General features: G+C 33.5%; 2 protein-coding genes and 1 pseudogene across 4 annotated transcripts; 1 reads left to right on the top strand and 2 right to left on the bottom strand.

Moving 5' to 3' along the window:
• Positions 1 to 991: 991 nt before the first annotated feature.
• Positions 992 to 76,703, top strand: LOC143257786 (anoctamin-2-like; annotated as a pseudogene). The gene is made up of 23 exons (XR_013031997.1): positions 992 to 1,069; positions 1,870 to 1,961; positions 3,083 to 3,238; positions 6,176 to 6,271; positions 13,837 to 13,985; positions 15,171 to 15,289; positions 18,735 to 18,790; positions 19,073 to 19,176; positions 20,372 to 20,409; positions 20,892 to 21,024; positions 23,693 to 23,789; positions 24,805 to 24,882; positions 28,379 to 28,549; positions 29,858 to 29,894; positions 31,931 to 32,030; positions 33,781 to 33,835; positions 38,405 to 38,497; positions 38,661 to 38,668; positions 38,776 to 38,921; positions 39,899 to 40,051; positions 41,482 to 41,534; positions 42,541 to 42,719; positions 76,577 to 76,703. The product of XR_013031997.1 is annotated as an anoctamin-2-like (transcript).
• Positions 76,704 to 95,752: 19,049 nt separating this feature from the next.
• On the bottom strand, positions 95,753 to 111,743 carry LOC143256457 (monoglyceride lipase-like). Of its 2 annotated transcripts, XM_076513715.1 has the most exons (7): positions 111,452 to 111,743; positions 110,251 to 110,357; positions 109,258 to 109,394; positions 106,761 to 106,871; positions 98,430 to 98,609; positions 96,223 to 96,354; positions 95,753 to 96,007 (listed from the first exon to the last, which is right to left on the bottom strand). In XM_076513715.1, the coding sequence occupies exons 1-7, from the start codon at positions 111,553 to 111,555 to the stop codon at positions 95,909 to 95,911; spliced, it is 870 nt and encodes a 289-aa protein (XP_076369830.1). In that variant the 5' UTR covers positions 111,556 to 111,743; the 3' UTR covers positions 95,753 to 95,908. The 2 variants fall into 2 exon arrangements, with proteins under 2 accessions (XP_076369830.1, XP_076369831.1); XM_076513716.1 differs by lacking the exon at positions 98,430 to 98,609.
• A 7,072-nt stretch (positions 111,744 to 118,815) lies between these two features.
• Positions 118,816 to 230,809, bottom strand: LOC143256459 (glutamate receptor-interacting protein 1-like). Its single transcript, XM_076513723.1, is given in 20 exon segments — positions 118,816 to 119,103; positions 119,106 to 119,205; positions 120,040 to 120,719; positions 121,505 to 121,661; positions 122,576 to 122,607; positions 124,019 to 124,164; positions 125,758 to 125,902; positions 127,051 to 127,266; positions 129,208 to 129,425; positions 131,125 to 131,293; positions 132,218 to 132,418; positions 132,659 to 132,840; positions 137,225 to 137,369; positions 138,677 to 138,822; positions 140,274 to 140,433; positions 142,058 to 142,203; positions 143,093 to 143,156; positions 148,624 to 148,695; positions 149,328 to 149,408; positions 230,677 to 230,809. Coding segments are annotated over 20 exon segments (3,246 nt in total). The 5' UTR covers positions 230,723 to 230,809; the 3' UTR covers positions 118,816 to 118,963.
• Positions 230,810 to 231,464: the final 655 nt, after the last annotated feature.

The following is a 231,464-nucleotide window of genomic DNA, read 5'->3' on the forward strand; positions in this document are numbered from 1 at the left end:
ATATTAAAAAGCATTGTGATAATTTGACCCTGCAAAAAAACTAGTTTCAGAATAAATAGCCATCCATGGTTAGTTGTCTGTTCCTGCTATTCATTAATTGTGATGCTAAAATCAAAGAATGTGAAGGACAAAGGTAAATCCTGTAAGGCATAATTTTTAATAAAATATCTTTCCAAATTGAAAAATGTCAGTAGAAATATATTACAATGTCATCTGTCTGGTTGGAAAGATATTTGTAGTTTTTGACAAAAACATGCATGAGTTTATTGAAGTCTTTGGTAATTTTTACTTTGCATTTGTATATAACTCAAAATCAAATAAGTTATAAATACTTTTATAATTAGCTTTCCAGTCTGTGTACTAACACCACCAAAAATCAGGTTTTGATACCAGTGTTGGGCAGACCAGAGATAGTCTGATCTGTAAGCTTCTTCATGTCCTTTGGAAAAAGAATAACTGTGGTGTATGGCTTTCTTTGGAATTAACTTGGGGTTAAAATAAAGTATATTTACATAAACCTTAGTTACAAAAGAACAGTGAATCAGTTTTAGTTTGTTTTTAAATAGCACAACTTTTGCACACAAAAAAGTTTTAATCTCTGAAATTATAATAATTTGTACAAATATGATGTTAAATTTACCCAACCTTTTTTAACAGAATAAATCAAAAACATTTTTTAAAAATATTCCTATATGAAACCTCTTAACACAAGTGTCATTAATGTATGTGATGTCTCTTATCAAAGTGCTTTTTTATGTAAAGATAGTTGACATGGTTTTATCAAGTTAAATGCAAATCATTGTTGCAGTCTGTTATCATACATGTTGATATTGATTCAATATCTGGTTAATATTTGTCTTCTACAATGCTAGATTTGTGTTTTAAAACATCTAATAATTCTCAAATAACTGTGTAATTTGGTTGAATAATATATGGTTACATTTAGCAAGTGTAGTGTGTCTTAAAGTTTCTGTAAATGTCACATTTGGTTATCCAGATTAGCTGTTCAACATTAAGAAAATGAGTGGAGAAGGGCCTGATGTTGAAACAGGCCAAAGAAGTTTAGCAGGTAAGTACAGAATAAGAATATTAAATATTTCAAGACAAATATTGAAAAAGAAACATGTTTTCCATGTTGTAATGGTACAAGTTTTTCTTGTCATTTTATATATGTGTTTAATAATTTTGATTTAATATCATCATTTCAACTGTTAGTTTCTAAAGAAAAATGTGCTTTTGTCTGTTCTACAAAATGTTTTATATGTACATAAAATGTGCTTAATTTATTCTTGTGAATTACTTACCAGAGGGATTTAAAATAATAAATATGAAGTAAGATCTTTCATTTCATTCACCACTTGTTGAAACATTATACCAGTTTTAGGGAATTTAACCCCTCAATTTGCGCTTGTCGAGGCTAAATCATTAGTGGTGAAATTCTCTGAAACTGGTATAACTCACGTGACGAACGGCAAATCAAATATTTGTAGAGACACTGTAGTTAAATGACATTTATAATTGTTTTGAGTCTGATTTTTTTTTAAATATCTAAAAAACGATTTACAGCTAACAGGAGATTATATTCAACAAACAGTTAATTTAGAGCCATTTTTATGATTGATTGGTCACTAACTACAGTTTGTCATTATCTCATTGAAAACGTAACCTGGCAGATATAAAAGACTGGTTAGTGTAGGTAGTGTTTGTTTGTTCATTTTGAAGGTTAATATTTGAAAAGTAAAAAACATTTGGACATAAGAAAACCAGATTTTCCTTACAATTTACTTTTAATTTCAACAGTGAACAACATTAAAAAATTACCATTTTTGTGTATTCTTTAATGGTTTTTATTATTATTATTTCTGTTAGATTCAGAGTCTGAGTCGAGCACTTATGAAAGTGCTAAAGATATGACATCAATATCAAGTGAAATTGATATTCAGATTGAGGAATCCACAGAGGTATTATTACATTGTTCAATAGTTAAAAAGAGTTTATGATTCTGTTTATTATTTATTACATGATGCATGTTTATTAGCACTTCTCCTGTTTTGTCATTACAAAATAGTTACGTTGCTAACTTTTTTTACTTAAAAACATCAACAAATATTCAAATTTCTTGTATTTTAAAGTTCTAATGGTGTATGTAAAAAAATCAAATCTTATAAACAGTTTTTAATGTACAACTGTCATGTGAATTAAGTAGTTCAATAATTGAGGTATTGAATGGTGGAATAAATGTGTCTTATATACACCTTAAGTTGGCTTGATTCTTTCCAGCATTTTATATATATATATAGAACACTAGTGTAATTTTGATATGATTATATTTTGTATATTTATTCATGATATAAATATTTACTGTGCCCTTTTTGTGTATATAACATGTCTTGTTTTTTATCAAGGGAATTAATATGACAGGTTTGATGTACATGATGTAATTTTTTTGCATCAATTACTGAAATTAAATGCTTTTTTTCTTCAAAATCATAAACTATTCTGCAACATTTAAAGATTTTCTTTCAAAATTTTTTTCTCGAGGGGAAGAATTGTATTTGGTGAATTCTGTGGTGCAAAAGATTCCTGTGCTAAAGACACACTATGTCTATAAACATTGTCTGGTTTTATATTCAAAGATCTTTTTTTAGAAGTATGTTTAAAATGGTCCTGTTTTAAGGGCCCCTTATTTATTATTACAAAAGTTATCATTTAGAAATAAAACCCTTAAATTTTGAACAAAGTTTTTTGGGTGGGAGTAAGTTTAGGGGAGGTTTCCCCATGTTCTGTGGTAAGAAAACTTATTCATTTATGCAGCTCGTGAGCTTTACATGTACAGAAATTACAAACTGTCACTAGGATATTTCAGTAAATGTGCTTATATACCCTTTAGAAGCCTATTAATAATTTTTTATAAATACAGATTCACTTTTGATAGATGAGAAAAGATCAAGTGTATATGTATATATTAAATTATTTTCATTATGAACAAGAAACAAAACATTCAGACAAACCAATAATGATTTTGTTTAGATGAAATAAAAACCTAATTAGAGTTATAAAATTTTGGAATTGTATTAACTAGGAACCTTCTCTGTTTGATGATGAACACCATCAAACTGACTTTGTGTTGGTTTACAAGCCATCTTCAGAGAAGGACAGTGGTCCTCACAGAAATATTAGACAAATTTTTGAAGCCAATTTGGAGGACGAAGGGCTTGAACTGGAACATGTTCATCAAGTAAATGTTGTTTTTTCATTACATATTTGTTATTTCATGATGAATTGTTAACAGATGGTTCAGGTGTTTGTTTTACATAAGAAAATAAAGTACGAAACATAATATTTATGATAATATAAAATGTAATTAAAGTAACATTGTGTGTTTGGTTACAAGATTTATTTTCATATCATGTAGTTAAAGTAATAAATGCAAGTCTTCAGAGTTTTTGCTTATTTGCAAAGCTATTATTTTGCTGTATCTTTCATTGTTGTGTTTTTAATGTGTCTTTTTTCAGACTTGTTTTATATTTATATTACAAAAATATTCCTTTTCTTTAGTTGTTAACTTTAAATAGTTCATCATATATTTAACAAACTACCAGTACTTAGAAAAAAAAGTATTCATTTCAAGAGTTTATTCATATGAAATATTTAAAGCTAGTGCTATAATTATTAGTGTAACATTTGTTTTTAGTAATTTCTTAAGATAAAAGATAGCTTTGTGCATAGATCAACAAATTATGTAACAAGCTTGATACACTGGTCTGTCTAATGGTATACTGTATCACAAAAATATTTACAATGGTTACGTGAAGAGTTGGGTAACCTGTTTTTATTAATAATTTTACTTATAATCCTAGTAATATTTTATAAGGTTTATTAGGCTAAGGAGATTTAGGTTAAGCTTAAATTAATATATTAAGTTGTATATACTCTGTTTGCTGTGGAAATGAATTTTTACCCAAAAACGGTTTTTAACTTAATAATATTTGACAAAAGTACGTTAAAGAAATCACATATTGCTCATTCTTGCTTTTGTTCCCCTGGTGGGATAGTGATAAGTTTAGTGATAACACTAAAATCCAGGGTTGTATTCCCTATGGTGGACACAGCAGATAGCTCAATGTGGCTTTGCTCTAAAACAAACAAACATTGTACTCATAACAAAAATATGATGTAGAAACCACACTAGAAACATCTTTTACTGTGTGAACCATGATATTCATATGTTATTTAATCAATTCTTTAATGTATTAAAATATAGAACCAGAGCTGACTTTAAATAATAAAGTAATAACATGATGTGATTAGTGCATTTAAGTTTTCTCCTTTTGAGACCTTTTATGGGCTGTTATAAAAGAATTAAAAATAAATGAAATATAGCATGTGGTAAATTGGTTACTCCTCATCCTGAGGATAGGTCTTAGGGCTTATGTCACATTTTCACAGTTATATTTAAAGTGTAACTATCTCACTTTAATATCATTGTATATGAATAAACATGAAATCAAAAGATGTTTAATAATTAAAATATTAATATTACATAAATTTTAAATTCTTAATTTTATAAGTAAATACTTTTAAAAAAATCCTCAAACTCCCATAGTATGAAAATTGTGTAATTTACCGTCTAGTTTTTGTCTCCTCTCTTATTTATTTTCTTCTCCTAAAAGTAGATGTAGAAATTATTTGTTGTAACATAGTTATTGCTCAAGCAAAGCATATTTTAAAGCCTTCAATATAATTAATTTACAGAGCCATAAATAAGAAAATCAGATCCACTTACCACACCTGCCTCTCACATTCTTTCTTTCACAAATTACCAGTAGTTCTTTCTGATGTCATAAACTATATTTATTTATATGCAATAAAAAGTCAAAGATTTAATCTAACAAATTATATATTATATTACTTCATTTTTTTTCTTCAGAGAATTGTTTATTTTCCCTCCAGTTCAAATGTTATTTCCATGTGAAACATTTTGATGAGCTTACCTGAAATTTTATCTCATAGGTGGAAAGCCAGAGAAATTGTGATAGTTGTAGGAGATTGTTTGTTTTCCATGTTTTATTATTTTGTGTATGTAAGTGCATTAATTAAACAAATCAAAAATTTTTAGCCTGTTTATACTACTAATACAAAACACTAGGCTTAAATTTTGTCAAAAACAAAAAATTTGAAGATCCAGTGAAGTACTGTAATTTTTTGTTTTTCACATCTATTTTTTATTCATTATAATGAAAGTAAATAAAATGTAAAAAAAGTAGATAGTTGTTAAATTGAAGAAGGTTTAATTTGGTAAGGTAGAGAAAAATAACAATGGTACTACAAATGCTTCACAAGGTATGCTTGTGAGTAGTTCATGAGTTACATTATTTGATCATGTAATATATGATACACTTTGTCATGGGATTTTCAACTTTTGTGGTGGAATTATTAGTTAGACACAGTTCAAAGAGCAATAAAACAAAAATATTTCAGTAGAAATTATATTATCACAATATTTAAGCTACTTTTGATAAAATCATAGTTTCCTGTTACAATTTGCAGTCATTATGGAAAGAACATAATGATAATTTTGATTTGTTTCCTTTTTTTTTATCATGGTGTTTATGAGGAGTGTCAAACTGAAAAAAATGCATGGAGAATTAGGATAGAGAAAATAGAAGATAGAATATGAAGTTTTATTGAGAAAAACTTTTGATATTTATTCAAGAAGTTTTGGAGATTACACAAATGAAATTTGATAATTTTCAGATGAAGGAAATTATTTTTTATCTTTTGTAATAACCACTTGGAGCAGTCAATACTTTGATTTATTTCTGGTGTTTGTATTCAAAAATCTGGTAATGTTCACTGAAAGCTTGTGAAATTTCAAAGTTACATAAAAACATTGAGTCACAATATGAAAACTAAAGGTCAGTTTGGGGCCACAAACCAAGTTGATTGTACTGAGCTCGTGGTAAGAGTGTTAAAATATGAAAAAAAGTTATTTATATTACTGAAAAACATATTTTTGGACTATTATCTTAAAATTTTCAAACTTTTTGAATTGTGTGAAATATGTTTTAAATCATATATTTATTTATATTTTTACTCACAATACCATTTGAATTGAAAATAGATAATAAGAAAACCTCTGTAAGGTTACATCTTATTTTTTATCTTTCAATAGTGCTCTGTTGGTGTAAACTTTGTCAAAATTCATGCCCCATGGGAAGTTTTAACTCGATATGCTGAAATATTAAAGATGAAAATGCCGATTAAGGAGGTAAGATGATTTAATGATAGCTTGTTATACAGTTTACAATGAGTATTTGCTCATTGATTTGTAAAGATATGCAAGCTTTTTATGAGACTGACGAAAATGTGATGGAAGTTTTACCAGTGTTTAGAATTATGTTGAAAACTTGTACTGTATTAATTATAACCAAATATTTATGTAATTATTCTTTTTCAACTTTGTATATTCTACTTCAAATTGTCTTCAACTATATGCAAGTTTGAACTAAAAAATATTAAATAAATTAATTAATTTACACAAGTTAAGTATATTTATGATGTGAATAAAAAGTATCTTCAAACAAAACACTGTATCACTGATATTAATCAGAGCTGAAGTTATTGTACTATTACTGTATTTAGTTGTTATACAATTATTTCTTTGTAAATTCATGGATTTCCCTTTTTGTCTGGTGGAATGTGTTAAGTAAGTTTGTTTCCTTTGCATGACCATAAAACTCTGTGATGTTCCTTCCTAAATGATGTTCAACAGCTGTGTGACACTACATGTTGTTAATCCACCACTGGAAGTAGTTCTTTAATTTGATTTTGTGATTACACTGAAATGGTGTTTAGAAGAGAACAGCTTTTGATTTTCTCATTTTTGGATTAAGTAAAGTAAAATGCAAATAAATTCTTAGCATTTACAGACATTTGTGAAGAGATAATTTTAAAGCAACATATCAAGGGAGTTGAAACCAGTTATGTCTTAAATGTTGCATTTTGTAGAAAAGAAATATTACATATTTGGATAGGGTATTTTTGTCTACCATCACATCCATCCTGGTTGATAAATCCTTGTGTTGAAAAAATGTTTGTGTTGGCACAGAAATGTTACATACAAAAGATGGATTTAAAATCCTGTTTTTACATACTCTTAATTTGGAATCTATAATCAACTAATTAAGAACAATTTACAGTTTAATGTGACATGAAAAATTTCTTCATGAAATTCCACATAGTGGTTATATTCCCAGTCTTTGCTGCTTCTGAGATATCTTAATGTTAAATGTATGTGTAATGAAGAGGTCAATGGAACAGTACTAACTTATGAATTGTAAAAGATATATCACAGCTTTTATAGTTTGCTAATTTTTTTTTCATATACATTACAGGATCAATTACTTTTATGAAATATTAATGAGTTTTATTTGTTCCACAATTTTTTTGCACACAGTTGTCAGCTATAAAACTTAACTACTGATTGTATAACAACTATAGCAGTGACAGTTTGAAATAATTTTCAAAATGTTTGGCAAAATTTGTGCATTTTTGTTTGGATTAAAATGATTATTATAACATTCTTGTATTATTTTAAAAATGATAGTGTTGTTATACTATTCCTTTGATATTTTCTATACATCAATCCTGAAATATTACACGTCAGATAGAGCATAAAATACTGATATACGTGAATTCTGATGAATCATAAGTTAGAAAAAGTGTTCTTTCTTGCTGTCCTTTCATTTTAGAGATTAATGTAAATTTTGGAAGCAAAATTTAAAGATCAGTGCCTATAAATGTCTTCCTTAGAACAAGAATGTATAAAAATAAATATAATTATATTAATATCTTTGAGAAGTGTTTCAAATAATTGAAATGTTGTCAGTTTTTTCTTTAGTGTTATTGCAACACTTAATACAATCTTTATAATGTTGAATCAACAACTACTGGCCACCTAAGTTATGTGAAACAATATAAAGCCGTGATTTAAGATATGGATAGATTTGAGATAAAAACTCTTAATGTAGCATCTATGTTAAGTTTGTTTGTATATGATTTATTTTTTAAGTAGAAAGATTTTATTAATAACAGATGAAGGTGTGGACATTGGCTTTCAAAAAACTTAGTTTATGATGATTATTGGTTCTGAATTAAAGGACATAATGGGTATGTTATTGAATGGAAAATTGCTTTAATTCCAGCATTACTGCATCTTTTGCATGTAATTAGACATTGATTTTGTGGTATGGCTGAATACTTTTAAACTTTCATGAACTTCATATCATTGTTTATTATCTTTAGAGTAGAAGGGTACATTTTCCTAAGCCAAATTTTTAAGTTTGCTCTGTACTTGTTTGGGATGTGGTTTTGAAGCTTGTTACTGTTTTTGAATGTATTGTTGCAAATTCTTTCATGGATTTTAAAAGGTTTTAAATTGTTTTGCTTCTCTAAATATTCTGTATAAACATCTTTCCTCACAGAGGACTGTGATGTATTTCTCGAGTGTATTTAGTAAATCCTTTCATGGCTGTGTTGCACTGTCAAATTATTTGAACTGTGTTTCGTTAAAAGCATTCCGTATCAATATTCTTCTTCATAAAGGGCTTTGACAAACATTCTTGAGTCTGTTCTGTAAGTATACTCATGACATTTAATATTGTCAAAGGACCATTGATTTGCCATAAACCAAATGTGTAAAAGTTAATCATTTTAGGTACAGTGCTGTAATTCAAATCTGTCTCATCATACTAGAGCGTTAACATGCAGATCTTTCTCTTAAAGTGTGATTAAGGAGATAACTCGTTATATTTGCACTTAAGCATTTTTTTTTTTACTGTAATGACTTTCATTCATTCTGAAGCAACTAGTGCTAAATACCACTTATATTCTTTAAATATGTTTACAAATGTAGGTGTATTGTGGTGAATAAAGGAAAATTCAGTCATATAAATTACAGTCCCCTACTGCAAGGAGTTTAGTTTACTTTTCTGGGGTTACTGATGAGGGGAGCTGATTTCGAATAAACTGCTCTAATTTGGTGAAAAGTAATGTTTCAAATGATAAGCTTGACTTCATGTTTTTTTCTTGCTGAAACATATGGTATATATATATGATAATGAGAAAAAGAGTCAACATTATTCTAAAGACCACTGTCACTCCTTGTACCATCCCTAATTGCTATGTAGCATAATACATTCAACTGGTGGGAACTTATTCAGTGTTACATCATCACTGTTTACAAGGAAGGGATGATAGGAGGATGTCAACAGTATAATGTGGAGTTGGTGTGATAAAAACTATTGTTGTGATACAATATTTTAACAGAAGGCTACAACAAAGTCAAGACCATTATGTAATTAATTTGAATATCTGATACAGGGCAGCTGTCCACATAAAACCGATGAAAATCAACTCAGTAATAGATATTACTAATTAAATATACGGTTTTACATTTTTGCTTGTAATCTCTTTGTTGTTGTCAGTTGAGTATTGTTGTTTGTTAGTGATATTCTTGGCTGTAATTCCAGTAATAACTCATGATAATAATTAGCTTAGGTGATTTAGGATAGGCTTAATTCCGTATAATAAGCTAGCAATATAAATTAATTTTTATGATTAAAATGTCATGACAAAACTAGTGCTAATAAAAATAGATTTATAAAACAAACTAACTTGTATTGGTACCACAAAAATCCATAAAACAATTCTCCACTTTGTGCTGCATTCAAGATTCAATAAATTAGAAAAAAGTTTATGCAAGAGCTATTTCTTTATTGCAGAACATAGTTTCAAATAAAAATACTCTGATAACAAGAACATTACTTCACTGTGGCTGCACATGTGTGTTTCATTATATCTTTACTGATGTAATGTGTAAGTACAGGAAGTAATGAATAAAGTGAAACTATAAGAAGTAGCTGGAAAGCTAACATCATTATTATTATTATGACTAAGGACAAGATGTAGTACTAATGGTAAATACATTTACTACAACAAAATTACTGTTAGTACTGTAATAATACACCATGTAAAGAACATGCTTTAATTATATATAGTAAGATATTAAAGAGAAGTAAAGCTAATCGTGGCTGCAATATAACAGTGATTCATTATTACCTTAAAATTAATTTTAGAGAAATTATATTGTTGATTGTTATGTATTGTAATTTATCTCAGATCAGTCTCCAATTTATCATGTTATGTACATAATGTATTACAATTTCAAACAGCTGGAAATTTTAATTTAAATGTTAATTAAGTGTTGATATGTATTAAATTTGTCATTTGTCAACAAGATTGATACACACAAAAGATATTTAATGTCCTTGTAAATATACTAATGCCATAACTCAATTCACTGAAGTTAAACAGGTTGTGATGTTCAGTATCTATAAACATTCCTGATCAAATTCTATAGTTTTCTGATTAATAAGTATTAATCACAATTATAGCTTCTGTGGCTTGCAGTGCACTGATTGTAGTGATAAAAAAAATTGTTCTGCCTTTTGGTGCATCGATTTATATGGTTTAAGGAGATATTCTTGAATGTTAAACCATTTTTAAATATGTGTAAGCATTTTTGTAAAACAAATATTGTTGATTCTTACTCTCAAGAATCTTCTACAAAGTTAGAAAACAGCTGGGGCTTGCATAATACACATCCAACAATATACACTACAACCATCAAATTGAAAGAAATGTAGGCATCAGAACAAATGCATAACAGTGAATCTGTTGCATGATGTGTGAAAGATTTGAAAAAAGTTTTATTATTTTGTAAAACTGTTACTCGTGTTATTGGTGGCAAAAAAGGTTATTGGATTTCTAACAATGTTGAAAAAATATGGTGTTTGCCTTGTGATAGGGGAAACATCATTTGTGAAACATTAGAGTGAGCATATGAGCTCTGTCTGTGAAATCTTGTAATGTTGTTTAACCAAACTGTTATTTGTTAATATAGAATAATATGCTTTGATTTTTTTTTTTTTTTCCCAAAGTAAATTCTGGCAGATATGTTTTATAGTGTTTAGAACTCTGATCATGACTTTCACAAACACAACTAATATGCAAAGATTTATTGTGTAAAATATTGAAGTTGGAAGAAATATAAATCTGAAACTTGTGAAATTAATTCCTTTAGTTATTTCCTGTATTTGTTGAGTAAAAATACATAGCTTGTAAGAATTTGCGTGTTTAAAAACCGTGATAACTTTGATGGAAAATATTATCATAGAAACATCTAACATTGAGTATTAATTCCTGTAGTTTGCAAAATATATTGAAATTATTTATGAATGATATTTTTTAAATTTTAATTAAAAGAAAATGGTGTAATTATTACTATAATCAAATGTTTTTAATTTTATTTGTTTTTTTTATTTTAAACAAAGCTGCATGAGGGCTATCTGTGCTAGCTGTCCCAAGTTTAGTAGTGTAAGACAAGAGGAAAGGCAGCTAGTTATCATCACCCACTGCCAACTCTTGGGCTACTCTTTTATGAACAGATAATGGGATTGGCTGTCACATTATAATGCCCCCACCACTGAAGTAGTGAGCATGTTTGGTATGATGGGGATTTGAACTCGCGACCCTCGGATTACGATTACGAGTGGAGTGCCTTAACAACCTGGCCATGCTGGACCTAGTGGGAGTGTCAACATCATCGTGGCTAGGAAGCAGTGGTGTAGACTGATTGAAGAATGCTGCCAATGCTGTTTGTCTAGCATGCTCACTTTTTATCTCTGTAAAGTTCTTTATACAAGATTAGGGCATTTTAAACATTGTGTTCAATTATTAAGGGTTCAATCACAATTTTGGTCTGGATTTTGACAGTTTGATAAAATAGTAAAAATCAATTTGGCAGCTTTTTCTGTTTTAAAAACAATTGTTATTCTGGTTCTTAGTCATCTTTCTATTCATAAGCAGCTAATTTTGGTCAGTGTTTTATCAGTTCTTCATTGGAAATTTGTTTATAGTATGATTTCAGTAAGTCATTGATGAGTTGCTCTTCAATTCCACTAAAATCCAAACTGATGTGATTTTTGTTTAACAAGAGGTTGAAAATTGTGCACACGTTTTAGCCAGTTTTTTTTTTTTTTTTTTTTTCCAAACTGCATTCATATTGGAGGTTGTAACCTCTTCACGTTCTTGATGTTCAATGGTTTCCAGAAACTTCTGATTTAGGTGTTTCTGTTGCTATCCACTGCCCCTGATCATTTATCTGAAGATTTGTCACAAGTAATATGTTTTAAAAGAAGCTATGATGTATTGATTTATAGGTTGGATCAATGAAGTGGTGTTTGGAGGAAGAAACTCCACAGAAATGTTTGTTGATATGTAAATTAGGTTGTTAGGGTGATTTTGTGATTTGTCATCAACCACTAGTGATTTATGGGCAGCATTTTCCATAGAGAAACATCTCTCTACTGCAGGGCAGAAAAGTTGTAAACAAATCCTCAAAATTTGTTTTTGTTGTTTAAACCTGTTCTGTCTGGCATCTTCTTCCAATATAGATCAGTCTTTCAAATGTTGAAAACCTGATGGGTCATATGTCCTCTTTGTTCAATAATATCTTTTAAAACTGGTTGGCATATTGATGTTGCTTCCTTGTCAGCACTTACCACCTGTAGGCTGTGTAAATTATGCTCTTTTTTTTTAATCTGTCAAGTCAGCATTTGCTATCCATTATCTTCAGGCAATACTGATTTAGTAACTTAACAGATGCACGTATGGAAGACTCAGCATTTTGGATAATTTTCTCTTTCTTGATAGTTGCTGTAGTTGATGGTGAGAACTTAAATGCTTTGGAGTTTTTAGTAAGTCTTTGGCTTTCATCAAACTTCTTGATGGTTTCCAGTTTTGTTGTAACTGAGAAGGCTTTTCTCGCAGTTTTTTGGCTTACCGCTGGCACTGGAATCACTTGCAGTACACTTGCTAATCATTTTGTATTTAAGGACAGAGTATAGTCCAAATAAAACTATAAGTACATTGGTTGATGCCTTTCATGATCCAAACAAGACACTTGGGATGTATGAACTTTTAGCACACAGACTGGTTAAACTAACGTGTCATGACTTTTTTTAATTTAGATTCAAAATATAATTAAACCACTTAACTACCATGATGTACGAACAAACTTGACAACAAACCATAGATGATAATGCAGCTTTTAATATATAAATATTTTTTAGTTCTTAATAATATAAGAAAATATTTAAAAACAATTTTAAATTACCCTAGTGTGAGAATTTGAATATTTGTTCTTTAGTTATGACCTCTTTTGAACTTCCCCCTTAAACTATGAAATGTTATGTAAAATGTCATTAATCTTCTAAATCTTTATCTTATATCCTTCAATCATATGGAACTACAGAGCAACCAATGAAGATGGAAGAACTTCTTGCCACACCTGCCCTTCAACTTGCTCAAATTTACAAATTGCTGATACATTTTTCTGAGGCTAAGTCCTATTAAATTTATAACCAATAGAAAGTCTAGAATACAAATAATTGATTAAAGTATGATTCATCCCATATGATCTTACAGATAATTGATAAATTTAGCTAATTAGAGAGCCAGAGACAGTGAGATATTTTCTCAATGACACACTGAGTATATCCTGCTTCAAACATAAATTATTGTGATATTATATTTTCCTTCCTTTCTCTCTCTCTCTTTTGAAGAATAGTATCAGTTTTTTTAACAGATTTTCTACTGGTTATAAATTATGTTGTGATAAATTTGTTATACATTTCACATGTATTTTTGAGGAGTTCAGCATTTTTAAAATCATACACCAGTTTAAAAATGTTATTTTTGTATTTCTTTTAGGTACCAGAGTTTCAGCTTTCAAGGGGTAATGAAAAAAAATTAAAAGGAGGTATAAGTGGTGTTTGTCATTCAATTTCACACCTCTTTGCCTCCAAAACATCAAAGAGGCAACAGTTTACAACTGAATATAGAAGAGCTAGGGAATACTTGTAAGTACACATGTTTGGGCTTTCTGGATTTTATTTGCTACAAATCTTTGTTAATTTTAGTCAGGTGATATTCTGTACATTGAGTGTTTTAATATTTTTTAATGTTTGGTTAGTTTTGTATTTTGGCCAAAGCAACTTAAGGGCTAACTGTGTTAGTCATCCCTAATTTAGCAGTGACATACCAAAGAGAAGACAGCTACTTAGAACCACCTACTACCCACTCTTGAACTACTTTTTTTATTAACAAAGAGTGAAATGGATTTTAATGTTACAACATCCCAATAGGTAAAAGTATGAACATGTTTTGGGATAACAGGGATTTGAACCCATAAACAACAGATAGTGAGTCAAATCATTACCATCATTTCTTTTCACTGTGGGCTTGGTTGAATCTGCCAAGTTTGTGACTCCAAATTTATCTTTATAGTTTCACCACAATAATTTCTAATACGTTTTGTGTATCTTCATAAAAATTTCATCAACTGTGAATGATCATTAAATCATTTGTTGAGAAAAACATAATTTATAATGAAGTCTCTTTCACTGCAAGAGTCTGTGAATATGTGGAATCAGAAAATTGACTACTGTGGGTGTAAAGTGATTATCATGTAGATTAAAAACGTAAATCATCTGAAATTTAAATTTAAACATCGTAAATAAACTTAAAACATTTTAGTCAGTAAAACTAGACTGTATTTTGTATTATTCTACCCAAACTCTGTATGAGGTTTGTCAGTATGACCAATCTTGTAACCATTAAAATAAATCAAAATTATCCTTTTTTTATTTGTAAAGTTGGTTAGAAAGTATTTTAGATTTAACAAAAGATTTGTCTTTATTATTAAGCCTGTATGGTTCATCAGCTTCTATATTAAACATTTTAGATTGGCAAGTAAGATCTATATAATAGTGCATGTAATGTCACATCAGAATAAGATAAATAACATAAATCATAGCATCCTTTACTGGCCCAGTAAAGGTTTCCAGTAAGAAAAGAGTATTGTCATGTCACTACATCTGTATTATTATTTATTGTGTTATACATCTTAAGGAACTCTAATAGTTAATTACTTTTTAAATGTGACTTGTTGCTCTGACAGATGAAAGAGGTTTGTAATTTTAAAAATATTTTGTTCATGTGTGTTCACATTTGTGTAAAAGTTATTTTTACTGGTCTTGTTAAAGATTTGATGTTCCAGAGAAAAAAGAAGATTTTTTCAATCCAGCCCAACGTGCTCAAATTGTGGACTTCATTTTGAAGAGAAAAAGATTCAGTAACAACACAAACGAATCTTATGCATTTGGCAAGTGAAAAAAAAACACACTATATTTTAACATAATATGTATTTAGTTTCCTTTCTGTATAATTTACTGTGCATTAGAATTACTGAAAAAAATTCTTAAGCTAAATTTATACTTTTTGAAAATATATTTCTTCATTATGAACTGAGTCATTAGATTATCTGGGAGAGAAAACTGATTTTTTTCTATTACTTTTATAAAATATGAAATTCTTTTATGTATCATACTTATACCTTGTATTTCAAAATGATAACATTTAGTGATGAGTTTATAATAATTAATATGCATGTAGGTAGCTTTTTCTGAGAGGTGCTAAAAGTATAAAAAAAAGTTTCCAAACAAAGCAAACTTTTTAAATTGACTTTGTAATAATTTCTGTAAATCTTCCAACTATTCTGAAAGGTAGTTCATCATGTTTACTTGTAAAAAAGTTTTACACAAAGTACCATCATATACAAGTGGTGATACAAATTTCAGTTTTGAGTACAAATTAGCTTTCATAAATTGTTTTCTCTTTTGCTGCAACCTCTTCTGTGAGTGATTCAAAGTGCTTGTTCCACAACTGCCTCCCGTGTTGTACACAAAAATGAATCACACACTTTTATGGAAAGTCTATGTTAATAAATATTGTGTTTCGTTCACTTTTATTTTTTGGCCAATCAGTTTTAACTTCTAAATTTTGAAAAGTAACATAACAAACGTTTTAAGATGTAACTTTTCCATATCATGTTAGGATTTACTAACAGGAACAGCAAGCAAGTAAAATTTACAGTAAGATGGAAACATGAGCTAAACATAATTACAAATAAGAATCTGAAATTTGCATAGCTTACCTTTTTGATTTACTGATATATCCTTAAATTATTTAGTCCAGCATGGTCAGATGGACAGGGCACTTGCAACACAGTCTGAGGGTTGCAGATTTAAATTCCTGTCACACCAAACATGCTTGCGTTTCAACTGTGGGGGCATGATAGTGTAACAGTCAATCCCACTATTCATCGGTAAAAGAGTAGCTCAAGAGTTAATGGTGGGCAGTGATGATTAGCTGCCTTCCCTCTAGTCTAAATTTGGGACATCTAGCACAGATAGTCCTCAAATATTTCGTAGAAATCATGTTAAGAAATCTGTTAATTAAAAGTTACAGTGTGTATTTTTAGGGCTAACACTTAAATATCTGTGTCTTAAAATACCCTTTGGGTTATAATGATTTGTACTTGTCATCATTATATTTTGTTTTGACCTTGTACTGACCAGCTGCTGATTTATTTTCTCATGTATATATAAAATCCCAAGATGGAATGTCCACCTGAACTTTTCTGTCATATTAAACTTTACAATTTAAATTCAGAGACTTGTATTTTTTAATGTAGTTTGACATAAGACTATTAGTGTGTACTAGAAGTTTTGTTATTTATCACATGATGTGAACAGTTAATGAATCTAATTTTATATAGCAAACTGACAAGAAGTGTTTAATATTCATAAGTTAATACACAGAAAACAAGAAGCTATAATTATTAGAATGTACTGATTGATTGGTTGGCTACCTTTGCTTATTAACACTTGATTATATCTCATAAGTTTCAACTAGATTAAGTTTTAGTCCTAAAATTAATTGTGCTGAATAATATTCATAAATATAAAAATTAATAGCTATAACTGTATTGTACACAAGTAATCAATATTTCTCATAAAGATCTGTCTGTGAATTTCTAAAGCCTAAAATGAATCAGTCTGAGTGAAAGTTTCCATTTGAAAAAGTAAAAAAAATACTTCTTTTCAAAAATATTTTTCTGGCAAAACTTTACATATCATCTACTATTTTTCAACCGTAATACTAATAGAAATGAAATTACCAATGTGCAGTGAAATGAGAAACTGAAAAATATGAAATATAATGAACAAACATGTTTTTCCTCTCTGAATGCTAGGCTTTCTATTTTCTTCAAAGTTTCAACTTAGCATCTCCCTATACTCTTCTTTTAATTTTATGGTTTTACTGCCTGTACATAGAACAAATGTCTCCTGTCTAAAGCTTAGGAAGTTGTAATATTGACAGATTAACTGATGAATAAAGAAATAGCAGAACATAGGTGAAAAACTAAAGATGTTATGAGAACAGTATAATTATGATGTGAGAAAAATGTGAGTTCAAGAAGTCTTAATAGAAACAAATAAAATCTTTGTAACCCTGGGTATTCCTGATACAATCACACAGAAGTGGAAACCAATGCACAGTTAATTTAAATAACTTCAGCTGTGGTCCACTCTGTATTTTATGTACAAAGTAAGCAACTTTTCCTAATGTTTAAGTCAGTCCTATATTGTTAGCATTGTAACAGGTAAAAACAAGTTGTTTTGTGTTGTGATATAATATACATAGTCGTTTGATAATAAACAGTTTGGAAAGAAGTCAGTTAATTCTGCTCTTAGACTGTAACCCACTATAAGTATTGGAGGTGTGTGTTTTTTTTTTATTTGGACAATATATTGTACAGGTCATTCAAGATGTTGTAAAAACATGTTGGTTCAAGATGTCTTGATAGAAATGAATAAAAAACCCATAATTTGAGCACTTTTGAAAAGTGGATCTTTCTTCAGTTACAAATTAGAAATGGTGGTGTAATCAAATGAGTGATATACAAATAAAGGTAGTTTAGTGACATCAGGAACATCATGTGGTTTTCCAAGAAATGTCTATTTCTCTATGTTCTTGTGTAAACGTCTCATTTCCAGTATAATATAGCCAATGGTGATAATATATGCGAAAAGGTGCAAGGAATATTTTACTTTAGAAATGGCTGAATATGTGTGTATTTAAAACTGCACTTATAAGTAAAGTAAAGGTGACACCTGGAGACAGGTTGAAAAAGATATACTAATTAGTTTATAAAAATTATATGAAAAATTATCTTAAACAAATAGTATGTGTCAGTAAATTCAGCTTTCACAATATGAGAATAAATAAGCAAAGAATAAAAATAATTTTTTTGACAAAGATGAAACCAGTGAACGAAGATCAACGATTCCAGGTTCTAGATTAAGTCCAAAAGGTTGATCAGTATTTAGATTAGCAATCCAATAAGTTTCTTTTTTATTTCTCTGTAAGCTTTAATTTTGAATCCTGTTTTCAATGGTTCAGCAGAACAGTATAATGAAACCTTATTTCATCTGAATAAGAAAGTGAAAATTTGGTAAATAATAATATGGTTATAGGCTTCTTAAACTACTAAAAAAGACTTAGTCACTGGCAACCCTGTAGTACTTGACATGTGTGCTTGGGTTTGTTACGTATGATATGTGTGTTTCAATATATATGATATGATATATAGTGATGAATAAAAGTCATTGCAATCACTGTTAACATTGTTTTATTAAATATTTTTATATTTAAATATTTCATGCCTTATGTATTTATACTGTGTTTTTCTCCTATTTTTTCAGGAATAACAAAGCTTATCAAAGATCGTGTCTACGAAGCTGCCTTTCCTTTACATGAGGTCAGTTAACTTATTGGATTCTTCTTTCCAAGTGTGCTTGATGTTGATAAAGTACAATTTTTCATATGTGAAAAGTATTGTTCACAGTTATTTCTACAGCCAGTGTGTATTATATCAGGTTTATGACCTGATGAATTTGTGTGATAGGGTTGCTCCTGTAGTTTGTTATTAATATTATTTTCCAGCAAAGTACACTTTAACATATTTTTATTAGTTGATATTTCACTTCCTGTATCAGTAAAATAATGGTTATGTTGATAATTTATTTTGACGTATTATTAGGGGGAATGTCATTCTTCAGATGACAAAGCTCCCAGGAAATGGTTATTGAACAACTGGGCTTCGTTTTCAACAATATTTAAAAAGCAACCCCTTGATGACATCAAGTGAGTGTTAATAATTTCCTGGACAGAATTTATTTATTTAATATAAAAAATCACTTGGTAAAAGTTTTGAGTTTTACCTAAAGATTGAAATTACCAAAAAAACATCTTATATTTGTATGCCATGTTTAGAGTCTCAGTTGGAGTTTTATTCTTACAAGTTGTGTTTTGAAAGAGATCATTCTAAATACAATAATTATATATAAGGAGAGTCAGTCATGATAGGAGGGAGAGAATTCTCTTTTGTTGCTATTGTATTATATTTATTGAGCTACAAAATTCAATAAAGATGTGGTAATAACCAAAAGAGATGTAGATCTAATAGTATTAGCATGTAGTTAATCAGATGTTTCTGTTATATAATAGTTTTAATTTCTGAATTTCAAAAGTAAAATATTTTAATTTGTAACGTCTTAGTGTTTACATTTCTGTATCACGTGATGGCACTTGTTTGTTTAAAATTGCTAAACTTAGACATCTTTTCACTTGTGTTTGGTTCACTGAAATTGAATACAGCTTTCAGACTTGCAGATTTTCCTCGTACATAACATAAAGTTATAGTTACCAAGCCATCCCATAAAGCTCTGTTTCTTACATACAGTCTTTCAAAAATGTAAATAATTCTCTCTCTTTCTGTCTTTGACATTTGCTATTACATTATTGATAACCATTAGAAAATAAATATTTAATATTCTGTTTTATGTATAATGTCATCTCGTTCACAGGATGGCTTTTAAGTTTTTCGGAACATAGATTCAAATCTGCTATTACTATGTTTAGTTTAACCAGCCAAGGAAAGTGTTTTGATGCACAATGTTTAGTTAGAAAACCAGTTAAATTGTAATAATTATAAGACATTGAATGCTTTGTGTTTATTATTGTTTGTGCTCTAAATTGTGTGTTTGAAATTAATAAATAATTGGGAAAAAATGAAAAACAGCCCCATGGAAAATTTGGGTTAGCATCTATCAATACTTTAAGTCTTTGACAACAAAAGAAATTACAGCATTCACAATAAAGTACTAGATTTTGTTATTTTTTTATGCACATATTTTGTTTGTTATTATACTAAAAAAAATACTTGTTAGGTAACATTAGAATATATGAATGAAGAAATAGATTAATTTATTTGCAATATATGTATATACTTTTGAAGATTGTGTGTATGACATAACTTTATGCTGTAATTTGAACTTAGTTTATACAAGGTGATTCCTGGGTTGTTACATAGGCTTAGTATGTAGGAAGTTGTCATATTTAACTGATACAAGCCTGAAGATAGTCAGGATAAATAATGATAAGCTTTTATTGTGCTCTGCAGGGATTTTAGAAAGGAAAAATATTATTTCATTTTTTTTTTGGTGTGGTTACAAGGTTAAACAAATGGCCTGAGCTCATGTAATGTAAAGGTAGAGACACTAATGCATGACATATAAATATTTTCCAAAAATAACTTGATATTCAATTAGAAGATTCTAGAAGCTATGCAAATGAAATTTGGAAACTGTAATATTAAAGATATAAACATTTTATTAATTTTAGCATGAAAATCACTTTGCTCTCATACTAATCAGAGTTTAAAATTGAGACAAATCTTTATAAAAAAAAAAAAGGTTCTTATGGATGGATTCTTTGGAGTTCCTCATTAGTTATTGTATCCACTATATTTTGTTTGATAAGAATCACTTCATTGTTTGTTCCTTTCAATTTTTTTGGAGAATATTTTGGAGTGAAGATAGGCCTCTACTTTGCTTGGCTGGGATTTTATACCTGCATGCTGATCCCAGCTTCAGCAGTAGGAGTGCTGTGTTTCCTCTATGGGTTCTTCACCTTGGTGGGTGATGCTCACAGGTATGAATTAGGGGAGAAAAAAGTTAAAAGAGTTATCAAACAGTTTATTATTTTTATAACTCATGTTTGATCATTTTCTAAATTATACCTCAGATAAATCAGTTACTTAGAGATATGTAATTGATGGAATGTGGAAAGTGATTAATCACTGGACTAATTAATCAGTGTTTAACTAATTAATTATTTTCACACAAGACATTTGTAGCTAGAATAATTGCAAAGAATAACAATTGGAACCATTAATTTTTATTGGTTGACATGTTTGGAACCATTAATGTACCTTAAAATATTTTTAATAATTTTTGTGACAAATTGATTCAAACATAATTTCAGTTCATCAGTTATTTTATGTGACATTATCATTGAAATTGATAGTTGTATGTTATGATTGATTTAAATGTTCAGCTGTACTGTGTTTATTCTATAAACTTAAAACAAAACTGCATTTTTTTTTACAGTGAGGACGTTTGTGAGTACTACAAAGACACAATTTTATGTACTCGGTGTGACATAAAAGGATGTAAATATGGACAACTAGGACAGACATGCACTTTTGTCAGAATAACGCATCTTTATGACAATGGTGCTGCTGTATTTGTTGCTGTTTTTATGTCACTCTGGGGTAAGTATTATATAGATTTACATGTTAAAGTTGTATAAATAATATTCTCTTCTTCAGACTTTGTTAGAGCTTTCACACAAAATATCAAATTTTTTGTTATTTAGTTTTAATACATTTTAAGTAATGCTTTCCTTGTGCCTATTTTCTTTTAGCATGTTGACTATCCAACATGCATAGTAATTTTGATTTTAAGATTAAAAATACTTATATGCATCAGAAAATGTTCAAATTTCACATAATTATCAGACATGTTTGTACAAAAAAAAACTTAATGTTTTGTCTGTTATTTTTACTAATGAAATCTGTATGGGCTTGACAGATTTGACCACTATAAACAATTAGGAAATTAATGTAAATAATGCCTTTTTTCATTCTAGAATAACTACAAACTATGACTCATATAAAATAGCTTAAATTTGATAACATTATACATTTATATACAAGGGGAGGAAAAAAAAAGTGCCTCTCCCTTGAAAATTTTAATTTATTTGATATCATATTGGAACAGATCTTGTGAAGTGCATTTTACACATTTTTCTGTTATCTAATAAAATATATAACAAATTATCAGCATTTTCAAGGGGGCCACGTTTCTTGTCCAGACCATGTATATATATAAATTTATTATTTTTATTATATTGATCTTTCAATTGTGCCTGGATAACAATGTAGAAGTTACAATGACAGGGTGCATGTATGCTCATGCTACCATATCCAGTAACATAAAACTGACCTTACAAAGGACCTGAATTTTGGGAAAGTAACTCACTAAGAAAATCCTCATGATATGTGTGGTAATAGATGCCCATAGCAAAAGGGTTACTTCAACATAAAAACGTCCAACATTGTATACCTGCAATACTTGAAATGACCTTAATTTCAAACCAACATAAAGCACATCAAATTTGCTACACATTCAAGACTTTAAACTTCTATAACTGAAATCTCAGATCAAACACTTCAAATTAATTCCAAAAGCATGTTATTACTTTGAGATATATTTGTCTGTAATTTGGGACTTTTCAAGGGAAAAAGAAAACACTTTACAAAGTTTGTTATTACTAACACTTTGGCCTACAAAAATAGTTGAATTAATTATCATAAGCCATATCAGTTTAAAGAATAATTTGTATTCTGTTGCAATATCTGTCTTAGTGATGATAAACTTTATCACTTTGTTTTTATTTACTTTCAGCTGTAATATTTCTTGAATTGTGGAAAAGGTATTCAGAAAAAATTACCCACCACTGGGATATGACTAGTTTTGACACTTTAGAGGTAATGTGTACTTTTACCTTAGTAATTAATTTTATCACAATGGACTTGTGTATTTGACGTGAACTTTTAACCATGGCAGTATACCTATTGTGATTCTGAAGGTACTAGTTGTGTCATGACAAATTTGACAGTAATCATAAAAATGCTTTAATTATATGTTGTCAGTGTTGACTGTTATGATTGCAAAGTGATTTTTCATGTTAAGATTAAAAATACTTCATTTGAAAATTTTCAAATTTCTCTTATGCAGTTCTTTAAACCTCCTTTGCCTTGCCTGAGAAATAACTACTTTGTAATAAGTAATTTACATGAAATTATTCAATTCTTGGAGAGGTGATATGTAAATTATAGAAAAAGGAAGAATCTGAGAACTTAAATACTATTAAAATTTGATTCAGTAATTGCATTGTGATACAAAGTTTACTTGTATACATCGATAATAAACTAGTTTAATGAAATTTTGAATTTAACTCTGTAAAAGGTTGTGACATATGCAGTTTGACCTTCTTGATGTGAAAGGGTTAATGACCTTGTTTCCCTGCCTTGAGTGGGTGCTCAGGACTTTCAAGTTTGTTTGTTTCCAGTATGATATTTACAGCTACTCTGTAATATTTCCTTTTGAACATCTTTTCAAACTTTGTCTTATAAAAATAATGTTTGAATGTTTCCTAAAGGTATTCTTTTGAGAAAGTTTCTCAAAAATACATGTTTAAAAATGTAAATTTCTTTACACATAGATATGATGTTTCACCTGAACTCTTGATCATAATGTGGTTTGTTTTTATATCACCAGGAACATCCAAGGCCAGAATATTTAGCTAAGTTATCAACAGTAAAGAAAAGGAAAGTAAACTTTATTACAGGGGTAAGAACAGCACTATTATCAATTTATAATAAACATCAAAACAAAATCTGACTTTTTGTCCAGTTGTTCCCTCCATTTGTCTTGTTTTCATGCAAGTCTAGATCTATCTGTTGATGATGATTTTACAGTGTTGTAGTTGATTATCAGATTATAAGTTTTATGATGACAGTAAAAGTGTTTGGTATTGGTTTTACAACAAAACTGTAACTAAATATACTCTATCAAACAAAATTAACAAGCTATGTATCTTTTGTATGAATTCTTTCTTAAAATTATTATACTTTAAAAAATGTCTTATGCTTGAAAAATACAGTTATTTTGAGTAAATGGTCTTCAAAGGTACAATTTTAAAAGGGTGATAAACACTTTTTTAAAAATAATTCAGTATAAATGCATTACATGTAGTTTAAAAGATAGAGTATAAAAAATAGATGTGAATAATAAGAGTTTAAAAGATCTTGATAAAACATTGTTTGAAATTGAAAGTTTAAAATGTCAACTTTTATGCTTGTTTCAAATATTTTCATTTAAAGTTTCTGGATTGGCTGCCAGGTGGTTAAGGCACTTGACTCGGAATTATAATGTGATGGTTGATCCCATTATTTGTTCGTAACAGAGTAGCCCAAGAGTTTGCAGTGGGTGGTGATGACTAGCTGCCTTCCCTCTAGTTTTATACTGCTAAATTAGGGATGACTAGTGCAGATAGCCCTCATGTAGCTTTGTGTGAAATTCAAAACAAAGCAAATCATTTAAAGCTCATAACATTTTATCCCTTTTTTTAAGAAACAAACAAACAAGTTACATGTTCCAATATCTAAGTTGTGGTTTTATTATCCCCTTCAAAAATAATGTAAATTGAACTTCAGAAGGAATATTACAGCAGTTTTTTATCAGTTCTGGTTCTTTTTCTAAGGGCACGTGTTTGAACTTTATTTCTTACAAGTTATGAAAATTTATTACTTAGTTTTTTACTGATGTGTTTTTCTAAATGCTTCTGTGATGTACACTGTAACAGGTAAATGAACCATGTGTTTCCTTTTGGAAGAGACGAGTACCGTGCACCATATTTTCCTGGACTATGGTGTTACTACTTGTGAGTATTTATTTATGAATTAATTTGAAGTATACAGGTGTGTACACTAAAGTTATGTGAACATTTAAGATTTCAGATTTAAAGAAGAACTAATTTTGAGAACAATGATGTTTAGAAACAGGTTCAATAGGTAATGAAGACTTCATTTAACACAGCAACAGTGTTTGGTATTCAGTGGGAATGAGAAATTTATCTATATACAGGAATATGTGTGTATGTGTGCATTATTATTAAAAATTATTAATTTAGGAAGGGGTGTAGGGATCATCAGAAAAGTTGAATCAAAATATAAAAATTATATTTTCAAGCTGACAACTCGGGACTCTTAAAAAGTAAACAAACTATTTTGTCCCAACTAAAATTGATAAGTACTGTAGGCATGGAGTTAAAAGAGGGATTTATAGCTTCAGAAAATAATACAGACATAACTTGCAGCTGTATTTATTTACTGTGTTAGAGTCTTTAGCTGTAGGATTGACAATACAGTCTCTGCATTTTGATTCATGTTGTTTTTTTATTTTTCTGACAGTCTAGAATGAGTTTTAATTATATTGTTACTTAAGATGTTTTTTTTTATATTCATTTGCAGAGAATACATTCTAAACTTCTCAAGTGCATGTGAATTCAGTTGAATGTTACATATTTTTTAACAGTTTACTGTTGCTTCTGCTTTATGTTCCACTGATCCACCACATATTAAAAATAAATTACAAATGTTCAAGAGAAAATAAACATATTTACTGGTATACACCTGTAACATACAAACTGTAAAATTGTTCTCAAAGGACCATTGTGAAGGCAAAGATTGTATGATCACAAATTTAATGACTAGCTTCCATCAGCTTGTACTATTATGTAACAAAAGATGAACAGCAACAAAGGAATCTCATCAGAATGGAATAATGTTTCTTTTAATATAATACAACAAAGGTTAGTGCAACATAAACATACACAGTCACATGCTTACTTTGATAGGTTTACATAACAAATATGTTTGTTCTCCAACAGCCTGCTGTGTACAAGTGTTTGTTAGAATAAAGCAACACAAATAATTCATTCAGTGGCACACATTGCTAAATTGCAAATTACCAATAACATTTACCACCACTACCTATTTAAAATTTCAATAGCTATATGAAAGAGTAATATATGCAGTGGTAATAAATACTGAATATGTATTTGTGACTTCTGCTAAGTACAAAAGACAGTAGAAAGAATTACCAATGTGATATTAAATAGTGACATCTGTTATGGTAATCATCCAGTGTCAAACACCTGTTGAAATATTGCCAGGGAAATAAATTTGAGTAATGATGAACAACAGTGGCTTGAATAACAATATCCATCATCAGAATCCCCTAATTTTGTTGTGTCTGTTTCCAATAAAAACACTAGAAAATGCACATGCTGGTAAAACACTGGATTTTTTGATGGCTAAAAATGAAGGACTTAGAAAATTTCACAGCATGACATAATTAAGGATGGGGAAGTAAGTTTAAAAGTACTGTCAGTTTCTTGCAGAAATCTTAGTGGAGTCCTGTAACACAAGAAATATCATTTGAAATAATTTTATAGTGGAATCAAAATGGTAATTTGTTGCTTGAGTAAGCTGTCAGCAATAGATCTACAGTTTGTTTGCTTACATTTTTTGTGGATTTTAAATACCTAGTTTTTAATTATCTGCTATATTGACTTTTTTAATGCACAACAATGAGAAAATATGTGTTTAGAGTGAGGCACGTATAAAATTATTCCAGTAGAAAAACAGTTCTTTCAAATAAAACAAGTGTGTTTAAAACATCTCTTTAAATAAAGATTTGTGTCTTTTGAAGTAATTATTTATCAAGGTTTTGTGACTTGTTTAACGTGAGTCCAATATGAAAGCAGTCACTCGGAACAACGTTGCATCTGTTATGTACTTATAACCACATGAAGCATCTTTCACTGAAAATTAACTAATTTTTAAGTAAGTCAACGACATTCATAGCATTTCATATAGCATATCTGTCTATTTTGTGGTTGAAAATGCTCAGTTGATTTTGCTGTAGTTTTGTGTAACAATAACATGAATAAAAATAATACGATTAAGTAAAAAAATTTTAATTTTGTCTCAACAATCATGAAATCATGTATTTTGCTTATTATCAAACTTTTGGTGGTCCAATCTATTTACAAGAAAGGTTTTCAGTGGCGTTTCAAGAATGAGTGTACTTTTAAATGTTTTTTCCCAAATGATTAAAGATCACTCAAAGGCTTAATAGAGATATCCTAGTACCACAGGTGGTACTGTTTTAGAGTAAGGCTGCATTCTTAAATTAAGGTGACTTTTATAACTTCATGGTCATTGATTTTTGGTTTTATGTTCAAAGAAAAATTGTTTTTAAAAGATGCACTTTGAAAACTTGGGAGGATTTTTTATTATTTTCAGTGGATCCAGTTTCCAATTTTTTGCATTATAGTATTTGAGATAGTTATTTCTCATAATTATGTCTCCACAGAGAGGTGTACTGTATTTCAAGATGGCTGGTATGGGTATTAAACCTTTTATTAAAATAAATTATAGAACAATGTTTCAACCTTCTTAGGTCTCTCAGGCCTTCAGGTTAAGGAAAACAGTTTTAATACCCATACTAGCCATCTTGAGATACATTTTTACTTCACGTGGGTTCCTCCTTATCATGAGAGAGAGAGATAGTTTTTCTGTTGCTTCATCTTCTTCCAAACCCTTTTCAGTCGATTGTTATACCTACATATCTTGGCAGATTACCTTGAAAATTGGTAGGGTCATACTTTGATCCAGTATCTCCAGTTAGTATTTTCATTTTTTTATTTAGGCTTTTTTAAGAGGTCAGATGTCAAACAACCCAAAAATATATATTTTGGGCTCTTGTGTGGTTATATTTTCAACAGTCTAGAAGACAACTGGCACAAATGTAAATATTCATGAGCTCAATACAATGACAAACAAAAATAGCTAGATTTGCCCAATTTGATTTTTTTTTTTACTGAAAAAAGCATAATTTAGAGGTATTTGTTGATCATTTACTCAGCCATATTTCGACCAGTTTGCATGGTATCTGGTAGAAAGATATTCTTGTACAGGTTCCAAACATTGACAAACAAAAAATTGTGAAATTGCCCATTTTTAATAATTATAAAATAGGTTAAGATGCCACAAAAAAGCATAACTTTAGAGTTATTTGATCAGTTGCAGATTTCATGGTTTTTGTTTTATCATATCCCACAAAACAATTTGCTGCCTAGAAAATCTAGGTAAAGACTTAGTGAACCACTCCGTAAAAGGACACACAACCTCCAACTGTATGAAGAAATCTGGACTTTAACTGCCAGACTCCAGTTTTTGTTTGCTACAGCAAAGTGTGTTTTTTTTTAACTTCCCTAAAACTATTTTAAATTTACATATATGTTCTGTGTTACAGTAGGTCTTGATGCAGTGATTCTTTATAGACTTACCAAATTATGTTTTGCTCTTTAGGTAACGGTAGCTACTGCTGCTGTGGTTGGTGTGATGTTTTACAGAATATCCATTCAAACTGTTCTGTACTTCACATTGAGTGACAATCAGACACTTACCAGCATGGTATCTCTCACTACCTCCGTGACAGCTGCACTGTTGAACCTTGTATGCATCATGACCTTTAACCTGGTAGGTCACTTAAATAAGAAAAGTTCGGGATATGAAATTCACCTATTTCTAGTTGTGTAAAATGTACTTTTTATGGCTTTATTCAAGATGATATGGATCAACTACCTGCTTATAGTGGTATGTGTATATGAGTGTATGTGCATGTGTATGTCTATATCAAATACCTGTTTATAGTGTATATAAGTGTATGTGTGTGTGTATGTATCAAGTACCTGTTTATAGTGGCACGTGTGTGTACATATATATATTTATAGTGGTATGTAAGTATATTAGTTTTGTTGTTTATTTATTTTTTACTTTGATTTCTTATTGACTAAAAGGAAATGTTACATGTAATTACTTGTAATTTTTTAAGGTTGTTTCTTGTTTTCTGTTGAGCTGTAAATAATGTAATGTTTTTTTCATGTTTGTGTTTTCAAGAATGAAATTAATATAGCTTGGAATATTTTCATGAATGCACCAAAATAATCATAAGAAAATCTTTATACTTTGCATGCCAGAGACATTATTAAAATAAGTTCAGATGCAAGTAACACTACTATATATTTGTTTTGTAAGATCTTCAGTAGTACTTTTCAGTTTTGGCCATTTCAGCCATGGGGGCATTATAATATGACAGTCAATCCCCACTATTCATTGGTAAAAGAGTAGCCTCAGGTGTGGCTGTGAATGGTGATGACTAACTGCCTTCCCTCAAGTCTTATGCTGCTAAATTAAGGACTTCTAGTGCAGATAGCCTTTGTGTAACTTTGTGCAAACTTGAAAACAAACCAAACCAAATAACTTTTCAATTCTCTTATAAACACACCCATCATCTTTGAATGGTCAAATACTAGGCACAGGAATTAGTGTATGTCAATTATGTATTTGTTCTTTTACCTTTGGGCTGGGCATATATGTACATTTGGATTAGAAAAACTTGATTTAAACACCAAAAATTACAAGCCAGAGTAAAAAAAAAATCAAAAGAGAAGAACACTGAACCAGGGATAAAATTGCCATGTTCATATCACACTAATATCTGAAACATTTTGGTATTGTTTCATTATTTGTATGCTAGGCCTTGTGGTCAGTGTGCTGAACTCTGAACCTGGGGGTTTATGGTTCTAATCCTGTTGCAGCAAAAATGCCCTTCAACCTTGGGATTATGGGAATGTTGTAAAAGTGATTGTCAAATCCTGTTATTTGATTAGAGTAACCAAAGAATTGGCAATAGGTGCCATTTCATAGTCTTATCAGTTTAAAGTTAGGGATGGCTAGTGTAGATGTTCTTTCTGAAACAACTGACTAACTATTAACCTTTTCTAGATTTATAGAAGAATAGCCACCTTCCTCACTGAATTGGGTAAGTTTTACTTGTTCCTAATTATGGCAGTTACAAATGAGCGTAGGTTATTTTGTATGTTTTGTTCATCATTTTGAATAACAAAATTTAACCAGAATCTGACTGCAAAAGTTCTTATCCATATTTATTTTAGTGCCAGATAAATACTGTTACAGTCATACAAAGTTTATCAGAATAATTTATACATCTTGAAAAAACATATACATTTTATTGGTGATTAAATCCAAATTATGCACACTTTTCAAAACAAAACTTATTTCTTTAAAAAATTAATTTATGCCACATCATGCATGTTATCTAAATTGTTAAATAACTTTTCTGTTTGTACAGAATGTAATAAAATAACATTAGAAAGTAATTATGTATAAGTATATTGAACATCACTAACAGCACACTTTATCACTTTACCAGTCTTAGTTTTATTATTGATCAAGTCTGAGTGTTTTGTTAAATAAACTAGTGGATCAGTGTGAAACACAGTAAAGTATATTTAGTTGTAATACCATATAGTCTTGTGATCAAAGTAGTGAAAACTGTTCACATTGCTAACATATATATGCAGAAATACATGAAACATTGTATAGTATTTATATAAATATACTTATGATAGTTAGATGATTATTTGTAACTTTTAATTTGGTATTATGTATTTGATTTAATGACAGTTCATGGTGAAGAACAGTAAATATCATGTACAGTGTACAGGGATACTGAAAAGGAAAACTTGTAAATATACATTTTAGAGGTTCTAAAGGCAATGCAAGCACAATATGCAAACAATGCCATGGATATAGTATTTTTAGTCTTTACATAAACATTAACATGTTAATATGTAACTCAGATTGTCATCCTTTCTTGATTAGAAATACTTTTCCAGTGTGTTTTATATTTAGCATACAACAGACCTGTACATTCTACTAACAACTTGCAACATCTTGTGTAGATATCCGTAATAAATTTAGAAATATAGTGAACATTCCATCTGTAATATGGCATTCATCCAATAAACTGACCCCATGCAGTTTATGTTAAGAATATATGTGTGTTTTAACATAATTTTTTATAACTTCAAGACTTGTGTATGAAGGCTACTAATAAAATAAATCTTAAAATATGGAATTCCATTTTGAAATAAAAATATGAGATAAAATCATGTTACAATTAATAATAAAACATCTCTTGTTAATGCAGCCAATTTTTGTAGAGATATTACCTAAATTGGCTTCAGTACTGCATGTTATATATTTTAAAATTGTCAAAGATTACTAAAAATGTGTATAAACACTACCATAAAAAGATATTTCCACTGCAAAACTAGAATGTAACTTCAATATGGAATGAAGTTAATCGTTTTGATTTAAAGATTAACTTGTGTTTCCAAATGATTTGGCTTGAGAAGTAGTTAGTGTTTGCTACTTTCATGGAAATTAGTGTATCTAGACCACAAGTGTCTTAATCAACAGTCATTGGTATCCTACTTCTGACAACAACAACAAAAAAATGGTGGATGCTAAGATAAGGCTTAACATTTATTTAGATCATGGACAAATTAAGAAGAATATGTAAAATTCGTCTTCAATTCCTATGATTTGTATTTTATTATGACTTTCTCACCCTCACAATAAAAATATTTGACCATAGTATTTCTAATTGTGCAAAACTACATTGCAGAAATATCTTCGCTTCGTGTGACAGCAGCAGAGTAGCCTAAAAGCTGGACCTGAACCAGACGTAGAATGATATTTATAACTATGGAAAATAATGAATTTTGTAAATAAGAAATAATTCACTTTCAGACAGAAAGATATTTATACTCTAAAGATTTGATTTGAAGAATAGAACTTAATGTTTCACCTAAGAGCTCTAAAAACCTCTGACATGATGGGTGTTAAATGACAAGTTTAATAGTATTATCAATTGGTTGTCATTAGTGTTAAGGTAGTTTATCAAACATTTTTTATTTATGTCAACCTTTTTCTGTATGTTAATATTCTTTTTGTAAAATAGTTAATACTGTTCTGAAATATTGTATATAGAAATACATCGCACTCAAAGTGATTATGAAAATAGTTTGACTTTGAAGATGTACATGTTGAAGTTTGTCATCAGTTTTTTACATTTTTTAAAGGAAGGTGAGTAATTTGTGTTAAAATATGAAATGAAGTTGTTTAAAAAAAAGAAACAGTGAACTCAAAAACTAATCTTTCAAGTTGTTTTGTAGACTAACTAATAAATGGTACTAAAAGACAGCTGATAATACATAGTTATAAAAACTAATCTTTCAAGTTGTTTTGTAGACTAACTAATAAATGGTACTAAAAGACAGCTGATAATACATAGTTATAAAAACTAATCTTTCAAGTTGTTTTGTAGACTAACTAATAAATGGTACTAAAAGACAGCTGATAATACATAGTTATAAAACTAATCTTTCAAGTTGTTATAAAAAACTAATCTTTCAAGTTGTTTTGTAGACTAACTAATAAATGGTAGACAGCTGATAATACATAGTTATAAAAACTAATCTTTCAAGTTGTTTTGTAGACTAACTAATAAATGGTACTAAAAGACAGCTGATAATACATAGTTATAAAAACTAATCTTTCAAGTTGTTTTGTAGACTAACTAATAAATGGTACTAAAAGACAGCTGATAATACATAGTTATAAAAACTAATCTTTCAAGTTGTTTTGTAGACTAACTAATAAATGGTACTAAAAGACAGCTGATAATACATAGTTATAAAAACTAATCTTTCAAGTTGTTTTGTAGACTAACTAATAAATGGTACTAAAAGACAGAGTTATAAAACTAATCTTTCAAGTTGTTTTGTAGAGCTGATAATACATAGTTATAAAACTAATCTTTCAAGTTGTTTTGTAGACTAACTAAAAATAAATGTAGACTAACTAATAAATGGTAAAAGACAGCTGATAATACATAGTTATAAAACTAATCTTTCAAGTTGTTTTGTAGACTAACTAAAGACAGCTGATAATACATAGTTATAAAAACTAATCTTTCAAGTTGTTTTGTAGACTAACTTATTACTGTTCATAGAAGTGTTTAAAAATCACATGTAACATGATTTTTGAAACATTTTAATATCTGCATGTGTAGGTTGAAGTAGATTGATTTATTGAAGCAATGTGCTAAACTGTTGTATTTACCTTTATGTGTTCATTTTTTTCTACTTTTGTTGGTTTTTAGTTTTTAATACAAAGATATTATTACAATTCATATGTAAGAAAAATGTATTAAGCAATAAAAAAAACTTGTAACACCATAATAAAGGGTATTCCCTTTCAAATTCAGCTTCTAGGTAACTAATCAAATATTGAAGCACATTATTTTTTGTTCATTTATAAATAAACTTAGCATTATGAGGGCTCTTTATTTATAAATATTGCAGATAAAATTAATGTTTTAGCTGAATAATATAATTTATTGATGTACAAGTCTAAATATAACAAGCTAAAATGTTTTTTCCATTGATTGTGTTTACAGTGAATTAAATGGTCATAGAAATTTTAATAATAACTTATTGTAATGGCATAGAATTCTTTATTTTTTAAAATGTCCTAAACTTGTACTTCTTTCCCCAATGACACAGCAGTATGTCTGCAAACTTACATTGGTAGAAACTAGGTTTTGATACTGGTGGTGGGCAGAGTACAGATAACCCATTGTGTAACTTTGTGCTTAATTACCCACAAACTTGTGGTTTTACCTTTGAGATTTTAGAAGACTTAAAATTGAAAAAGGTCAATCGAGAAAGTGTCAATAGTTCATCAATACAGAATTGACTTTTTTAGATTTTATTTTTATCTTCATATTACATGTGAAGAAAGTTGTTTATGTTAAAATTTATCTTTTGATGCAACAGGTTTGTTGGGTATCCAGGACATTACAATTCATTGCTTGGATATCGACAAGAGGAAGTATGTATAACATTGTCAGTTTTTTTGTTAGATAAAAGTTCAGCTGTTAAACTGTTATTTAAATTTTTTTTGTACACAGTTTATTCATAGTACTGTATAATAATTCCAAAACATACTTAACATCTGTTGACACTGCAGCTGTTTCTCAATATCCAGTGTCATTAGCTGCTCGGTTCAGTGGTTCTTTGACGACATTGTGTCAGCTGGTATGACTATTACTCTCCTATCTTGTTGTTTACATGATCTGGCCGATTCCTCTTCTGATGGTTTTCCACTACTTGCTGTATATTTTTTTACCACATCTGCTAGGCTTTTACCAGAAATGAGTATTTTCCTCAGTTATACACTCTTTTTATTTTCAGGGTCCCTTTATTTTTCATGGTGTCTCATTCTGGGGTGAGTGCTTCTGAGGCAGGTATGCTTTCTCTTTTCGACTTCATACTAGCAACTACTTTTGCTTAATTACTACCACCAGTATGCAACAGGTACTGTCAAAATGAGGTGCCCTGTAAGATCATTTAGGCACCTACCAGATGATATTATCTTATTATGGATTGCCACTCATGGACATTCATGAATACAGCTAAAAAGGATCTTGCTAATCTTCATGTTGAATAAATTGTGATTGGTTTGCTTTGAAAAAATGTAGGGAACTTGATTCACCTATTGCACAGTTTCCAGAGCTCTGTTTTTCAGGACTCCCCAGTGCATTTTAGCACACCAGGCTGTATTAGTGGAGCTTGAGAATCTGTGGCAGACAAGAGGCTTTTCCACCAAAGTTTTTGAGTGTGTTAAACCACTCTTGGAGAAGAGGGCAAAGTCAGGGGTCCTCCTTCTAGGGTTTCTAGATGGCTTTTTTTCATATTTCAGAAAGAGTGGCTTCAACCTTCCTGGGAACCTACTCATAAATTTGGTTCATGTTTTGCATACAGTTATCTAGTTGGGGAGTGTAAAACCCTTCTCTTTGATTAGTGCCAGTTTTGGTTATCATTCATGGAAGTTGGTTCACTATATCATAATTCTGAAACCAAAGCAATTCCATCGTAAGTCCTTGGTTGAGTGCAGGTTCCACATAATTCCAGGGTTAAGTAGAATACACCTCACCCACTTGGTTAGGGACTGAGAACAAATGTTCATAATTCCATACCAGATGAGTTCTGTTCCTTTTTTGAGTATGACATATGGGATCCCATTATTTCTAGCCTCGGGTGTTACCTCTTGGACTCGTTAAGTGTTGCTTACTTTCTTGTCGTTATTCTGATGGTGCCAAATGCAACATTCTCTGGTTACAGGTTGGTATCTAAAGTATATATATACATATAACATTGTGGTCTGATACCCATTGCCAGCAACATGGGATATAGGTACTACAACCCCTTAATTTCAACCCTGAGTCATAGAATCTTGGCTGTCTGGTCAGGTGTGGCCTACCTGATGATTACTCATATTCTCCAAGTAAAGAGCATATCTGTTATAGAGGAAGGGTGTAATTTCCACACTCTTGTACCATTTTTTCTCTTGGTACATTCCTGTTCTATACAAATGCTTTGTGTGTGGATCATGCCTGCACTGCCCCCTATACATTTATCAATGTGAGATTCTAGCTATAGTGTTGGTGGATGGTAAGTATTATTGGAAACAATTTTCAGTTTAAGAAAAATGTTAACTTTTATTTTTAGATAACTTTAGAAAATAAGCTTCTAGAGGCCTTTAATTTGCCAGTAATCTTGTAATTTTTAAGAAACTAAATCTGGAATGTAATTGCCACTTTTCTGTTCTTTAAGTCATAATAAATAACATGACGTTGTTGTCTTTGTTTGCAGTTTATTATTTATAAAATCCTACTCTTTTATTTACTTTTGCACTACCAAAATAATTAAGACAACTTGTCATTTTCAGACTTTCATTTATATCTCCTGGTAATATCAAAACATGAATGTTGTAAAGTGTCTTTAAAGTTGATATAGTCATGTGAAGATTGTATGCAAAAATGGTGTCAGTTGGCCAAAATGGCCATTAACTTAATTAACTTCTAAATACGTAAGGATATTATGATTTAAGAATTTAAATAATAAGTTAAAAAGTAACTGAAACATTGAAGGGAATATTTTACTCATAATTGTGTTGTTTGTTCTTAGTTTAAGTTGAAATTTGCAAATAGGATTTGATTTTATACTGTATCTATAAAACTAAATATGTTCTATAATTAAGGACTTTTGTGATTTTCTTTTCCAATGCTCTTTTTTTTAAGTTGTCTCTTAGACATATTCATAAGAATTTTGTTTTTAAAATTTTATCCCAAGAAATTATCAGTATCCAGCATTGTCACTATGTTGTAGAAATGACACAAAACATAAAGCATTGTAAAACTATCTCCAATTTGCACATCTCATTCATTCAGTGTTGCTAAGACCTGTGTTTAGGCCTGAGTATCATTAGGACACCTGCATTGTTTTACTGCTACTAACAGTAGTATAGATCTAGGCTTAGATAAGATCCAAGGTCAGTAATTATTTATTTATACACAGACAAATGCAATTTAGATTAGAAAGTAACATACCTAAATTACTTCTTACTTGTTCTAACAAACTACATTTGAATATCATTTTAATATATGTACATAAACTCCCACATTACCTTACTAAGCAGCACTGTTTGAGGTAATCTACTTAATGCAGACAACATTGATCTATAACCTACTTTATCAATCTGTATATGCTCAATCTGAAACCTGGTTAGACAATATTTTGCTCAATAACATAATGGGAATCAACCAAATAACTATAAGAAGTCCTGTATTTGCACTGGTATTTGGGACCTGAAGTCATAAATTCATGGTAAAAAAACATGAAATCTTGATTTTCATTCAAAGTACACTTCCTGTTGGCTGGGAAAAAATAGCATTATTAACCCTTTCTCCGTAGACATCTTTTTCTGTGCATGCCTCAAGGTTTTAGCGAGTTACATTCAAAAGTTGATAAAACTATTTTCTTTTTATGATATACTAATAAATAAACCCTGAAAACATAGCTCATAATCCATATTTTAATAGTATACAAGTTTAAAGATTTTACTTTCAGAAGGCAATATTTAAAATAGAAAAACTAGAATTTTCTAGTGTAAGAATTGTAACATTTTCTCTCTAGGCCTTTTCTTCTCTAATTTATTTACCACCCCTCCAAGAAGTATAAAATGAAATTTAATGCAAATCACCTATTATTATATAATTTTGCTTAGGCATACTATAATTTTCATAGTCTTTGATATTACTTGGTTCCAGAGACATGAAATCAAATCCATCTTGCCACACCCACCTGTGATGTCCTCTTTATTAGAAATTACCAATAAGTGTTTGAGCCACTCAGTACAGTGTTACTTAAAACCAATAGAAAGCCATGGTTTTCATCTGTCAAGTGATTTATCATATTGCAATGTTTCCTGTAAATATAATTCCATATTTTGCTTTCAATTTAACCTTGATTGCCATATGGGAAATGCATTGTTTAAAAATAGGAATCTCTAATGTGGTGTTGTTATAATTGTACAATCAATCCCACTATTTGTTGGTGAAAGAGTAGCCCAAGAATTGGCAGTGGATGGTGATGACTAGCTGCCTTCCCCCTAGTCTTGCACTGCTAAATTAGGGACAGCTAGTGCAGATAGCCCTTGTGTAGCTTTGCACAAAATTAAAAAAAACACCAAAACACACAAACAAACAAAAAACTACTACTAATAATAATATTTTAAAAAATGTTCATGAGTAGCTCGTGCATAATGGAATTCAAAAGCATAACAAGAGCTGCATATTTGTCACATGATTTACAACTTTTTAAGGCATGAATAGTAATTAGTCAGGGGTTATAAAGGCAATAAAACAATAAAATTTAACAATGTATATACATACACACACTATTATGAGCATAAAACTATTTAGTATAAACATAATTAGTTTAATATCACAATTTGAAGTCATTCCAGACAGTCATTCATTACTGCTTCAGGGGTTACACCAGTAACAAGGCTTTAGGTTTAGATATTACACAAAAAAGTTTGAAATTTTTGAGACGAATAAAAGTATTTTTGATCTAAACATGGAAATCAACATTCAGACTAGTGTACAGAAATTCTCTATTTTTTTTATCTATACATATGTAAGTATTCACAGATACATTTATAGTAAAAATACTCCATAAAAAATATAATCTTCGGTGTTCAAAAACTTTTTATGTTTACTTAAAGCCTGCCAAACGATGTGAATACATTGTAATACTATAACAAGCATAGAATAATTGTTAGGTCAGTTCCTGGGATTGAGCCTATCGTGAGAAACTTAAACTATGAAGAATCAATCTCTGCAAAGTTTTTCATGTTAGTCACACACACATTCTTTAAATTTTGAGGTTTGAAACATTATTTTTTTGGACCATTTGATCCTGGACAAGTTATTAGTGCTCTCACTCACTAACTTGTATCTTATTGTACTTTTCAGTCTTGTGTCCTTTCTGAGATATTTTTTAAAGTGGTATTGCCACAGTAATTTTGAAACTGTTTTTCTACATTTCTTTCTAGTGTGGAACAGGAGGGTGTTTGTTTGAACTCTCTTTGCAGTTAGCTATAATTGTGGCAGGGAAGCAGTTCATTAACGCCGTGATGGAAATGGGTGTTCCATAAGTTTTTTAGTTAAAATAGACATTTATTGTAATAATTTCATGTAAGAACATTTTCTATGACAGTTGGCTCATTTTGAAACATAAGAACTGTGTTGTACTTTTTTGTCAAAAAGTGATTTTGATATGTTAAAGATTCATAGTTTATTAATGTTCAGTCAAACATGTAGTAAGTCATATTGTATGTAAAATTGATCTATTTATACATTCATGTCAACAACAAAAACTGTTTTTATTTCAAACCTAGGTAAAAATATTTTTGTATTTATCTAGATGGCTGTTACGGGCTTACAAGAAGTGGTCAGTGCATAAAAAAGGTGAGTGTGTTCATGAAAACCATGCACCCACTCAGTGGGAGAGTGACTACAACTTGATAAACCAAGAAGAATTGGGTCTTTTTAGTGAATATCTTGAAATGGGTAAGGCTTAAGTTTAAAATAATGATGTGAAAATAATTACATTAACAGATACATATGTTCTACATAAAAAACTTGAACAGGTTAAAATGGAACTTTTTCCATGTCTGTGAAAAATGTTAAATCTTTGACAATGACCTTGTAGTTTGTACATCATTCAAGAGCCTTAAGATCAAGTTATTCTAATTTAAGTTAACTGAGTAACTGACTACTATGGAAATGAATGATATATTATTTTAAGTTCCTCCAACGTAGTTTAAAATACTTTTAGATATTTAATGTATAATTAACAGTAAAGATTAAATGTGTGATATGATGATAATATATGTAAAAAAAGTAGTTGGAGCAGCATTAAGAATGTTTTTAATGATGTAGAAATAGATATGAATTGTGTTTATTGCTAAGCCTGAAGGGTTATAATGCTAAGATTAAACATTTGATTCCTGCTGTGGTTATGGGTCAAATTCCACATTGTACAACTTTGCATTTAACAACAAACAAAGAAATTTTTTTTTAGTTTTATGGGTTTCAGCTTGTTTTTCAGAACAGTTTAATGTATAGAGGAAACATTTATTAAATACCTGTAAAACAGCTACACCACCTCAATGATTAGTATTTTTTGGAACAGCAATTTTAAAGGTCCTTGTCTGTGTTTTAGTTTGTTTGTTTTTTAAATGAAACATTATTAATATGCTACTTGATTTTGATGTTAATGTTTCTGTCTTGACTTTTATGTCAAACTAGAAATTAAATCTCTTATTCAACCACCTCTAGACCTGAATCAACACCATAAGGTTAGATTTTCTCTGTAATAAAGTTTGATACTTCCAAGGAGTCACCACATGTGTTATAGGTATTGTAGTCCATTAATTACAGTAACTTTACACTATATTTTACTGTCTAAATCATAAAAACTTCCTCAAACATTAAATGTACAGTTTAGTTAATAAACGTTTCTGTAATTTGTTCTCCTTCTTCAGTGTTGCAGTTTGGATTTGTCACAATTTTTGTGGTTGCATTTCCTCTGGCACCATTATTTGCTTTACTGAACAACATCACAGAAATCAGGCTCGACGCTATGAAGTTTATCACTTTCTTATGACGACCTGTTGCAGAAAGAGTTAAGAACATTGGTGAGTGCACAGTGTGGTGAATACAGCAAGCTGTTTAGTTTTAGTCTGTTAAGAAGAAAGTAAATTGACAATGCTACATATTTTTTATTTCAGACAAGTCTCTGATTTATTATGTTACATACATTATGTATTATTGCTCTAAATAATCAGTAATTTGAATTTAGTTGTTATTTAAATGTTAGTATGTATTAAAATATGATATTTGCCAACAAGATTGACATGTACTATTCTCTATTATGACACAAATATATTAAAATATACAAAAAAGAAAAAGGGCACAAATTATAATTACAGTTATTACAAATTAGGGTTTAGGTACAAGAGTTTTAGAAACAATACTGAGTTTTATATATGGTCTAGAACTCGATATTTTATCGACAGTCCAGGCCCATGACAAGCAAATTCAATCCAAGTTGAGACTGTCACACATCACTTAAGCTGGCTATCTTGGATGGCTTTGTACTGATTACAAGCTGAATTTTTCCAGGAATGCTATTTAATGTCCTTGTAGAAAAAATAATATCCCAAATTAATGTGCTGAAATTGAATGGTTTGTAATGTTCAAAATCTACTGCACACCTGGTCTCCAATTTTGTTGTTTTATGATTAATTGGTGTTAATCACAATTATAGCTTCTGAGGCCTATATCACACTGACTTTAACTGACTAATAATATTCTTCCTGCTCTTGGCATGTTGGTTTATATAATTTATTGTGAGTTTCTAGAATATTTACCAAAGTTGGAAGATGCTAGTGTTTTCGTAAAATAAATAAATATTAAATCTTACTCTTGAGAATCTTCTACAAATTTCAAGAACAGATGGGACTTGTGCAATACATGGCCAACAATATACATCACATGCAAAAAAGAAAACTATATTGAAACAAGTGTAGGTACTGAAACAAATGTATAATGGTAAATCTGTTAGAAATCACAGTCTGAAGCTCTTAAAATGTAGACAATAATGTTGTGATACACAACTTCTTTGTGACGTACAAACACTCTTCCATTAACTGAGTGAGGACTGATATTAGTAAATAATAACAATCATTTGACAGTCATGTGTGAACCAATCAGTTGTAAGAAATATTTGGATTTTAGCCTTTTAGGTATTTTCATTATGACATTTCTAGTTACCCAGATAGTGAAGTAATGTAATATTCATACTTTGAAGTTTGTTTTATTTCAAACCTTGATTTTTTTACACTAAATATACAGAGAAACGTTATTAGAGCTAATTAATAACTTCTGATTAGTCTTAATTTATAACTTATTCATGAGATATATTTATATATAATCCATTTTATACATGAATGTAATGTTAATGAAAGAGAATTGTTTTGTGAGCAAAAAATAATAAAAAATATTAGACAGTAAAGTTATTGAAATATATTCCAGTTATCCTAATAGGTTGATTCTATTTTGATAGGAATATGGTACAGAATTCTTAATTCTGTTGGAAAGATTTCTGTCATCACAAATGTAAGTACAGAGAATTATGAGCAATGTTTGTACTTGTTCTTTACCTAACTGTTAGTAATATCACATACATTGATTACAGTGATAAAGGAATGCTTCATACACATGTATGATATTAGAGTGAGACACCTTAAGAATCATTAGAAGTGAAATAAACTCTTTGTATTTCCTTTCAAATTTTATCTAAATCATAAAATTATTTTGAGAAACGTTTGATGTTTAAGGTGATTATTAAATTAATGTAATTAATGTTATAAGTATAGGTCAGTTCCAAAACTGTTACTTAATATGATTTCTTTTAGAATTTCTGTGTACTTGTGTTTTTTCTGCAATGATTTTCTGAAGCACCTTTAGTGGGTTTATAAAATACATTGATGTGATTTCTTTTTGTGAGTCAGTTTACAGGTTTACACCTACTGACCATCGGTTGTTATTAATTAAAGACCAAATTTTGTACATTAAAGAATTGTCATGGTGTTGATCCATCACAATTTTGATGTAATATAAAGACTTAATTGTTACTATCATGAAGAGACAGAAGTTTATAATGTATTACAGATTGATGTCAATAGAAACAATAAATCGTTTTTAACCTTTCTGATCACTTGAAGTACAGTGTCACCATGTTATTACTTTATTTTGGAATTATATAGTATAATAATTCTATATAGTAAATTGATGTTCATTTAATATAAAAGTAATGATGTCATAAGAAATTTAATATGAAAATGCTATTATTTTCTGTTCTATCAAGCATGGTTAGTGATGCAATAGACATTTAACACAGTGAATTTTATTATAATCCACAATGTCAAACCTAGTTAACTGTGTACTATGACGTTTACATATGTGAATATTTTTTTTTACATTGTCAAATATACTTAATGGTGTGAAACTTAATAAGGTTTGCTCTTACACAATCAAACTAAATAATATTACAGTATATTATTTAAGGTGAAAGAAAGTATGTTATTTTCTGAACTGTTAATTCTATATTCTTACTTTTCAGGCACTAATTATTGCCTTTACATCAAGTTTTATAGATGAGACATTTTATAAAGTTTTCATTTCACCAGATGGGTCACTGAATGGATTTCTGAACTTTACTCTATCAGATTTCAATATCAGTGACTTTCCTGGTGATTTGAATATTCTTTCTGAACCTGACACCAGTATGGAATACTGCAAGTAAGTGTTAATTTTGTTTTATTGTGTTAATGTAACAGAGCATAGAAAACAATGCATGTGTGATTAAGAACCAGTGTGGTATCTCTTTAACCCTACTGGCATGGGATACCAGTGTGGTGTCTCTTTAACCCTACTGATGTGAGACATCAAAGTGAACAAGTTACAACCGTTTTATGAGATTCAAACTTTAACCCTACTGACATCGGACATGAAAGTGCACGAGTTACTACCATTTTACATAGATTCAAACTTTAACCCTATTGACATGGGATATCAAATTGTGCAAGGTACAACCATTTTATTGAGCTAGTTTCAAAGTTACCATCCAGGAAAGTATTTTCAATCACTGCAACAACAATTTTACCACAATGAACCAGATGCAAGGCAATTGAATGCAACATGATACATTTGGCATGTATAAGTTGGTGGAAATGATGCCTAGCATGCACGGATAGATGGGTACAGATGATGTCTATCATGTTAAATGTATGGGTGGAAATGATGTCTAGCATGGTCGGAGGTATTGGAAAAGATGATATCTGGTATAATGTAGATATTTTGATGAAGGTTATGTCTCGTATGCATAGACGTATGGGTTGAAATGATGTTTGGCATGTGCAAATATAATGCTGTAGATGATATCTAGCATGTGTAGATATATGGGTGGAGACAATAAAGGGTTAATTAAACTACTTAAAATAATACATATTATTAAACTTGGTACAAAAAAGATACTTTATAACTTAAATATTAGTATTACATAAGATTTAATTCTTAAGTTAAAAAAATGAATATACTTCTCTACACAATCTGGTGATGTTCTGACTTTTCATTTACAAGTTGTTTTTTTCTCTCCTCTTGTGAGGGTTTCAGATTGTTCAACCAATCAGAAACATATATGTAGCAGATACTAACAACTCAGAATATAAAATTTCAACCCAAATGACAAACCCTTCTATTATCTTCTGTTTTTCAAGAAATTTGTGTAACTTTCATTTATATTGCTGTTAGACAATTGGTTGTATTTATATAACTAATAAAAAGAGTGTATTCTATGCATAAATCAGGCAAGTTTCTTTTTGTTTTGGCAGTCAAAGCCAATACTTCACGAAGCTAGTCTGATGGGTTTAGACAAAAAGTGTTGCTTTAAGTAGTAATGAATTTGTTTTTTGTTTTTTTATGAACCTAATTGTAGGTTAGTTAGAAATAACAGTTGTTTTACAATTCTATTCAAGTGCATTATGCAATATTTTTTAATGTAACATAATTATTCATAGTACTAAACAGAAATTTCATTATCCTTCTATAAACATAAAAAATAATCACAAGAGATTTCATAACATTCATCATCAGTTTTATTTTTTATTCTAAAAGAAGTAACATTTGTACAAAACTTTAATACATTTTTCTCTAAGGAAGATGAAAGGATTGTTTCTAGATTCTGTTTTATGTGCAGTAAAAAAGTTATACATCTTCAAGAGAGAGAACTTTACTGACTTCATCTTCAGCAACATTTGAAACAACTACATTAACTCTTTTAATGACTGTATTTCAGGATTGATACACAAATATTGTTTAAATAAAACACAAATAGAACTTGAAGAGTAAACGCTTCGATGATGTTATTACTTTTCTGCTGGTACAAATCTATTAATATTTCCCAGACATCAGAGCCACAAAATTCCAACAAAATCTCCTCACTCAATAGGATTTCAAAGGAACTTTTTTGGAAGAAAACTATAGAATTAATTTCTAACAATTAGATATTGCTAACAAACTTGCATATTGCTGTTCATATAAGAGCACAAAATGTACTTAGTTGTTTAAGTTAGAAAGTTAACTTTATTTTAAAAAACTTGACTGAGTACAGATAACAATTTTAAGGTAAAGTTGAAATTTTATAAAATGCAAAACATCCTCTATAAAATAATTAGTTTAAAATGCTGGCTTCTATTTTAAGGTCATTTTATTTCATGATTTCTTCATTCAGGTACCAAGACTATAGAGAGTCCCCAAGAGCAAGCAACAAATATGAATATAAGACGTTATATTGGCAGCTGGCAACAACTTGCTTGGTTTTAGTTTTAATTTTGTGGTTGGAAACAATTTTTCAAATTATAGATCTTATTTTTGACTAAACTTAATTACATTTGCAGTTCATTTTAGTTTATATTAAAATATATCAATATACAGTAGCTTTCACTTTAGGACATAAAATACAACGTTCTTTCTTCAAAAGATAGAATATTTTTAAATGCTAATTGTAGAACTAACCTGAGACTTTATTTAACCAAAGTTTTCAAAACAAATATAAAGTGTGAATAGCTTTTATTAAATCACCTTTTATTTGTAATTTAAATTTTTTGAGGAAGCTAAACATATGTTTCATTGTACATAAACCCACAGAACCAGTTGAGAAATGCTGTATTAAATTAACTTCAAGGGAGTTGAAAACTTTTTAACATTTACTGAGACTGAAAATGTATAAACATTATAACTATGTTCAGTTGTTTTTAATGAAGCAACATGAATAGAGTATAATAGGTAATACATTTTAATACAGCCAGGACAATCCCAGAATGTTTTTAAAAGCTTCAGTAACATTTACTAAGTTATCCTTCACAAAATGGATGGATTAATCATTTTTGTTATAAAACTATCTTTTTTTATTACCCAATTCTAAAAGTGTTAGATTTTTTTTGTGGCTTCTGTTCATCCAGTATAATGTTTTTCTAATTGTGTAGCACTGATACTGTTCTGAATGACTGTACATGCTCATTAGTAATTTAAGAAAAATTCATGATTTAATCATTGTTCATAAAGTTTTATAATCTGTATTGGTTAAACAGTGTTATGTAAAAGGATTATGTTTTAAAACTGCTCCAGTGAAACTTATCATGTTTTACTTTTTTTTAGTGTCTTGTATTCATCATGACATCTCTAATTTGTTGGTTAATACCAGACATTCCAAAGTCTGTGAAACTACAGATTAGACATGAAAATCACATCGTCAATGATGTGATTATTGAACAAGAACTAAGAAAAGCAAAATATCTTGCTTTGAAAAAAAAAAAAAAAAGGAGCCAGGTTGGAAGATACAAGTAAGTAGACCAAAGGTAAGTTTGTGAATATTCTGTTTGTCACTTAGTATATATTTTTATTTGTGTGTGAATAAGTAAGAGAGTATAGTTAGAGGTTATGCTTGTGTAAGTGTGCATACTGCATGTTAGCAGGTTCTTCAACTGATCAAAACTTGGTAAAACAAGATTCTAAACTTCAGTAAGGCAATAAGGTTGGTGGGTCATTCTAAAAAATAAAATAGCCAGGTAGGAAGATACAAGTATACCAGTGGTAAGTTTGTGAATATGCTGGTTTTGTGTGTGTGTGTGTGTGTGTGTGTGTGTTGTTGTTTTTATCAGTGTTCAGTATACGTTGGTTATCAGTTGTTTTTTTTAAGTATTCTGTCAGATTATCAACAGATTAAATTTCTTTATATAATTGTAATGAAGAGAAACTAAAGTTATTTGATTAACTCCAAACATTAATATTTACTCGAAGGAAAATTATTTGAACTTAGTGAAAACTTCAGTTTATGAATTGGTACTTACTATTATAAATGTGTGCATTATTAAAAATATTGAACATTTATCTAGATGTATTGGATACAACTTCAGTTTTTGAACAGATTTGTGTTAAATTATGTACTTGTTTACATCCTTTAATAATAATTTGAATCACTCATGAGGGTGAATGAAAATTATAAAGTACAAAACTCATTTTTAAAGTAATGGATCTTTAGTTTTGTTACTTCTCTTTAAGATGGGCTGATTTTTTTAAAAGCATTTTGACATAAGTGTTTCTTTAAACATACATTTCATGTGAAAAATTTCGTGGTTATTTCAATCATCAGTAATTTTATATTATATAGATGTTTACACACATTGTCTCTTGTCATGTAAAATTAAAACATTTTATTATGCCAGTTGTAACTGTTACAAAATATTTCTTTATGTGAATTTTAAACCAGTTATTTTAATTATTACAACTTTTACTTGTGTATATATTTTATTGTTTAAAATTTATGAGCATTTCTGAAAAAATATTTGTTGATGTGTGTGTGTGTGTAATTATGAAGTATTTTTTCATTTGTAATAAATGAAATTAAACCTTATTTACTAAAGTATTTAGTATTATTACCTGATGTAACATGTTCTAGAGCAGAACTTATAAGTGTCGTAGGTTTGTTTCACATATTTCATTTACAAAATTACTAACTAACATCTCGCATTTAAACATATTTTTTTTAGTTTGAATAAGAAGTTCCCATTTCGTGTAACAAAGATAAAATGAAAATTTTGAATATATTATTATTAAAGACTTTTGCCTTTTTTTAAATTCATGTTTTAATCTTCAGAAGTATTTCATCTGTTATGTTTCTTTAAATGTCCAAACTATGTCCCAGCAATGGAACGATATCAAATTAATTCATTTCTTTATTAAGTGAAAACTGTCGTTACAGGCTACATTTAATTTCAGGCTCAACTTCATGTACACTGGCACAAATAACACATCTCGAAAACTATTGCACAATCGACATCACACATATATATAAACCTTACTTATTGGATTGTCATCATAGACTCATGTTAACTCTTAGTTTATATTCGGTCAATGTTGATAAAAGAATATTTCCAGAGTTGAGGGTGAGGACGTTGTTAAGTCACCCTCCCTCTGGTATGGCCAGGAGGTTCAGGTGATCGACTTGCAATCTGAAGGTCGCCGTTCAATCCCTATCACACCAAACATGCTCGCCCTTTCAGCCATAGGGACGTTATAAAGTTACGATCAATCCCATTATTAGTTGTTAAAAGAGTAGCCCAACATTTTATGGTGGATGGTGATGACTAGCTGTCTCTCTTGTCTTACACTGCTGAAATAGGGATGGTTAGCTAGATAGTCCTCTGTAGCTTTTGCCAAATTCAAAAAAAGCAAACCTTCTGGTCTATCGAGCTAGTTTAATAAAAGATATAACAGTAACGGAAATACTAACAGCTATCAAAGACACAAAAAACAAATCTCCTGGAGAAGATGGTATACAAGCTGTTCTAAAACATGGTACTCAGAAATTATATGAACACCTAACAGCCTTATTCAATTTATCATTATTAGCTGGATATATCTCTGTTTCTTGGAAGGAAGCAGTAATATTAATGTTCCAGAAAGAAGCAAAGAAACCAAATAATTACCGCCCAATAATCCTAACCAGTTGCATCGGCAAAATTTTAGAAAGAATAATTAGTAACTGACTATCTATCTACTTAGAAGTAAGTTCAAAATTACCGAAATTCAAAACGGATTTAGAAAATAAGACAAACTACAGACCACCTGATCAGATTAACAGAACCAATTACAGACAGTTTTAACAAAAACGAATGTACTGTAGCTTGCTTTCTTGACATTGAGAAAGCATTTGACACGGTCTGGCATAACGGATTATGCCAGCAGCTAACGAAAATGGATTTACTCTAGGGAATTAATTATTCGCTGGCTATCTACTTTACATGGAAGTTTGTGTAAAATTACAGGTGGGCCTCATTCACGGCCGTTTTCATTTGAGGCAGGAGTCCCACAGGGAAAGGTAGTTAGCCCTATATTATTTATCATGTATGTGAATAATATGCCTATATTGGACCTAAATTTATGTTTTGCATCACAATTTGCTGACGATGTGTAGTGGTATGGAAAAGTGCCCCCACTTCTTCAATAGCAGCAACAAACCTCCAACCAGTCCTGAATAATTTTGAATAATTCTGCCACACATATGGAATAAAATAAATATTCCAACAACCCAAGTAATATTATTCAGCAGATTAAATAAACTGAAAAAAGAATTAAAAGATCAACCAAAGTTATACATGAATGGATCACTTACAGACTGCTACTTCTGCTAAATTTTTAGGATTAACTTATGATACCAAATTAACGTGGATACAGCACTGGAAAAGAGCAAATTATGGAAGTCTTTCAGGTAAAAATAAAGGTACATTACCTGATAATATAATAAACATTTACAAAACATACATTAGACCTATAATAGAATACACATCTCCTGCCTGATAATCATAACAAAAAACAATTACAGAAAGTACAGAAAATACAAAAATTCAATCTCAAGTTCAGCCTATAAAGTACCACGCACAAGTACTTCATGCACAAGTATGCAAACGTTGAGCCAATATGTGAAAGACTTGCATCATGCACTAAACTATTTTAATAAAAATTGGCATAAAATGTTTTAATGTGTGATCTCGACAGATACTACGTATTATGATGAACATAGTCCTAAGTACCTCTTTCCTATAAAATATATATTTAAGAAATATAAACCGTTGGCTTCCATACACTAGACGCTTAAAACTAGTTTTATTTTTTGCCTTTGATTTATTATTTTTTCTCACTTTTCCTTTCTTCTTTCTTTATTACTTTAATTTTTTCCTTTAAATATATATGAAAAAAGGAAATATATATATAATGAAAAAACGAGTAGAAATATAAATAAAAAAAATGGAATAGAAGTAAAAAAAGTGGATAAAGGGGAAGAAAAAAGGGCAACACAAGACATGGACATTGCCCTGAAAAAAAGGTTGGAGTATTGTGGAATACTCTGGCCAAAAAATCTACAACAAATTCCTACAAGTAGCCGACATGAAAACTAGGGAATGGAGGAAGAGGTCCTGCACCTGACCGTCCTGGGTATTTAAAATTAAACATGTTCCAAATACCCACAAAGAAGAAGGAAGCGAGTAAGTTCTGCGAGAAATTAAATATTTTGTTATTAATAAATATCTTGTTTTCTTATTTCTCATACTATTTATGAAATATTATTAATCTTTATATAATTTGATTTTGTTTGGCATAATTACAAATAATTTGTGCAACATAAGGGTTGTTTTTTTAAAAGAATTCCTTATTATCGGATACGCTGAGTAAAATTATTATTGTCACAACATCTTTATAAGTTAACTTGGTGAAACATTACGTGATATTATGTCTGTTTGTTTTGGAATTTCGCACAAAGCTACTCGAGGGCTATCTGCGTTAGCTGTCTCTAATTTAGCAGTGTAAGACTAGAGGGAAGGCAGCTAGTCATCACCACCCACCGCCAACTCTTGGGCATACTCTTTACCAACGAATAGTGGGATTGATATTACTTTTATAACGCCCCACGGCTGGGAGGGGAGCATGTTTGGCGCGACTCGGGCGCGAGATATTATGTCAGTTTGACGTTTTGTATAACGGAGTGTTAAGATTTTGTATTACTTTTAAATCCGACTCTTATTTCAAATAATTTTAGTAAATAATTTCGATTTGATTCACACGAGTGAAGAACACTGAGGAAACCGCTACACATTTTTTAATCGCTGACGAATGTTGAAAAAATATCCTGAAACCCAGAGTTCTTCATACATTGAGAGGATCACGTCCGTGAAAGAAGTGTAATAATTTCAAGAATACCACGTAGAAAAATTCAACTTGTTCTGGATTCATGTTTACTCACGTCCAGTACGTGTAAAACAGTGACAAAAAAAGTCATCAAACCACTTGAGAGACAGCTTTCACCTGCCCCACCGTTCACCAGGAATTGCTCTTCTCCTTGATACCCTTTTGAACGTCATCATATCGCGCTTTCTTTGTATCACAAAAAAATCAGCACCAAGCTACAGCAAAGTATATATTTTCTTTAGATTCTATTGTCATATACTGGACATTAGGTGTCTTTTAGTTATTTTTGAACTGACAGTTTGGTACATCTTGAATTTGACAACATTCTAGAACACTCAAGGTTTTGTAGGGAAACTAAAACCGAAACTGTGGTTAGAATTCGTGAGTTGATCACCTCCTGTGAAAGAAAAAATAGATCCATTTATTATAACTACTGGAGACAATCTGAACTATGATGCAATCATCTTTCTCATCATGTTTGCTAGCTATCAGTAAAGGTAAAATACGATGTAAGTATAAAAAAACAGTGAGTTTAGTCTTCGGTTATACAACCAGCAGAAATAGTTATATGCATAAGAATTACACGTTATGTGGTTAAGAAAAAAAACAACAAAAAAACTGTGGTTTTAGAGTTCCGGCAACACGAAATTCTGTGGGCGGAGTGATTCACGCTATTCAAACAAGGTTTTTATTTAGCTTCAATCAGAATCTATGCATCAGCAACAGAATACAGTGATGGAAACCCTAAGATTTGTGCGTTACCTGTTGTGTCTTCTCTTATCGCAAGCTGCAGCTAACACCTAGGCACGAGGCTGACTATCTGGTTATGTTCCAGAAACCTATCGATAACTTTTATATTATGGCAAGTAGTCTTCCTTCATGTTTGTTACTATGGTCATTAGAGCTACTTATGTTTTGTTTGTTTGTTTTGAATTTCGCGCAATGTCCCACGAGGACTATTTGTGCTAGCTGTTCTTAATTTAACAGTGTACTACCAGTCATCTGCACTCACCGCCAACTTTTGACTACTCTTTCACCAATGGCCGTCACGTTGTGATAAATCCAATGCTGAAAAGGCGAGCATGTTTGGTGCTATGGGGATTCAAACCCACGATCCTCAGATTGCGAGTCGAGGGCCCTAATCACCTAAGTTCGATTAGTATTAGTCGCGAAGCTACACAATGGGCTTTGTGTGCTTTACAGGTATCAAGATTCAATTGTTAAAGTAGTAAGTCTAGAGGTCTACCGATGAGGTACTTGGAAGATGGATGAGTATATATTAGGTACTTGAAACCACTTAACCGTCAAGACTCATAATGACATTGTATAATATTATCTATTAGGTACTTCTAACCACTTAACCGCCATAACAACATTGTATAATTTGTTTTTATTTTGTTGCGTCTATATTGAATACCTGCCATATGGAATATTTTAACTTTGTAAATAGATTCCACTTACTATATTAAGCCTTGAACTACAGATACATTATCCTTATTAAATTATAATGTGGATTCCATTTAAATAATATTTTATGTCGTTAAAACTTAACTATTTAAGCAGTAGTCTCAATGCACAACATGATTTCAAATTTACTCGTAAGCCAGAAATTAACACTGTTTCCTAATGTGTTTAGAAGGACTTCCTGACTTGGGTGTCATGTGCCAGTCCAGTAATCAGTGTAAGAGCAACTGTTGTCTCATGGACCATCGAACCAACAGACGAACTTGTCAAATGAGAGCATTGAAAGGTGAACGGTACCCAACAGCCAGGTCAAATTCGATTGCTATGCGGATTTCTGCCCTGTGAAAGTGAGATGGTAATTTTGTGATTATATACATATCTCTTTATGTCTGTATGTTTATTTGTTACCACATGTAAACTTTATCCACTATAATGGAGACATAATTATCCCCCCCTTTAACGTATAATAAAGTGCTTAGTTCTTACGCAAGTAACAGACAGACAAACCAGTAAATGTGACTTAATTATTAACTATCCCTCACCGCATAATATTATAGAAACTTCCGGTATTTTATAGTCACGAATAACATCATATCGAAAATAGACCCTGAAGTAAAATTTTAACCAACAAATCATACTTTACTATTTTGTACAGATAAATGTTTTTGAGGGCCCATTTCAATTATTATATTTTTTAAATTGTTTTTTTTAGAGTTTTGCACGTATCCGGATTACCAATGTAAACGATGAAATTGAAGACATTTTGAGAAACGACGGATAAAACGAACTTGGAAGAAATAATGTAGTTATGCTTACGACAAAAACCAAGTTTGTATATATGCCACTTTTCCATTTTTAAATCTAGAATCATTGTCCTATTTTATATTATCACTTGTAAGTGTTCCCTTTTTTAATCTAAAGATATTTATCTTGTGTTATTTCAATACCTGTAAGTGTTCCCTTGTTTAACCTAGAGATTGTTCTGTCTTGTATCAACACTTATCATTGTTCACTTGTTTAACTTAAAGAATGTTGTCCTGTGTTATATCAACACTTGTCAGTGTTCCCTTGTTTAACCTAAAGATTGTCGTCCTATGTTATACTAACACAATGTTATGTAAACTTCATGGCTACGTTTTTTTTTCATGTAATTACATTTATTGTCAGTAATAAGAAGTAACAATAAAATATTTTACCTTGCTTAACGTAGCTTTCTGGTTTCGTTTGTTTTGAATTTCGCACAAAGCTACTCTAGAGCTATCTGCGCTAGCTATATCTAATTTAGCAGTGTAAGACTAGAGGGAAGGCAGCTAGTCATCACCACCCACCGCCTACTCTTGAGCTATTCTTTTACCAACGAATGGTGGGATTGACCGTCACAATATAGCGCTCCCCACAGTTGCAAGGGCGAGCATGTTTGATGTGACGGAGATTCAGACCAGCGACCCTCAGATTACGAATTAAGTGCCTTAACCACCTGGTTAATAATTACACTTCGATTTCCATGAAATGAATCTGTAATTGTCCATACGAAACTGTTTCATTTTCAAAACTTTTAAATGCTCACATCAACGGTGTTTTACAACAATAATCGCATTTTATTAATGAATTTTCTACAAGTAAAAAAACAAAATAACAACACTAAATCGCTGGTGTGTTTCGTTTAATTATAATATTTGAACTACCAGGGTGTACTTCCAGTCTACGTTCACACTCATATAAAATAAAAGTAGAAACAAAGCCACAGTATAGCAGAGTATAATAGAATAGCATTATAGATTTTTTATAGGATTGGTTGTTTGTTTTTTTGAATTTCGAGCAAAGCCAGACGATGGTTATCTGTGATAGCTGTCCCTAATTTAGCAGTGTAAGACTAGAGAGAAGGCAGCTAGTCATCACCACCCACCGCTTACTCTTGGGCTATTCTTTTACCAACGAATGGTGGGATTGACCGTCACATTATAACACACTCACGGCTGAAAGGGTGAACATGTTTGGTGCGACAGAGATTCAAACCCACGACTCTTGGACTACGAGTCGAACGCCTTAACCCACCTGGCCATGCCAGGTATTTTTATGTTTTTTTAGGAACTAGGCGAAAATCAGTTCTGTAGCAGGGATCAGGCTTGTGAGTGGTTAGACAGCTCGACTGGGAATTCATGTGTCAGTCTTTCGACAAATCCCTGGGAATATGGGTGAATTAAGATAAGAAACGATACTTTTGAAATGATTTCATTAGCTAGTCAGAGGGCGATTGTATGTGCCTGATAGAACTATTCGATTTAAAGGATTAAATTTATGTGTTTAATGGAAGATTATGTTGTACATTTTTAATAGAAATATCAACAAAACTAGAGATGATTTAGTTATTCATTTAATCAGGTTAAAACATTCCCTCCTTCCTCCATTTTATTACAATTCGTTTCAGTTATTTTCAAAATGAATTATTAAACAGACGTTTGTCCAATAAAGGGTTTGCTTCAGAATTTTGCTCAAAGCTACACAAAGATTATCCACGCAAAGGCATCATCGCTAATTTCGAATACATAAACTAGTATGAGAAAAGGCAACTAGTCAGCAGTACACCGCTAACTTTGGGCTACTCTTGTTTGATCAAGTCGTGGAATTTCACCTTCAGTCTTAAGGACATCCAAGGCCTCAAACTGCGGATTGTGTTTTTCGGCAACCACTCATGATCATTAATCTTACAAATCACAGTTAGAACATGCCACGTCCAGATTATGTCGAATGAAAACGATTTTACTAACCGTCAACATTTCTAAACTCAACGAGTCACACTTAAGTTATGGCTAAAATGTTTGAATATTTTGTTATAACTAAGATCATTATTATTAAGCTGGAATAGAAAGGTACTTAAAACTGTCAAAGAGAGAAATGTATGTTACGCTAAACATATATATATATATGTAATTTGTATAATGAGACAGGTTATATGAACGGATTACTACAGATTACTACAACAATTTTATGATGCACTTGTAAAAAATGTTTAAGTCAGCATTTCCCCGACCACAATGAAACATTTCCAAAACATATATAATGATAAAAATATAACATCAAATTATTATAAATAGCGTGTGTAACAATATATCAGTTCATATTAAACATTCAGCACTTTCTTGGTCGTTCTCGTACTATAATTACCCCCAAAAGACTACTTCTCATGTTGTCGACTATGTTATTGATGTAATACACCGACACTTCATCTCAATGTACTACAAAGCGCTACAATTTAACTATAATAGCTGTTTTAGGGTTGTTACTAACAATTTTGCCGGTTCATTTTGTACAACAGTTTTCAATTGGTTTACAACCTGGACACTTTGCTGGACATGGAAATCTTGTAACATCCTACAGGTCAAAATAATCTTGAACAATATGCTCACTGAGGGCAGTGATAGTGTCATCCTGAAAAAAAGAAGTTATATACAAACATAAACCTAGCATAATGCAATATATCGACTCTATGAGCAAGTGTCATTGACGTTTCTTTGGGAAATATGAAAAGAAGTTTACTACCATGATGAATAGCTGCCCAAACAGGTACTGCACAACCTTCTGAATGACAGTTTTCCCTCATTTATTATCCAAGCAAACGACGAACACGAATCCTGCTGTCAGTTTTAAGAAGCTAAAAGCAGGATTCATTAGAAAAGATGACATGCAGCCAGTGTTCTAACTAAAAGTTGACATACTGTCTTGCTCAAGAAACATAGTGACTCCAGCGAGTTTTGTTTCGGTTTTCAGATAGCCCTTCTTTCAAAATAACCTTGTTTAGTCAATCTCTTATTCACGGTTCTTCTTGATACCGATTAACGAATGTGTTCATGCCATTCCTGTCATAAGGTGTTGCAAGACTTCTTTCAACCTTGACCTCTTGACCTGATCCAAACAAGATCATTTCGAGCAGTAAGTTTTAGAAGTATACCAGCAGACTTTCCTGGAACATCGTTTCCCGTGGTCCGATGACGTTTTGGGATTCTGGGTACCGTACACGGGGGCTGTTCTGGCAATATTTGTTTGTTTCACATCATCCCTAGACAGTCGAACAAGTTGAGGACCATAACATCTAACACGTGACAAGGTATGGTTATACATCAAGAACGGAGAAGTTGGATGAACGAAACGTTAAGAAACCAAATAAACACAGCCACAAAACTATGCTCACCTGATAAAATTAATGATGAAATCAACAAAATAAAACAACACTTCATTAACATAAAATATTTCCTCCAAAAACCGTTAAAAAATTGTACACACACAAACCTAGACCAACAACACGGTCAACAACAAACAAATAACAAACTACAATACTTTAAACTTTAATAACTTAATCAACTTTAAAATATCCAACATTTGAAAAAAAAAACAACTTATAACAAAACACAACATTCCAGTAAACACCAAATTTATTCAAAAACCAGGTACAAAACTAAAGTCCATACTATGTAAAAAACTATACTGACAAACACAACACCAACACAATTTATAAAATACAATGTAACAACTGTCACTACTTCTGTATTGGAGAAACAAACAGAAAAATGGAAACTAGATTCAAATAACACACACAAAAACACCTTCACACGTTTTTGAACACTGCAAATCAAATAAACACAATATAGCCATAGAAATCTCCGAGATACTAAGGAGGGAAGCAAATATAAACAAATGCAAAATCAAAGAAGCCCTAATTATAAAACAAATCAAACCAAAATTAAACCAATATAAAGGAACAACTTTATACCTCTACTAATTAATAACCTCACATGCAACTGCAACACGTCCTACAGTCTCGTACCTGTTTATACTCTCGTCCCTAACACGTGCCCGGTAACGATCAGTTGCAAACTCTCTCTTTGTTAACTTGAAGATGACATAAGAAGGTCGAAATGTTGTTTTCTACTTTATTTTAATAAAAATTTTAATACCCATACCAGCCGTCCTGAGATGTAAAACGTTAATCTGTTCTGAAAACAAAATTGTACTAAAATCACACCCTTCATACAAAACAGGTGTGTATACGTGTTTTGATGAACAAATGCTCAAAACACCCTGCACAGATCAGAATAACAACTTGTGCATGTATGTCAGCTCATACGCTACCTTCAGTGTTAATGCTCGATTATTCACTTATTAACTACTACATGTATGAAGACAATAACATGAATGTAAAATAGTATGTAAACATCTTGACCAACACTGTATGAGATGCTGAATTTTTTTAATTAACCTACAAGATAAGTTTCCAGGTTATGATTATATAACGATTTCACATTATTAACGCAACTTAATTTGCATAAAATATGAAATGAAAATATCACACAATTTGTAAGAAATATATACTCCTTGAACCTACGTATTTTTAAAATCATGACTGTATATAACTTGTAATGGTTTTAGTGTATTTCCTCTTAAAAAATACATCAGTTTACACGACTATCAGGAGTGTCTAACACAAGTGAGATTTAAATGTGACTTTGCTCAGAAAGGGAAGACATTATCCACCACTATCTATACGTATCTATATAATATATTGTATCAATGTTTCGAAGCAAATATATGATTGACACGTAATAAATGTAAAATTAAAATTATTTTTTTTAATCTGGTCAGTGGTAAGTTTCCAACAGCTCTCATGTTCGTTTTATTAAACAATATATATTTCTATAGTGGACAGCCCAAACTGTTTCTTTTATTCAACAATACATATCACTTAAAGGTAACAAAGTATTTAAGTTTTGTATAAAGAATTTCAACTGTTTACTATATTTGTGTTAATTCATTGAAACTGTCTTTATTTTTCAGTGAGTAACTTTACAGCCTTGTTGTTTTAAAGTATGGCACATAGAGTACTCATGGGTCATTGTAATAAAATAACATCATCAGAAAGATATAAAAGAAAAAAGGAATTTAACCCTTTGAGCACTTTTGAAGTGTATTGAACAACTGCATATGTGAAATTTCCAAATTAAGAAAAGTAATACTTGAAATTGTTACCACAATTTTTACCGTAAATATTTCAGAATTGATGTTTTTCTGTTTTGTATGACTTAGTGTAATTTGTAAACAACTCTTAGACGTCTCACCTGATAATAATACTTTTAGTAATTTTAGTTTTTATTATGATATCTATGCTCATTCCAGATCAGTGTATAAGTGTATCTTGCAAGTACATTTAAATTCTTCTGACTGTTCTTATAGTAGTGAGAGATTCAGTTACATCAGCTGTTATATTCTTATCTCCACCTAAGCTACACTTCAGTAAATTATTAAAAGGATTAAATCTCAAATGCTGGGCTTGATCTAGTGATTAGCTTACCATACTATGACTCAGAGTCCATGGTTTGCATCAAACTGTGTAAAATCATTCTTTGTGCTTTGGAATTGTGTGTAAATTATAAAAGTAGCAACTCTGATCTTATTTTCTGAGCAGAATTACTTGAGACATAATGGTGATTTCTGTCAGTTAGTTGAATCTCCTTTAGTTAAGGGTATGCAGCTCTTTATGTATCTTTTCACAAACCACCTAATCAACTACTTAAAAAGCTGGCTGTATCAGTTTTGTTCTTAACTGTTTATTTTGGCTTATTCCTCATAAAGATGTTTATCACATAGGAGATGAATTCATGTTTCTTGACCCAACCAACAACTGTCCTCAATACTAATTCTCCTGACGTTGAGAGCTACCACTATTGTTATGCTAGTAGGATGAATTTCACTGAAGTGAATACTTCCATTACGTTGGTACGTTTTGTTTTTAAAGCATTCTATCTTATACTTTTTAAGTGAAACAAAGAAACAGTTTAAAAGCATCAGTTCTCTATATGTTGGTCTTGTCTTGCTGTTCACTGTTGATGAACCATAAACCTACTTTTTTATACTAATGATTGTACTACATTAAATAATTTATTTAATTAAATACTGTGCCCAAGAACACACAATAATGACTTGCAAAAAGCAAACAATGCCATATAACTATTGTTATTTGTCTGGCTTTCTAACTGTGCAGTAGAAGCCATTAAAAATTCATCTAAGCTCATTTGGGTGATTCTCATGAAAAGAAATTGAAACTGGTTGATGAAATAGACAATTCTCTGTTAAGAAAACAACATAATATAATATATCATTTAATAGATTAGAAGTTTGGTTTTTCTAGTGGTTATAGATAATATACAATGTCAAAGAAAACTTGGCTATTTATGAAAGAGAGGATGTTTATGGTTCTCTAAACAAATAAGATTGAAGGCTATAAAAATTTCTTTACTTCAGTAATATTTATTGTGTGAATTCCATATTTCGTGGTAAATAAATTAGAAAAGATACTGACAGAACAAATGTCATAATTTCTTACTTGTGGAGATTGAGGTTTGTTTTCAATATTTCCTTTTAAAATTAAAACTTGTATTAAAAGTTGCTTTATTAACTACATTTTTATACCAAGGTTATGGTAGTGGTTCATAACAGGAAATGCATACAACTCTAAAAAGTTAACATTTCTTATAACTGTTATCACATTTAACCCTTATGTACTGTACACACCTTTTTGGCACAAGCTGAATGTGTTACCAATGACTCTAAATTATGATTTGCCAGTTCTAAAAGCTAACTTGTATTGGACATCCAGTTCATGTGACATCGACATTCCTGTCTATATATTTCATTACAGTCTTTAAACATAACACTTTATTCTCCTATAGAAGAAGAGTGAACTATTCAAACGTTTTCAGTTTTGAGTATTATTTAAAAATCATTGTGTCTACCTTGTTTGTGAAGGACTGATATCCTTACATTTACTTGTTTTTTTTGTAGTTTTCTTTACTTGTTTTAATGTTAGTTTCGTTAGTTATTACCTTTAGTTGTACGACTTGTGTTTCTTAATTTGTAAATTCTTTCTTGGACTTGTACAAATCCATTAAAGTAGTTTTTTCCTTTTTATTTAAACTGAGAAACAACTGAATAAATATCTATAGGTATGATGTAAAAATGATTGAGATGCTGATACCGATTTCAAAAATGAAACACCAACAACTTGAACATTTTCAAATAGTTGTCTTTTCTTTATTTTGTTTTGTTCTCACAGAAAATAATTGTCAAGTATCTGAAAGTGCTCGAGCTTTGATTACTTTTTTTATAATCTATTGCATCTTTTTCGTGTGATCCTGTGTTGCTAACTCTCTTATCTGAAGGTACCAATATGTATACACAATATTATTATTTCTTTTAAAGTATCCTGTTCTTGATTCTTTAATGAAATATTTTTTTGTATTCAGTTACATTTATCTAAAGATATTCTACTATAATTTTTATAAAAATAATCACCTAAAAGTCTAGTCTTACAGTATAATATTGTACAGTTTATTTTGTTCTGAATTTAGTGTTTCTACTTTGAAATAAAGCAGAATTTGATATGTAGTGTAACTATGTTTATAAGGTAAGTACTGACTCCAACTTTGCCATTTTCTTTATCATAATTTTCTATGAATTTGATTTCTGTTTTCCTGTCGTTTTCAGAGTTAAATATTTAGCTATAAAAATACTAACACAAAAACCAATTTAAATACCATTTGAGTGACTGAAAAAAAATTAATATTGGATGTTACTCATTCTGTGACATACGTGTAATTATACAAATATTATTAGAGTACGTTCTAAAAAGAATATTTCAAAGGATTAATATATTTGGAATCAAAACTTGTGGAATAAAAACCTGTTTAAAAGTAGAGAATCTCCTAATAGAATTAATGTGATTAAAAGTTTAAGTTCTAATAGAATTGTACACCTCTGGTATTTTGTGTTTCACTTGACTGTTATCAGATAGTTATTGAATCAAGTTAGATGTGTAATCCAGCCACTCTCAGTGTTAAACGAGAACATATATAATAGATAGTAATATTTTAGATAAACTTTGATTATTTTTTCTAACTTACAATGCAACTAGCAGTTGATTCAACATATCAGGCTGTTGTATATGAAATGTCAGATTTTTTAAAGGAAAATGTGTAATAAGTACATCTTATTGTCTTATAAATTATTTAATCAAAATAAGCTCATTTAGATCCAATACACTTCTGTCAGTGAGTTGCAAGTTTATAAATGCCACATTTAAAGAGTTGGAAGCCTTTTGATACAGTGAAGTCTTCGAAGGTACTTTAATTGACGTTTTTAAGGAGTGAGGAACAAATTTTAACTTGTTATTTGATGGTTTTCAATCAGTCCCCAAGGTACCCATTTATTGAGCTTTTTCACCTTACCGGCCTGGCATGGCCTAGCGCGTTAAGGCGTGCGCTTCGTAATCTGAGGGTCGCGGGTTCGCGCCCGAGTCGCGCCAAATATGCTCGCCCTCCCAGCCGTGGGGGCGTTATAATGTTACAGTCAATCCCACTATTCGTTGGTAAAAGAGTAGCCCAAGAGTTGGCGGTGGGTGGTGATGACTAGCTGCCTTCCCTCTAGTCTTACACTGCTAAATTAGGGACGGCTAGCACAGATAGCCCTCGAGTAGCTTTGTGCGAATTTCCAAAAAACCAAACCAAACTTCACCTTACCAGCTGCTCTATGATGTCAGGAAACTTTAATAATGAATGTTACATTTGTCAGCAAGTTGTCTTACAGTTTGGTGAGTACCTGATTAAACTAAGGCCTCAAATTCGTCCTTCTTAATAGTTGTCTGAGGGTGGCCTAGAGGCTTATTTAAAACACTTGTCACACCAGAGTGAAATCTTCTAAACCAATGCTGTGCTGTCACCAAATGCATTAATGATATTACACACTGCTGTCTCTGTATTATAACCAAGCTTAAACTCACACAAGAAAATCACAAGGATACTAATTTTATCCATGGTGACAAAAATCAGTATAAATATGATTTAGTTTACAAACTAGAATAAAGTATGACAATGTTTGGAAGGAAATCTGTTGTTGGTTTCTGATCAGTTTTTAGCACTTGGTTTAGGTTACATATTTTACAGACTGTATCTGTCTGTACCTGACAATGTTTTTACAGATAAAACTGTTGTACTCGTGAAATAAAACATAAGTGAAATATACATTTGGCTTTCTTTTCCTACAATTATTTTTATCAACTGCTCACGTTCTTAAGAATTGATTTATACATACTAATTCAATGGTATGCACTAATAAATGTCAGTCAGCTATGAGATCACTGGCAACACAGCACATTATTATCTGTATGTTTGGTTCAGGGTGAATTTCTTACCAATTGACAGTGAAAAGCTGCCACATATAAGACTTGTTGCTGGAGGAGTATATAAGGTCTTTAGGAAGATAAGAATTCATACAGTGAACTTTCCAAATAATGTAGAGACAAAGCACATGACATTTGAAAGGCTTAAACCTTCAGTGATCTCCTTGGAAAAACTTATCAGCCTTTAAGACACCAACGTGTTCCAAAAAATGTAATTCACAGCAGTGTCTTCATACATTAAATGAAGGTGATTGCTACAAAAGAGAATAGAGAATGCTTTGACATACAGAAAAAGCTATCATGACACATGCATTTCCTAGTACTGTTGACAAAATAATAATTAAGGATTTGAGGCTCATGAAGGCTTAAAAGCTACAAGTTAACATGTTTCCAGTTATGCCTTGAAATTGGTGCTGTTTCTTCAAGAAAAATGGCCAAAGAAATTGAAATTGCAGTAATACTCTTCAACACATTCTTATTACATCCTAAGGTGCAACTCCAATAGACTTTTGGGCCTTTGTTCTGCCTAAATATGGTCTTGGTAGCCAAAATTCATATGCGATATTGGAAAATACATCAAGATATTTGGGCTGTGATTGACCCCACCATTTATTACAAAATCTTAACATGTTATGGAAATAGTGTTGAATAATAGAACATAATCACGGCACTCGTTGACCTTTTGAACACTGTTTTTAATAAAGTACAGTTAACCTAAACAGCATAAAAACTATTTTTAATTTTTATGAACTTCAGTTTCTTTCCGTATATTCTTTTGCATTCCACGTGGTTACATAAATGAGCTGTAACTTATTACAAATACATGTATAAAGAATTAATCTACTTACAAACTTAAGTCACAAAAGAATCTATATATGTACTTTGAATACCATTCCAGAAAGACTGTTTTCATAATTCCTTTTCTGACAGTTTTTGATACCAGTGAGAAAGTACCTTTATTTGAACTAAGTAAAGACAGACCACTCCACTGACCAACTTGAATATAAAGAAGCTGTAGGTAAGGAAGTTTTGAAATTTATATTTTAAAGTATACCAATTTGTTTTAAATTATTTATTGTGTTAAATACTAAATATTTTGCATGCATAAATGATTTAAGCTTTTATTAAAATTTTCTCTAGCTGCAGTTCATCTGTGAAAAAACAACTCTGCAGCAATGAGATGCAAACCATGGATCCTCAGATCCATTGTCTAACCTGCTAACCATTATTCTTTAGGCTAGACTAGACCTAGTGGTTATTATGCAAGATTGTGAAATTGAGAGTCCATGGTTTGCATTCCATTGTTGTAAAAAATAGTGCTGTGTGTTTTTGTCTGTGAGTGCATAGAACAGTGACAGCCAAATCCCACTATTCAAGAGTTGACAATGAATTCTGTTGATTACAGAAAATGTTTTCCTTGCTAATCTGTCAGTTTAAAAATTAGTGATGTATATCATATATAGCTTTGAATGAATATCCAAAATAAACTATTATTCTTTGAATTTGAACAGTTGTTCCCTTCCTTTACAGAGTTTAATATCATCTTTGTTTTGTGTATTTTATTAACTGAATACTTTTTACTTTTGGTGTTCCTCATGCAGCAATCTGAAAAAAAATAACAACAAAAAAACACTGTAATCTCCACTGACTGGTTTACTTTGTGATTTCCAAATACAAACTTACATACTCTTATCAATACTTATTCCACTTGTGTGAGTGTTTTTCGTATAACAAAGCCACAAAGGGCTATCTGCTCAGCCCACCGAGGGGAATCAAACCCCTGATTTTAGCGTTGTAAATCCGGAGACATACTGCTGTACTAGCGAGGGGCGCTTGTTTGTTTGTTATTTCTTTCTAGAGTTACCACACTTCACATAAATATTCCAAGTTTAATAGATATAACTTAATTTTATCAGCCATTCAAAATCAGTTACCACTGTTGTAACAATCACACAATCTGTTCAACAAACAAAACATTTTTAACAGTAAATGTTGATGCATTGAGTTTTATTGCCTATGTTAGAAATTACTTGATATATGTGTTTTACTGAACATATTTAGATTTACATGATAAAAATAATCCCTCAATTTATTCTTTCAGACCTGTCTGCTCTTGAGATATAGCTTTTCATATTTTTTTTTTCCCATATTTCCTTTCCACAATTGGAACTTTGTCTGTGTGGTTGTCTCATTTGTCAGCTTAATGAGGTGGCAGCGTATGAGCTTAGAATTAAGAACCTTTTTAAGGAATATAGCATCTGTAACTTTTTTAGGAAGTTTATCAAATTCTCATAATTCTATATTTGCACTCATAAATAATTACCACATATCATATGTCCTCAAATACATATAATATAATAAGTACTTAAAAGTTTCAGCTTCCTGGCCTTGCCTTCTCAGTAATACATATTTGTTTCTCATTGTCAGCCAAACATCGTCTTCTGTGTTAGAGTAATATAAAAAAATAAGTTTGAGGATTGGATCATTGCTAACTGTCAACAAACAATACAAACAAGTGTGTGTATCTATATATATAAATGTATATATACACTTAAGTAGTATATTTAATGTAAGCAAATTAAAGATCTGAACAGTTGTTTCACAGTATTTTTTTATAACTAAATACTAGTAACAGAAAAATTTAAATGTTCTAATACAATGATTATAATAATAATGACTTTAGAAAGATTTACATTTAATCACACAAGAATTAAAAACCTAGTAGCTGCATAAAAAAATGAAATTAACTATAAATAAGCATAGGAATAATTCTGTTTTGTGTTTGTTTGCCACACAGCTAACATGGACATAATAGAGTGTAACAGGTACCACATAAGTCTGGGAATAACTTGATGTGACAGGTTTAACACATCACATGTATCGCACTGAACTTTGGACATCACTTGTTGTTTGTACATATTTGTTTAAAATTAATTTGTTTTATTAAATAGCAAACACAAATTCAAAGGTAGAATATTAATACACAGTGTTCCATCTACAGATAACCTCTTCACACTTTCGCACGCAGTAAATAGTATTGATTGCACACTTTGTGAAGGAATATATGCTGATTTGAGTTTTCAGATACATTTTTACTTGTACGTAAAGGATCTTTTTTCATTAAATGTACAGCGTCTGTAGTTTACCTGTCAAATCATGAGTGAAACTAGTTTAACTGTATTCCTGTACAAATGCATGGTTACAGGGCAGTATGTTCTGTTGGGTGAATGAAAACTTTCCTCACTTATTTAAAATCAAATAACTTAAATCATTTTGGTGTCTCTTTAATGGTTAATAAATGTATTCTAATATTAAAAATAACTACTCTTAAAACTGCCAACTCTATTAAAATTCAAACCAACCTTTTATTTGACTAACCACATGTTAGGACAAGTGCTATGATATTAGTTTCTAACAGTTTGAAAATAATGTAGTTAAAGTGTTTGCTATACTACATTTAGTTGGGTTTAGTTTTGGGTTTTAGGTATTGTACAACCTAAAAAACAGGGAAGTACAAAAAAGTCATTGTAAAAACCTCATCCTAGTGGTTAATGTATATGGACTCTAACTTTAAAGATTCATAGTTTGTAACTAATTGTCACAAAAATACCCCTTACACTTTGTAGATGCATTATAAGAATGATGGTTAAAGTTCATTACTTGGTCAGATAAGAGAAACCCAAAAGTTGTCACTTCTTGTCTACCAGTTAACAATTAGGGATGGCTATCTGTACATAACCATTATGTAGCTTTGCACAACAGTTTAGGCTATTTCTAGTTAAATTTGAATTAAAACACAACCATTTATATTCTTTCTGTTTTGTTTGTTTGTTAATTTACAATTCTTTGTGTATGTTCCAATTTTATCCTTGTTTTTGTAAAAAATACTTTGATAAAATTACCGACTGGTTCTTCATACTTTGCTTCTTAAACAAATTATAAATTAAACAATTCATATTTAATAACAGCTAAACTATTTTTTAATATTATTTTATTTTAGTTAATATAAAGAATGTATTTGACACAACTGAATAAGAAATATTTCCATGGTATACTCTTTACAAACTAAACAAACACACCATAAAAAAAAAACTGTTTTACTATGATGATTTATAGGAACCAGGTATTATTTTATCAGGTCTTAAATCATTTCTGATCGTCCATGAACACTTTTGAATATAACATTATTGTTGATGGTTTGATTGATTTTATGATGACTTTCCTGCAACTTTGTTTCTGTTTTAAGGCACTAGTTTTTGGATTAATAGTTTTTGTATCACTGTGACTTTGATATACTGTCAGCAAAACGTTTTGAAGCAATATACGAGGTTTGTTAAAAAAATACGCGTCAAAAAACAAAATGTACTTTATTTAGAAGTTACAGGTCTGGGACCCCTTCAAAGTACTCTCCTCCCCAACGCACACACTTATCCCAACGATGTTTCCACTTGTTGAAACAGTCCTGGTATGCTTCTTTTGTAATGTCCTCCAGCTCCTTCGTCGTATTTGCCTTAATCTCGGGAATCGTCTCAAATCTTCTTCCTTTCAAGGGTCTTTTGAGCTTGGGGAACAAGAAAAAAATCGCAAGGAGCAAGGTTAGGTGAGTAGGGGGGGGGGAAGAACAGTGATCGAGTGTTTGGCCAACAACTCACGAGTTCTGAGGCACAAATTTTGCAGCAACGCGGTGCATCTTCAATTTTTCGGTCAACATCTCGTAACAAGATCCAACTGATATCCCACACTCTTCAGCAAGCTCCCTGACAGTCAGACGTCGATTTGCCCACACCAGGGTGTTGTTTTTGTCGACGTGTGGGTCGTCAGTTGACGTGGAAGGACGCTCATCATCTTCAATGGACTGTCGACCATCCTTAAAACGTTCATGCCACTTGAAACATGCCGTACGCTTCATAGCAACATCACCGTAAGCCGTGTTAAGCATAGCAAAAGTTTCAGTCGCAGATTTTCCAAGTTTAACACAAAATTTCACAGCAAGTCGTTGCTCCTTCAGGTCATTCATTCTGAAATCCGCCAAACGAAAAAAATCGCACTTCAGTTAAAACCGCGTAACTAATACACAAATGAAGATATCTGCAATCGGGAAATGGCGTCGTAATCAGCTGATCTGTGCGAACCTAGCGACACCAAGCGGATTCCCTTGGAACCAACTGGAGCCGCGCAATTCAAACAGCCCGCGTATTTTTTCAACAGCCCTCGTAGCTATCTCATTGTATTTAATGTCACACTGTTCTTGTGAATCTTACTTTTAACTTTTGTTTTTATTTATGTTTTATTTGTTTGTTTGGAATTTCGCACAAAGCTACTCGAGGGCTATCTGTGCTAGCCGTCCGTAATTTAGCAGTGTAAGACTAGAGGGAAGGCAGCTAGTCATCACCACCCACCGCCAACTCTTGGGCTACTTTTTTACCAACGAAAAGTGGGATTGACCGTCACATTATAACGCCCCCACGGCTGGGAGGGCGAGCATGTTTGGCGCGAACCCGCGACCCTCAGATTACGAAGCGCACGCCTTAACGTGCTAGGCCATGCCAGGCCCTTTTATTTATGTAGCTTATAAAGTTTTGGAACAGAAGACAATAGTTTATACAGTTCATAATGGATTCCAACTGATGTGATAACTTCAAAGTAGATTTTTGAAGAACAAGAACTTAGTTTTCACTAAATATTGAAACTTGAAGTATTCTGGATTTTAAATCATATTCTTTGGTTTTGGAATACAGTGTGTGCATGTGTTAGGTAACCTTGAAAAGCCATCATCATGTTTTTTTTATTGTTATTTGACTTACATAAGTAAAGTTGTATCTCTGGTGTTAGGTAACTACAACTTTTCTAAAGTAGTTATAATTTTTTTAAGTCAACCATTGTTAAGGTAATGTATGGTTCACTCTAATGTCTAACATCTAGACAATTTAAGATAACCTTCCAGTACATATTTAAATTTTTCTAAATACATGTAACTATAGTTTACATTTTTCACGTTTCTTGTATTTACTTCTTTGCCAACAGCCACAAATTGTTAAAAGTGTACGTCTGTATAGGTTTTAAAAAATGTATATGCATAAAATTTTAATAATTTGAAATAATGTTTTTGACTGATGAATGAAAAAGTGACAAAACTGTATAAAAGTTTGTAGTTGTGTCTGAGTTAGACTCAGTTTTATAATTGTGGGTTGATTCACATATAAAGTGTACATACTAGACACCTAATTCTTTTTGTTAAGCAAAGTTGTTGTGTAATTCAAAAGGAGCATACTAGATGTTCCTTGGATCTCAAAGTTATGTATTATTCATGATTGAATGTTGTGTCTGATCAGAAATCTGTAATTTTAATCATATTAATGTAAGTTGCAAGAAATTTTGTTTTCTAGTAACTATTTAAAGTCACAGTTGTACAATAAATAAAGTTGTCTTAATGAAATGCTTGTACCAAATTATCTTACCAATACCTTGTTCAGAAAGCTAAGTATTCTTCAAATTCCTTATTTAAATTAATACTTTTTGTGAATTATATAAGAACTTTTCAAGATTTTTTTGAAGTATTAGGTCTAACAACAAATACACCATTTTTTAGTGTTAATTAGCACATATTTTTATCATAAGCCATTTAACTGGGATGAAACCACTTATTCAAGTTTCATGTGTAGATGTCACAATAAAGTTGTGGAAGAATTGGATTTTTAATCTTTTGTGTTATGTATAAAACTTGCTACTGCTTTAGGAGCTTTCATTCAGTTGAAATCTTGCCTTTCTGTATTTTGTTACAATGATTTTGATCTGTTACATTGGCCCCAAGACTTAGCATCTCTTCTAAAATGTGAAAGTAACTCTAAGTTCATTTTGCATAGGTTTAATAAGTAATGAAAAATCAAATGTTTAAGATTTTTTTCAGAACTCTAAGCCTAAAGTTGGAAAAATAATTATAATTGATGAATAACTTAAAAATATATTTATATAAAAAGTAACTTTGTATTTCTGATTTGTGGTTAATATTTTATTGTGGATTACTCTTACTATTTTCTTGACATAATCTTTGTCAGAGACTGAACCTTGTTTATTATACTGAATGTTAAAGTAAATGACCAAACTTCTTAAAGACATGATTAAAAATTAGCTTGAAGTGTCTTATTGTCGAGATTTAGTAAAAAAAATTCTGGTGTAAGAGAACATTAACTTGTTAATGTTGTTTATTCAAATACTTGTAATGAAATCAAGTTATTCAAGTTACAATAATTCTGACAATATGTTTATTTTTAGAATATGTTTTTAACCATTAAAGTTGTCATCAGCAAATAATTTGAATTTTACATGCACTTTGATGTTTTGACTTTTAATGACTAATTTCACACTTATTGTTAACACTCCTATGAAAAGTGGGGCCTAATAGGCCCCAGAGCAACTTGAAAGGTTATTAATATTAGGCTAATAATTTTGTATTTAAATGAAATTGCCATTTAAATCCATTAATGAATGGATTAACGAGATTCCCACTGTCCCTATCTACTATCTAGCAAAACCACAGCCAGGGGAACGGGCTATCAGGACGAGAAACGTCTTTTTGTAGGAGTGTTAAAGATCTTCTTAGGTAACTTTCTTATTCCAAAAGTAAACAAAAATTGTGAAGAGAAATAAGAATTTAAGTGGTATTTACAGACCCTGGTGTTTGATATTTATAGTAGTTAATAAATTTGTGGCTGTGAAAAAAGTTTATTAAAAATAAATTTAGATATATTGGTAAATTGTAATTGTTCATGTATAACACATTCTTGTAGATTATATAGTAAAATTAAATATGTGTGATATTCTTCACCAAGTTTTGAATTTTGTTACTGATAATTCTTTTTAAGCATTAACATTCACTTCACACATCTTTATAAAGTCTTTCCTTAAGTGTTGTCAAAAGTTTTGGAAGAGTAGTTTATAGTAATTGTGAAAAATGTACATTTTATATCATGGTTGGTCTCTTTTAACTGAAGATTTAGTGCTATGCAACTTTAATACCAAAACACCACCAAAAGGCTTTGAAAACATTTCACTAAACACTGTTTCTTTTTGCTTTTCAACTGTATAAATTTTAGCATTCCTCTTAAGTTCCTATTATTTACAAGCCTAGAGATATTACTAACAGAAACTTGTGATGTTTATGTGTAGGTTGAAGGGTAAAACGTAGTCGTGTGTTAATGTGTAGCTTAATTGGGAAATGGAATTGTTGGAATATTTTTGACATAAATTCTGCATGTAACTTAGTACTAACTGTTACCAAAAGATACCTTTTGGAAGAAGACTGTTTTGTAGTACTTTGTGAACATTAACACTAAACTAATACTACTAACATTCATAATTATACTAAAATTAACAGATTTTGGATACTCAGATTAGTAAGTTATGACTCGCAAAGACGGCACCATTTTTAAAAAAATGTTTTGTCCCAAGGTTTATTCATAACGTTAGACAGTGTTATTGGTGATTGTGACACTGTCCACCCTGGAAATGTTTTTAGTTTTTTAAAGGCGATTAAACTTTTTAGTGCAATTTAAGTTTTTTTAATTTATACATTTTTAAATGTGATTCCCTTTTAAGAATCACAGTTCATCTAGCTTGGTTTGAAATTAGAAAATGGCCGTAACGTCAAATAACTGGAAACCAGGAAAGGAAAGGCCAACTTCAGATGACTGATGCTGCTATTTGAACTACCCATTTGTCATCCTAGTGAGTTATTAATAAAATTTTGCTACAACTCTTTTAAAACTTTCCTTTTTGAAAATGGCCATAACGTCAAACAACTCAGAACCAGGACTGGAAAGGCAAACTTCAGGTGACTGATGGTGGTTTTTGTACTTACCTGTTAATCTTTCTGGCGAGTTATGATACATACAATTATGCAACAGAAAGTTCTTTACAACTTGTATTACTGTGGTTTTCCCTTACTGCTGTAGATTAGATATAAATATTGATTTTATGTTATTTATCTTTTTTTACCTTAATTTACTTTTATGAATTTTACTAAATTTACTTTAATTTTAACTTTTTTTTCCTGGATGTTTGACGCAGATCGCCTGGCTGATTTGTGCCATAAAACACCAACCAACCATGAATTTAAAAGGAAAGATAAATATAATTCAAATGGTTAATGAATTTCTGAACAACCGACCTTTTATTATTTCAAAAAAAAGAAAACTATTACACTGTTTGTTTTTGGTATCACAAATGTTTAGACATTTATTATAGTGTATTTTGTGCTATCTTAGTATATTTACGTTACACAAAGTGTAATGCTGGGACATAAAAGTTTATGAAATTGTAGTAATTATTCTAAAAAAATTGCAAACTATGAAATGAGAATAAACTGAGAGAAATATAACATACAGTGGTCTGACTTGATGTATTTTACCTGATTGTTTTTCATAGTGATGCATGGATGTAGTGTTGTGTTAGACCACATTAACCTAGTTTTTAAATGTAGGCTCAAGAGTCATCTAATAATATGCAATATTTCATCATTAGGTGAGATAATTAATATTTTTGTTTTATACAGTATTTCCAAATAATGTAATAAAAGAAATTAGTATGTCCAAACTTCATGTGCTTTTTAATAAATGATAAAAGTTTTGTCTTGAGATGGTTGCACATTATTTAACATGTGGGTATATAACGTAGAAAGGATGAACTAGTATGTCTGTAAAATATACATGCCAATTTAGTAGTTTATCTACCAAAACTCTTTTTAACAGTGCTGTTTTCAAGAAGGGCTACAAACAACTTCATATAAATGTTTTTTTATTCTGCTCGATGTTTTAGCTACAGCCGTTTTTGATGGTCTTTAAGCGTCGCAGCTTATAAAACTGGTTTTAAATTATTTTAAATATAATTAATATAAGGCAAAATTCTTGTATAAAACAACTTTTTTTAAACCACCAGGTGTTTACAATAATTATTTTAAGAACTTTATATACTTTCTTCAGTCCAAACATATATTATAAAGAGAAATTCAAATACAGAATAATAAAATTTTAATAAATGAATATTAATTAATTATAGGAAATAAGGGTGTGCTTGATCCTCAAATTACTGACTTTTTCCATACTATTCAGTACTAATGACAGTTCACTTATTGCATCATGTGGCAATAATCTAATGGTTTTGCTTGTTATAATACTCACTGTACTGGCCCAAAGAGTTGGATAAAAGTCACTAATTTCATATATAAAGTATAAATTTTGGATTAATTGTAATGCTCACTGTATTACTGTTTTTGTGACTGGTGTGTTATCAGGGATACTGTAACTCACAGGATCTGAACACATCATCAGTTAGGGGTATAAATAATTCAGAAAAATACATTTAAAAATCTTTATTGGTAGGTCTGTGATTAAGTTAAATGTTGGGATGATTAAAAATCATTTGAGCAAGTGGCCAAACGTATATAAATTTACTGTTCCAAAAATGTGTCATAATGGAATATAGTTTCCCTATATACTTGTTTTGGGTTTTCTTTAGTTACAAAAATCACTATCTGATCCTAAGAAAAAAGCCTCAAATGGAAATTCAATAAAAATATTGGGAAAGAAGTGAATGTGCTTATTAAATCAACAAAAAATAATAATTTGGTTTCTATCGAAAAGGAGACAAAAATCTTGTGTGGCAGACTTAGCTACATATATAGTGATTTTATTAATGGTTTCCATTAAAAATTTCTTGCTACTTAATCCTAAATATAGAAATATTTATTAAGTATCAAAACCATTTGCCAAACATGCTTGCCCTTTCAGCCATGGGGGCATTATAATGTGATGGTCAATTCCACTGTTCATTGGTAAAAGAGAAGCCCAAGAGTTGGTGATGACTAGCTGCCTTTCCTCTAGTCTTACACTGCTAAATTAAGGATTGCTAGTGCAGATAGCCCTTCTGTAGCTTTGCACAAAATTCCAAAACAAACAAACAAAACAATAAAAGCATTTGCCCCTCCCATAAGCAGTTAAATTAAAATTAAGTCTTATAAATACTTCAAAATATCTAAACTTGTATCTAACTGAAAAATAAAATTCACTCTGTTCATTTCTAGTAGCTTATTTCATACTGTTATAGTTTTTACCTGTAATACATTACATTAGTGTTGAAAATTTGTAACTTTAGCATGATTTTGTAGTTACTGATGGTTGTTTTATTAAATAATCATAGTACAAGCAATAATGCTATTGTATAGAGTTGATGCTTACAAAACAGTGTTATTCCTGTTTATCTAAAATGATCATAACATAAAATTAGAATGTTTATTTATTATTCCATCACATTCATTTGTTGCTTGGTACAAGTTGTTTATATTCATCTGTCATATCTTCAAGTAAGAATATAGGAAAGTGTGAGTGAAATGTGTTCACATTATAACTTTTCCAACTGTACAGAAAGTTATTTAATTATCTTAGCAGATTGTATACTGTAAGAAATAGTCATTTTTTTAGTGTATTTTATTCCAAAATAAACACTTTATGTACTACTTTGCTTTACAAGTACAAGAAAAGTGTCATGTGCAAAATTTAGTTTACTACATACACTAATTATATATATAGGCTTATATAATAATAACTTAGAAGTCTAAATGCAGTTTTGTTTGTGTTATTACATAAAGAAACATTAACTAAACATTTTATGATGAATATTATATCTGTTATTTGTAATTAAATTCAGTGACTCATCCTTGATCCAGCCTCAACCAAAATTGTCTCATTTTGTTTGCTAGTTTTGATCAGATTTATCATGCCTTTTGAACAAACTGACATATTTAGGTTTTTGTTTATAACCCATCAATAGACATTCCCAGAAACCAATTAGCAACCCTCATAGAATTCACCACGATGAAGACAAACTTCATGTTCAACAACCACAACTATATACAAACAAATGGCCTAAGTATGGGCAACCCAGTATCACCAGTTCTAGCCAATATTTTTATGACACAAGTTGAAACACAAGCAATTAACACAGCATTACATCCACCACTATACTGGTACAGATATGTAGACGACATGATTGCGGGATTCAAATCTACAGAACACATACTTAATTTTTTCAATCACATTAACTCTATACATCCCAACATTAACTTCACATGTGAACAGGAAGAAAGCAATCAAATATCATTTCTTAACCTCAAAATTACAAGAACCGACACACAATTCAAAACAGAAATACACCGAAAAATCACCCTTACTGGACTATACATTCCTTGGGACTCAGCATATTAAACAAAACAAAAACTCAACACACTAAGAAACCAAATAAACACAGCCATAAAACTATGCTCACCAGATAAAATTAACGATGAATTAGATAAAATAAAACAATACTTCATCAACATCAATAAGTATCCTCCAAAAACTGCAAAAAACATTGTATGCACACACCTAGACAAAAAGCAAATTTTCTTTCCTGAAAATTGAAATCAGAGTACTATTTTTCTTCAATTCTCCATTAGTAAAATTCCAAACCTAATAGTACACTGGTCACTTGCACATAAATGCTCATCAAACACAACTCTTTCATTTCACATTGAATGTTAATGTTAAATAGTTTTTGTTCTTGTAGGTTTCATCACCAGTTGGTGTATAAAAGTATTTTGAACAATTTTCATCAAGAAATATATTATTTATCATTACTATAAAAAAAACTTTATATAGGTAAAAATGAATTTTTATTGATGACTACACCTTACAAAAAATATTTGAATGTCCAAACTGAAGGAAATGAAATCCAGTAATTGTGTATATTTTACTATTACAAGTAAAAGTTGGTTTGTAAATCGATGATATGATTATGATAATATACATTTGACTGCCCATGTAAAGAAAGGATCAGTAATAATAATAGTAAAAAGAAAAGAATCATGTTTACATATTCTTTTGCAGTTTTACATTTATTGGAGAGGCCATCTTTATTTGTAAACTTCATATGTAAAGAAAACTATGTGGTTATTTTTGTTCTTTTTTTGGTTCACCAATACTGAACAGAGTGAATCATAGATGGGTCTGTAAATTCTCTCTATTGGTAATAAGAATCCCAGGAAATCCACCTTCGCACTATTTACAATTTATACCTCATGAGATCCAGTTTAAAGTTCTCTTTCCTCAACTGAACTAGAAATTTCTTTAACCCTTCATAAAATTTATGAAATGTTTTACCATGTATGATTATGTCATCTAAGTAGATATATGTGGTATTTCGGGCCATATGACATACCATGTAAGTAACACTTCAGATGTTCTATAGTTGATAGTTTCTTTTATACAATTCACTTTAATTATTTAAGTACATTAGTTGATTCAGAGATACAGCAATTTAACTTACATCACAAAACTTCAGCATCTCAAACTTGGAAAAAAATCTGTTGAAAGAACCTTAAGCACTGGGACAGCCTCTACTTTAAGCCTAGAACTAATTTTTAGTTCCAAATATGAGTTTCTAAATGATACTTCTTCAGTATTTTTATGCATTTCCAAGTAGTATGCATAGCTACGCACATTGATACTTCATTGGTATAATTCTGCAACTTATCAAACTTTCCAAGAACAAAAATTCCTTGCTTACTGGTTTGTATCTTAATCTTGTACCACTAAAGGATTCTTTGTCAGTTTGTATAAGAAAAATAACTATTATATATCCCACTGAGAGTTTATTACAAGTTTCATTTATACACCAACAAAGAACAAGTCTATTATGCACACACAACTCTGTTACTAGCATTTTTCCAGAGTTTAAAATATGCACTTCCAATATTCATACATCTCAAAACAACAGTTTCTACTTCTATAAGATCTGTTTAAAATAATAACAGGTAGACAAATGATGATTTGTAAGAACAAACTAGAGTTTTATTGATGATGGAACATATTGCATGATTGAACAAAATATTGGTCTGTCTTGTTCAGAAGTAAAAGTTTTGTTGAAACATTTATTATCTCCCACCATCAATAAAACTTCCCTGTGCTTATAATTCATTGTGTTCTTATCAGTTGTTATATATGTTTCGTTTCTAAAGTATTTGTATAAAATGTTATTTGCCAAGTTGGAACATTATTGAATATTGCCTACCAGTGGCCATATCCTATTGAACTGTTTCTCTTAAAATCAATAATTACTGTTTTGCTTTTACAATTTTTCTTCTTCACCACTTTCAATTGACTATTGTTTTTCATTTAAAATTTCAAACAACTTTCCAACTAAAACTACAGAATTCATTTTTCTCTCATTTTATTTTATGGAATAAATGGACAGGAATGATAACAATAAAAAAAGGCAGTGTGAACCATATAACAAAGCAGGGAACAAACTGAACAAAGTATGAACATAAACCTGTACTGGAGTACAAGGGGAAAATGGAAGGTATGGAATTAGGAGAAAAGGTCAAACATCCTTCCTAGGTAGCCAATATCCAAGTATGGTAGACTTGATCCAGATAGAGGATAACATATGAGGAATGGTAAAGGATGTGGGGAACATTAATGATACAAGTATTGGAATAACAGCAACCACATGCTAGAAGGAGAAAGAAATAGATCTTAAGAACAAGACAGTACAAGGAACACATTACAATGAGTTCAAAGGGCTGGGCAGGGCATAAAACACAACATTCAGATCCAAATCTGTTGGACCAAAGGAATATGGTGAATGGAACAGATGAAAGAAATGAAAAAGGTGAGAAATATCTGGGGAAGAGTAAGCTTTCTGGAAATGAGAAACTGGAGGATGTTCAACAGAGCAGCCCTATAATGAGCAACAGTTAAAATAGACAAAATCTGATCAAACAACCAACTATAAAACTGTGATACGATGGTCAAAAGCCATAGTGAATATACCAAAGTCTGAAGTAAAACTATGCCTCTGATAAATTTATTTAATGGGAAGGCAAAGAAAGATGCCACATGAGGGGTGAGTTCCTGACCAAAGGTAAGGGTCTGGATGAAATTCATCCTATCAGGGTTAATAGAGAAACAATTAGGAAGAGTAAAATAGCAGGGGCTGTTGTTCCAGTAAGGTCCAGAGCAGAGGGAACCATTTCTGAGCCAGCCAATATGGAGGAACAGGTAGAACACAGCAGGGAGTAATCTGGATAAAGAAAATGACTCTGGAGGGGAGTCTGACTGGATGGAAGGCATACAAGACCCCTCCAATCTCAACTGAAAACATCCACCTCACCGAGGAGTGAGGAACTGAAGACTAAAGGGAAAGAAATCTGGCATTTCAGTGAATAGCAAATGCATATCTATGTGATGTTTTGAGCTGGAAACAAACCCTGATGATGAAGAGACCACTCCATAGGGAGAATCTGGTTGGGATAATATAAGTGACTGGCCATTAGATTCATAATTCCAGGGACATGATAAGCTAGAAATGTCATGTTGAGGTTGTTGGCCAAGTACAGGATATACAGAGTTTGAAAACATAAAAGCCTAGACTTTATTCTCTCTTCTTTGGTAATATGGCTGACAACAGTGAAATTATCAGAATGAACCACAACCACCCACCCCCACAGGAGGAGGAGAAAATGATAAAGATCCTGATGAACAGCCTAAAGTTCCAGGATGTTGATACAAAGAGTAGCCTCCTGAACTGACCAATGACTCCAAAATTGAAGAAAGCCCCCAATCTACCAAGGAAGCATCTGTGAACAGATGAGACTCAAAATGAGGTGGAGAAATGGGAATCTCCACAAATATAAAATCCCTTTTCAACCACCATGCAATGTTGGCCCTGATCCCAGGTGCAAGTAAAATGGCATGATCTAAGAGATTTAGGGAAAAGTTCCACTGGTCAAGGAGCATCCAATAAAGGGGATGCATATGCACCTGATATAAGAAATAGAAGAATGTAGGGCTTTAATGACTCCCCACTTCATATTATAGAGCCCACTTCGAAAAGGCTGGGCCTGACCAAGATGAGAATTGACGAGAACACCTACATGAGTTGTAAAGAACTTTTATATCTTCATGAAAAACCCACACAAGCACCATCTTGAAGAAGTAAGTGAAAGTGACTTGGCACAGAAAGAGGTGAGCAGCAGCCAGTTGTCCATGTAATGATGAGTCCAAAGACCCAGTGAGTGAAAACGACATGCAAAAGAGCATAATTCTTGTCAAAATACAAATGGAGCTTAAGAAAGATCAAAGGGCAGTGCCAAAACCTGGAAGACATAACCCTTGTGGCTAAACCAGAAAAAATATGGCATTGGGACAACTGAAATATGAATATTGACAGCTAAGAACTTGACCATCCACAATTTCAAGGATGAAACCCACTGAAATGAGAGGTGGAACTCCATGGTGAAGCAAAATGTCTCCAGAGAGGTATAGAGCCAAGACAGATCTATGATGGTTTTCCAATTTAAACATTTTTTTAGAGATAACAGATAAGAGTAAAATCCCAGTTGAGTGGGCACAACCCATTCAATAGCTACTTTGTGCAGGAGGTCTTGAACAGATTCAGCAAAATAACTAAATATGATACAATCACAAAGAGGAGGGAAAGAGATCTGGCAGGTGGACAGGAGGGAGAGTGGAACTGAACGTAGAAACATTCATGTAAATACCTGTAGAATCCAGAGCACTTTCATGATATATAGCCAAAAAGACACATGAATAAACATACTTACAGAAGGTACTCAATATTTACAAATAAACAGACAATAAACATTTTTTTGAATCTACAAAGTATTAAAGAAAAGAGTAAACCTTAAATATATGAAATTTGACCTAAAACATAAAAAAAACAACCAAAGTACAAAACCAGTAAAGGAATTGTAAAGATAAAAGATTATCTAATACAAAGGATGCAAAATCAAAGTTAATCCTGAAGGACACAAGAGTAAAAATCCATCAAGTTAACAACAATAATTTTAACTCAAATCTAATCACAAGTTAGATGTAACTGGTAGTAAAAAAGAAAGAAAATTAAAATAACATAAACAGTGAAAAGAAACAAAAAATAACACACCCACAAACTTAACTAAAAGTAAAATTGTCTATATAGTAATAATCATGCAAAACCAGTACATACACCAAACATTAATAAAAACAAAGGAATAATCAAACTCTAAATTCAAATGTAAACACAAATAACCTAGACAGTAAAAGAATTATAAAAATCTAACTTATCAAAAACTGACTCGGTGAGATATGAAAGACCTAAAATGCAAGTACAGAAATTAGGTCCATCCACAAAAGCAACCTAGTTTTGTACTTTAGTTGTTTTTTTATGTTTTTGGTCAAATTTCATAGATTTTAAGGTTTACTCTTTTTTTTTAATACTTTGTAGGTTCAAAAAAATGTTTATTGTCTGTTTATTTGTAAATATTGAGTACCCTCTCCAAGTATGTTTATTCATGTGTCTCTTTATAAATGGGTATACTTGTTAAGAGTAAGGAATGTACTGAGGAACTTACCACAGATATCCAAAGAAAAAAAAACAATACCTAACCTAGCATATCACAAGGAGGCATGGTACCAGGTTGATAGAACAAAAACTATAAATAGTTTGTTTACCTATGCATTAAATTTGATAGACTTTTAGTATTTTTCAAACAATAACAAGAAAAGAAGAGCCTTCTTCACGAAATATCATAGCATCAAAGGAAGAAATCAGTCGCCAAATGTATGAGAATAACTCACCATGAACTGAAGCTTGTGATTAACTAGCAGATATCACTGACCTTGAAATCCTGGAGCTTGTATTAAACCCACAGGAATTTCACCAACTGCTATGTTAATTCTCTCAACATTGACTCAGTCAATATGACTTAACATATGACTACTTTGTACTTATTTAAAAGTCTTTATAGATTTAATGCCTCTATTTTTCAAGATAATTTAACTTTATAAAATTTGGTAGACTTTTGGTAAATGTTGTAAGTCTTTTACACACAAACATTATATTTTAGTGAAGCATTTTCAATAAACTAAAACTTCCTAAATACATTTATAATGTTTTGTTTTCCAGTAAAACTATATATTTTATCTATTATTTTTCTACCCTATTTCAAAATGGTCTATTTTGAAAAAAAATCTAAATTACTTTTTAGAATTATTTCAAATTGTAACATGAAACTATACTCATAACAGTATACATCCATTTACAATTAAATTTTTATTTTCTCCCCCTTTTGACTACACTTTGAACTGTGTGTAACTACTATTCATGTTATTATAAGTTATATCACTTAATACACATGTAGCTCACATTATGCTATTGAATTACACTACCCATGAGCAAGGTGCTTGCATTCTTTCCTCATAAACTATTTTTATTATATTATCATTATTACTATTTATTTTACCTTATCTAACCTTACAAAATCCATATTTTTACATTTTAGTTACCTTTAGAGCATTAAATAAAGAATAAATATTAAACACAACAAATAAAGTACTTACCCAACTTCTTGGTGTTAAATGTTTGAGAACACTTAAGTTTATTTTTATAGTAATGATAGTAATGCACTAAACATTTTGTTAATAAAATAATATACCAAAAAACATAGACTAATAACATGCAAAAGGAAGACAAGTTTCACAAAAAGACTACAATTTTGGCTTTATAACTATGCAACAAGAGCTGTTACAAATTCATCTGTTGTGATTCTCATGTAAACCAAAGTTGTATTGTAAGTAACAATGAGGATTGTATATTAAAACATAACTTAATACAATACTTCACTGGATAGATCAAAACTTGATTTTCTATTGGTTACAGGTAACATAAAATGAAATGTAAAAGATAAATATTAACAAAAAGATGTGACATGTAGGTGTAGCAAAAGGGGTGTGATTTTCTGTGGCAACTCTGTAACCATACAAAATTGAAAATAAAAAATTATGGTTTCTCTGAGCAATCACGATTTTATAGTGAGTAACTTACTTTAATTTTGTACTTTTTGAATGGGTGATGGATAAAACAGATAAGAAAAGATGCCTAGAAAAAGTGTTACACTCAATGAAACTCAGAATGTTTTAAATATTACTTTGTAGTATTAAGACCTTAAAAACTTAAAATATTAAAATATGTATTATTAGTTAAAGCTTTACACTATGCTGATTTGTTTAAAGTAGACAAAAAAGTAGTTTAATAAATTTGACACGAAAACTTTGTGTCACGTACAGTAAAGGATACAAAAGGGTTAAATCTCAAATTCATATTAACAAGTTAGAAAAAGTGAAGTTTATCTGAAACAAACAACAGAAATGAAACACAAGAAGTTAAAAGTGATATAAATTTGTGATTAATCATGGTCCAAGTTTGTTACATGGAGAATAATTTAAAACACATATTTGTACAATACAATGACAACTGAGAAATTAAGCATGGTGCTAGTGTAGCAGAAGAAATTAGCAACACTAGTAATAAATGGAACAATATGATTGATGGAGGGTAGTCACATGATCAACACATGTTCTGAAATGGTGAGAAAATAAAGGAGAAGAAAAGACTGGTGCACTGATAGCAAACATTTTTATAGCAATGCTTAAAGGGCAAACCAGGACTGAGATAGCTTTGGGTGAGATGAAGTGATACTGTTTTGGAAAAAGACATCAGTGGAAAAAGATGTTGCAATGGTCTAGAGTAACTTGCCGCTACAACCTGAGTAGAATAAAAAAAAAATACTTTGACAACCACAGATATCCAAAGGTTGACTTTCAAATTACTGAAATACAAAGTTCATAACTTACCACACAGTAAATAAATATGTGTGAGGCTAGGACTTGAAATTAATGTTGATGAACAATATAATACATAAATCCAGGTTAACAAATATTTCAATAAATAAATGAATCAGGTGAAAAAACCAACAATATTTATTTATTAGATCACAAGATTACCAATCGTGTGATTGTAATTTTTATACTATTGTACAACATTAATGGTATCTGTACATTACCACCAGAGAAAATGATGCCACTTTCATAGTACATACATGTGTACTCCAAATAAACATGATCATTTAGAAGGTGAGCTAGCATTTTAATGTAACTAAAAAATTCACAGGTTAACTAAATGATGGAAAGAATAAGAAATGAATGCTAACAAAACCATAACCAAATATAAAAACATAATTTATTATCTCATAATGTGTGTGCTTATATTGCACCAATCATCTGTTGGTGTAGCCTCTTTCGTGTAACTTTATTATACAAATCACATGGTTTTAATTATGTCACGACAATGTAAAATTAAAAAAAACTTTTGACAAATTCACAAAGTCATCTTTTGGAACCACCAAATAACTTGTGGGTAGATGTTATAAAATTCATAATAATTTATTACATTTAGATTATGATTTTTTTTTCAGTGATGTCGAGAAAACCCACTTGTAGAGAAATATATATGCAAAAATGGCTCGTTTGGGTTGAGAAAATATTTTACATAGAAGAGCGAACAAAGTTTGTGAACCTGACGATGACCGAAGAAGGTCGAAACGTTGTTTGCTCTTCTATGTAAAATATTTTCTCAACCCAAACGAGCCGTTTTTGCATATATATGATTTTTTTTATAAATTCTCTCAATATGGGCTAGGCCAATACGACCAATCAAGTGACGTCTTTGTATTCATTCAAAGTATTTTTTTTATTTAATACTTCCAACTTTCAATACAGTGTGTATACCTTCACAACATTTGGTAGTCTTTCAGTTAATATTATATCTTTAACATATAAAAAATTATAGGTTGCTAAGTCCTTGAAAATTTTGCATGTCAAGTTTGTCAAACAAAATGTTTTTTTAGCTTTTATATGTGCAGTTGAATAACCAAAAATCACAAGTAACTACACTGATACCATGGAATTCTACTGTAATTTATGAAGCTCAGTAACTAGGATTTATTCAGGTTTTTAAAAATATGAAACTTTGAGCAGACCAAAGATACAATCTACCTCCTTGAAAACTTGGATCAGAAGAATGCAGTAGCTTTTTCAAAGATTAAAATGGCTGAGAAAACCACCCTGGGAATATTATAAGCTGCTGATTGGTTATTTACATGTTTATACCTTATTAAGTGTACATAAGGGACCATTCCAAAAAACTGGAAAGAGTTGAATGGTCCAATGTGATTGATTCAGTGAGTCATATCTCAGCAAAATAAAAAGATGTGAGATTTTATTTTATATTCTGCTTGTTAATATTAGTAATATGAGTTCCTAATTTTTATGAAAATATAGACTTAGTATTCTGACATCACAAACATCTAATTTTAAACAGTGCTGCATTCAACATATCATGTGACTCACTAAATTCTATATTTAAATGTTATTTGAATATTTACTTTTAAATTAAGAAATTAGCTCATATATAATATTAAAGTTTGAATTACAACTGACAATAATTCCAAATTATCACAGGCTATTTGTTTTTTCATTTACATATGAAAATTTACACATACACTTGTCAGTATAGTAACTACAATAGTCAAATGTCTGCAATGTATCAACTTGTTAATACAAAAACATTCCATATTAACTCAAGCCAGTGAAAACCTAAAGATGTACCTTTTTTCTCTACCAACTCAATACTTTTATCATTATCTTCAACTTCTCTAATCAAAACTAACCTCATGTTATGTCTTGTCTGATGGCAGTGAGAATCTCAGTCATGTGTTCCTTCCTCTTGATCTGAAGGTAGTAAATAATACAACAAATAAATACATAAAACATAGTGATATATCAGACTGCTGAGATTTAATTAAAATGTAAAATGTACTCATGATGACTCAATCTTACACTCAATTTAGTTATATTATCTATCCATGTTCATAGTGTCAAATCTTTAAGAAAACATTAAATTTTTGATACCAAGCAATATAGCCCCATTACTTTGTCTGATTACATGTATCTTGACTGTGTAAAAGGATCTGAGAATATTATCTGTAATAATTCATTTAAACTGAACTCAGCCAATACAAATTTAACAGGTGATTACACACTGTTCATTAACAAGTCCCGAAATTGTTTTATATGAACAGCTGTTTAATATACATAAAGTTTGTTCAACAATAACTGCTATTCCAGTTTGGTAACAGCTGTTTAATATGTGTAATTTTTGTTCAACAAGAACTGATGTTTAGGTTTTGTATTACCTGTTTAGTATGTCTCATATTTATTCAAAAGAACCAATACTTAACTTAGTAGGTTCTGTTTATCTTCTCAAGATTGTACAACATGAACAAATGGCAAAAACTGTTCAACACATTTATACAGTTTTCAATGTTATACAACTTTTAATCTTATATTCACCTGCAAACAGGATTAAACATGGTGTATTTTATATCAGATCCTGCTGAACAGTCTAACATGTTTCTGACTATTCAAAAGGAACTGATATAGAAATATGTTATGTTTAATCCTGTTTATGGATAGTTACAGTTCCTTAGCATGTCTCAAAATAGTTCAAGAGAAACTAACATAAAAATACTAAATTGTCAATAACAAATTGTTACACACACCATTATTTCTTTTACAATGACATACATAGACATACAACTCTCCTTTTATTAAACACAAAAGGTGTTTATGTTACTAGTAAACATTGTTAGCTACATAGTTTAAATGTTTATGTTTTTTGTCTAAAACAATCTGAACATTAACAAATGATGATTTTATGTTTACTAGTATAATATTTTTTCAATTATCTGATGTTCTGAACACAAGCTGAGACCTCTTCTTTCTATTTCATGATAAGATAAATATTTGTTTGAAGGTACTTTATTTTATTTGCAATGTATGTTTCTTTAAAGTGCTAATTAAAATGTCCCTTTACAATTGATAAAATAACTATTTTAGAGGACATTACATCATAGATTTCAAGAAACTTACCATTGGAAAACTTCCATATTGTTCATATAAAGTTATTACATGTGAAACACCAGAAGCATACATCAATACAACCGACCCTAATACACTTCATCTTACTCACCATCTCACTACAGTTCTAAGTATCCTTCTTCATCACATTGTTCTTACACTATTTCTTCAGCTTCTATTAAACCTTCTAGGGGATCTATATCAGGAGTGGGTTCATACCTTTCAAGTCATACAGGTAGCATCATATCTGCTCACACTACAGATGGAAACAAACAATTCAAAATTGTAACTTAAGTTCTATAAAATTTTCATTCTTGTTTGTAGTTTCATGGATAGAAAGCTTACAAAAACACAAGCACAAAATAAATATATAATATTTACTTTATTTAATAAGACCAAACTTTACTAATTTCTGATGAATATATGTTTTTCATATATGCTGTATACAAATTTAAGTATACTTCACAAGCTTATCTCAGACAAATAATTCCAACAACTGATCAACAGTGTTATCCTAAGTAGTGGAGAATATCACCTGGTTGTTACAGTTAATAGTCTGACTAAATTTTGATATACATTTTTGGTAATTCAGGTCATGTTTTATTGTTCTTTTTCTACAAGAAATACAAAGACAGTTATGTGAAGATACTGAATAACAATATTAACAGAAAATAACTTGTGTCTTTTACAACCAGCTGTTCTGCCAACTGATGTGTCATTATAACTATTAAATCCAACACACATGTTCTCTGACACCCTCATACCATTGGGTTACTAAACACTGAACCTACTGACCTATCTAATGTACAACAGTAATTTTATCATTATAACTATTAAATCCAACACACATGATCTCTGACACCCTCATATCATTGGGTTACTAAACACTGAACCTGCTGACCTATCTAATGTACAACAGTAATTTTATCATTATAACTATTAAATCCAACACACATGTTCTCTGACACCCTCATACCATTGGGTTACTAAACACTGAACCTGCTGACCTATCTAATGTACAACAGTAATTTTATCATTATAACTATTAAATCCAACACACATGTTCTCTGACACCCTCATACCATTGGGTTACTAAACACTGAACCTGCTGACCTATCTAATGTACAACAGTAATTTTTATCATTATAACTATTAAATCCAACACACATGTTCTCTGACACCCTCATACCATTGGGTTACTAAACACTGAACCTGCTGACCTATCTAATGTACAACAGTAATTTTATCATTATAACTATTAAATCAAACACACATGTTCTCTGACACCCTCATATCATTGAATTACTAAACACTGAACCTACTGACCTATCTAATGTACAACAGTAATTTTATCATTATAACTATTAAATCAAACACACATATTCTCTGACACCCTCATACCACTGGGTTACTAAACACTGAACCTGCTGACCTATCTAATGTACAACAGTAATTTTTATCATTATAACTATTAAATCCAACACACATGTTCTCTGACACCCTCATATCATTGAGTTACTAAACACTGAACCTACTGACCTATCTAATGTACAACAGTAATTTTTATCATTATAACTATTAAATCAAACACACATGTTCTCTGACACCCTCATACCATTGGGTTACTAAACACTGAACCTACTGACCTATCTAATGTACAACAGTAATTTTACAGTTTGTAATACATAATATGTAATTATTTATTGTTACTGTTATGTAAAATGGAACTGTAGATTGGTGAAAAGAATAAAAACTTTTATAAATGTTGACAACTACTAAAACACGTAGAAATATAGGAATAAATCATTAACACACTGATTTGATTTTATCTATGAATCAGGTAGTTAACGTGGTAACACACCATCTATTACATAATGAACATGGTGAAACAACTATTGATCTTTGTTCAAGAAAAGTTTGAGAAAATATACATGTAAACACGTTTTCTATCTGTTAAACGTGCTGATGTTTATTGACAAAAACAAGTTTGTTTTTTTCTTTTAAACTCCGTTTTTTAAAATTATAAATTACATCAATAAAGATACAATCAAATCTTCAGGTTTAGTTTTAGTGAAAGCTGGGTTCTTGTCACAAGAACAGAACTTAAAATTCTGCTCTATGATAAACAAAGGTTTGTTGTATGTATTGTAGTTATTTTGATAATTGTCTGAATTTTGGATACCAAAATGGGATTTTTTATAGGTTTTTGTTTAAAGTTAGAATAAACTGATGACAAAGAGCATCATAAAGTAATCTATATTGTCTCTTTAAACTTAAATTGATTACAAAGACCATTATAAGGTAATCTATATTGACTCTTTAAAGTTAGAACAAATTAATGACAAAGAGCGTCATAAAGACCATCTCTATTGTCTCTGAAGTTAAAACAAATCGTTGAGGGTTGTAATATCTCTGTTATCTCTAAATCATAATTGCAGTCAACGACACATCTTTTATCAGTAACCTTATGCTTCTAATCTTTACCTTGTTCCAAAGATTTGTTTGATAATACTGCTACCCTTACCCTAATTATTCTGTGGTGATAAGTGAACTTGGGCTAACTTGTATCAGTAAGTGGTTTTCGAACTACTGCACTACATGTGCACGAGTGTATTTTAAGTAACTATGATAGCTAGCACAACATTTAAGTGTTACGTAATGGTTATGTTGGCCATATACATTCAAATATTACGTAACGGTAATTCTGGTCATATAAATTATGTACTGTATTTGAAGTTTTTATGAACTGCACCTTCGTGGGGTTTAGGATTATATGAGGTTTTATTAATATACTTTAAACGTGTAGTAAACGTTTGGTGAAACGGAAAGCGCCTAGAGACAATAGCTAGTACGTTTCGTGTTCTGTAGATAACATACCCACTTTTGTCTGTACTGGTTGTCTTATTAATAATATTAGCTAATGTATCTAATTACTTTACTTTTTAAATATTTCTTTATTAGTAAAGTTTAGTTATAGATTTTGTTTTGCATAATCAACTTAATATATGTACGAGGTCTGTTAAAAAATACGCGGATTGACGTCATAAAACAAAATGTACTTTATTTAGAAGTTACAGGTCTGGGACCCTTTCAAAGTACTCTCCGCCCCAACGCACACACTTATCCCAACGGTGTTTCCACTTGTTGAAACAGTCCTGGTATGCTTCTTTTGTAATGTCCTCCAGCTCCTTCGTCGTATTTGCCTTAATCTCGGGAATCGTCTCAAATCTTCTTCCTTTCAAGGATCTTTTGAGATTGGGGAACAAGAAAAAATCGCAAGGAGCAAGGTCAGGTGAGTAGGGGGGGGGAAGAACAGTGATCGAGTGTTTGGCCAAAAACTCACGAGTTCTGAGGGCTGAATTTCACAGCAACGGGGTGCATCTTCAATTTTTCGGTCAAAATCTCGTAACAAGATCCAACTGATATCCCACACTCTTCAGCAAGCTCCCTGACAGTCAGACGTCGATTTGCCCGCACCAGGGTGTTGATTTTGTCGACGTGTGGGTCGTCAGTTGACGTGGAAGGACGCTCATCATCTTCAATGGACTGTCGACCATCCTTAAAACGTTCATGCCACTTGAAACATGCCGTACGCTTCATAGCAACATCACCGTAAGCCGTGTTAAGCATAGCAAAAGTTTCAGTAGCACATTTTCCAAGTTTAACACAAAATTTCACAGCAAGTCGTTGCTCCTTCAGGTCATTCATTCTGAAATCCGCCAAACGAAAAAATCGCACTTCACTTAAAACCGCGTAGCTAATACACAAATAAAGATATCTGCAATCGGAAAATGGTGTCGTAATCAGCTGATCTGTGCGAATCTAGCGACACCAAGCGGATTCCCCTGGAACTAACTGGAGCCGCGCAATTCAAACAGTCTGCGTATTCTTTGAACAGCCCTCGTATTTGGGACTAACCTAAATCTCCTAAGCTGGTCTAGCCTCGTGAGATGTTATTGGGCCGAAAATGATAATTTTATATAAAAAGAACGCTAGAAAAAGACATTTAATTATCTATGCTTATTGAAAGGTTTATTTGTTTTTTAGATTCACTCTAAATAGGTAGTTTGCTTTGATCTTAAGTTAGTATTAATGTAATATGTACAACAAAGTTATTGTATGTATCATTAATAACTGTTAGCTTGTGTGTACCCCTTGATGTACTTTTTAAAGTTAAATTTCACATTTATATATGCAAAAGCGGCTCGTTTGGGTTGAGAAAATATTTTACATAGAAGAGCGAACAACGTTTCGACCTTCTTCGGTCATCATCAGGTTCACAAAAAAAGAGGTAACTGACCGGAAGCTGACCATATGTTTGGAAGGGGTTGTGTAACTAAGTGTCGGAATGTAGAGGGCTGTGTTAGATGTTTGAATATATCTATTTATTTATTTTATTATATTAATATAGGTATAAAGGCGTTCCTTTATATTGGTTTATTTTAGGTTTAAGTTGTTATATAAGTAAGGCTTCTTTAATTTTGCGTTTGTTTATGTTTGTTTCTTTATTTAGTATTTGAGTGTTTTCTATGGTTATGTTTATTTGACTTGCTGTGTTCGAAAACGTGTGAAGGTGACTTTTTATGTTCTTTGAATCTGGTTTCCATTTTTCTACTTGTTTCTCCAATACAGAAGTCGTGGCAGTTATCACATTGTATTTTATAAATAATGTTGGTGTGGTGTTTGTCAGTGTAGTTTTTACATAGTATAGACCTCAGTTTTGTGCCTGGTTTTTGAATAAATTTGGTATTAACTGGAATGCCATATTTTGTTACTACTTTTTGCCAAATGTTGGTTATTTGTCTGTTGATGTTAACTAATCCCTTAAGTCTAGCCTATTTAAGTGGTTTAACTGCTCGCGTGTAAATTATACACAATGACTTTGTGTAATTTATAATAATTTAATCACTTACGTGTACCTTCCAAGTTGAAGATGTTTACCACTTATGATATTTGTGTGATAGGTGTAAGTAGTAATCTAAGAATATTTTGAACTTCTGTACAATTTAAAAGAAAATTGTTATTACCCACTGGTATTTAATATAAGGAATGAAAATAGAGTCATTAATTCGGCTATTATAATCTCAATAATTAATATTTTCACTTTTTGGGCGATTTTATCTGGATAAACACATTTATCTAAGCTTTAAAAGTATTATTTTAAAATACCTTAAGATACATAAAGAACAACACAATTCTGAAGGATGCGTTTTGATTTCCAATGTTTTACTAAAATTGTTTGGAATTTCGCACAAAGCTACTCGAGAGCTATCTGCGCTAGCCGTCCCTAATTTAGCAGTGTAAGACTAGAGGGAAGGCAGCTAGTCATCACCACCCACCGCCAACTCTTGGGCTACTCTTTTACCAACGAATAGTGGGATTGACCGTCACATTATAACGCCCCCACGGCTGGGAGGGCGAGCATGTTTAGCGCGACGCGGGCGTCGTAGTTTAGAATGCACTTGATTACTGATAAATTTAACGCTATCCTTTTGTTTCACTTTAAAACATCCTGTACTTATTAATCTGAGTTAGAAACATTGTTGAGTGAGGCCTGTTTTTCTACAAAAATAACGTTATTTAAACAAACCTGTTTCTTTTATAAACAATACAAAACATGGAAACGTGCCACCTTGTCGGGATCAATATAAAACAGTGCACTGAGTATTTGGTTTGTGAATTATTTTTTATATTCTTGACAAGCACGATAATGTTTTGTTTATAATAACAAGCCATGACTATAACATTCCATTCCAACCTGAGAATAAAATATTGTTTGCTCTCAATTGTTAAGTTGGTTAAGAATAACGATATGGATGTCAGATAGATATAAAATTATGAAGAATAGATATATGACGTTCAAATGGCAAGACGATGAAGAATATAGATCTGGGTGAGAAGTGGTCGGTAATACAATAAAGAATAGGGATTTGGGTGTCAAATAATTAGCAAGACGATAATGAATAGAAATATGGATGTCAAACAGTTAAAATAGAGTTGAAGAATAAAAGTATAGAATCCAGATAGTTATAAAAATATGAATAATAGATATATTAATTTGATAAAGCAAGACGAAGAACAATAGAGATGTGGGTGGGAAGTGGTGGGTAACACAACAAAGAATAAATATTTGGATGTTAAATACATAGAAGAACAAGAATAAATATTTGACTGTCAAATAGTTAGGAAGACAATGAAGAATAGAGATCTGCATATCAAATAGTTAGGAAGACAATGAAGAATAGAGATCTGCATATCAAATAGTTAGGAAGACAATGAAGAATAGAGATCTGCATATCAAATAGTTAGGAAGACAATGAAGAATAGAGATCTGCATATCAAATAGTTAGGAAGACAATGAAGAATAGAGATCTGCATATCAAATAGTAAGGAAGACAATGAAGAATAGAGATCTGCATATCAAATAGTTAGGAAGACAATGAAGAATAGAGATCTGCATATCAAATAGTTAGGAAGACAATGAAGAATAGAGATCTGCATATCAAATAGTAAGGAAGACAATGAAGAATAGAGATCTTCATATCAAATAGTTAGGAAGACAATGAAGAATAGAGATCTGGATATCAAATAGTAAGGAAGACAATGAAGAATAGAGATCTGCATATCAAATAGTAAGGAAGACAATGAAGAATAGAGATCTGCATATCAAATAGTTAGGAAGACAATGAAGAATAGAGATCTGCATATCAAATAGTAAGGAAGACAATGAAGAATAGAGATCTGCATATCAAATAGTTAGGAAGACAATGAAGAATAGAGATCTGCATATCAAATAGTTAGGAAGACAATGAAGAATAGAGATCTGCATATCAAATAGTAAGGAAGACAATGAAGAATAGAGATCTGCATATCAAATAGTTGGAAGACAATGAAGAATAGAGATCTGCATATCAAATAGTTAGGAAGACAATGAAGAATAGAGATCTGCATATCAAATAGTAAGGAAGACAATGAAGAATAGAGATCTGCATATCAAATAGTTAGGAAGACAATGAAGAATAGAGATCTGCATATCCAATAGTTAGGAAGACAATGAAGAATAGAGATCTGCATATCGAATAGTTAGGAAGACAATGAAGAATAGAGATCTGCATATCAAATAGTAAGGAAGACAATGAAGAATAGAGATCTTCATATCAAATAGTTAGGAAGACAATGAAGAATAGAGATCTGCATATCAAATAGTAAGGAAGACAATGAAGAATAGAGATCTGCATATCAAATAGTAAGGAAGACAATGAAGAATAGAGATCTGCATATCAAATAGTTAGGAAAACAATGAAGAATAGAGATCTGCATATCAAATAGTAAGGAAGACAATGAAGAATAGAGATCTGCATATCAAATAGTTAGGAAAACAATGAAGAATAGAGATCTGCATATCAAATAGTTAGGAAGACAATGAAGAATAGAGATCTGCATATCAAATAGTTAGGAAGACAATGAAGAATAGAGATCTGCATATCAAATAGTAAGGAAGACAATGAAGAATAGAGATCTGCATATCAAATAGTTAGGAAGACAATGAAGAATAGAGATCTGCATATCAAATAGTTAGGAATACAATGAAGAATAGAGATCTGCATATCAAATAGTAACGAAGACAATGAAGAATAGAGATCTGCATATCAAATAGTTAGGAAAACAATGAAGAATAGAGATCTGCATATCAAATAGTTAGGAAGACAATGAAGAATAGAGATCTGCATATCAAATAGTAAGGAAGACAATGAAGAATAGAGATCTGCATATCAAATAGTTAGGAAAACAATGAAGAATAGAGATCCGCATATCAAATAGTAAGGAAGACAATGAAGAATAGAGATCTGCATATCAAATAGTTAGGAAGACAATGAAGAATAGAGATCTGCATATCAAATAGTTAGGAAGACAATGAAGAATAGAGATCTGCATATCAAATAGTTAGGAAGACAATGAAGAATAGAGATCTGCATATCAAATAGTAAGGAAGACAATGAAGAATAGAGATCTGCATATCAAATAGTAAGGAAGACAATGAAGAATAGAGATCTGCATATCAAATAGTTAGGACAACAATGAAGAATAGAGATCTGCATATCAAATAGTAAGGAAGACAATGAAGAATAGAGATCTGCATATCAAATAGTAAGGAAGACAATAAAGAATAGAGATCTGCATATCAAATAGTAAGGAAGACAATGAAGAATAGAGATCTGCATATCAAATAGTTAGGAAAACAATGAAGAATAGATATCTGCATATCAAATAGTAAGGAAGACAATGAAGAATAGAGATCTGCATATCAAATAGTAAGGAAGACAATAAAGAATAGAGATCTGCATATCAAATAGTTAGGAAAACAATGAAGAATAGAGATCTGCATATCAAATAGTAAGGAAGACAATGAAGAATAGAGATCCGCATATCAAATAGTTAAAAAGATTAAGAAAACTATATGTATGAAGATTATAAAATTATGAAGATTTGTCAAGTTCAAATAGCAAGACGATCAATAATATAGATCTGGGTGACAAGTGGCGGGTAATATAATGAAGAATAGGGAAATGAATGGGAAGTGGTGGGTAATACAATGAAGAATAGAGATGTGGGTGGGAAGTGGTGGGTAATACAACGAAGAATAGAGATGTGGGTGGGAAGTGGTGGGTTATACAAGGAAGAATAGAGATGTGGGTGGGAAATGGTGGGTAATACAACGAAGAATAGAGATGTGGGTGAGAAGTGGTTGGCAATACAACAAAGAATAGAGATGTGGGTGGGAAGTGGTGGGTAATACAACGAAGAATAGAGATGTGGGTGGGAAGTGGTGGATAATACAACGAAAAATAGATATTTGGGTGTGAGATATACTGAATGTCAAGAATAGAGATTTGAGTGTCAGATAGTTATGAAGAGGATGTAAAATAGTGACCTGGATATTATGCTGTCTGTAAGATAATACAAAATGGAGATCTGAGGAATAAATGTTTAGAATAAAAAGTAGGAATAGAGATTACGATGTCAAATACATATCAAGACGATGAGGATTATAGATATGGTTGTGAAACAGTTAAAAGGTAGGTGAAAAGTAAATATCTGGATGTCAGGTTTTTAAACAACACACATTCCACTCTGGATATTCCAAACGGTTCGTTTTATTCAACAATACATTTTTCAACAGTGGATAGTCTTAACTGTTTGTTCTATTTAACAATACAAATACCTACATTGGATAGTTCAATTCGTCGATTTATTAAACAACACATTTCTACAGTGGATAGTCGAAACTATTCGTTTTATTCAACAATACCCATTTTAACAGTGGATAGTCCTAACTGTCCGTTTTATTCAACAATACTTATTTCCACAGTTTATACCAATTTGTTACTTTTATTCAACAATATAAGTTTCACTATGGATAGTTCAAAGTGCTAGTTTCATCCATCAATACAGATTTCTACAGTTGATAGTCTAAACTGTTGGTTTTAATCAACAATAGACATTTCTATTGTCGATAGTCTAAACTCTTCGTTTTCTTCAACAATACACATTTCTACAGTGTATAGTTTAAACTGTTCGATTTATTCAACAATAAACATTTCACTGTGGATAGTCGAAACTGTTCGTTTTATTGAAGAACACATTTCTACAGTGGATACTCCAAACCATTCGTTTTATTTAACAATACTCATTACTTCAGTTTATATTTCAATCTTGTAGTTTTATTGAAGAATATACGTTTCACTGTGGATAGTTCAAACTGTTAGTTTTATTCAACAATACACATTTCACTGTGGATAGTCCTAACTGTTCTTTTTATTCAACAATACTCATTTCTGCAGTTTATATTCCAATCTGTTACTTTTATTTAACAATATACATTCCACTCTGGATATTCCAAGCTATACGTTTCATTCAACAATACATATTTCTGTAGTGGATAGTCTAAACTGTTTGTTTTATTTAACAATACAAATTTTTACATTGGATAGTTCAACTCGTCGATTTATTAAATAACACACATTTTTACAGTGGATAGTCGAAACTATTCGATTTATTCAACGATACTCATTTCTACAGTTAACATTCCAATATGTTCGTTTTATTCAATAATATCCATTCCCCTGTGGATAGTCCAAAGAATTTGTTTTATTCAACAACACATTTTTACGGTGGATAGTTTAAACTGTTGGTTTTAATGAACACCACATATTTATGCAGTGGAGATACTTTAAACTGTTCGTTTTATTCAATAATACTCATTTCTTAAGTTTATATTCCAATCTGTTAATTTTATTTAAGAATATACGTTCCACTGTGGATAGTCTAAACTGTTCGTTTTATTCAACAATACACATTTTTACAGTGTATAGTTTAAACTGTTTGATTTATTAAACAATACACTATTCAACAATGGATAGTCAAACTGTTTGTTTTATTCAATATTACATATATCTACAGTGGATAGTTTAATCTATTCGATTTATTAAATAATACACATTTCTACAGTGGATAGTCTAAAACCTTCGTTTTATTTAACACCACATGTTTATACAGTGGAGAGTTTAAACTGTTCGTTTTATTCAACAATACACATTTCTACAGTGCATAGTATAAACTGTTGGTTTAATCAACAACACATATTTATACAGTCCATAGTTTAAACTGTTCGTTTTATTCAACAAGACACATTTCTACAGTGCATAGTATAAACTGTTGGTTTAATCAACAACACATATTTATACAGTCCATAGTTTAAACTGTTCGTTTTATTCAACAAGACACATTTCACGGGTGGATAGTACAAACTGTTTGTTTTATTCAACAATATTCATTTCCACAGTTTATGTTTCAATCTGTTCGTTTTATTCAACAATATACATTTCTACAGTGGATAGTCTAATCTGTTCGTTTTATTCAACAATACAAATTTCTACAGTGGATAGTCCAAACTGTTCGTTTTATTCAACAATACACATTTCTACAGTGGATAGCTTAAAATGTTCGATTTATTTAACAATACACATTTCTACAGTGGATAGTCTAAACTGTTTGTTTTATTCAACACTACATGTTTATACAATGAATAGTCTAATCTGTTCGTTTTATTTAATGATAAACATTTCTACAGTGGATAGTCCAAACTTTTATATCCTGTTTTTAATCCAGTTTCTTATTTCTTCCAGAACTTCGTGTGCAATATCTTCTGGCTCGAGGAAAAGACAATGATATGAGTCCGGATACACCTGAGGACACCAAATAAATAACAAAACATAAATATGTTAATTTTAGTTATAACTGAATAACTAAATAACTAATTTTTTTGTCTTCTAGAGGCTTCAGAATTTCAATGCTACATAATGTACCAACTTTTATAATATGTAGTACTTATCCATTTTTGTCTTCTGCTTTTGTAGTAGGCGTGCGACTCGTAATCTGAAATTCAAAAACAAAAACAAACCTTTAATCTCTTATCTTGAGACGTAGACGTTCTATACAACTGTCGTGCACATTGTACATCACATATCTTGTCCTGACCTCCATGAAGTATCAACAGAGGAATGTCAACGAATTGCAGTTGGTCGTTCAGATTCTAGATAGGAAAATAGAGAGTGATTATAAACAAGCTTAAATGTGAAACCGAAAGTTTTCTGAACTTATACTTAAAGCTGGATATTTGGTTGTTTATTGGCAAGAAATGTTATAAATATCAAACACTTTTATCTACAAAAGCACATGATCTATCAAAGTTACTTCTAACGTTATTTTACTCTTGATACCTCAACATTAACCATCGTTGGATCTAATATATTTAAACCAACCAATAATATCTAATATATTTAAACCAACCAATAATATATTAAACATACGTGTTCTATTTCCCCTTTTACACCAATCATCATGTTGTTAAACGTCCATTCGTCTTTCACACAGACCTATAAGACATCCACCTTATAAAGCCTAGTTTATTTTAACACCTACGAAAATGGTGGCTAATATTACTAACATGGGATTTTTTTTTTCATGGCAGCTGGAATATACTGTTAAGTATCCCATAACAATATTCCGCTGTTTTTTTATTGTGTGCATACAGTATGTGTATGTAAGTGTGCTTTCTTTTAGCAAAGTCACATTAGGCTATGTGCTGAGCCCACGGAGAGGAATCGAACCGCTGATTTTAGCGTTATAAATCCGAAGACTTACTTTCGGAGTAGGGGTAGTGTGTTAAGTGAAGATATGTACGACATTAATAGTTACAGGTATAACACCGGCCAAGGTTCTAGTTTTCTTTTATTCACAAATGCTGGTATATGAAGTGTTATAGGACTTTTATAAAAGTGATATACGTACGTTGATGTAGTGGGTTGTCAACGTAGTGCTATATTTAGTTTTCGTCAAATTACCAACCATTTAACATTCAGTGCAGTTTTATGAAAGAGACCGAAACCAACAAGGATTTCATTCGGTGAATAGTAGGCCTATATAAAGACATATACAAACGAAGAGTTGCATCCCTCTGGTGTACATTTAACATTTTAGATATTTTAACATCATGGAAATATGAGCTTAGATTTTTACAATTTCTGTGGTGAACAATATACATTATGTTAAAATATAATATTAAGTATTTGTTGCTTTTAATTAAGCACAAAGCTACACAATGGGCTATAAGTGCTTTGCCCATCGTGGGTATCGAACCGTGGTTTTTAGCGTTGTAAGGCCGCAGACATACCGCTGAGCCACTGGAAGGCGATATTAAGTAACATGTCTGTTCAACATAAAACAAATAATAAATATCGATGTAATACACACGGTGCACGTTAATAAATATCCATGTAATACACACGGTGCACGTTAATAAATATCGATGTAATACACACGGTGCACGTTAATAAATATCCATGTAATACACATGGTGCACGTTAATAAATATCTATGTTATACACACGGTCCACGTTTTAGGGAAGATATTTTAATTCTCTCTTTTCTGTGGTTTTTTTACTTTGTTTTATCTGAATGAAAGAAATTTCAAGTGTTTTTTTTTCTCTCAACACCAAATCCCTGTTTACGACCTTTATCATCAAACCATGTGAACAGTTTTCGCGAACGAAGATTTTACGTATCGAAAAGTTGTTTTGGTTTTTTGATATTCTTTTTTTTTTTTTAATTTCGCGCAAACCAACACAAGGATTATCTGCGCTATCCGTCCCTAATTTTGCAGTGTAAAACAAGAGAGAAGACAGCTAGTCATCACCAACCACTTCCAACTCTTGGGCTACTCTTTTACCAACGAATAGTGCGATTGACCGTCACATTATAACGCCCCCACGGCTGAAAGGGCAAGCATGTTTGGTGCGACACGGATTCGAACCGTCAGAGTACGAGTCGAACGCCTTTACCCACCTGCCCATGCCGAGCCTGTGAAAGGTTGTTAAATGATATTCAACTATAGCACACAACACTATAAGGAAAAGAGCTTTTAATATTTTCCACTGCAACATTAGACTTCGAAACTAAACCTCAATCTATTCCAGAGCATGAAGCATGAGCTATGGTTACTAAAGAGGATCTTCCGACCCAAATAGCCTCTGTTATGGAGGAGTAAATACTTCCTAGTACCGTTAACAAAATGAAATGAATGTAAGGCTGACATATTTATTTACTTACTGGTATAGTGTTCATCACAGTTCTTGCCCAGCCTGCTTTTATCCTAGTGCCTTTGAAAGTATGTGGATCTTTTAACAGTAATTCCTTAGACTCACTTGTCCGAACAGCTAAATCGAGGTCTATGATGGTGCTCACAGGGAAGTTGGGGACCAGCCAGCCAAACCATTTAGCCACAAAATGCTGTGATAACAAACATTTTGAAATTATCCACTGAATAGATTTCTATAAAGTACTTGAGATCTAACCTTCACCTTCACTGTTTGGTCTTAACATCATGTGGTATTTGTGACCATTAAAAATATTTAAACATTTTTAATTATTCACATCATTATTGAGGCCCGGCATGGCCAAGGGCGTAAGGCGTGCGACTCGTAATCCGAGGGTCGCGGTTTCGCGCCCTCGTCGCGCCAAACATGCTCGCCCTCCCAGCCGTGGGGGCGTTATAATGTGACGGTCAATCCCACTATTCGTTGGTAAAAGAGTAGCCCAAGAGTTGGCGGTGGGTGGTGATGACTAGCTGCCTTCCCTGTAGTCTTACACTGCTAAATTAGGGACGGCTAGCGCAGATAGCCCTCGAATAGCTTTGTGCGAAATTCAAAAACAAACAAAAATATCATTGTTAATGGAACTTCCAACACAGGCAACACGTTAAAGTGAATAAAAGGTTAAGTAAGAGTTAATTGACTGATTTAGTGTTTTATGGCACAAAGCAGCTAGGCTGTTTGCACCAAACGTCCGGTAAAAAGGTAAAAATAAATTAAATGTAGTAAGATACATAAAAGGAAATGAAGGTGAAACAAAACATCATTGAAAAACAGAAAAAGCATAAAACCAATGTTGACACCTAGTCTACAATGTTAAGAGAGAAAACAGAGTAAGAGAAGTTGTAAAGAACTTTCTCTAGCAAAATGGTAATGATCATAACCCGCCAGGAAGACTAACAGGTAAGTACAAATACCACAGTCTTTCCAGTCCTGGTTCCGGGTTATGTGTCATAACAGCCATTATCAAAAGGTAAAATAAGAAAAGTGTTAAAAGACATTTTGCAAAATCGTAATAAAAATTAGCCAAATGTCCTGTAAAAAAGTAAAAGTAAAGTAAATGTAGTAAAATTCGTAAAAGGAAACAAAGGTAAAAACAAAATAGCAATTAAAACATAAAATGATATGAAACCAATGTTGACATCCAGTCTACAAAGTTGTAAAGGACTTCCTGTAGCAGAATGGTAATGATCATAACCCACCAGGAAGACTAACAGGTAAGTACAAGAACCACCGTCAGTCACCTGAAGTTGGCCTGGTTCTGGGTTATGTGTCAGTATGGCCAGTACTAAAAGGTAAAGTAATAAAAGTGTTAAATGATATACAGCAAAATTGTAAAAACAACTCGCCAAGACGACTAACGGGTAGTTCAAACGGATAGTTCAAACAGCAGCGTTACTCACCTGAAGTTGGCCTTTCCAGTCCTGGTGTCGAGTTATTTAATGTTCTGGTCATTTTCCAATTTCAAATCGAACTAGAGAGATTGAGACTCTGAAAAGGGAACCACAAGTAAAAAGGTGTAATGAATAAATATCAAACAGTTAAATGAGATTAAAAAGATTAATGGCCATTAAAAAACTAAAAACTTTATCAAGGTGGACAGTGTCACCATCACCAATAAATAACACTGTCCAATGTTACAGATAAACCCTGGGACAGAACATGTTTAAAATATTGCCGTCGTTGAGAATTGTAACGATGGCAAGAAAGTAAAATGTGGCTTATGGTGATTTTAAGTGTTACACAAACTATACACTGGTGCATCAGTTCCAGATAAAAGAAAACGATGAGTTAAAAAACTGTGACCAATGTGTAGTCTAGTTAGAACAATTTCCTCCTTCCGAACCTTACGGAAGCAAGACGACCAAAGTTCAATATAAGGTTTTATTTGAAAAAGTTTGTTGTCACGTTGCTCACTCAAAGTGGACTGCCAGCCGGCACGGAACCGAGCCTTGAATACAGGACCATAGTCCATGTACGGAATAGGCACAGTGGTGATAGTGCCAGAGCAGGTAGATTTAGCTACCATGTCTGCAAGCTCGTTCCCGCGAATACCAACGTGGCCTGGTATCCAGAGAAACTGGATAGAAGTAAATGTCAATGATAAATGGGCCAGTCGGTTTTGAATATCAGCGAGAACAGGGTGTGAACTAACGTGAAGTGATTCCAAGGCCAGCAGAGAACTAAGGGAGTTAGTATAAATAGTGCAGTTGGAGAACTGCTCAGCTTCAATATGATCCATGGCAAGAAATATGGCGTACAGTTTAGCAGTGAACACAGAAGCTGCAGAAGGGATTCTGCGCGCAACCACCGAACCGCAACAAACTATGGCAGAGCCACAGAGTCACCTGAATTTGAAGTATCTGTATAAATTGGAATGGAATGATTGTTCTAAAGATGTTCAGTAAATAAAAGACGGTACTTCCAATCGGGAGTATCTGCCTTTTTTCAGATGACTTAGAGAAAGGTCACATTTGGGGGCTGTAATAAGCCATGGGGGATGGGCTGATCAATGGATTCTGCAATGTTTTCCAAGGACAGACCCAATTCATCCAATTGCGCCTGGATGCGAAGGCCAAAAGGAGCAATGGCAAATCGTCTGTTTTGACAAATAAGGCCCATTGAAGAAATAAAACACATTCACAAGTAGGATGCTTTGGTAAGGAACAAAGTTTCGAAGAATACAGTAAAGACACTTGCAAACGGCGAAGGTGCAGAGAAGGTTCATGAGATTCCACGTATAAGCTCTGAACTGGGAGAGGTGCAGAAAGCCCCAGTGAAGTCCTTGATGATGAACGGGGTCCAGCATCTTTAAGGCCGAGGGTCTGGCAGAGCCATAGACCATTGATCCATAGTCGAGTTTTGAACGAATAAGAGCACGATATATCTTTAACATAGAACATCGATCTGCTCCTCAACTGGCAATAGAGAGGACACGGAGATTGTTCAGTGCTCTTGTGCATTTGACCCGTAGCTGCTTTAAGTGTGGTATAAAGGTCAGCTTACGGTCAAAGATAAGCCCCAAGAACTTGGTCTCAGAGACCACTGGTAGCACAACTTCACCGATATGATGCTCAGAATCAGGATGGATACTCTGTTGGTGGCAAAAGTGCATGCAAACGGTTTTAGAGAGAGAAAAATTAAAGCCGTTCGCCGTAGTCCACTTCAGTACACGATTGAGGGCAGTTTGTAGTTGCCGCTCAATATATCTCATGTTCGACGACTGACACGAGATGTGAAAGTCGTCAACATAGAGCCCGTTTACAACAGTGAGAGTGAGTTGTTCAGTGATGGCATTTATCTTTATACTGAAAAGTGTGACACTCAAAACACAGCCCTGAGGGACCCTAAGTTCCTGTACAAAGGAACGGGAAAGTGTCGAACCCACACAAACTTGGAATCTCCTGTCCATTAAATTTTTTTTTTTAAATAAACATGGGTAAATGGCCACGTAACCCATATATGTGGAGGTCTCGCAAAATGCCATACCTCCATGTTGTGTCATAAGTCTTCTCAATGTCAAAGAATATTGATACAAGATGTTGGCGTTTGAGAAAGGCTTCTTTGATTAACGTTTCAAGTCGAATTAGGACTATTAGGTGGTCCGTGGTGGAATGCTGTCGTCGGAACCCACACTGAGGGGTCGAGAGGAGGTTGTTTGATTCGAGGAACCAAACAAGACGAGCATTAACCATCTTCTTTAAGGTCTTACAAAGACAGCTCGTCAAAGCAATTGGACTGTAGTGTAAAGGAATCTTGGGATCTTTCCCAGGCTTAGAGAAAGGTAAGATAATAGCCTGGCGCCAGGCATCAGGAAAAACATTCTCATGCCAGATCTGGTTAAAAAGAATTAGAAGAATATCAAGAGAAGCAGGAGAGAGATAACGCAGCATGTCATAGTGTACATCATCAGGTCCAACAGATGTACTGCCAGACCGATGAAGAGTCATTCTCAGTTCCACCAGTGTAAAGGGACAATTATAGTCAAAGATAAAGTTAATTAGAAAGGAAAGAAGTGAACGCTCTGCTCAAGTTTTGATGGCCAAGAAGGTGAAGGAACAAGCAGAAGTGCTAGATACCCGGTAAAAGCTTTCACCTAGAGTATCGGCGATGCTCCGGATATCAGCTACCTCTTGGCCATCAGAGAGTAAAATAGAGAGGGGGACAGATTTGTAGTGCCCACTGACCTTTCGAATCCTGTCCCATATGACCTTGGAACTGTTGGTAGAAGATATGCTAGTTGTGAACTTAATCCAAGATTCCTTCTGGCTTTGACGTCTTACCCACCTAGCATGTGCACGGGCCCATTGGAAAGCGATGCGGTTGGAAAGTGTGGGATATTTACGGAAAATATCCCAGGCCCGTTTTTGAGCCTTCCGTGCCAAGTGGCAAGCATGATTTCATCACGAATGAGGATATCGTGGAAAACGTGTCGAGGTTTTAGGAATACACTGTATAATACAGTCAGTTACCGCTGCCATACAGTCGTCTATTGATGGCTGATTCACGATGGCAGGATCAAGTTCTGTGAGAGAAGTGAAAGTGGACCAGTCTGCCTGATCCAGCTTCCACCGGGGCACGTGGGTAGGGTGGCATCGACCACGGCCAGTCTCTCTCAAAAGTATAGGAAAATAATTACTGCCTAGTGGATTATTGTCAACCCTCCATGAAAAATGGGAAAATAATGAAGGGGAGCAAACCGAGAGATCAATAGTGGTAAAGAACAGACTAGGTGCATGGAAATAAGTGGAAGAACCAGTATTGAAAAGAGAAAGATTGTAATCAGAGAACATACACTCTACAGAGCAACCCCTCTTATCAATATCAGCACTTCCCCAGATGGGATGATGTCCATTAAAGTCCTCCAGGATTAGAAAGGGACACAGCAACTGCTCAATGAGAGCATCAAGGTCTGATTGATCATATGTCTCTCCAGGGGACAGGTAGAGAGAACAAACAGTGATGGTATGACCCAAGGAAACACGGATGGCTACGGTCTCCAAGGATGTGTTGAGTGACAAAGACAGGGTGGGCACATGCTGATCAACCAATAGTGCCACCCATCCATGTACTCGTCCATCACACAGCCTGTCGTTTCTGTACAGAGAAAACTGCCGAATGGTGGCTGTATTAGAACATTTTAGAAATGTTTCTTGTAAGGAAAGACATACAGGATGGTAGGAAGCAATCAGTGTTTTGATATCATACAGATTAAAAGGTAAACCTCGACAGTTCCATTGTATCAAGGTGGCCAATTTTAACGACGGGTAGGCGAAGTGGCTGGAGAACTCTTCTGTTTACGACCATGTCTTTTTTCCTTACTGTCCTTATTCGGAGGAGGTCTATCGACCTCCATGGATCCTGCTCTGGGTCGATTGGGCAGGTCTTTGTTGTTGGAAGGGGATTCCAGTGACTGAGGACGCGAACTAATGATTGTTTTGCATCGTGGGGTTGAAGAAAAAGATGTATCAGAAGAAATGCCTGTATTTGAAACTGAAGGATGTAGATCTTGAGATTTGTTGGACTGTATGGGAGGAACAGAGATGGGTGTAGAAGTCGACTCATCAACCTTTTTAACCATGGAGGTCAAAAGGCTTTTCATTTGTTTTGAAAACGATTCTCTTGGAGGCACAGAGAGATCTGTCTGTGCTCCCACTGTAGTTGTGGAACGAAGTGCAGCAGCATATGTTCGAGATGAAGTGGCAGGCAGCAATTTCCGAGCCTCAGGATAACTAATGTTATGAGTCGTTTTGAAACGCTGCACTTCTTTTTTCTCCAACCATTTTGGGTAAGAACGAAAGTAGAAAGGGTGGGAACCATTGCAGTTGACACAATGTGGGTCTGTGTCACACTCATAGGCATCATGGTCCTTGCCCCCACAACGAGCACATGTCAGGGAACCACGACAGGACGTCTTTGAGTGGCCGAACCTCTGACATTGGAAACATAGAAGAGGGTTTGGAATGTATGGCCGTACCCTGCAAATTAGATAACCTGCCTTGATGGTGGCAGGTGCACGTGGTGATGTAAATGTCGAAACGAGGATATTTGTCGGCAGTGTAACTCCGTCTTTGCGAGTGGAGATGCGCCTCACTGCAGAAACTCCTTAAGTGGAGAGACCAGCGAGAATCTTTGACTCGGGGACGTTCTTCAAATCCCTTTCAACAATAACTCCTCGTGATGAATTCAAGGTAGCATGAGGGGTAACCTCAATAGGTATATCCCCAATTGCCTTTGAATTCAAGAGGAGTTCACTGTGTTGGGATGTGGATGTTTCAACCAATATGTCTCCAGATCGAAGCTTCTTTACTGACTTTGGAGGGCCAGCAAGTCCCTCTAGTCCCTTCTGAATAAAAAAGGGGGACATTTGCCCTAAAGGTTTTTCTGAAAGAGAGTGTAATATAAGAAAATGAGGTACGTGTGTTACAGATGTTGAAGATTGCTGCTCAGAGTCTTCAAGACGTGGTCGTTTACCTATTGACTGTTTTTTCACTATTTTATTTAAATTTTTTGTTGAAGGATCCATAGGAAAAAAGGGAAAATTTCGGTACCCACTGACCCCACCCACCATAAAGCCCTACGAAGGGACGCACTAAAATGTCATGCAAGGACATTGCAAGAACGCCAGGGTTTCGAGAGCATATACCCACACAACAGCATCAGACACAGTGTCCACAACACCCGTTGAGAACTTCCAACACTGGTACTTGGTTGACTCTAGCCCAAGTGGACCAGCCGATTGACCCAAGGGGGGCCACCCAAAGGCCGCCCGTCTACAGGAATTCAAGGCCAACGTGATGTGTTAGGGTTGGACCCCTCAACCACCAGGATCCTCTCATCCCCTTCACGGGTCGCCACGCACGGCAAACACGTGGGTGGATGTTTGGATCCCAGAGGAGGTAAACTGAAAGATAAGAACTTTCCCTGGGAGGTCCCCTCACCACGTACAGGAATCCACACCGAGGGGTTAAGTAAGAGACCTAAATAATCATCCCTAACCAGATGGTGAACTGTCAGCCAGTTGCACCCGCTGCCACGAGGAAGTTGTTTAATTCGTTGACTGTCAACTTATTACGCAACGCAGTTAAAAGTGTCAAACTCACTCCGTTGGACCCTTCATAACCTCAATGACTAGGCAAACTTGGCTTTATATGTATCAAAGCAAATCATGGATAAGAATATGGACTTCTTTACATGTATCAAAGCAAATCATGGATAAGAATATGGACTTCTTTACATGTATCAAAGCAAATCATGGATAGGAATATGGACTTCTTTACATGTATCAAAACAAATCATGGATAGGAATATGAACTTCTTTACATGTATCAAAACAAATCATGGATAGGAATATGAACTTCTTTACATGTATCAAAGCAAATCATGGATAAGAATATGGACTTCTTTACATGTATCAAAACAAATCATGGATAGGAATATGGACTTCTTTACATGTATCAAAGCAAATCATGGATAAGAATATGAACTTCTTTACATGTATCAAAGCAAATCATGGATAAGAATATGGACTTCTTTACATGTATCAAAACAAATCATGGATAAGAATATGGACTTCTTTACATGTATCAAAGCAAATCATGGATAGGAATATGGACTTCTTTACATGTATCAAAACAAATCATGGATAGGAATATGAACTTCTTTACATGTATCAAAGCAAATCATGGATAAGAATATGGACTTCTTTACATGTATCAAAACAAATCATGGATAAGAATATGGACTTCTTTATATTTAATATTACCATATCGCTGACTTACATCTCGCTGAGACAGGTGGTTAGTGATGACTAGCTGCCTTCCCTCTAGTCTTACACTGCTAAATTAGGGACGGCTAGCGCAGATAGCCCTCTCGTAGCTTTGAGCGAAATTAAAAAAAATTCTGCTTAATGAATTTCTAATTGTACGTTTTAAGCAACGTCATCTACATAACGTGTACTTTGATTACATGCAATGAAAGTTTTCACTAATCACAATCTTTTATTTGCCTCACAATGTTTTTCACAAAGCTACAAATTAGGTTATCTGCGCATAGTCTCTTTAATCTGGAGCTGACTAAACGCCTAACGCCAACCCTTGGGCTACTCTTATCTGAAGAACAGTTGGATTTTCCCGTCACTCCTATGTTTTATATAGGTGGAGAACATTTTTGTAGCAATATTCTCGAACCATGAATTATCGAATTTAATTTGAACACTCTAGCCACTTCTGGATTTGCTTACCGTATATGAACAATCGATACATGACATAATATCATGTTGTTTCATTACCTTAAATGGTGTGGCACCTTCAGGGTTCCAGGTGACACCTCCTGATACCACCACAACACCTTTTAGCTCACGTGGCTTCTTTAGCGACGCTAAAACCGATATAACTCCACCCTGTCCAAAAGAAACGATCCAAGTACGAAAAATTAGAAAGACAGAAGGAAAGGTGTAGTTGGTGCTCATATCTGGAGCAGTTTTAGTTCAATACACGTCTTACTAAATGTAACATTTCTACCATTAATGAGAACCTTACAATAGTGGGTTAAGTTGAGAATGGAAAACAGTTAGAAACTCCAGAGAACTTGTAGCTTCAAATCTTAACCCTTTGTTCAATCAACAGAATAAAATAAATATTGTATCAAGTTTAACAGCTTGTGTGATAAGATAATGAAACTCATGTTATAACAACCCTATGATCTGTGTGGCAAGGTAATAAAAGTCAAGTTCTATCAACCTTATGTTTTATGTGGTAAGGTAAAGTAATAAAAGTCATGCTCTATCAATCTTATGTTTTATGTGGTAAGGTAATAAAACTCATGTTCTATCAGCCTTATGTTCTGTGTGATAAGGTAGTAAAGCTAATGTTTTAACAACACTATATTCTATGTGTTAAGGTAATAACATTCATTTTCTATGAACCTTATGTTCTATATGGTAAGGTAGTAAATCTCATGCCCTAACAACACTATGTTCTGTGTGTTAAGGTTGTAAAACTTATGTTCTAACAACACTATGTTCCATGTGGTAAGGTGGTAAAGCTCATGTTCTAACAGTACTACGTTCTATGTGGAAAGGTAGTAAATCTCATGCCCTAACAACACTATGTTCTGTGTGTTAAGGTTGTAAAACTTATGTTCTAACAACACTATGTTCCATGTGGTAAGGTGGTAAAGCTCATGTTCTAACAGTACTACGTTCTATGTGGCAAGGTAGTAAATCTCATGTCCTAACAACACTATGTTCTGTGTGTTAAGGTGGTAAAGCTCATGTTCTAACAATACTACGTTCTATGTGTTAAGGTGGTAAAGCTCATGTTCTAACAATACTACGTTCTATGTGGTAAGGTAGTAAATCTCATGTTCTAACAACACTACGTTCTATGCGGTAAGGTAACAACACTCATTTTCCATGAACCTTATGCTCTATATGGTAAGGTAGTAAAGCTCCTGTTCCAACAACACTACGTTCTATGTGTTAAGGAAGTAAAGCTCATGTTCTAACAACACTATATTCTATGTGGTAAGGTAACAACACTCATTTTCCATGAACCTTATGCTCTATATGGTAAGGTAGTAAATATCATGTTCTAACAACACTACGTTCCATGTGGTAAGGTAGTAAAGCTCCTGTTCCAACAACACTACGTTCTATGTGTTAAGGTAGTAAAACCCATGTTCTAACAACACTACGTTCTATGTGGTAAGGTAGTAAAGCTCATGTTTTAACAACACTACGTTCTATGTGTAAAAGGTAGTAAAGCTCGTGTTTTAACAACACTACGTTCTATGTGATAAGGTAGTAAAGCTCCTGTTGTAACAACACTACGTTCTATGTGGTAAGATAGTAAAGCTCCTGTTCTAACAACACTACGTTCTATGTGGTAAGTTAGTAAAGCTCCTGTTCTAACAACACTACGTTCTATGTGGTAAGGTAGTAAAGCTCCTGTTCTAACAACACTACGTTCTTTGTGATAAGGTAGTAAAGCTCCTGTTGTAACAACACTACGTTGTATGTGGTAAGATAGTAAAGCTCCTGTTCTAACAACACTACGTTCTATGTGGTAAGTTAGTAAAGCTCCTGTTCTAACAACACTACGTTCTATGTGGTAAGGTAGTAAAGCTCCTGTTCTAACAACACTACGTTCTATGTGATAAGGTAGTAAAGCTCCTGTTGTAACAACACTACGTTCTATGTGGTAAGATAGTAAAGCTCCTGTTCTAACAACACTACGTTCTATGTGGTAAGTTAGTAAAGCTCCTGTTCTAACAACACTACGTTCTATGTGGTAAGGTAGTAAAGCTCCTGTTCTAACAACACTACGTTCTTTGTGATAAGGTAGTAAAGCTCCTGTTGTAACAACACTACGTTGTATGTGGTAAGATAGTAAAGCTCCTGTTCTAACAACACTACGTTCTATGTGGTAAGTTAGTAAAGCTCCTGTTCTAACAACACTACGTTCTATGTGGTAAGGTAGTAAAGCTCCTGTTCTAACAACACTACGTTCTATGTGGTAAGGTAGTAAAGCTCCTGTTCTAACAACACTATGTTTTATGTGATAAGGTAGTAAAGCTCCTGTTCTAACAACACTACGTTCTATGTGGTAAGGTAGTAAAGCTCCTGTTCTAACAACACTACGTTCTATGTGGTAAGGTAGTAAAGCTCCTGTTCTAACAACACTACGTTCTATGTGGCAAGGTAGTAAAGCTCCTGTTCTAACAATCTGCAATAAACTCTGCTCAACAGAAATAAAATAACCGATAGTGTGTAGCTGATTTTTTACCATTGAATGGCCGATGAGAAAAACTGGAAGTCCTGGATATTTGCCTTTCATCATGTCTATATGTTTAAAAATGTCGTTGACGCAATTGTCAAGACTGCCCACTAGCGTGCGTGGTCCTCCACTTCGTCCATGACCCACTAGAAAGAAAACAAACACAATAGTTTTTGTAGGACCAGTGCAAAAATGAATATTAAAGGGGTACAAAAATTTCACATAAGCTGAACCTTAATCACCATTCTGAAAAACAAAACTGAAACGAAAATATTCATTTATTTATAGTAGACACTTTGGCCACAGGATGTCACCAAAACCCCTTCTGTGAATTAAGCTTATTATTTTAACAAAATTAAAAATATATCAGTTAACGTTTACAATTGCAGTGCGTTATTAGTTTTTTGTTTTTTTTTTACAAATATCAATCTTAAGGATGCAGTGATAATATATACTCCATGACAAGAAAAGCGTTTCATTTCTTCAACTGTAAGCTTTAGAAGTAAAATTAGACAAATTACACACAATTAATGTTAAGCCTAGCTTAATGGAGAAATTAGGCCTCGAAAGAGATTCCGCTTGAAAATTTACAATACTTAACTAAAAGATTAATTGAATGAGCAGTCAACAACAAAATTAACTCAATCTTAATCAAGTGGAGTTTTTCTACTTTCAAATTATCTTCTAAATCTTTCAAGAAAATTTCAGGCGTTACAGCCAAGTTATTATCACGTAACATTAAAACTATTCCTTTAAAGTATAAACTGTACATTGAAATTAAACCTCTGTAACTCAAATGTAAGCTGGAAGTCATGCATGCAAAAAAATGGGCACAGCGCAGATAGTCTACAGTGTTGAAAAATGTTAAAACTACGATTAAACTGCACATTAAAATTAAAGGTAAGTTTCTGTGTTTTTGTATTTTAAATTATGTTTAACTTCTATGCATTTTGTATCAAAATAAAACCGAATTTATTTTCAAAGCAAATAAAATAAACTTACCGTGATCATGGCCGAATGTCAAAATTTCAGTCTTGACTAGAGCGTGGATTAAATCTTTGTACAAAGCACAGTGCTCACCAAATCCATGAGCAAAAAACGCTAAGGCCCTAAAATATTATGAGCGATACAATTGTTATATATTTTTTAAAAATATAGAATATGCAGTAATGGTAACAGTATAATCATTGTCCCATAGTAATATATTTAACTGAAATATTTGAGAAAGTAAATCTTTTAATTTTTCCAAAAGGAGGCCGAAGACTTCCTGGAATGCTCACATATCTTAAATATTCGTACCACCGTGCAGTAGTGTGTTGTCTGTCAGTCAGTCAATAGACGTTAAAATGACGTCACATAAAGGACGCCTAACACTGACGTAAGTGAAACGTGTGCATTCTATGAGTTACAAGAAAAATTATGCATTCTTTTCGCTACAACACAACATGACATGAACTTCAAAATCAAAGAAATAAAAATATTTGTTACTCTTAGTTGTTGTTTTATTTACTATTGAAAAAGAACATTTTCGGACACCGTTCGCGGTTACACCTAATATTAATTAGTAACAATTTCTTAAACTTCGATTTTTGTATTTCATTATCAGATCAGTTTGATGCAAAATTTTGTTTTTGAATTTCGCGCGAAGTTACACGAGGGCTAGCTGCTCTAGCCGTCCCTAATTTAGCAGTATAAGACTAGAGGGAAGGCAGTCAGTCATCACCACCTACCGCCAACTTTTGGGCTACTTTTACCAACGAATAGTGGGATTGACCGTAACATTATAACGCCTCCACGGGTGAAAGGGTGAGCATATTTGGTGTGACAGGGATTCGAACCAGCGACCCTCAGATAACGAATTGAGTACCTTAACCACCTGGACATGCCGCGCCTTGATGCAAAATAGCGTCAGTGTTTCAACGTTATGTAATTAATTATACAAACTATTAAAATCAATTACCTTGGGTGGCTTTTGTTTTCAGTCGTATTTGTTGTGAATCTATTAGCATGTGAAAGTAAAAATAAAGAAATCACATCTTCTCCAAATTGGTTTTAGTTTACAAAACACAACTTGCAAATTGTGACTAGCAAATTCCGCTTGTGTTTATCCTTACATAATTAAAGCTAGCACTATGCCATCTAGTATAGTAGATATTAGATTTTTTGGCGTTTTCTACGACAGAAAAAAACACATTTTTTTTACCTTGGTGTTCCCGGTGTCGCCCAGCACTTGCAAAACAGCCTGTGTCCTGTACAACTCTTGAGGTAATAATCTTTACATGAATATGGTGCATTTTCAGCCAGCATTACTAATGAAAGAGGAATAAAAAGACCATAAGACCATGTCAGTACGCACTTTTTTGTTGGAATTTGGCAGTTTTGAAGAAATGCGTCTTTATAATACTTCGAGAAAAAGCACCTATGTTATGTGAAAGTATCACAGCTATAAGGAACAAGATAAACCAGAACTTGCACACAAGTGCCCTATCATAGTTTCTGATATCAGGAACAATGTAACCTTAGGAGGTAGTGACATCTGTCAAAATTGCTGTATTCTAAAAGAAATAGCTATGTGAAAAGTAAAAAACAACAACAAAATATATTATTTTATTTTTAATAAATCATTGTATGATTATTAAACTGTCTTGAACATCTGTGGGTACATAACTAAACCATTTCAAAGGCGATCCGGATAAAATGTATATCATTATTAAAGCTTATACACCCTTGTGCAAATTAATTGAAACAAGACGGAAAATTACGATTTTTTTCGATTTTTTGCATTTTATTTCTGAGAATCCAAACATTACTCACAAATTAATACATGATATGATCGCCTTCTTTTTCAGAAGATTATTAATCCGCTTTGGCATCGAGTCCACCAGTTGACTACAATCTTTACTAATTTTTGGATCGCGGTACCACACCTCAATTATGGCCTCAATTAGCTTATCTTTCGTAGTACAGTCTTTTCCCCGAAGTCTTTATTTACAAAACGCCAAAAGATTTTCAATAGGATTTAAGTCCGGAGAGTTTCCAGGCCAGTCCAGCACCTTTATTCGCGTTGTAGTCATAAAATTCTTCACAAGTTTCGATGTGTGGCACGAGCCAGATCTTGCTGAAAAATGTCATATCCAACTGGAAATCTCTTTTTCAATTCTGGAACGACTCTTCTCTGCAAACCTTCGATGTACTGTGATCCTTGCATCATACTTTCTACGATATGTAAGCCTCCAACGCCATAGTAACTGAAAAAGCCCCAAAACATCTTCTTCAAGGGATGTTTTACGAACTGATTGATGTGAAATTCTCAAAGTTTCTCACCTGGAGATCTGCGAACATGTAGACTTCTTTGACCCTGTACGAAGAAATGAGTCTCGTCACTGAATAACATCTTCCTCCATTGTTCTTGCATCCAGTTCTTGTATTTCAGACCCCATTGATACCGTTTTTTCTTCATTGAGTTGGTAACAAGTTGTTTTTTGACTGGTCTCCTTGCCCTTCTAACGCAATTTCGAATAACGTAATATTCCTCAAAATTTCGTCATATATCCAAAAAATAGATCGACCGTACTGCTAATGACACAGCTAATGATGCCGTCTGTGTGAAAAAATGACTATTAAAGGAAATCAGCGGGTCCAGCGAGCCTACACCGGCCACCATGTTGAAAATATTGTAACATGATCATTTGTTTCAATTAATTTGCTTGTTTGTTTTGAATTTCGCGCAATGCTACTCGAGGACTATCTGCACTAGCCGTCCCTAATTTAGCAATGTAAGACTAGAGGGAAGGCAGTTAGTCATCATCACCCACTATCAACTCTTGGGCTACTCTTTTACCAGCGAATAGTGAGATTGACCGTCACATTATAACGCCCCCACGGCTGAAAGGGCAAGCATGTTTGGTGTGATGGTGATTCGAACCCGCAACCTTCGGATTATGAACCAAACGCCTTAACACGTTTGACCATGCTGGGCTCAATTAATTTGCACAAGGGTGTATGTGTTAATAGACTGTCTCTCGATACGCCCCAAAGCATCTTTTTGTCCAATATCTGTATCCAAGGTTTACAGTTCTCAATTTGGGTTTGCCAATACACTCGTAGACTCATAATTGAAATTAAATTACCTTAAAAATTTAAATAAACTATTTTTCCATAATTTACTGGATTCATTTTACTCAATTATAGTTTAAGGAAGAAGCAAAACAAATTAATTATCTTTGAAAGTAAGCACTTACTCAAACACAAATGATTGAACAAGGATACATGACAGATGTGGAACTGGGTAAATGGATAATAAAGATAAATGACAGATGTGGAACTGGGCAAATGGATAACAAGGATAAATTACAACTGTGGAACTGGGTAAATGGATAACAAGGATAAATGAGAGATGTAGAACTGGATAAATGGATATAAAGAATAAATGACAGATGTAGGACTGGGTAAATGGATAACAAGGATCAATAACAGTTGTTGAACTGGGTAAATGGATAACTGACAGCAGTATAGCTCATACCCATCACATTTGCTTTTTCACATATTTACAATCTTTACTTCTTGCCTTGAAACTAATACACTGAAATTTCGTACATTCTCAACCTTCCGTATTACTTTGTTGATGCAGTTTTCTAAATATTAGACATACGTATAAGGAACTAAGTTATTATTAATTCTGATGAAGTCGTAATGGCGAAACTTTGGCAGGTGTTTATACGTATATTTAAGCCTTTTTTGATAATGTTTTATTTTCACTTTATAATTAAACATATGTATCCAGCACGTTTTGTCGTCATTCTATTATAGTATTACAGTTTAAATTTCTTTTCCCTAAGCATGTGGTTGTATTGAAACTTCTAATTTAACAGCTAATGTTATTGTTCTGTGTGTAATATATTGTAAAGTAGTTTTGAGTATTAAACCTAATGATGGAATACGAAACAGCTCTTCAACGTGTGTAAGAAAAGATTTTTTTTAACTGACATATTTCTAATATTTTTATACATATTTACAACATCCTCGTAATTTATTACTTTCTTATTATTGTCAAATTTTGTTTGACCATTTTCGTTATTTGTTTCTTTTTCGTCTTCGTATTAAAATTGTATAATCATTGTTTTGGTTATTTCCTATACCAGTACACCAAGGAAACTTTAACAGTAAACAGATACCTTATGTGGTCTAGTTCAAGAAACTGACTGGAAAAGATATAAATAAATACATGAATCATGAAATGTAAGGTACCATTAGTCCCACAGTAGCATAACTGTAGTATTACCGGTAAGGTACCATTAGTCCCATAGTAACATAATTGTAGTATTACCAGTGAGGTACCATTAGTCCCATAGTAACAGAATTGTAGTATTACTGGTAAGGTACCATTAGTCCCACAATAACAGAATTGTAGTATTACCAGTAAGGTACCATTAGTCCTGTAGTAACAGAATTGTAGTATTACCGGTAAGGTACCATTGGTCCCACAGTAACAGAATTGTAGTATTACCGGTAAGGTACCATTAGTCCCACAGTAACAGAATTGTAGTATTACTGGTAAGGTACCATTAGTCCCACAATAACAGAATTGTAGTATTACCAGTAAGGTACCATTAGTCCCACAATAACAGAATTGTAGTATTACCGGTAAGGTACCATTAGTCCTGTAGTAACAGAATTGTAGTATTACCAGTAAGGTACCATTAGTCCCACAGTAACAGAATTGTGGTGTTACCGGTAAGGTACCATTGGTCCCATAGTAACAGAATTGTAGTATTACCGGTAAGGTACCATTAGTCCCACAGTAACAGAATTGTAGTATTACTGGTAAGGTACCATTAGTCCCATAGTAACAGAATTGTAGTATTACCGGTAAGGTACCATTACTCCCACAGTAACAGAATTGTAGTGTTACCGGTAAGGTACCATTGGCCCCATAGTAACAGAATTGTAGTATTACCGGTAAGGTACCATTAGTCCCACAGTAACAGAATTGTAGTATTACTGGTAAGGTACCATTAGTCCCATAGTAACAGAATTGTAGTATTACCGGTAAGGTACCATTACTCCCACAGTAACAGAATTGTAGTGTTACCGGTAAGGTACCATTAGTCCCATAGTAACAGAATTGTAGTATTACCAGTAAGGTACCATTAGTCCTGTGGTAACAGAATTGTAGTGTTACCGGTAAGGTACCATTAGTCCCATAGTAACAAAATTGTAGTATTATCAGTAAAGTACCATTAGTCCTGTGGTAACAGAATTGTAGTGTTACCGGCTGGCTGATTCGGTAAATTATTACACTTTACATGTTATGTTGAAAGTTACAGGTACTTCTGGCTATAGTGAGTGTGTAAAACTGTTTACTCAGCTTGCTTGTTTCTTTCTCCAGTACCCCTGGTGTTACTTATTTTATTATTAATTGTTCCCCAACTGTCTTTTCGTCATATTTATCTCAAAAGCTTCTGTTGGTATTTATAACACTTTGAAGGTACTGGTGCCAGAACAACATCAGTACTGTAGGTTTAATAAAGTCACGTGTGAAAGTCTTCTTTTGTTTTGTATTGAAAAAACACATATCTTGTATAAGAAAGCAAAATAATGTTTCACTTGTTCAGCCATGTTGTAAAGGTGAAATATAAGTTAACAAACCCGGTGAGGAGGTAATGAACAAACCAGTCAAACCTTCCGTCACGTACAGCCAATTCTTGACCGTTCACCTAGGATTCCTTTATTTGTGAGTGTAATAAAAAGTTTACAGTTAAAGAGACAGAAATACGGACCTTATTGATTGACCTATATTTTTAATCACACGAGCTTCTCAATAACAGAACAATTCTCAAGTAACAAATATGATTCGCAACTTCGAAACAAAAATTTAACAGGATCGTTTGGTAAGTTTGACCCTAAATAAATATAAAATAAATCACTTTTCGTTCGTAGCTACTTTTACATTTTACATTCCATAACTTTTAACCAATTTAATGAAGTAAAATAATTTCCGTGAGAATGTTTAATAATTGACGTCCTAACAATAAGAGGACGACACCGTATTGGATACCTGCACAAAGAAACAAGTTATATTCAAAGTTCCCCGCTGAATCAGCAATAAGTCTACGGATTTACAACGCTAAAATCAGGGGCTCGATTTCCCTCGGTGGACACAGCAGATAGCCCGATGTGGCTTTGCTGTAAGAAAAACACACAAAATATAGACAAAATAATAATAGACAGAGCACGATCCACTCAAACTATTTGTACCACCACTGTTACACTCACCTGGCTGTTTGTACCACTACTGTTACACTCACCTGGCTGTTTGTACTACTAATGTTATACTCACCTGGCTGTTTGTATTACAAACCGTTCTCTTTGAATATCTGTCGTGTTAATAATTTTCATACCAACTAGTATAAACTAATTCACAAATATTAAAACTTGCTGGAATAAACTGAAAATAGTAATATAAAAATAAAAATGAGGCAGCTTGTCAAAATCTTAGTATAACTTTATTGTTGCTACACGAGTCATTCTACTGTACAAAAACAAACACTACACAGTATTCTATATTTGTAAACAGTCATTTTCAAACGTGTAATAAAAAAGATAAAAAAATCATGGATTAAATATTTTGCAATAAATAATTAATATTCAAAACAAGAAAGTCAACCTTACCATCTAGTCAATCTATTCTACTATATCCATCCACGACTTTATTATTTGCAAAAAGAAAACTTAGATTAGATAGGAGAAGTTCACACAACATAAAAAACAAACTTTATCTCTTAGAAAATTATATATTTTTCGTGCTCGTTTATGATATGAATATTCATAATAATATATATATGTACATGTATGAAGCTACCATGGTCTTATCAGCCATTATTTTAAACCATAAAAGAATACTGATATAAGACGTGTATATTCTATATATCATAATAGATTTGTTTGACCGTAACAGTCACAAGGTTCTCTATGCAGGAATCTAACCTTGTATACTTTTAAACGTAAAATCTAACATATGGGATTCTGTTTAGTTTACATATTAAAACAAACACCAGTTGCTCAGTAGTATGTGTAATGGACATAATGTTAAAAGTCTGGTTTCGATACCCATGGTAAGCACATTACAGATAACACATTGTGTAGTTTCGTATTTCATACAAACAAACTAAAAGCTCTTGTCCATTAGTATAACTTAGAATAAGTAACAGATATAGGTAATTGTATTACCAAGTTAAGTACAACCAAAACAAGAAAATTATTACTACAGTGAAAACATATATGAATGAAAGTAACTGACTGTTACTTCAGTAGCATTATTTGCTATTTCAAACTTATAGTGTGTAAATAGTATTCAGGGTTTATTTCATCAATAAGTTTAAAGGATTTACCATGTCATGTGTTTCATCATGTGACCTTGTATCACATCTGAGTTTAGTTCATCTAAGTTTGAAGGATTTACCACATTACGTGTTTCATCATGTGACCTTGTATCACATCTGAGTTTAGTTAATCTAAGTTTGAAGGATTTACCACATTACATGTTTCATCATGTTACTTTGTTTCGCACTAAAGTTTAGTTCATCAATAAGTCCAAACGATTTACCACGTTTCGTGTTTCATCATGTGAAGTTATATCAAATCTGAGTTTAGTTCATCAATAAGTCCAAAGGATTTACCATGTCACATTTCATCCTGTGGCCTGGTATCACATTAGAGTTTAGTTCATTAATAAGTCCAAAGGAGGAACCGATAAGAAGTTAATTTTTTTAGACATAAAATATCTACTTACATGGGGTTTAGAATACTAAGGCTTAGAATGCGTTTATATTTGGGAAACAATCCTTCATTGCCCGATATATTTTTGATTGGTAAACTTAAGTATCTAAAATTAATAATCGCCCCCGCTAGTACAGCGGTATGTCTCCGGATTTACAACGCTAAAATCAGGCGTTCGATTCCCCTCGGTGGGCTCAGCAGATAGCCCGCTGTGGCTTTGCTATAAGAAAACACACACTCTAAAATTAATTAAGAATTTTTTACAAAACATACACATTATTATTTTTTGGAATATATTAAATTTTAGTAAGATATTATGAAACTAACACAGTCTCATAAACTAAATTTTTTAATGTCTTACTTAGTCGTTTTCAGGAGTGAAACACCAAATATATGAGTTTATGAGACTGTTTACTGTCTGACGGTTTTGTCTTTATACAGTCAATTTTAGAGTAAACGTTGTGTGTATTTTATTGTGTCCCATTAAACTTTGGTTTTTCTTTCGAACATATTTGCTCTTCAAACCTTAATTATTAATATAATTGTTCTAAACTACGAAAATGTTATAAACGAATTTATTTATGAGAAATGTGTCACTCACTCATGACTTCAGAAATGTCTAGCGTTAAATATAAAAAATGGAATGCTGACATTTGTGTCAGTTTCGTCGAAGTTAAAAGTTGTTATAACCATTTGCGTTTCGGAACACAGATTTGATGAATTAAAAATATAAGAACATATTTCAGATACACAAAAGAGTTATTTAGCAGATATCTAAAACCAAAATTATCACGGGAAAGTACTGAAAAAAATCTTTTCCACACTTCCTCTAAAATAATGCGTCACCTTAAGCCTAGTTTGCAACAACAAAAAACAACTCAGTTACAGTAAATGTTCTAAAATTATACACTTCTTCAACCATTCCCGTTCACGTTAACTAGAGAGTTTTGGTTAACATTTCACCACCGTCTGGTGGAAGCTGAGGAGATGAACAATTTTCTCTATCTTCTTCGTCCACCCAACCATGAAACGTGCTACCCCCTCCATTAGTACTGTCTGCTAGAGAAATTCGACTTTATACGCTGACCTGCTAACAACGAGTTCTATTCGGTCTCCAGCGGCTGCTATTAGCGGTACAGCCAGACAACAGTCAAAGTCCTGAGTCCTTGTGTTGTTTACCTAGAAAAAAGAAATGTTATGGTAGGAACTTTCCTAAAAACACACTAAAATTCTCTCTCTCTGGAAAATCTGATGTTATACTTAATAATGAACATGATTTTTTTTTAATCTATTTTTTTTTATTCTACAAGGTATGATGCGGGTTTAAGTTTCAGTTTTGGTTGCATGAAACAGATATAGTGCCTTCTTTAAGGGCCTGGCATGGCCTAGCGCGTAATCTGAAGGTTGCGGGTTCGCGCCCGAGTCGCGCCAAACATGCTCGCCCTCCCAGCCGTGGGGGCGTTATTATGTGACGGTCAATCCCACTATTCGTTGGTAAAAGAGTAGCCCAATAGTTGGCGGTGGGTGGTGATGACTAGCTGCCTTCCCTCTAGTCTTGCACTGCTAAATTAGGGACGGCTAGCACAGACAGCCCTCGAGTAGCTTTGTGCGAAATTCCAAACAAACAAACAAAAGCCCTCTTTTATTTATATTTTCAAATGGGAGTGCTCTGAAGTTGTTTTAGAGTTTATGATTTTTGTCAGTTTTTTTTTTTTTTCTGGTATACTGATGGACATTTGTTCTTCTAAATATTTATTTCTCGCTGTCATTTTTCTAAACTGAACTATCCAAGGAAATTATTATAAAAACTGGTTAAAAAATTGCCATCAGACAACGTACATTCGCTGTGGTGCGATGGTGAATGCACATTAAAGTTATTTGTTTTTATTTCTAGTACATACTCTGAAACTAAATTAAATTCTATTTAATTTACACAAATTCTGTAGATTAAAAAGACGGATTAGTTTTCCTGCAACATTTCTTTTATATTTAACTGAATGATGTAATACCAACCTGCAGTATTTTGTCCAAAGGCTTTAATATACCATTGACACTGGCAGGTCCTCCTGGACGTATCTTATTGATGTAGATCCCTCTTTCATAAAGTCCATCAGAAACACTAAACCCAAAATCTTCATAAACCTGATCTTTGAACAGTATTACTTTGTGGATTTCAAGTGGTCCAGAGGCAGTGGAAGAACTCTGACAAGAGCTTACAGCTTCATCTACACTCTGATGTACCTGTTCTCTGCCTCTTCTGGAGGTCACGTGTGGTAAGGTGCTGTACCTCTGCGATTCACTATCTGACTGTCCGGTCAGTTGCAAGCCTGGTTGACTAACAAGCTCACAGACTTGTTCCATGGATACAGCACGAGACACTGGACGAAACACACTTTCACAAGATGGCTGCAATTCACCGTGAAAGTGCAACAGCTGGGACTGTGAGTGGGCTAGATAACCTGGATCACTTCCCATAATGCTCTGACATCTTCCTTGGAATTCTGATTCTATGTCCTCCGAGTCTTCTGACCAGTCAGCTCCTTTCTCACCAGAATAGCAGCTACCACAACTTTGAAAACTATGATTACTATTGGTGTTCAGTTCCCAGTCTTCATCTTCCCATCGTCTTGATTGGAAATTGTTGTCAGTTCCACTGGGCTCAAAGTTCTGGTTAACTGATGACCCTGTGAGAACTGTAAAAAGGGATATTTCTGATAAAGATAAATAGGAACATCATAAAATTTACTATTCTTATCTCCCAACATGCATTCCTTTATTTCTATATTATACCTATATTCTTGGCATTGATTTTTTTGTTTGCTTTGTAGAGTAGTTTGAAATTCAAAAACTATTTATAGTATTGATTGAAGTTTAAGCTGTATTTCTGAATCTCTTCTAAAATGCATACAAGAATTCTCACATTTTACACACTTAACTGTATTTATATTTTACCTTTGAACTGTACAAACATCCTGAGATAGCGAATGAAACATAAGATATAAAAGGAAATTGAGTTACTAAAAATTTAAGAACATTCCAATACAGTTTGGTATAATTCTAAGGTTATAGAAATGTCTTTGATGGAAGAGAGTAAGTATCATAGATACAGGGTTTTAATTTTAACTGAAACGTTGCTGATATGGTAAAATAAAGCCATCACCTAGTACCATGTAACGTGGTATGCTGCTTACACCTGTACCAAGCCACATGGCACAATGTTCATATTTGCAGTATGTCACATAGTCCATTGTAAAGGCTTGAGGTGATGGGGAGCAAACCAGAATTCCCTTCCTGTTGTAGAACGCCCAAGGACATACATATTGCCAATTAATATGGTTTATGCAGGTCTACTTCATTGTATCTCAAACGTTAGAGCTTCTGGGGGTCTCTAGTGGCCTCCCAAATTCCCCTGCTTCATGGTGGCTGTAAGCCAAGCTTCACTTGATAACTTTACACAGCCCCTTCCCCTTGTTCATACCTGTACTATCAGATGTTTGGTTAACTTGTTTAGATCTTGCCCCTGTAATGGAAATCTCTAAGTCTGAACTGCCCCAGGATTCTACAGCACTGTCTACACTTGGAATGGTTTTCCTTACATTGTTCAAGTAGTCATCTCGGTCCTCAGTTTGCTGTGGCTTGAAAATAAAGTTAGTGAAAATATATTATTCACGAGACTTTTAATACAATAAAACTAAACCTTCTAACTATTAGTTGTTTATGTTTTATAAATTGTTATTACAGGATAAAAAATCAGAATGAATATAAATTTTAAGTTGGTATAAATAAAAAAAGCAACTTAAATCAAGGTTTGAGTTAATAAACACTGTAACACAAAGCCATGTCAAAATTAGGTAACAAGACCTATATCAGTTAATAAACACTGTAATATAAAGCCATGTCAGAATTAGGTAACAAGACCTATATCATTTAACTGGTTTCAGTAATGTAAGTTTGAGTGAATAAACACTGTAATACAAAGCCGTGTCAAAATTAGGTAACAAGACCTATATCATTTAACTGGTTTCAGTAATGTAACTTTGAGTTAATAAACACTGTAACACAAAGCCATGTCAAAATTAGGTAACAAGACCTATATCATTTAACTGGTTTCAGTAATGTAACTTTGAGTTAATAAACACTGTAACACAAAGCCATCAAAATTAGGTAACAAGACCTATATCATTTAACTGTTTCAGTAATGTAAGTTTGAGTTAATAAACACTGTAACACAAAGCCATGTCAAAATTAGGTAACAAGACCCATATCAGTTAATAAACACTGTAACACAAAGCCATGTCAAAATTAGGTAACAAGACCTATATCATTTAACTGGTTTCAGTAATGTAAGTTTGAGTTAATAAATACTGTAATACAAAGCCATGTCAAAATTAGGTAACAAGACCTATATCATTTAACTGGTTTCAGTAATGTAACTTTGAGTTAATAAACACTGTAACACAAAGCCATGTCAAAATTAGGTAACAAGACCTATATCATTTAACTGGTTTCAGTAATGTAAGTATATTGTTACACAAAGAGATTACTGTACCTCCTCTTTTCCGGTTTTTAATTCCTCGTTTCCTGCAAAGAGAGAAACAATATATACCACATGTGGAGCTTGATTTTGTGCAGGAAAATGAAAAACATAGTTAACAGTTTATGACAACTAAAACACCCTTAATACCATAAGGTATGTTAAAAGGACTTATTTATTTATTTATTTTGCATGCATAAATATGTTATTAACATAAAATCAATAAAAATGTGGTAAGTCGTTGTGGCACATTGGTGACAGTAAAATGGCCTCTTGGGGTGTAGGTTCACCTGTTCTGTTTTGTCTCAAATGTTCATTAAACTTACCATTATATTGTTAACATACAGCCACAATAGGTTCATTTGAAAAATACTCTGTATCATTTTTGACATGTTTTAAAAACACAATTATAATAAATCACTTTGGCAAAGATTTACGTTTCATTCAGTGTGACACCATATTTCCTTTGGTTATGTATCACATACATATATATTTGGGAGAAGACTGAACACAGATTTTGTAGACCTAAATCTGTGTTTGTTATTTGGTTTATAAGTTACTACTGTGCTGCACTACACCAGTGTGTTCATACATTACTTACCATGACAAACAGTAAACTGGTGTGAAACTCAGACACGTTCATGAAGTAGCCTGTTTTATCATTGTTAGAATCATGTCTTCCCTTTTTTAACTATGCAGTTCAACACTACAGACTTCCCTTTCTTTAAAATGCTAGAATGCAGTACCTTTCATGATTTTATAATTCAATAATAGGAAGATTTCGTTTGGGAAAGATTTTTAAATTAACTCTTACAAGAGAGATCAACTTTAGACTTCAACGGAACATCAAAATGACCAAACTCCAAATTTGTGACAAGAAATGGGTGAAGGATTTGAACCTATGTAGTCACATGCCATTGAAATGGCTGAGGCAAGGAGATTGGACATACAAACTGTTAGTATAAAGAGTGAATAACCTTTTGTATGTAACTTTATACAATATTACCTAACTTATTATATGTAAAAGAGATCATAACTCATTAACCTTGTCTTATTAAAATGTTCTTATTTGTTCAGTAAATTAATATACATAGGACTAAATGAAACACACAAGTCTGTAAACTTATTAAAGTTTCAAATTACAAGTACAAGATATATATTTAGGAATGAATTTCTGGTCAATTTTATACCACAACCTTGTATACCTCCTTGTTTTATAATGCTTCTTGGAAACGTAGCAGCACAGTAGGTATTGCAGAAATTATGTTATAATGCTATGTTATAATTTTGTATAAAATATTTTATGCCAACATATCTTAGAACCACACCTCAACACATCTGGTGTTACTGTATACTGGCATATATCACCTGAAATTCACTAATATAAACTTAAAAAATTATCCATACGATATATCAAAAGTATATCTATAAGTTAATTATTAAAGTAAATTAAGTTACGATTTTGGTCAGGAGTCTTGGATATCTTCAGAGTAACAATGTCTCCTGAGTTCTGCAGCATTAGTATAGCCTCACTCAAAGGTTTTCCCCTCAGACTTTGACCATTTATAGCGAGGAGTCGATCCCCCACATGGATAGCTCTTGTCCTATCGAAACATAGCAAATATTTTCAGACTGATGGACAACGAGTCATATTTCTTATTTTGAGAAACAAACGTTCTTTATAAGTATAAAATACTTACCAAATGATTCCTTCCAATAATCATAAGTATCTTACGATCTCTTCCAGTTAGGTTGATAAATGGATATCAAATACATCTTTTAACGTCCTAAAAAGGATGTCAGTTTTAAAGACATACATACAAGAATTAGAGAGACCTGAAAACCATTGTATTTAAAAGAGAAAAGCTACATACATTATATTAGTGCCAGATTAATAAATAATATAACACACACACACACACAAAGTAACCATCCTCTCTCAGGTAGTTAGCAAAATTGTCTATGAGTGAATAAGTATAGCTTCACAATTAGTATTTCCATCTTTCTTCACAAAAGACGTTTCTTTCATTTGTGTTTTCTCTTCATAATTATTCATCAATTTTCTGATCCCAGTTTCAAATTACTATCTTTAAACAGGCATATCAAAAAATGATATTTAAAATGGACTAACATATTATATACTTCATGCTGTTGCTGTTTATGTTTATATAACTTGGTATATTTCACACACCCGTACTATTTGTATATCTGTAATTCTATAATATTTATGGGTCTATGCATTTATATAGGGGTCCCTGTTCTATCTTAGGAGGGAGTTTTCATCTGATGAGCACTTATCTACCTACATAGTGTTTATAACTACAAGCATAAGAAGTTATTGTACTGTCATGGATTTCACAACAGGATGGGTCAACCCCCTTTCAGAATTACAGAGATCTATACTCCCAATGAACTTTCATAAGTTTGGAATTCCCCAGTTTAAGTTTATTTTGTTAGTCCAAGATAACAAACCAATATAAATATATCAGTAAAATTTGGTAGCTGAAAAAAGGAAGACTTGATTAGACGATACAAAGAAATTAAAGTAAAAAAAATAGGGCATGTAAGTTGGTTTTGATTAACTTCATTATAAACGTAAAAGTTTCCCTGAAAGCAAGCTTCCAGTCATCACTCTGAATAACTTCTACCCTCACCCCCCAACCTTCCAATCATCACCCAGAATAACTTCTACCCTCAACCCCAAGCTTCCAGTCATCACCCTGAGTAACTTCTGCCCTCACTGCCAAGCTTCCAGTCATCACCCAGAATAACTTCTACCCTCACCCCTAAGCTTCCAGCCATCATCCTGAATAACTTCTACCTTCACCCCCAAGCTTCCAGTCATCACCCAGAATAACTTCTACCCTCACCCCCAAGCTTCCAGTCATCACCCAGAATAACTTCTACCCTCAACCCCAAGCTTCCAGTCATCACCCTGAGTAACTTCTCCCCTCAACCCCTAACCTTCCAATCATCACCCAGAATAACTTCTGCCCTCACTGCCAAGCTTCCAATCATCACTCAGAATAACTTCTACCTTCACTCCTACCTGCACACAAACATTTTGCTTCTGGCAATTGCATATTTTCATAAAACCCTTTAAGATCATAGTTTTAAAACAAACTATACTCCAAGCTGAATAAGTTGTGCAAAAAGTCCTCACTACGGCTGCACAGTGCAGAGTTTCAAGAACTTACTTTTCTGCTAGTCCTCCTTCTGTTAGCCCTGAAATTACTATAGGGTTGAAAGGTTCTTCAACTCCAGATATGGTTATGCCAAGTGGTCCTCCATGACGCACTAACTCCACGGTATAAACAACAGCTCCTGAGACATCAGGTTCTTCTAACAAAACATACAGATGACTAGATAAAACAGGCCCAACTAATTTCTCAGGAAAGATGAAAGCACACTTTGCGCACAACACAAAAGTAACACACATGAGTACTAAGTGCTATTAAATAACTTGTTCTTAAAACAGACTTAATTAAGTGTACAAATATAAAAGTAAATTACAATATTTTACTCGTGTACTCAGTAATGTATAATTAGTTGAAATAGGTTTATAATTTGATATATGCTTGAATTACATGTTAGGTTTATACAACAGAAATAATACAAAACACTTGTTACAGGTCTCATAAAATCCAGTTAATTTCCTACTGATGTGCTATTGTTGTTTAGAAATTAAACATTAAACCCTTTACAAGTTTTTCTTTCCTTGCTATGATTGGGGTGCAGAAATATTTTCATATGTTGGTCATGTGTTTGGAAGCAAAGCCACGGATATTGAGAGAAATGATTAGTGAATCAAGAGAGGGTTTTGTATATAAATGCTAGTTAAAGTTCAGAGAAACTTGTAAGTATATTGTGTGTAACGTCTGTGTTGTTCCAATCTGGTCATGTATGTTACCACTTCAGCCTTGACACCTTGATAATTATCAACCTTGTCAGGTGTGTATAGTTAACACTTCAGCCTTGACACTTTGATAATTATTAACCTTTTGGTAGCTCATGTAAATGTTTTTGTTTTCATCAGTTATGACTATACTACTGCTATAACCTCTCGAACAACTGTAGCACTTGTAACTGTTTAAAATGTTTGATTAGTTAACAGCCCTGAATTATTCACCTTAGTGTATTTCTATAACGATACTCTGATCTGTTTATGTAATCAGAACAGCCCTGAATTATTCACCTCAGTGTATTTCTATAACGATACTCTGTTCTGTTTATGTAATCAGAACAGCCCTGAATTATTTACCTCAGTGTATTTCTATAACGATACTCTGATCTGTCTATGTAATCAGAACAGCCCTGAATTATTCACCTCAGTGTATTTCTATAACGATACTCTGTTCTGTTTATGTAATCAGAACAGCCCTGAATTGTTTACCTCAGTGTATTTCTATAACGATACTCTGATCTGTTTATAAAATCAGATGTGTACAAGAAGAAAGGTGGTCAAAAGTCTATTACTTTGCCAGTCTTACCAGAAAAGGTTTCGTCTTTACGTATTCTCAGTTTGACGATCTGGTCACAAACCTTGAGGATCTCATAAGCATCCTCCAGGGTGCAGTTGTCCATCCTCACCGAATCTATGGCCAGCAGTGTGTCTCCTGGCTGAAGAGTTCCTGTTCGATGGGCAACACTTCCTTTTTTAATGTCTGAGATGAGGAGTGGTTCACCTTGCTGACGATTCTTTGGAACTTGAGAATGAACCAGATTAAACACATCAGGAAGACATAACTAATAAAACAACGTTACTCCAGGGCTATTTTTGCTAGTCATACAGTTACGACAGAAAGTGTTCGTACCTCTGCATCCCGAAGTAGTTTTTTGCTCACAACTTAAAAAGTATCATAAGTAAGCTAATAGAAGTATGTTATATTATAAATATTATACTAACACACATCTACGTAAATTCTTATGTAAATGAAATGAGAAATAAACTGTTTATAAACAAATAAACAAAAATAGGAGGAGCAGAAAGTGTTCGTACATTTCAAAACGTGTGAAAAAAACTGATATTCCCGTAACAATTTTGTTTAGTTTGGCGAATAAACTACATTATACCATTCCAAAACTAGACACGGGGTTCATAATTATTGGAATTTAACCAGCAAAAAATGTACTTCCGGCAATTTAGCACCGTCTCCGTCATTATCTGCTTGGTCATCATGGCGAACAGGAAACAAATGTCTAGTGATTTAAAAAACCGAATTATTGTAAAATACAAGTCTTGTGTGTCTCTTTCCGGTATTGCTACACAACTTAATGTGCCGAAATATACTGTTCAAAGCATAATTGCCACGTTTAACCTTACAGGATCAACTGCTAACCTCCCTCGTTCCGGACGCCCCACCAAAATTCCAGAGAAAACCAAGAGGATGAACAGATTCAAAGATGGTGGTCAAGACAGCGACCGTCATGACATTACAAGTCAAATACCCCAACAACCAAGCCATGCCACGTTCGCTAATAAGAATTTAACTATTTTGTTAAAGGTAAGTATATAGTATTTCAAAACTTAAAAATTAGATTTCCTCAGTCTTATTTTATTAGATTCTTGTTAAAATATTTTATTTTAATATTATTTTCCCTTTGTTATCACTGAAAGCATTAATCTACAAACTGTTTTTCTTAATTTGTATGCAGAGGATAACTTGAAAGACAGGCAGTATTTCATTAAGGATTATGATAATATCTGAATACTTACTCGTTTCAAAACGTATAATAATAAATGGAAAATATAAAACTTAAGTTCTATAGATGGCGCTGTTAACGATTTCACAGATTCTTAGTTTTATCTTGAAACTCTTATCACTACAACGATTTCTGACGTAAGAACCAAGAAAACAATTAATTAATCGTGCTACAATAACATGATTTCATTTCACACAGATGCAGGCCCGGCATGGTCAGGTGGGTTAAGGCGTTCGACGCGTAATCCGAGGGTCGTGGGTTCGAATTACGGTCGCACCAAACATGCTCGCCCTTTCACCCGTGGGAGCGTTATCATGTTACGCTCAATCCCACTATTCGTTGATAAAAGAGTCGTCCAAGAGTTGGCGTTGGGTGGTGTTGACTAGCTGTCTTCCCTCTAGTCTTACACTGATAAATTAGGGACGGCTAGCGCAGATAACCCTTTGCGCGAAATTCAAAAACAAAAGCAAACAAAACTCACATCGATGCTTTTATAGAACTTCTCACACAAAGTATTGGCTCGGTATGGTCACGTGATTAGGGTTTTCGAGTCGTAATCTGAAGGGCGCGGGTTCGAATTCCCGTCACACCAAACACGCTCGCCCTTTCAGCCGTGGATGAGTTATATGTGAAAGTAAATCCCACTATTCGTTGATAAAAGAGTAGTTCAAGGGTTGGCGGTGGGTGGTGGTGACGAACTACCTTCCCTCTAGTCTTGCCCCCCAGTGGCTTAGCTGTATGTCTGCGAACTTACAACGCTAAAATCCGGGTTTCGATACCCGTGGTGGGCAGAGCGCAGATAGCCCATTGTGTGGCTTTGTGCTTAATTCAAAACAAAAACCCTCTAGTCTTACACTGCTAAATTAGGGACGGCTAGCGCAGATATTCCTGGTGTAGTTTTGCGCGTAATTCAAAACAAAAAAAAAGAAATTATTTTAACACACCTGCGATTGTTATACCCAATCCACCCTTCGATTTTGCTAATTTAACAGCAAATGTTCCACTACTTGGCACAACAGCTTCAGCCACATCAAACTGAATGTCAAGTGTTACCCTTGGGCGAGAACGATGGAGTAACTGTGTTACTTCCTTCACAGTTAACCCTTGAGTAGATTGGCCGTTTACTGCCACCACTCGGTCACCAACTTGAAGGATGCCGGTCCTGGAAAAACGAAGTGGCTTTCAGCACGTGAAACTATTTTTATTTGAACTCGTTCAAAAATCATTTACATTATCGTTACGTTAGAATATTTCACTGATATTTTGAAAGATTAAAACAAATGTTTACACATCGTTTTAAAACAGGAGCAAAAAGTTTGGAACTAGAGGGCACAAACATAGGTTTAGGGAAGATTGTCTTCAGCTTGGCCATTTTACCTTTCAAACAAGGTTGTTAACCTTCATACATTGTGAGACAGTAACAACAGAGTTGTTAACCTTCATACATTGTGAGACAGTAACAACAGAGTTGTTAACCTTCATACATTGCGAGACAGTAACAACAGAGTTGTTGGCCTTCATATGTTGTAAGACAGTAACAACAGAGTTGTTAACCTTCATACACTGTGAGACAGTAACAACAGAGTTGTTGGCCTTCATATGTTGTAAGACATTTATAACAGAGTTGTTGGCCTTCATGCATTGTGAGACAGTAACAACAGAGTTGTTGGCCTTCATGCATTGTGAGACAGTAACAACAGAGTTGTTAACCTTCATACATTGTGAGACAGTAACAACAGAGTTGTTAACCTTCATACATTGTGAGACAGTAACAACAGAGTTGTTAACCTTCATACATTGCGAGACAGTAACAACAGAGTTGTTGGCCTTCATACGTTGTAAGACAGTAACAACAGAGTTGTTGGCCTTCATATATTGTAAGACAGTAACAACAGAGTTGTTAACCTTCATACACTGTGAGACAGTAACAACAGAGTTGTTGGCCTTCATACATTGTGAGACAGTAACAACAGAGTTGTTAACCTTCATACATTGCGAGACATTTACAACAGAGTTGTTGGCCTTCATACATTGCGAGACAGTAACAACAGAGTTGTTGGCCTTCATACATTGTGAGACAGTACCAACAGAGTTGTTGGCCTTTATACATTGTGAGGCAGTAACAACAGAGTTGTTAACCTTCATACATTGTGAGACAGTAATAACAGAGTTGTTAACTTTCATACATTGTGAGACAGTAACAACAGAGTTGTTAACCTTCACACATTGCGAGACAGTAACAACAGAGTTGTTAACCTTCATACATTGTAAGAGTAAGTTTGAGTAAGTTAAAAAGAAAGAGTGATAGATGTATGAATGATGAGAGATGGCTTTAATTTTTAAATAATTTCAGTTTTGCTTAGAGGATGGGACAGTCCAGATTTAGAAAAAGGTCCCTTGTTATCCCTAAACAGCGTGTTCTGTTAGCATTTATTACTTCGTTCAGAGGTACTAGAGAAAGGAATAATTATATATAAAATTAAAATAGCATCAGAACCATTACAAAAATTAATTACTATTACAAAGGAAAGTTAAGTAGTATAACTCCAATAGACCTTACCAACTCCAAACTGCTCTCTCCAAATGTCAATGTCATAATTCAGTCCTAACTTTATTTAAGGATCGTATCTTCTAAGTTTTGGTATTTCAAATGAAAATTTGAAACGTTAAGAATTTGTAATTATTGAGAAATTGTTTCAGATTTATTGGTCTACTGATGGAAGGTAAGTAACTATTATGGGATGTACATTTACATAAACCGTTACCTCATGTCTGCCTTTCATAATTAACAGCATTTACTCCTGTTGCTGTTATTAGTTTTCACATAAAAATATATCTTCGTCGAGTAATGTATGGATTACCTTTCAGCAGGGCCACCAGGTTCCACTCTACCGATGACTGGAAAAGACGTTAAGTCTGTTGAAAAATCGCTTCCTTTCACAGAAAAACCTAGTCCACGGAGATCGGCCTGAATAGTTACTTTAGTGGTATCTGTGTAACTGAGTTGACCACGAGGTGGCACCCATGTCGCTATGCATATTTGATAAAACATCAAGTTTCATTAACAAAAATAAGTAACAAAACTGTTTAACATGTTTAACAAGTGAAACATATACTTTAGAGTACATACATATAAACACACACACACTCATTTTTATACAGAAGAATCAATAAGGAAATAAAATAACACAAAGTGTCAACACCTATCAAATAATACAAGGTATCAACACCTATCAAATAAAACAAGGTGTCAACACCTATCAAATAACACAAGGTGTCAACACCTATCGAATAACACAAGGTGTCAACAATTCCTAAGAATACAAGGTATTAATAAATTCTCAGCAACAGAAGGCGTCAACGGGTTCTTAACGACATAAGGTGTCAACAGCTTCCAAACAATGGAAAATGTCAACAGACTCCTTCCTAGCAACAGAAGTTCTCCATAACTTTACAAAACATTTAGACCTATCAGTTATCTTAGGGTCGCAAATTCAAATCTTCGTCGCACCAAACATGCTCGCCCTTTCAGCTGTGGTCAGTCCCACTATTCCTTGGTAAAAGAGTAGCCCATCAGTTGGCGGTGGGTAGTGATGACTGGCTGCCTTTCCTCTAGTCTTATGCTGCAAAATTAGGGATGGCTAGTGCAGACAGCCCTCGTGTAGCTTTGCACAAAGTTCAAAACAAACCAAACCAATCAGTTAAAAACCTAATTACAGAAAGATTTACTTCTTTCTGAATTAACTGCTAACAATTAGTTTCAATAATTGTAAGCTTATAGTTCTACTAATAGAAGTTATTGGAATATCGTGTATCTTCAACACATTCTACAGAGAGAATATATAAGAAAAATCATCAACTGTTCAAACACTTCTAAAGTAGGCCCAAATATGAAAATCGTACTTAACATTAGAAATACAAAATGTAAAAGAAAAGATACAACAATTTATTTACCACTGGAAGAGCATGTTTTCAGAGAACTGGATGGACATTTTCTTTTGCTCAGCTGTCGACCCAATCTGCCTTGGATTGATGGTTGCAGAGATACAGGAAGTGCCTTCCTTGATGGAACAAATACATCATTCCCAATGGAAGACAAGCTGTTCTGGGTAGGTCTTGAACCCAATTGCCCTACACATGAGAAGGGCGTGAAGCCTACATAACAACATACGAACATTGAACTGATAATTCTACAGTAATGGTTCATTATAGCGTCTTGTGGTTTACTAAACTAGCAATTGTCAAAATGCTATAAAAATAATTATAAGAATAATATTTAGTCCCGAATTTTCGTTACATACATACACAGGAACTGTTTAAAACACAACTAATATAACTGGATTGTTATTTATTCTCTGGCTCCCACTGTACAACTAACAGAATTCATTCCATTACCTCTGCTGGTTAGGACATCGGAGCCTTTGTGGCTGACTACCTGATTAACAGGTAAAACTTTCAGTTTCACGACGTCCTTAAGCGAGTTCTTGAGAAGCTGGGAGGCCTCTGTAATCGTCATGTGTTCAGTTGTTGTTCCATCGATAGCCAGTATGTGATCTCCAACATTAAGAGCTCCACACCTGCAGGACAAAAACAGTAAACCAGATGAAACATACATCCACAGGCCAACAACAAAAACCACATGAAACATACATCCACATCCACAGGCCAACAATAAAAACCACATGAAACATACATCCACATCTAAAGGTCAACAACAATAAACCACATGAAACATACATCCACATCCACAGGCCAACAATAAAAACCACATGAAACATACATCCACATCTAAATGTCAACAACAACAATAAACCACATGAAACATACATCCACATCTATCACTCAACAACAATAAACCACATGAAACATACATTCACATTTATAGATTAACAAAAAAGGAATATGAAACAAACATCCACATCTGCAGGTCAATAACAACAAACAACATAAAACATGCATCTACAGGTCAACAGCAACAAACAACATGAAGTATGCATCCACATCCACAGGTTGTCAACAACAAACCCCACGTAACATACATCCACATCTAAAGGTCAACAATAATAAACCACATGAAACATACATCCACATCTATCACTCAACAACAATAAACCACATGAAACATACATCCACATCTACAGGTCAACAACAGTAAACCACGTGAAACATACATCCGCATCTACAGGTCAACAACAGTAAACCACGTGAAACATACATCCACATGTACAGGTCAACAACAGTAAATCACATGAAACAAACATCCACATCTACAGGTTGTCACCAACAACCACATGAAACATACATCCACATCTACAGGTCAACAACAGTAAACCACGTGAAACATACATCCGCATCTACAGGTCAACAACAGTAAACCACATGAAACATACATCCACATGTACAGGTCAACAACAGTAAATCACATGAAACATTCCACCGTGACATAGTTACACGATACACGACTCTTACCGAAAGCTGTATGCTCAAATGTCACGTATCAAAGTGATTATATCTGTTAATGTCACCTTAAATATATTTATTTTTGCCGCGTGTTAACTGGTTAATTAATGCATTTAGTTTTCTACTCAGTAAATGGTTCACTGGAAAGGAATAAACATTGGTTATTTGTGTATAAATTAACCAGTTTATAAATAATGTCACTCTCCTTTGTTAATACGTTTCGGTGGATATAACGCGTATATGCCAAATGACTAAACCAGGGGTGTGCAACATTTTTCGTCGGTGGGCCATATAACCAACTTCATCAATCAAGCGGGGCCACTTAAAAAACAAGCTTATTCGTGTACATGCACAATAAATTAAAAAAAAATCTCAAAATGCAAGCAATAATATTTTATATTTTTGCATGAGTGATCATTTTAGTGCGACACTTGAAATTTAGAGTCCTTGCAGAGCTTGTCAATATCAGCTTTGACAGAAGTGGTTGCCACTCTTAACTGACTGGTCAAATGTTCATCAGTCAGCTGACTTCTACATTTGGTTTTGATGAGCTTCATTTTGGAGAAAAATTGCTCACAGCAGTAGGTGCTACCAAAAAGGGAGGCAATTCTTTGTGCATGACGGGACAAATTGGGAAACTTTTCACGTACACAGAGTTTGTAAAAGTCTAGCAAACTGTTTTCAGAGAATTTCCTTTTAGTGTCCATGTCAGCCTGCAGTTCAATGAGTTCCATTTGGCAATCATCAGGACTGTCTTCCACTGCCAAATCAAAAGGTTGAGCGAACAATTTCAATCTAATTTCAGTTTGTCTGAAATCTGGAAATCTGTTTGCAAACTCATCACGCAGCTTTTGTACACTGGTTCCATATTTGGTGCAATCCAGATTAGGAAATTCCAGTTTCCTGGTTGCAAGACATGTAAAATGGGTCAATATGGCTCTTCTCAACTGAACCTGGAAAAGTTCCAATTTCTTCTCAAAAGCACAAATATGCTCAAACAACTTATTCACAAGTTGACTTTTCCCTTGTAGTTTTAAGTTTAAATCAGACAGATGCTGTGTAATGTCTGTGAGGAATGCTAAGTCATTCAGCCAGTTCTCATTGCTCAAGAAGTCCACATTCTGACGTTTGCTCTCCATGAAGAACTTAATCTCCTCTCGCAGATTCCAGAATCTCTTCAAAGTAGCAGCTCTACTAAGCCAACGTACAGCAGAGAAGTACAAAACATCTGAATACTCACTGTCCAGCTCATCTAAAAAGTTTTAAATTGTCGATGATTTAATCCTCGTGTTCGAATATAATTTACGCATTGGACGACATTTTTCATGACTTCTGCAAAATCCAGAACTTTGGTGCACAAGCTCACTTGGTGAATAATGCAATGGCTTACAACTACGTCTTGTGCTCCAATTGCAGTTAGAAATTTCTTGGTGAATCCATTTGTCCTACCTGTCATGGAAGGAGCACCATCTGTTGTAACACCACATAATTTATAAGGATTCAGTTCAAACTTTTCTACAACCTTAAGCACTTGTTCACAAATATCCAGTCCTGTGGTTGTGGAGGAAAGGCTTGCCATATCTAAAACTCTTCGAAAACATCAAAGCCTGCAGTAACAGCTCTGATGAAAATGACAAGTTGGGATGTGTCATTGATATCAGTGCTTTCATCCAAAGCCAGCCTGAAAGCTTCACACGAATTCAATCTCTTTCAAAGTTTCTTTGATGTCCTCTGAAAGATCTTTTGTCCTGCGTGAGACAGTAAAGCGGGAAAGGCTAGTTTGCTCCACCAAATATTTTTTTCTCTGACATGCATATTCTGTGAATATTGTTAAACAATTTTAATAAATTCTCCATCACTGAAAGGCTTTTCCTTTTCTGCCATACATTCACAAAGCTTAAAACTCAGTTTTGTCACCAGTTCTGAATTTTTCTTGAAAGTGGTAAAACATCTTGTTGCTTTTCAATGGATGTTTTAAATGTTCAATTTTGTCCTTTCGTGCCTGACCAACAATTTCATCAAACTGGGAGGGTGCTTAGTTGCGTAATGTCGCTTAATATTGTACTCTTTCATGACTGCAATTGTAGTTTGACAGACGAGGCAGACAACACCTTGATTATGTGGAACAACAAGATATTTTGTGCACCATTCACTGTTGAATAACCTTCCCTCATCATCAATTTTTCGTTTCTTAACTGCTGACATTTTACTAGCCCTGAAATCAAAACAAAAATTATTCTCACGAAAATAGCAAAGTAGAAAAAACATAGAATTTATTTACACATGGAACCTCTTATGGACAGAAACATGTTTCTAAATTGGCATCCCGATCATAGCCTTCCGGTACTTAAATTAATTGAGAATAGCAAAATACAGTGTGACCTTGCCTATTCGCGGCCCCGCATATTCGCGGGTTATGCGCGAACTGCGTTTTTGTAGGTCACAGAGACTGAAAGGGCTTTTCGAGGAGATTTCTGTTGTATTTACTCAATCAAGCCGTTTTTTATCAATTGTCGTCTTCACCAAACAAGATTGGACTGCTATTGGCTGACTGCCTCAGCTTCCCCAACAACGCAAACGGCAAAGCACAGCCCGGTAACGCACGGTACAATTTAGTGAAATACATAACAGTATGCAATATTGCTACATTATTACTGCATCAATGAGTATAAGTATCATTAGTGTTTGGGAAGCATTTCATATAGTATATAATCGCATACATATACGTTTTAAAACTGTGTCCAATATTCGCGGTTTTTCGCTATTCGCGGGAGGGTAAAGAACGTAACCCCCGCGAATAACGAGGTCACACTGTACATAGAATCAGATGCATCTGAAAGCAAAAATTTTAATAAATTCAGTAAAGTCACAACAATATGCTAAATAATAATCAATTTACCTTCAATCTCTTGTAGTAACTGTAAAAGGTAATAAAATTTTCACCAATAATGAATGACGGACAGCAGAGGTTAGGGAAAATTGTCGCCAGCGGGCGAAGGCGAGGTTCAGGACATGACGTTGAGTCGTAGACAATAGTGCTAGTGCACGTCACCTATTCATGCCCTAAGGAGGCCGACCAATCGAATTCGGCCTGCTCCTCTCTAGCAAAGATAATTTTAGAAGTTTGTCGAGTCGAAGCCTGGGAATCCCGTAGGAACGATGCTTTTAAAAATATTCCATTTGCGTTGGATTACAGATCAGGCCACATGGTTAGATTACAACAACTAGGGCCACACTAAATGGCTTGGCGGGCCGGGTTGTGGCCCGCGGGCCGCCTGTTGCACACCCCTGGACTAAACTAAATCATATTTAACATATTTTACAGATCACGACTCTAGATTATCTTAGCAGTTTCTTACATTCTTTTATACACAATCAAACAGGTAGAAACAGAAAGGAATTCATTGGTCACCATTAGCAATTAATACATTTTCTTGTAGTTTCCGCTATGTCAAAGAAAGGTTAAAAATACACGTTTTTTTCTCTGATGCTACAACCTACCTCTCTGCCACGCTCGCTTGTTGTATGGATTCAATTACGATGACACTTTGTGGCCTCTGTACTTGGGTGAGTGTCACACCCAGCTGTGTACCTGGAGTCTTGTCAATTTCTACCAAAACAGGGCCGGAAGCATTACCAACTACGTCTGTTTCGAAACAAAAACATGCATTTTAGCAAGGAATAAGAAATATAAGACACTTTAAGGTTTTAAACATTTGGTGCTAACTAAATTTACAATGCATTACTGTCTTCACCGAATGAAATACCTTTACTTTTTACTATAAAATAATTGGTTTGAATTTCGAGCAAAGCCAGACGAGGGTTATCTGTGATAGCTGTCCCTAATTTAGCAGTGTAAGACTAGAGGGAAGGCAGCTAGTCATTACCACCCACCATCAACTCTTGGGCTACTCTTTTACCAACGAACAGTGGGATTGACCATAACATTATAACGCCCCAACGGCTGAAAGGACGAGCATGTTTGGTGTGACGGGGATTCGAACCCACGACACTCGGATTAGGAGTCGAGTGCCTTAACAGCCTGGCCATCCCGGGCCTACCATAAAATAATAGTATTTCAGCCGGTATTTTACTTACGAAAGCTATCATGAGCTGATGTTTTTCACTTAGAACAGACAAATAGACTGTAATCTTCAGTTCGTTTTCATATTTGTTCTGGAGACAGTACGCACTCTAGTAAAGAAGAAGATAATTTACCCTAATGAATCTGTTTTCCTGCAGTATTTATTATTTTCGTTAATGTGTATTGTTAGGAAGTTATAGTGATACAGGTACTATACAGAGCATTACAGGTCGCATTGTATAATCCACAAACTTTAACCAGTGTCGTGCATAGAAGGTCCATAAGTCAAAATCTTATTATAATAAACAGACTCTATTCATGGTCAGGGGGTTAAGGCACTGGACTCGTAATCTGAGGGTCGTGGGTTTGAATCCCAGTCGCATCAAACATGCTCGCGCTTTCAGCCGTGGAGGCGTTATAATGTAACGGTCAATTCAACTATTCGTTGGTAAAAAGTAGCCTAAAAGTTGGCGGTGGGCGGTGATGACTAGCTGCCTTTCGTCTTGTCATACACTGCTAAATTAGGGGCGGCTAGCGCAGATAGCCCTCATGTAGCTATGCGCAAAACGCTAAAACAAACATTCATCCCCACCGAGTGTGTCAGCGGTACGTCTGAAGGTTTATAACGCTAAAATTCGGGTTTCGATACTCATTGCGGGCAGATAACTCACTGTGTAATTTTGCGCTTAGTAACAACAAACCGTTCATCCAGTACTTTTAAACATCATGAAAAACATAATCATGTCCAAAACATAATGGAAACCCAAATTATATTATTTTACAATCAAAATTTTCCATTTATCAAGTACTTTATCAAATATATTTATTATATGTACACTTTATTCCACAATACGTAAGACAAACCTCACCCATAATGGATACATCATACTCCAATGTAAACACAGCCTTCTGATCTAGTCTTTTCAGAATTACTAACGTGTCTTGTAAGGAAGCGTTGCCCAAATTAGTGTTCTCAACAGCCAATAGGCGATCACCTGCTTTGATCGTTCCTTCCCTGTCACAAATTGCACACAAACGTTTACTTTTATCACACAGAAGAAAGAATACTACATAACAGAATGTTTCCAATCACGATCACTATCAGTTACCACAACTGACACCAGGTTTAGACATCATAACTACAACAATTTAAATTTATTCGTGGACTCCACGGAAGCGCTGATTAGACGCCACTTGTGAAGTTTAACACGTATCATGGTTGTTTTTGTTTGTGTTTTTGTCTTTTACTACGCGGTGAAAAATATACCACGATTCAACTTTTCTTTTTTAAGTCAAACTGTAATAGAAACATTTAAAGTGTTTAAAGTAGTTAAGTGTTTAAAGAAGCTTACATTTATCAAGAGGGAAAATATAAAAATTAGAGTTACGTATGCTCAACAGATTGTTTAGAAAATCTGGTGTTGTCATAACAATTTATTCGTTTCAAGCGCATTAATGTATGATAATTTCTTATGTAAGGTGAACAAAAAAATTAATTATTTTAAAACGTTTAAAATACATTCTACAAAACATTTTAGTGTTTATAATCTAAGTAGCAGACACTTTAAAATTCATTAATTTTAGCAGTAAACAGTATGACCTCAAACGCATGATGATTTGCTGTAAACTTTAAAAGAATTGATGACAACATTATTGAAGACAAGCTTCAGTCACCTTTCGGTATTATTTGATTTAACTGCAAATACTTGTAATTACGTAACTATCTATCTTTCTGAATAACTTTTCAAAAAACACACCAGTTGTCTGCGTGTCCTTGCGTGTTCACTTTCACACATACTCTTTTCGACCGATCTCAATCAAATTTGACAAACGCCTTTTGTCTCGACACCTCTACAAGTGTCTCAGGTGGACCTTGTCTCGACACCTCTACAAGTGTCTCAGGTGGACCCACGTACGGATCTGGTTCCCACCACAACCTCCTGATCACTAGAAGGGGTTCATATCTGTCTACCTTCCGTTTTGTGACCTATCTCAGTCAAACTGGTCCGATATGTCATTTCTCCGTCCGCCCCCCGCTAATACAGCGGTAAGTCTACGGATTTATAACGCTAAAATCAGGGTTCGATTCCCTCGGTCAGCTCAGCAGATAGCCCGATGCGGCTTTGCTATAAGAAAAATACACACAAATACACACAGATACCTTACCTGGTGGCAAATATTTCGAATTACAGCGCTAATTATAACTTAGGTCTGGTTGGATCAATAATACAGGACTGCAGACCATCCTACATCTCAACAGTAAGTTCGAGGATTTATAACTGTAAATAATGTTATTCGATCCCTGAGATGGACATAGCAAACGTAGCCTACTGCGTTGCTTTGTGCTTAACAACAAACCAAATGTTTATTTAGTGCACATACTGAACTACAGTCTATGACAGGTCGCACTAACCCGTTCTATTGTACGTTACGTCCATTTTAAATTCAGTAAATAATGCAACCAACCTATACGCAGGTCCCCCTGGTTGGACGTGGGTGATGGTAAGTGGTCTGGACTTCAGTCTATCTGAGGAAAAACCGCCTCTCAGGGTAAAACCAAAACTTCCATTCTCCTTCTTTAGCTTCACGTGGGTCACTTTGGGTCGAACACACACAGACCCACCCGCTGCTGAAGAGAAACAGTCTGGTTTATAAAAAGCACCGGTTAAAACCAGTGTCATCATTCGGAGAAATAAGGTTCATGACTAATATCATACGAGTCATACTAAACAATGTAAACAGAAGTACATTCAATATTTTAATTAAACAAACTGTTTCTGAGTTCATGACTAATATCATACAAGTCATACTAAACAATGTAAACAGTAGCACATTCAATATTCTAATTAAACAAACTGTTTCTGGGTTCATGACTAACATCATACGAGTCATACTAAACAATGTAAACAGAAGTACATTCAATATTCTAATTAAACAGTTTCTGGGTTCATGACTAATATTATACGAGTCATACTAAACAATGTAAACAGAAGTACATTTAATATTTTAATTAAACAAACTGTTTCTGGGTTCAAGACTAATATCATACAAGTCATACTAAACAATGTAAACAGTAGTACATTCAATATTCTAATTAAACAAACTGTTTCTGGGTTCATGACTAACATCATACGAGTCATACTAAACAATGTAAACAGAAGTACATTCAATATTTTAATTAAACAAACTGTTTCTGGGTTCATGACTAATATCATACGAGTCATACTAAACAATGTAAACAGTAGTACATTCAATATTCTAATTAAACAAACTGTTCCTGGGTTCATGACTAACATCATACGAGTCATACTAAACAATGTAAACAGAAGTACATTCAACATTGTTATTAATTCACTAATTATGGTCAGTAACGTTATTTATTTATATTGAAAATTAGTGATTTCACAAAGTTCTTAATTAAACCTTCACACTTAACGTAGCAGCCACAATATTATCATAAAATTACTCAAAATGACACCCTATGAGAACTACACCGGCATAATAAAAACAAATGAGTAACTTGAGGGTTGCGAACCAAGGATTTAACTGCTAGAACTGCGTAAGTTAGACTTTATATAGTTTGTATTCTCGTCTTTAAAAACCCTATCCAGATTTGGAGAGCTCCCTCTATACAGTGTCGTAGTAAATTGGTTGAAAGTTCTGGTGCACGCGCGGCATCAGAAGAAGAAATTTCCATAATTAATCTCAGTTATACTACTTTGTTTTAATTATTTCACGAGTATCGATGTTTTTGTTATTGTTCGTTCCTTTTAGTCGTGGACTGTGTCCATCTTCAGACACGACTGTGAAAGGTACGTCATGAAGTGTCGCATAAATGTTGAAAACGATTCAGTTTTCGTCAAAACGCAATTAATTGACATGCACACGTCTCAAGAAATATATATCCTTGACAATGAATTGTGATTCTACAATATCAAAAGACTCAAGTTTCTACCTGTTTCTCCAAACAATTTGGCGGTCAACTGTATAGAAATAAAAACGTAATAAAAACATTCGAAAGTTAAAACAACATTGAAACAAATCACAGCAGAGTCTGAATAAGGCTAGAAGATTTTTAATCTTTTCACTATAAAAGAAGATGAAGATAAGTGATGATAACAGCATACATAGATGGATATATTTAATTAAATGGTGAATTAAAATACTAACAGATGTACAGATAGCTAGTTAGTAGACACATATGGTTTGACAATAAACTTGGTTGATGTACTACAATCATAAAGACTTACTTGAAAGTGGGTTCTCGTATTCAACTTCCAACGTAACCTTGTCCTCAGCTTGCGTCAGTAAGTTAACGATTTCACCATGACGGAGATTGTTTGTGCGGATTCCGTTCACAGAAACTAAATAGTCGCCTACAGCTAAGGTGTCGATCCTATTACAATACCAAAATACTGCAAATAAATACCTCTAATACCAAAATACTGCAAATAAATATCTCTAATACCAAAATACTGCAAATAAATACCTCTTAGTTTAAAACGTGGAGAAAACTTTACTGTTATATCTCGATCTTTCGTGTAAACGTAACTTCTAGATGTTGCTAACATATAACATTTTAATACATAGTATTTAAATATATAAACAATTGTTACGGATATTCGTTACTATCTACTGTTTACTTACTAGAGTTTGCTAACAACACAATTCGTTAAGTTACGAACCCATACGAGCCGTTTATATATATATATTTCGCTACAAGTGGGTTTTCTCGTCATCACGGATTAAGTTACGAACTGTTGGCTACCAATTTTGAAACTCTGACAGACTGTCATTGTTAAGTTACGAACTGTTGGCTACCAGTTGTGAAACTGTAACAGACAATCATTGTTAAGTTACGAACTGTTGGCTACTAATTGTGAAACTCTGACAGACTGTCATTGTTAAGTTACGAACTGTTGGCTACTAATTGTGAAACTCTGACAGACTGTCATTGTTAAGTTACAAACTGTTGGCTACCAACTGTGAAACTCTGACAGACTGTCATTATTATATTACGAAATATTAGCTACCAAATGCAAAACTGTGATAGACAATTATTGTCAAGTTACAAATTGTTGACTACTAACTGTAAACTGTGACAGATAATCATTGATAAGTTACGAACCGTTGGCTCATAATTGTACAGATGTAACAGAGAATCATTGTTAAAACTGCTGGTTCATTCTATTTATGTAACACTATAAATGTTTAGAACATCAAAGGTTTTTACTATTTCTCGGTTAATGTAGAAACAAAAATAATTATAATCTCTGTATATTTACCTGTGAGCAGGACTTCCTGGTTTGAGATTCGATATTTTTGGTCGAGAGTCCTTGTCAATACCTCCTGTAAACAAACGAAAACCTACATGAAACGTTTGTATCCTTTGGTCGAGAGTCCTTGTCAATACCATCTGTAAACAAACCAAAACCTATACGAAAAAACTGTATCATTTGGTCGAGAGTCCTTGTTAATACCATCTGTAAACAAAGCAATGTGTATACATAAAGAAGTAAGACGTATGTTCGCTAGTCTTTGTCAATACGACTTGTAAAAGAATTACAACTTATGAAAACCTTCCGGAAAACAAACAATATTTACTTTTAATGGGGTAAAAACATACACATGTTATTATTGAACAAAAGAAGGCATTCACTGAAACAAGAGGTATCTCCCAAAGTACGTTTTTCACAAGTACGTTTATACCAGCAAATGTAGCTATTACAAATGTGTCGATAAGTTGTTCAAGCAACTTACAGTAGCTAAGCTGTAAACTTGTGGATTCATATACTAAAATCGGAGTTCGATGCCAGTCACAAGCATAGCGTAGACAGTAAAGTGTGCGCTTAAAACATAAAGTTTCAACAGCAATTTTTGATTAAAGCAATTGACGAAAAGCGTCATAGACATTACTCTCTGTTTATGACCGATGACGGAAATGACATCACACAAAGATTGACGCACTTAATGTGAAACAAAATGAATTGTTCCAGAACTACATTTATAGAAAGCAGCGTTGTTTAAAGTACCTTATGTGTAAAAGATATAGTTGTATACTGTCTACCAATAAAACAATAGTCCCCCGCTAGCACAGCAGTAAGTCTACAGATTTACAACGCTAAAATCAGGGGTTCGATTCCCCTCGGTAGACTCAACAGATAGCCCGATGTGGCTTTGCTATAATAGAACACACACACACCCAATAAAATAGTACTACCTCTAATAAGAGTATAATTAGAGGGTTATCTGCGCTAGCCGTCCCTAATTTGGAGCTGATAGACCAAATGAAAGACAGCTAATCAACAGCACCAATCGCCAAGTTATGGGCTACTCTTGTTTGGATGAACAGTGGGAGATGACTGTCATCCTTATAACGCGCTCACTATTCCGAAAATGCAGCGCGATATTATTTTCTCTTCTTTTGTAGTAACGGGACGCAAACGTCACGTCTACAGATCTACAGTCAGACATGATTACTATTAAGCAGAGATTTATGTTTTTAGACTCCTTACTAGACATAGATTTCTATAAAATACTGAAATCTTGCATTTCATGTAGGGGTTTCATCAAATACAATGCATTTGTCAGTACTATAAGTGGTTCTATTTTATTAGCTAAGAAGCAATGTCAGTACTATAAATGGTCTTGTTTTATTGGATAGGAAGCATTGTCAATACTATAAGCGGTTCTATTTTATCAGATAGGAAATACCGTCAGTACTACAAACAGTCTTGTTTTATTGCGGGGGTGCTGCATGACGTCATTATCAAAAAATATCATTTCACGTGAATTGTTATCGTCGCCCCTTTATTTATCTTTAACTAACTTTTATGGGGGAGAAGAGTTTGTTTGTTTTAGAATTTCGCACAAAGCTACATGAGGGCAATCTGTGCTAGCCGTCCCTAATTTAGTAGTGTAAGACTAGAGAGAAGGCAGCTAGTCATCACCACCCACCGCCAACTCTTTGAGCTACTCTTTTACCAACGAATAGTGGGATTGAACGTCGAATTATAACGCCCCCACGGATGAAAGGGCGAGCATGTTTGCCGGGCCAAGGGGAGAATAAAAGAGCTTCTTCATGTTTGTTTAAATGTATTTCACGAATGATCTAATCGTTTCATACTTGTTATACTAACCCGAAGTGATAAGATAAAGCTAACTTGCTACATGTATGTATTTATTTTGAATTTCGCACAAAGCTACTCCAGGGCTATCTGTGCTAGCCGTCCCTAATTTAGCAGTGTAAGACTAGAGGGAAGGCAACTAGTCATTACCACCTACCGTCAACTCTTGGGCTACTCTTTTACCAACGAATAGTGGGATTGACCGTCACATTATAACGCCCCCACGGCTGAAAGGGCGAGCATGTTTGACGCAACGGGGATGCGTACCCGCTACCCTTAGATTACGAGTCAAACGCCTTAACACGCTTGGCCATGCCGGGCTCGCTACCTTACTACACCTTTTTGGTTTAGATAGATAATTTTGAAAACTCGCAAACTCACATACACTGCTGGCCAAAATGTTAAGGCCAATGAACATAAAGAAAAAATACGCATTTTGCGTTGTTAGACTCAACCACTTATTTGAGTACAGCTTCAAACGATGAAAATAAGAAAAGGGAAAAATAAAAATAAAAAACTTTTTAGCAATAAATAGGGAAAATGTGAACACTATGAAATTAGCCTAAATACTAGCAGGTCAAAAGTTTAAGACCATACTGAAACGAAGCATTAATCGGTAAATACGTAACAAAATTTAGTCATTTGTGTTCAAGCATTAGCGTTATCAACATCTTCCACTGACATCTTCTGTGTTACATTGGGTAAAAACATGGAAAAGGCTAAAACGTTGACAGAGTTTGAACGTGGCAGAATTGTCGAGCTGCAAAAGCAAGACACCAGCCGATCGTCGAACCAGATTAAGGCCCTTACGGACGCAGAATGCAGCTCAAGAACAATAAGACGGCATCTACGAAAGAAAGGTTTTAAAAACCGTAAACGTTTTCAAAAGCCAAGCCTCCGTCCACACCACCAAACAGCTCCGTTAAACTTTGCTGAGAAGCGCCAAACATGGGACGTAGAAAAGTGGACGAAGGTTTTATTCTATGATGAGAAAAAATTTAATCTGGATGGTCCAAATGGCTTCCACGGTTACTGCCACGATATGGATATCCCACCGGAGACATTTTCTACACGACACAGTAGAGGAGGTTCCATCATGATCTGGGGTGCTTTCTCCTTCCATAGAACAATGGAGCATCAGGTTATACAGGGGCGTCAATCAGCAGCTGGCTATATTGGCATGTTGGAGAGAGCATGTTTACTAACTAAAGGCCCTCGCTTGTGTGGAAATGACTGGATCTTTCAGCAGGACAATGCTGCAATCCACAATTCCCGCAGGACAAAGGACTTTTTCATGGCGAATAACGTGATTATTTTGGACCATCTAGCGTGTTTGCCCGAACTGAGGCTAATTTAAAATGTTTGTGGGTGGATGGTGAGGGAGGTATATAGAAATGGACGTCAATTCCAAACAGTGCATGATCTTCGTGAAGCCATCTTCACCACTTGGAATAACATTCCAGTCAGCCTTCTGCAAACGCTTATATCGACCATGACAAAGCGAATATTTGCAGTTATTCGCAATGACAGCCGTGCAACTCACTACTGAGACCTCTTGTTAGGCATTTCCTGCCATGTTTAGGATTTCTTTTTGGTATGGTCGTAAACTTTTGACCAGCTAGTACTTAGGCTAATTTCATAGTGTTCACATTTTCCCTATTAAATGCTAACAAAGTTTGTTTTTTTTTCCTTTTCTTCCTTTTATCTTTCCTAGCTCTACTCAAATCAGTAGTTGAGTCTAAGAACGTAAAATGCGTATTTTTTCTATATGTTCATTGGCCTTAAGATTTTCGCCAGCAGTCTATCTGTAAACCCTAAGATGTTTAGTAAGATAAAAAATAAATACAAACGTATCCACAAGGGCATAATTGCTACAAAGAGTTGACGTGATATGTTAAACTATGTATAGTGTTTATCCAATTGTAATACACGAAATAACACCTTCCGATTCTTGGTCAACAAGGATCCTGTTTCATGGGGACTAAACGATAGTTCCTGGATAACAGTGAGACAAATTACCTATTCTATCTAAAAATAACTTAAGTTAATCTGCTAAACGACAGCATTTCCTTAAACATCAGATATAGAGTAAATGAAAATGTGTGATAATTTTATTTTTTTAACTTGCTTTAAATGAGCGCAGATAGCCGTTTAACAGAAGTAATATTTGTGTTGAGTAATAGTTTACCAGTTTTGTTTACCGTGCTTGCATTGTAATTAAACGAATTAAGCCAATGATTTTGTTTTATTTCTCAACCATATTATTTTCCACAGCTCTGAGGTGATGTGACTTCAGGTGTTAGCGTTTCGAGTCCCGGAAAAAACATTAATTCGGTTGGAAACGGGATTATTTAAACTTCACAAAAACAAGGATTTAAACCAGTCTGAATAACATACTACTAAAAGTGTTTGTTTTATCCAAGTGGGATTATTTTATATAGTTCTTCAAAAAGCAAAATATACGTAATTGAATAGTTTGGATATATAGAATTTTCATTAATCATTGATAAGTACGAGATACCTATATAGATCGGATCTAATTACTTAATGTAACTAAATTAATAGCTGGTATTAACAAGAGTATGCGATATAATAATTAGGACAGACAAGTATATGAAATGTGTTGTTTGTCGCATAAACTGAACAACTGTGTACACTTTGCTCAGAGGTTAGATGTCCATCAATACTCTCTCGATAACTCTCCTTGTCGCAGAGAAATTGTCATCTCTCGGATATTCTGCGTCCCCAGGGATACAACGAAAGGTTAAAATTTCGTCTTCTAAGTTAAGGTTCAACACAAGTTGGATTTCTGAATTGAAAACTTAAGTGATTCTTGAGTAGAATCATTATAGGTCAGATCACAATATTTAACGATACAATGAATCTTATGATAATACATCAAACTTTGTTTCCAAAAAGAAATCCTAACCAAAAGTAGAATGTATTAATATTGAACGATTCAAATATGAATATAAACATAGTTGTTTACTTCTGAGATGGCATTTAGTTAATAGTAATTATTATTATATAATTTAAGCATTTGCGTGTATATAACGTGTTTTATTTAACTAATGCTTAATTTTGTTTGGTGAAAAGGCCAAAAAGCTATATTTATATAGTGTATAAATGATATGTGTACTGTTTATAAAACGTAATATTAATTCAATCAAAACAATTCATCATGTGAAAATAATTATAAAACAGATAGCAAATCAAATGCATAAATAATGTCCATAATTCTAACCACTTTTGTTTTGGTAACCTGTTTAACACATGCAGGAAAAGTTTCAACTGTTTTATTTTTTTTACTATTTCACATGTGTATAAATTACCAATGACGATTAGTCCTAGCGTTCTACCTAGTTATTGTATGTATTACTTATAAGTGATAGTTAGTCCTAGCGTTCTAACTAGTTATCATATGTATTACTTACCAGTGATGGTTAGTTCTAGCGTTCTACTTAGTTATCGTATGTATTACTTACCAGTGATAGTTAGTCCTAGCGTTCTACCTAATTATCTTATGTATTACTTACCAGTGATAGTTAGTCCCAGCGTTCTATCTAGTTATCGTATGTATTACTTACCAGTGATAGTTAGTCCTAGCGTTCTAACTAGTTATCATATGTATTACTTACCAGTGATGGTTAGTCCTAGCGTTCTAACTAGTTATCATATGTATTACTTACCAGTGATGGTTAGTCCTAGCGTTGCGTCTTCTTTCTTTACCAACTCCACTTTTGAAATACCACGTTTCTTTTCTGGAATCATTCAAAAGGTTTAGGTTAATGGCGTCATTTTAATTTGGCCACTCTACTCTGATTTAAAATTATTTCGGTTGTTCATAAAGGAAGCCACATATTCTATCTTAAGAGAACCGTAAAAGAGGTGCCTTGTGTTCCACTAGAAAATTATGAAATAAAGAAATATTTAATACTAAGCAAACCTGTAAGCGAGACATAACCTAATAAAAATTTACATCTAATATTTAACAGACGTAGATGGTGGATAAAAACCAATCTTTCATGAAATGACTTTATTTTTATGAAGTACAATTATAATTTTATATATCACGACAACATTGAAATTTCAGGTTTGTAATATACTATTATGTAACTGAGTTTCATATAAATTAAAATTGCTTCTTCCTCTTACACACCCAAATCATGAAAGTACGAAAAAAATATGTTTTCAAATAATGTTGAACATTGTGAAGGAATACGTTATGTGTTGTCTGGAAATACAATTACCAAAAATTACACAGACTGATCTAACAATTATATCTAAAACCGATTACATCATTTTCATTTGCTAATATTATCTCATCAGTTTTCTAACACTGATTTTGATCATAATGATAAAAAAGCTGTTTTGTGATAAATCGAATACTCACCACCAGTAAAGTATAATGGTTTATCTGACTCCATCATATCTTGTGACGTATATTGACGTTCAGTGTTAGGGTCATTTTCACCTGGAAGATATGAACAATATAATTCTAAACAAAATATTTGTTTCTTAGACTAAACGGAGGCCCTGCATGGCCAGGTAATTAGGGCGCTCGACTCGTGATCTGAAGACCGCGGGTTCAAATCCCCGTTGTACCAAACATGCTCACTCTTTCAGCCAAATAGCTGGCGGTGATGACTAGCTGCCTTCCCATTAGTCTTACAGTGCTAAAGTTAGAACGTTTATCGCAAATAGCCCTCGTGTAGCTTTGCGCGAAATTCAAAACAAAACAAACCAAACCACAAACTTATACAATGTCCCCATGAGTTTCCAATGTTAAGCTAATTCTTTATTATGATAATATTAATAACAACAAACAGATGAAGACAAAACAAAGTTTGTGTAGTTCACTAAGAACCAAAGTTGTATGTCCACGTAACTACTTATCTATATAAATATAATAGTACTATGTGTTGTATGTTCATGTAACTACTAACCTATATAAATATAATAGTACTATGTGATTACTTTGCAGTATGTCATAGGATTTTCACCAAAGTTGATATGGAGGATCAGTAGGTCAATATGAAGGTACATACAAATGTTCAGTTTTGCAGCTTACTTTTTCTTGCACTTCTTACCTCTACTTGTCTCCCTGTTGAAGGATCTTCACCAAAGTTAGTATGGAGGTTCAGAAGGTCTATATGAAGGTACATACAAATGTTCAGTTTTGCAGCTTACTTTTTATTGCACTTCTTACCTCTACTTCTCTCCCTGTTGAAGGATCTTCACCAAAGTTGGTATGGAGGTTCAGTAGGTCTACATGAAGGTACATACAAATGTTCAGTTTTGCAGTTTACCTCTACTTGTCTCCCTGTTGAAGGATCTTCACCAAAGTTGGTATGGAGGTTCAGTAAGTCTATATGATGGTACATACAAATGTTCAGTTTTGCAGCTTACTTTTTCTTGCACGTCTTACCTCTACTTCTCTCCCTGTTGAAGGATCTTCACAAAAGTTGGTATGGAGGATCAGTAGGTCAATATGAAGGTACATACAAATGTACAGTTTTGCAGCTTACTTTTTCTTGCACTTCTTACCTCTACTTGTCTCCCTGTTGAAGGATCTTCACCAAAGTTGGTATGGAGGTTCAGTAGGTCTACATGAAGGTAAATACAAATGTTCAGTTTTGCAGCTTACTTTTTCTTGCACGTCTTACCTCTACTTCTCTCCCTGTTGAAGGATCTTCACCAAAGTTGGTATGGAGGTTCAGTAGGTTTATATGAAGGAACATACAAATGTTCAGTTTTGCAGCTTACTTTTTCTCGCACGTCTTAACTCTACTTCTCTCCCTGTTGAAGGATCTTCACCAAAGTTGGTATGGAGGATCAGTAGGTCCATATGAAGGTACATACAAATGTTCAGTTTTGCACCTCTCTTTTTCTTGCACTTCTTACCTCTATTTGTCTCCCTGTTGAAGGATCTTCACCAAAGTTGGTATGGAGGCTCAGTAGGTGTACATGAAGGTACATACAAATGTTCAGTTTTGCAGTTTACCTCTACTTGTCTCCCTGTTGAAGGATCTTCACCAAAGTTGGTATGGAGGTTCAGTAGGTCTATATGAAGGTACATACAAATGTTCAGTTTTGCAGCTTACTTTTTCTTGCACTTCTTACCTCTACTTGTCTCCCTGTTGAAGGATCTTCACCAAAGTTGGTATGGAGGTTCAAGTAGGTCTATATGAAGGTACATACAAATGTTCAGTTTTGCAGCTTACTTTTTCTTGCACTTCTTACCTCTACTTGTCTCCCTGTTGAAGGATCTTCACCAAAGTTGGTATGGAGGTTCAAGTAGGTCTATATGAAGGTACATACAAATGTTCAGTTTTGCAGCTTACTTTTTCTTGCACTTCTTACCTCTACTTGTCTCCCTGTTGAAGGATCTTCACCAAAGTTGGTATGGAGGTTCAGTAGGTGTACATAAAGGTACATACAAATGTTCAGTTTTGCAGTTTACCTCTACTTGTCTCCCTGTTGAAGGATCTTCACCAAAGTTGGTATGGAGGTTCAGTAAGTCTATATGAAGGTACATACAAATGTTCAGTTTTGCAGCTTACCTCTACTTGTCTCCCTGTTGAAGGATCTTCACCAAATCTGATATGAAGATTTGTTCATGGAGAGATGAATGAAAAAATATATAGTTTATATAGTGTAGTCTATATTATAGTCTGAAATTTTGTTATATACTGTGTAGTGTATTCTATCTTACAGTCTGAAAATGTTATGTTATATAGTGTGTAAAATGTATTCTATATTATAGTCTAGAAACTGTTATGTTATATAGTGTATAAAGTGTATTCTATCTTAGAGTCTGAAACTGTTATGTTATATAGTGTGCAAAGTGTATTCTAAATTATAATCTAAAAACTGTTATGTTATTCAGTGTATAAAGTGTATTATATCTTAGAGTGTGAAACTGTTTTTTTTATAGTACGGAATCTTCGTTCTGATTTAGATTGTGAAGAGCATGTTCTGTCTTAGTGTAGGAATAATATTAATATTAGTAACGTTCTCTTTTTAATATTAATGAAATTGCGCCCTTCTTTATATTCTAATAAACCGGTTCCTCTTTGAAAATCAAATAAAACCCTGTCATTATTGGAAGATATCATCGTATTAACTTATGTAGAGAACTTCTGTATATTTATCTGTATCATCGTATTAACTTATGTAAAGAACTTCTGTATATTTATCTGTTTCTTATTACATAAAATAATTTTTAATTTGGTTTTATTTTGTCGGACACTTACATTTCTTTACACTTTATTAACATATTATTTATATTTTCCCAGAAACGTTTCGATCTATTTACTATTGTATTACATATGGCAAAACATTATATTTGCTGGTGTTAGAGCAAAACCACATTGAGCCATGTGCTTCTGTCCACCGCGGGGAATTGACACCCGAGTTCCACCTGCATTGTAAGTCGGGGTAAGCTCACCACTAACCCATCGAGGGACCAGTAAAATGTTTAAAATGTAATAATTTTAAACAACTTTCAGGTATAGATAAACCTCGTGCCACCTATATACATCAAGAACTAAAGTCTGCTAATAAATTGTTCTGTATTGATTTAAATTGCGAAGAGTAACCACTGTTACCTAGCTACAGAAAACCCACAATGACATTGTTGTTAATCTTTGTTAACCTCAAGTTGACCTAAGAAGGTCGAAACGTTGTTTTCTGCTTTATTAGTAAAAGTGATAATACCCATACCAGCCGTCGTGAGACGCATTTTACTTCAAGTAGGTTTCTCGTCATCACGAATGTTGTTGTTATTGGTTTTTAGCACAAAACTACACAATGAGCTATCTGTGCTTATACTTAGTCCATCACGGTTATCTAAACCCAGTTTCTAGCAGTATAAATCCCCTGTGCCATGAGGTGGAATGTTAGATGGAAGATCTGTAGCCCAGTCACTGCCAAGATGACGACCGAATTGATTATTGCACTTTTAAAGATTTCTGAATACTTCTATTACATTGCCTAACAAACCACGACTTGGAAAGGGTCGAAACCCATACATTTTGTCGAATACCAAAACACAAACAGATTAGGAACTAGCGACAAAAACATTCAGAAACGACACCAAATCAACCGTTTAATTGGTTTTACTAGCTTCGTGTATGACATTTGACATAAACACATGACAACAATATATGCGACTAGCAACAGCCCGTATCATCTGTTTCCCATTTAAGATTGCGCCACGTGCATTCTAACATTCTATAGTTGAGCGAGTTTAAACGTGTTGCATTTTCTTATGACCTCTGACCAAAGGTCAAAGTTAAATGGCAACCGAAAGTTAGAGTGTTTGTAGTGATTCCTTAGGAGTAATGAGAAACACGTGTTTATAATATCTTGTATCGTGAGTGGGAAAATAGATACGTTAAGAGGTTCTATGCCTTTATCATTTTCTATGTGAGACGATCCGTGGAGGACTTGTACTAAGTGAACATCAGATGGGCAAACAGTTAAAACTATTAATTCTAACTCCAGCTATCTTTGTTATTCGTATCGTGTTGAACAAACATATGCATTTTTCTTCATTTATCATGAATACAAGTACAAGAAGAAAAGAAAAAATAACACATGGAAAAAGGAACACTTTAAGGTTACAACACCAGTGAGTGGTTATGAAACAGCGTTTTGTATTCTCATACTTGTAATCCAGAATTAAAGAATTTTCACAAGAACACTATAACAAGAACTACCTGCGCGTAGCTATTCCTAATTTTGAGGTAACAGAACAGAAGAAAGGAAACTATTCAGTAACATCCACCACCAACTCTTGGACTACTCTGTTTTGAACAAATAATGTGATCTATCTGTCACTTTACTATTGTACTCCCCAAAGTTTGTAGCGAAGTTTTTGTACCAACGGGACTCAAACTTTAAGCCCTCAGGTTCACAATAAACTTGTAGTTGAAACTTTTCATGGCTAAGTTGCATTGAACGAGCAGTTTCACCAGAAACAACCAGTGATGTGCACAGTGTGGGCTCAGATCCCTTCATTTCTACAACCAGTGATGTGCACGGTGGGGGCTCAGACCCCTTCATTCCTGCTATTATGTCCCAAAGTGCTCTCTTTTCTCAGTCACAAAAAGTGAGGCCCAGCATGGCTAGGTGGTTAAGGCACTCAACTCGTAATCTGAGGGTCACGGGTTCGAATCCCCGTCACACCAAAGATGCTCGTCCTTTCAGCCGTGTGGACGTTACAATGTGACGGTCAATTCCACTATTCGTTGGGTGGTGATGACTAGCTGCCTTCCCTCTAGTCTTACACTGCTAAATTAGGAACGGCTAGCACAGATAGCCCTCGAGTAGCTTTGTGCGAAATTCCAAAACAAACAAACAAACTAACTAAACGGCGCATTAGTGTTTATTAACAAATAAAATTATATCACAATTGTATTATTACTTCAGACAACTACAAGCACCTGTGTGTCATATTTAATAACTTGCAGTAAGCAAGGTGTGGAATCAGATGTTATGTTTCAGTAGTGTTTGACCACTTTTTCTTGTTTGGTTTGTTTTTCAGTTTCGCACAAACCTACACGAGGGCTATTTAGCAGTGTAAGACTAGAGAGAAGGCAGCTAGTCATCACCACCCACCGCCAACTCTTGGGCTACTCTTTTACCAATGAATAGTGGGATTGACCGTCACATTATAACGCCCCCCACGGCTGAAAGGGCGAGCATGTTTGGCGCGACCGGGATGCGAACCCGCGACCCTCAGATTACGAGTCGCACGCCTTAACACGCTTGGCTATGCCGGGCCCGCCGTTTAGTTTTAAATATTAAAACTGTTTATAAAACCAGCTGAATACATATAAAGTTTGTTTGCTTCTTATGGTCTTTCAACCATGTGTGAACCAAAGATACATTTGTCAATGAACCCCTTTAGTGTCCTCTGCATGGTATTGACAATTCCTCTTAACATTTTGTTAGAATTAAGCCTAATATGACAGACCACGAGTAAATAACCGTGTTGTGGAGTTCTTTTTAATTCATTTTTTTTCAAAACTTTTCTATCCGAATTTATAGTTCTCTTTTTCTTGTTCTTCTTATATTTTTACCAACATTTATTTCTCTATTTGGATACAGACTTTCCTTGCTGTTTGTCACAATTGTTTTTCTTTTTTGCATTCTACAAACCGAATTAAGCCTAACATTAAGCCTAATTAAACGTATTTCTTCCATCAGTACTTTATCAATAGCATATTGCCGTTAAAACGTGATATTCTGTTAAAGATGTTACAAACAGTACGAAAAATTTCTTTTGTATTTGTGATATTTTGTTTAATGGTGCTCTCATGAAGTAATATAGATTGAATTTTGATATTTCGTGCTGATAAATACTAAGGAATTTCGTTCATCAGATCAGGAGCGAAAACCATGAGTAACAATGTGTGTCAATGAATTTCCAGAATATTTCGATCAACCAATCACCTGTCTTGGTTCATAATCGTAATAATACAGTGTCTGACCACAGCATTACCCACAACACTACTGTACAAACGAGTAGTTGCCACCTGGAGACCTTTCTTTGTTCCATACTTTAAACGTGAAAAACAAACAAACTGGATTTAATAAAATGTAGAGTAGAATTATGTTATTGGAGAGAAATACAAGAGGCGCAAAAAAAATGTATAGACGTGAAGTTTAATAGTAGTAAATAGTTCGTTCCTACAATAGAACACTTTATATATGCGTATATAACATGGAAACAAGCTCTAATCTAGATGGTTGATAGGAGAATAATATTGTTTTTATACAAGCTATAAATCTAAATGGTTGATAGGAATATAATACCATTTTATAGAAGCTCTAGCTAACATGGTTGATAGGAATATGATACCATTTTACACACGCTCTAATCTACATACAATATAATACTTGCTTGAATGTAGCTCGAAACGTTAGCTGGACCACTTCCAGTTCTTGAGAACTGGGACTGTGTGAACTCGTACTTTCTACATGGTTTATCCTCTCCGATACACGTGCAGAGCACGTGACAATCAGTGATTCATTGATATTTGGCGTGGTAATTCAGAAATTGAGGATTTGTTGTAATTAAGAAACGTCACAACAAAATCGAAACACATTATAAATATCCTTGAAAATATTCGTAAAATGTGGAACAGTTACTAACAAGATATAGTCTAGATGCATGTGTTACTCACGAGATGTCGCCACTATGTCTTCAGGTTTCAGTTCGTAATAATCACCACTAATAGAACTTAATTAACTACTGAGAGGTAAATATTAATTAAAACTTTTATGTAATTGGTTTTATAGTTTATTAATTATATTGTAAAATCAAAGTAGTATATAAATTAAAGGCATATGTTTTTCGTTAGCTTATACATAAAACATATGTTTCAAAACTTCTACCATTGTATTCGTATATAAGTTATGAGAGAAATTTTCGTATTTTGCAGGATTCAGTTTAAAATTTCGATATAAAAACTGTGCAAGTCATATTTGAATGTTTCTATAGGTTTTAGTAACGTAAAAGTTTGCGTTGCTAAAACCTATAGATACATTCAAACTTAAGCTGTGTGTGAACAATTCGTTGAAGTTATGAGAGAATGTATTTATTCACACCAATCTTATGTTTGGTCCTTGTTCGTGTTCGGTTCTTAATATTGGTGCTGCCATCTACCGGATTATCAAGCTGCTAATCAGTTCACGATGTTCTGCTGTATATACAAGCTCTGAACAACTGTTGATAATGAGGAATATTCAACTAACACATTCTTAAGTTGTTGTTCTATCTAAATACGACAGAAGAAAGAGTTCCTCAACATAGACTATGTATAAACCGGCAGAAAAAGATCATCAGATCAAGCTGAGTAGGACCGTGTTTCTAGAACATATTAGTGTTATTCCATGGTGGCGTATCATACAACAAAAGGAACGACAAAAATTATCCGTTAGCGCACAAGTGGCTACATGTGTATCCATTTATTTGATTCCCAGCCTTTTGGGTTATACATGTGTTCATTAATTTAATGGTTAAAAAGTAGTTACGGTAAATTTGATACGGAAATATAGTATAATAAAACAACATTTTCGTAGATTCAGAAAACTAAAACAAGAACAAAAACCTTCAACACACAAGGGTCAGTGGGCGGAAAATTCTGATCAGGTTGTAAAAGGTTGGGCGTAGCTTTGTGAGAGATATATTTCTGATGTTGAACCCACAGAGCAGATGGGATACGCCATTTCTCTTATTTAACATTCATTTTCCAGCTTCAAATGAACTCATATGTTAAACATTATTAAAAAGGTGAATACATGTTTTCACAACCAGTTATCTGCTCGCATTATCCACTTATAAGAAACGTTTCGAGTTTTCTCCAGTCTTCACTCATATGAATAGGTATTTTTTTGTAGTTAAGCACAAAGCTAAGCATTGGACTATCTGTGGTCTGCCCACCACGGGTATGAAAATCCAGTTTTTGGTGTTGTAAGTACCCAGGCATCTAGGAGGAGGCGGCAGGTCATTGGCCTACTATCCACTTATATATAGGTACATTAATTAACATATATCTTAGATTTTGCATGAGTATAATACAAGTTTATTTTAAGCCTTGTATTAAAATACAAGTTTAAATTTTATCTTGGGTGTTAAGACTATTTAGTCAAATACATACGACGAAGAAAGAAGATCGAAATTTGAACTAGTTGATTTCAAATTGATTTATTATAACTAATATATAATTTCACATTGACATAAATCTAATGGAAGCCTAGCGCTTCGTCAGGGTTTTAAAGACGGGTCCAACGTGCTAGGGTTTAATCACGTATATTTGAACTTGTCTTTCTACCTCTGTGGATCAACTAGAATGTTATCAAATTTAACTGAATGTGGCCTACCAAACTTTGTTTTATTCTACGTGTTGTAATTACTATCATTAACAAATAGGGTACTTATAATTCTCACCTTTTTACTTGTATATATAATAAGTTGGGGTATTTTAATAAAGTTTCTGCCACTAGGTGAAACTTCGATATACTGTTACAAAAAAAAATAATAGTGTAAACAGCAGCGGCGGTGCTGCCATCTCCATTGAATATTAGTTAAAAGTTAAATTTTAATATAATAACAGTTTCAAGTAAATGTCAGAACTTTCATTAAAATACAAATGAAATTCAAGGTATTCTCACTGTCGGTAAAGGAAGGATATACAGATTACGTTCTGTTTGAATCAAACCCGTGGGAAACTTCAAACAAATCACGAAGCACTAAAACCGCTAGATAAAAGAGGGCCATAAAAAAAGTGAAACTTACAGAGTTAAGAAGTCTGTTGGAGAAACAACCTGAAAGTTTTGTTGGAAATTAATTACAGCATCAACATCGACCGGTATTATATAAAGTATAAGGTTTCTTATACTTTCTGTTTCTTCTTCTAAAGTAGTCATGTTGTTTATTTCGATAAGTCGCTTGTGAGTTACAGCATTCATCATTTCGACTCTCATTCAGCTGAATCATTACACCACTGTAGTAACTTGATTTATGTTAGTACTTTATTTTAGGTCCCCTGGTGGGTCATCGGTAAGTTTACAGACTCACAATGCTGAACTCCGGGCAGGTGTATGAGTCACCTTAATTTACTCTAGTCACTGTGTATTATAATCCTTTCTCCTCGGGCAGGAGTATGAGTCACCTTAATTTACTTCAGTCACTGTGTATTATAATCCTTTCCCCCGGGCAGGAGTATGAGTCACCTTAATTTACTTCAGTCACTGTGTATTATAATCCTTTCCCCCGGGCAGGAGTATGAGTCACCTTAATTTACTCTAGTCACTGTGTATTATAATCCTTTCTCCTCGGGCAGGAGTATGAGTCACCTTAATTTACTTCAGTCACTGTGTATTATAATCCTTTCTCCCCGGGCAGGTGTATGAGTCACCTTAATTTACTTCAGTCACTGTGTATTATAATCCTTTCTCCTCGGGCAGGAGTATGAGTCACCTTAATTTACTTCAGTCACTGTGTATTATAATCCTTTCCCCCGGGCAGGAGTATGAGTCACCTTAATTTACTTCAGTCACTGTGTATTATAATCCTTTCCCCCGGGCAGGAGTATGAGTCACCTTAATTTACTTCAGTCACTGTGTATTATAATCCTTTCCCCCGGGCAGGAGTATGAGTCACCTTAATTTACTTCAGTCACTGTGTATTATAATCCTTTCCCCCGGGCAGGAGTATGAGTCACCTTAATTTACTCTAGTCACTGTGTATTATAATCCTTTCTCCTCGGGCAGGAGTATGAGTCACCTTAATTTACTTCAGTCACTGTGTATTATAATCCTTTCTCCCCGGGCAGGTGTATGAGTCACCTTAATTTACTTCAGTCACTGTGTACTATAATCCTTTCTCCTCGGGCAGGAGTATGAGTCACCTTAATTTACTTCAGTCACTGTGTATTATAATCCTTTCCCCCGGGCAGGAGTATGAGTCACCTTAATTTACTTCAGTCACTGTGTATTATAATCCTTTCCCCCGGGCAGGAGTATGAGTCACCTTAATTTACTTCAGTCACTGTGTATTATAATCCTTTCTCCCCGGGCAGGTGTATGAGTCACCTGAATTTACTTCAGTCACTGTGTATTATAATCCTTTCCCCCGGGCAGGAGTATGAGTCACCTTAATTTACTTCAGTCACTGTGTATTATAATCCTTTTTCCCCGGGCAGGTGTATAAGTCACCTTAATTTACTTCAGTCACTGTGTATTATAATCCTTTCTCCCCGGGCAGGAGTATGAGTCACCTTAATTTACTTCAGTCACTGTGTATTATAATCCTTTCTCCCGGGCAGGTGTATGAGTCACCTTAATTTACTTCAGTCGCTGTGTATTATAATCCTTTCTCCCCGGGCAGGAGTATGAGTCACCTTAATTTACTTCAGTCGCTGTGTATTATAATCCTTTCCCCCGGGCAGGAGTATGAGTCACCTTAATTTACTTCAGTCACTGTGTATTATAATCCTTTCCCCCGGGCAGGAGTATGAGTCACCTTAATTTACTTCAGTCACTGTATTATAATCCTTTCTCCCCGGGCAGGAGTATGAGTCACCTTAATTTACTTCAGTCACTGTGTATTATAATCCTTTCTCCCCGGGCAGGTGTATGAGTCACCTTAATTTACTTCAGTCGCTGTGTATTATAATCCTTTCTCCCCGGGCAGGTGTATGAGTCACCTTAATTTACTTCAGTCGCTGTGTATTATAATCCTTTCCCCCGGGCAGGAGTATGAGTCACCTTAATTTACTTCAGTCACTGTGTATTATAATCCTTTCCCCCGGGCAGGAGTATGAGTCACCTTAATTTACTTCAGTCACTGTGTATTATAATCCTTTCTCCCCGGGCAGCTGTATAAGTCACCTTAATTTACTTCAGTCACTGTGTATTATAATCCTTTCCCCCGGGCAGGAGTATGAGTCACCTTAATTTACTTCAGTCACTGTGTATTATAATCCTTTCTCCCGGGCAGCTGTATAAGTCACCTTAATTTACTTCAGTCACTGTGTATTATAATCCTTTCCCCCGGGCAGGAGTATGAGTCACCTTAATTTACTTCAGTCACTGTGTATTATAATCCTTTCCCCCGGGCAGGAGTATGAGTCACCTTAATTTACTTCAGTCGCTGTGTATTATAATCCTTTCCCCCGGGCAGGAGTATGAGTCACCTTAATTTACTTCAGTCACTGTGTATTATAATCCTTTCCCCCGGGCAGGAGTATGAGTCACCTTAATTTACTTCAGTCACTGTGTATTATAATCCTTTCTCCCCGGGCAGCTGTATAAGTCACCTTAATTTACTTCAGTCACTGTGTATTATAATCCTTTCTCCCCGGGCAGCTGTATAAGTCACCTTAATTTACTTCAGTCACTGTGTATTATAATCCTTTCCCCCGGGCAGGAGTATGAGTCACCTTAATTTACCTCCGTCACTGTGTATTATAATCCTTTCCCCCGGGCAGGAGTATGAGTCACCTTAATTTACTTCAGTCACTGTATTATAATCCTTTCTCCCGGGCAGGAGTATGAGTCACCTTAATTTACTTCAGTCACTGTGTATTATAATCCTTTCTCCCCGGGCAGGTGTATGAGTCACCTTAATTTACTTCAGTCGCTGTGTATTATAATCCTTTTTCCCCGGGCAGGAGTATGAGTCACCTTAATTTACTTCAGTCTCTGTGTATTATAATCCTTTCTCCCCGGGCAGGTGTATGAGTCACCTTAATTTACTTCAGTCGCTGTGTATTATAATCCTTTCCCCAGGCAGGAGTATGAGTCACCTTAATTTACTTCAGTCACTGTGTATTATAATCCTTTCCCCCGGGCAGGAGTATGAGTCACCTTAATTTACTTCAGTCACTGTGTATTATAATCCTTTCTCCCCGGGCAGGTGTATGAGTCACCTTAATTTACTTCAGTCGCTGTGTATTATAATCCTTTCTCCCCGGGCAGGAGTATGAGTCACCTTAATTTACTTCAGTCACTGTGTATTATAATCCTTTCTCCCCGGGCAGGAGTATGAGTCACCTTAATTTACTTCAGTCGCTGTGTATTATAATCCTTTCCCCCGGGCAGGAGTATGAGTCACCTTAATTTACTTCAGTCACAGTGTATTATAATCCTTTCTCCCCGGGCAGGTGTATGAGTCACCTTAATTTACTTCAGTCACTGTGTATTATAATCCTTTCTCCCCGGGCAGGTGTATGAGTCACCTTAATTTACTTCAGTCGCTGTGTATTATAATCCTTTCTCCCCGGGCAGGTGTATGAGTTACCTTAATTTACTTCAGTCGCTGTGTATTATAATCCTTTCTCCCCGGGCAGGTGTATGAGTCACCTTAATTTACTTCAGTCACTGTGTATTATAATCCTCTCCCCCTGGCAGGAGTATGAGTCACCTTAATTTTCTTCAGTCACTGTGTATTATAATACTTTCCCCCGGGCACGAGTATGAGTCACCTTAATTTACTTCAGTCGCTGTGTATTATAATCCTTTCTCCCCGGGCAGGAGTATGAGTCACCTTAATTTACTCTAGTCACTGTATATTATAATCCTTTCTCCCCGGGCAGGTGTATGAGTCACCTTAATTTACTTCAGTCGCTGTGTATTATAATCCTTTCTCCCCGGGCAGGTGTATGAGTCACCTTAATTTACTTCAGTCACTGTATATTATAATCCTTTCTCCCCGGGCAGGAGTATGAGTCACCTTAATTTACTTCAGTCACTGTGTATTATAATCCTTTCTCCCCGGGCAGGAGTATGAGTCACCTTAATTTACTTCAGTCACTGTGTATTATAATCCTTTCTCCCCGGGCAGGTGTATGAGTCACCTTAATTTACTTCAGTCGCTGTGTATTATAATCCTTTCTCCCCAGGCAGGTGTATGAGTTACCTTAATTTACTTCAGTCGCTGTGTATTATAATCCTTTCTCCCCGGGCAGGAGTATGAGTCACCTTAATTTTCTTCAGTCACTGTGTATTATAATACTTTCCCCCGGGCACGAGTATGAGTCACCTTAATTTACTTCAGTCGCTGTGTATTATAATCCTTTCTCCCCGGGCAGGAGTATGAGTCACCTTAATTTACTCTAGTCACTGTGTATTATAATCCTTTCTCCCCGGGCAGGTGTATGAGTCACCTTAATTTACTTCAGTCACTGTATATTATAATCCTTTCTCCCCGGGCAGGTGTATGAGTCACCTTAATTTACCTCAGTCACTGTATTATAATCCTTTCTCCCCGGGCAGGTGTATGAGTCACCTTAATTTACTTCAGTCACTGTATATTATAATCCTTTCTCCCCGGGCAGGAGTATGAGTCACCTTAATTTACTTCAGTCACTGTATATTATAATCCTTTCTCCCGGGCAGGTGTATGAGTTACCTTAATTTACTTCAGTCGCTGTGTATTATAATCCTTTCTCCCCGGGCAGGAGTATGAGTCACCTTAATTTACTTCAGTCACTGTGTATTATAATCCTCTCCCCCGGGCAGGAGTATGAGTCACCTTAATTTACTTCAGTCACTGTGTATTATAATACTTTCCCCCGGGCACGAGTATGAGTCACCTTAATTTACTTCAGTCACTGTGTATTATAATCCTTTCTCCCCGGGCAGGAGTATGAGTCACCTTAATTTACCTCAGTCACTGTATTATAATCCTTTCTCCCCGGGCAGGTGTATGAGTCACCTTAATTTACTTCAGTCACTGTGTATTATAATCCTTTCCCCCGGGCAGGAGTATGAGTCACCTTAATTTACTTCAGTCACTGTGTATTATAATCCTTTCCCCCGGGCAGGAGTATGAGTCACCTTAATTTACTTCAGTCACTGTGTATTATAATCCTTTCCCCCGGGCAGGAGTATGAGTCACCTTAATTTACTTCAGTCACTGTGTATTATAATCCTTTCTCCCCGGGCAGGAGTATGAGTCACCTTAATTTACTTCAGTCACTGTGTATTATAATACTTTCCCCCGGGCACGAGTATGAGTCACCTTAATTTACTTCAGTCACTGTGTATTATAATCTTTTCTCCCCGGGCAGGAGTATGAGTCACCTTAATTTACCTCAGTCACTGTATTATAATCCTTTCTCCCCGGGCAGGTGTATGAGTCACCTTAATTTACCTCAGTCACTGTGTATTATAATCCTTTCTCCCCGGGCAGGTGTATGAGTCACCTTAATTTACCTCAGTCACTGTATTATAATCCTTTCCCCCGGGCAGGTGTATGAGTCACCTTAATTTACCTCAGTCACTGTGTATTATAATCCTTTCTCCCCGGGCAGGTGTATGAGTCACCTTAATTTACTTCAGTCACTGTATTATAATCCTTTCCCCCGGGCAGGTGTATGAGTCACCTTAATTTACCTCAGTCGCTGTGTATTATAATCCTTTCTCCCCGGGCAGGTGTATGAGTCACCTTAATTTACTTCAGTCACTGTGTTAGTATGACTCTTCCCCGTAATCTATTCATGTTATATTTGAAAAATGTTTTACCCATCAAATACGTGGCCAATACATTCAATACATTTACTACAGTACAGTAGTTTGTACATCTCTAGAGTATAACATTTTACATCGACAGTCAGATTAATTGTAGGAATAATCAATCAATGGCTTTAGATTAGCAAGAAAGAAAAATGATAGACTGTCGTACGTACGTTCAGAGTTTTGTGTAGGATGTAATAACTCAGATACATGTTTGATATACATTTTGCCAGAAACATTTAAACACGTGCATACACAGACGAGAGTCACTCGATAAACGAAGTGGAAACAACACTCACTCTCGTCTTTACCCACATCGCATTCAGCTTAAGTTTCAGATTTAATGCAGGACGTCAGAAGCCACACCCACTTTTCATCACTGATAGATCTAAAAGACAAACGGTCCAAGCAACACGTGAAGATTTAGCACGTGACTATAGTAAATGTGGCCAACTGAATTCTTGAAAATTATTCATCATTTTTATCATCAGTTATAAATGTTTACAATTATTTTTATATTTGTGACGTATAATTTGATTACTGTCACCACAATGACACTGAATCATTAGGCTTACGTTTATCACGTGTTGAAGATTTTTGACAAGTTGTTTTTGAATAATTAAACGCATCAGGACAATCTTCCGATTTGTCCTTCATCCGTTTTGTGGATCTTCCCTTTTTCTTCAATGAGTTTGTTTGTAGTTAAACACAAACCTGCACAATCCGCAGGCATACCGCTGTGCCAGTGAGGGTTCTTCAGTATGATAAACATCATTATTTTGCCCCTGAAGAAGAAAGGTCCACCTTTCGAAAGCGCTCGGGTTGTTGGGTTTTTATTCATTTCGAGACTTCTTTAACTTACGTGTTTTTCTTACATCATCAAAATATCATTATATATTACACTCCTATACGTCCAGTTTGAATAAACGTTTAAAACCCGTTAAACAAACAAACAAAATAAAAATCTGATATAGCATCAGTCCGCTCTCCATATACATAGGTGTCATCTTAACACAAGAGTCAGTGGCAGTGAAATGAGCGTGTCAGTGGGTTTCCCAAGTATATATGTATATAAGTGATAAAAATGTAGTTTGCACAAAGTCTATATTTCAGGTTCATGGTAGTAAACTGTACTTCTACAGTTTAAACGAATTATAAGCTTAACCACGCCTTCACTAACATCAGGAGTGGGAAGTCAGTTGGATATGACAAATAGCATGTGTTACATTTCACTTACACGGCGTTCCAAGGCGCATGTGTAAAATGCTGTTACATGATTTCGCCCTTCCCTAACTCCTATAACAACAGAGGTACATGTTACCAAACCTCCTATCGTAACAACGGTGGCGTTCCAGAAGCAGGCCCCTAAGCCTATTTTCATGTTCATAACACAGACGAACTTTTCGTTGATATCAAGTTGTTATATCTAACTCGAAAGTAAAATCGATTAAGACAGGCTTCATTAACATCTAAAAGTAGAGGTATAAGGTACGGGGGTGGGTCAAGGGTGCCGACCGAACCCCCTATTTTTGAGATGTAGAAATTGTTTGTTTATATACTTATAGTGCTACTGTTCACGACATTAGCCTACATCCCTCTGGTGAGGCTTTGGTTTTTTTCTTTTAGCTTGAGATAGTCCCATGCTTCCAGACCCCAGAAGCATTAGCATGCTGATTTCCCTCGCGCAATATGTGTTGACTTTGATCTTACAAATTACAGACCCCGTTCAAACATTCTGCCTGCATTCGAGTCTAAATACATGTGTAAAACATATCAATACATTTTCTTGCTGTTTCGTTGTGGTCATATACGTCCAAACTTCCTTTTGAGAACAAGTTGTTTACTTGAAAACAATGCGCTATAAGAACATATAGTTAGAGAAAAATACAAACAACAAAACATTACTTATGTAAAGTTGTACTCTGACTTTACAACAAAACATTACTTATGTAAAGTTGTACTCTGACTTTACAACAAAACATTACTTATGTAAAGTTGTATCTGACTTTACAACAAAACATTACTTATGTAAAGTTGTACTCTGACTTTACAACAAAACATTACTTATGTAAAGTTGTACTCTGACTTTACAACAAAACATTACTTATGTAAAGTTGTACTCTGACTTTACAACAAAACATTACGTATGTAAAGTTGTACTCTGACTTTACAACAAAACATTACGTATGTAAAGTTGTACTCTGACTTTACAACAAAACATTACTCATGTAAAGTTGTACTCTGACTTTACGTTGAAGTATTTGTATTTGCTAGCTTTCTGTCTTCTTACAGAAGCCATCGTCGGGCAACAATATACATTATTCATCATACAACAATGTACCTTACTTATAGGGCAACAGTGTATGTTATTTATCGGGTAGCATTGTACATTATGAGCTTTGAACAACAAAACATTAGTTCTTTCAAAATGTAATATGTTTCAATACAGGGTGAATCAAAATTATCTATAATCACTTTAAATAGCCTTATTCTGTGGACCACTCGACCAATTTGAATAAAATATTGTACACTTTTACAGCTGAAATATACACCTAACTCTGTAGAAACTTTTGAGTGATTAGAGTGTGGAAGGGCCTCTCTTTTTGTGGGATAACTGGAATTCACAGATTCAATGAAACTATTACCGGACAATTATCTTGAATTGTTAATGGATGAGGCACTTCCCGCAGTAAGAAACATGTTTCCGTGTATACTGGTGTACTTTCAAGAGGACAGTACACCTCAAGATTTACACTCTAATATTTGTGCCTATCCGGATAATGAATTTCCAGAACAGTGAATAGGTCGCAGGGGGGAATGCTTATGGGTACACCTCAAGGTCGCTGGATCCCACTCCTCTAGACTATTTTTATGCATGGGGATACCTGAAAGGTAAAGTGTACAATCGTAAACTACAATCACTGTAGAGTTTGAGGATGATGATATAACAGAAATAAGGTAAAATTCTGGCACCACCGTATGTCAGGCTGTTGAGAAACGATGCCTTTCACGTACATATTTCAGTAAGTTTTGAGATACAATATGACACAACTGGAAAACTGATCAGGATTTGTATTTTGTTGTACCATTATACTCAAGTTAAAATATCTGTAATCTTTAAGTGATTTTTTTTTTATATTGTACCAAGTTAATATGATGGTTATTGATATAATACCATTAGGAGGTTTAATTGATAAAGTGACTAATGTCACTTGACTAATGTCACTAATGTCACTTTAATTGATAAAGTGACATAATCAGACTCGATTGAGTCTGATTTATAGTGGCATGCAATTCAATGTATCACCACCAAAAGCCATTTACAAAACTCTTCTATATTTCTATTCACGTTTTACAATGAATTTGAATCGCTTTCGGACTTCAATACAAGATATTGAATCACTCTTTCAAATGAAAATAACAATAGCTCAGATATCCTCTATTAATGGATGATTTAAAAACAACAAATGTGGTTTTTCGAAGATCATTAAAAAAAAAAACAAGATATAAAGAAGTCAGTTGGACTTGAAATTAACGATTGTGACCCGGTTCACGTCCCCTTAAGTTGCCAAACATGATCTTCAAGGTGTGTCATCACCCTTCCCCCACCACCAACATACATACATACTTTAAACTGATAAAATTATTCTCAAAATATACGACCCTTAGTTCCTATACACAGTTTAAACATGGAAATGTATATGAAGGGCCGTTGTTTAGCTAGTTTTAAATAGAAAGAATCAAAATTTAACATTTAATGTAACAATGTATGTCATAAACATAAAATCTCTAACACTGACAAAAAGACATACTGTTCAAATCATTTTGGGAATATGAAATTAATACGAACAAACGTTTTAAATATAATTATTTCCGCCAACAATATGATTCAAACATTTTATGTGTGGTTTCTTTTTAAACTATATAAAACGATAACAGTTATATAACAACATATTTTACGCAAACATTTTTATAAGTGGCTTATTAAAAAACAATACAAGTTTCGTAGCAACAGTTTTTTTTAATTGCACAGAATAAAATCTAAACTTTTGTTCAACCCTTTATTTGATTGGTAGAATCAATCACTCTATAAATGCGTCAGATTTAAGAGAACTTAAAACGTTAATATTTCCATATAAAAAAATTAGAGATTTATTCATATATGTAAAAGAAACGTCTTTCAGACGTGATTGTACAAAGCTGTGACATCACGAAAAGCTATATGTTTGTTGTTTGTAACCTAAACTTATCATCCAACTCAAATCACGTAACTATCCAGCCAGCTAGGTGATATATAGAGGATATTTAAATACTGTAACCATAGATATAAATAACACTAGATTGGTCGTTCACTACTCTTTATCATTGAGGGACATGTGCGCATGAGGCTGCCATTGATATGTGTTGAAGTTTGAACTAGCAGACAAAATAACGTGGCTGAAAGTAACAGTGGTCCCTTTAAGTCACAGACCTGACAGAACAAAGGAAACACAGTGTTATGCCATTAACTGTTACACATACCGTACCTAACAGTCAAAGAGGGAAAGTATTACAATCCACAAGGAAGTAAAACTTTTTTTTGTATAATATATTAAGTTACAACGGGCGACATCACCGTAGACATGATGGCGACATCGAACTAACGTTGACGTTTATATTTAGTTTCAAGGTATATATACAAGTTTTTTTAAAGCATTGCACTTATACATGTCTGCATGACAGTTTGACAGCTTTTAATTTGAAACACTGACAGTATTAAGTATTCATATAAATTGAAACAATCTTTCACGATATTTTAATGTCACTTACTGGCCGGTCAGCTATACTGTTTATAGAGATGTCGTCAAAACAAACACTGTCTACAGATACATGTTCTAAATTAATTCACTTTTGATGCTATCACTGAGTATGAAGATAGAAGTTTATTTATTACTAAATAATACAACCGTCACCTGATTTGAAGTTATGTAAATTCGTGATTTATGAATGGTTTTATTAGGACATGAACATTTGCTTCTCTTATGTACAGTTGTAAAAAAATGCACAAACGCCCATAAAAATTATAAAACACAAAATGTGAAACCTAAATATTTCATGTATCTCCGCATGGATTAGAAAATATTTCATGCCAAATTTTAGGGGGAAATCCATCAACAGAGGACGAAGTAGTGGCCAAACACGCACATCAAAACAGCAAAAAGCAAAACTAAAAATGTGTATGTGCATCCGCAAGAAACTGATGAATCTCCATACCAATTTTGGCGAATACGAGTCCTCATCCTGGAAAGTAGTTACATGGAAATTCAACAGAAACCAGACAGTACTATTATATTTATATAGATACCATTTCGCTTAATGGACGAGGGAGTAAATTTATGTTAATTTGCATAGTTTAAGACAAGATCACTGACTGTATGGCTTATTCAGGAAACAGTTTAAACATAGGCCTAAGAATATTGTCAATATACTCATTATCAGAATTTCATGAGATGAAACTTTTGCAGGTGACCTCTTGTAGTCCAAAATGCTGTCATCGTCTTACGATAAATAATCAATATGCAGTATAAGTGGGCCAAAATATTTTATGTTGCTTGAAAAACTTTTATGTAACTGTGATATGTACGGAAAAGTGCTTATAACAGAGTGAGCCAAGTTTTATTACAGCTTATATCTACATGCGTTTCTATTTTGTGACATTTAATTATTACGTTATAAATGTTTCGCACGAACTCGATCGTGTATTTGTACGTTCTCATGAAAACAAAGTACTGAGAAAATTATTCTTACATGAAATAACAGAATTTCGCTAGAGTATAAATATGAATTGTTCATGAAATGGTGAAAATTATTGATAATGTTGTAAATAAATATATTATTCCTCTAGTGTTCTCGAACCGAATACACTGTACTGTATTGTACTCAGTTGGAAAAGTTAGGCCTAAGTCCTTGGTATTTGTCTACTTATTGTATGTTCGTAAGATTTTTGAAGTAACTCTGTGGTATACATTATCTAAATGGCCGTTTTTTGAAAAGAAAAAAAACAAGTATTGAGAGAAAATTGGGCTTATATTTTAATCTTTTGATTTGCTATTATAAGTGTTGGTAGACGAAAAGTATTGCACAATTGTAAATTTATACAAATTGAAAAAAGGCCATGATGCACTGTATTGAAGTGTCCATGATGGTAAAATGAATTGGCCACGAAAATTTAGTATGCAACTAACAGAGTAAGATAGGTACTTATAGCCGATATTAAATATAAATTATGGTATGCAGGTCAGACAACACCAGACTAATGAAATGATAACTAAAAGAGGCACGTCTAACTTGTTTTCAGTTAGTTAAGTATACATCAATACAGTTGACCTGTTTGAAACTTACAACTTTATTTAGACATAACATTTATACAATTTGTAATTCCGTAACTTTCCTGACGTCAACCTCAGTTAAACGGATCAAATGTAAACACTGATTTCATGCTTTAATCTGCACGTCTTGTATTACACCGGCAATAAATGATTTTTATATAAAATAAAATATTCTACACAATTAAATAGCTTTAATTTATTATGGCTTGGTTTGTTTTCAATTTCGCGCAAAGCTACACGAGGGCTATCTGCGCTAGCCGTCCCTAATTTAACAGTGTCACATTAGAAAGAAAACAGGCCCGGCATGGCCTAGCGCGTAAGGCGTGCGACTCGTAATCCGAGGGTCGCGGGTTTGAATCCCCGTCGCACCAAACATGTTCGCCTTTTCAGCCGTGGCGGTGTTATAATGTGACGGTCAATCACACTGTTCGTTGATAAAAGAGTAGCCCAAGAGTTGGCGGTGGGTGGTGATGACTAGCTGCCTTCCCTCTAGTCTTACACTGCTAAATTAGGGACGGCTAGCACAGATAGCCCTCGAGTAGCTTTGTGCGAAATTCCCAAACAAACAAACAAATAGAAAGAAAACAGCTAGTCATCACCAACCACCGCCAACTCTTGGGCTACTCTTTTATCAACGAACAGTGTGATTGACCGTCACATTATAACACCGCCACGGCTGAAAAGGCGAACATGTTTGGTGCGACGGGGATTCAAACCCGCGACCCTCAGATTAGAGTCGAGTGTCTTAACCACCTGGCTATGGCTTAATTTATTATATCGGCATTCAAAGGTGAGTCCCATTAAGAGGAGAGATATTTGGTCTTAATGGCAGTGCTATTTTTAGAGCAACTGTTCTAATGAGGAGGATGTTAGCATTCCATCGAAAATGTTTTGTTCTGATTACACAATAATACATGGAATACCTTAAACTGGGTTTCACCAAGATGATAAAATTACAGTATCGTCAAGAATTATTTTATCTTTGGTTTAAGAAACTGGTTACGCACATGAGTTAAGCTGTAATAAAAATTGAAGGATTCTAACAAAGATTTTTTCCTATACTTCAAACCATTAATTATAAGATTTTGCAGAGGCCATTTGGAGTGAAGGGTCTTAGATCCAAAACATCTAATCGGGAGTAAGGGGTGGGAAACGTGACCATTTAGTCATAACTCGGTACAAAGAGGATAAGAGAATCTTTAAAAGAGTAACAGTGGTTTTTGTCTTTAGGTCTAGTACAGTATATAGAATGCAACGTTGATGAAATAGATGTAATGATTTATGTTACTTCTTGTAGAATTTCTTGTGTATATATTTTCAAGCATCTATGTCGATTTTTGCCACAAGTTCTCCAATAATTCCGAATAAATTTCATTATACTGATAATATAAATTTTGTTAACTATTTCAACCCACTTCAATTAAGAACGGTGGATATTTGGAGGTGCAGATAGATAAATAGCATTCTTTTCTAACCCCATCCCAGAAAAGGACATGTTGTGCCATCTGTTGCTCATTGGCAACAATACTTGAGATGTGTATTTTTCTGTGACATATAATAAACGTCGAGGAAAATAAAATATTTTAATCTTAAGATTTCCAACTGGGCTAAAATTAAAGTAATTCTTTATATGGCATGCTAGATATGTGTGTTTTGTGAACGACGTTTGTACTAATTTCTAAGTTAAAATCAGCTTTATATTGGTTTATAAAATTTATTAAAATCAAATAAAATTATTCAAACGTCCAGTTCAGATAGAAAACAGCCATATGGGGTTTATATTATATTTTGTGGTTTCCAGTCCAGTGTTATTTATATATATGACTGTATTATCCATATACCTTTCACCATTAGACCTAACATAGACACACTGCAAATGATTTTGTACTTCTTCTGATCAAAATTAGTTTCAAATGTACAAATAACCAGGAACAAAGACATCAATTGACAATGTTGACGTGCGAATTACAAAACTAGTGTATATCTTTATGAAAACTGATGGACGTCACTGGTGAGGGTGAGACGATTCGAGATGAGTGAACGAACTCTCCTTTTGGACCAGAAATAAAAATAAACATTTTTTTCCATACTGTATTCAAACTTACTAAGTAGCCAGTGGTCCCGTTTCTCAGTACAAGTTTCATACTGTACTGACTAGATTAACTCTTCTATATTTTTATATACCCTGGGGCAACTAAATGCATCTCAGAAAGTTGTAGCTGTTTGTTTGCAGTAGTTTTACCAGTGCTTAACTGCTTTTAAATGATTTCCTGACCTACGTTAGGGTTACCAAAAGTGGTCGAAGACACTGTACAGGGGGTGAATAGAGATCCATTGGTTCAAAATGGCCCCTATTCTTTAAGCACATCAAGCCTATCCATCTCATTAGAAAAAAAAATAAATCTTATTTTTTACATTTTGTGTTTGTTTGTAATCAAGCACAAAGCTAAACAATGGGCTATCTGTGCTCTGCCCATCAGAGGTATCGAAACTCGTATCTAGCAGTGTAAGTCCGCAGGCATATCGTTGTGTCACTAAGAGATTAATTTTTTGCATCCTCACTGTTGAACTATGATCAATAAATGTTGTTTATATGATCGTGTTTTCTAACTATGAAGTTTCATTTAGAATTTATATCCTCAGAAATGCTGGGGGTCGATAACAGCATTTATAAGTATCATCAAGGGGTCGACAACTCAAAAAAGATTATGAAAACCCGAAGGGTATACGGATTACAAAAGGCAAAATGTTTTGTGAAACTGCTCACTAGATGACAGCAATTTCCGTGAAAAATCTGATACTACGAAAAGACATGAGGTAGGTATTCCTACTGCACTCAACAAGATAATACCATGATAATTCGTACTCCTACTAAACACATTGACATATAGGTGACATTTGACGACAGACAATAGTGCTTAGTCCTACTAAATACAGGCCACATCGGATGACAATCAGTAATCATTAGTATCACATCCAGTGTATGGCCTTTATAAAAATTGAACATCACATCGATTGTTTGATCTCTATAAAACATTAGCATCACGTTTGACAATATGACCTTTATACAAGATTAGCATCACGTTTGACAATATGACCTTTATACAACATTAGCATCACGTTTGACAATTTGACCTTTATAAAACATTAGCATCACGTTTGACAATTTGACCTTTATACAACATTAGCATCACGTTTGACAATATGACCTTTATACAACATTAGCATCACGTTTGACAATATGACCTTTATACAACATTAGCATCACGTTTGACAATATGACCTTTATACAACATTAGCATCACGTTTGACAATTTGGCCTTTATACAACATTAGCATCACGTTTGACAATTTGGCCTTTATACAACATTAGCATCACGTTTGACAATTTGGCCTTTATACAACATTAGCATCACGTTTGACAATTTGGCCTTTATAAAGCATTAATATCACATTTACTTTTATTGTGTATCTCATTTTTGTTTCTATTTGGTTTCCACCCAATTACTCAGAATGGATTCATCTGAATCTGTCATCATTTTCACTGCGTTATTTCTATAATTTCACATTATGAACACGATGTAGCTTGTATTGTTTATCTCTTATAAATCAATATTTTAAGCAAAATATTACCTACTAACCTACCTGATTCAGTACGGTTAACTTGTTATGTTAACTTTACAGTTTTTCTCCAGTCTATTATAATTATAATATACGCCTTTTGATCTCAAATTTTACTCTCTAGACGTATATTTCAGATCACAAAATCATGTTTTTTCTAATAAACATCTATTATGGTAGCTCTTGGGTTTTGCCTGTCCTGAAAATTCGCGGATATAAACATTTTGTACAACATATTAAAAGCTTATCGAAATGTATAAAATGGACTAATATTAAATCTAAAAATGACATTATGAGTTTATTTATTAAAATTTTCCAGCTATGGTAAAGTATAGCTCTAACTAAACTAGAGCAAAAAAAACGTTCCAAAGTTACTGTCTTAATTTATCTTTTTATCGAATATAGGCCGTAGTTAATTAAGGCTTAGCTAATGTTAGGCCTAAGACAAGTGGTCTTTGAATTTCTGTGTCTGCAATTGGAATTCTTTTATATTATTTTAAAAATAATGTATTTAAAGAAGAATCGTTGCAATAAAAAAACTAAATTTACACCAGATATTTTGCAGGTCTTTGTTATTATAGTATAATATTAAGAACACTGGATGCAACTTTTACCAACTACTCATCTGCTATAATCACTGATATCACCTCCACAATTATATATTTTAAATCAAGATTCATGATACATGATATTATCCTGACTGTTTAAGTCATTCTTAACACATGACATTACCCCAACTATTTACGTTTTTAAACCAAGATTCTTAACACATAGCATTATCTTCACTGTTTAAGCCATTTTTAAAACATGGCATTATTTTCGCTGTTCACGTCCTTTGAATGAGAATACTTAACACATGATATTACCCCAACTGTGTACGTCCTTTAAATCAGGATTCTTAACATATAACATTACCCCAATTGTTTACGTTCTTTAAATCAGGATTATTAACAGATGACATTACCCCAACTGTGTACGTTCTTTAAATCAGGATTGTTAACACATTAAATCAACCACACTCTACATAGTACAATTTAGAGCACACCACTGAAACTATAATTTTATAATCTAATAAACCATGTTCCAAAATTTACTAGAAAAGTTTTTAGAATCTTATTTTAAAAAGTTTTAATTTCTACGGTTTTCTTTGTGTATTATGTTTTTCTCTCAATTATTTGTGACAGAATTTTTTTAATCTAAGTAATTTTTGTAAAAATATTAAAACTGTAAACGAATGCAATGGGCACTTTTTTTTTTAAAAATTGGTCTTTTACCTAAAACAGCCCTTCTGCTCTAACCTCTTAATCTAGAGAGCGTCAATAAATCTGTCTCCAGTGGGTCACCTTCACCAAGAATCAAAATGAAGAAGATAACACAAACATCAGGATGTTGATGTTTCTCCTATGTTGTTTTTTTTCATGGGTTATCAAGACAGTATGTGGAAGGGGGAATATTTCTTCCGCTGTTTCATGTTTCGATTCTGGTCTACACTAGTGTGACAGATAAACAAATGTCGCGTCTAACGAAGGAATTTAAAACCACTGGTCATGCCTTGCATAGAATGTCAAACCAAGTTGAGGTATTTAAACTTCCAATCCAAACAGAACCAAAAGAAATTAAAAGAGGATTGAAAAATGTGGGCATTCGAAACTTTAAAACTTGATGAATTATTGACCCAAGAAAGGGGTTAAATAAAAAAGTTATTTGTGAAGTGAAGACAACCATTTCTCTCGCTAGTTGTCACCAAGAAAGTGAAACAAGCTCCAACTCGTTAGAATGTATAAGACGTGATACATTCACTCATTTGCTAAGAAAATTTTTCATATGGTAGAAATCAGATAGAAACTCTTAATTGGCAATATGTACTCACTAGAATTAGAATTAAACATTTTTTTTACGTTCACCTAATTTTATATGTATAAAGATCTGTGTGACGTTTACCACATTATTACTATTATCGACCTGATAAAATCGAGTATACAATTTTTACGGATTTTTTTAAGGTATTTTTAGTTAAGCCTAATGTAGTAAGGTATCCTTCCGGATGTGAACGTAAAGAGAGCGTCAGGATACAACCAAAAAACTGTTTATAAACTTGTCTTTCAGTTACGTGAAGAAGGTAAACACACACGCGCGCGGACAGCTACAATCTATGAAGAACTCAGTTCATTTTATATTTCAAACCCTAATTATTTTAGACCTGTCATTTTACTCATCTGGGCAAGATGCGTAGTGGATTCGAATGAAGAAACACAAACAGACGAGGGTATACTTTTCTCAACCGCAAACCCTCGCCGGAAGGACTGGAATCGCCAAGAGTTGCGCATACGTAAATCCCTGTAGACTGGTATTATAGTGACAAATTATTTTTGGGGTGCATTCAAACTTCGATTGGCTACCGGAAGTCCCCAACGTCCCCAGTGACAAAGAAGAGGAATCTTTTATATGTCAAAGCAGTTTCGAAAGGCTTAATGAAGTAAGGGTTAACCAAAACGTTTTCTAAGACTCGACTAAATTAAAAACATTCGTAATAAAAGTGTATAACATAAACTTTTGGAACTAACAAAACACGTCACTAAAATCTGTTCTTGCATTTTAAATGTAATGGATTCTCAGATATCGAACAATACATATGTGAATTTTAATAAAGTCGAGTTTCTCAAGTATGTAACAACATATAATCTGTACATTTTATAATAAACTAAATAGTATGTTAAGGCTTGACTGAGTGCATTGAACTTTTATCACTGGATGGCACTATTTGTTTGTTTGTTTTTTTCATTTATGGTTGATTCTCACTTATTCAAGTGTAAGGTCAAATGTCTCTTTCACGGAATATTCTGCCAAAAGTTTTGTTAATTTTTGTTACATAGTTTGCCAAGTTACAGGCTCGTGAACCACAAGGTGGTGGACCTTTCAATCCAATTAGGCAAAATACCTTCCAGAACGTACATCGGTTCTGCCTAACTAGAGACAAAGATAAAAATTAATTTAAAACCGAAAAAACAAATTGTTATTTGATACCACTTATCGAAGTTGACAAACGACATTTAGTGGCTTTAAGTGAAACTTAAAACTTAGTGGAATGACCTGTCTTCACGAGGCTGATCAAAGTACAGCTAACACTGTAATAAGTAAAGAACGTTTTTAAGAACTGGAAGTGGAAAGATATGAAAGTAGTGAAACTAACATGTTGGTGCACTGGTTTTTTATCATCAGTTGAGCGAAATTTCCAACTCAGCAAATATCTAGTATTTATTAGATTATTGTAGTTAAAGGGGAATCTACATAAATAAAACAATTAATGTAGTTTTCCAAATAGAGCTGTCCCTACTAGTAGTGCCCCCGCTAGTACAGCTGTATTTCTCCGGATTTACAACGCTAAAATTAGGGGTTCGATTACCCTCATTGGGCTCAGCAGATAGCTTAATGTGGCTTTGCTCTATGAAAATACACACATACCCCTACTAGTATACGGTTTTCTAAATAATATTGCACGTTAAGAGACCTTTAGTACCAACACTTGTATATTATTTCAGTTCTGGGAACGTTAGTTAGGTTTGTACATAGTTTTGTCACAGGACAACTGTCACTAAAGGTTACATGATCATATCAAAGTTTATCACAAAATAATTTCCAATAGAAGTTATTTTGTTACGAACACAAGAATAATTGTTACCAGAAGCTTTATAATTATTTTTATAAGGTATTCCTAGAAAAACTGTTACAAAATACTTTATAATCATGTTTAAGAGGCGGTCCTAGAAAAACTGTTAACAGAGACTTTATAAATCATGTTTAAGAGGCGGTCCTAGAACAACTGTTAACAGAGACTTTATAAATCATGTTTAAGAGGCGGTCCTAGAACAACTGTTAACAGAGACTTTATAATCAATCCAACCACTCACAGTTTGAATTGTTACCAGAGACTTTATAATCATGTTTAAGAGGCGGTCCTAGAAAAACTGTTAACAGAGACTTTATAAATCATGTTTAAGAGGCGGTCCTAGAACAACTGTTAACAGAGGCTTTATAAATCATGTTTAAGAGGCGGTCCTAGAACAACCGTTAACAGAGACTTTATAATCAATCCAACCACTCACAGTTTGAATTGTTACCAGAGACTTTATAATCATGTTTAAGAGGCGGTCCTAGAAAAACTGTTAACAGAGACTTTATAATCATGTTTAAGAGGCGGTCCTAGAAAAACTGTTAACAGAGACTTTATAATCATGTTTAAGAGGCGATCCTAGAAAAACTATTACCAGAGACTTTATAATCATGTTTAAGAGGCGATCCTAGAAAAACTGTTAACAGAGACTTTATAATTACGTTTAAGAAACCCAAAGATGCATGGATTAGAGAGGCTAAGTTTCCGTTATCTTGTTAAAGTTAGATATCTATATTTAACCACAATTTCCTCTCTATTTATAGCAGTTAGTACTTCTTAAGTTTTAACAACTGCTTTTTTCTTCTGCTGTTTACGTTAGAATCGTAATGAGTTAACGTTTGAACCGTCCGTTGAAAAATTAGAGAATTCCCTCAAGTAACACCTTTAATCCCTAGTAGCAGTTCATGTAGTCTCTAAGCATCTGAATATCTTGTTCGTGTTTCTAATCCAACCACTCACAGTCTGAATTGTTACTAGAGACTTTATAATCATGTTTAAGAGTCGATTCTAGAAAAACTGTTACAAGAGACTTTATAATCACGTTTAAAAGATATTGCTCGAAGAACTGTTACCAGAGACTTTATAATCATGTTTAAAATATATTGCTAGAAGAACTGTTATCAGAGACTTTATAATCATGTTTAAAATATATTGCTAGAAGAACTGTTATCAGAGACTTTATAATCATGTTTAAAATATATTGCTAGAAGAACTGTTACCAGAGACTTTATAATCATGTTTAAAAGATATTGCTAGAAGAACTGTTACCAGAGACTTTATAATCACGTTTAAAATATATTGCTAGAAGAACTGTTATCAGAGACTTTATAATCATGTTTAAAAGATATTGCTAGAAGAACTGTTACCAGAGACTTTATAATCATGTTTAAAATATATTGCTAGAAGAACTGTTACCAGAGACTTTATAATCATGTTTAAAAGATATTGCTAGAAGAACTGTTTCCAGAGACTTTATAATCATGTTTAAAATATATTGCTAGAAGAACTGTTACCAGAGACTTTATAATCATGTTTAAAATATATTGCTAGAAGAACTGTTATCAGAGACTTTATAATCATGTTTAAAATATATTGCTGGAAGAACTGTTATCAGAGACTTTATAATCATGTTTAAAAGATATTGCTAGAAGAACTGTTTCCAGAGACTTTATAATCATGTTTAAAATATATTGCTAGAAGAACTGTTACCAGAGACTTTATAATCATGTTTAAAATATATTCCTAGAACAACTGTTACAAAATACTTTATAATCATGTTTAAGAGGCGGTCCTAGAAAAACTGTTAACAGAGACTTTATAAATCATGTTTAAGAGGCGGTCCTAGAACAACTGTTAACAGAGGCTTTATAAATCATGTTTAAGAGGCGGTCCTAGAACAACTGTTAACAGAGACTTTATAATCATGTTTAAGAGGCGGTCCTAGAAAAACTATTACCAGAGACTTTATAATCACGTTTAAAATATATTGCTAGAAGAACTGTTACCAGAGACTTTATAATCATGTTTAAAATATATTGCTAGAAGAACTGTTATCAGAGACTTTATAATCATGTTTAAAATATATTGCTGGAAGAACTGTTACCAGAGACTTTATAATCATGTTTAAAATATATTGCTAGAAGAACTGTTATCAGAGACTTTATGATCATGTTTAAAAGATATTGCTAGAAGAACTGTTTCCAGAGACTTTATAATCATGTTTAAAATATATTGCTAGAAGAACTGTTACCAGAGACTTTATAATCATGTTTAAAATATATTGCTAGAAGAACTGTTACCAGAGACTTTATAATCATGTTTAAAAGATATTGCTAGAAGAACTGTTATCAGAGACTTTATAATCACGTTTAAAAGATATTGCTCGAAGAACTGTTATCAGAGACTTTATAATCACGTTTAAAATATATTGCTAGAAGAACTGTTATCAGAGACTTTATAATCACGTTTAAAATATATTGCTAGAAGAACTGTTATCAGAGACTTTATAATCACGTTTAAAAGATATTGCTCGAAGAACTGTTACCAGAGACTTTATAATCACACGTTTAAAATATATTGCTAGAAGAACTGTTATCAGAGACTTTATAATCACGTTTAAAATATATTGCTAGAAGAACTGTTACCAGATACTTTATAATCACGTTTAAAATATATTGCTAGAAGAACTGTTATCAGAGACTTTACGATCTTGTTTAGAATCTATTTAGAGAAGCAGGTTACTTAGAAGGTATGTCTATTATTTTGACTAATAAACACGAGAAATATATCAACATCAGTTTAAATACTTTATTTGGTCAAGGATAAATATTTTACAATTAACTACTATTTTCCTGCAGTAGTGGGAGTTTTCAAACATAGTGTCTGAATAAACTGGTTTTTATAGTACGTAGGTGGCGCTCAGTATCAAATGAAATCATTTCAGTACAAAAGTTTGCGTCCTCTTTCGGTTTCTATTGACATTACATATCTCATTTCTTTGCTTTTCCACAGTATTACACTTTTTGTTCAGAATGGATACGTTTCAGAAAACGTTTTCATACCTATACAAATGCTACTGATGACTCTGTAAATAGTGGGAAGTTACAATAAAACGTTACAACAATATTACAATAATAAATAAATTTATTTAATAACAGTATCGATATTGTTATCTAGTGTAACTGAAGGTATTGAAATGTGTAGTGTGTTGTACACACTTGAGAAATCCAGACTGTATCAACCAGAAACGTTTGCTAAACAAAGAAATCTGTAACAATGAGGTTTTGTAGTCTTTCAGAAGAAATTTATGAAATATATGTTCAAAAATTAATAAACAGTCAGTGTAAAACAAACGATTAATTTAATGTTTCAGAATGTGCTAAACAATTGAATGAAATTCAGTTTCGTTCAGTTTGTTTTACGATGAAATGGATTATCTTTAAGTAAGACAAAAAAAATGGCTAGGTAACTTTATTCTATTCGTTTTCACAAACATTGCTTTCAGACGCCGAGAACATTCTTACAAAGTCTGCCACAAGAGGGAATGTTTCATAGAACTTAAAAATCCCTAATTTTGAAATGAAAGCATAGAGGGAAGGCAGCTAGTCAGAAGCACCCACCGCAACCTCTTTAGCTGTCCTAATGTGACCGATTAGTGTTATTTTGCAGTCACCGTTACAGCGCAACCAGTAAAGAGCCGGTTGTTGTGGCAATGGGACAATGAATTTTCCGTTTTACAGTTTAAGCATGCTAACTATCAGGACATGCCCGACCTCAGACGAAGAAGAAACATACTGGTCAAAATTAACTCGCTAAAAGACGCGAGACGTGCGTGTTCAAGTTCTGCTTCGAAAAGTATAAATATAATCGGAATATATTTGTTCATTATAGATGTTAATCAATCCGAAGTCACTTACATGTCATGAACCTATACCGGTATACCTAAATACAAACAGTTCTTTGTTCTAAAGTAACATTACTTAAGAACACAGAAACTAAGGATTAGTCCAATCGTCCTAGCTTTGTATTTATTCTCCCATCTAACTTCTGTTTTTTTTTTCTTCTCCCCGCCACAACCCTTGTGCTCATTTAAATCGCAGTGTCTTAAGATTAGTCTAAGGTTTGCCTAGATACACTGTTTGTAACGAACGACACGAAGTTCTCTCGAACCCTCCCGCTTCTGTCAGTTGATGTAACCTTCATGAATCTCAGGCCCCTAGAGGTCGCCACTATTATCTGTCACTGTCTACGTAAAGCCTACCGCCTTGGATTTCTTTGTTTTTATGATACTTCGAACGATGGTACAAAATTATTTTATCGTAGTATAGACATTAAAAATAAATGTTGCTAATTACCAAAGAGACACCATACACCACGTGGTTATAGAATAGGCTATAGGTCATACAAAACGTCAATGAAATCCAATAATGTGAACCACATTTTGTATTTAGCTAATATAAAAACAAGCAATAGTAAACAACATGAGATGTTACAAATTACGTCACATCGTAGCTATACGTTCAGACAACTAATATATGAATTTTTCACACGTACGTATTAATGTTTGCTTTTCTCTGACACAAGGTTGCCATAGATTAAAGTGTAACACGATATCATTTTACTTAATGCTCAAACCTAATTGTTTGTTTCTCGTCAACATTAAAGATTCAAACAACGGGCTATCAGTGCTGTACCCATCAAAGTAATCAAAACCCGTTTTTTATTTAGCGTTTTAAGCCTTCAGATGCACCACCTGATGATCTACAACATTCCGTACACCATGATATAACGTAAAGGCTGTACTGTTTGACCGGTGATCGGTGGTAAGCGCGTGTTGTTTGCTAAAATGGACCATACTTTAGATCACGTGCTTTTCCAGCTTCAGAAATTAAGATAAGAACGATCTGTCACGAGCTAGCTGTACCTCGGATTGCAAAGTCAGCACGAGAACAGGACAGCTGGATCGCGTCACTAAGGGTTAGACATTACGGAGAGAAGTCACTTATCCCGTATCATAAAACGGACCAACTCACCGAAATCAGTATAAAGAAACAGCCTTGACGGTCTGTGTGTTAACTCAACATGCCTATGCAAAAGAACTCCCCTACATGTGACGTAGGTAGTATTACGTAACACTGGGTTAAAATAACGGATATATGGAAATCACACAGCTCGTGTGAAACCCAAAGATGCATGGATTAGGGAGGTTAAGTTTCCGTTATCTTGTTAAAGTTAGATATCTATATTTAACCACAATTTCCTCTCTATTTATAGCAGTTAGTACTTCTTAAGTTTTAACAACTGCTTTTTTCTTCTGCTGTTTACGTTAGAATCGTAATGAGTTAACGTTTGAACCGTCCGTTGAAAAATTAGAGAATTCCCTCAAGTTCCAGCTTTAATCCCTAGTAGTAATTCATGTAGTCTCTAAGCATCTGGATATCTTGTTCGTGTTTCTAATCCAGCCACTCACAGTCTGAATATCTTGTTCGTGTTTCTAATCCAGCCACTCAGAGTCTGAATATCTTGTTCGTGTTTCTAATCCAGCCACTCAGAGTCTGAATATCTTGTTCGTGTTTCTAATCCAACCTCTCAGAGTCTGAATATCTTGTTCGTGTTTCTAATCCAACCTCTCAGAGTCTGAATATCTTGTTCGTGTTTCTAATCCAACCTCTCAGAGTCTGAATATCTTGTTCGTGTTTCTAATCCAACCTCAGAGTCTGAATATCTTGTTCGTGTTTCTAATCCAACCTTTCAGAGTCTGAATATCTTGTTCGTGTTTCTAATCTCACTATATGACTAGATGTGTGTACAACAGTTATATTAAGGATATCAGTTTTTGCCCTATAGTGATCATGATTCAAAATTAACAGACATTTTGTGTTCTAAGCCTTATTAGGTATAATTAATCTTCTATATAAGAGTAAGCAACATAAATAATTTGCGAATTGGCGACATTCAGAGCAGGAGTGAAAGATAAAATACGACTTTTCTTTGGAAAAAAAAAAAAGGTAATTACGTGTATGAAGAATTGATCAGTCGTGCCTAAAAGAAACATTTTTTAGAAAACTTCTGGCTTACTTATTAAATAAAAAATGAGTAACGTTTTAAAGACCAACATCTGGAACGTGTTCCGAAATGTGTGACGTAACTGCATTAGTAATCTTAACCTCTGTAATAAATGTCTTGTTTTGGTTCCAAATGTGGAATATTTATAGAACTACTTTATTTAAAGACGAGTCTAATCGCAAAGCTCACGAGACCATCTAACTTCGACTAACTGGAACTCTAACCTTATCACGAGAAGTTTCGGTGAATAACTTTATCAAAAAAGCGAATCGAGTTTATTTCCAATGGAACTTCCTCCTCCTAGTCCTTACTTACTAAGTTCTACAACGTTACTACAGCTTCCGCAAGTCAAAAGTCGTATTGCTACTGGATAAATTCCAGCAGCATGAAGAAATCTTCCGAAACTGAGACGGGACGCCTATACATGGGTTGCAGTATACTGTTGAACTCGTATCTAACCATTGGTGGCAAAATGTGGCAGAATGTAAAAGAACTCACCGCTTTTAGAGTACTATGACGCATCACAGTCTTGTGGAATACAGCTTCCTAACACACTTCACTGAAAGTCCTGTGGAATACAGCTTCCTAACACACTTCACTGAAAGTCCTGTGGAATACAGCTTCCTAACACACTTCACTGAAAGTCCTGTGGAATACAGCTTCCTAACACACTTCACTGAAAGTCCTGTGGAATACAGTTTCCTAAAGTGAATTCTCTGATAGTCCTGTGAAATACAGCTTCCTAAAGTCAATTCTCTGATAGACATATGGAATACAGCTTCCCAAAGTCAATTCTCCGATTTTCTGTGGAACACAGCTTCCCAAAGTCAATTCTCTGATAGTCCTGTGAAATACAGCTTCCCAAAGTCAATTATCTGATAGTCCTGTGGAACAGCTTCCTAAAGTCAATTCTCTGATAGTCCTGTCGAATACAGCTTTCTAAAGTCAATTTTCTGATAGTCCTGTGAAATACAGCTTCCTAAAGTATATTCTTTGATAGTCCTGTAAAATACAGCTTCCCAAAGTGAATTCTCTGATAGTCCTGTGGAATACAGCTTCCTAAAGTGAATTCTCTGATAGTCCTGTGGAATACAGCTTTCTAAAGTGAATTCTCTGACTGTCCTATGGAATACAGCTTTCTAAAGTGAATTCTCTGACTGTCCTGTGGAATACAGCTTCCAAAGTCAATTCTCCGATTTTCTGTGAAATACAGCTTCCTAAAGTATATTCTCTGATAGTCCTGTAAAATACAGCTTCCTAAAGTGAATTCTCTGATAGTCCTGTGGAATACAGCTTTCTAAAGTCAATTCTCTGATAGTCCTGTGGAACAGCTTTCTAAAGTCAATTCTCTGATAGTCCTGTGGAACAGCTTCCTAAAGTCAATTCTCTGATAGTCCTGTGGAACAGCTTCCTAAAGTCAATTCTCTGATAGTCCTGTGGAACAGCTTCCTAAAGTCAATTCTCTGATAGTCCTGTGGAACAGCTTCCTAAAGTCAATTCTCTGATAGTCCTGTGGAACAGCTTCCTAAAGTCAATTCTCTGATAGTCCTGTGGAAACAGCTTCCTAAAGTCAATTCTCTGATAGTCCTATGGAATACAGCTTTCCAAAGTCAATTCTCTGATAGTCCTGTAAAACACAGCTTCCTAAAGTACATTCTTTGATAGTCCTGTAAAATACAGCTTCCTAAAGTACATTCTTTGATAGTCCTGTAAAATACAGCTTCCTAAAGTACATTCTTTGATAGTCCTGTAAAATACAGCTTCCTAAAGTACATTCTTTGATAGTCCTGTAAAATACAGCTTCTAAAGTCAATTCTCTGATAGTCCTGTGGAATACAGCTTTCTAAAGTCAATTCTCTGATAGTCCTGTAGAATACAGCTTCCTAAAGTACATTCTCTGATAGTCCTGTAGAATACAGCTTCCTAAAGTACATTCTCTGATAGTCCTGTAGAATACAGCTTCCTAAAGTACATTCTCTGATAGTCCTGTAGAATACAGCTTCCTAAAGTCGATTCTCTGATTATCCTGTAGAATACAGCTTCCTAAAGTCGATTCTCTGATTATCCTGTAGAATACAGCTTCCTAAAACACCTCCGTGTTGTGTCAGTATCGTAAAATTTGATATATTAAATTTCCATTTCATATGTTTATTGCTTTTGTGCGTTTTTGTTTGGCAATATTCGCTTTTGTAGGTTTGACATTTTGTTTTAGTGACAGTCACCGCAGTGAGATTGTTTTCTTAATATTCTGTTTTTGTGACAAAATAGGGGCTCATGATGCCGAGCTTTGAAATGATCATATATGGTCGTTACTGTATCGAACTTAAAGTTGAGTGCACAAAAAAATAATATTGTAATTTATATGATCAGTTCGGGAAATCGTTCTCTTTGACACAACCAGCCATATCTCAAGAGAACTGACAACACTTTAATTCTAGTTACTTACCACAGAAATAATTGCCTTGGAAGTAACTAAGCTTTTAGATATTCTAAAACAACTTAGAACACACACATTATAGTCAATTAGTATAGAAATAGCCTGTTTAGAAGTAATATGGTTTCTGGAAATAAAGGGAGATCGCAACATCACATTTTCCAGTCTGTCAATGTGCTTCTAAATCGTTTCTTGTGAAACATCTTTTTATTAAAGATTTAAGGTTTTAAATGCTTTTAACTTCTTAGAACTCAACTTGTATAGCAATATATTTACAACAACAATTCCACACAGATGAATCCCCAAGCCACCATTTTATTTAATATACTATTCACGACCGTTGGAGACCACATATTTAAATCACTTTTAGTAATTTTATGTTTTTGCATGGTACAAAACTTGGTGTGAAAAATGACCAAAATAAACTTGAGGAAATTATTAATTTCTTACGTAGAATATACAGGAAACCCTAGTAGTAACTACTGTTATTCATTTTAATATTGATGGTGTTTTTAACTGCCTTATGTGATAGATGTAACCGATCAATTCGTGGATCAATGAACAATTTGGTGCTTAAATATTTTATAAAACTGCGTTTATTAGGCTGATTCGGTCTATATGACCCCTTCCGTAATTCTGGGCTAAGAAAGGTTTTGCTAATAGAGAAATACAGTTTGTTTTTAGTATTGAGCCAAGCACCAGCAATGTTAAGGCTCAGAGATATGAAAATGATGATGTCTTTCATGTTTTATAAATGTACTAAATACTAACCTCGAACTTTGAAAAATCGAATACCTTTTTTAAAAAAAAAACTATTTGCCACTCACAATAATTCTGATACGAAATATTGTTAATTTAATAATATATTAACGTTTTATACATGTAAGATTATTATATATTTCCCTCTAGTGTTATATCACTAAATCAAATTCGTTGGCCAACAACATTCTCGAAAACGTGGAAGAAACTAACCGGTAAATAACTCGATTCAAAAATCAGCCACTTGACAGATCAAATATCTAGTTATTGAGGTAAAAATACTAAGGTATTGGTCCATAATTCTTTCTGAACCGCGCTGGGCATGCCCAAGTAAACAGCGTCTGGGGCTAAACGTTGACTGGCTGCCATCAAAATAGCCAGTAGTTCAAGCTAGAGACAAATTTACTCTAAGCGTAGGGTTTTCTTGTTTGGCTATTTAGCCCTCATATGTATAACGTGGATTGGAAATTTGAATTTCTTCTAAATTCAGAAGAAATGCACGTAGTTCGATTACATATGCAACTTGACACTTAGTGAACACGTTTGTTTGATCCGGATTTAATCGGTCGTGCGTTTATTATAAAGTCTAGGATCGAGACATATTGCCCGTCTGTTTTTCTGTTCGTAATTAATATAAATTCGTTTTCGAAGTTCGAGCAAAGATACATAAGGGCTATCTACACGAGCCGTTTTTAATAAACTAGAAGTGATAGACTTGAAGGAAGGCAGCTAGTAAACACCACCAACCGCCAACTCTTGGGCTACTCGTTATCAGAGAAAAATAAGACTGGCTGTCATAATATAAAGTCTCCACGGCTGAAAGAAGCGAGCATATTCGGCGACAGGTTTCGACCCCGTGATTCGAAGATTGCGAGTCTATTGTCCCAATGACCAGGCTATGCCAAATGGCTAAGTACATATGCATTTTTAAAATGTTCCTTTACGATTTTCGTGATGATGAGAAACTCACTTGAAGTTAACCTGAAGATGACCTAAATATGTCAAAACATTGGTCTGTACTATATTGTAATTAAAGGTTTAACACTCATACCAGCCGCTTTGAAAATATTCTTTTCCTTTAAGTTTATTTGTCTATTTTTAATAAGCACAGAGTTACAGACTCGGCTTTGAAAATATTCTTTTCCTTTAAGTTTATTTGTCTATTTTTAATAAGCACAGAGTTACAGACTCGGGGACATATGTTATAGTTACCAAAGGTATCGAAACCAGGTTTAAGCAACATGAGCTCTCAGACCTGCCGCTGAGCCACTGATGGGAATGTTTTTAAGGCAGTGTTTCATATGATGGCATCCTTATTATTTGAAATATGTAACCATGATGTACAAACGCTTATTGTGATCTGAAGATATATTGCATAAAGGTCTAGCAACAAGAGTGTTAGTGCTGGAGATACACTCATCTTGATTAAAGCTAGTCTATTTCCTGTGCCCATAACGGACTATTTTGTCCGTCACACTGTCGTGAATTCTCGGTATGTTATCCTACACAATCACAACATGACACAACAAACCGGCCTTCCCTCCCTCTAAGTCAGCTGGCGGGGAGAACGGTGAAGTACGGATGGACTTAAAATCGGCAACACAGCTGTCGGGGGCTCCTTCTCACTTCACAAGGTCTAGTGCATCACATGAAAGAAAACAACGTCCTCTTGTGTGACATACGAAATAAATTAATTGCGTGCTTACTGCCGAAAGTTATAGCGATGAAACTACGAAACTCATTCATTCTCTCTCTGCCTCCATGTATACGTAATGGCGACCACGAAACTCATTCAGTCTCTCTCTGCCTCCATGTATACGTAATGGCGACTACGAAACTCATTCATTCTCTCTCTGCCTCCATGTATACGTAATGGCGACTACGAAACTCATTCATTCTCTCTCTGCCTCCATGTATACGTAATGGCGACTACGAAACTCATTCATTCTCTCTCTGCCTCCATGTATACGTAATGGCGACTACGAAACTCATTCATTCTCTCTCTGCCTCCATGTATACGTAATGGCGACTACGAAACTCATTCATTCTCTCTCTGCCTCCATGTATACGTAATGGCGACTACGAAACTCATTCATTCTCTCTCTGTCTCCTTGTATACGTAATGGCGACTACGAAACTCATTCATTCTCTCTATCTCTGTCTCCTTGTATACGTAATGGCGACTACGAAACTCATTCATTCTCTCTATCTCTGTCTCCTTGTATACGTAATGGCGACTACGAAACTCATTCATTCTCTCTATCTCTGTCTCCTTGTATACGTAATGGCGACTACGAAACTCATTCATTCTCTCTATCTCTGTCTCCTTGTATACGTAATGGCGACTACGAAACTCATTCATTCTCTCTATCTCTGTCTCCTTGTATACGTAATGGCGACTACGAAACTCATTCATTCTCTCTATCTCTGTCTCCTTGTATACGTAATGGCGACTACGAAACTCATTCATTCTCTCTATCTCTGTCTCCTTGTATACGTAATGGCGACTACGAAACTCATTCATTCTCTCTATCTCTGTCTCCTTGTATACGTAATGGCGACTACGAAACTCATTCATTCTCTCTATCTCTGTCTCCTTGTATACGTAATGGCGACTACGAAACTCATTCATTCTCTCTATCTCTGTCTCCTTGTATACGTAATGGCGACTACGAAACTCATTCATTCTTTCTCTGTCTCCTTGTATACGTAATGGCGATTAACAGCCTGCAAGTTATTCAACATTATACTTTGTTTCTTAATTCATCACAGACTTTTGATAGAAAATGGAGGGAAAACAAGAGTTGAATATTGATACTGAGAAAAAAATTATATATTAGTCTGTAAAGTAAAGTAATATATTACAATACTCGTACTGTGTTCTCTACCTTTAAATATTTTCTCTTAATTACGACCTTTCGGTCCTCTTACTGGCGTCTTCATCGAACATATATACATGTATAGATATATATTTATATAAGGACAATAATAACACTAGAAGTCAAGCAAAATAAAACAAAATCAAAAAAAGGAAAACAATAAATCAAAACTTCAGACTAGTGTCAGTTTATTATAACCAAATCAAAACTTCAGACTAGTGTCAGTTTACTATAACCAAATCAAAACTTCAGACTAGTGTCAGTTTACTATAACCAAATCAAAACTTCAGACTAGTGTCAGTTTACTATAACCAAATCAAAACCTCAGACTAGTGTCAGTTTACTATAACCAAATCAAAACCTCAGACTAGTGTCAGTTTACTATAACCAAATCAAAACCTCAGACTAGTGTCAGTTTACTATAACCAAATCAAAACCTCAGACTAGTGTCAGTTTACTATAACCAAATCAAAACCTCAGACTAGTGTCAGTTTACTATAACCAAATCAAAACCTCAGACTAGTGTCAGTTTACTATAACCAAATCAAAACCTCAGACTAGTGTCAGTTTACTATAACCAAATCAAAACCTCAGACTAGTGTCAGTTTACTATAACCAAATCAAAACCTCAGACTAGTGTCAGTTTACTATAACCAAATCAAAACCTCAGACTAGTGTCAGTTTACTATAACCAAATCAAAACCTCAGACTAGTGTCAGTTTACTATAACCAAATCAAAACCTCAGACTAGTGTCAGTTTACTATAACCAAATCAAAACCTCAGACTAGTGTCAGTTTACTATAACCAAATCAAAACCTCAGACTAGTGTCAGTTTACTATAACCAAATCAAAACTTCAGACTAGTGTCAGTTTACTATAACCAAATCAAAACCTCAGACTAGTGTCAGTTTACTATAACCAAATCAAAACCTCAGACTAGTGTCAGTTTACTATAACCAAATCAAAACCTCAGACTAGTGTCAGTTTACTATAACCAAATCAAAACCTCAGACTAGTGTCAGTTTACTATAACCAAATCAAAACCTCAGACTAGTGTCAGTTTACTATAACCAAATCAAAACCTCAGACTAGTGTCAGTTTACTATAACCAAATCAAAACCTCAGACTAGTGTCAGTTTACTATAACCAAATCAAAACCTCAGACTAGTGTCAGTTTACTATAACCAAATCAAAACCTCAGACTAGTGTCAGTTTACTATAACCAAATCAAAACTTCAGACTAGTGTCAGTTTACTATAACCAAATCAAAACCTCAGACTAGTGTCAGTTTACTATAACCAAATCAAAACCTCAGACTAGTGTCAGTTTACTATAACCAAATCAAAACCTCAGACAAGTGTCAGTTTACTATAACCAAATCAAAACCTCAGACAAGTGTCAGTTTACTATAACCAAATCAAAACCTCAGACAAGTGTCAGTTTACTATAACCAAATCAAAACCTCAGACAAGTGTCAGTTTACTATAACCAAATCAAAACCTCAGACAAGTGTCAGTTTACTATAACCAAATCAAAACCTCAGACAAGTGTCAGTTTACTATAACCAAATCAAAACCTCAGACAAGTGTCAGTTTACTATAACCAAATCAAAACCTCAGACAAGTGTCAGTTTACTATAACCAAATCAAAACCTCAGACAAGTGTCAGTTTACTATAACCAAATCAAAACCTCAGACAAGTGTCAGTTTACTATAACCAAATCAAAACCTCAGACAAGTGTCAGTTTACTATAACCAAATCAAAACCTCAGACAAGTGTCAGTTTACTATAACCAAATCAAAACCTCAGACAAGTGTCAGTTTACTATAACCAAATCAAAACTTCAGACAAGTGTCAGTTTATTATAACCAAATCAAAACTTCAGACAAGTGTCAGTTTATTATAACCAAATCAAAACTTCAGACTAGTGTCAGTTTATTATGACCAAAAATAAGCCGTAACAAAAATAAAAAACACTGCGCGAACTGAAGGATCCCAGGATATGGTCTATGATATGAAATATAAAATATGGGTTCTACCTTCGCAGTCACCTCCACAATCTAGTGTACATTTTACATACCAAAGTATAGCCTGTACCCTAGGAACCTTTTAATTGGTGCAGCGTTTTTTATTTTTGTTTATGCTTTTTTTTGGGTTATAATAAACTATATATTTATATATATCAATCTTTTTTTATCTGCAATACGCTTAAGGTCTTATAACTATATAAATGCAGGCACAACATAGATGGCTCATTGGGCAGCTTCGCGTTTCAACAGAATTAAACAGCTAAATATTTTCTCGGAGAAGAATCTTACTGTGAGTAGTATCTCCTTGAGCTATAGAATTGAATGGTTAATTAATACATTGCTGCTAAAAGGCTTGGGAACCCTAGACACTTTCATGGGAAACTCACGTCCGAATGTTAATTAAATAAACGTAATTTAGGAGTGGAAATTTGAGCTGACACAGAGAAGATGGATTTCTGTAAATTAAATATGAGAAACATCTCTCCTGTTGTTGTTTTTATGAGAACTAGTGTTGGTGGTGTTTTTATAAGCAAGTCATACATGTCAGAACATGGGAGTTTGGGAAAGCGTTGGTCTGTTTCAGTTTATCCGTACACGCTTGAAAATGTTTCCGGCTAGGAAAATAGACTGTACCTAGATTCTCTCCATGGAACTAATATATACGTTCTTGACATGTGGTTCTGGTATGTGGACAACATCACACACACATACAAGTAAGCTAAATAAAAAAGAGAAAACACTGTTTTTAAGACCCTAATTAGAAAGGAAATAGAAACAAAAGTAAACATTTCCGGTACAGCTCGTTTTAATCGTTGGTTCTTTCAGTACACAATAATATCTCATTATTCGCTAGTGTACACTGTTACACCTTCGCATAAGGTGGATCTGTGTTCGTTACACAGTAATTAATACATCAAAACTAGATTTTATCTGATTAATATCCATAGAGAAAACATCGCGCACACATAAAAAAATATATTTTTTATGATAGCTGCAGATTTCATGACGAGCAACTTTGGATAACCTGTCAAAGAAATCATTTGCTGATGACTCTTCTGCTCTTCATCGGTCAGCGATGAACTTGAATACAAGTAAAATATTAAAACTTTTCACTACTTCCAACAAATAAGAAATTTTAAAATCACATACAGTTATTTGTTTGAGCCTTAATTTTCAAAATATTTTGGAGAAAAGTCCCGTTAACTCTGAATATAGCGTCATTGAACAGACTATCACACACCTCTGAAAATCGAAAATATGCTTCCTCCAAGGCATTGCCACGTAGATTAAGCACAGTGACATGACCAGAGCCCTAAAAATGTTCTTAATCGCCATATGATGACTCTGTGTGCTAATGCAAATAAATAACATTTTACTGGATCTGGTAGGAGCTCTAATAAAATCACCAGTCAGTGCATATAATTCTACGAAACTGAGATTTGTTACTAACTTGCTAGCCTAAACTTTCACCGAGAAACCTCGTTGTGTACTATACGTTTTAATATAACTTACTTACGATTAACCAAGAAATTATCTTTCTCACTTGGAGTGTACTACTAAAAAAAGTGAATCAATTTCTAACTTTCTGGAAGAGTACCACTACTCAGTTTGACACAACTTCTAATTCTTACATGATTTGCTTGTTTTCTGAATTTCGTGTTAAGCTAGCTGTCCCTAATTTAGCAGTGTAAAGCTATAGGTAAGGCAGCTAGTCATCACCACTCACCGCTAACTCTTGGGCTACTCTTTTACCAACTATTCGAATAATGGGATTGACCTTAACATTATAACGCCCTTACGGCTGAAAGGATGAACTAATTTGGTGTGACGGTGATTCGATACTCGACCCTCAAACTACAAGTCTATCTACCTAAACACCTCAAGTGATATGACGGATATGAGCTTACGTAATCATCTTTCGAACCTGTGTTAAAATAAACGGTTGTGGACACAAAGCTTCTATAGTAATCACCTTGACTGTTGACAGCTGAAATCTCATTGAAAACTTACAACTACACGTGAACACGAGTCTAATTCCGCTGACTGTTTTCATTACAGAATTCCAATATTCGAATATTAAAAATTTAGTCATGAAATTTTGATGCAAAGAAAAATACTCAATTATAAAATAGGTTTAAGTCTCCGTCTCTCTAACTATAAAATATTATGTTAAAAAGAGGGTATAAGTGTATGTCTCTTGAACTATCACAGATTGTACTAAAGTAAGAGATAAGTATAGTCTCTCTAGCTATAAAATATTACGTTAAAAAGACAGTATATGTGTATGTTTCTCGAACCATGAGAAAATATATTGAACTAGAGGATAAATACATATAGTTATTAGAAAGGTCAAACATTACTGATGTTCATTTTTAAAACTAACAAAGTTCAGTTCGTTTTTTAGAATTTGTTTTTATGTTTATATTAATATAATTCCATATAAACTGGTATTTTTCAAGTTTACATGATAGTTAGAGATTATAATTGTGCCAGTTAGAAAACACCTTACCGTTAAAGGTTATAATTGTGCCAGTTAGAAAACACCTTACCGTTAAAGGTTATAATTGTGCCAGTTAGAAAACACCTTACCGTTAAAGGTTATAATTGTACCAGTTAGAAAACACCTTACCGTTAAAGGTTATAATTGTACCAGTTAGAAAACACCTTACCGTTAAAGGTTATAATTGTACCAGTTAGAGAACACCTTACCGTTAAAGGTTATAATTGTACCAGTTAGAGAACACCTTACCGTTAAAGGTTATAATTGTACCAGTTAGAGAACACCTTACCGTTAAAGGTTATAATTGTACCAGTTAGAGAACACCTTACCGTTAAAGGTTATAATTGTACCAGTTAGAGAACACCTTACCGTTAAAGGTTATAACTGTACCAGTTAGAGAACACCTTACCGTTAAAGGTTATAACTGTACCAGTTAGAGAACACCTTACCGTTAAAGGTTATAACTGTACCAGTTAGAGAACACCTTACCGTTAAAGGTTATAACTGTACCAGTTAGAGAACACCTTACCGTTAAAGGTTATAACTGTACCAGTTAGAGAACACCTTACCGTTAAAGGTTATAACTGTACCAGTTAGAGAACACCTTACCGTTAAAGGTTATAACTGTACCAGTTAGAGAACACCTTACCGTTAAAGGTTATAACTGTACCAGTTAGAGAACACCTTACCGTTAAAGGTTATAACTGTACCAGTTAGAGAACACCTTACCGTTAAAGGTTATAACTGTACCAGTTAGAGAACACCTTACCGTTAAAGGTTATAACTGTACCAGTTAGAGAACACCTTACCGTTAAAGGTTATAACTGTACCAGTTAGAGAACACCTTACCGTTAAAGGTTATAACTGTACCAGTTAGCGAACACCTTACCGTTAAAGGTTATAACTGTACCAGTTAGCGAACACCTTACCGTTAAAGGTTATAACTGTACCAGTTAGCGAACACCTTACCGTTAAAGGTTATAACTGTACCAGTTAGAGAACACCTTACCGTTAAAGGTTATAATTGTACCAGTTAGAGAACACCTTACCGTTAAAGGTTATAATTGTACCAGTTAGAGAACACCTTACCGTTAAAGGTTATAATTGTACCAGTTAGAGAACACCTTACCGTTAAAGGTTATAATTGTACCAGTTAGAGAACACCTTACCGTTAAAGGTTATAATTGTACCAGTTAGCGAACACCTTACCGTTAAAGGTTATAATTGTACCAGTTAGAGAACACCTTACCGTTAAAAGTTATAATTGTACCAGTTAGAGAACACCTTACCGTTAAAGGTTATAATTGTACCAGTTACAGAACACCTTACAGTTAAAGGTTATAATTGTACAAGTTACAGAACTCCTTACCTTGAGCGTTGAAAAACTTCCTAAATATTCTCATGTTTTATGCCCAACATTAATATTTCAGTGCGTTAAAACTATTTTGTCACTAAATCGAATTCCATACCGTAAAGACTCTAGTTTTTGTTCGAAACTTTCGAATTTCAGTCTCGTTGAGAAAACAAAACAAAACAAGAAACGTAGATATATAAATATATGTAGACCGTTTACTTCTGTCTTTTCACATGCTCAGAAAGAAAATTGAGTGGTTTAAATCTCAAAAAACAAAAAGTGAAAAAAAGTCGTTTCATTCCACCCGACGATGGATGAACAGGTTGTTGGTTTTATGATTCCTTTTAAGCTGTCTTCACATCTACAAATAGTTCACAAAGTTTTCCAGAATTTTCAGTGCAGACCCGAGCTTTTTCATACCCGATTATCGTAAGCAGATCATTCAAGAAGTCGCACGAGACGATTGCTACCCGACAAACGGATGGTACGTGGGGCACGAAAGACTGAACTTTTAAGAGTTTTGTGACGTTCCAAATGGGAGGGTTAGTGGTGTGGGTGACGACGTAAAGGGAGGAGGAAGTAACCGAGGGAAAAGCGAAGGAAAGAAAACAATATTCGAAATAGCACCACCCCCCACGACACGTTTCGCGTCTGCATGTTTCAACTCTGCTGACGAATAAACGTTTCATAAGAATATATTAGGTATGTGTTTATATATGATAGAAAGTGTTTTAAAGGAACGTAATCACTGTTCTAAAAACACATCTCACTCAAGAGATACATTTCAAATGATAACATGAAGCTCCATTTTGATTTCAAATGACAATCTTCGGTAATACAATTTGATTATTAGCCAAATGTATCCAGTTAATAGAAAATATTATTCTAATATCAAGTGATTTCCATAGCTTAATTTCTTTCTTTAAATATATTTAGCTGAAATGAAATATTTTGATTTTACGCTATTTGTTCTGGTTGATTTTTCGCATCCGCGTCGCGCCAAACATGCTCGCCCTCCCAGCCGTGGGTGCGTTATAATGTGATGGTCAATCCCACTATTCGTTGGTAAAAGAGTAGCCCAAAAGTTGGCGGTGGGTGGTGATGACTAGCTGCCTTCCCTTTAGACTCACACTGCTAAATTAGAGACGGCTAGCACAGATAGCCCTCGAGCAGCTTTGTGCGAAATTCTAAAACAAACAAACGATTTTTCGTAGGTAAATCTGGCCAGTTATATGATGCGCCCCCTGCATTTCATATCATTTCTTTTAATTAAATATTCAGACTATTATTATTTTCTCGGTTAACTGACATAATCATACGCAAGACGTTTTCTCAGAGCTATCCTGAAAACATCACCGAAGATATTCGTCCTTTCAGCCGCGCGGACTTATAAATGTTACGATCAATCCTATTATTCATTGGCTGTGGGTGGTGTTGACTAACTGCTTTCTTTCTATTTATTAATTAGGGACAGCTAGTGCAGATAATCCTGAAGTAACGTCCCGCAAAAATAATCAAACCAACAAATTCGACGCTGTTGTTGTTTAGCCTAAGCTCCATGAGAACTGATTCCAAGAAAGAGTTTATTTATATACGACTCCTTTGTCGGTAGGGTTTTTTACGAAACGTGAAACGGGATGTCAGATACAATCAGTCTTGGCTTAAGATCTTTTCGATCAGACTGAACTTTTGGAGTCAAGGGCGAAATTAAAAGGTTTTGATTAAGTCAGCTGTCGAGTATTAATTAAAGTATCAAAATGTTTCACTAAGTTACAATTTGTTTGTACTACTTTGTGTTTCACCCTATTTACAAGGACGATTTATTCGTGTGTTCCGCTGGTACAGTGTTAAGTCTACGGATTTACACCGCTACAATCAATGGCTCGATTCTCTCTCGTTGACTCAGCAGAGAGACAGATATAGCTTAGCTATAACAAAACACACATAATAAATAAATAATCCAGATTTTGTCATATGGCTTAGATTTTGTGAAGAATCGTTAATTATATAATAAAGCACGTCAATCATAAATTGTATAATATTATAACCAAATTTGAACAGTTTGCTGGACTACAAAATTATTTCTGAATGTTTTTAATTTTGTGTTAAATGACAACAGAATATTAAAAGCTGTAGAAACTTAGCGAAGCATCATAACAAAATATCAGGTTAAGTTCTCTGAAATCCTACTGTTCTAAATTTTAATTTTATATAATACTTTTGTTGCTGCGACATCTAGCGGAGAATAATTACAAGATTGTAGCTATGTTGGAAATTTTAAGGCTAAAGTTGCTTAGCATTTTAGAACTAGTTTATAGTATTCTAATCTTACACTGAATGTTTTATCGAGTGTGTCTGTTTTCCTTATAGCAAAGCCGCATCGCGCTTTCCTCTATGTCCACACAGGGAAATCGAACCCTTTATTTTAGCATTATAAGTCCGTAGACTTATGGACGTCCCACCAGGGGACAGTTTTATCAACTTCTATCTTTTCTCTTTTTATCATAATACCAACATATAAAGTGGTGGTTCTACTCTTTATATCATAATATCAACATATAACGTGGTGGTTCTACTCTTTCTATCATAATACCAACATATAAAGTGGTGGTTCTACTCTGTTATCATGATACCAAGATATAAAATGGTAATTTTACTCTTTATATCATAATACCAACATATAAAATGGTAATTTTACTCTTTATATCATAATACCAACATATAAAGTGGTGGTTCTACTCTTTATATCATAATATCAAAATATAAAGTGGTGGTTCTACTCTTTATATCATAATACCAACATATAAAGTGGTGGTTCTACTCTTTATATCATAATACCAACATATAAAGTGGTGGTTCTACTCTTTATATCATAATACCAACATATAAAGTGGTGGTTCTACTCTTTACATCATAATACCAACATATAAAGTGGTGGTTCTACTCTTTATATCATAATACCAACATATAACGTGGTGGTTCTACTCTTTATATCATAATACCAACATATAACGTGGTGGTTCTACTCTGTTATCATAATACCAGCATATAACGTGGTGGTTCTACTCTTTATATCATAATACCAGCATATAACGTGGTGGTTCTACTCTTTATATCATAATACCAACATATAAAGTGGTGGTTTTTCTCCTTTTATCATAATACCAACATATAAAGTGGTGGTTCTACTCTTTATATCATAATATCAACATATAACGTAGTGGTTCTACTCTTTCTATCATAATACCAACATATAAAGTGGTGGTTCTACTCTGTTATCATGATACCAAGATATAAAATGGTAATTTTACTCTTTATATCATAATACCAACATATAAAATGGTAATTTTGCTCTTTATATCATAATACCAACATATAAAGTGGTGGTTTTTCTCTGTTATCATAATACCAACATATAAAGTGGTGGTTCTACTCTTTTTATCATAATACCAACATATAAAGCGGTGGTTTTACTCTTTTTATCATAATACCAACATATAAAGTGGTGGTTCTACTCTTTATATAATAATACCAACATATAACGTGGTGGTTCTACTCTTTTTATCATAATACCAACATATAAAGCGGTGGTTTTACTCTTTTTATCATAATACCAACATATAAAGTGGTGGTTCTACTCTTTATATAATAATACCAACATATAAAGTGGTGGTTCTACTCTTTATATCATAATATCAACATATAACGTGGTGGTTCTACTCTTTTATCATAATACCAACATATAAAGCGGTGGTTTTACTCTTTTTATCATAATACCAACATATAAAGTGGTGGTTCTACTCTTTATATAATAATACCAACATATAAAGTGGTGGTTCTACTCTTTATATCATAATACCAACATATAAAGTGGTGGTTCTACTCTTTATATCATAATACCAACATATAACGTGGTGGTTCTACTCTTTTTATCATAATACCAACATATAAAGCGGTGGTTCTACTCTTTATATCATAATACCAACATATAAAGTGGTGGTTCTACTCTTTACATCATAATACCAACATATAAAGTGGTGGTTCTACTCTTTACATCATAATACCAACGTATAAAGTGGTGGTTCTACTCTTTATATCATAATACCAACATATAACGTGGTGGTTCTACTCTTTATATCATAATACCAACATATAACGTGGTGGTTCTACTCTTTATATCATAATACCAGCATATAACGTGGTGGTTCTACTCTTTATATCATAATACCAACATATAAAGTGATGGTTTTTCTCTTTTTATCATAATACCAACATATAAAGTGGTGGTTCTACTCTTTATATCATAATATCAACATATAACGTGGTGGTTCTACTCTGTTATCATGATACCAAGATATAAAATGGTAATTTTACTCTTTATATCATAATACCAACATATAAAATGGTAATTTTACTCTTTATATCATAATACCAACATATAAAGTGGTGGTTCTACTCTTTATATCATAATATCAAAATATAAAGTGGTGGTTCTACTCTTTATATCATAATACCAACATATAAAGTGGTGGTTCTACTCTTTATATCATAATACCAACATATAAAGTGGTGGTTCTACTCTTTATATCATAATACCAACATATAAAGTGGTGGTTCTACTCTTTATATCATAATACCAACATATAAAGTGGTGGTTCTACTCTTTACATCATAATACCAACATATAAAGTGGTGGTTCTACTCTTTACATCATAATACCAACATATAAAGTGGTGGTTCTACTCTTTATATCATAATACCAACATATAACGTGGTGGTTCTACTCTTTATATCATAATACCAACATATAACGTGGTGGTTCTACTCTTTATATCATAATACCAACATATAACGTGGTGGTTCTACTCTTTATATCATAATACCAGCATATAACGTGGTGGTTCTACTCTTTATATCATAATACCAGCATATAACGTGGTGGTTCTACTCTTTATATCATAATACCAACATATAAAGTGGTGGTTTTCTCCTTTATCATAATACCAACATATAAAGTGGTGGTTCTACTCTTTATATCATAATATCAACATATAACGTAGTGGTTCTACTCTTTCTATCATAATACCAACATATAAAGTGGTGGTTCTACTCTGTTATCATGATACCAAGATATAAAATGGTAATTTTACTCTTTATATCATAATACCAACATATAAAATGGTAATTTTGCTCTTTATATCATAATACCAACATATAAAGTGGTGGTTTTTCTCTGTTATCATAATACCAACATATAAAGTGGTGGTTCTACTCTTTTTATCATAATACCAACATATAAAGCGGTGGTTTTACTCTTTTTATCATAATACCAACATATAAAGTGGTGGTTCTACTCTTTATATAATAATACCAACATATAACGTGGTGGTTCTACTCTTTTATCATAATACCAACATATCAAGCGGTGGTTTTACTTTTTTATCATAATACCAACATATAAAGTGGTGGTTCTACTCTTTATATAATAATACCAACATATAAAGTGGTGGTTCTACTCTTTATATCATAATATCAACATATAACGTGGTGGTTCTACTCTTTTTATCATAATACCAACATATAAAGCGGTGGTTTTACTCTTTTTATCATAATACCAACATATAAAGTGGTGGTTCTACTCTTTATATAATAATACCAACATATAAAGTGGTGGTTCTACTCTTTATATCATAATACCAACATATAAAGTGGTGGTTCTACTCTTTATATCATAATACCAACATATAAAGTGGTGGTTCTACTCTTTATATCATAATATCAACATATAACGTAGTGGTTCTACTCTTTCTATCATAATACCAACATATAAAGTGGTGGTTCTACTCTGTTATCATGATACCAAGATATAAAATGGTAATTTTACTCTTTATATCATAATACCAACATATAAAATGGTAATTTTGCTCTTTATATCATAATACCAACATATAAAGTGGTGGTTTTTCTCTGTTATCATAATACCAACATATAAAGTGGTGGTTCTACTCTTTTTATCATAATACCAACATATAAAGCGGTGGTTTTACTCTTTTTATCATAATACCAACATATAAAGTGGTGGTTCTACTCTTTATATAATAATACCAACATATAACGTGGTGGTTCTACTCTTTTATCATAATACCAACATATAAAGCGGTGGTTTTACTCTTTTATCATAATACCAACATATAAAGTGGTGGTTCTACTCTTTATATAATAATACCAACATATAAAGTGGTGGTTCTACTCTTTATATCATAATATCAACATATAACGTGGTGGTTCTACTCTTTTTATCATAATACCAACATATAAAGCGGTGGTTTTACTCTTTTTATCATAATACCAACATATAAAGTGGTGGTTCTACTCTTTATATAATAATACCAACATATAAAGTGGTGGTTCTACTCTTTATATCATAATACCAACATATAAAGTGGTGGTTCTACTCTTTATATCATAATATCAACATATAACGTGGTGGTTCTACTCTTTATATCATAATACCAACATATAACGTGGTGGTTCTACTCTTTTTATCATAATACCAACATATAAAGCGGTGGTTCTACTCTTTATATCATAATACCAACATATAAAGTGGTGGTTCTACTCTTTACATCATAATACCAACATATAAAGTGGTGGTTCTACTCTTTACATCATAATACCAACGTATAAAGTGGTGGTTCTACTCTTTATATCATAATACCAACATATAACGTGGTGGTTCTACTCTTTATATCATAATACCAACATATAACGTGGTGGTTCTACTCTTTATATCATAATACCAGCATATAACGTGGTGGTTCTACTCTTTATATCATAATACCAACATATAAAGTGATGGTTTTTCTCTTTTTATCATAATACCAACATATAAAGTGGTGGTTCTACTCTTTATATCATAATATCAACATATAACGTGGTGGTTCTACTCTGTTATCATGATACCAAGATATAAAATGGTAATTTTACTCTTTATATCATAATACCAACATATAAAATGGTAATTTTACTCTTTATATCATAATACCAACATATAAAGTGGTGGTTCTACTCTTTATATCATAATATCAAAATATAAAGTGGTGGTTCTACTCTTTATATCATAATACCAACATATAAAGTGGTGGTTCTACTCTTTATATCATAATACCAACATATAAAGTGGTGGTTCTACTCTTTATATCATAATACCAACATATAAAGTGGTGGTTCTACTCTTTATATCATAATACCAACATATAAAGTGGTGGTTCTACTCTTTACATCATAATACCAACATATAAAGTGGTGGTTCTACTCTTTACATCATAATACCAACATATAAAGTGGTGGTTCTACTCTTTATATCATAATACCAACATATAACGTGGTGGTTCTACTCTTTATATCATAATACCAACATATAACGTGGTGGTTCTACTCTTTATATCATAATACCAACATATAACGTGGTGGTTCTACTCTGTTATCATAATACCAGCATATAACGTGGTGGTTCTACTCTTTATATCATAATACCAGCATATAACGTGGTGGTTCTACTCTTTATATCATAATACCAACATATAACGTAGTGGTTCTACTCTTTCTATCATAATACCAACATATAAAGTGGTGGTTCTACTCTGTTATCATGATACCAAGATATAAAATGGTGGTTCTACTCTGTTATCATGATACCAAGATATAAAATGGTAATTTTACTCTTTATATCATAATACCAACATATAAAATGGTAATTTTGCTCTTTATATCATAATACCAACATATAAAGTGGTGGTTTTTCTCTGTTATCATAATACCAACATATAAAGTGGTGGTTCTACTCTTTTTATCATAATACCAACATATAAAGCGGTGGTTTTTCTCCTTTTATCATAATACCAACATATAAAGTGGTGGTTCTACTCTTTATATCATAATATCAACATATAACGTAGTGGTTCTACTCTTTCTATCATAATACCAACATATAAAGTGGTGGTTCTACTCTGTTATCATGATACCAAGATATAAAATGGTAATTTTACTCTTTATATCATAATACCAACATATAAAATGGTAATTTTGCTCTTTATATCATAATACCAACATATAAAGTGGTGGTTTTTCTCTGTTATCATAATACCAACATATAAAGTGGTGGTTCTACTCTTTTTATCATAATACCAACATATAAAGCGGTGGTTTTACTCTTTTTATCATAATACCAACATATAAAGTGGTGGTTCTACTCTTTATATAATAATACCAACATATAACGTGGTGGTTCTACTCTTTTTATCATAATACCAACATATAAAGCGGTGGTTTTACTCTTTTTATCATAATACCAACATATAAAGTGGTGGTTCTACTCTTTATATAATAATACCAACATATAAAGTGGTGGTTCTACTCTTTATATCATAATATCAACATATAACGTGGTGGTTCTACTCTTTTTATCATAATACCAACATATAAAGCGGTGGTTTTACTCTTTTATCATAATACCAACATATAAAGTGGTGGTTCTACTCTTTATATAATAATACCAACATATAAAGTGGTGGTTCTACTCTTTATATCATAATACCAACATATAAAGTGGTGGTTCTACTCTTTATATCATAATATCAACATATAACGTGGTGGTTCTACTCTTTATATCATAATACCAACATATAACGTGGTGGTTCTACTCTTTTTATCATAATACCAACATATAAAGTGGTGGTTCTACTCTTTATATAATAATACCAACATATAAAGTGGTGGTTCTACTCTTTATATCATAATACCAACATATAAAGTGGTGGTTCTACTCTTTATATCATAATATCAACATATAACGTGGTGGTTCTACTCTTTATATCATAATACCAACATATAAAGTGGTGGTTCTACTCTTTATATCATAATACCAACATATAACGTGGTGGTTCTACTCTTTATATCATAATACCAACATATAAAGTGGTGGTTCTACTCTTTTTATCATAATACCAACATATAAAGCGGTGGTTTTACTTTTTTTATCATAATACCAACATATAAAGTGGTGGTTCTACTCTTTATATCATAATACCAATATAAAAGATAATTTTGATCCCATCTGGTTCCTATGGGTGTAATTTTAATTTCAAAAGCGAGATGAAGGACAGTTTCCACACTTGGGGTATGAACGAGGGTATTCCACCAAAAAAACGTCCTTGAAAAAGTTCGGGGGATGAGTTCCCCATACCTATCGTGTAAATTATGTATATGGAAAGTGTGGGGGATGTGTTCCCCATATTTATCGTGTAAATAGCTCTTTACACGATGGCTCTTTCCATTAATAAATAAAATGTATTATGACATAAATCTGATTTCCTGTTCAAACGTAACTTGCAAATTACTGGAGAAACCGTCAAATATGTTTATATAGAGAAACCGTCACATATGTTTATATGAAGCGATATTTGAAATGTATGAAGATAGTTTTTTTTCTTTCTTTCATATCAACCCATGCCGCAAAGACAAACGTTAAAACCAAATAACTCGTTAAAATAAGATGGGACAGACGTTTGATTAAATGCAGGAAGCCTAGGGGTGACACAAAAGGGCGTTTTAAAAGTCACACGTGCGTGTACACAAGACAGAAGAACGACAAAAAATAAAAATAATATGTTCCCTCACATTTACCGATGACAGTTTTCCTTCATGACACGCATGAACATTTTGAATATAGAATTAAAAAAAAAAAAACAACACTCATCTGTTTAGAAAAAAAAATACAGAAAGTGGGCAAAACACGCTTTCCGTTTCTTTAGAGAAAAGAAACTAAAAAAACGATTTTCTGATAAGACAGTTAAGTTCGTTTTACGTGCAATATATATAAAGTAAAAAAATTGTCCTTATAATAATCAGTGTATAAGATGTGTTATCTATGCTACATATTTGTCTTTAGCTAAAAGCTGACCAGTGGATTATCAGAAGGTCTGCCTAACGCAGAGAATCTGTCCTCAAGTCTCCCCCCGCTAGTACATCGGTAAGCCTACGGATTTACAACACTAAGATAAGGGGTTCGATTCCCCTCGGTTGGCTCAGCAGATAGCCCGATGTGGCTTTGCTATAAGAAAACACACGCATCCTCAAGTTGCAAGACCGTGAACTTACCGCTGACCGCCAGTAAAAATATTTATTTCGCATTGAATCGTGCTAGTTTTGTCAAAATGGACGTCTTCAGAGGTGATACTAAAATTGTTACAACGTTCAGTTTTTCGACTTACCAGAACGTGTTCACCGATAAGTAACTTTTCACTTTATTTATCACAGTGAACTGGGTGATCTCCCAAACACTTGATCTTTTGTTAAAACATTCACACGAATCCTGCAAATACAATATTGTGGTCAACTGAATACAATATTGTGGTCAACTGAATACAATATTGTGGTCAACTAAATACAATATTGTGGTCAACTGAAGATAATTTTTTACACCTATCAGACATCTTCTTCCTACTGGTGGGGCCCGGCATGGCCAGGTGGTTAAGGCACTCGACTCGTAATCCGAGGGTCGCGGTTTCAAATCCCGTCACACTAAATATGTTCGCCCTTTCAGCCGTGGAAGCGTTATAATGTGACGGTTAATCCCACTATACGTCGGTAAAAGTGTATCCCAAGAGTTGGCGGTGGATGGTGATGACTAGCTGCCTTTCCTCTATTCTTACACTGCTAGATTAGGGACGGCTAGCGCAGATAGCTCTCGTGTAGCTTTGCGAGAAATTCAGAACAAATCAAACCTACTGGTTCAGTTGATAAACAGTTTATTATATTATATTATATTCACTGCCGTTGAGTTAAATACCTTCATTAGCAGTGCATCCTGGAAAATATTAATTTGTGAGAAACCGATAGTCTATTGAAGAAACTAATCTCCGTTTCTTTCTTTACTGGCCCGGCATGGCCAAGCGTGTTAAGGCGTGCGACTCGTAATCTGAGGGTCTCGAGTTCGAATAGCCGTCACACCCATCAGTTGGGGGGGTTATATTGTGACGTGTCAATCCCACTATTCGTTGGTAAAACAGTAGCCCAAGAGTTGGTGGTGGGTGGTGATGACTAGCTGCCTTCCCTCTAGTCTTACACTGCTAAATTAGGGACAGCTAGCACAGATAGCTCTCGTGTAGCTTTGTGCGAAATTCAAAAACAAACATCTTTCTTTACTTTCTGTAGTTCATATCGATGTATAGAAGACATGTTAATACCAGAAATAAACAACCTTATAACACCAAAATATTGTTTTTATTTAAATAAACACTTATCGTTTCGCTTTAAAACTTCTTCGAGAACATTCACTAAAACACAAATTAAAACTGACAACATAAAGTTTTAAGTTTATTAATTAAATAAATACAATATTTTTACGTTATAAGATCGTTTATTTTTAATATTAATTATCTCAGTTTCTGCATCAAACTCTCAGCTTTCTCAGAATATTCACTCTCATCGTTTTAACGGATCACTTGTAAAGCTATTTTAACACTTAAACATTCAGACTGGAAGTTGTTAACCGGTGAGGGTTCTATCCAGTAATGTGACATAAACTTGAAGTGAATAACTCTTATTGTTTAACACTAACGGTGCTGGAAACAGAGAAGCAAATAAAAAAGTTATTTAAACATTTTAAATTCTGACGTATTGAAAAGAAAGCGTTTTATACTATTATCGTTAAGGCTTGAATAACGCATTAGCTGAAACTAAACAACATACGTCACAAACATGTCAAAGGTTATCGAACTTCGACCTATCGTTTTATACAGCATGATAAATTGTTAAAGTTTACCTTGTACAACACACTGTAAGCACATTGACTATATCGTGACGCAACTTGTACAACCATCGGAAACCTCCTTGAATGTTTGTCACACAACCCTATTTATACAAAAACATATGCTACAACCTGATTTTCTCGCACAACATTATTTACACCGCCAATCACAGCCCACCATTAATTTACTCAATACATCAACTCGTTCCACCAATAACAATCCAGGAATGACAATTTTACATATACTTAACGTCCAGCTTTATACCATTTTAACAGCTAAATGTGGTTCAGTATTACGTTAATTTAACAGCTAAATGTGGTTCAATGGTATGTTACTTTAACAGCTAAATATGGTTCAATATTATGTTACCTCAACAGCTAAATGTGGTTCAACATTATGTTACTTTAACAACTAAATGTGATCCAATATTATATTACTTTAACAGTTAAATGTGGTTCAATATTATGTTACTTTAACAGCTAAATGAGGTTCAATATTATGTTACCTCAACAGCTAAATGTGGTTCAACATTATGTTACTTTAACAACTAAATGTGATCCAATATTATATTACTTTAACAGCTAAATGTGGTTCAATATTATGTTACTTTAACAGCTAAATGAGGTTCAATATTATGTTACTTCAACAGCTAAATGTGGCTCAACATTATGTTACTTTAACAACTAAATGTGATCCAATATTATATCACTTTAACAGCTAAATGTGGTTCAATATTATCTTACTTTAACAGCTAGATGTGGTTGAATATTATATTACTTTAAAATCTAAATATGGTTCAATATTATGTTACTTTAACAGCTAAATATAGTTCAACATTATATTACTTTCACGGCTAAATCTGATTCAATATTATGGTACTTTAACAGGTAAATGTGGTTCAATATTATGTTACTTTAACAATTCAGGAATGACAATTTTACATATACTTAGTGTCCAGCTTTATGTCACTTTAACAGCTAAATGTGGTTTAATATTATGTTACTTCAAGAATTTCGGAACGACAATTTTACATATACTTAGTGTCCAGCTTTGTGTAACTATAACAGCTAAATGTGGTTCAACGTTACGTTACTTTAACAGTTAAATGTGGTTCAACACTATGTTACTTTAACAGTGAAACGCGATTCAACACTATGCTATTCAAGCAGTCTTCTTTATATAAATATTTCTTGTCAACCTGGTAACCTGCCTAAACAACTAATTAATGCGTGTTCTTATATTTAACTTTCTAACATACTCTGTCATAAAATTATTATTAGATCAAATCTTATCCTCATAAAGATTTGGTTTGGGTTTTTGAATTTCGAGCAGAGCTAAAAAAGGGTTTAATTTAATAATGCAAAACTAGAGGGAAGGCAGCTAGTCATCACAAACCACTGTCAGCTCTTGGACTACTCTTTTTACCAACGAACAGTGGAACTGACTGTCACATTATGACGCTCCCATGGCTTAAAGGGCAAACATACTTAGTGTAACGGGGATTTGAAACTGCGACCCTCAGATTACGAGTCCAGCGGCCTAACTGCTTGGCCATGCCGGACACTCCTAAATATAAGTGTAGAACTAATAGGAATTAAACACTATCTTTTTCTTTAGTAGACATACTTAGTGTTCGGCGAAAGAAACATCTCAGAGGCTAATATGAAATAGTAGGGTCAGGACTAGTCAAGTTGTTAGCGTGCTTAAAATGTACATCTGAGAATTCGTGGTTCGCGTCTCAATGCTCCATTCTTTCTGAAAAAAAAACAAAAAACTCGCTTTCCTCGTAAGGATTGTAGATGTGCTATTTAAGCATCTGTCAGGTTCCACTATTTTATCTGGATATGTAACCGTAGGGATGACTTGGGGTGTCACTAACTTCCCTCTAGTCTACCAGTTTAAAATCATTCACAGCTAGGTTAAAATAGCTCTTCTGTAACTTTTGGCAAAACTCCTAAAATAAACAACAAAAAGCGTTACAAGTTAAGAGTGTTGGAAGATTTGTCCAACAGATGAAAAGCGTTACAAGTTAAGAGTGTTCAAAGATTTATCCAACAGATAAAAAGCATCGCAAGTTAAGAGTGTTCAAAGATTTATCCAACAGATAAAAAGCGTTACAAGTTAAGAGTGTTCGAAGATTTATCCAACAGATGAAAAGCGTTACAAGTTAAGAGTGTTCAAAGATTTATCCAACAGATCAAAAGCGTTACAAGTTAAGAGTGTTCGAAAATTTGTCCAACAGATGAAAAGCGTTACAAGTTAAGAGTGTTCAAAGATTTATCCAACAGATCAAAAGCGTTACAAGTTAAGAGTGTTCGAAAATTTATCCAACAGATGAAAAGCGTTACAAGTTAAGAGTGTTCAAAGATTTATCCAACAGATCAAAAGCGTTACAAGTTAAGAGTGTTCGAAAATTTGTCCAACAGATGAAAAGCGTTACAAATTAAGAGTGTTCAAAGATTTATCCAACAGATCAAAAGCGTTACAAGTTAAGAGTGTTCGAAAATTTCTCCAACAGATGAAAAGCGTTACAAGTTAAGAGTGTTCAAAGATTTATCCAACAGATCAAAAGCGTTACAAGTTAAGAGTGTTCGAAAATTCATCTAACAGATGAAAAGCGTTACAAGTTAAGAGTGTTCAAAGATTTATCCAACAGATCAAAAGCGTTACAAGTTAAGAGTGTTCGAAAATTTGTCCAACAAATCAAAAGCGTTACAAGTTAAGAGTGTTCGAAAATTTGTCCATCAGATAAAAAGCATCACAAGTTTAGAGTGTTCGAAGATTTGTCCAACAGATAAAAAGTACTTCAGTAATAAAAACTAAAAGGATTTATTGTGAATAAAGAAATCCAGAGGAAAAAGGTCTCAAGAGTTCTATATCGAGATAACAACTAAACAAAATTCCATTCAAAGAACGGATTATAATCCATAAATGTATTTAATATCCATATACTGTATATAACATCAATAAATGTGAATTGTATAAATATACATCTTAAACCGTATTTCTAATGAAAGTGCCCTCTAGCGGCACAGCAATAACTCTGTAGACTTATAATGCTATAAATTTGTTTTCGATACCCGTAGTGGGCACAGGAGGGATAGCTCACTGTGTAGATTAATAACAAATAAACAACTCGACTGGAATCTACTGTTCCATTACACAGAGTGAATCTATCAAATCCTAGACAGAGTCAAATAAATATAAACTGCAAACGACGATTCAAACCCTGGAATAACTTCTGTTATTTGTTTTAGTTAGTTTGTTTTGAATTTCACGCAAAGGTACACGAGGGCTATTTGAACTAGCCGTCCTTAATTTAGCAGGGTAACACTAAAGAGAAGGCAGCTAGTCATTACCACCCACCGCCAATTCTTGGGCTTATCTTTTTCCAACGAATAGTGGGATTGATCGTAACATTATAACGTTCCCATGGCTGAAGGGCAAGCATGTGTGATGTGACAGGGATTCGTACCAGCGACCCTCGGATTACGAGTCGAGTGTCTTAACCACCTGGCTATACCGGGCCCCATAATTAGTAGTATAATATTTATTACATAGTTTATAAACTGATCATACTTTACCAAAATAAAACAAAAGTGTGCCATTTCGTCAGTTACTGATAATTTTGACATTACAATTTACTCGCCAATTACTGAGAATTTTGACACTTACAAAGTACTTGCCAATCACTGAGAATTTTGGCACTTACAAATTACTCGCCATATACTGAGAATTTTGACACTTACAAAGTACTCGCCAATCACTGAGAATTTTGGCACTTACAAATTACTCGCCAATTACTGAGAATTTTGACGCTTACAAATTACTCGCCAATTACTGAGAATTCTAATACATGCAAATTACTCGCTAGATACTGAGAATTTTGACACATACATGTTGCTTTACTCGTAAAAAATTAGAAATATGTCGAGCAGTATCAGAACTTCAAAGTAATTACATAGGAAAGAATCTTTGTAGGACCGTTTTAGCTAAAACATTCTATGAAACTCATAGTTTTGTGTTTCTGTTTTCTCATTCCTCTAAGAAACTTGTGATCTAACAGTTCACACTTGTTTTGTGACCTTACAGGTCAGTATTACAGTGACCTTACGCAGTTGCCATCTCTCCATATTGTAGTCAATCTGTCTATCAACCAAGCTTTGGATTTCAATATGTCTATTTATACCATATCTCTTTCGTTTTCAAACTATTTATCTGTCGGTCTGTCGGGTCCTCGTGAGCTCCTTTCCATGTTGTACCAAACATGTGAAGTTCATTTCTCGCATATCGTTTGAGAGCTTACACACACATTAATTTATTATTTTTGTCGCGATCGAACTCAGTAAATACGGCGATACAAAAGATGTTCTCAATATACATGCTTTCCAGTTTGTAGGAGATACTATCAGGTTCGACTTCGACTGCACCTGTTATTAACGTGTCAATAACGTGAGCACAAAACAGATGCCTCATTGTGTAAGTTTGTGCTTCACGACGAACAATGAAACAAATCAAAGTTGTAGGTGCATGTTATGAGCGTCAAAAACATTCTGCAAAAACGTTTAAAAATATAACAGTTTACATTAAACTGAACAAAAACCACAGAAAAATGATTATTGGAATCCGACCATATTTTTGTAAAATTAACTTTTTTTTAACTTTAGAAAACTAATAAGAACAAAAAAAAATGCGTCGAGACAATCGAAACCTATTATTAAGAAACTGTTCTACCAGTGTGAACCAAATAAGGCTGAATGACTCCAAGAAGGGCACGGCATGGCCAGGTGGTTAGAGCTCTCGACTCGCAATTTGAGGGTAGCGGGTTCGAATCCCCGTCGCACAAACATGCTCGTCTTTTCAGCCGTGGGTAAAAGAGTAGCCCAACATTTGGAGTTTGGTGGTGATGACTAGCTGCCTTTCCTCTAGTTTTAAGCTGCTGAATTAGAGACAGTTAGCGCAGATGGTCCTCATGTGGCTTTGCGCGAATTTTAAAACACAAACTCCAAGGATCCCAAGAGAATAAGCTACAGAACGTACTGTGTATTGAGTTCAAACAGGATACATTATTCTCCATATTAAAGCACAAGTTTCTCACATTTTCTTCTAATTTCAGTTCGCGTGTGACGATACTCCGTTTCGTTTCAGCAACATGCCTCATTAAACACAGATAATTAAACTCATGTAAGAGTTCGGAACGTACGTCTTTATCAGATACTCGCTCATTAACCTTCCAAGCAAGAACACTGGATTTTATTTTCGAATCTTTGGCGGTACCTTTGTCATTACGTGACAGGAAACGAGCTGACTGGTAAAAAACTCGCTGTTCGGATGTTTGTCCACCTCCGTTCCACTCGTCCTTACCTACATGTATCCCCTGGGGTTATGTTTATGCCTCGTGTTTAGGAACTAAATATAAGTGTCATTCTATCTGCGTACAAATCTCTTAAATCAGTTTGATAGGATGCACGTGTCGCGATGTTGATCGCAAGGGAAAACGATCACGGTATCCGAACGTGACGTTAAATGTTTTGGTCAGTGTGACCCGACAGCTTGGTCCTTCCGAAGATAAAGAGCTGGTAAATAGTTTTATTAGACAAAAAACGCAGATAAATGAAATCTGAAGTCATAGCCTATCGGAAGAATTGTCCAATAAAACCTTAACCAGGATGTCTGCCTTGAAATGAACCATGATTTAGTCTTAAGAGTTGATCACGAGGAATCAAATAAATTTTCCTTCTCGTGGTTACATCACAGAACGTGTCATTTAGTAGGACGCGATGACATTACAGAATTCGTCAGTACTGATTACGGAGAATTAAGTCCCCAGTAGCATAACAGTATGTCTACGGACTTACAGCTCTGAAAATCGGGTTTCGATACCCATGGTGGGAAAGCGCAAATAGCCCATTGTGTAACTTTGTGCTTAATTTCAAATAAACAAAGAATTAAAATTGGTGTTGTCTTAGTAATAAGAGGTTACGTCACAGGACTTATCAGCACTGTTTATAGTGAATTAAAATTAGCGTTGTCTTAGTAATAAGAGATAACGTCACAGGCTCGGCATGGTCAGGTGGATAAGGCACTCGACTCGTAATCCGAGGGGTGCGGGTTCGAATCCCGGTCGCGCCAAACATCCTCGCCCTTTCAGCCATTGGTCAATCTCCCTCTTTGTAAATAAAAGAATAAATGAAGAGTTGACGGTGGGTGGTGATGACTATCTGCCTTCCCTTTAGTCTTACATTGTTAAAATGCCCGGTATGGCCAGGTGCTTTAGGCGTGCGACTCGTAATATGAGGGTCGCGGGTTCGCATCCCCGTTGCACCAAACACGTTTGCCTTTTAGCCCCCCGCTAGTACAGCGGTATGTCTTCGGATTTACAACGCAAAATCAGGGGTTCGATTCCCCTCGGTGGGCTCAGCAGATAGCCCGACGTGGCTTTGCTGTAAGAAAACACACACGTTACGTCACAGGACTTATCAGCACTGTTTATAGTGAATTAAAATTAACGTTGTCTCAGTAACAAGGTTTATTATTCAACGAACACTAAGTAATACCACAAGGTATATGCAGAGAGTTTGAATGACAAGTGTTAATCTCTTATTATAAAATAACACGGTTTATTCGACAAAACATATCTCAAACGTATTTGATGCCTTCTGAGCTGCGTTTTACCGTTTTGATGTTATTATAAGACATTGTATATTTTTTGTTCTTTGTTTTGGTATATATACTTTTATCAGTATTAACAATCCTAAAAACGTGTAGTTCACTACACACTTACACTGATGTTTGTGTGATCCAAATGATCATTCTTTTCAGAGTTGAAGAAAAATTCTCACTTTCAGCTAATTAAATATATATTATCACCGTTTGTATCATGTGTTGAAAAATGTGTTTTTTACAACTAGTTATTGAGATAATATTGCTACCGTATGATCCTTATATTTACTATGAACATACTGGTGAGGTATGACCCTTCTGTTTTCTATGATCGTACTGGTGAGGTATGACCTTTCTGTTTTCTATGATCGTACTCGTGAGGTATGACCTTTCTGTTTTCTATGATCGTACTGGTGAGGTATGACCTTTCTGTTTTCTATGATCGTACTGGTGAGGTATGACCCTTCTTTTCTCTTTAATCATAATGATAGGGTAAGATTCTTCTTTCTTTTCTATTATCATACTGGTGAGGTATGACCCTTCTTTTCTCTTTAATCATAATGATAGGGTAAGATTCTTCTTTCTTTTCTATTATCATACTGGTGAGGTATGACCCTTCTTTTTGATTATGGTGTGGATCTATGTATCTCACCTACAGCATCAAATAAATTATATTGGCTTCCAATACCCTAAGAAAACCTAAAAGCTCTGGTGTAATTACTTTCCTTGCCGTTTAAAATACTGAAATAATATAACATTAGGGAACATTTTTTTTTTCACGTTTCGATAACAGGGGAGAATATTTTTGGATTCCTGAACAAACAAATTAAAATCACGTTCTAGGCATCAGTTGTAACATTTTCGGATGTTTGAGCTGCTGTACAAATTTGTATTCAATGCTTCATGAGACGCGTGTATTCGATTGACTGACGTATGTGAAACTGTTTGACGTCAACGTTTCTAGACAAAAGTTTTTCTCCAATTTGAAGATTAATTTGTATCCAGTTTTACAGTGTTCAGCTCATGTGAAAGACACTACATTATCATTTCTAAATGTACCACTTATAACATTTGTAAATGAATACACTCCCTCACATTCATCAAGTTCTAAATATATCCTAGAATATGAGCTCAGGATAACATGTTTACAAGAGCTTGACATTACATTAATGTTTAAGTCCTGAAACAGCAAATATCTAATGTTTAAATTCATATACACTAACAGAAATGCCCCCAATAACACATCGGTATATCTGCGGACTTACAACGTCATAATCTGGGTTTCGGGCAAAGTATACAGAGTTCATTGTGTTGCTTTGTGCTTAGTTTCAAATAAGCCCCCACGAACAGAAAATAATAATAAGTTTGGGGCTATGTTATGTCTTTTTGTTTTGTTTCGGGGATTTGCGGAAAGCTACAGAAATGTTATATGCGTTATCTGTCTCAAACGTTCGTTAAAGTCATAGTCTAGAGAGGGGGCAGTGTTATTCAATAGTGGCTACCATCTATCCAAAAGCCGAATCTGATTGTGACTCTGATAACGCACATAAGGTCCTAACGTGAAGGGAGTGATTTTTGTGACAAAATTTTCTCTCGCTAATTCTCGCAAACTTCACAAAGTTTATCTTCACTCGCATTTTCTAATTTTGAACTTACGTGCAAATATGTTTCTTACTGCTGTTATTAATTTCGTGCAAAGCTACGCGAGGGCTATCTGCGCTATTCGTCCCTTATTTAACAGGGCAAGGCTAGAGGAAAGGCAGCTAGTCGTCACCATCCACTACTCTTTTACTAACAAACAGTGAGATTGTCCGTAACGTTATAACGACCCCAAGGCTGAAAGGGGGAGCTTATTTGGTGTGACGGAGATTCGAACCTGCCAACTCGGATTACGAATCGAGCGCCCTAACCACCTGGCCATGTACACGCAAAAGGAAAAGCAGTTAGTTTGGTTTGTTTGTTTTGGAATTTCGCACAAAGCTACTCGAGGGCTATCTGTGCTAGCCGTCCCTAATTTAGCAGTGTAAGACTAGAGGGAAGGCAGCTAGTCATCACCACCCACCGCCAACTCTTGGGCTACTCTTTTACCAACGAATAGTGGGATTGACCGTCACATTATACACCCCCACGGCTGGGAGGGCGAGCATGTTTAGCGCGACGCGGGCGCGAACCCGCGACCCTCGGATTACGAGTCGCACGCCTTACGCGCTAGGCCATGCCGGGCCAAAGCAGTTAGTAAAAAGTACTCATCGCTAAATCCAAGACTACTCTAATTGAATAGCGGATTTTGACTATCACTATAATAATGAATAGTAAATCAAATGATAGTTTTGGCTACTTGTTTATTTTTCGTATCACTTATTTTTACTTAATATTTTCGTAGGGCTTTTATCTCACCAAGTAAAAGGTCATAATTTTTGTTTAGCTTATTTAACGACAACGTTCATATTATAAAACAATCTCAGGCATGCGCCACGAGCTTTGTGATAATGGAAGTTATCCATACACAATATAAATTATTTAATTTTTAAAATACGACGGCTACTTAAAATGAGTGATGCATATGTCACAGTAGAAGTCGTAAAGCCGAAACATTGAGTGAATAAAACTCTCTGTAAGACCTTCTGGAAATCACGAACGTTTCAGTTATGTGTATCCCTACTCTAGTCAGCATGAGATAATTTTACAGAAAAACAAGGGTATTTTTATGCTGTATTTATTACTTCATTCGTCTCCTTATGTGTAAAAAAGTGACGTGAAATATAAATTTGAAGAAAGGGTTAACTGATGGTCAAGTAGAAGGTTTGTTGACCTTACACTCTAATCTTCTTTTCTCCACTGTGACATCTGTATAAACAAGCTGTTCAACCCATCAATAAAATAAGTAAATGACAGACGATTCGTTCATCCCTTCTGGAAGTTTATTGAAGTTCGTGTGTTTTTTTTTATGGTTTAATTTGAGTCCTAATCACCTAATGTGGTGGATTCTTTGTTTTTTTTTGCTGTTTGGTTTGAAGTTAAGAATAACGCTACAAAATGAGTTATCTACGCACTGCCCACCACGGATATCGAAACCCGGTTTCTAGTGGTAGGAGTGCACAGACATACCTCTGTGCCACTGGAGTGACGTGGGAGATTCTGTTTATGACTTCTGTGAAAGAAAGATAAAAAAAAAAAACTAGGTGTGACCACAAAGAATGTATCGACAGGTTGTTCATTGTTTCGTCAGATGAAAGCAAAATTATTATTTTGTTACATGGAAAGAAACTTTGTTAAATAAGACTGGTTCCTTTCAATTTACAAGAAAAATTCCCAAGTCACACAAATGGTATCTTACTGCTGTTTCAGGGCGATAGTTACACAGTGGGCTATCTATGTTTTGCCGACCGCATGGAATCGAACCCACGATTTTAGCGTTGGAAGTCCGTAAATTTACCACTGATCCACTGGACGTCAGCTTGTTTGTTTGAAGGCGCTACAAGCCTCCACCATTCTTCGGTAGACTAATAATGTTTATTTAAAATCAAAGTATTTTGGAGTTTAATTATCTCTTTAAGGTTTTGATGCAAAAGTCGAAAACCTCGACAGAATACGTACAAGTAAAAGAACGGAACTCTTCAAAGACGTTGATGTAACGTTCTCTATTAACCACGAATAACTGAACATGCTTTAATAATATGAACAGCACGTGACTATAACGTCACAATTAGTTATTCATCATTACTCATCGGACTATCTTTTTTTTATTTTTCTCCCCTTCCTTTACGAAACGTATAATTTTAATGTAAAGAAGAAAGAATCTGTGAATGACGCAGGGCCTAATTTATCGTTTGCTTGGCTACCTACCTCTGGAATTTCGCTGAATCAACTCTTTTCAGACTTGCTTAACAGGGCAAACAGTGACGGAATACGAACAGTCTGTAGATTTAGATGTAACAAAGAATAGGTTACTTCTCTTCACTACGTCTTTCTTTCCTAAACTACACGTTTTGGTTAGGAAAAAAAATCAAAAATAAATTACGCTCTTGTTCATATCTGCTATAATACGTCCATGAAACTGAACACTTCTTCATATCTGTTATAATACGTTTATGAAAGTGAACACTTCTTCATATCCGTTATAATACGTCCATGAAACTGAACACTTCTTCATATCTGTTATAATACGTTTATGAAAGTGAACACTTCTTCATATCCGTTATAATACGTCCATGAAACTGAACACTTCTTCATATCTGTTATAATACGTCTATGATAGTGAACACTTCTTCATATCTGTTATAATACGTTTATGAAAGTGAACACTTCTTCATATCTGTTATAATACGTCTATGATAGTGAACACTTCTTCATATCTGTTATAATACGTTTATGAAAGTGAACACTTCTTCATATCTGTTATAATACGTCTATGATAGTGAACACTTCTTCATATCTGTTATAATACGTCCATGATAGTGAACACTTCTTCATATCCGTTATAATACGTCCATGAAACTGAACACTTCTTCATATCTGTTATAATACGTTTATGATAGTGAACACTTCTTCATATCTGTTATAATACGTTTATGAAAGTGAACACTTCTTCATATCTGTAAAAATACGTCCATGATAGTGAACACTTCTTCATATCCGTTATAATACGTCCATGAAACTGAACACTTCTTCATATCTGTTATAATACGTCCATGATAGTGAACACTTCTTCATATCTGTTATAATACGTCCATGATAGTGAACACTTCTTCATATCTGTTATAATACGTCCATGATAGTGAACACTTCTTCATATCTGTTATAATACGTCCATGAAACTGAACACTTCTTCATATCTGTTATAATACGTCCATGATAGTGAACACTTTTTCATATCTATTATAATACGTTTATGAAAGTGAACACTTCTTCATATCTGTTATAATACGTTTATGAAAGTGAACACTTCTTCATATCCGTTATAATACGTCCATGATAGTGAACACTTCTTCATATCTGTTATAATACGTCCATGAAAGTGAACACTTCTTCATATCTGTTATAATACGTCCATGATAGTGAACACTTCTTCATATCCGTTATAATACGTCCATGAAACTGAACACTTCCTCATATCTGTTATAATACGTCTATGATAGTGAACACTTCTTCATATCTGTTATGATACGTTTATGAAAGTGAACACTTCTTCATATCCGTTATAATACGTCCATGATAGTGAACACTTCTTCATATCTGTTATAATACGTCCATGAAAGTGAACACTTCTTCATATCTGTTATAATACGTCCATGATAGTGAACACTTGTTCATATCTGTTATAATACGTCCATGAAACTGAACACTTCTTCATATCTGTTATAATACGTCGATGAAACTGAACACTTTTTCATATCTGTTATAATACGTTTATGAAAGTGAACACTTCTTCATATCTGTTATAATACGTTTATGAAACTGAACACTTCTTCATATCTTTTATAATACGTTTATGAAAGTGAACACTTCTTCATATCCGTTATAATACGTCCATGAAACTGAACACTTCTTCATATCTGTTATAATACGTTTATGAAAGTGAACACTTCTTCATATCCGTTATAATACGTCCATGAAACTGAACACTTTTTCATATCTGTTATAATACGTTTATGAAACTGAACACTTCTTCATATCCGTTATAATACGTCCATGATAGTGAACACTTCTTCATATCTGTTATAATACGTCCATGATAGTGAACACTTCTTCATATCTGTTATAATACGTCCATGATAGTGAACACTTCTTCATATCTGTTATAATACGTTCATGAAACTGAACACTTCTTCATATCTGTTATAATACGTCCATGATAGTGAACACTTTTTCATATCTATTATAATACGTTTATGAAAGTGAACACTTCTTCATATCTGTTATAATACGTTTATGAAAGTGAACACTTCTTCATATCCGCTATAATACGTCCATGATAGTGAACACTTCTTCATATCTGTTATAATACGTCCATGAAAGTGAACACTTCTTCATATCTGTTATAATACGTCCATGATAGTGAACACTTCTTCATATCCGTTATAATACGTCCATGAAACTGAACACTTCCTCATATCTGTTATAATACGTCTATGATAGTGAACACTTCTTCATATCTGTTATGATACGTTTATGAAAGTGAACACTTCTTCATATCCGTTATAATACGTCCATGATAGTGAACACTTTTTCATATCTGTTATAATACGTCCATGAAAGTGAACACTTCTTCATATCTGTTATAATACGTCCATGATAGTGAACACTTCTTCATATCTGTTATAATACGTCCATGAAACTGAACACTTCTTCATATCTGTTATAATACGTTTATGAAACTGAACACTTCTTCATATCTGTTATAATACGTTTATGAAACTGAACACTTCTTCATATCTGTTATAATACGTTTATGAAACTGAACACTTCTTCATATCTGTTATAATACGTTTATGAAACTGAACACTTCTTCATATCTGTTATAATACGTTTATGAAAGTGAACACTTCTTCATATCCGTTATAATACGTCCATGAAACTGAACACTTCTTCATATCTGTTATAATACGTTTATGAAACTGAACACTTCTTCATATCTGTTATAATACGTTTATGAAACTGAACTCTTCTTCATATCTGTTATAATACGTCCATGAAAGTGAACACTTCTTCATATCCGTTATAATACGTCCATGAAAGTGAACACTTCTTCATATCCGTTATAATACGTCCATGAAACTGAACACTTCTTCATATCTGTTATAATACGTCCATGAAACTGAACACTTTTTCATATCTGTTATAATACGCCCATGATAGTGAACACTTCTTCATATCTGTTATAATACGTTTATGAAAGTGAACACTTCTTCATATCCGTTATAATACGTCCATGATAGTGAACACTTCTTCATATCTGTTATAATACGTCCATGAAACTGAACACTTTTTCATATCTGTTATAATACGCCCATGATAGTGAACACTTCTTCATATTTGTTATAATACGTTTATGAAAGTGAACACTTCTTCATATCTGTTATAATACGTTTATGAAAGTGAACACTTCTTCATATCCGGTTTAATACGTCCATGAAACTGAACACTTCTTCATATCTGTTATAATACGTCCATGATAGTGAACACTTCTTCATATCCGTTATAATACGTCCATGAAACTGAACACTTCTTCATATCTGTTATAATACGTTTATGAAAGTGAACACTTCTTCATATCCGTTTTAATACGTCCATGAAAGTGAACACTTCTTCATATCTGTTATAATACGTCCATGATAGTGAACACTTCTTCATATCTGTTATAATACGTCCATGATAGTGAACACTTCTTCATATCTGTTATAATACGTTTATGAAAGTGAACACTTCTTCATATCCGTTATAATACGTCCATGAAACTGAACACTTCTTCATATATGTTATAATACGTTTATGAAAGTGAACACTTTTTCATATCTGTTATAATACGTTTATGAAAGTGAACACTTCTTCATATCTGTTATAATACGTTTATGAAAGTGAACACTTCTTCATATCCGTTATAATACGTCCATGATAGTGAACACTTCTTCATATCTGTTATAATACGTTTATGAAAGTGAACACTTCTTCATATCCGTTATAATACGTTCATGAAACTGAACACTTCTTCTTATCTGTTATAATACGTCCATGAAACTGAACACTTCTTCATATCTGTTATAATACGTTTATGAAAGTGAACACTTCTTCATATCCGTTATAATACGTCCATGAAACTGAACACTTCTTCATATCTGTTATAATACGTTTATGATAGTGAACACTTTTTCATATCTGTTATAATACGTTTATGAAAGTGAACACTTCTTCATATCTGTTATAATACGTTTATGAAAGTGAACACTTCTTCATATCCGTTTTAATACGTCCATGAAACTGAACACTTCTTCATGTCTGTTATAATACGTGGAGCAAAATAAGCCTAGATTTTCCCAGAATTGGTTCAAAACTTCCAAAAAATCTTTTCGAAGTTAAAAGTTTACATAACGAAAGAATTTTCTTGCAACACGAGGGATTATAACAGAAGATATCGTTCAACGTTTGAAATGAGAAGTCTTGGAAAATCCTAGACGATTAATTAACCCAAAATGACTTTGTTAACCAAATACACTTTAAATATTGAGCTACAAAACCAAAAACAGTTGAAACAAGATTAAACTGGTGTGTTATACATAGAAGAGAACTTATTTTTATTTGGCACAAATAATTTGATTTGCAGCACTAACATCAGTTGGTCTGTTTGCCATGTTCACATTTACAGGTGAAATAATAACATATGTATATATTATTATTGCTACGGTTGTTATTGTATGAATATCTTTGGCGATGTTATTACTGTTCTGGGAAAACACACTATATATCAGGGGTGGCCAAACCGCTGCTCTTTTGACATATATAACGTGCGGCTCGCGGAAATATGTTGGATGAGCTCCTTTTTTACATCACAATTAATACAAAAGGTAATTACAATTTTTCAAGCTTTATAATTATTTACCGGGTATAAACTGAGAGCCCATTGGATTAAAACGTTCGTTTAATGTTCATGGTGAGTAAATATATTTAAGAATTTAAATCCTTATTTTAATGCTAGATTCGAGTCAGGGATTAAAGGAATTTCGGATCAGCAAGGATTATAAAGGAATTGTACTCGATCAGTAATCATACAAGCAAGGATTAGAGGGAATTGTGCTAGAGAATTAGTACTCGTACAAGCTGGTGCTGACAATGTTAGTTTTAGTGGGAGTGGCTTGCGATCGCGTGATTGTGGCGTGTGTGGCTGTGTTGTGGGCAGTGAAATTAGCGGAGTGTTAGTGTGATACTGGGCGCTGTAGAGTTTGGTTGCGTTGCACGTGTTGTAGCTTACTGTACATATTCTGATGGTGAATTTGTTAACAAGAATATAACTGAAGTTGTTGCAGTGTTAGATCCAAATAACACAAAACTTCAGCGACTAATAAAACAAACAGTAGCTTCACGCCACACTACAGAGATACGTATCTCCCAGATCAGTACTGATGTTGCTGACAAAATACAAAATAATTTAAAGAATTCCCTTGCATTCAGCTTAGCCCTTGATGAATCTACAGACATACAAGACAACCCACAACTGACAGTATTTATTCGTCATGTTTTCTCTGATGTAACTGTGAAATGACAGATGTTGGACTTAGTGGCACTAAAAGAAACAACTCGTAATGTTGATATTAAAAATGTACTTGACAGAGTCTTAACAAATGCTGATATTCCATTGAGTAAACTCGTCAGTGTTACAACAGATGGTGCACCTGCAATGATGGAGAAAATGCATGATTAATTGTACTCATGAAAAGTGATCCCAGCTTTACAGAGTTTCTTCCTGTTTATTGCATTATTCACCGTGAACACCTGGCAGACAGATACTTCAAGTATGAAGGTGTTATGAAAGCTACTCTTGAAACTGTCAATTTCATACGTTTAAATGGGAAGAACCACCGACAGTTCAAAAATTTTATTGAAGAACTGGAGCTTGAAGATAAAATCAGTGATGTCTATTTCTACTGCATTGTAATCCCTTAAACAGGTTTGTGGATCTGTTGAAGCCTATTATTACTTTTCTTGAGTAAAAGAAAAGATTCTATCCTCAACTGAGAAATGATGAATGGCTGTAAGGTCCAATGTTCCTTACTGATGTAATGAGTCATCTACAAACTCTCAACTTAGCATCTCAGGAGAAGGATAAGATTGTTTCTGATCTTACTCAGACAATCTTCAGCTTTCAGAATAAAATAAGACTATTTCAAAGAGACATTTTGCCAAGAAACTTCAGTTACTTTCCCAATCTCAAAAGGAGAGTAAATACATTTCCTGATATTGAAATAAAAGACCACAAACTGGAAGAATACAAAGATAAGTTACAAGGGCTGCTTGATAATTTCCGAGACAGGTTTGAGGACTTGTAGAAGCTGAAGCCCCGTTTAGCCTTTCTTGTAAATCCATTCATGGTTCATTTGACCAATGATGGTCGTCCAATTCTTGAACCTCTGGTTACAGAATCATCTGCTGTGGAAATGGAACTAACAGAACTACAGGAGGACCTGGGTCTAGAGATGATCCATAAATCCCATTATACAACTGAGTTCTGGAACAAAGTTCCAGAAATTAAATATCCTGAACTGAAGGTAACCAGTGAGTGACTCATCTCAATTTTCAGCACAACATACTGCTGTGAACCACTGTACTCTGTAATGAAGTTAATGCACAACATACTGCTGTGAACCACTGTACTCTGTAATGAAGTTAATGCACAACATACTGCTGTGAACCACTGTACTCTGTAATGAAGTTAATGCACAACATACTGCTGTGAACCACTGTACTCTGTAATGAAGTTAATGCACAACATACTGCTGTGAACCACTGTACTCTGTAATGAAGTTAATGCACAACATACTGCTGTGAACCACTGTACTCTGCAATGAAGTTAATGCACAACATACTGCTGTGAACCACTGTACTCTGCAATGAAGTTAATGCACAACATACTGCTGTGAACCACTGTACTCTGTAATGAAGTTAATGCACAACATACTGCTGTGAACCACTGTACTCTGTAATGAAGTCGAAACATCGAACAAGTCTTACAAATCAACACCTGACTAATTCGTACATCCTTGTCAACATGTTAGCCGGAATTTCAACAACTCACAAGACCTCTACTAGCAGTAAATAGCCTGATAATTGTGTAAATGTCTGTTAGTGTTAGTGTTAAACATATTATGAAAAGACTAAAATTTTGTAAGGTGGTATCTGATTAAACTATCTCTAATTTTATTGTTTTACATATTTTCCTCCATGTTCTGACCAGCTATTTACTAAGACAAATAAATATAATGAAAAATATCTGTTGTTACCACTTTTATTTCTATTTTTGTTGTCTCATTTAATGTTAATGAAATAGAAATTTGCATATTTTTCTTAGATATTTCCGTAGTTTATTACCGTATTAAATACGCTTAAAATAGTTAAAACAGTAATCAGCCAGGATTCTGAAAACATTTGGAAATTATATATGTACTGTGTGGTTATTAAAACTGATACAAATTAACAGTTTAAAACCTACATGAGTGAATAAATATCATTACATACATGTATTTATTAATACTTATATGAAATTTACATATGAAATTTATGTGACGAAATGTACATGAAACAACAAAAACGTGTGTGTAATATTTGTTCATGTCTTGCAGCTCTCAAACATCTGAAGTTTATTGTATGTGGCTCTTACGTTAAGCAAGCTTGGACACCCCTGCAATATACATATATGTATATAGTGACGTATTACAAAATGGGTGACTTCCGCGCTATTTCAATCGTCTCTTCGACTACTATCATTTTATACTTAAAATCTCATTGTCTAATAAAACTTCCAAAGCAAGTTAGTATACGAATAATCTTCGTAAGGATGCTATCTCACAATTTATTTATACCCCCTCTTAAACAAAAAGGGTACAGAGTAGACCTGCAAAACATGGAGTGCCTGTGCGAATGCGTCCAACACACGAGTCTTCCATGAGAATCCCAGAAAACGTAATCTTGTTGATATAAAAAGAGTTAGTAACAATAAGACAGCAAACCGTATCCTTGTTCATATAAACAAACAGGGTTAGTAACAATAAGACAGCACAACGTAACCTTGTTGGTATAAACAAACAGAGTTGGTAACAATAAGACAGCAAAACGTAAACTTCTTGATATAAATAGAGTTAATAACAGTAACACAGCAAAACGTAATCTTTTTGATATAAAAGGAGTAAGTAACAATAAGACAGCAAACCGTAGCCTTGTTGGTATAAACAAACAGAGTTAGTAACAAGAAGACAGCAAAACGTAACTTTGTTGATATAAACAAAGAGTGATAGTTACAATAAGACAGCGCAATATAACCTTGTTGGCATCAACAAACAGAATTGGTAACGATAAGACAGCAAAACGTAACCTCGTTTATATAAACAGAGATAGAAGTAACAATAAAACAGCAAAACATAACCTTTTGATATAAAAAAACAGAGATGGTAACAATAAGACAGCAAAACGTGACCTTCTTGATATAAACAAACGGAGTAATTAACAATAAGACAGCAAAACCTAATCTTGTTAATATAAACAGAGTTAGTAACGATAAGACAGAAAAACGTAACCTCGTTGATATAAAATGAGTTACTAACGATAAGACAGCAAAACGTAACCTTGTTGAACGGATAGAAACAGAGTTAGTAACAATAAAACAGCAAAACGTAACCTTGTTCATATAAACAGAGTAGGTAACAATGAGACAACAAAACTTAACCTTGTTGAAATAAACCAACAGAGTTAGTAACAATAACACAGGAAAACGTAACCTTGTTGATATAAACATATTTAGTAACGATTAGAAAGCTAAAAGTAACCTTGTTGATATAAACAGATTTAGTAACGATTAGACAGCAAAAGTAAAATTGTTGATATAAACAACACAGATAGTAACAAAAGGACAGCAAAACGTAACTTGGTTGATATAACAAACAGAGATAGTAACAAAAGGACAGCAAAACGTATCCTTGTTGAATAGATAGAAACAGAGTTAGTAACAATAAAACAGCAAAACTTTACCTTGTTGATATAAACAAACAGAATAGGTAACAATAAGACAACAAAACGTAACCTTGTTGATATAAACAAACAGAATTAGTAACAATAAAACAGCAAACCGTAACCTTGTTGATATAAACAAACACAGTTAGTAACAATAAGACAGCAAAACGTAACCTTGTTCATATAAACAGACTTAGTAACAATAAGACAGCAAAATGTAATCTTGTTGATATATTCACATTTAACTACAATAAGAGAGCAAAACGTAACCTTCTTGATATAAACCAACAGACTTAGTAACAATAAGACAGCAAAATGTAACCTTGTTGATATATTCACATTTAGTTACAATAAGAGAGCAAAACGTAACCTTCTTGATATAAACAGAGTTAGTAACAATAAGACAGCAAAACGTAACCATCTTGATATAAACAGCGTTTGTTCCAATAAGACAGCAAAATGTAACCTTGTTGATATAAACAAACGGAGATAGTAACAATAAAACAGCAAAACCTAACCTTGTTGACATAAAGAAACGGAGCTAGAAACAATAAAGCAGCAAAACGTAACTTTTTTGATATAAAAAAAAGTTAGAAACAATAAGACAGCAAAACGAAATCTTATTGATATAAACAGACTGAGTAACAATAAGACAGCAAAACGTAACCTTCTTGATATAAACCAAAAGGGTTAGTGACAATAAGACAGGAAAGCATAACCCTGTTGATTAAAAAAGCAGAGTTGATATAAACAGATTTAGTAACGATTAGACAGCAAAAAGTAACCATGCTGATATAACAAACAGAGTCAGTATCAATATAACAGCAAAACCAATTCTTCTTGATATAAAGAAACAGAGTTAGTAACAATTTGACAGAAAAACGCATCCTTGTTGATATAAACCAACAGAGTTAGTAACAATAAGACAACAAACCGTAACCTTCTTAATATAAACAAACAGAGTTAGTTAGCATAAGACCGCAAAACCTAACCTTCTTGATATAAACAGATTTAGTAACGATTAGACAGTAAAACGTAATCTTGTTGATAAAAACAGAGTTAGTAACAAGAAGACAACAAAACGTATATAAACAGAGTTACTGACAATAAGACAGTAAAACGTAACCTTGTTCACATAAACAAACAGAGTAAGGAACAATAAGACAGCAAAACGCAACCTTGTTGATGTAAACAAACAGAGATAGTCACAATAAGACAGCAAAACGTAACCTTGTTGATATAAACAGAGTTAGTTACAATGAGGCAACGAAACATAACCTTCTTGATATAAAATAAGTTACTAACGATAAGAAAGCAAAAACGTAGCCTTGTTGATATAAACAGAGTTAGTAACAATAAAACAGCAAAACGTACAATTGTTGATACAAACAAACAGAATTAGTAACAATAAGACAGAAAAACGTAACCTTGTTGGTATAAACAAACAGAGTTAGTAACAATAAGACAGAAAAACGTAACCTTGTTCATATAAACAAACAGAGTAAGTAACAATAAGACAGCAAAACGTAACCTTATTGATATAAACAAAGTTACTAAAAATAAGAAAGCACAATATAACCTTGTTGGTATCAACAGAGATGGTAACAATAAGACAGCAAAACGTGACTTTCTTCATAAAAAGAAACGTAGTAAATAACAATAAGACAGCAAAACCTAACTTTGTTGATATAAAATGAGTTAGTAACAATAAGGCAGCAAAACGTAACCTTGTTGATATAAAATGAGTTACTAACGATAAGACAGCAAAACGTAACCTTGTTGAACGGATAGAAACAGAGTTAGTAACAATAAAACAGCAAAACGTAACCTTGTTGATATAATCAGAGTAGGTTACAATAAGACAACAATACTTAACCTTCTTGATATAAAAAAAACACTGTTAGTAACAATAAGAAAGCAAAACGTAACCTTGTTGATATAAAAAGGGTTAGAAACAATAAAAAAGCAAAACGAAATCTTATTGATATAAACAAAGTTAGTAACGATAAGAGAGCAAAACATAACCTTGTTGATATAAACAGAGTTAGTTATAACAATGAAACAGCCAAACATAACTTTGTTGATATAAACTAACAAAAATGGTAACAATAAGACAGCAAAACTTGACCTTGTTGATATAAACATACAGAATTAGTAACAATAAAACAGCAAAACGTAACCTTGTTGATATAAAAAGGGTTAGAAACAATAAGACAGCAAAACGAAATCTTATCGATATAAAATAAGTTACTAACGATAAGAAAGCAAAACGTAACCTTGTTGAATTTAATAGAAACAGAGTTAGTAAGAACAAAAGAGCAAAACGGAAACTTGTTGATATAATCAGAGTAGGTAACAATAAGAGAACAATACTTAACTTTCTTGATATAAAAAACAGTGTTAGTAACAAGAAGACGAAAAAGAAAACTTTCTGATATAAACAAACAGAATTAGTAACAAGAAGACAGCAAAACGCAACCTTGTTAACAAAAACCAACAGAGTTAGTTACACTAAGACCGTAAAACGTAACCTTGTTGATATAAACAAACAGATTTAATAACAATAACACAGCAAAAGTTATCTTGTTGATATAGTCACAGTTAGTAACGATAAGACAGCAAACCGTAACCTTCTTGATATAAACAAACAGGGTTAGTTACAAGAAGACAGCAAAAAGTAACCTTGTTGATATAAAAAAGGAGATTTAGTTACAATACGACAGCAAAACGTAACGTGGATGATATAAACAAACAGAGTTAGTAACAATAAGAGAGCAAAACGTAATCTTCTTGATATAAACAAACAGAGGTAGTTAGAATAAGACAGCAAAACTTAACCTTCTTGATATAAACAGATTTAGTAACGATTAGATAGTAAAACGTAACCTTGTTGATATAAACAGAGTTAGTAACAAGAAGACAACTAAACGTAAACTTGTTCATACAAACAGTTACTAACAATAAGACAGCAAAACGTAACCTTGTTCATGTAAACAAACAGTTACTAACAAAAACACAGGAAAACGTAACCTTGTTTATATAAACAGAGTTAGTAACAATAAGACAGCAAAACGTAAATTTGTTGATATAAACAGAGTTAGTAACAATAAAACAGCAAAACGTAAAGTTGTTGATATGAACAAACAGAATTAGTAACAATAAGACCGGAAACCGTAACCATGTTGATACAAACATACAGAGTTAGTAACAATAAGACAGCAAAACGTAACCTTGTTGATATTAGTGTGGGAAATGAATTATTTTCACACGACCTCTGCAAAATGTTTATTGAACATCGTTTTAAGAGATACGAAATGTTTTTATACATATATTGACTCTGCAAGAATTTTTAAACCTTGTAACCAATATTGAAGTATAATTTTTAAAAATAAAAAAGAAACAAAACCATTGGCGGGATGACGTTTGTCACCTAATCGTGTCAGCTAAGAGTTAGTAGGAATACTAGCTAGCTGTCCTGTTAACAGGTTATAGATACTTCTTTCACATACTTACATAATTTCAATGTTTGTTTTGTTGTTTGTATGCTAATCTTTATGAAAACTCGTAAATAAGTGTCAAAAATGTTTTTGTACGTTAAGCTCACGAATAGACAAAATCTGTTTATATATTTGAGAGGAATTCAAAGGCTTAACAAAAATACTGTATAACACAAACCAAAGTCAGGATTCTTAAAAGCTATATATTTCATTGGAAATTTTTTTTTAAAAAAAGGGATTTTCTCCGTAGATCGTGATATCATAAGATAAACAACAAAACCTCTTTGACAGAAGCGTTAACCGTTAATCGTGTATAGTATAGAAACTAAAACGATTAAACTAACCTTTTCTTGTCGGAGTTTTGAAGCACCCGGGGTTCCAGTTTCGCATGGTGCATCTGAGTTCATCAAATAAACGTTTCTTTCCTTCACTAAAGTATTTTACATCCTATGATCAGTGCACTAACTGGTTTGCCAAAAAGATGTGTTCCGAGGCACACTGATGTTTTGCCCAGTTCGTAAGCCTAATATGTGGTCACGTGGTGTAAAACCAGGCGGTGCGTGTCTTCAAGTTCGATTGGTTTGATCTGTTTTGAATTTCGCGCAAAGCTACACGAGAGCTATCTAAGTTAGCCGTCCCTAATTTGTCAGTGAAAGACGAGAGGAAATGCAGCTAGTCATCACCACCCACCACCAACAAAGAATAAAACTAACAGTCACAGTTATAACGTTTCCATGGCTAAAAGGACGGGCATGTTCGATGGAACGAGCCTTCGAACTCGCGAGAATATCTTCAATTCATTCAAATTCAGTAAAGTGAAATTGCCACTCAATTCCACTTTTTGTATTATATTTTTAGTATGCTAAGAAATCTTGTTGATTTCTATTAGAAAATGATAAACGTGGTTCATTCGTCTGATTTTTAAATATTCTTGAATGTATACATTTAGCTATTTCTTAAATATCTTACCGTGTATATACAGCAGATTCACAAACGGATCGATAGATGAAGCTCACAGACAACTCTTAAGGTACCTTTAAGGTTAATTTACATCAAAATCATTTACCTTTTTCTTTGTTATTAAGCACAAACCTACACATTTGAATATCTGTGCTTTGATCACTGCAGGGAT

The sequence above is a fragment of the Tachypleus tridentatus genome, chromosome 7 (genome assembly GCF_004210375.1).
Source record: "Tachypleus tridentatus isolate NWPU-2018 chromosome 7, ASM421037v1, whole genome shotgun sequence".
NCBI classification, from domain to species: Eukaryota; Metazoa; Arthropoda; class Merostomata; order Xiphosura; family Limulidae; genus Tachypleus; species Tachypleus tridentatus.

Bases quoted from the DNA above. Each gene is read 5' to 3' on its own strand.
- LOC143256457 (XM_076513715.1), bottom strand. From the start codon at position 111,555: ATGCTGGCTGAAAATGCACCATATTCATGTAAAGATTATTACCTCAAG. The intron at 96,355-98,429 runs GTAAGTAAATAA...TTTCCTATCTAG, and splicing joins CTGTGATGAACACTATACCA to AATCTGAACGACCAACTGCA. The intron at 96,008-96,222 runs GTTTGTTTTTGT...TGGTGTCCTCAG, and splicing joins CTCAAGATAAGAGATTAAAG to GTGTATCCGGACTCATATCA.